The sequence below is a fragment of the Pieris rapae genome, chromosome 3 (genome assembly GCF_905147795.1).
Source record: "Pieris rapae chromosome 3, ilPieRapa1.1, whole genome shotgun sequence".
NCBI classification, from domain to species: Eukaryota; Metazoa; Arthropoda; class Insecta; order Lepidoptera; family Pieridae; genus Pieris; species Pieris rapae.
Window position 1 is genome coordinate 7535084 of NC_059511.1, and position 288358 is coordinate 7823441.

Below are 288358 nucleotides of genomic sequence, written 5' to 3' on the forward strand. Positions count from 1 at the left end.
GAGTACTATTAACGTTGTATTGTCAACGCCTCTCTTTAATTAAAATTTAAACGTAATTAAATTCTATTATACTAGGTTGATAACAAAAAAATCAAAGTTATGATGATGCCCTTTAATCTATTATAATGAGATACATGAGATTAGTACGCGAGACCATAACCATTAGATGTGAGTAAATACGAAGAAGAAATGCTAAACGCCACAAACACTTATCCAACATTTATTAGCCGATCTGATACAAATAATTTTGGTTGGAGCTTTACAACTAGATGAGGTTTAATGACGATTAACTGTAAGCGATAGTGATGATAAAATTAGCAGAAGTGCATGTCCGTGAACGTTTTCTTGTCCTTAAACGTGGAGCCCCAAGCGCCGTAGTTCTTTTGCTCTTGTTTTTTTGGTTGCGGTTTATCAACGATTGGTTTCCTGAAACAATTGATTTGATGTTAGGTATAAGATAGAGGTAAATACACAAACACAAAATTCCTGGAATATATTGTAGAATCCTAATTGGTTAGAGGCAACAAGAATAATTAAAATATGATACAATTCTTAATTATATCAAAATTTGTTTTTTTGCACTAGAGTTAATTCCGCATAAACATTGTTATTAAAATGTTTTCTGTTCGGATGATATAGTACTGTTGTTAGTGAGGCATTCTTTAACTAATTGAGGGCTTATTTGTGATGATTTGTGTTTATTGCAGAGACACGAAAGAATAGACGAAACGAATAGAACACGGTATACTTACTTCATTGCTGTGGGGAATTCAAATTGTTTGACAAAGGAAGTCTTGGTGGCTATTTTGCATTCGTCTCCACGGGCCATCGTGTTAGATGAGATGATGGATGATGGGTGAAGGACCAATGTGGCTGCTTGTCTACGGTACGTGCTGAATGTGGGTAAGCACTGCGTGTTCCAGACGGTTTCCGGTATTAGCCCGACGGCTGCCTTTTCGGGTGCACAGGTTTTTAGCAAGTCTGGAAATGATACGATATGTAATTAGTATTTTTTAGTATAGTAAAGAATCCTGACAACACATACGTCTATTTTTTAAATTTAAAACAATGTGATGTCAGGAATGAATTCAAAATGAGAATTTTAATATAAGTATATTTAATACTACACAAGTAGTTTGAAATAAGTAATATTATTACACATTTAAATATGATATAAATTAAATCTATAAATGTACTGCTAACCCTAAACTCATAGTTGTTTTTGCTTTATTATAAATTTTATTACATAATGTTAATGAGATAGATAGAAAATCTGCATAAATATGTATATTTCTGCATTGAAACTGGTCAAACCGCATGATGCAATAACGAGTTACTCTATCATCATCTCATTTTAATATTATTATTCCAAGGGTTTATGCATAATTTATTTTAATTGTTACAGCTTTTAGTCACATGTTTTAGTAACTTTTATTATTATTACTTACAGCACACTAATTTCAGCGTTTTCGAAATTTTATATTGAATCAATGGGGAAGACCACTAGAAAGACGCCTACAATAGTAATTTTAGTTCGAAATTAATTTGAAAGTAAATATAAATGGAAGCACACAATATGCACATGTGAATATGCTGTAGGAGATGAAAATTAACTTTTCAATGCTCTTTCCAATTTTCTTCTTGTTAGTAGGGAATTTTTGTGAACCTACCACCTACTACCACACCGGGCGGTGTGTGACTGGATATAAAGAATTGAATAATAAAATGTAAAAAACCGCTAAGTTTTATAATTTACTATGACAGCTTCCCTGTAACAAACATTTGACGCCCTCTACAAGGTACTATATTATGACAGTAAGCTTCCCTATTCAAGAAGTAGTATTTAAAACCTAACGAAGGAATATTAATCTAGCAATATGGTAATGCTGAATTGTTTTCATTTTTACCTATAAGACCATACAGAGGTAGTTTATAACAATTATTATTATTTATTTGTAGGAATATTGTAAAAAAATGTTATGGTGGTACAATCTATAAGTTCAGATATGGCAAATTTATCTTAAAAGGTAGAATTTTACATAAAAAACAATTACTTTATGAGTCATATCATTACCAATTGTTATATTATTTTATAAATACATTATCACATTATTAAAATATATTGTGACTTTATTAAAATAATATTCATTGTAATGCTTCACGCAAGCAATCATTCATAGATTTTTTCCAAGAGTAGTACATTAAGTCGATATGTAAAAACAACAGCAGAGACGCATAAACCAAAAGCATAAACAAATTTTACTTTTCGAATTTTTTACGCTTAAAACATTTAAAAATTTAGTTTTGGCTTATGTAAAAAAACTTAGTTGATTGCAGAGGAAGCCTTTCACTGTATTAAAGTTCATCGACTCAAAATAGGTAGAATTAATTCTTTAACACGCGACGAGCGCGTGGTTTGCTCTCCTTTACGTTGTAAACACCAACCGGTTATTGTAATTATTAGATCTTACCCAACATTTTGTTAACCATAGTTTTATCTCAATCATAAACCTATATTATTGTTTGGCAATTGCTTAATATTTTGAAAGACAAACAATCCTGTATTAATACTTGTATGGCAATGTTACACCTTAACCTCTGAACTGCAAATGTTTGTTAGAAGTAGCAAAATAAATCGAGTACAAACAAAATACTTTTTTTATGAAACGATACCTTACTTCAAGTGACATTTAACGTATTATAGTTTGGAGTCAGTGTTGGGATATAAACTTTTTTACTTAATTTATTAAAAAATCAATTTGATAATATAATATCGAATTGCTGGCCCTGTTTGTCCCAAGGGCCGCAAACAATGAATCATTCGACATTGGATAGTATTCACAAATTCCGTTGCATTCAAAATTGTATATAAAATTTTAAATGTAGGTCAATGGAAATATTCGCGATATTATAAACCTATTCATATCAAAATAATGGATACTGTGATTCAGTCTGATTTTAAACGTACTGATTATGCACCTAATTAGTAGAAACCAGCAGTAAAATATATTAAATATAAATACAGGTTATAAGTAAAGTAAAAATTAAATCTAATAGAAAAATCTAAACAGAATTTAAATATATTTTCATAATAAAGTCTTAAATTCCATTCATATCAATAAGATCATTATATATAATAAGTACCGACAATACTGACCTGGGAAGAAATTTATCGGTAATCGCGAATTTTCTCTTCGATTTTGTCATTAGCACCCAAGTTTTTGGAAATAAAATAAAAAATTACACGCCGAATAGAAAATTTTGCCGATGAACACGGGGACCGAATTAAAACTGACTGTCTGAGAGGATGTAGAGAGCTTTAAATGTAAACCAGCTTGGGACTCGTTGGACGACGTCACCTCGACTCGTACAACTCGTATAGCTACGCGTCATCCGCATAATTTATTCAATTCGGCGGATTTTTCCAGTTATTATTTAATTCTTTTCTTTCATTTCAACGAATTTCGTAATTATTTAATAAAGTATATGTGCATGTTAGAATGAACATAGCTGACTAAAATTGTTACGGCTAATGGCGACGTGTATCTCGCTCGTATATAATATACACATATTAATATTAAGTTTCTCATGTAAATAAAATATTTCTGTTTTGTAATGAGAAATAAAGTTCTTTAAACATTATATGTGACGAGTGACACGTCCCTAATTTCATTTGTATAAACAGATGCAAACATAAAATCCACTAAGTCACTGTAGCTGTTATCCACTACAGTGACTTTTAACTTATGAATGTTTTATGATATAACTTATCTCATAATCACACAAAACTGGAACTAATAATTGTAGGAGAATTATTTACTGCGAAATTAAAATATTGTTAAGTCAGTCAATACATTATTGAAAATGTATCCCGCAACATAAGAAATATACGCACGTGCAGATGTGCACGCTAAGATTTCTCGTATTAGAAACGGCCTTTTGAACACGTTGATTGATTTGTTATTTTTTAAATATGAAATTTTTATAATGAAACAACAACTACACTTTGTTTATTTTTATTGGCTACATGCACTGCTACTTAGAAAATGGATAAAATTTAATATATGGTAAAAGACGATTACTGGCAATAAAATACACGCGTAACATAAAATTTATTACCCTTTTAGTTACGATAAATTGAAACTTATTATATATTTACTATGTCTCTTCTTACATTTTTTTAATTCAAGTAAGGCTGAATGACTACTTGTTCGATCTTCCTTTTTCTTCTATTCCAAAACCATTCTGTCAATAAAACTGTTGTAGCAGAAAGAACGCCTGAAAATGCAATGTTTTATTAACATAATTTTATTTGTGTCGTTCTTGTGTATTTATCGTAAATAAAGGAAGACTAATAGTATTTCGATAAATGATTAATCAAACAGTTGCCTAGTTGAAGGGTAAAGAAAATATGTACATACAACGTTACAGCTACTTATTTATTTTTATTAACAAACATTAATTGTATGTATTTCTTTTTTAGTACATATACATTCAAATACCTATTAATATTAAGGAAGCAACTGGCAGCCTTGTGCCAAGTGATCTTCACCAAGCAACCCTAATAAGTAAAAAGAAAAAAGTAATAGCAAATCTTAAGAATCATGTATGACGACAGGTATATAGAAAATGCGAATACCAAATAAATAATTACAGAAGTCACTATTATGACGGAAAGGATATGGTTAAGAGGTGTTTGTGTATATACGTGACTAAAAAAGAAGACTTTTCAAAAATTAACATGGAACTCGAAGTTTTATCGAAAGTGGTATTAACTGATAATAATAAGAACTTTAAAAATATATCACTTAAATTAGAGAGACGTAAAAGCATAATTCTAAAAATGGAATGGAATGGTCACAAATTTATGCTTTATTTTGTTAAAATGCAAATATTGACCGGGAATTTTTTTAGAGACTAGTAATGTCTGATCAGACTGGTACTGCGAGACAACCACGTGTTGTGATCGTGGTAAATGACCCCTGTACACCGATCAGATCTGTTGACCGTGCCAACGTACCACACTGGTTTGATGCATCTATAATGAAATGTACCTCTTTCTAATACATGTTAATAGAAAACCAAACTACTTTTTATTTAATATATTTTGTAAATATACACAATATTTTTTCAAGTCAGAAATATTTATGTATTTCATATAACAGTTAAAAGTTTTTTTTTAATTATTAGAAAATATGTAAACTTACGTGTAACATATTTGTTTCAGAAATACCAAATTATTAAAGCAGACAAAAGAATTCGGACCACATCTTACGTTTATGGAACACAAATTTTTGAAGGCAGCTAACAAATTTTTATTTCTAAAAAACTTACCAGAAAGACTTAAAGAAGTTACCCAGCTAGACCTTAACCCTAAAAAAAATCCTAAACATCCACTAATATTTTAACATCGTGATAAGTCCAATCGGTCTAGCCATTTAGTAACTACTTTAATTAATAATTTCCTCCCTTTTTATCTAGATTAATGAGCTACAATTCCACAAAGAAAGAAACACATAAATATGTACTTCTCTTTTACAGTTGTTAAGCCGAAAAGCTAAGAAAATAATACGATACATCACCTAGAAACAAAACAAAGAATGAGCCCTGCATGTCACTGAGGTTGACAGTATGGTTATTCACTTCCCAGGTCATAGTGGAGCTCTGCCAACACCGGTCACGCTTAGGTAAATAAACGCTCAACCACTTTGATATGAGCCCAGCTTTTTGCATGCGATTAATTCTGAAACCTCTCAGTTAATAAATAGTATTTCTTAAACTTAAGATCTTATATAAAACATAAACAAAATATTAGAAATAAAATTGCCCTGAATATTTTTTTGTATTTAAATTATGTTACAGGGCGTGTATTAATATTTTTGAATTTACAATGAGACATAATATTTAGCTGTATATTTGTCTATTTAAAAAATACTTAATGTGTTAGAATCTACATGAAACCCAATGTAATACATATTGTGTTCTAGTGTTTTTTTTTTTTTTTTTTTTTTATAGAACAGGGGGCAAACGGGCAGGAGGCTCACCTGATGTTAAGTGATACCGCCGCCCATGGACACCCTCAATGCCAGAGGGCTCGCGAGTGCGTTGCCGGCCTTTTAAGAATTGGTACGCTCTTTTCTTGAAGGACCCTAAGTCGAATTGGTTCGGAAATACTTCAGTTGGCAGCTGGTTCCACAGAGTGGTGGTGCGCGGCAAAAACTGCCTGGAAAAACGCGCAGTTGTGGAACGGCGGACGTCGAGGTGATACGGGTGGAATTTCGTATTCTGCCTCGACGTCCGATGATGAAACTCAGCTGCAGGTATTAATCCGAACAACTCCTCTGAACACTCTCCATGGTAAATGCGGTAGAAGATGCAGAGAGACCCCACATCTCTACGCAACGCCAAAGGATCAAGCCGCTTGGAGAGATTTTGGTCGTCAACGATTCGAACCGCTCTTCGTTGAATACGGTCAAGTGGAAGAAGCTGGTACTGGGGAGCACCCGCCCAAAGGTGGGAACAGTACTCCATGTGGGGCCGAATTTGCGCTTTATATAGTTGCAAGCGGTGGCCCGGAGTGAAGTACCGTCTCGCCCTGCTGAGCACACCGAGCTTTTTGGAGGCTAATTTTGCCTTTCCTTCCAAGTGACCGCGAAACTGAACGTCGTTCGATATGTCAACGCCAAGTATTCCAATGCTGGCTGTGGCTTTAAGGAGAGTGTTTTCGAAAAGAGGAGTAGCGACAAAGGGTGTTTTTTTAGCGGAAAACGCGCAAACTTGTGTCTTTTTGGGGTTAAATTGGACTAAGTTTAGTCTGCCCCAGTCAGAGACTCCACGTAGTAGGGTTTCTACTTCAGACACAAGTTTGTTCCGGTACTCATCGACATCTGCCCGAGAAATACTTGCCCGGCCAGTGTAAAGAGTGTCCCCAGTGCTGTCATCCGCATAGCAGTGAATGTTGCTAAGTTGCAACATATCATTGATATGCAGAAGAAACAGGGTCGGGGATAAAACACAGCCTTGTGGGACCCCAGCGTTCACGGGTTTAAGGTCGGAACATGCTCCGTCGATGACGACCTTGATGCTCCGATCGGCCAGAAAGCTGGAGATCCAATCGCATAATTTCTCGGGAAGCCCATAGGCTGGAAGCTTCGAGAGCAGTGCTCTGTGCCACACCCGATCGAAGGCTTTCGCTATGTCCAAACTAACCGCTAGAGCCTCCCCCTTGGACTCAATTGCCTCCGCCCATCTATGCGTAAGGTATACAAGAAGGTCACCAGCCGAACGACCACGACGAAAGCCGTACTGAGAGTCACTTATCAGCTGGTGGCCCTCCAGATACTCCAGGAGCTGGCAATTAATAATGGATTCCATTATTTTGGAGAACAAGGAGGTTATCGCTATTGGGCGATAGTTGGACGGATCGGAGCGATCGCCTTTTTTAGGGATCGGATGTATCGATGCGATCTTCCAGCACTCCGGGACAGTGCCAAGCGAGTACAGGTACCGGAAAAGGCGCGTTAAGACCGGAGCCAACTCAGGAGCACAAGTACGCAGCCCAATTGGAGGAATACCATCCGGCCCGCTCGACTTATGTATGTCCAAGGAAGATAATGCTTTACGGACAGCACGTTGCCGGAATGTAACTTCCGGCATCGAAGAATCACACCGTGAAATGCTCGGTGGTGATCTCCCTCGGTCATCCAAAGTCGAGTTGGACGCGAAGAGACAGCCTAAAAGGTCGGCCTTCTCCTTCGCAGTGTGGGCCAGCGAGTCATCCTCCCTGTGCAATGGTGGAATGGAGGGCTGACAAAAATTCCCTTGGACAGCTTTGGCTAGAGACCAGAAGGCTCGAGTCCCCGAAGGGAGTTGGGCCAATCTCTCGCCAAATCTGGCAATGTGCTCTGACTTTGCTTTAGTGATTTCCCGTTTGAAGGACCTGGAGGCTGAGTTATATGCTTTTTTGAGTTCGCTGGTATTAGCATCACGAGATTTCGCCGCTTCTGCCCATGCCTTAAAGCATTCTCGCTTTCGACGCGAGGCTGTCTTGCAAGAACGCTTAAACCAGGGCTGAGACTTGCCACCGATCGGCACCGCAGAAAAAGGAATAAAGAGTTCCATTCCCTGCAGAACCACTTCGGCGACAGAGGCAGCGACGGAATCTGGAGCTTCAGACGAAAAGCAAATAGGCCCCCAAGGGTAGGACGCAAAGAAAGACCGCATCCCGTCCCAATCTGCTGACTTGTAGTGCCAAATACGGCGAAAACCCAAAAAGCGCGACCGCGAAGGGCGCGTAGATGGCACAGTACTCCGGACCACACAATGATCCGATGAACCCAATGGCGGGTCAACGGAGACTTGATAGTTCTCCGGATGCGAAGTCAGCAGAAGGTCCAACAAAGAGGGTTTATGACCGTCCACATCTGGTATTCGCGTAATCGCAGGGACCATTTGTGTCAGGTCGTAGGCTAAAGCAAAGTCGTGAAAGGATCTTCCCGCGTGATCGGTGGTTTCAGAGCCGAGCCAATCGGCATGGTGGGCGTTAAAATCGCCAAGTATCACGATTTCGGCGGTAGGAACCCTTTCAAGCAGGGAATCTGTAGCCATTTGGATGTGCTCGATGAGTCGGTCAGTTTCGTCATTTCCGCTATGGGACCTATACAGGCACGCATAGAATCGCGGATGGTCATCGCAGTCTATGCGGAGCCAGAGGTTAGATAGGTCCCTTCCTTCAAGCGTCCCGAGGCGACGAGAACAGATATCCTCTCTGACGTACACGCAAACTCCCGCCCGCGGCACAAATGAATGTTCCAATTTGTACCCCGGGTAGGAGAGGTAAGAAGTATCAGCCGGGGAGGATATCTGAGTCTCAGTGAGGAAGAATAAGGCCGGCTTCGCAGATTCAAGGTGAAAGTGAACCGCGCTTAGGTTTGAGTTGAGCCCCCTAACATTGGTGAAGTCCACTGTGAGCGTGGAAGGGGTTGCCTTCGGCGAATTCTTCCGTTTGCCCCGAGATCGAAACCTAAAACTAGAACTGGATGTTTTTTTTAGAGCGCAGTTTTTGCCCACCCCAGAATACGAAGGGCAGCCTGTGCATCCACCACCGGATACTGATTGTTCCGATGATGGACGCCCAGAGGGGGATTCTCCACGTGTGGTACCCCCCTGGGGTAATCTTTCTTTAAACTGCACCGTCATAGTCTGGGGAGGGGGGGGGGGGATGGGCTCCGGGAGTCTCACTCACCGAACGAAACGCGAGTACAATAAGCTAAACCTATTGCATCACTTCACGCCGGTTTTCTGTGAGACAGTGGTACTGCCCCGGTCGTGCCTGCCCATTTGGCTGAAGCCCGAAAGCAACAGCATGGCACTCCCACTAGGAAGGGGGTTGACTGATTGCACTGGTGAAATAATCTCTTTCACAGGTTATTTCACCAGTGGGCGAGTAGTGTACTATAGCTACAGAGCAAAATAAATAAAGTCAAGCCAAATTGATAGATTCTTACTCTTTATTAATAACAGGTAGGTATGGACTAGCACTGGGTACGATTAAGGCGATTCTTTCTTCCATAAACTCTTCAAAACCTACGAAAGGCAATAAATTAATATATGTAATTGAAAGTAATTTAGCCCTTTAACATAACTAAGCTAAGGAATATTTTACTCATTACCACTTTCGTGTTAATTTTCAATTAAATATACATGACTAAATATTTAGTATTTCTGTAATATAACGTCAAAGTACCCAAATGTAAGCATAAAAGTTTTATAAGTTATTGCAATAATTTATTATGACATTGGCAGTGACAGTGACAGACCTCCTTTACGTACACCTTTGTTTTATATTTCTTCTTGGTACTGAGTTGGTCTAAACTTAAAATACCGATGCATTATTGCTTTACGCATTACACATTTATCTATATATGACTTTAAACTATACTTAATAATAAATATGTATCTCTCTAACTCTAGCATTGTATAATTAGAATATTGAGAAGATAACGTTGATATGGTAACGAACCTATTTAGCATATGAAAAAACAATAGTAGGAAAATAAGTCCATTATATGACATAGCAGGTTTAATTAACGGTTTGTTTATAACAAGATTCGTCGTCGATCAATATCCTACTATATTAAAAACTTAACTCTCATTGGTCTATTGTTCAGTATGTTCGACTATACATATAAAATTACGATATTTAGACATTCACGTGGCCAAGATGAGCACATAAAAAGTACTGCACCTGATTGAAGCATGAAAGTTATGCATAATGGAATACAGACTGTATATAAATAGAGACAGGACATGCAAAATATCCCCACTGTTACTGTCGGCCTGGAGAACGTTATTGTGAGTAAGTTTATTGAACAATCACAATGTCACACATTTTATGTAAGGTGTGAACATCATTGGGAACATTCCTAAAACATCATCAAAGTTTATTATTTAACATCTTTAAATTAAGCTGTTTAAACTTTGTTAGGACCGCCTATCAATACAATTATTTAAATATTACAAGTTTAAAGTCATCAATTAATATATTACCTAAAACAAAATCACAAGAGTCAGTGGCTACAGTGTCGGCTCGCATTATATAATTTAATCTCAACTTCCAATCCACCATAACATGACGCTCTTTTCTGACCCGGTTAAGTAAATTCGCCCCTAAAACAATGATTAATTATAGTTAAAATAAACTACTAGGTTACTCGCCGCTACCCATGCGTAGATGTGTATGGCCATTTTGCTTAATACAAATTAAAACTAGCATTTTATTTCTGGTACCCAATAAATGTTTTCCGTTATTTTGTGCATTCATCGTTTTATTGAGGAAAGTTAAGTCTTCATATGGTACGTTAAGTGAAATCCACAGTTGACTTAATGAGATAACCTGGGCGTCTTTAAGATTGAACTAATTTGATTATTATACGAACATTACTGTTGGTATTTTGAATCTTATTTCTTTATCGGACACTACTATACCGCATTATAGTACCCATATGCATATAAATAATTAATGTCCCAACCTGACTGATATCTAATTACGGTCCATGCATTCCACGGCTGATCACTTGTTTTATTTATATTGGAAATAACCGTTATTAATAATTACTATTTGGTATCTATTTGGAGACAACTTAAAATTTGAATATTGTAATAATTAAAAAAAAAACATTGCAGTAGCTTTTCAGTATATTCGTTACACACAATTTAAAGTCGAACCACCTTGGCTAAAGCTCAGTTTTGTAAGTCCAAAAGCGCATTAGATTTAAGCATATTTACATCTTTAGACTTTTCGTTTGTCGAATTTAAACTGAGGAAAATTAAAAAAAAAATTTCGGTACTAGAACATTATACATTTTGTATAACTGTAGTGTAACACCATATTTGATACCAATCCAATATAAGGCGTTGGATATGAGATTTTCCGCTACAAAGAAAATTTCCATACAAATAGAAACATCTGTCCGTTGTTTTACTCCAACATATATACGATGCATATATAAGACCACAAAAAATATGTTTATACTTTTCAGGACGTGGCTTTTGGAACTAGCAAACAGCTAGTTTTATGCTGTATAGTTAAAGAAGACTATTAACTATGTTACGTTTAGATAAAATATATGTTATGTAATTTAAGAACCCGTATTGATAACTTCTACTTTGAAAAGTATTTTTAGGTACATTTAAAACATATATTTTAATCCTACCAGCCATATTGTTCGCTTCCATTGCCGTCAAAGAACTTGTCAGCTCAGCGCCTTTTAGCAAAGACACGTATTTTGGATCATCTGAGTTCTGTAATCAAAAGTACATGAATACAAATAACTCGAAAAAGTAGAGAGAGGAAGTTTCTATTTCACTATTTGTGATTTCACTGGTTATTCGATATATCCATAATACCAGTAGCAATGGAAGTTGATGACAAGATGAAGGTGAATTGAGAGCTATCCTCAAAAAGAAAGTTGAAGGTATAGTAGCTGGTAAATGGTTGAATTAAAAAAACATAGAAGCAAACAGGCAAATGTTATATGGGTATTGAGTATGAATCATATTGAAATACATATTTTACTCACATGAAATTGTTAGTACCGTAAAAATAGTTACAAACAGCCTCTATGGATCGTGGATCATGTCTGTATTTGTTGAATTTAATTTAATTTTTTTTTTTTTTTTATTTAAGAATTGATAACTTTTTAGACGCAAGTCGGCCACCATTCTGTGCCTCAGGTCGTCTATCTATCTATCTATCGATCGCAAGCGTTAATAATTTCGTAATATTACAATACCTTTAACTCATGTTCTAAATAAGATCCCTTATTTATTGACCATGTGTAAGAAGCTCTATTCAGCAACAGTTCATTGATAGTTGTCACCGGAATTTCCAGTTTAGGGAAGGTTAGAAATGCGACAAGATTCCCAGAGTACGTTGTGACAACCACTAATACCACTATCCACCAAGTACCAACTACTAGTCTACCACTATCTGCTCGTGGGAGGTACATTCCACCTGCAAAAAAATCCCAGCACGTATCACGCAAAAGTTTGGATAAATAATGGAACTGGCAGGTTTAGAGCATTTAAACATATTAAAGTCTTGAATAACTTAGTCACATCTGTAAAAAATCTATTTTAATTTGATATATGAAAGAGTTGTTTACAATTATTAAACTTAGTAATAAATATACTATTTGAATCGAATTCAGTAATTTTTTACTTATTTCACTTTAAAAACTCTGAACACTTAAAACCTTGAATTCCGCACATAAACAAAATTATAATTACCTTGAAATTACATTAAAAGTAAATTGTATCTTATCAACAACCTAATCTGTTTTTTTTCTTATTTATTAGCTTATGTGTGTATGTGTCTATTGAGGGTGGTGAAATAAAACAATGTTAAACAGATAACATGGTAAATAAACCCTTCATCTAAATTGTATGGAATTTATAATAATTTTGTATTCATTTGTTTATACAACATTTAGCTATAGCCTTTTTCTTATAATTTGTATTTTAACTGAGTATCAAAATAATAATCGTCGGTATCATATACAGAACATATTTTACCATATAAAAGGCCCCACTTTTGAATATAAATAATAATTTTCTCTAAATTCATGAATATTATAAGATTGGTTATACGCTCCGCAATTGGGATTCTTACGAAAATACGTTTAAATAAAACAAATCTATTCCTATCATCTGTGTTCGAGACATAAGAATCTCTAGGGAAAATATTATTTTTGAAAAATATCCGGAATAAATTGTGGTCGAAAAATATAAAGGATATATCAGTTATTCTAATATGCACGGGTCACTGGGTGGATATCTCTTCTGTGGGTGTTCAATGTTAAAATACAAATTTCTGAAAATTTTATAATAACAATTTTCTCGTAATCCCTTAATTGAGCATGGGACAAACGTCTACGTCTGCTCCAATAATAATTTTTCATCAGAAGGCACACCTATTTAAGGCATGCCACTGAAGCCTAGGTATGACTGGTGCTGTGATTCCTTTAGAATATTATTTGTCACACACAGAGCTTGGGTTTAGGGCGCTTCTATTGCATGAACCGGTGAAATGAAATGCACCGTATGCAATATTAAAATACAGAAAACTTTCGCAAAAGGATCAGTAGTAAAATCAAATAAAATTTACGATATTTTTATTCTTTTGAAAAAAAAATGTAAGCCATAAAACCATATCCTCAGCTCTTGTTAATAAATTTAAGATTAACAAACTTCATGATGTTGTCAATATTACAAGGTAATTACGAATGCAACCTTTTTAACCGGCACTGAAAAACCGGAAACGCTTTTGGGAGCCGTGTTTACGGGCAGCAAGGACGAAGTGGCAATCGCTAGAAAAAGCAGATAATAACTCACCTTGTTGCAATAAAGCCCCGTAAACATACCACAAACAATTATGTATAGTCGATAAACCTCCTTCCCTTGTGATATCTTCAGCATCGTAAAAAGGGCTTATTCTATGTATTATAAATAATGTTGGCCCCATAAAAATCACTGCAAATCCTAAACAGAGCCATGTCTGAAAGCATAGATTAATTCAATTCCTAGATGATGACTGGTTTGCAATAAAATAGTCACTGTAATATAGTGAGTTGTACATAATAGTTTTTCAAGGTAGATGAATCTAATTTTATATCTTAGAAATTCGACGATGAAACTACGTTGTTACTGACAATAAAAAAAATTACTTTATTTGACTCAAAATAAACATTACATTCTAAATATAATATTCACTATGGTTAACCTTATAAATATGTAATATCTTCTAGCACTAGCGTTTAAATTAGGCCTAGCCTGTATCTTAAATGCTAGTTTCTTCCAGTGTCATTATGAAATTGGTTAAGTTGTTTGCCATTAGACGGTCATGGATTTTTATTGTTTATTGAACTAAATGAAGGTAGAATTAAATAAAAGTTGTTGCAATTGGTTAGACCGGAGTAAGTGTGAACTTCGACAAAGATTTTTAAGTCTTGTGGATGAGAAACTTGGATATGAGATATGAATTTAATGTCGTTATTTAGGTAAGTATTTCCATACTTACTAATATTTATTATTAAGATTTTCTATTTAAATTAAATTTACAACAATATATTTTTAAGCCTGAAGTTAGAAATTTTAAATAACCTAATTTTATTATTTTTTATTAAGAAACAAGTTTTCTATTTCATTATATTTTTGAGTTTTCAGCCATTCTTTTAGTTTTATTTTACATTCATAGATAGATATTGAGGGGATAAATATTCAGGATTTTATTTAATTCATCTATATATTTATTGATTGTATGTAACAAAGTTAACAATAATAATATACATAATCTTGACCACTAAACGTGTGAAATGTAAACTGAAGTGCTTTGGCACAATTTCAAAGCCCACTTCATTTAACTATCAAAGTTAACGAGTTCATTTTACAATATGGAGATTTTAATGTACTTCAAGTACATTCAAAGCCACAAAGGTATTACTTAGATAATACATACTGGTCGGGCAAGTTATGTATATTAATGCAAATGTACTATTTGTTGTATGACTTTAACAATATTTTAATTGCATGATAGTCTTGATTAAGTACATTTTTAGTTACATTACTAAAAACAACTTTGTACGTACAAAAAATTTTATTGGATGAAACTATAATATAGTTTCATCCAATAAAATTTTTTACCCCTACAATTCTCCCAAATTGTTGGCGTTCAATAAATAGTAGAGCTACCGACTCTGTTAAGTTATTATTGTTAATTATCTACCGTTTCAATTACATTAAAACACATATTTTAGAACCAAAAACCAGAAACCAATCCTTTGCCATTGAAGTCACAAAAGACCACGGGTGACCAAAAAGTAAAACATATTTTTTTATAACCTAATGACTCTATAAGTACTCTTTCTTTGTGGTAGAACAATGTTCTTCGGCCCTGGAACTGAAGCTGACGGGGACGGAGGCATATAGAAAAAAAAACGTAATCGCTCCATACAAAGTACTTACATCAGTTGTAAATGGTAGTAAAAATAATAACGCTCTGCTTAGTTCTCGAGGACGTGCTACCATGAAAGCGTACGGCTGAATACTCACAGGAATTGTATAGTTTATACCTTTAATGAAATAAAAAGTTAAAAGGTAATCGTATATTCTTTTGATTGACACTTAAATAATTCTCATACTTGTTTAAATATCTGTATTTAAACAAATATGAGAATTAAGACACATATGTCAATTAAGGTATCTCTTAAAGCTGCCTTACTAGGCCGACCGATATCTAAAACCCCGAAGAAGGCATATAATCCTTGTATGAATGTTTAGATATATTATCATTTTAGAAAACAGATTTCCCCAAAAACTGATGCTTGAGAAGGTATGGCTGTGAATAAATTTTAATTGAAACAGATCCTATGTAACAATACATCACAGCCCATTTGTTCCAGTTTCCAATTTCCCGTTTTATTTAAAGCGGAACATATAAATGTTCCTAGTATAAACTAGGATATATAAAAATAATTTATTGCAGCTCATACTTATATGTTGGGACTGCAACAATGTAATCTACAATTAAAATATCTGATTATATCAGTTTGGGAACCTTCTAGAACATTTACCATCCATTCAACTTTGGCATACCTTAGATAGTGTGCTATAAGACCTGCGGTGTACTTGACGTGGTGATTGTAAAAATGTGGGCAGAGTGTTTGAAACAATAAATCTGGAATCGCCTAACTTATTTTCTATGAGTAGAGTTTGTTTTCTAATAGTCAAGTCAGCCTGTTCTGCTGACTTTTTGCACGCTGATTTCCTCACGATTTTTTTCGTCACTGTATGAGGGAGTGTTAAATGCGCGTAGTCCACCAAGCAAACCTCAACAGCTATGAGAGTCGCACGCTGAAACAACTAGGCCAACAGTACTCTATCAATATGCTTACACCTAAAAATAAATATGCAAATACGCACGCATATTACAATTAAATTAAATTCTTCACAGTGTGTATGTAGGTTTAAATTTAGCACAGTTACCTGGTGGAGGATCAGATAAGATTGTGAAAGCTGCAGCGGCGAAAGCCACTTTTCCCTTCGCGACAGCTGATAATGTCAACTTTGCGCTTGTACTATGCATCATCTGAAAATAGTCCTTTTATAAATCCTTTTTTTATGATAACTTTATAAAAAAATATTAATAATATAGAACTTAGAAAGATACATTTAAAAACCAATAGCTAAATCTGTACAATTCCTAGCTGTTACACAATTGGTTGATTATTTCCAAAATATTTTAAAAATTAATCTCCATCACCGATTCCCTTTTGCAGAACCGCCCTTGTTTATAGAGCTGCTATACCTAATATGTGTATCGTGTAAGTATATATAATAAATATTTTTAATGATTTGATGGAAAATTTTAAAACATAATAATCTTATATCCATGCAGACTTGAAGCGGAAATATATTTTTTGATATTGCCATTTCGTTTGCATAATAATGCCATTCACGAGGAATTCGTCGTGTTGTGTTTACGCCAGAGGACTTAAAAGTGACCAAACCGTAAAAACACGCTAGAATTATAATTATTGCTAACTAACAAAATAACTCTACTTTTCAAACGGTTAGAAAAATACGAAGACTCATGTTTATTAAAAAAGGTTTAATAAATACATTATTATTCAATTTAAAAATTATTAATTTAATCCGTTGTATAACAATTTTGTTTTAAAAATTATAAGTCTACAACTTCAAAACACTTCTTAACAATTCTTTAATCAAATTTGAATATGAATATCATTTGCCAAAAGTTTGTTTTAGAGGCACAGTATCAAATCAGAATGCAAACAAGCTTGCGACAAGTTGGCAAAATACCAAAAATAGTTTAGCAAGACTTACATCTGTAGATGTTTCATTCGAAGACTCCTCTTTCACATGCCCCGGTAGGACAATCCGGATTCTGTGACATATGTTATAATTAATTTTAGGAACTATTTTATTTTTTGGAGTAACTATAAAACTGTCTGTTCACAATTTGATAATAAGTATTCCAAGTACAGCAAGAAAAGGTAACTTTCAACTTGCAAGACAATTATCGTTTTATAATGGAGGTTAAAAATTCTGAACTTACGTGAAATTTTTACTTTTAGCAAATTGTCCAACAATATCGAATAATAGACCACCATAATTTACGACAGCCCCCGATGCATTTGTTACCAATATAGTCCATGGCGGATTCTAAAAGAAACAAATTTCACAATGCTTAGCTATTTAAAGAGGGGACGCTGCCAGTATCTTCGGAACCTTGCCTAAAGACTCCTTTTACTAATATATTTTAGTTATTACATTTTAAGGTTAGTTATTATATTTTTTTTCATTTTAAGTTATGAATTTTACAATAATTAACGTTAGAATCACACAGAGTACTTGGTGTACAAACTTACATAAAGAAAAAACGTTCGTATTTTTTAAAATAGTATTTTTAGATTATTTTTAGCCAACATACTGCATTTTCAACTCAATTATTTAACAATATTATAATTCCGATATAACAATTTGTTTTCGATATAACAAATTATTTCGATTTTCCGATAATACAATTTTAAATACAATAATATCATACGTGGTAGGTCAATATCGACAATTCCTTGCCTCGGAAACCATGTTGTATGTGCGGAAATAATGCATCTTCAAACATAAATCCATCTATTGGGCGCCAAAACGCAACCTGAAATTATTTATTGCTTAAACCTTTACAATAAATTGAAAATTTAAAACTTACATGTCCAGAGATTTATAGATCAATTTTAATTTAAAAAATTATAAACAAGTACTGTTACTGGTACTGTTCATACGAATTGTCTGTGACAGCAATGCATGCCTAGTTGTTGGTTAGGCCCACAATTCTTCACCCGGACCGTAGGTTGGCACTAGGATTGGCCCATCCAAACAATAATCAAATTCATGTGCAGTTTTAATACGCCTTTTCAATTCAACTTACATTATTAAAGTTATGGTAAATTATTACGCTCCAGCCTCATGTTTGTTTACTTTAGAAAACCTAATTCACCAAAGCCTCACTCAAAAGCTGATAGTAATATAATATATTACTAGCTGCTTCCGCGAACTTCGTTTCTCCTTAATGCCTAGCCTACCTTTTTAGTACATGCCAACATGGAACATTTTGCTATGCTACCCTCTTTTTTATTTTTTGTTTGATTTTCTTACACCTTGTGTCCGAAAAACCCTAATATCTTACGGAACCCTATTTTTGTTCAAAATTAAATATAGCCTATATTACGCGTGGATAATGTAGCTTTCGAATGGTGAAAGAATTTTTAAAATAGGTCCAGTAGTTTATGAGCCTATTCATTACAAACAAACAAAGTTTTCCTCTTTATAGTGTAGTCTTATTAGTGTAGATAAGTCTGAGCAATATAGTTACCTGAAGCAAGTCAAAATTATCAATAACAGTAGTCACATTATCAACATCTTTGTTGCTGACCATATCAGTGTTTCTGTATGTTGCACCCCAAGTGTCAGCTGCAAGTGCTTGCCAAGTAGTACAGTTTCCGCACTTGCTATGCGCTGTTAAATGTTGCTATAAGCATAATTAATCGTTATATTGGTATTATTAATGTTTAGTTAAATTAAATATTGTTGTATTTTATTTTTTTTTTACGTTCGCAATATTACGCTAAACTCTCCCCATGATCGCAGACTGAGTCGATTGCCCATACCTCAATCACTGTTCCGCTATTTCATGCGGAATGATTCCGGTATGAATATAATGTAAACCGTTATTTTTTTTTTACTTGATTTCACTGGTAGTGCCAGCATGTTTTAAGGTCGGCATGGTTTTGATATTTTGTGTGTACGTCAATTTGTTTCTTGTATGGTGCTTTTGTCCTAATTTTGTGTACCAAATAAAAAAACTTTACTCTGAGTTAAAAATATAGTCACCATTGTAGCTAACCTATTCACCATATTAACACCCGTCTGACGTGTTTCTGTTTGCTAAGTAGGAACAATAGAAAGTTCAGATTCCTACCTGCATATGTCTTAATAACATGTCTCTCCGCTGCAGTCTATCAGGTCGAATAGCTTCCCACTCTTCGTCTGAAACCTGAGCTGCTACGTCAAACTCCTCCTGCACTGCAGCATCCAAAGCTAATATGAACGCATCCATCAATTCCTTGCAGTAACATAGAATTCCATTCTAAAATATTTAATTTAATCTCACTATCTCTCGCCGACTATTACTTCAGAGAAGCACTCGAAACGGCGAGAAATTTAAAAAAACGAAGTAGTATTTAGTGTGTTATCATTCAAAGTGTCATATTACTTGTATTTCTTGAGAAAGAACTTGTTAACTGATGACATTCAAAACAAAAAATCGTTTACGAATGTAGTAAACCACACAAGTTGAATACGAATAAAATTATATTCACATACGTGGGTAACACTGAAAATGAAAAACGGCTTAATGTAGAATGTTGCCATTACTATTATTGTTTTTCAAAGTAATCTCCGTTCCTCTCTCGTACACGTCGTCGCATTCGATGGAACCACTAAGAAAAGCCATTATTTTTTAGAGGTGTCTTCTATGTCATTTTCGTACGGTTTCACCACATCTTCAGGGGTACAATAACACAGTACACAAAAAAAAGACACTATCAAAATGAACCTTCTGGGCTAACAAAATGAATCCTTTTTCGTGTTAATAGTAACACTAAGAACAGTGTTTCTTCGTCAGAGCCCATCGTGAAAACATGTACTATCTACGATTTTAAAACTATGCGGCTAATTTGTAGGCGTTCTAAACAAGAAAATACCTGACAGTGTGCCCCGTCATCGGTCCTATTATATATGTAAGCAATATTTTCTCCTTCAAACAATTCGTTGATCAATGTGGATAGATTTCCATTCCGTCTATTTGTGTCAGACACGATATAAAGCCACTGCGCAAGAGTGTGCGACATGTGAAGATCGCGCGCAGCTTCAGCCATTGTAGTCATGGTGTCTGTCGTTACTATGACAATGAAATTTTCACCTAAAAGTTACCCCAAGTAATGTAGGGAAATTATAAAATTTCAATACTTTAAATACTGCTAATATTAAGTAGATAGTGCAATTCACGAATACGCAGCCCACCAATTATTGGTTGAGGGGGGTTCGGGGAGTTTGTTCGGAGCGTCAGTTGCGACCCGTCAGAGACTAGAGAACATCTTTCACTTTGACCGTGACACTGTCTCCTGATTCATTGAGTCTATTCATTGTAGTGTGCGTGTGAACCGATTACATCAAACATTTTCTTTCTTAAGATTTGGTTTAGTCCTGTCAAATGTACATAACTTCTTCCTAAATTAAGATAACAATTAAAACATCAAAACTTAAATTGACTACACGGCCTCACTAATTTTATTTAGTAACGTGGTTTGGTATGATTCCTTAGCTTTTGTTTTGTTGGCAATGAATAAAAAAGGCTTCATTATCAAATGGCCAATTGCTTTAAGGTTCATAATTTATCAGCAAATCCAGTAGCATAAGCTACGTGCAGCATATTACAGATTAATTGTAGTGAAGTATAGAAAAGTCGCATTCATTTTTAAATGTTCAACTTTAGAACGTGTATTTTTGATTGTGATTACTTTTGTTGGCAGCTGATGCTTTTATTTGGGTCTGCACTGCAGACTACCTACTGCCTACTAAATATTTTATCTGTAATGCGGCAAAATGAAATTCAATTGTAACTAAGAAATGTATCAACTATGAAGTTTTAAAGGTTCAGACTGAAATTGTGATGGTTTATAAATGGTTTTTTATCTGTTTTCTGGTTAATACCTTAGAAATTCGTCCATTTAAATTGTAAAATGGTAATAATTAAGTCGTTTTATTCCAAGTTTCTTTTTTTAAATTATTTTTAAATTTATTAATAAAGAAACTTGACACACGCATCATAAATACAATAATTATTTATCAGATATTTTTTTTAATAAAAGTATGAGTAACACAACTAAAATAAGAAAAATAAAAATAATAGGCACAAAATTAAAACACATCAATTAGAGTACCTACACGCACAGGTTTTAAAATACGTTCAAACGCCTTTTAACAGTAGGAAAGCACAATAACACAATCTTACCTATATATTTAACTGGGAGTTTGGATAATACTCTGTAAACCTCTTTCCTTCTTAAATACTCGTTCGTCTCATGCCTCATTTTTAATAACGTCACGGAGATGGAAGGTTTACCGTCTATTTGAGATGTCATGGATTGGACCACTCGAGATATCATATCTCGACCTTAAAGTTACAAATGTGTCATAATAATATTTCAGGCAGTTCCAATGAAAGGAAAAAAGTACAGCCCGAAAACGAAACATAATCACATACTTATTGATCAATTATATAGAAAGAAACTAATTTTCTTAGAAATTTTAATTCTGCCTTATTTATACACCACGTACAGTACATATTTGAAAATGTACTACAAAAGTCGTGTACATGTTTTCTTCAAAATTATGCTTAATTTTTGTAGTTATATTTATGGAATCAATACTAAGGTATTAATACTAAACATACTTAAAGTATTGTCATGGAGGAGAATAGCGGATTTCCAATTAAACGCCTTTTCAGTCCGAAGATCAAGAACAATTTGGGGAAGTTCTTCACCGGGATCAGAAGACGTGACAGTGATAGCAGCATTGGATGGGAGCCGCGGGCAATCCACTTCGGTAAGAGCAAATAGAAGCATTTGTTCATCTTGAACACGCTTAAACAATGACCAAGTGTCTTCGCACGAAGTGACGCTAAATACCGCAAGGAAACCTGGAAAAATTAAAAAGGGTGAGATGATTGATTGTTAACAGTGTTGGCGTTGTCAGTGTGCGGCTATCATCTGTGCACCGATGGACTTTCTGCCTATGTGCCAAATAAGATTACCTCAAACAGTGAAAGAAAAGATCGTGATGAAATCGGCTAGCCTTAGACCAAAAACTCGATGTCGTTTGTCAATCACAGGAGGCTGACCACCTACATACCTATGAGATTGACAAATGATAATGAAACAGATATAGAAATTTCAGGCTCAGACTTTTAAAAAAAGTTGTAGCGCCGCCGGTTCTTTTTATAGATGATTAAAATACTGAAATTTACACGTCATATCTATGTGCTTATATCACTCATAATTTGTGTACAGCACGTTAATAATATCGTCAAGTACTGGATTCCACATTTGGCTTATGGCACAGACATTCTGAAAGTCAGCTACTGCATTACGTTTCCGAAATTCTATATAAGATGATGTATTCTCATTCGTCAGTATCGTATAATTATTAATAATAATTATGTACCGAAATAAACGGTAATCGAGACTAACTTTCGCATAAACAGTTTTGCCGTATTGTAATTACAGTTCCCACTAAATCCTGAGCTTAAAACTTCGTCACTTACAAAATTAAGTCACGTTTTAAGAAAGTCTTTTTTGTATTAAATTTTGTGAACCCATTTAGGAAGATTTTAATAAATAGCCTCCAATACCTCTTATAAAACACTTTGAGAGCTATAAGTTTTGTTAATTGACATAATAATGAGAAACAACCTTTTTTCAGATTGATGGCAGTCCAAGAGTAATAATGCACAATCACTCCACCATGCTTAAGCTTAACCCGCGCTAGTTCTTTGATGTAATCCTTCAGCTCGTCCGTTATACCCTGGTACTGATCCTTGAGGAACTGCTGATCCAGAACTACAGCTGGTAAATATTTTAATTAGAAGTAACGTAATTAGTACCTACTAGAAGTAATACTCAAAACCAATTCTAAAAATAAAGAATCAACTTTAAAACAGAACCTTTGATCGATTTGGAAAGGTACACTTATGGGGAGTACATATGGGCACTCATACGAGTATATATGCGAGGCTGATGGCAATGCAATGATTCAGGGTCCAAAAGGGTGCCAGTGTTCGACGATGGATAAGCATTAAGCCAATGACTGACTTCCCTAGACCCCACAGCCACCACAGCAACCTTACGCGGTCTGTTATTGAAATGTGACCTAATAACATTTGGAATTCAAATTTTCAAAGAGGATCATCCCAGCTCCTTTGAAATTCGATGCTAGAAGGCAAAGTCAAGCCTGGATTGGATGTTAACTATGCGTTTTTCGCATTTGTTAAACCCACATCTTAGGTTTTTACCTACCAGGCTACTAGATTTGTGGGCAGATGAGAGAAACGCTGGAAGAGCTACACTTGTTATCCACTCTCCTAATCCGCCAAAGCGAATAGGAAGCGATGCTTGATTCCAAGAAACACCTTCTTAACGAATATTTAAAATAGATTCCAAAGTTGTTTTTAAAAGATTATCCAAATCACTTAATGAAGTACATAAGTTAATTTGGGAATAAAAAAAAAGAATTTTAAAATGAACTTAGCTGAATGTGCGGTAATATCCAGAAGATGGTAAGAAGGATCTTATTTTTTTTAAATATTAACTTAGATTATAAAAAATGGCTATTTTAATCTTACCTATGGATGCATTTGAAGTTATAAGTGAGGGAAAATCTTCCGAGGCAACGCGGCCTAATAAACACAAAATCACGATCCATAATTGCATCTCGTATCTCAAACCGATACTGTGACACTAACACGCCTGTCATAATTGAGAAACACCTGTTTTTAATCAAAAATTCTATTCGTTATTTACAACTATATGAACAGAAAGGTACTAAATGAAAACGCGCCCATATTATCACTTAATGCGTACAGTAGAAGACTAGGATTATACAGGTGGTTGTATTTAATTTAAGTTATATATCTGTACTATATAATATATCGCTGTTATAAATGTAAATATGCTTGTAGATTAAGTCTGACCATGTTTGCTAAAGTAACAATTAATTTGATTCCTTAGTTTATATATAATATCCATGGAATTATGAATTTAAATCTTCGCCAATCTCTTTATAATAAATTCACAATAAGTTATTTTATTCTTTATTTAACACATATGTAGGTACTATTTTTATCTCAATCTTAAAATTCAGCCTATAAATGTGACTTGTTAAAGGTCAAACATTAACAATGCAAAACAATTACCTGCAGCGTATCGTGTGCCCTAATTGTCTGTCCGTTTCATTTATTTCCAACAATTATGTATATGTAAGTTATGGATGTAATGTGTCAAAATTGAGACGATAGATATAATGTGAGGTAATTTTTTTGTGAACATTATCTCTTGTTCTATACATAAAAGGAGTTATTCGGATTGATACTGAGTTTTATCATCGGACCTCGAGGCAGAATACGAGATACCCGTATCATCTCATCCGTCGTTCCACAACTTAGTGTTATATAAGGTTATTTTTGCCGCAAGCCACCACCATGAGGAACCAGATACCCACTGCAGAACCAATTCGACTTCAAGAAAACAGCGTACCAATTCCTACAAGGCTCGCCACGCACTTGCAAGCCATATGAAATCGAGAGTGACCATGGGCGCCGCCCGTATCACGTAACATCAGATGAACCACTTGCCCGTTGGCCCCATGTACGCTAAAAAAATAAGTACTTAGGTACAACTCTATCTATAGTATATATATTTTACCTCATTTGCCGATGAGTGGGGATGCCTACAGGTTCAAATTTAATGACGTGGAATAAGTGATACCTGTCTATCTTATGTTCCATAATAAACGTATTTCATTTTATTTATTTATTTTACCACTGATATTTTGTGGTTGATAGGAACACAGGACATTTTATCAACTGTGACCAGATAATAAAACAAACAACTAAATGTTTATGATACTTCTACATATAGGGTAAATTGGGGTAGTAAGGGCGATGCCAGTTGGTAAGCAAATTAAATATTTTCATATAAAAGTGGCATAGAATATCTACGTTAGCACATATCATTACCCCCATTTGTATAACCGTAATCCACTTCAAATTTTGTCTGAAATGTCTTATTAACTCTTTTCGTGTTTATAACGGAAAGTATAATATATGAAAATAACACAAAAACTAAGTTATTGAAGAAGACCCCAAAGAAGCTTATTACATATAGATATTAAATAAAAGATTACACAGACTCTACAAGTTTATAATAAGGCTAGCTTTAAGTTATCTTTATGTTTATTTGTATCGGAAAAAAGTAATAATTAATTTTATTTCATACTATTTGTTACTAATAATACACTGTACTGCTCAAAAATACGTTTAATGAATTTATTCATGTTATTTAAAGCGTGTACATTCAAATTTTCTACTAGATAACATGACGACGTTTTAACAATTTATTCCCTGAATCTCTTCTTTTTTCTTTATGTACCAAATTATCAATACAAAATGCAGAAGCGAGCAAAAACTGTAATATACATATAAGTAAAATATAATCAATTTAATTGATAATATAAATATAATACTAGCGGATCCGACAGATATTAGCCTGTACACACGTCGTCCACCAAAAAAATGTTGAATAATATAAATTATTCTCGACTCCATTTGAACACACAAAAAAATTCATAAAAATCTGGCCAGCCGTTTAGGAGTTTAATTATGAACACATACACAGAAGATATATTTATATCAGCTGTTTGTTTGATGATAATATATATATAAATCCAAAAAACTTCACACAATAAATACAAATCGGTCCAGCCGTTTAAAAGGAGTTCAGTGACTTGCACAAGTACAGTAGAATTAAATATATATTTAGAGTTAATTGTTTTTTTTTATAACATCAAAAAAACATTCTCATAAGTATTAGATTTTTATTAAATAATTAATACATTGTCCCGATTGCAACCCACGTCCCCTAATCTATTTTGAGGTTTATTTATCATTCTATAAATATGAACAAATTAATTAAAATACAGAACATTACAATTATATACTGTGTTAACCAATTGCATTGATAGTTGGCAAGACAATGGCTACAAATGGTTTATTAATTACTGAAAGAAACGTGGTGAGCGATGATGCAGCTGTCCGTAATCTTCAGGAATATCTACGAATAAAAAGCGTTCATCCGAATGTAAATTATGGTAAGTAACTTATGTATGATTAAACCAAATGTATGATTCTCTTGACAAACAATTAGTTTAGCCACCAACAAAAAACAAATTAGCAGATACCAAACACATACGGAATTTGTCGTTAAAGTTGTATAATTATTATTTGAATTATGGTTTTTTTTATAAAATCAGCTGTATGTGTAAAAACAATAGAGTTTGGAAGTACAAGAATAAGTTAATAGGAGGCTTAAATGAGTCAATTCATTACAATAATAATTAAACTAAAGAAAATAATTATTATATAGACAACAAGCTGTGTTGTTAATTTATGTTTTTCCATAATTGTGTTAAAATACATACAAGCATAGCATATATTTGTATGTATTATTCAATAAGTAACGTTTTCAGAGGAATGTCTGGTATATCTAAGAGGTCAAGCCGCACAGCTGGGTCTACCGGTCCAAGTTTTTGAGGTGGTCCCCAATAAACCTATACTGGTAATGACTTGGGAAGGCCAGGAACCAGCCCTTCCGAGCATTCTTCTCAACTCGCATATGGACGTTGTACCTGTGTTCGAAGTAAGGACCCATTCATAAAGAACGTCTTGTCATTTCGGTTCATTTTATATTTGAAATTGTTGTTCGATAGTTCGACAATTCTGTATAAATACACTCATACTTTGGATGATAAAAATGATTTTAATGTTTTTGCTTTGCAACAATTTTAGAAAAGTTGGACATTCCCACCATTCGAAGCTCGCATAGTTGAAGGAATGATTTACGGCCGCGGTGTGCAGGACATGAAGTCTGTTGCTGTGCAGTACTTGGAGTCAATAAAACGGCTCAAAAACAAAGGCATTACTTTTAAGCGCACAATACACTTGAGTTTCGTTCCAGGTAAATGAAAAGTATATTGCTCGTTTCTATAATAATGTGTTTACACTGCTAGAGTTACATTGATGTTAGCAATTTAGTAACCAAGCATTTAAAAACGTTTATGACACTTTTGTTTGTACAACTAGACAAGATTGTGTTTTAATACGTAAGTATATACAAAGTGTTTTAATAGGCTACCTTTATCTGACCTAAAAATCCAAAACGTATGAACGGCACCAGAACGCAAAACAAACTCAATAGAAAATCATTTCTACTGGCTCGAATAATTAATGTAAGCATTCTTTTTGATCTGAGACAGATTGGGGAATTGATCTTTCATGATTTCTTAGTTTAGCTTTACTTAGTTTTATTAAACTTTTCAGATGAAGAAGTCGGGGGAGGAGAAGGTATGGCGCAATTTGTCAAGTCCGAACATTATACAAAATTAAACATCGGGTTTGCGTTAGACGAGGGTCTTGCTAGCCCCACAGATCATTACGTTGTATACAATGGAGAAAGGAGTATTTGGCGTAAGTTTTCATAAAATAAATAAATAAAAAATAAATAAAAAAATTACTTTATTTGACTCAAAACAAAATTACATACTATATACAATATTCACTGTGGTTAACCTTATACATAACATACTTCTATGAGCACTAGCGTTTAAACTAGGCCCATTCTGTATCTTAATCGCTAGTTCCTTCCAGTGTCATTTACGAATTGTTTAATTTGTTTTCCATTAGACGTTTATGGATTTTTATTGTTTATTGAACTAAATGAAGGTAGAATTAAATTTAAATTAACTTCGACAAAGATTTTTAATTTTAAGTCTTGTGGAAGTTGGATATGAGATATGAATTTAATGTCGTTATTTAGAATGGAATCTAACATTTATTATTAAGATTTTCTTTTAAGATAAATTTTCAACAATATATTATTATTGAGGCTGAAGTTAGAAATTTTATAAAACCTAATTTTATTATTTTATATTAAGAAACAAGTTTTCTATTTCATTATTGTATTTTTGAGTTTTAGCCATTTATAATATTTAGCCAAAATATAGTAATACTTTCCCATACTTCTTTTCATATTAAATTTATAATTCACAAAAATAAAATGATACTTATCTCATTATGTAGAGATGAAGGAGAGGGAAGGAGGCTCACCTGATGTTAAGTGATATTATAAAAGAAAATACGAATAAAATTACTGCCTTCCACAGATGTAAGAGTAATTTGCCCCGGGATGTCCGGTCACGGCTCTCTACTGTTGCCTGACAATTGTGGTGAAAAGGTAAATGAAGTGTTAGTTAACTAACGCCACTTTTTTTTTAATGGAAATAGTTATAACTTTATGCCAGCTAACGCAACTTATGATCTAATTGAAATAGTTTAAATTTAAACATGTAACGTGTATTTAAAGTTAAATTAAGAATCAAATTTACAAGTTGAAATACGAATTAGGCTTCAACAAGATTGCCTTCAAGTTCAATTTTAATTGACATAATCTAAACTAGTAAAGCTATTACAGAACGGATATGAGACACTTGTACATATAACCGTTCTGAACAAAGATGTCTATTTTATTATATAGATGCGATTCATCATAGACAAGTTCATGGACCTTCGTCAAGAGTCTAAAAAGAAATTGGAAGAAAATCCTCAATTAACGATCGGCGACGTAACATCCATCAATCTAACAATGCTTAAGGTAACCTTACATTATAACCTAAAACTACTTAACATGCAACCTACTAAAGCTTTACCATACGAATACCAGGGGCATGTCTACTTAAAGGCTTTTTGGGCTGCAGCCCTGGGCCTTATGTATCAAAAAAGACCCCAGTACGCGTGCGATATTTAAATTACTAAAAAATATCTGAATTTTAATAAATAAAGTGAAATACGAGATATGTGCTAGTGCTTTATTTTAAAACTCTATTTTCGTTATTAATATGCTTTGTTCGTTGACTTCACGTTTCTTATAATCAACTTTTATCGAAAAGATACTTTTACCGAAGGACGAGTGTGTTAGGTAGTCGTTAAGTATTTTAATTCAAATTATTCAGCTCTGTCACTAAATTGTATGGATTTTGTAACCCAGTGTGATCCAATAGCTTTCAGAAAATTAACTATAATGTGACATGAAATATCTGAAAATTATACTCAACCTCTGCATCGTTTTAATTCGCTTATAAATCCATGATTTATTTATTCACATAGGTACTAAGGAATTTATTTAATTTTTAGGGTGGCATCCAAGAAAACGTGATTCCTGAGAAACTAACCGTTAGTTTCGATTTACGTTTAGCCTTGTCTGTCGATTTCGTGGAGTTTGAAAATATGGTAAGTTTGCAATAGTAATAAACTTTATAACCTAATCAGATATAGGTACTAAGTTTAATTTATTAAATAAATGTATAAATAAAATTAACTTATTAATTAAAAATTAATACTTATAAAATAAAGCTTATTGGTATATTGACTGGGCCATTCAGATAATTTTAAATGATAGGTAAATGTTTATAATTGTAAATCCAATTAATATGTAATTATTTATTTATTGTGCTAATTGTATATAATAACAGTGGCGTAGCTACCTTGGGTGACACTTGGTACGGAGGTCGGTGGTGTCACCCATCGAAAGTAAAAAGCAATAAATTTTATATGATTAATTATTTATTAAAAGATCAATAGTATGGGATGGTGAATCGCCCACGACAGGCTCTTATGCGGGAATCCCCGAATTCTACATAGAGCTGAGCTAGTGCTAGTGGAGGAATCCCTGAAAAATAAATTTTATGCGAGCGATTTATTATTTTTTTGTTTGCACATTGTTGCAAAAAAGATGACACCCGGTGCGGACCGCCCCCCCCCCCTTTGCTACGCCACTGTATAATAAATAATAATAGAATAAGCCAAAGCTCTTTGAACCCCAATAGTAGTCATATTCTGTGATACTTATAGATTAAGAATTGGTGTACGGAAGCTGGAGCAAACGTAACCTATGAGTTCGTTCAAAAGGATGATTTTGTCTTACCAACTCCTACTGATTCCTCCAATGGCTACTGGATGGCTTTTAAGACCGCTATTAACCAATTGTAAGTTAATTTCTACATAATTCTAAGTATTTATATGAAATAACATTTCTTATACTTTTGCAAATAATAGTGCTTTTGTATTTAAATGAATAAATTTAGAAAGTTAGCAAAGTGATTGTTTAAAAATAGAATCTAGTATAATATGTATTTATCTCCCATACCAGGGTTATAATCGGTAACTACTACTTAAATATTGAATTGTGTTTTAGAGATATTCCATTGGACCTTCGAACATTCCCTGGTGGCACTGACTCTCGTTTCATCCGTAAGACAGGCGTCCCTGCCTTAGGATTTTCGCCAATGCGACGTACACCACCAGGTCTTCATGAACATAATGAAAGTCTACAACTATCTGTGTTCTTAGAAGGCATTAAAACATATGAAGCTGTCATTCCTGCTATTGCTAATGTGTAATTAAGTTATTCGTTTTACTAGGAACGCGATGTACAAAAATACATACCTACCTTTACCTTTCGTGACCAAGTGTGGGCTAACTTTCACTTTTAATTTTATATTTCAATAACGTATCCCGCCTGTCGCAGTTATTTCTTGGATTTCAGCGTAGTCGTATAGAAATATTGTTACACTTTATCTAAATTAAATTGTAATTTTCAATAGAAGTAATCGACAATAAAATATCATTGTTTTATCTCTACAAAATAAGACAGTTTTTATTTATATTTTATTGTTACAATTAAAATAAAATATTAAATTGTAGTACATATTATTAATGTCCTGAAGGAACACACACATTTACTACATTAATAGAACAAAACGGTCAAGAGAAGTTTTTAATAAAATCTGATTAACAGCATTTTTCAAAGACACCAATAGCATAGCCATAAAGTACCTACTCACGTTTTTTTTAAAATACATTTTTGATATTATATTTGATATTATTTTAAAAACAAAGCCAAAAGACATGATAACTTAAAAATTGTTATTTTGGTATAATGTAATAAATATTAATATACTAGTAATAAGTGTGTATTTATTTGTTGCCACAATTATTAACTTACTAGAATTTACCTTTACTTGATCTGTGACTAAAGAGAGAAGACATTAACGTGAAATACTTAAGTGTGAGCGAAACAGAGTATCAGAGTATCAGTTTTTCTGTCTCGGTTTTTATTCGTACGCCACTAAGCCCTTGGTGGCAAACAAGTTTTCACCGCTTACTGATAAATCTGTGAAACCCAAGTCAAACCCATATTTTAAGGCTTTATCCTTAAAAGAGATGTATTTAAAGTGTCAGTCATGGTGAATTGTTGCATAATTGGCTATAAAAGCCGTAGTGTCTTCACTTCGTGTCTTTTGTAAATATGTAGTTGTATTATAACTCGTTTGGGGCTACCAGCACTTGAATAAATTTTCCAGTTTTCAGTTTTCCACTGCACAGATTTTAGATTTCATTTCATTTAGGCCCTTAAAACGAAATTGAGGTTAAAAACTGAAATACTTTAAAAAAATATGCCATAGAGCAATAAAAGAAGAGTCACAATCTCCATATTGAAAAGCACGAACCGTAGCTTAGTACATTCTAGATTCGTAAGACGTAGCTTTGCGTGTCAAACGGTCAAAGTCAAATTTATTTTCAGCATAATAATATATATAAAACATGTGAATTAGTGATCAAAAATAAGACTTGGCTTAAAGGTCTCGTTACCAGGCCGTAAAATTATTTTAAAAAATATTATATAAACAACAATAAATCATAACAAGCTTTTGGTAATCATTTTTTTGCTACACTTATTATTTCTTGAGTAGATTGAGTTGACATTTTTTTAAATTACTATGATTACGAAATGTTAAAATTTTTGGGTCATTTATAACATTACTTGAATAATTAAATTTATTTGCTTTTATTATCTTTTTAAAGGCTGATAACTTAATAAAAAAATGTATGTTGCTTTCCTGACGGAGAGCAAGGTGCACCCCTTGCATACTGCTGCCTGACGCCCATGGATGATATAGTCATCCCAGACGACGGCAGCCGAGACGGCCACCAATTGATAAAGGCCTAATATCAAATCTAAATTAACCAATATATACTGTACACTGATAACAAACAAACAACTGTACAAAAACATCGTCTGTGTATTACACAGACTTCCTATAATGGAAGTCTGTCGTGTATTAGGTAGAACATTTACTACGCAGCGCTTGTATAGTGTTCGGATGTCGTTTAATTTCAGGTAACTGTTTAATAATATGTATGTAGAGTGAGTGAGCACCCGCTGATTTTTTTTTGTGGGGTATAGTATTTCTCATCGTAAAAATTACCCCACAAAAATGGGAAAAAATTTCTCATGGCAATATAAGTGGCATATATTATAAAAAAATCGTATCATATCGTAAAAATCGAGATATACATTTTGATTTTTGAAGTTGTGTCGATGATCTATCATTCGCTATCTCACATGCTGTACGGCGACGGCCGATGCCTGGTCTATACCATAGTCCGTGTACGTGTGAAGCATACTAAATAGAGTACATTCTGTCAAGTGTCAAGTGCTTACATATCTGAACATAAACGACCTAAAAAATGTGTAACTTACTTTCATTGCCAGAAGAAATTCTTATACTTATCATTAAAAAATTGGATCTAGCTTCAGTGAATAATTTATATAATACCTGTAGAAGAACGAGAGATGTGATTTGTCTTTTTAAAGTAATGAAGAAATGTAATATGTCTTGTAACAGAATGGCTTCAGCACATATACTCCAGTTACCATTTTTTAAAGACATTGCCCCTTTTATAGTAAATCTGAATTTGGCCTGTGTAAACAACTTAAATAAAACGCTGTTACAATCTGCAATAAGAAGATTAAAGTGCTTAACAACAATTAATGTCTCCTATACTAACATAAGTATTATTGACTTTTTACAAATTTATAAGAACTGTTCTACTATAACAGATGTAACTCTTGATTCTATATTTGATAAAAAAAATTTAAAAACTTTGCAAGATGTATCACGGAATATTTTACTGATGTGTCAGGATGTGTTTGAGAAATTTAAAAGTATACATTTTATAGGATCACTACTAAATTTAGTTTATAATACTTATACTTTATTTATGTTACAAAAAACTAAAAACATTAAATTGAAATTTAGTATTTCTCAACTTCATAATGTGCTGTATACACGATTTGAATGTGACTTGGTGCCAATAAGTTTTGATGAAATTGTCATATCTTCAGTTAATACAGAACATGACATAGAATCTTTGAACAATCCACATTTTCCACACAATATAGATAATTATGAGTATTTTTTGCTAACAATGTCAAAATCATGTGTAACTCAAATTTATTGCACATCATTATTTAGAGACTTTATCAAAAACAATTATAATAAAGAACCAGGTTCTTTAACAAGTTTGTGTGAGCATTATCCATCTTATAAAGCTGTATTTTTATTCTGGAATAAAGAAACAAATGTATTTAATGAAGGATTCTTTAGTCGCTTGCAAAGACATCTTAAGCCTTATTTTGTATACTGCATTGACATAACTAAAAACGAACCTGTACCTCATAATTATGACAGATTTTACATCAAGTATGAGGATCCTATTATGGAAAATCCAGCAAATAGTATAGATAGAATGGAACCATCTTGTAAGAAAATAAGATTAGGTCAACCTAGTATAGTAATTGATTATGATGACATTTTTAAAGAAAAAGAAAGAATCATGTTATCAATATACTTTAACTATTCTTCAAAACAAAATCCAATAGCCTTATCACCATCATCTATCTTTTTAACCAAATTAACATATTTAAGCTTAACGGGTTCGATACCATACAGTAGTGAATTTTTTAATGTGTTGTTTCGGTGCTGTTTACAACTGGAAACATTAAACTACGAAGATAACTTCAGTGTGAATTATATAAAATCTATAGCTCGATCTATTCCTTTGAGCAAGTCTATAAAAAATGTCAGATTATTAGGCAAGAGAATTGATCATAAAACTTTGATCATGTTCTTAAGTCAATGCAGTAGTTTAGAAAATGTGCATATAGTGGAGTTAAGCAAAGAGAATTTTGAAAATAATGACTATCAACTAATGTTTCAGAAGTGCAAAAATTTATACTGTTTATACTTATATGCCCGTATAAGCGAAAACAATAGAAATAAACAGCTAATGGCATTAAATAGGGCAAAGGTAAAATCTCAACAGCACCATATATCCGTTAAAGTAATTAACGTTGATTTGCATGGTGCACTACATAGTAATCCTTTTTCATATTTATTCAAAATATAAAGACTGAATAAATATGAAAGAAGGTATGGTTTTTTATAATTATAACAATTGAAGCAAGAATAAAGATATTTTAAATTTTAGTTTACCAGTCATTAAATTTATATAGATTTATTTTAATTATTTTTTCTTTAATCTGAGTATTAGCATACAAATATTTTGTAAATTTGTAATCTTAATTGGAGGTTATTCTGTGCGTAAAGCCTTGTGTATTTGGTTACACAAATGAACGTTCAACCACATTGAAAATAAACTAGGCATGGCTGATACTTGGTTTTTCTCTTCAAAGTACATTAAAAGGAAATAAATTAGATAAGATTCAAATGTCCATAAGGGAGAACTGACTCTTGTATGTACAAATCCAATAAGTTTTTGACGCCCATAAGACATGTTAGCTCGCTGAGGCCCGGATTCTAGAACTACTATGAAACTTATCCAGTTTCGAGAGCTGTATTTTGCTGCTAATTAATTTGTAACATATTTGACATCATAACGATGATATTATAGTGACTTGGGACACCAATTAGAATATGGACATATGTTTTATTTCTGAAATTCTACTCTTTATTTTGTTTTATTTATAACAGATTTTCTAATACCTATACCTCTGCTCAAGACTACCAGAGGATAATTGGATCCAAATATAATCATTCAATCTTAACAGAGCCGGATTAAGCCAGCGCTGGGCCTGTAACAAATTCTATCAAAGGCCCTTCTCAAGTTAAGGGTATTAAATAAAACAAATAGATATTTTTCGATTTAATATCGGCATATAGAAATAATAACACTTTCAATGAGACTTTGTAGCGTATCGTAGATACGCACTAAAAATGTACATACTGTTTGGTGTAGTATTTTCTATACGATTTTGATATATGTGTCAATATAAATACAGGACACTAAGAAAAGAAATATATCAATTTAACAAAGATAAAAATGGGTTGTGATTTATAAATATAGAACATCCCATAACTTATTTAAACAAATCATGCTCTCATAAAATCTGGCTGCTTTAAAGGAAGATGTGGTATAGATGCTAGTCTAAATACATATTTTTTTTATTAGGGGTATTTATTTATTATATATTATTCTATATTTGTCCTTACAAGATTGATTAGGTTTGTTGACACGACTGGTCAGTGGTCACACCTCATTCAGTAAGCTAAGCTATTGCCTATTGAGTATTGGGCAACACTAGTCATCTGTCAAGTCTGAGATAGTGTTTTGTGATTAGAAACCACACACTAAAAAAATTATTTGTTGCTCCATTAACGTATACTAATCCAAATTCAAAGGTTTTTCTCCCTGATTAAAAGATCGCGTTTTGTAGTTTCTACTTTACATTATAATATTACTATTGGTGTCATTCTAAACTCTACGTAAACAACTTATCATAAGTACTTGCTACTGATCGCCGCTTTAAAATAACAAAACAATATGACGACTAAATATTTTGAAAAATGTTTTATTACTGTTGGCACCACACGATTTGATTTACTTTGCAGTGAAATAGTGTCGTCTCCTGTTTTGCAAGCTTTAAAGAGATCTGGATGCAATTATATTACTTTTCAAATTGGAAATAGTAAAATGGACCCAGGCGACTACGAACTAGATGGAATTAAACTGCATTGTTACAGGTTTAAAGATTCTATAGAAAATGATATAAGAAATTCCGATTTCGTCATAAGTCATGCTGGTGCTGGCAGTGTTTTGGAAGTTTTAAATGCAAGTAAACCACTCTTGGTAGTTGTAAACGAAGATCTCATGGATAATCATCAACTAGAATTAGCAGAACAAATGCAAGTGGATGGTCATTTATTTTATTGCACTTGCAATACCTTAATTTGTACTTTAGACCAAATGGATTTTAGTTTATTAAAACCATTGGAAAAAGCTAATCCAAAACACTTTCTTCAATCACTGAATAGAATTTTAAATGTACAAGATTAAATATATGTATATTATGATTAAGTTATTTGGTAAGTTGGACCACATAAAAATTATAAAATACAGAAAGGATTTTCCTACAAAACTTGAACTTATTATGTAAACAAGCCATGGAATACTTTATATATTTGCATACTGTTCATATAACCTAAATGGTGTATCATGATCTTAAATTGCATCTTCATAAGATTTCCAAATAAAACACATCTTTATTGATTAAACATTTTGACAGGAGATTTACAAAAATATATGAAACAAAATAAAATATGATTTCCACAAACTATAGCCTTATTTATAATCAATGAGAAAACTGTTTTATAAAATATAAACCAATAAGATAATTTAAACTAATTTCTTAGCCTCAAAGAAACTCTTAAGGTGCCTCATTTGCCAGTAGCCAATTCCTAGAAGGACACCAGTTTGTAATAAACTCCACCAAAGTACCCTTTGATTTGTACTTTCAGATGTTTGTCGGAATCGTTCCTCTCGGTGCTGTAAATAAGTGAAAATGTTTATTGCAAACATACATATGTTAAGGCTTTAATGTTTGCATTAGTATTATTTCCTAGAAAGTTTCAAAATATGCCTTAAAATGTTACAGTATAACAATTAACTAACACTGGGAAACTAAAAAATATTTAAATTAATTTTCAAAGAGATTCATAGTTTATAAAGAAAGTTAGTCAAAAACAACAAGTTTTGCTATTGATATGTAAATTGATATGACCCCTGCAATTTATTATAATATTACTTGGTAAGGTAAAATAAGTTTAGTTTTTGCACTATTTATACATAATTACTGATATGGAAAGCATGCTTACTCTTTGGTAACTTTGTTCCTTAGTAATTTGATGAACTTGGTCCAGCAATTGTCTAATTCTAAGCTGCAGCTCAGTAAGCTTGTCTTTTTGGGCTACATTTGCATAGTCAACAGCATGTTCACCCACTTGAATATCAAGGTGTACCTATAATTATTTGATTTCTGTAGAAATGTGGAGAAAATCTATACAAATGATTTGGCAGTTTGTCTGACTAGGTGTGACAAGTTTTCAAAACTATGATAAAAGTAGTGGCCTGAACTGCAATCCAACATTCGAGAAGGCAGGTAACTTAATTTATATATTAGTTTTCCTGGAACATCTATTTACTCTAGAATAGACCTGCAGAGAGCCTACAATCAAATTCCTGTCCTTGAAATTGAAAAGACAGCTGTAATAACACCGTTTGGTCTTTTCGAATTCCCACGAATGCCATTCGGACTTCGTAACGCAGGACAAACATTTGTCAGGTTTTTAAATTCCATTCTGTCTCCAGGGATGGACTATATTTTTACATTTGTCGACGACATTTTAATTGCGTCGAAATCAGAAGAAGAACACAGAAACCACCTGAAGGAAGTATTCACGCGACTGAACGAGCACGGAATTGCGATCAATCTAGCCAAATGCGAGTTTGGGCGACAAGAGATCGATTTCTTGGGATATTGTGTTACACCTAACGGCGTCAAACCACTACCAGGACGAGTAGAAGCTATAGCAAAATACCCCAAACCAAAAACCATACAAGAACTGCGACGATTTTTAGGTATGATAAATTTTTATCGAAATAACATACCTCTGGCAGCAAAATACCAATCTTGCCTTAACAGATACCTTAAGAAAAGTAATGCGAGAAAAAGAGACAAGACACAGATAGAATGGACCGACGAAACTTCCGAAGCATTTGAAAAATGCAAGGAAAGTTTGAGTAATGCAGTAATGCTCACTGCGCCCGCCAGCGGCGCCCCACTGTCTGTCATGACCGACGCGTCACAAACTTGTGTTGGAGCGGTACTTCAGCAGTATGAAAATAACGAATGGAAGCCTTTATCGTTTTTCTCCAAAGCACTGAGCGAGGCACAGTCCAACTACGGCACATACGACCGTGAGTTGCTGGCTGTCTACATGGCAATAACACACTTCCAAAGATATAATTATTATAGAAGGGCGACAATTGATTGTCTATACTGATCACAAGCCGTTATTCCATGCGTTCACAAACAAGCAAAATGTCGTAAGTAAAAAGGTATCCCCAAGACGATTACGTCACCTCGAGTACATCGCACAATTTACAACGGATATTCGACACCTCGCCGGTAACCAGAATCCGGTAGCCGACGCATTGTCGAGAATAAGCCAAATAGACTGTCCGTCACCCGTTGATTGGAAAGAGATGGCAGATATGCAATTAGAGGACAGTGAACTCAAACAATTATTTACTAAAGTAAACTTAAAATGGACTAAAATAAAGATCGATGACAAACGGGAGTTAGTCTGCGAATTTTCAACTAGAAAAGTACGTCCATATGTGCCGAATACACTCCGAAAAAAGGTTTTTGACATTATGCATGGCGTTACACATCCAGGTATAAGATCAACAAAATAATTAATTACAGAACATTACTTTTGGCCAAGTATGAACAGAGACATCGGACAGTGGGCAAAGACATGCGTATCGTGTCAAAAGAGTAAAGTACATCGACACAATTCAGCAACTATTGAAACCTTTCAACAATCGTCACGTTTAGATCACGTACACATCGATATTGTCGGTCCACTCCCTGAGTCTGATGGAAAGCGATATATTATAACAATGATTGATAGGGCAACAAGATGGCCAGAAGCTGTGCCAGTGGCGCAAATAAGCGCAGATACAGTCGCGAAGGTTTTAGTTAATACTTGGATTGTCCGTTACGGATGTCCATCTGTAATAACATCCGACCAAGGGAGACAGTTCGAGTCCGATTTATTTATTTCTCTTACTAAGGCGTTAGGAATTAAGAAAAATAGGACAACAAGTTACCACCCACAGTCAAACGGCATAGTGGAAAGATGGCACAGGACCCTTAAGGCAACACTAATGGCACGTGGTAATACAACAAATTGGTCCACAGATTTACCAATTGTTTTGATGGGATTAAGAGCGGCTTTAAGAAAAGACGAGAACGTTAGCCCTGCACAAATGTTGTATGGTACAAATATACGATTACCAGGAGTGTTTTTAGAGCAGAAAAAGCAAATTACATCTCCAGAAACGTACACACATGATCTACAACGAATGATGTCACAACTAAGTCCATTTCAGGACAACCACCACGCCAAACACAAGCCATACATACACAGTGATATGGAAAATGCCAAATACGTTTTTATAAGGACCGATGCCGCAAAGAAACCATTAATTCCACCATATGAAGGCCCATACAAGATACTTGAAAAACATGAAAAATTTTACAAGTTGCAGTTGCCACGCAAAACAAAGATAGTCTCAATAGATAGGTTGAAGCCTGCATATATTTTAAGTGACGACCAGGTGAATGACCGGTTAGTTTATAATCAAAAACTCGGTCAGTTGCAAAATGATGACAAAGATGAATTAACAAAAACACGAAGTGGCAGAATTGTGCGTCCAGTGGTGCGTTTTGCGTTGTGAATTTAACCATAGGATATATGATAGTACGGTAGAATAGATAGTAGGATATATGAAAACAACAGTTAGTTACTAAGAAAGTTTAAACATCTTATTTTTTATTTTTAAATACTTACCTTCTTATAACACTATTTAATCATATTGTAAATTGTTAAAATATTGTATCATAATGTATTAACTTGCTCTTTTTACATCTTTATTATTATTTTTTTTTTTTTTAAAGGGGGGAACTATGTAGATGCCTACATATATGGCGCAATCGTTCTGACATTGCATTTATTATCTAGGTTAAGTCAATGCCCTGTAAGCATCTACATTATATTTAAAATGAATAAAATAAGGAGTCGGTTTCCAAGGCTTGTCTGAGATGGTTGTTTAATTATATTATTTCTCCTTTATATATTGTTATGTGTCTATACATACGATACCCCACAGGCTTCAGATTTTTGTATCCGTTTCATACTGTATTTGTCATAAACAATTAGGGAATCAATTTTAGTGCGACACACACTATCAACTTTTTTGGGGATTTTTCAAGGCATTTTAGTTTCCTCTCAATGTTTTTATTCACACATTTCATATTAAATGGAAATAATAAATCAATTTTTGCACAACAGAGATCAAACCTATAGACTCTAAATGAGAATTATATACTGAAGCCATTAGGCCAAAGCTGCTTCTAGTAATTTAATAATCAAGACAAAATATTTTTTCTTCTTTAAAGTTTTAGTAAGTATTTAATATTAAAGATATTTTAAATTGAGGTTTTATTCCCAACCAATAAGTTGCCCACTGTCATTTATTGTGCACAAGTCATTCTAAGGGCTTTCTCCTTGAAAAGGTCTATAGAAAAGTCCATAACATACATGACACACACTAATGAATACACATAACATGTACATGAGGGAAATTTGAGCTTACCCTTAATTGAGATCCAGTAAACCATGATGTACTATTAGAATACATACAAATTACATGTTCTCCAGGTGTTGTTGATGTAAATGAAATCATACCCTCAGATGAGTAGACCCGTGATAAGAGAATTCTATCATTTGGTTCTCGAACTTCCACATGCATACCAATGCCAGGAGAAGAAGGCATGAATCCCCCAGATCGTGGGTCATATAATTCCACCTTATAATTTACTAAAACAAACGTAAAACACTGATTTAGTATAGACCTAAAATGTTAACGTTCTTCCTATCGCCCTTAAGTGCTTGGTTTTTAATGATAAGATAGTGTACATTTTCTTATAAATTAGCAAAAGATTACCCAGCACAGTGGTATCATCCGGTATTTCTTCTATGAAACATTTTCTTTCACCTTCTGCTATATGGAAATATAAACCAAAACACAGGTCTAAGGTTATCAGCAGAGGTATTATAGATGAGAAGCGAATAAACATCTTAAATAAACTAAAGTCAAATTAATAATCGTTAGAAATATAGGATCACGAAATCAATTGCTGTCGGTGAGGTTCTATTTTATGTCACGTCACACACGTCATCTTACTTTTATAATGACAAACGACATACTGGGGACCTTAGACAAAGTCGCTTTGCGACAGGCCTGACCCACTAACGCTAAGCGATACAAATGTATGAAATAGTCACGTTATAGGCCGAGAGCTAATGTCAATCCCTTGGACGTCTCTCGCAGTGAGTGGTTGCAAGTTTGGACCGAAGTGGATAGAGACATTTATGGGATGTTCTATATTTTTATAAATCACGTATCTACGATACGCTACACATTAATCTTAGTTTTAATTTTTAGTTTAAGTTAGAATTATGTATTATAATATACTAATGACCCACCCCGGCTTCGCACGGGTGCAATGCTGATGAAAAGCAGGTTTTTATTGTGAATTGTTATTTCCGTCGCTGGAAAGCTCCGATAATATACCCGTTCGATCGCTGCTAAATAAGCTGTAATGGGCTGTATAGATCTATATTAAATGAACAATGTATTCAAGGTATTTAATTGGTTAAGGATTAATGCTGTATTGGTTAAAATCGCTTCGAAAATTAGACATTATATTTTGTCGTAAAAAGTAAATTACAAAAAAGTTATTGTGGGTTATCCATAAGAGATAGACATATACCTATATTTAAGTATATGGACTTATATCCTATATGGACTTTTCTATAGACCTTTTCAATGTGTACAATACTTAGTACATTATTTTGATAAAACTCGTAGGGTTCTGCCTGCGTTTGCAATGTAAGCGGAAAAAATGTAATTATTTACGAATTACGACATCATATTAGAAATCTCAAAAATAACAGTACTTCTCCACTATTTAATGGATGTTATTATATATAGAAAAAACCGCATCAAAATCAGTTGCGTAGTTTCAAAGATTTAAGCATACAAAGGGACAGAGAAAGCGACTTTGTTTTATACCATGTAGTATATTACTAGATTATATATAGATGACTTGGATCCCTTCCAGAGTGGATTTTTGTATATTTCCGACATAAAAACGAAATCGATACTAATCCCAAATACTTTTCGTATTATGTAAGGTACAAGCGAAGTGGCACCCCTTGGCTACGTCTGGCTATGTCAAATTGTTGTATTTTTTTTTCCATACACTGACAGTAGTAACAACAACGATTAAATTAAGTGTATTTAAGATCTTTATTTGTTATTGATGTATAATATTATATATAAGATCTTATCGACGAGATTATACAAGAGCTTTCGCAAGAATAAGGCGTTGGCCGATGTTTCGAGTATTTCGGCGAGACTGCTAGAACTCGGCACGGTGTTATGACGAGCCGATGTTCTGGCTATAGAAAACACGTTTGTTCTTGTCCACACGTGTTGTCACTGTAATTATTCACGTATTAGCGGATGAATCCAAAATTCTTTTCATCACCTATGCCTTCGAACTTGGAACGAAGCGTTGCCAGATGGGACTATTTAGTGCCAATGGGACTATCTCTCTTACCGAGCGGCGTTATTATATTATCCGCCGGCTACAAAAAAAAATAGCCTATTTAAAAATAGATTTGGCTATTTTTTTTTTCAGAAATATTTAATTAACAAATTATTTTTATACAATAAAAAAGAACTTTTACAGCAACAATAAGTTACAATATTTGAATCTTATTTCTGTTGAAAATTAATAGATAATTAAAAACAGTAATAAGCTGAACTTATTTCAACTTTCCCGCCTTAATAACATGTGCACCATGATGGGGGTATCTCGGGGCTACACACGCGCTCTGGTTGGGCGATTGGAGAAAAAAAATATTCTGGTTTCGAACGTACAAAAGCAGAAGAAGCAATAGTTGTCGCCGGTTGAAACTAGCCATCCTCCTAGTTTGTTTTATTTATATATATTAAGCTCTAGAACTGAGCCACGGATATATCGGCGTGATGGACACATGGTCGCCGTCACGTCATCTTAAACTCAGGCCAAAATAATCTCGTTCTCGGTGACGCCACGGTGACGGCGGCGGTTACGTTACTAAGGTCACATTATAATATACAAAGGACGTTTTAACGTATTTTTATTTTAACAGAAATATTTCAAATTATTAAAGTGAAACTTTTATTACATCGTCTTAAACTTTTTGGTCTGTGTGGTGCAAATCACGTGACGGTTGGCCGCGGAGTAGGAATAAAGTGAAAGGCGCTCGTCATAGCATCCAAGGCCAATATGGCGGCGCACATAGTTCGCAGCAGCTGACCGTGTAGTCAGTAGTGTACAGACTATTATTCATTTGTGCCAGTGCTCCACGCTATTTTATTGTGTATATAATCTAAATAATGGTTAAGTATTATGTATGTCGTACTCTAAGACACAGAATTCAATAAAAATATTAGTTGGAGACAGTCTACTTTTATTAGTCCCATTATCATTCCAAATTGCCAAGTAAAAAATTAGGATTGATAAAGCGATTTTGTCTATAATGTTAAAGAAAAAGTTTCAATTTTACCAAACCACAAAAATAAATAAAAAATGTTGTGTGTTTTTTTTAAACCACACAACATTTTTTATTTATGTACTTTTTACTGTCGCTTTTTCCGTTGCATCCGGTTAGAAATCCCTACGATTCTACAGAAGTTTCACTTCAAAAATTGCGATTCAATTTAAGAAATTAAACACATCAGTATCTCAAGTGCATCGTTTTACAAAAGTCATGGTGGAGCCCCTGAATAGTGTATGAAGAAAGTCGAAACTAAATTTGTATGAAAATGACATACCAACTACTATACACTACTGTTAAGCCGTTTTGACTAGACCCCCTGTGCATGTCCCGTGTAGAGTTCCACAGTCTGGGCAAGTTGCGAAAACTTATCTGTGTTGTATGGCAAAAATATCTATGGCAACAACTCGAGTATCAACGGTTTACGGTACTGTTAACTGTACTGTAGTATTACTGATTATTAAAGCGCGGCGGTAACGATTTGAGTTCATATTTTAAATTATTAATTCTCAAAGTAAAACTTAAAGATGAGCTTTGATCAGGGTCACATACTACATTCGACACAAAGAACGCCTCTCAAAGGTAATCGCGTAAGACAACTTGTATCTCGTGAAGACACACTAAATCTTACCCCAATCCTCAATGAATCTTCTTACTTTAGATCATTAAACGACAGTAGTTTGAGACAACTTTTGGATGAATCTTCAATTGTTTTAAAAACTGGAACAGCTGGGAATGGCTTAAGTGAAATATTTTTTGAAATAATTCAATCAAGTCGGCCAAGTGATGTTTTGGATACCTTGGCAAGGTTAGGTCAGGCTTGTTGTGATTCTCTTGAGTTGGTCGAACCATGGAATCGTTACAGTGCTCACAATTACTGGTTAGTAGAAGAAGCTAATACCTGGAAACTGCTGCATTGTTTATATGCAGACTTATTAATTGAACATCCAGAATCATTTGAAAGTATTATTACACAAACCACTTTGTCACAACAAATTTTAGTAAATGCTTTATTTCAAAGTGACCCAGAACTGAGACTTTTTCAGTTACTAGTGGACTGGCTAGAAGCCACAGCTGCATATCAAGACCAAGCAACTAGAACTACAGCTCCAGTTATTTCAAATAACATTCATTGGGGTAATACCCTCCATCAATTACTTCTTGGAACAAGTTTGTTCAATAAAGAAAGAAATACAGCTATGGTCACTAGAATAGACCCTGATGCTTCAACCCGTCAAAATAAGAATATTCATTCAGATGATGCAAAAGATGATAATGATCTATGTAAAATGGTTTTTACGGAACTTCGTTGTGGTAATTTTAAAAATGCTGTTTCTCAATGCATAAATGCAGGCCAAGCATGGCGTGGAGCAGTGTTACAAGGATGGCAGTTATTACATTATTTACCAAAAGTAGAATCTGATTCTACCATTGAACTGAATGGCAACAAGTCTCGGGATCTCTGGAAATGGTGTGCACTCGGTATAGCTACCAATTCTTCGGAGAATATTCATTACAGAGCAGCAGTTGGAATATTATGTGGCCATTTACAAAGTGCTCTTACAGCATGCCAAGGCAATTGGGAAGATTTGTTGTGGGCTCATTTGAGAGTCCAAATAGAAACTAGAGTGGACAAATTCTTACATGAACACTATGCTACGGCTGAAGCTAATACTACAACACCAGAAGTTCTAGAACTATTACAAACTGACTTGCCCACTTCTGAAATGTCTTTGCAACAAACTTTTAGTGCTGTCAAGTCATTATTAGATGGTAAAAAGGAATCAAATTATCAAACTTGTCAAAGACATTTAATGTTGGGACATATTAGATGTGTAATGCAGGATTCTTTACTTTGGCTTCAAAGTGCTGAGGACAGATTTGTAAGATTTCTTGCCCATCTGGTATTAATTTTGCGTCAAATGGGTAAAGATCCTCAACATGATACTGGTGACATTATTCTAGAAAGGTATATAACGCAATTGATTGAAAACTTGGTTGAAGGATCATGTGAATGTCCAGAGCTTATTGCTTACTACATTTCTACGGTCCCAAATGAGAGACAAATAGTCCTATTTGCTGAGTTGATGGATAAAATATATAACAGTGAAAACCGACAAGATACAGTAAATGCTGGCAAAACTGCTGGCATTGATGTGGCCGCATCAGCTAGAGTAGCAATTAAAAAGTCCATTACAGAAATACAACAAAATTATGGACATATTGATAGTACATTCACACAAACAACAGTAGTAGAAAAAGATAAAACACTGATTAACAAAGTTATTTTGTCATTAGAATGGCTAGCTCTACAACCAAATCAAGTAGCAGAGGCACTTTGGTTAAGCAATGCAATGGTTCGAACATTCATATTTATTGGAAACACAGAAGCAGCCATCAATTGCTTAGGTAAAGTTAAAATTATGTTTTCTGAGGTTATGAAACAACTCAATCCTACTTCCTCTGAACTAAAAGAACATTTATGCTTGAAAGCTTATTTAGAAGCCCTAGAAGGATTTGCTACTTGGTACAGACATTACATTAGTGGACAGCCCAAGGATGTTGAACCACTGCCATCAAATGCAACATTTGCTGACAAAGTTCACCATGAGCAAAAAGTTGCTCAAATTGAACAACAAAAAGCACGATGGAAAAATACAGTATTACACCAATCTCGTCATACAAAAACCTTACTTTATAATACTTTATTATTCCCAGGAGGTTGGCTTCAAGATGAAAACGATTGTACATCTTCAAAAAACTTTTCAGAATCGGAACAAGAAGACAGAATAAAACAATTAAAAACATTGAGAAAGTTATGTATACCAGAAATTGTGATTTTGATTATAAAAATTTTACAAAGCAATGATGATGCTGATAATCATAAAGAAGCTGTGCAATTAAGTGATTTGATAGCAGCAGAAAATCGCTGTTTGTACAAAGTTTTCACTAAAGCAAAACTACAAGAAATTTTAGAAAGGATTAAAGAGTCAAGCTTAATTCTTTTAGATAAAGGAAGAGATATTTTTGGATATGATTTGGTTGAATAATTTTTGGTTATTAACAAAAATTATTCAATTTGATAAAAACATTTTGTAAAAAAAATTTGCTGCATTTTGAAATCAAGGAAAAATAATGTTTTCTTAGATTTAAATAAGGAAGTTTGATTAAAAAGTATATTTATAAAATAATAGGTTTTTATTTTAGTTAAGCTAACATAAAAAACAAGTCAAGAGGTCTTGACTTAATTTGTTTTAACAATACACACATATTTACAGTTTTTGAATAACAATTGATATTTGAACAAATTATTATGTGAAGACTGTTACAGGATTAAGATTTATTAATTGGTTACTACTTTCTGCTAACTCTGATATTGAAACTCTGCCTCTTTGTTTAATAAACTTAGCTACAGCCTCTAATTCTGTCAAGGCAATATAAATAAATTTTCCTCTGTCATCAATCACTCCTGTTAACTCGCCTGATTCTTGCAGTTCAGTAATTCGGTCAATAACAGCTTGCGTTTTTAATTTGAAATGTACTGCAAGATCTTCAAGTAGAACTACTTTTTGTGTCTGAAAAATCATTAAAGCACTTTTAATTTTATAAAAACTATTTAATTGTTAATATAAAATGCATATTATTAAACAATCTACTCAGCATGTTTATAATATTTATCTAAGCTTGGTGATTTTGCATGCAGCTTTCAACTCAATGTTGAGTTTACAAACCCTGACAAGTATCAACAGAGTTTTAATTGTACATGGAATAAATTAAAACAACTTCTGTTGAAGAATAATAAAAAATTAGAAGAATAATAATAATAAAAAATGTTGTGCTGACATGTTTTATAGTAGTGTTTTGGGTATTATTAAATAATATATATTAATTTTTCACCTATATGTGACTGCTTTTTTTTTAAATCTGTTAATCAAATGTGTAAAGATACATAATTTTGTGATAGATTACCTTAATATATTCTATGAAGTTACGTAGAAGATTAGATACATCTTCTTGCTCATTTTCATCAAACCCTTCACCTTCAACTGTAAATGCTGCCTTTAATGCTTCATATTCCTCTTGTTCTTGTTTCTTTCTTTCTTCTTCTGCTTTACGGAGAGCTTCTTCAATTTTTCTTTCCTCTTCCTAAATTAAAAATAATATGATACTAAATAAATTACCTACCTACTTTTCCACCAAAGAATTATTTATATGAAACATAAAAATGAATTATTATGCTTGTTTGTAATTTAAACTGTTATATGGTGTGGAATTATTTAATACTATCTAGTGGCAAAGTATCCTAAATAGTGTAAAATAAATGTTATTATCAATAACTGATAAGTCTCTCATAGAAAATATATTATAATTAAATTGGTTGGCAATTTGTTGGTTTATATATATATATAACTATAACAACTATACAACATTAACTATATCTATAACAACCCATATACAAGGATTTTGCAATTATGTCCTCATAATATTTATTATCATATAAATTAAAGATAACTTTATAAGACTCCTTATAAATGTATTAAATGAATAAATGTGATGAAATCTTTAAAAACATTACCTCTTGTTTTTCTTCTACTTTCTTACGTTCCTCTTCTAATTCTAAATCACGTTGTTTCTTTATCTCTCTTATCTTTTCCTCTGCTTCTCTAGCTTTTTTTTTCTCCAGCTTTGCTTCCATTTTAGCCCTTTTCTGCATGAAAACATGTTAATATAAATGGATTTGCATAAGTCAACTCACATAGTTTATTAATATTTTACTAAACTAACAAGAATTAAGTTAATAATTTTACAGCTGCTTATTCAAACTACTACGACAAAATACTTTATTTTACCTTAGCTCCCATTTTATCATCAATTTCCATTGTCTGGACATCAGATCTGTCTTCATCTTCAACTTCTTCATGAATGATAGGCTCTTCTTCTAGTGGGGCAGCATGTCGTGCAGCTAAAAATAATTATTTTTATAAGATTTTTTAAGTCTTATTACAGTTTTTATACATTATAAGGAACTATATGGAGTCAAAACAATTCAAATAACTAGAAATTTGAGCTTATATATTATTACAAATAATGAATACTAATACCATACCATTTGCTCTCATACGAGCCCGTTGATTTCTTACCGCTTGGACTCGTCCTGGACCTCCATCTCTTTGAGCTACAGCTCTTGGTCTTGCGGCAGCTAAAACCATTAAAAAGTTTAATATTTTATCCTTAATCTCAAAATCATAAACCATTATTTAACTTATTACTCACGTTTCGTATTAACTTGTGACACACGAAGAAATGCAATAATTAAAATTATTAAAACAATACCACTAACAATAGCAGCAATTATGAATGGATCCATAATTTGTCCAAGACCTGATACCTTAAATGCAATTATAAATGAAAAAGTAAACTAAAAATACTTAAATTGGTATAAGTAAAGTCCTAGTAAAAAATAGGTAGATACACTTAATAGGCACAATATACCTAAAGTATGTTAAAACTCACAACCATATTACAGGTGTCAGCAATCACTACTTTAACAATTAGTCATTAACTCATTAGCCAATAGTGAATAGTGATTATTGACTAGTTTTAAGAGTTTACAGTTTAGACAGTTGGTAGTTGGTACTGTAGACGTTTGATATCCGACCACGTCATTCAGTTTATTTGTGTGCCCATCCACACCCTCGACAATGCGACTATGGGAGCGCGAGAGTGTGGACGGTGCGCTCATTCCACCTCTCCGCCGTTTTTATCCGTTTTTGGGGCGCGAGTGATAAGACTAAAAGGCTTATTACACCACGCGATATTCAGACAGTCTTACTAAGATTCAGCCTAGTGTAATAAGAGTTAGCCAGTTAGCCTGTCTAATTAGACCGACCGAATGGGTTCGGCGGTGCTTACTGGCTTACTTGCTGAATATCGTGTAGTGTAATAAGACTTAGCACGCTAAATCATTCAGTCAGCGCGCGGCAGTTGCAGAGCAAAGACGTTTGTACATGTTTGTTTTCTGTGGCCGCGTGCACCATGGCGTGTTCGCAAGAAAAAAAAGTACTTTGGAATGTTTTTTATTTTTTATAGATAAAGTTAGCCAACGCTCGACACACTGATACATTGGTAAAAACAAACATGAATCTTAAATTTAGAAAGAAGGTTCGGACAATCAATCTTATTATAGAATATCTTAGCTGCAAACGATGTGTCAATAAATTTAAATAAATTTTCTGCGATTTTCTAATGACAACATACTAAAGTGTGCCAGCCTGGTTCTGTTCTTGATTTGCACCGAGACATGCCATTTTTATTGCCATATTGAATGTATGGATAATGGAGTATCTATTAAATTACATATTATAATAATATAAATTACTAATATAACATTTTAATAGTCATTCAAACTCGGCAACTCCTACTCTAAGGTAGTTTCTTAAGTCACATGGCGACATCCGTCACCGACTACGTACGCTTTGCAAATGAGTAAAATGTCGAGTTAGCATGCGGTATTCAGTCCAGTGTAATAGCGAGCTTGCTAATTAGATTTTAAGACAGTCTTACTAAGTCAGTCTGAATATCGCATAGTGTAATAAGCCTCTAAGAGGCAGTACGCACTCGCGCGCTTGCTCCCTGTAAGGAGTTTTTGTAGGCGTGTTTTCTTATAATATAATGATAAAAATGTCATAAACCACAACGTCATTAATGTTCCATAAGTAAAATAAGAATCTGTTCTGTGATTTACCACATCCACCATTACACACATATTCACAACATTTCCAAGATAACAATATAATTATAACTATTGCCAAGCGTTTTTGCAAATAAAAAATAAAAATAGATTGTATATCTGCTGCTTTGCCCCATTAAATAATTCCATACGACATAACGCTGTGAAAATAACTAAAATATGTATACTATTTTGGCAGTTTCCTCGTCTGTGAGTTGCCTAATTCTAATAGCGGATACCGCACAACTAAGCTTGTCAGAAAGTTTAGTGATATTCTGACCATTGAACTTTTTGGTCTATTGTAATGCCCAGAAATACCGTAGAAACAACTACATTTAGTTTTTCATTGTTCAGTTTAAGCTCTATAAGTCTATCTAAGTTGTAGTTTCCTAGTTTTAACATTAGGTAATGTAAATCTTATGCATTTTGTTTATGTGGGATTTAATTGTAAATTATTTGCAGAAAACCCGGACAATATTTTAGAAAGTGGGTTGTTCTGATATCTATTTTAAAAATCGAGGACGTGTCATCAGCAAACAATACATTATCACATAATGGCTTTCCATTAGAAGGCAAATCGTTACTATAATATAAAAAAAAAATGGTCCCAATATTTATGCTTGCGGGACTCTCATTTTAAAATGTGATCCTAAAGATTTAGTTCCATGTATATCAACTTTATGAGTTCGACAACTTAGGTAAGAGGTTAATAAGAAAGCAGAGTCTCATGATCAACACAATCAAACGCCTTGGACAAATCACAGAAAGCTCCCAGTACATTTTGAGTTTTCTCTCATGCATCAAATTTATGTCGTAACAGAGCTATTCCAACATCGGTAGTGGAGCGACCTTTAGTAAAACCGTAATGTTCGTTGTGTAGAAGATTGTTTGTATTAAAGAGTGTAATTAATTGACGACCGAAACAAATAAAAATCACACATTTTCGTTATTACACATAATTTGGAATTAGGGGGCGTCCATAACTTACGTGAGGTGTCTTTTTAAATTTTCTGGCACTTGCACACAGTACCTAACTCATTAGCTCGTCTTTTGACAATCCGTGAGGGTCGCACTTTGCGGAACATACGTGTTTGCTTAGCTAGTGCAATATGGGCTGATCGCCTGTCCTCTGCGGCTCCTTTGAAAAAAAAAATTGCGTGATATTTGCCGAGAACCTAACCGAAGTTAGGTCTAGCTAGACGTTACGTAGTCGACAAGCGCGCTCCGTGGTAAAATTGAAATTTTCGATACGTTCGTTTCCATCGCTTTCCATCATACAAAGTTATAATATTATATTAAATTAATTAAATATTGAAGGTCTGTATTGACACAAAATCTGTATGGTGACAAAATATATAAATACCCACTCCTGGATCCGCCGTTGAATGAGTGAGGACGGTGCGCGCGTGCCCTTCCCCTTATTTTGGAACTAGTTTTTCGGACGCTTGTCAAAGATTGTGACCAATTACAAAACAATAAACAAATTAATAAGAACCTATAGAGAATACATGATATGGAAAAAACTTTAATTAAGTAACTTCTTTGTTGATCAAATTAACTGCTTCCTAAGTCCATATCCTAGATCCATGCCACAAATCGGTCTCTTGATTTGTGGCATGTGACTGTACCGTGACTGTACCTACGAAATATTCAATATTTTATAATTGAGTTTTGTAGGGAAACTTCTTTAGGCTTATGAGGGTAACTTTTTTACGGAACGACACGAAGATGTGCAGAGTTTTTGTCGCTGAGAAAGAGTGATGAGAGTCTTGAAGCGTGTCTTGTATTGTGCCAGATGCAGCAACTCTTTCGCATTCGCAATACCCGTCCACTCCCTAACATTGCGTTGGCGTGTTCGTAGTTTACTCTGAATTTTTATTAATTATATTTAATTATAAGTAATTTATTGAAGGAGGTGGTAGCGGTCATGGCGTTGCGAGGCCCAGGTTCGTAACTTTCCATCGTTTAATGTTCTGCATAAGTTTTTCATCATTCAAACTCTTTTCAGGACCTTCTCTTTAGAGAACTTCTGGATCCAGCTTATACGATAATATGCATGCGACGATTGCACCATATCTCAAATCCTTCTAAGCGCTAGCAGGTATCTTCTTTAATTGTCTAAACTTCACAGTATCATCAACATCGTACAATGGGCCATATGTAACAAAGGAGAACTCGGACTCACAGGTTAATGATCAAGTGACGGCCGCAGCGGCACAAAACTCTTCATTTTGTTGAAAGTTCCTCGGGCAATTTCATTTGGAGACTTTATTTCCTAATAAGGATTCCACTTGTTTGTGACCCAAATTCCCAAATATTTGTCACCTGGTTCACCTGTTCCAATGTTCTTCCAGCAACAGATTATTAGAAATTAAAGTGTCGTTTTGAGAAATGACCATCAACCTTCGTCTTTACTGCATTAATAGTCAGACCGTCTCTTTCGCTAGTTTCATGAACTTTATTAACAAATCATTTGTATTAAAACAGTGTCGTCTGCATTGCAAATGTTGTTGATGATCTTTCCGTTAACTTTGACACCAACCTCTAACCCCTCAATGGCCTCTGATATACTTGCTTCGGAATATACAATTAATAGCAACGGAGATAAAAACAAATCTCATCTGTTTTTTCGTGATGCTGTTTCACGGTTGCTTTTTGGTCTTTGTACAGGTTCCTGGTTACTGTTAGATCAGTTTCTTCGAAGCCGGTGTCAATTCAATTTAAAGCCATGCTTTATAATATACCTATTTTATGTTCAATATCACTTTACTGATACTGTCAAATAGGCAGTTAGTGGCAAAGGAAGTGGAAGGAAGAAAGGCGTTATGGTGGTAGTAAATAGCTGACAAAGCGGGGCAATTAGATTTTGTTTGCGAAAATAATTGTGGAGTTTCTCTATTTTTTGTATAGATTTCAGTATTTTATATAATAGATGATTATTCTAATTCTGCCTTACAACCGTCTCACTTCTCTTTCACCAAGCTCTAATCTACAATGGTGACTACGTTAATACGTGATCGGCGCAATGCAGGGATGGCCGGTGGTTGCTTTCCGTATTACGGTGCCTATAGTTGTATCTGTTTTAATCACAGCGGAAAAACAACATGAGAGAAAGAAACGAAAGAGTACAGTAGGTGAAAGCGCATTAGACCGATTGAGTTTTTATAAAAAACGTTGCCCATAATTTCCTTCGTTACTATATACACATATATAGTTTATGGCACTATATATGTAAAATATTAATATGAACCCTCCTAAACCACAGATATAGTTATACTGAATATAGCCTATGCTCAATCAGAATATAAAAGTAATATAAAAATTGTTATATTGTGTTATTATTATACTTTTCAGAGAAGTCACTTTACTACATTTTTTTTAGTTATAATACTTTATAAATATAATAACTTTAAATATAAATGAAATTACAAGCAAGTATACATTTCTTCAAGTTTATTAATATACCAACACATGAAACCGTTAAATTAAATAAATATAATATATATATTATTTAATAATATAATTTCAACAATAATAAAATTAGAGTTACAACTAGAGCCAATTTTTATTTGCATTGTTTCGATAAGCGGTGCAGATTGTCAACTTACTGACTACCTATGTTAATAATATAAATCTCAGATTAAAGACCCTTTTCTATTTTTGTTATTACATCACAGTGTTAAATAAGTTAATCTGAGGTATTTATCTAGTTTTTAGTTATCATTCAAGTTAAATTGGCCTTAACTTGTAGACATCTTGTTTCATAATCTTTGTCATAATAGTATTTAATGATAATTTTCTATTATTATTAAAGTAAAAAAAGATGGTTTTATATAAATTAAAAAACTTCTATGAGACAATAATATTTAAGTGAGTAATTAGTATTTATGTAAGTAAAGGAAGTAATGAACAATTATATTAGTTGTTAAACAAATTTCATAGTTGACTACTAAGTTTCAAAGAACATTTGGTTGGTGTTAATGATAATTATTTCTTTACAATACATTTTGTGTACATGACCCTTGTATTCTAAAATTATGTAAAATTTTATAATATTATAAATATATAGTAGGTATGTAATATAATTGGCAATTTCAATTGTAGTTAAATATTTGTATTTTTTAACTACATATATATACATATATGCATATATATTATGTAGTTAAATAGTAGGCATTCTAGCTAAATAGTAATTAAAATTAAAGCATTATATAAATGCAGACCATTCATGTGTGTGGTGTTTATTCAACTAACAGTTGAGATAGTAACAACTTATATTTCTGGCTATTTATCAACAAATTAATTATTAATTATTCAACAAAACAAAATCGAAATTTTTAATAAAAAAGTTATTTAGTAAGTAGACTACATCTTCATCTTATGCCTTTTATTATATTACAGGTCTAGGTACTATTGTACAATGCCCTAGTTATTCATATTATGACGTTTAGAGTAAATATAAGTTTACGTATTTTCGGTGGTCACTGAGAGTATCTAAACATCATAATTTTATGTTATTTTTTTTTAAATTTAATCCTACGAAATCTGTGGTTTAATATGTTTACATTTTATACAGGTTACTATTTTTTTAATTTACAAAATATTGAGCTTCTGAATGACTAAAAATTAAAAATGTTTACAATTTTACAATTACTTATAGTGTAAAGATTGACGTTACACTTGACAGTTAACAATGTTTGAAAAAAATCTCGTAAAAGATACAGTAATTAGGTAGTTATAGGTACCGAATTTCGAAATCATCTTTTCGTTTGTCGGGTAACTGTCAGTCTATGACTACTATTGCTTCAGTTTATTATAATTTTCCTTCTTATTTTCGACTGATTACAAAACTTTCATCTATTTCTAGGAGAGGAGAGGTTTTAAAATGGATAACGCTAGATTTTCTGAAGTACGTCTTAATTTGCAACAGCTCGGCAACATCAACGAGATGCAAAATACATCAACTTTTAAGGTAAATAGCTAAGTGTAACAATGTTTACACATATGCTGAAATAGTAAATAAAGCTTATATTTATTTTTATATAATTATTATCAAAAGTTTAAAATGCATTATAAATCATATTTCGAGGTTTATTAAAACTGGCTAACATGTAGATTTATTTAATTTACTCAGACTTATTTAAGCTTTTTGAATAACTTAGTATGATTCATAATTATTAAAACCAAGTTACGAATATTTTATAAAATATAATATTGTTACGGATGAGATAGAACACATCATTGCTTTTTTATCAATAGTGATATACCTTTAGGTAGTAGTTTAAACAAAAATCATTCTTTGGAAGAAAAATCTTTAGCTTCGATATAGATAACTGCTTTTGTTGTAAAAACTTGAGATTAAAGTTAAAATAATGAATATTTACAATATCAATTATATACTATTGTTATATCCAACTATAATCACTTAAGTTTCTACCCTCTAGCTTACTTACAGTGAAAATATACCTTCTTTTGCATATTATAATTGAATTAAAAAAAAAATACTATGTTAAGTTAATTCAAAATATTAGTATGGTTGATTAAGGCGCTTAAGGCTTAAGGGATACCTTAATACTTGGTGGTATATAAATGTTGTATATGCTCAAAATAAAGCAAGTAGTTAGGAAATGGATATATTTAATGTGATTCTGCTAAAACAAAAATAATTTTTCAAATTATTTACAAAGAAATTCTTATATTAAAGACATAGTTTAATAATATTTAAATAAATATGTAATAGAACTTTGCAGATGGGTATTTAAAATATTTTAGATTTTCTGTGAGTGATTATTAGGTACAATGTATAAAATCATAATGACTCACAAAATAGTATTATTTTTCTATTAATTTTTTTGGTACTTCAATAATCTCAACATTTCCAATGAATGTTAGCCAAATTATTAAGTTATTCTGAATATTAATATTTAAATACCGTATTGTGCCTATACATGTAATCTGTATGTTATATGTAGGTACGGCTTTACGATTTTTTTTGCACAAGATTACGATTTGATATGTTATTATTTACGATTTACGACATTCTATTTTATTTATTCAATGTTAACTAGCTCTATGGTGTACCTCTATAATATAGCCGATGGCGTGGCGACTTAAAGATCTATAATCTATGCTCGTATTTTGTATCATTTGAGATACTTCTTTTAATTATACAAGTAAAATAGTATAAATTATGTATTAATTCTTAAAAATAAAATTAAAATTAGTTATACAAATTATTCGAGTTATATAAAAATTCCATGACGTTTCACAATTATTAAATGTATTGCAAGTTTTTGACTTTACCGCGCAAGTACTATTTTAGAGACTTATTGCTATCCCCTTTACTCATGCACAACTCGCAATTTAAATACACGGTTGTTTCTTTCTTTCCCGTTCCTGCTCTTAGTTCGCGTTTGCTGCGGTGCGGTCTACGCTTAATTTCGTCACTATAGATTTGTGAATTCTACATAATAAAATTGTGTTTTGAAGACTATTCCGCCATTGAAATAAAAATTGTCTTTGTCAGTTGTAACGTGCAAGTGAATTGTTACGTGTGTATTGTTCTTATTTGTATACGTTTGTGCAACGGGCTGAAAGTTTTTTTACAGTGCATCATTTCCTGTTCTATATTGTACAGAAACAAGCAATAGGTAAATTGCGTTTGCTATCGCTCTTTTCACTATCACGTGGGTTTAATATCGTTTTTCTATATCAAAGTGTTCTAAAACAACGATTTCCTATTGCGTTCTGTAATGTTTTTCCTTTATCATTTGTAACCTAATCAAACTTATATTGTATTTCAGATACGCGCCGAACGCTTTCGAGGTAAGCCTCGCAATACGGCTCGTAGGAGCCGGCGAGGTGAACAAAGAATGAATACAGAAACAATAAAGTGAAGTGTAATTGTGTTAGTTAGTTTCAATAAATAGTGTTGAAGTGGGCGTTACATCATTTCATAATGATTGAATTTGGGAACCCGCCCTGACGCGAACAGCGCCGGTGTCCGCGGAGGGCGGCGCTCGTGTCATGGCCCCGGCGCTTACTGTAACTCCGCAAACGACACATTACGACGTGGTCAACGAGACCGAAATATTAGCCCACCGACGACGGGCCCTTGCGTCCGTCAATAACCTCTCGACACACATGGAGGAAGATGATATGGGGCTGCAGAACCAGCCAAGTTTGGCGAAAGATTCGCAGGAGATGGAACAAATATTAGTGGATCTGGGCAATAGTGACATAGTCCAAGCTGATTTGCTTCAAGCTATTAAAACTTTGGAGAGTGGGGGAGATGTTTTGTCAACTGGTGATCCAGATGCCATATTTCCTCTATCCAGCTTTGATTTGCCTGAAACTGTTGATGCAGAAGGTGATGCGGCTGAGGATAAAATCAGACTTTTGCAGGCTAGGTTAGAACGAAGATGTGCATTTCTGTTAAGAAGGTTAAGAATATTGCAAGCTCGTTCTGTTGGAAAAAGAGTAGCTGAAGAAGTCACACAAACATTTGAAAAATGTACTCGAGGTGCAAGAAAAGATGGTGGTGGACGACCAATAGGTTTAAAAGCCTTTATGAAGAGAGTTGATACTACTTCTGGTCTACAAGCAAGCGCAGCATCTAGGACTGTAGTTGGTCCAAAATATTATAATGCTAGTACTTCTAGAGGTGATGCAACAAGATCTGCGTCATTAGGGGTTCCTTCAGGTACATTAAATGGTTTAGAGGATACAGCTGGTAGCTTGCGTTTTCATTTATCAGTGGTGAAACAACAATTAGATTCAGATGCAACTGATTCTTCATCTGGAGCAGAGAGTAATGATGAGGCTGTTGTATATAATAACCAACATCAACAGCACATGCCTATGTAAGTATAAGTATAGAAGAGAGCCATAAAATTGTATATATCAAATAGGTAAACCCTGGAACATGTACATGATACAAAACATGCTAAAATAGAATTCTTGTGTTAACTACAGATATATCAAATCTCATCATTTGTAGTAGTAGTGGAAAACACATATTACAATGTAAATTAACTGAAATTTCAAAATGCTTTAATTTTTATTTGGCTTACCAGTTACTTTTATAAGTTTCTAGGAAACTGTAAGGCTGGGTATATAATACTATTCTAATATTAATACTTTAATAATAATCAAATATTAATAATAATAATTCATATTATTAGATTTTTTTAAATCCTAATAACATAATATTGTATGTATCATCATATTCTGTGATTTGGATGTAATTACTAGGTTGATTTAGAACTTAATGTAAACACTGTTTATTAAATTATTACTCTACCAGCTATTTTGTATCAGTATTTTGTCACTAATCTCAATTTATAACAACTCTATCTTTTCTATTTTAGTGAGAAGAGAGCATTATGGTCTTGGCAAAGGACTCGAGCGTCAATTGCAACACGTTGGTGCTGGCTACAGGCACAGATTCAGGAGTTGGAATATAAAATAAGACAGCATAGTGATTTACATAAGCAGGTATGAGCTATTTTAGCTTTCACCAGATATTTATCGGTCGTTGAACACCTGCAATTTCTTATTATCTATACTCCAAGGTGGTAAAATTAGTGACCCTGTGAAAATGCCAATAGAAAATTATAAATTTAATTTAAGTGTAAATTTTTTTGATCCATACCTTTACTACTCACACAATTGTTATTTTTTTGTTTTATTTTTTAGCTTAAAAGTAATATATTTCATACTTACTATAGGTTATAGTACTTTGTGGTTTTAGATAATGGTTCATATATATATGTTTATAATTGTTTACTTTAGCCAAGCATACTATGTCAGACATTACTGAGAAAATAATTATAATTCATTAAAAGTAATTGATACTTATATATATAGTAAAAACAGCTAGCTCTCAGGATTTAAATCCAGGGTGATCAAGGAACCCTAAATTTAACTTTTTTTAAATAGGTTTATTGTTATGTAGAGGATACAGTCTATCAAAATTTGGTAAAATATACTATTGATAACAAAAACAAGGAATTAAATATTTTTTCCATTGCCAGTGGACTCCCAATTTATGTCTATGTAGTCTTATGTGTCTTAAGCCTGTTACAACATGAATAATTTTTGGTGATAACAAATCTTATCATATTAGACTGTTAATATGAATATTAATCAGGTTGGACATTCACCCTAATGCAAGTTCAATGTGATACTTTGATATTGAATATTTTTTGTTTCAATATAGACAGTAGGAATTATAGACAAAACATAATATAAATGCTTCAGCAGCTTTTTGTCGTTTTTATTTAGTTTTGTGTTGCTTTATATTTATTGATTGTATTAAGTATTATTTATTTTCATATTCAATTCAGAAAATATTACATATAAAAACTATTGAAGTATACTTTACTTGTAAAGTATACTTCAATAGTTTACTTAAGTACTTTTTGTGACACCAGTAGGCAATTATAAGTAAACGAAGTTGTGGGCACCAATATTCGTATAACTATGTACACTTAAACATGTATTGACAAACTATTGTGCATGGAAAAAATTTATTAGCCAAAAATTATGGAGTATATAAAATCCCTTTGTTATGAATCCCTCATAACTCCGTGACCTTGGCCTATATGAATCATACGTAAATATTTTCATATAATCGAGCGTTCTATTGTAAATTCAATGCATGATAAAGCCATTAGGGCAATTTTATTTAGTGTTATTTTTGTTACATTATTAAATTTCGTAATGCATTTAAATTGTCAGAGCAGTGTTTATGTAATGTCGCTAGTTATATGAGTCATTGGTACATTATTATTAATAATTTAAAAATAATTTAAAGGTCCGCGAGGCAAAGGGTCGTATAGAATTTGAAGGTGAACCAGTTGGTTATGAAGGGAGCCTCCCAGGTGATGATTCTCCCAGCACCTGCGCCAGAATACGACCCTTGCGTCGGGAGACGTTTAAGAAACGAAAGTTATTGCAAATGCACAATCTGCATCTTGCTACTACCAAAGCGGCTAAACCCAGTGATGTTAAGTAAGTTGAATATTAGAAACATTTTAGTAGCAGTGTGATAAGAAATATTGGCTTCATTGCCATAGCTATTACAAAAGTTTGTCACAGCAGCAATACATTTGTGATATAGAAATTGAATTTTTGTGATTCTATTTAAGGAAAACACATTGAATAACCAATTCTTGATCCAATATCCAAGTTATCTCTAACAATTTAACAAGTATGGGTAACAATTTAAATTTCACAGTTTATGGTAAGCATCAAGCAATCCTAACTCATTATAAATAAACACATATTTAAATAAATACTTCTATTCAGGTGCAGCTGCGTGCACCCATTGGAGTCATGTGCTGTATGTACGGGCCGAGCGGAATCTACTCAGCCGCAGCCACCTTTCTCTACATTGTCTCCAGCGGAGCGCCTAGCTCTAGTCGATCCTAGCTACCATCCTGTGCTTAGCACTATACAAGGTAACACTTATTTATTTTTTATTTTAAAATGTTAGAATAAAGTCCATATTCTTTAGAAGAACTCAGAGAGCTGTTATAAAAATTATGTTAAAGAAAAAAAAAGTTTCCTAACTGAAGAGTTGTACAAGTCTTGCAAACTACTGACGATACTCCAGCTCTATATTCTCCGTTATGTCCTTAGGAGGCATGCAACCTCTCCACATAGTCCTGACACTTCTCAAAAAAGACCCCAACATAATATAATTAGCTACACAATTTGCAAGTCTATGTTTGCTCGTAATCAATTCAACAATCGCTCAGCCTATCTCTACAATTGTTTAAATAAAACCCTTATGTGCATAATCTTACATACCACAAATGTAAAACAACTGTAAACCATTGGCTTGGTACACTCAATTATAACAAAACAGAAGCATTGTTAAATCCTTTAAGTTAAATTTTTCCTTAATCGATCTTTTCATGCACACTAGCTTAGAATTATTTTTTATTTTATTTTCATCTTCTACACACATACATAAGTACACATTCATTATAATTTATTCATATATTTATTATTTTTATTTTAAATCAATTGTTTTTGAATACAACTTGTTGAAACTTTTAAACTACTTTAAGAAAAAAATTAAAGAAGAACGAAGCTTCCCTGTCACAAGTCTCTAACTTACTAGGGAGGCCTCAATCCGAATCCTATTGTACATATTGCTAAACAAATAAAGAATTTTGTATTTGTATTTTTGAAATCACTTTAAATGAAAAAATTAAAATACTTTTATCAATGGAATCAAAATTTATCTCACAGAGAATGCCAGTCTTTACAATATAAAAGTGAGTTCAACGAAATAATATTAAACATGGCTCAAAAAAGTCGATTGTTTTTCTCTTCAGGGACTGATTTTGTCATATATAGAAGTTATGTTAGTATATTTTGACTTAAAAAATCTATTGATTTCTTAAGTAAGTAAGATTTCTTAGTAGATTAAGGTACATAAAAAGACAGATAGTAGTTTTCACATTAATAATTATGAATTACATTTTCAGATGTGCCGCCATCAATTCACATGAGCGCGCTCACGTCTCGTCCGTGGTTCCGGTCTCGCATCAAGTCCTATCGTGGCGCGCATAATTCATCTCTCACAAAACAGACCATCCAAGCATCGCAGCCCACACAGGCTACTTCAACGACTACCAAACGACATCCTACCAGTTAGTAGATGTAGATACTTTTATATAAAATCAATATACTGACCACTTGATATTAACAATGAATCTATACATTATGCCTGCATATTTCTACTAGTAAAGATGCAGATTATGCCATTGTTTATAAGAATTAAAAAAAATTGATATTCAATAGTTGCTGCTAAGAAGCTCCTGTTTAGTAATAAAATCACTTGGCATGCAACATAAGAGTTTCTTGGGTTCGATTTTTAGCTAAACAATATGATTAGATTATCAATGTAACATAGTAAGTCTATCCCGAGTAAATAACATAATATACATTATATGCCGTGTATTTCAGGATTGAAACGTGGCAGACCGCCTCTATCTCGCAAAGTTAAAGAGCGTGATCGTGACGACGATACTTCGACATCTGGACAAGAACGGTACTTATAATTTATTTTGTTTTTTACTTATTGTCCAATAAGGTTAATAGATATGTTTGTTTGCTTTTATTCTAATACCAAAATGTATATTGCGTCAAATTTCAAGATTCTCTTAAAGTTTTACCAGCTACCGAAACAAAACATACAAACTATAATTTATGTTATCTTTGTTTGTTTTCCCAGTGGGCGTGGTCGAGCAAGCACAGAATCGCGCGGCTGGAGGCGGCAATCGTTCGATATCGATAACATCGTGATACCACAAAGCATCGCCGCTAACACGCGGCCTGAAATACTCACCTATAAGGAGATTCTAACGCCTAAGTAAACATTTTTACGCTCATATAGACTAATGATATGAAATATGATCAATATTACAAATATGATTGATATTTTAATCCTTAAATGTAATAATATTCATTGTAACTAGTATACAGTAGTTACTGTTGAACTAGAATTGAGTAGTCCAGACTGTTCCACTAAGAAAACCGAATAAGATTGAATGTCGATCGATTTATCATATTTCTAACACACACTAAATTTCGATATTTCATTTAAATATTAGTAAACAATTTATTACCCTAATAATTGTCTTGGATCTCTCACAATGCAAAGTATTGATGGTAACTAGCATATAGCTACATCTATACGCCTAAGTGTTTTGTAAACGTAATTCTCACATATTTAATAAGTTCAGAGGTGAAGAAGGGCTTTAAATAATAATTTAACTATTTATATACATGAATAAATATTATTCGAAATGTTTTCAGATGGCGAATAATGGATATATCAAGAACTAAATTGAATAATGGGATCAACAATTCCAACCGTATGTCGGTTGACGGAAGTGAGGTAGTTATTTTTTTTACATAAACGTCACACTAACACTAAATTTTAACTAACTAAAAAATCTTTGAGTCCTTTTCGCGCGCTCCTTTAAGCTTAGATGTGGCGGTGGTACTACACTAGACACAGTTTATGTACTAATGTATATTTATTATGAAAATTATATTACAGGAAGAAGATGTATCTGAAATGTCACTATATCAGCGACACGCCCGAGCTGAAACCCAAGAGAGGAACCGATTTCTACGCAAACAGAGATCGAGAAGGAATAACGCTGAACCACCCTTAGACCCAGTACCTGTACAAAATCATACACACAAACCACAGCCAAATATAATACTACAAAACAACCAACAAAGCAGTGAGGTAATTAAAAAAAATATATTATAAAGTTATTTATATGAATGTCAAAAAATTCATTGCGCCGTTTGTCTTGTTATTATTATATTGAACATTATTTAGAATGTCAAACAATTGGTCTTATTTAATGAAACATCGAGTTCTGTAAGTGAAATAATAAGTTTGCGTTTTTAATGCTTTTTATTAGTATTTATCATATGTATTCACGTTAAAACCAAAGGTAGCCTGTTTGTAAGTACTAAAGGTCTGTTAAATGAGGTTGTGAAATTATTATTTTTAAATTCTGATATAAGATAATACAAACTTACAGGCTGAGAACCCATATACACCACGGAGTTTCCCCCTACAAGACGAAGTTTACCAGGACATGTTATCTCTCATGCCTGAATCATACCAGCCCAGCTGTAGTCCATCTCCAATTCCGTCACCCCAGGAAGAAGAACTGGAAGACTCCAGCACATTATCACCAGCATCGGTACTTATGTATGAAGGGGATGACCCCGATGATGCAGAATGGAATCCGAGTGCGGAAAAATCTGAGCGAAAGAAAAGTATACTGAAGTAATTCTCGACTTGCTTCAGTTTCTAAGGATCCAAAACAAATCCTTTTGAGCAATTAAGTGTTACCTTGTTTTGAGCGTACTGAATACTTCAGAGGTAAAATAAGTTTTGTTAGTTCTTCTTAACTGGATTGTGTTGTTTTAAGTAGTATCTGAACTTGTTTTACACAACTAGTTTAAAGTATTATATATTTCATAACATGGTGTAGATTTACTGGTCACACCTATTTTGGGTTTATAGGAAAGTACAAAGTAGTCTATCAATGTCATAGTTACAAATGTTTATGTCAATGGCATTAAATATCAAAATTACTAAGTTGGTTTTAGACAAAATTTTGTTATAATAATAATAATTTATTCATTGCAAGAATATGGTATGGTGTTACTTTATATGATTAAAAATAATTTCACGCGGTATGTTACTGATTTTATTTAATTCATGAGGTGTCTGATATATTTTAATTAATTAACATTTTGCTGGGTGACATGTTAAGCTTAAGGAACTTAGTTACAAATGTTTGGTACATAAATTCCAGGTTTGCTTGCAGAAGCTTATATCTGTTATAAATGCTATATTTTAACAAGCCATATATAAAGTAAAAATAAATGTTTTGTGACTTATCATCTTGCAGAAGTACTAAAATGTGTAGTAAATACTCGATGAAATAAAAGCTTATTTGTCATGTAAGTATCTTTACATTATTTGCTATTATAGGATGTAGAGAAATTTACGTATATGAAATGCCTGTACCCAAACTACACATTATTGCTTGCTTTGTTGTCTGCGCCTGAAATGATGATTACTGCAGCCAACATCTTAATATTAAATCCTTTAAAGAAACAAAAGAATTAAGATTAAAGAGGTAGACGCTCATAGCATTTTGAGGACATATTCTTTGTAATTAATTTTCGCATCATCCTTAACAGAGGGATACATTGATATTTGTGGTATTTTTGATTTGTTGTTTTCAATGTAACATTTAAGCTTTATTAACCTAATTCAAACCTAATTTACATCCAAACTAGGCGACAGTGAACAATGTGATTTTTTATCTGGTTTTAGTTATTTTTATACTCATGATGATACCTTTGTAATATTTGTTTTTTTTTCACTTCTATATTTGCTGTTGTCTTTTATCTGAGAGTAGCTAATATATTAGAAATAAACATCGCCTCTTATATAGAAAAATTGTTATTTTAAATAATAAGCTTTGCATTTGACTTTATCCAGACTTGCTGTTTTATTGTCAAAATGTTACAGTTACATCAAAACCTATTAAAATATTCTTGGAAATGTACTAATTATATGTACAGTACATCTGCGTGGTTTAATAATTGATATAGTAGATGGTTTAAAAGTATTATAGTTTAAAGTACTAATTATAATTGTAGTTTAAGTTGTAAGCGCCCGAACCGCTAAGCGAATGTAAATATTTGAGCGGGCACTGGAGGCAACTAATAGACTGGTTACAATAATTTGAATCTCTAAAAGAGTTTTCAGTTCCGACTTTGTGCGGACGCATCAATTACTTAGATGTTTTGTACATAGATACATTTATTTTGATACATGTGTAAATAGCTTCACCTATGTAGATAATTCCTAACAGTCTTCATTACATAAAAAGAAGGGGACTCTTTTCTTTTTTGATGCCATTGGTATGATTTGGTTTGTAAATATTTAAAAGCTGTTTTTTTCAAGTCAATTTTGCATTTTTTGTGTAGTTTATTTGTAAAATGGTGATGTTTATCTGTTACTTTTAATCCCCTAAAACTGTTCTTAAGAAGCCAAAGTCTTCTGTTATTAGAAATAAGGATTGGAATGTATTGGAGAAATATGCTTGAAAATGTTGTACATATATGTTTAGTATGCAGAATAAAAACTTTAATTCTTATTTCTTATAAATGTTTTTTATTACGACTACATGTCAAGCAAAGCAAATAAAACACTCTTGTGCAACTACAATCAGAAAAATTTATTATACAACATCAACTAGATTATAATATTATAGTGGTTTAATTCAAACCATACATTAAGGACACAATTTTTTTCCATTATCATATTGTTACATAAAAAGGGAACATGTGCTTTATACTTTACTAATATTTGTATGTTTTATATAAACAAGAAATAGTTTTATTATGAATTCTAAAAAGTATGAAAATTTATTATGAATTTATTATAAATGAAAATATTTGCTCAATAAAAACAATATAATTCATAGATATGACTCAACACTATCACTTAAAAATATAAAAAAATGTAATCATTATTTAAGTACATTACAATAAAATTCTTAAAAAAGTTTACACAACCTAATAATTAAAACATGGCACATTTAAATATAGGGGGAATATGTATAGTTAAAGTAATTTCACAACATTTAGCATTCATATTGCAGTAATGAAGAGAGCACATTAAAGTTGCATATTATATAGGCGGTGCCAAAGAGTACAACCCTACTTTTACCTGCTAAAGATATTTCACATGGTCTTATTTACAATATTAATTATAACTTATGAATACTTGGGATATAATGTTTGTTTTATAAAATTACCTAATATTTAATCACACAACATCATTTGCAAATAATACTGAAAAATGGTGCTTTTATTACACAGCCTTAATTACATTTATATTACTTGCTACATGGAATGCTTAATTAACACTAGAAATGCTTTAACAATGATGGTAAAATCATGCCATGACATGTATTGAAATCACTATCAAACTAAATACAATCAATGTTATTTGTTCACAAAATAAAAACAGATAATTACATTGAATACAACTTGAAAAGTGAAAAATCTTTACTGGGTTAAATTCAAAATGTAGTTATAAATGTTGTCTTCATTCAACAAGTAGTTTAAAATCCTCATACCCTGATATGGCAGTTTTGAGGACTTTATCTTTGGCCAGTTCTTACTGGTATTTGTAAAATGATCACAAAAAAAACAATAAAAAAATCTTAATACAAATTCAGTCTAGTTAATATTTCTTGAAAGATCTTGTATACGTCTAGCATTACATTCCTTACAATATAGGTGATCATCTAATGGATAGCAACCACGACCTTCTTCTCTTGAGCAAAGTGATGACCCACAATCTTCACAAGAGTAGCATGCAATATGAAAACTCTTATCCAAAGCAACAATTCGTACTGTTTCTTCAGCTCCACCTTCGGGAACAATGGGCTCTCGACAGCGTGCGCAGCGTGGTGCATATCTGATAGAATATTATAATTTAAGTTCAAAATTGTGACATTATTATCGAGACCCAAAAGGGAAGAGAAAGCTGTAAAAATTCCAATGATTGTATTGTAAATAAATGAATTGTTTATTTTCAAAGTAAGTGGTAAATTTAAATTGATTAATCATAAAAAGTAGTGTACTGTGGTGTGATAATTAGTATAGAGTTACATTTTTGTTAGTCTTTGAATTTATTTAAACTTACAAAGAAATAAATACATTAATAAAATAATAAAGAGAGAACTACTTTTATGGATGATAACACTTATAAATGAAACAAACAAGGTTGCAAGTTTAGTAGTTCCTTCAAATCTAGACACCATATAATATACCTTTTATGAAAGTCTTCAATACAATGAATTCTATTAACAGCATCCACAGTAAATGGTATGCCATCTAAGCTCTTTTGGCATACAACACAAGTGAAGCAACGAGGATGGTAAGGCTTGCCAGTAGCTCTTAGAATGCGATCCAAAATAGGTTCACCACAAACACAGCATTTCTCTAGAGTCTCCAGATAATCTCTCTCACAGAGAGCCTTTCCTTGTACAGCATAAAAGGGTCTTCCCTAAAATAAAGATATAAATTTATTAAGTGTACCAACTTAATCATATTCATTTATATGGTTTATATACAGTATGTTGGTTCCATCTAATTAAACTGTTAGTTTATCCTTTACAGTTAAGTCAATAATAATGAACAAAAATTTAACTAACCTGTAGATTGATTCCGCACTGTTGGCAACAAAAGCATTTAATGTGATATATTCTTTCCATAGCAGTACACCCTGTTGTCTCTCCCATAATTTTTCCACCACAACAATAACAGTTGCCACAATACAAGGCATCATCTGGTTCTGGCGTGGATTCTATAGTTGTTCCAACATAACCCCCATACAGTGATGTGCCTGATAGTTGGCTGCAGGGTCGAGGATTAATTGGTTCATACAATGATTCATATGTAGATGAAGTCTGTGATCCACCGTACGTAGAAAAATCTTGTGCGTTTACTGATGCAGATGATGGTGGATAAGCGGATCCAGGGCGTCGTAACTCGCTATAATTTGACTGGATTCCCACATCACTGATTCTGGACACTTCTGATCTTGCATCTCTATCGTAAAAGTTTTCGGAATTTCGTTGTATTGGGACATTAGTATAAACATGACTCACGCCGCCAGGAGGCACTAAGTTACTGTATAGTAGCACGTCTCCACTTCTGCCTCTAGCTGAATTCCTCACAATACAACTCTTGACCGGTACCAGATTTGAGTATGTAGAACTGGTACGGCTTCCTGATTCCAGTCGTGATGAATAGGATGGCTCACATGCAGACTTTACAGAATAACTTTGTGGTATTTGCGGTAGTGGAGGTTTAGATTTTTTGGGTGGAATAGACGGTTTTCTTTTCGTTGTATTAATATCATCCTGTAACTTTGCATCTAGCTCATTTGCATATATTCGTAAATCAGCCAATTGTTTGTCAAGTGTATTCATATTTTTTTTCTGTTATAAGTTGTGGTTTTTATTCCGAAAACTATTAAATGTGAATTGTAAATATAAAAAATTATATTAGCCCGACCAATGACTGATTCGATTCTGCAATCTGCAGACTGCAGAACACAGACTATTACATATTACTCCCCTCGCCCTTCGTAGTCGAGGGTAATGTAGAAGCCTTATCTAGACTGCAGAGTGCAGACAAAAAAGCTCTAAACGATTTTTTAAATTGGTCACGAGACCAAATGATCTTTTTTGATCGATCACGATATTTTTTTAAATAAAATGTCCCTTTACATATTGAAAATTACGAGCTAGACTAACTTAAGACTAGTGTGATTTAAGTCTAAGAAACTGTAGGCACTAAGCCACAGTCCAATATCACTACTTATATTGAAGGTTAAGGGGAAGACTATTCTTGTGTACTATTTTTCCTTTTTGTTTACCACTCAAGACTCACGTGCACTAACACTAATTCACACATTCAAATGGTTTTGTCCTTGGTATGGTATGGTTTGTGAATTCAGTTTCCGCACTTATTTTCTCACTAGGTCTCCAGCTAGCCAGTCCAAATAATTCCAAAAGTACAGCCTCCTGGGCACTTCGTAGGCTTCACGGAGCGACCTCACTATTCCGTGGATTTCCGCAAGTTGTTTAGCGACAGCCTCCCATTCCAGGAGTAGGTGGCTGACTGTTTCCTCTGCGCTGAAACAGCCTCTGGAAATGGGGCCAAAAAAAGATGTTTATTAAGGAGACAATGTCCCATAGTTGTGGATTAGTCCTTTTCAATTTTCTCACTAGGCCTGTGGTGTCAAGAAATTAAATAGCTTTGACATTCACATGTTGGTGGACCTTTTCTTCGTCGGATCCAGCATTTTTTTTAAATTATTCTCGACGTCTTCCACATTAACGGCGTTGGAGTTCGAAATTGCGAATATACTAGGGTGCAACAACTATTTCCTTGAGCACTTTGTTTTGGAATGGTTTTCTCTTTCAGCTCTTACTGGTGCGGTGCCACGTCTGGTAACCGTAAGCCCATGCAGGCATCAGGAATTGATTCTTATATGAAAAAGTTAAGTGTTAAATATTTTTAAACTAACTCGTTTTGATACCTCACACTACACTACACTCACATGGCACTTAACTTTTTCATACAAAAATCTATCATTAGTACGTGGTTAACACTGAAAATATTTAGAACTGGACAGGCCAGAAAAGTTTTCAATTTTAGAACTCTTTAGACGGATTTGAGTCCGTAATGATCCACACAATTCAGACGTCGGTTCTTGATTAGTATTAATACTTACATATATTATTGTTAAGGGACCGTTGAAAAAAAAAACAGTGGAGTTAAACTCGTCCTGTCTGTAAGCGTTTTGTGGTATAAACACTGTATACAGCCATTAGGAGATACAACAATTTTTTTAAACCTTATACATATCCTAGTGCTTCATTTTACAGGAGAGTCTAGTAAGTGACTAGCTATCAATATCTACTTAATTTTTAATTATGATTTTAGATAAAGACTTAAGCAAAAATTATTTTTATATTCCGTACGGCTAGATTTTTAAGGATTCGATTTTATGAAGTCCTTAACTCTTGAAAAGCTTTCAAAATACCAATAAATGTTTCAACTACAATTTGACAAATTTAAGACTAGCGGTACTACTATTTCCCATGGTTAGATTTAAGAAGTTAATAAAATGATTAATTGGTTAGTTGAAAAACTATAACAAGCAAACGATAAGATAAAAATAATAACTCTGTTTTCGTATTGAGAAACTAGCTGTTTGAAATACAACGTTATTAAAAATGGCAAAAAAAACAATAAAAGTTGGGTATTATGCAATTTATTTAATGGTTGGTTTTAGTTTGATTTGCTACATATAATAAGTTAATAATTTAGTTTTGAATAGTAGGAATATGTATTGTACCTATTACTGTTTTAGGCTACCATCGTAAATACGCAAGATTATGAAGGTATGTTTTTTATATGTATATTGTTAAAAAAGATCTCTAGATATCCGCCTCCACCAAACTCTTAACATCATAATTATATGTAGGTAAGTACATTATCTAACAAGCAAATAGTAATATAATTTTTATGCGAATCTAAAACCCTATTTTAATTACATATTAAATTAGATATATTATACAATACATATTAAAATAGGTATCTAGATATTGAAGAAAAGCAAAAACTCATCTCACCGAACTAATTCCATTTAATTATATTTACGATTTTTGATATTTTTTCCCAGATTTGATGCCAACCGATCAACCCGAAGAAGAGGTTTGCTGTTTTTGTTCATAACGTGCGTTTTTTTAATTAGACTATATTTAACTGAAGATTTTATTTTTTCAGTGGCATATGGATTTTATGCCAGTAAGTAAACAATTTTTTACATACGAGAGACTAATGCCTAACGATAAGCTAATGTTATACAATAAAAGCGACAGCTATGATGATTTAGAAAAGGTTTAGATACATCGACTAACTTTGATAGAGGCTATGGTTAAGAGTCCTCTAACTACCCATTTGTCCCAAAGATAACGAAGATATATTCTTTGAGTTTTAAACGTATTAAAATAATCTTTGCTCAGTGATCAAGCTCTAATCTCTCTCTCTATCAATTGATTGGCAATACAAAAACGCCACCCCGTCTCTCCAAAATATAAGATACCTAATACGATAGATACAACATAATATAATAACATTTTTTTAGACAGGCTACCTTCCTGATAGCGTCTACCGAGAGCTAGCGTGGTACGGCATACTCCAGATTCAGCCTCTTCATCATAGTACAAAACATAAAGTTGCTGCTCAATTGATTTGGCAACATACACTTGGCAGACCACACGTTATTATGGAAAATCCTCCTCAAGTAATTGTCTCTTATCTACATATACCGAATTATACATTTCATAGAAGATAAAGTTTTAACAGATATAAAAACGAATGAATGTTCCGGTACCTTTGTAAAGCAACCTTTCCTTATATACGGCCGAATACCATAGTAAAATATATTTCTGTATCATGTTATATAAAATAAAAGCATAACTATATCTTATAGTAGATAACTGATTAATAATCACCCACTCCAGGGAAATACATTTCTGCAGCCGGTTCTTCAATAGTGAAATTACCTTATCAGTTTTCCTATGGGAGTCCAACACAATGTTTAAATAAATTAAAAACCGCAAGTATGTTTAATAATTTGCTTATCCCAATAATATTTATGATTTCAGTCATTGCAATCTGAAGGTAAAGTAAGTCGTCAAATCCTAGCTGAAGAGGCAGCGAAGTGGTCTCGGGAACAAAGGGCTGCACAGGAAGTGCTTATGGAGAATATCAAGAGTGGTGGTAATGGACTCACAGTTCGTACTGTTATTAGTGCTTCTAAAAAAACCACGTATATCATACAGAATGGTGAGTTCTTTTTTTAAAACAAAAAGTATCAAATTGTCGTTTGTACAAACCAATTTTGGGCCTTGGTATAAATTTAATTACGTACCTTTCCTCTATGCCTTAGCTCAAATACCTCTTTAATCAATGTCAATATTACAGGTAATTACTACAAATGCCCTGAAGGATCTGAACCTGATTTGGATGCTTATAGAGTTCAGGCCAATATGCATGAAAGAAAATGTACTTATTCTAAACAATCAATTCCCGTATCAGTCGATCCATGCATAGAAGCCGAGGTGGCGCCCATAGAGTATTCCTTTCACGAAGGTTGGATGTTTTGTCTTGGCAATGGGGAAAGGGAAAATAATTATTTCCAAAACGGCACAATAGATTGTGGAAATAAAACAAAAGTCAGTATACTTGAATCATAGTTAGGCGCACGTTTGAAGTCTTATACGTTAGTGACGAAACTACGTAGAACACACAAAGAAAATATAGCACTAATTAAAAATTAATTTATTATACATAGATTTAAAATCACATAAATAAATATTTAGCAGTACAACAAACTGATTTTCAGTGGTTGCTTTATACAGTGCACAGTAAATATTTTTTTAACAGTTAATCTATTATCAGGTGATTACTACAATTACATTTTACTCTGTCCGCCAATGAAAAGCTTAAAGCACTAATTCAGTGTTTTAATATGTGCTCAAGACGTATGTCCTGCCGCTGTAAATAAATTAACGATTTAAAAATAAGTTCATGATTGGCTGTTATAACGATATTGTACTCAAATGATCTTATCTATGATATAAAATCTATTTTATTTTTTTCTCTCAATATCAATGTATCCATTTCCCAGGTGTCAGTCGACGAATTTTTAAGTATATGTGCGATTGATAATAATGTTGTTATTACTTTCGATTATTTCGGAGACGAGCCACGTAAAGATATGATGCACAATGCCACCCTGTGTACAACTTGGGATCCATGCCGTTTATCATACTTATATAGGCTTGAGGTACGTCCCAAGATAAAATATTTACTTTAGACCTATACAGCTTGAAATCCCATAGAATTAAAATAACGACTATCTGGTAGTCATTTAATGATCATGGAGCAAAAACACGTGGAAATCAATTACGAAAAGCCAATAATTTCCTAGTAACCTAAGTAATTCCCCTGTCAGCATCGACGTGAATATGTAGATACATTAACCAAGACCTATAATTGTTTACTCTTGTTGTGAACTATTTAAAAAAACATTCAATATTACAGCTTTTGCAAAATTATATAGTTTTTGCAAATACTATTACTAAAACCTATTTAACTGTGCTATATAATATTTTGAAGCCACCACCAGTTGAGCTGACGCCTGCTTTCCCAACATCTACACCGAACCCTTGCGATACAACCATTTGTCCCGAGTGTGTTGAAGGATTTACAGAGGACAGTGGAGTTCCGATTGATAGTATGTAATTATTGCTGTAGCAAACACCAAAGTACAGACTTAACTTTGGGTTTTTTTTTCAGATATCTGGATGTTTTTTTTAGATTTAGTAGGGATGAGTTTTTTACGTCGATTCTCGCGCCAAATAAGACTAACATCCTGTAGGTTTTAGATATACGAGGGTCATGCCTATACTCAGACGTAAAGGTTTTCTCATGATGTTTTACTCAACTATAATTTAAAGTAAAACACAGATATGTGGATTCTATTGCGCCTACAGAAAGATATATCATTGCTGCTTACCCAAATTTCGAACGCAATTGATAAGACTAAATGTGCGTCTATCATAAATGATGGATATATAATTATTTGGATTAACGATTTTATAATATTATGGCGTAGTTAGTATTATAACAGTGAAAGGGAAATTAATTTAATATTTTTTTCATTTATGATTTTATATCAATTATCATCTTTTATTATATGAATTTTTAATAAACGAAGTAATTAATTTATTTATTTCAGTTGCATCCGGCGAAGTTTAACGGAAAAGAAACTTACTTTTTTGTTCTATATACAAATGTCCCTATTCCAATTTGAACCATTTCATTTAGCAGTGACAAATTTTTAACGTACTTAATAATAAGAAATAAAAAACTTGACTCGCAAATTTGATTTCATCATTAAGTGACCTATAAATATCTCGCTATAGAACTTGGGATTAAAATATAGGATAAGATTTCTAAAAGGATACAAGAGTCGTAAAATAGTGAAAGAAAACATGTGTTTATAAAAATAATTTAATAGGCAACTATTAATAAAATGTTCAAAAAGTGTCATTGGTGTATATGTTATACTTACAACTATGCAGTATAGCTTTTAATACAATAATGCAATTCGTTGTGCGACAGCAAATGCTTAAATAATACAGACCGAGATGAAAAATTACAGTTAATTTCTTAATAATTTGAGCATTTTTTAACAATACCGTCTGGAAGGTAGTCTATATAAATATCAACGGCCATGTATTGTGTGATGGGGGAATGTTCGCATATACATTTAGTGACAAACCTTATTTGCCGAGATTTATACAACTTAAATTATTCTAATGTACCAATCCATATTATCCACATAGAACAGATAATTAATTCGGTGTTCAATAAAATCAAAATTAAATCTACTGAATACAACAATTTTTAAAATATAATTTTTCATCTCCATCTCTTCATGAAGAAGCAGGCACTCTTGGTCCTACATGACTTCACAATAACCATTATACCACATAACCTTAAATCTAGAAAGCTTGACTGACGAATTTCCGAATAACAAAATACGAAAAACTATCATTTGAATTTAATACAACAATAATACAAAAAATATTTCTCATTATTTATGCCTGATGACTATCATCTACATCTTAATGTTAAACATCATGGTATGACGATTCAGTTTCATCTTAAATAGTAAAATGGCCACGATAATAATATTGCTTCAAACAAATAATACACAAACAATACTGTGGAAGAAAAACTAGATATTTAGTCCTGCAACTTTTTTTTTCCTAGCAATTAGAAGATATTTAAAAAACAGGACTAAAGTAATACAATGTTAAACTATTGAATAACAAAAATCAAATGCAAAGATGCACGGAGACTGGCTAAAATAAATCTTCCGCATTTAGGAGTATAGTTACAAAAAATATTGCTTTATTGATAAGAGTATATAGTATAAAGCTTAGAAATAGAATAAAAGTCAGTAAAAATATAGAGTCAGATTGTCAGGAATGTATGAAAAATGCATGGAATAAGAAAATAGTTTACCTTTTTTCATTTAATACCGTTTACTTTTATTATAGTGTAGTTTCGATATAAAAAAATACATTCAAGCATCATAATACACTTATTTGATATTCAAAACTTGGAACAGGTGAATAATCTGAATATTGGCGAAATCAATTCCGTGTGTGACGTCACAAAACTTGTCACACATAAAATACAATAGAACTCCAATTATCCTGTTAAAGGGAACGAATTGGTTGAGAATAGTTTCGAGTATTATGTATAAGCAAGTTGTAATTCACAAAAACGTAAACAATACGTAATACCTAGAATTCATTTAGGATTCATTAGGCAGATTACTAAGTATTTTAATATCTCATTTAAATGCAATGTAAAAATATGAATGTCAAAAAAAGTTATTAATCCTCTTGAGTATTTTCCTTGAATCAATAATGTACTTTTCATAAGAGAATTCAGTTAAAACATTCAATTTAACGCGACTTTTGAAAGAGCCAGTAATAAAACCGTTTAAATCCTGTACGATAATCTTTAAGTAACTAAAAGCATAATTCTATATGTACCTATTTGTGAAAAAACCCTTAACATTACATAATTATTATCTTAATCTAGGAAATTAAATGGTTTGTTATCAATTATTTTTGGATACGATAAATCTACTAAAGCAAAGATAAGACAAACTCGGCACATTTAACATAAAGCACTTACATACCTTAACTAAACGATGTTTCTTGTGTACATTTACTTTTGAACATGACCAAGTATCAATATTTTCAACATATCTATGGTCAAATACCAAATGGTGCTTTGTGGACATAACAAAAATACAATGCCTGACAGTTTTATCCTTATCTCGTTCTGTTTTGTCGTTACGTCTCTAGTCACGTAGCATTATATTTAGTACTTTTGTAGCCTTAACCAATACATTCTAATGACTCAGAAAAATATTCAATCAATTTTTCTTGGCACTGAAAATTTGGACGAAACGTTTCATCTACATCACGCAATATCTAATATTTATATATATGAAGGCTACTCTCCGTAAGAACATCAAAAATGGCATATAAATTTATTGCATAGTATATCATCAGTATAAAATTATTTTACCAGTCTGAAATATTCAGTCGTAATTCTTGTGAAGGATCCTTTGCGCGGCTTTTATGAGTGGCGTCAACGTTCGTAATTCCATGGCACAATCAAGGAACGGATGCTCTAACAGTTCCTCCGCTGTTGCTCTGTCGTCAGCATCCACTTGCAAACATTTATCCAAGAAGTCCTGGAAGGCAGGTGAAAGTTTATCCCACCTGGGTATCTTTGGTCTGCCAACAGCAGCTATAAAGTATAGTGCTCTCAATGGAGTTTCCTTCATGTATGGTGGTTCACCTTCAATCATCTCAATTGCCATAATTCCCAAGGACCACACATCCACTTTCTTTCCATATTGTTTTCTTTTCACAACCTCTGGTGCCATCCAATATGGAGTTCCAACCATTGTCTGTCTTTTCTCATCACCAACTATGTTGGCACAAAATCCAAAATCGGTTACTTTGACAGTGCCATCCATACCCAAAAGAACATTGTCAGATTTAATGTCTCTGTGTATAGTGCCTTTTGAATGCAGGAATGCAATAGCTTGGAGGGTTTCACGGCAAACTGCAGCTATTTGGCCTTCTTTCATTACCACTTCAGTGACTACATCTGTTAATGAGCCTCCATCTAATAGTTCCATAGCAACCCATAAGTGGTCATAACTTAAAAAAGAATCAAGGAAGTTAACTAGATTTTTGTGATTGAAGCCCTTTAGAACATTTATTTCATTAAGAATAAGATCCTTTTTAGTTTGTTTTGTGAGATCAATATCTTTGATGGCCACTCTTGAATTGTCTTTGCTGTCTATAGCAACAAACACCACACCTGGAAAAGTTTTTTTTTGGATTAGCAGGTAAAAGTTGGTATATAATACCTTCTTCATTATATTTTAAATAGTAAATACTACTATTGTAATAATTACCACAAAACAGATAAAGAGACTGTAAAACTACAGTGAACCTCTTGACATAGAATAGTAATTGAATTGGTAAGAAGGTTGTGTAAATAAAACATAAAAAAAAACCCTAAAATAACCGTTAAAAGTAATAGTTGTGATTTCAAAATCACCAAGAATAATATACTCTATTATCAATTTACAAATCTAACTAAAATGTATGTAGCAAATAGAAAGACAATAAATGTTATGTTGTTATTAATTTTATTAAACAACACTAAAAGGTTGTGTTAATTTGTTACAATGACAAATTAGATTTTATCTTAATTACAACACAACATACTTTAAGACTTGTAAGTGCTTGTTTATTATGACCATGAAAACAATATTAAGAAAAACCATAAGCAATTTTTCCATAAACAATGCAACCTTAATTTGTAGTGTTGTTTAGTACTGTAAACATCAGTAAAAGAGCACTTCATACATATGTACGAAAAGCCAGTACTGTGTTTAATCACAATCAAGGTCATGTATGATAAGATAGTAGATACATTACTACTTGTCAGAACAATTTGAAACATTTAGTATGCATTTTTTGTAGCATATGCAAAACTGTTGCCTTACTGACTTTGAGGTCTTAAATAGTATTACTTCCTTAAGAGGGTGGAGTTATTAAGAATACAAAAGAATTAATTTTATAAATTAGGAAAACAGTTTAAATGTCACAAAAACTTATTTTGTGAACATTATTAAATCCACATCATAATGTTAAAATTATGCAAACAAATCTTTATTCAAGGTTTTGTGAATTTTGATCTTAACAAAGACAGGATATTAGAATTTTTTGTGTTCATGTAATTTACTTTGATAATTTTATTACTGAAGATATATTTAAATATTTAAGTATGTAGAAAAAATAAAATATTATTAAATCAAAAAAATAATTAAATCATAGAAAAGGTTGTAATTTTTAAGACAATTCTTTATAAGTATTAGTGTTATAGATGTCCAATATCATAAGGTATTAATGAATGAAGATTAATAAAACATTGTTATATAATCCATAACATAAAACATTTTATTAAATATTTACCTGAAGCTCCAGCACCCAGTTGTTTGACTCTTTCAAATCTTACATATGGATCATCCTTATTACAAATCCTTCTTAGTTCCTCATAAATTTCCTCATCACTCATTGCTGCATTTATTAATTCTTTTTTCCTAAGAATGGGACTCTCTTCAGGTTCTGTCCCTATAAGAGTAAGGTCTTGGACCACCGCTGTTAAATCCATCACAGCATCCTTTTTCTTTATACTATTCTTGGTAGGAGCTGCAGGCATGGTTTGTCTCTGTGATAATGTGTCTGTACTACTTCCAACATCCTCTTCACTACTTTGGCCTATTGAAATATCTGAATCTTGACTTTGGTGAGCATTTTTTTTGGCTATAAACTTCTTTATTTCTATTCCTTCCTTTGTAATAGCTTCTTCTGTTATGATGGGTTTGCATGGTTCTTTTTCTGCTTGTTCTTTTTTTAGGACGTGGAAGTTGTGAAAAGCAACGGCTTGTATAGCCGCATTCGGGTTTTCGCTTTGTTCGGCTGGCGAGATTTGTGCATTCAGCTGTCTCAACCATGATGCAGGTAAACCCTCTAACATTCCGGTTTCAGAATTCATACTAACGTGTATGTGTTGTTTCACATTGGTCGGCATTCCGATTTCTTGAACCCTTTCATCCTTATTAAGTTGTTTCTTTGCGAACAGCTTACCAAAAACACCTCGGCCCGAGCGTCCCGTCATTATGTATTCTTTTGAATCCGTAAAAATATAAACACAACAACCATAATCACATTAAACCACACAAAACTACATTTCTTGCTTAAATTGTCATAAATTAAAACTAATTAAGTATTGCCAAGATAGGAGTGGCTAATCAGTAATCTCGGACGGACAAAATTATAGCTGAACATTCGGGCGATGGAATTTATCAATTTAAAATGTCAAAGTCATTCATAATATTGAAATTATTGAATTCGTTTGACGCATTTGACGCTATATTTACGGTTTGCAAAGTAATCTATAATTTTACATTTTGGTGTCTTTTTCTTGAAGTTGCTATAATTTAATGTACGATAAATTATTTTTGAGTAAATAAAACATAAATTGTTAGAAAAACAATGTTTAATGTTTTTTTTTGAAATCAAAACTAACAACTAAAGTGTATAATGGAACGCTTTTGTTAAATGGCAATTATTTGATTTAATTTATGTTGGCAATACTTAAAAAAGAACTTCCTGTGGAATTTCATGTTTTGAATGAATCATCTTTTATGAATATTATAACCACTTATAAACGTAAACTTTTTTAAAATAAAGAGTAATTTAAATGCTGCGTAATCATTATATATGTTTTAATACTTAAGCATATATTAAATGGATAGTTTTATGTCGTATGTACCATTGTTTCCTAATAAAGAAATACATAAAAAAATAATAATCTAAGTATTCTACTTTTTATTATTTAATTAAAGTTAAAAAATTAATATAAACGGTATTGCCTGAGTTAGGATACAAATAATACACATATTATGTATACATACACGTACAATACACACATTATACTTAACTTTTTGATAACCGATGATATAGATGGAGATGTCAACATTGATAGCTTTTTAAATGTTCAGACCTACAATGAGCAGTTAGGATTCAGAACCTTCACTAAAAGTTCTGGAACATCAGTACCGTTCGATATATTTTGCGTCTGAATAATTTCTTAGAGCTCTTTAGCCCGTGTTCGTAGTAAATCAGGTTTCTCATACCCGAAAATCGAGCCGAGAAGGTGAAACCTAGAGGACAGAGAGACTTACTACAAACCCCCCAAACTACTTTAGTTTTGCCTATTTCCGTATAAACGGACTTCTCCATTTTTAGATAAAATAGGAAATAGAATGGATTTTCAAGTTCTTAATTATTTTATAAAACACTTCAGCTTATATAAAATGAAGTGCACTTGCATGTCTCCACAAATATATTGTTTACAAAAGCACATTTAATTTATGTTCTATCTATTAGTGTGTTAAAGCTTCCAAAATAGGAACAGTGAAGGCGTGAACATTTCTATCGTAAACAATTGTTGGAGCGTGTGTTATTTTCAGGTCAATCACTTTGGGATTTACTCATCGGCTCTTTTTCATATGCGACTGCAAGTCAAGCGTAAAATACGAAATCATGGAACTAGGTAAGATATTTTTAACTTGTAACTTTTTCATGCAATTTTACACCGTAATATCTAGTTACAATTACGTATAAGTCTTTGATATTGTATACAACAATCAATTTTTCGGTAATTCTGTATGTTTTTGATATAAGTGACATGCGGACATCTGGTATTGGATGCATGGATTGATAAACGTTTCATAGTATAATTGTCATAACTAAGTGCTTAATTATACTTACATATGACAGCAGACGTAAGTAAGTTATATCTAGATAGTATACGTAGATACGATTTAATCGAACGATATGTACGCTATCTTAATTAAAGTAAATTAGCAACGTATAAGCCATAACTTTTCCAGATTTTAACTTTTTGACACATTTTATTCATGTAGAGATTATATATCTTTATCATTTAAATAAAACAACATATCATATACATCAATAAACAAATAACATTGACAATTGTGTTAGGCAGATTTTATCTTATTAACAAATTAGATGGCCTAAATATTTCATTATTGTGCGACGCGATCGCTGGGCGGGTGCCGTGCCGCCCACAGTCATTTTCAGTCTTGGCGTCCACTCCGCGCGGTCCGCCTGTCGTTATCCATAAAAAATAAATAATAATAGTAACGAAGGATTTTTCACATTTTAGATTTTTTTTGGGTGACGATAATAAATTGTGTGTAACCTTTGTGGAAACAGTGTTAAGGATGTTAAAGGATTCTTCTTTGTAAGGTAATCGGTATTGTTAATATGCTAACTATTACATTAAACCGGCCAGCACCTCCCCTTTGCTGTATATAGATACAATGCGCCAAACAAATTTTATTCCAACCGTTCCATGAAAATATAAAATTTACTGTACTACAAAAATAATGAACCAAGTGAACATATCAATACGATGATTTTCAATGAACTCCAAACGAGCATTTTTTATGAAGTTAATGATGTGTGTCTTCAAATGTATGTACTGTAAATATTGGAGGTTATACATCCTTATTTATTCTGACTTTACTTCTATTTTGTTGTCTATTTGTTTTGTAAATCTTATTAGTAAATTTTCTATACAACGCTTGCTTAATAGACTTACAAACACCGGCGATAGAGCGATATTTAGGTCCCTGCCCTGTTTGAATATGTGTCTTGCTATAAAATAGTATAGATAATTACCACAGTATTTCTAATTATTTATACTAATACTAAATATTCAAGTGTAGACTAATCATAGAATAATGGTTACCTTAATAAAAAACTACGTCACACTACAACTAGGCCATCCTGTCTTGTATTTAAATAAATAGTGAAGTATACTCTTATGCTTACAATTTTAGATTTATAGAGAAATTAATAAAACTTCCGGTTACATGCTGACTCTAATTTGTATATAGATATTACACAATTACATTACAATTTCCTATGAAAAGTGACGTATGTCGGGAAGTTGGCGCGTCGCCATGAAATACGAGCATTAAGCTGAATCGAGACATTACGAAGGTCAGGTATTTTAGATTTTAGGTGAATTATGAATATTATTTTCAAGTAAAGAAAATATTAAGACGTATAAACATTACGCATAGGACCTTTGTTTATTTGTATTAAATAGAGAAAGTTAAGATACAGAGTATGCAATTGTTACGGATTTGGACACGGGTGTCAACATAAACATTTTGAAATACATTTTTTTTCTTAAATCTATAAAGTACAGATTTTCTTTAATCTATAGAGTCACGTGCTATCGAACCTCAAAATATTATAATTGAAGGTATCTAACGGAATTATAGGGTTTAACTAAAGCTTATTTTAGAAAATACGGTATTAATTTAGCCTCTCGCACACTAACCTTATGAAAATTTAAAGGGTTCAGTAGCCCGCAACTATTTTAGTTAGTTTATGTTTGTGTCGTCGGTTGCTTAGCGTTGTTAGTAGGGGTGCTGAATGACAATCGATGGAATAATTTAACTATACTTAACTATTTATATAACTGTAGTAATACGTGTTATTAATTTTTTAAATATTACCCGACAAACGGTAAGATTACAACCATTAATTAATATATTTTTAAAATTGAGGTTATTAATTAAATATGAAATAACACATAGCCGTACCAATTTTGAAAGCACATAGAGAAACGAGTTAAATTCTACTATCTACTCGTATTACTAATGTATAGGCGGCATTTAACATAAATAGCAAAACTACTTGATTTAACGCACAAAAGTTACAATTGAATCTATACCTAAGCTCAAGAAACGAGACTAAACTAAGTCTGACTCCGATTTTGATTAGATTTTTGATTTCGAGCGAGTCCTAATTACGCACATGAAAAAGTTTTGATAAGAGCCACCTATACACATCTAAATTTAAATATGATATTAGTAGTAAAATATTTTATTTTAAAATTAGTGTAATATAAATGTCTAAGTACCTATAGAATCGAGTTAATCGAGGTTACGCCCTTGCCTCCTACTACAATACAAAAAGTGAATCTTCCCACGACTAATATCTACATACATATTCTAGGGATATTCCACTTCAGTGGAAGTAGAAGCTGATATAACAACTCTATATAAGATATCTAAGAAGATACAAGACAAACTTTGCAAGCAGTCAAGTATAAAGGAATTATTAATTTTATTTTGTTCATGATCAAAATTCTATGGGGCCATTTATCACCCCAAACATTGCAACTCACTCAAGGTGCTACTATGTACTCAAACATGTAACCTCGGTTTTTTACTGCAAGTAATATTATTAAATTGGATGCTCTGGATAAGCGACCGCGCGCATCATCCAATATAGATTTAGTCAGATCGGCCAGACATATAATAACTATATATAGTCATATTTCAGATACTCGTACTGTCGCAATATTATGATGCGCATGAGTGCGCGAATATTTTTGGATATCCTTATAGCCCAACATTGCACGGATATTTACGAAAGAACAAAGTATGATTCATTTGAATAAAAGTCATTGCTAAGCTCAGGGAATATTACAGTAAAAACTAACTAATAGCTCCCATAAGTTACTGATTTTCAATGATATATAATGAAGGTAAATGTGGATTTGGAGCCTTGGGAAAACATTATTAACCTACTCTAGAAATTGTAGAAACTTCTGAAACAATTTTGCTTTACACTAACCTGATATTTACGAAAATAACTTTTTCTTTTTTACAATTTACCAGTACCTTTATAAATACGTGTGATAACTCGTACGATCTCGCGGCAGGCTCAATTTAGCTTGTTAATCAGCACAATTGCACCGTCCTCGAATACTGTGCCTCTCGTTAATACAAGTAAGTTACAAGTATGTTTCCTCTCTAGAACTCTGTAACTCTTTGTGTAGGTTAACCCAGGTCTAAATGTTATCTCAAAGTTTTTCAATTATATTTTCAGTGTAGTCACAATGTTGGCCCCATACTTGAAATAGCCGTATAAGTTATGTCACAACGACATTGTGTATTATTAACTAACGTAATTCGTTTTACATCAGGAACTATTTCTTAATACAATGTTATGTTCATCGAAACTGATTAAACACGTCGAGGTAGAAAGACGCGTGCCTGCCGGCAACACCTAAAAAGGCGAAAAGTAACTAACGGAGAAAAATAGATCGTTAATTCCTTTATTCATGCTTTCAGGACCACATCAATCACAGAAACGACCACAATTGACTATAGTTAGGCGAAAGACCGCGGACGATCGAGATTTCCCGAATATACGAGTCGGTGACGTTTAAAAATGACGTCCACCGACAGTTCGACCTCCAGCCAAATATCCACCGTGGCAGCTGATGAACACAAACGATCCGTCGACGAAGCTTTTCTGAACAAATTGAAGAGCCTCGTTGAACGATTACGGTTTGAAAACGCAACCCTGAAGAAGTCGCTCGACATCGAGCGGAGCGAGGGTAGAGCGCTGAAGGCCCAATACGGAAGCACAATCAGAAATTTAAAGACTGAATATAAAAAGAAGGAAGATCTATTAGAAAAACAATTAAGATCACTTAATAGAACTGAAAAACTAGATGACACATTCGGATCTAATAAACTCGTTGAATTAAAACGGCTTACAACTGAAATTCAGTCTTTAAAAGCAGCAAATAAGGGCCTTCAAGAAAAAATTAAGGTAAGTACGTTGTTACAATTACGTTGGTTTAAGTTTGAATATTTTAAAGCGGGCAAATAATCTAGGAAACCGTATGACAATAACTTCACAAATAAAGGTAGTGATACTTGTTATGATACCTACCAATGTTACTATAAACACTTCTCGAAGATTAGTTGTATTCAATGGTTTTCTTTCTTGATTATTGCCAGAATATAAAGAATTTGCACGGTTTTGTTGGGAGGTATCATCAGATTGAGTCCAATACTGCAAGATCCCACCTTGGTTAAAATGATTCAAAATATTATTTAATCTTTGTAAATATGGGCTTCCATAACGTAAACCATACACTATTGAGCATGGTACAGGACAGTCTTCGACTGTGTGGAAGATTGGCCGTCCACTTACAAGATTTGAAGGTTTGTTAGTCAAATATAAAGCTTCTGATTTTCTTAACAACAGTGCATACTCGAACTTTCGTTGGTCAATTATTTCTTTGATTTTTTGATCAGAAACTATTTCAATTCGTTCATGAATTTTTTCATAATATTCATCGCCAAGGCTATTGTTGAATATTCCCATGTGACGGGTATGTACACCGAAACTAAGATTGGTTTTAAATAATTCTGATAACGTGTTTATGTCTGCTTTATATCTTGGATAGGCAATGGCTGAGGTTATGATTCCCTGAAATTTTATAATATATTATATACATTATATTAATACAATAGAAATAACTACGATAATCGTGTACTTACGTCTATAGCGCAGTCAACGACTAAAGAATATAGCATGATCATTAATACAACACATCTAAAAATTTTTCCCGAAAACTCCAGTTCTACAGTTTGTCTAATAAAACACTTGAATAAATCCAATATAGTCTCTGATGTGGTTCTGTTATCATTCAACTGCCAAAGTTGAATTTCAACTTTACGAACCATTAGTGTTATTGCTATAAACAAAACAACATTGCACATAAGCAGTACTAGCATTTCAGTTGAAATGAGTTTTAAAGTTGTCGTAAAGGTGGACTGTTTCTTAGATTTTTTTATCAAAAAGCATAGTTCGTCCTGCACCAATGGATAGGTAGTATCGATATATCCATAGTATGAAGTTTTTAGAATTCGTGAATTTAGCTCTAGGTCTGAATATCCGTCTATCAAATCAGCTGTCACTCCTGTGGCGGTTCCATTTTCTAATAAATCACCTACTGTATTTCCATCACGAGGCGATAACGGTTTGCATGTTGCATTAAATGTTTTTACTACCGTATGAACTAATCTTGAACTACAATCTATTGCGCCAGTATTATTATTCGTATAAATTTTTCTAAACACACTTATTCTGAGCTCATGTCCAAAAAGATCATCAAACTGACGCGCAAATATTTCATTTACAAATTTAACATCTGTTATATCTTTTAATTCTTTATAAAAGATATTGTAGGCATATATTCTTAAACCTTCTGACCACAAAACCAAGACAGAGTTGGTAACTCTTCTCTTCCACAACAGTTCAAAGTGATTCTTCATCGTATAGAAGAAATAGCTATCGACTTGTACGGGTGTTTTGATAACAAATATAACGGCAGCTCTTGGTTGGAATACTCCCGTGCGTATAAATGCTTCTATGGCGAATTCACTTTCCTCTATTGATAAATCATTTGAAGTAACCACGTATGCTGTTTGACCATGTTTATTAATTTTTGGTTTTACTTTAGTGTTGTTAGTGTCTGGGCAACCATTGAGTAACATCACTGGGTAACCATCGCCGTAGTTTTCAATGTATTTAAGAATTCTATTTTCGAAGTATGTGAATTCGCAGAATGTTATAGTAAAGAACCATTGCTTGTATGCGTTGAATATTTTGGTCACGACTTCATATGCATATTCCGCTTTGAAGAACGTTTCGTTGTGATACTCAAAAATTTCCTTGTAGAGAATACTATTTGGTTTTAGACACAAACTAAAACATGGAAGAAGCCACAACACACCTATTACGACTTTCATTTTGAATACGTGTTGAAAGTTACGGCTTTTCTGGTAAACTGCGAAGTTTAAGGTCGCTTTAGAATTAATAGGGGGCGTAGCAATCTGATGAGATATGACAGTGTTATAAAAGCATGTCAATTAAGGTGCAAAGAAAATATTGGCAGCGTTTAATGATTGTGGCGATGACAGTTTTCGATATAACGTGCGAACATTAACGCTTGACTTTCATTAAAAATAATGTTTTGTATTGATTAATGTTTAGTTTTCTTTTATAATGTATTAATGATTTGTGTGTTCTAAAATCCTAATGGAGCATATTATGATAAACACATTTCTGCGTCAGCTCACTTACAATGTGAAAGCAAAATATAGAAGTATATTCTAGTTAAAGCCAAGTACTCTGTCTGGATGAATTTAATAAGCGTTGGTTAATGAGTCATAACAGCAAATGCTTTAAAACTTTACACAAGTATATTAAAACAGCTATATTTAAAAATATATTTATTTAACTTCCTAGGTAATCGAAGAGAGATGGGCTTGCTAGCAGCTTATTTTTATAATTTACGTTAAATTGAATTAAAAGCCAAAAAATAATTAACGATTTATATTTCATGTTAACGATTTATATTTCACGTTGCAGGTTGCGCAGGCGGCGGAGTGCGCCCGTGCCGCTGAGTTACGCGCGCAGGTTGCGAAGCACACCGCCTTAGAACAAGCAGCGCGAAGAGACACAAAAGCGCAGTGCCATAAATTGGTTAGTGTTCTTTTACATAAAGATTCCTTTCCGTACGATTTCGTGTACGTCATTCAAATCAATGTTTCAAACAATTTCGCCCTAAGGTATATCCGGAACGATAAAATGCATATTTATCCGGTGTAAGAACTGTTTTGTTTTCTGAAAACAGTGTGACCTAAGAATAGTGCTTAAATTGAAATAACGTATATACGTTCCTGATCAGATTATTGTAACATTTACACATACATTTACAAACGGTCAGGCGCAGATAATTTTTAAATGCGCTGTAAAGTTGTCCTGTATATTTATTATTTAATAATGTAATGTCATTATTTATTGTTAAAATAATAACTCGTGGAACCCAGGAAACGTGAAAGAATTACATTCGAAATTTAAAAAATCTAATATTCTTTAAAGAAAAAATTATGCTCGTCATTACTATCAGGCGCTACATTTTAAAATTTAGTGTTTGTTGTATTAAATAATAGACCAGTGCCGAAGCCTTCAAAAATAGTAAAAAATGAAAAAAAATTACAGTAGGATGAAACCCATTAGAAATGCAGGGGAATATGATCAAAATGAAAGGAAAAATAAATTACGGTCGATCCGAGTTCGGGAAGTGGGAGGGGGGTGACTTTTAAGGGGGAAAAATTGTTTATCTTGATTTCCGGCGAAACTACCAGTCCTATGGAAAAAAGTTATATGGCAAAGTTGTAGGTCATAAAAAGATCTACAACTTTGGTATTTACAATTTTTTCACATAACCTCAAAATTTAGGTGAAAAATTCAAAAAACCAAGTTTTTGGTTTTTTATTTATATCTTTTTTAAAAAGTTTTTTTTTTCTACGAAATTTGGTGAAAACTTACCTTCTTATGTCCCAAATATACTGTAATTTATTTGATTAAAAATATTTATTTTTTCGCCTCATTTTAACTTAATATCAAAAAAGCACCCTAATTTTCAATCGAAAATTCTGACGTCAAAATTTCAGCTTTTTTCAAAAAGTTTGGGGGCTTTTTGTTGGTTGAAATATCTACTTTCTGATGGTGTAAAAAAAATATACATTACTATAGGAAATATTATTAGAAAATGCAAAAAATTGAAAAAAACCTCAAATTCGAAAATTGTCTTTTAATTATGAACAATTTTGAGGTATTTATTAAAATTTACACTTTAATTACTCAAAAAACGTAAGATTTCATGCTTCATTGATAAACGAAAAAATTGCAAATTAAAATATACTTCTATAATTAACAAACAAATAAGTTAATAAAGTTAATATTTAATAAGACATCTACAATATTTTGAAAAAGTTGTAGAATCTTCTGTAAATAATATTTGTAGATGCCTATTTATTGCTGTTTTAAGATAATTTATATACCCGAGTGACCTTCGGTGAATTTTGAATTTTTCTTTGAATAAAGTAAATTTCTCACAAATCACTTAGAGTAACTCAGCCTGCAGGTGTATTTTTAAAAACGATGTTGTACACTACTCTGTATCTCGAATACTGGCTAACGGTTTTTACAGCTGCTACGAAATAGCAGGTAGCAGTAAGGCCCAGACCCTCCTAGGTCCAGTCCCACTTCTCAATGAAATAACTTACACTGGGCTAAAATTCACCGAAGGTCACTCAGGTATATAAATTATCTTAAAACAGCAATAAATAGGCATCTACAAATATTATTTACAGAAGATTCTACAACTTTTTAAAAATATTGTAGATATCTTATTAAATATTAACTTCATTAACTTATTTGTTTGTTAATTATAGAAGTATATTTTAATTTGCAATTTTTTCGTTTATCAATGAAGCATGAAATCTTACGTTTTTTGAGTAATTAAAGTGTAAATTTTAATAAATACCTCAAAATTGTTCATAATTAAAAGACAATTTTCGAATTTGAGGTTTTTTTCAATTTTTTGCATTTTCTAATAATATTTCCTATAGTAATGTATATTTTTTTTACACCATCAGAAAGTAGATATTTCAACCAACAAAAAGCCCCCAAACTTTTTGAAAAAAGCTGAAATTTTGACGTCAGAATTTTCGATTGAAAATTAGGGTGCTTTTTTGATATTAAGTTAAAATGAGGCGAAAAAATAAATATTTTTAATCAAATAAATTACAGTATATTTGGGACATAATAAGGTTAGTTTTCACCAAATTTCGTAGAAAAAAAAAAACTTTTTAAAAAAGATATAAGTAAAAAACCAAAAACTTGGTTTTTTGAATTTTTCACCTAAATTTTGAGGCTATGTGAAAAAATTGTAAGTACCAAAGTTGTAGATCTTTTTATGACCTACAACTTTGCCATTTAACTTTTTTCCATAGGACTGGTAGTTTCGCCGGAAATCAAGATAAACAATGTTTCCCCCTTAAAAGTCACCCCCCTCCCACTTCCCGAACTCGGATCGACCGTAATTTATTTTTCCTTTCATTTTGATCATATTCCCCTGCATTTCTAATGGGTTTCATCCTACTGTAATTTTTTTTGGTTTCAAAAATTATCGACACTGGTCTATAATAATTACGCTTGATTTAACTTTTATTATCTATTAAGTAAATGTAGTTGTTTTAATAGTTAATTTCAGCTAGTCTTTAGATACAGTGATTTTATATTGGAATGGTAATTATTATCTTCATTTAAATAAAATTTTGACATTTAGAAGTGTAGAAAAGAAACCAACATGAAAAACAAATATGTTTTCATTTCTGATTTTATAACTGAGTTGCTCAGTTTAATTAATAACCAAATCGTTATATTTCGGTTGAAGAATAAAAAAATATTCTATTCAAATTGTTAATTTTTAACTATTTTTTTTTAATTTAATTAAAATGGGAGAAAAAGAATGGGAATGAAAAAGACATAAAATTTAACAGTTTAAAACGCTACATTATATGGGATTTAAATATAAATCAACTAAGTTTTATAAATTTTCAGCTGGAGGAAATAAAATCGAAGGAGCGGGTCATAATACAACTGAGGAGAGAGGTGGCGCGGACTACATCACAAAATGAACAGGTAAGTTTAGTATTGTTATATTAATTTAATAAGTAGGTGGGAATCTATATCTTCAATTGAAAGACAATAGACTTTACAACGGATTTAAACTTGACGTTTTATCTTATTCGTCTAGTAATAGAGCAAGTTAGCGTTGTAGGCTTGTATTAATTGTAATCTTCAAAGAGTACCCCGGTAAAATAGTAAAACTTTTTGAAGTTATACTTAACACCTAAACTAGACATCGTAAAGTTAGGTCTAGGTGGCATGGAAATCGATAACTATGTTTAAGTTGTATATTATAGTATTTTTATATTTAGAACACTTGTTTCGTAACAGTATAATTAAACAGTGTGAATAAATAAATATTATTTTGGTGTTTTTAAATCAATTTGATATACGACGGTGATAGTATTTACTAATAATTTATTTATTTAAATACAATTTTTTTGATTAATTTTAATATTTATCGTAAATCACTACTGTATTTTAATTATTTTTTTCCATACGCCCTCTTTACATACACTCTCTTTTTTACAAGTAGATGTAAACTACTCAACAACTACTAATCTGTTATGAATTAATGACAAACCATTATATTATATATCAGCTAGTAGACAAATAGAATAACTAAAATGTTATAGATAAACATACCGGAAAAATATTTTATTAACGATAAACATAAAAGAAATATATTTGTAATTTAATCAAGTATTGCGAGTGGGTATTACAAACATAATTATATTTAATGCTAAGCTCTTATCTTGCCTAAATATGGGTTACAGGGTTTAATGACGTTGAAGTATTTCGGGACAAAAACGGATCCTTGTGCAAGCCGTGTGAAATAGCCTCCGGTAGAATTTGGTGTATCTTGTTACGTGCAATTTGAAACATGATTCTTAAATATTTTTATGTAGACTTAATTCTTCAAAAAATTGTGCCCTAAATTATACATATAACTTTTACTTATCTCTTGGTCGTTTACTTGCATCAGGGGTAACAGCATGTACCTGTGTTATAACCGCCGACCAATTAAATAAAGCCTGAAAAAAAAATTCATAGAGCAACACTAAGAATTATCATTATTTTTGTTGAAATTTAATATACATATAAATAAATACATACTGTGTTTATTACAATAGCTGTAGTTAATCATGAGGAAAAACACCGGCATAATGGTTTTAATTAGACTATATCAGTCCGTAAAATATTTTTTTAAAATTATTTATAAAATTAATTAATCATTTCAATTCTGTAATGTAATTTATATTTTCATTGTCTATTAGACATTTAAGGCCTTACTCTACAATATGACAATAAGACATATATTTTAATTTGTTAATGTGTGTGTTAGATAATTTGTTTATTAAGAAATCTATTAAAATAAATTCAATGATTATATCAATATATATATATTATATTGATACTAACTTAAAATGTTTTAAGTGCTTTCCAGACCTTAAGAAATTCTCGCATTGTGTAAGACATGAGTTGGTTTAAATCTTATCGGCACTTGACCATTTAGGTTATTACGTTCATAATATTGATGGCAGTTAAGATAGCTATTTTTGTTTATATGCTCATGATTATATCACAATTTATCTATTTCTGTTTAAAAGGAACAAAGGATTGCATAGCGTATGTATCGCTCTATTATAACAGGATATTTTCGCAATTATCTATAAGATTTCAGCCTAGAACACTATTTAACAAATTGAAACGTTACTTTATTTTCATAGGAGCGCTAGCTTAGATGTAATTGATTTTTTTAGCTGCTTCTCCATTATTGGAAGTTGGCCGTTAGACATGGGACACGTTTCTTGTCCTGTGCCAGATGGAGCTCATCCAGTTATAGTTTAAACTCAGTAACTCTTCCTGTTAAACTAGTTAAGAAATAACCGTGTTTTATTGGAGTTAATAAATATAAGTAATATTCAATTCAAGTACATTTTCATTCCTAGGTGTAAGATTTGGAAACCATATTAAGTAAAAAACCGGATAAAATATTTTGAATGAGCTGAACTCACGACTTATTTTCATTCAGCAAGGCATAATATCCCCGTGTGCTTTAATGCATTTAAATGTATACAAAATCAGTTGGATTCCGTTCAAATAATCGATGTTATTCGTCAAAGCTTTTATGGTGTCATAATAGTTATTTTTAATAGAGATAAAAATATACTTTATTAAGAAGCTTAGAAAGTAACTTAATAACCTTTTTTTTAATACGATGTATTTGGATAATAACCAATAATAGTTTACAGTCTTAAGGACTTATTCCGAACTTATTTATAAAAACCGATGCACTGTTTTCTCTCATATTGTGTTTACGCTGTGGTGGACAGTGACCGTCTACAATAATTAAATTTCTTAAAGGAGATTGGTTGCGTCGGTTATTCAGGTTTTTTATTTAGTATGCCGTAGAGCTGGGGTAGAAAGGTCAAATTGTTGTAATAAAGTCGTATCCCTTAGTAAAATAACGCTAATATTTGTCCCAACTGCCAATGCTCAATTCCCACTCCTTGTTTCACGTTCACACTTCACGCTCCAACAGAACGACCCGAGTTATCGCGAAGTGCGCACGCGTGAAGCCGCATTTGGCTTCGAGCTGTCACTTTTCCCGCGTTTCGTTTAAAAAAAAATCGAGTGCTTGACTTTACAGTTTGGTATTTTGTGTCTGTGACCTTTGTGATTAGTCTGTGCTTCAATCATTAATTTTCTAAATTCGATTTGTGAATCGTGTTCATTACTTCGGGATTCTAAATTCGGATTTACTTTCTACTGCTGTGAGTATCCGTTTGTTTCTCAGACGATGATTAGCGGAGAAAGTCTTTTAAGTCTAATTTAAAAACAGATGGATTTATTGGCAAAAATATATATCTTCTTTGTTTCTATTCACTTCACAAATATATTTTGATTTGTTTTGCGCTGAGAGCTAGAAAAATATTTGGTCTACTACTTAGAGTAGACTTAGCTATAGTTTGTGTATGCTTTGACAATGTAAACATAATTTCCAGATAAATTTATTGTGAAAACGTTTATAATTTTAAAACGAAAGGTTGAAATTACTAATATTAAATAGTAGTTTCTGTGCAATAATCATGAAATACGATTATTTGCCGGAAAATCATTATCGGAACTCGGAAGTTGTGTTTTTGCATTATAGTTACATGTTATGAATTGTGTATTTGAATTCAATCTTTTTGTGGTCAGGCTATTGGCCTTAAGGGAACAAAATGTTACATGAAAAAGCAGTGGCCATCGGATTGTAAACTTGGAATCGGCTTTTTTTAAACTGACAAAACATAGTTAAGTAATTTAGTAAATTTCTGTAATTACTTATTTTTCACAATATTTTCAATGTTCCCACATAGAAATACTTTATTTATTTTCATTCTTATTTATGAACCTTTAAGTAAAATGTTCCTAATTCCAATACTCATCAAGAAAACTACCTCACATTTGAGAGGTTCTCTACCATCACTTTAAAACAATATGTATTATATGTATTGTTTTAAAGTGTATGTTTGTATGTGTTCAGCCTACTGTCTGTCCAGAAGCCATCGACTTTTCGGGTCTATGGCAAGCCGGTTTCCTCACAATGCTTCCTTTTCTCGAAGTGAATGTTACATGCGCAAATAGAAAGAAAGTCTATTAGTGCACAGCCGGGGATCGAACCTACGATCTCAGGGATGACAGTCGCATACTGATGCCATTAGAATAATACTGCTCTTTTAATAATAACAATAATCTTGATTAAATATAAAAATAAGTAGTTACAACATTTGTAAGACCCTAGAACTGTTGTGATTAATTGATGACTAAAAACTCAGTCAACCCCTTAGGGTTTAGGGATTCTCGACGTAAAATTTTGATTTGGTACCAAGAATGTGTCGAATATTAAACCTCTTTAGTTATAAAACTTATTATCACAAGCATGTTGAACAAGTCGTATAGAAAGTATTTTACGATCCAGCTGACATGTTGACTGACGGTTATTTATTACGCTTACTGGTTGCTTTTTGTGTCTGTGGTAAGTTGATTTGTGACATGAAATAACCTGTACTTTTCAACAATGAGTTCAATATTATTTAATATTAATAATACTCCGAACTAATATTTTTAAGTCTTTTGTTTTTAGTTGATCGATTAAAGGAAAGTAAGTCGTGTATCACAAATGTGTTTATTCATAATTAAAATACACATTTTGGGAATTTATTTCTTAAAAAGAATACCGTCCAAATGTAAACCCTTGTGTTCGCGGCACTCATTTAATCGAACAATAAAATTACTTATGACGGCTCGGCAGGTGGAGTCAGTGGTGGCTGCCATAGGTCGTAGAACATTCTTACATAAAGCTAAATAAATAAATATTAACTTTCTTTCGATAAACTAACAGAGTTTCGTGTAAGCTGTCGGAAACCACAAATTGGTAAAGTCGTGATGAAAATGACGGATCATGGTGATGAGCCGTAAGCAGGTAGTCAGGTAGGTAGGTGAACAGTCTGTAATTTATATTATAGATAATGTAGGTAAAGGTTTTGGGATGGAAAAAAAATTTTTTTTTTACCGAAAACCATGCAAGCAAACATACTTCGGATAAAGATTCAAGTTTGTGTTTCATTATAACATGATCGCTCGAAAACGATAAAGGTTGCCCGTAGCTCTCCTTCTTGTTTAATTACCACATTTTGTAACTAAGTGTTTTTGTAACTAATAATTTTTTTTTGTAACTAATAAATGATTTTTTTTTAAAATTCATATGAGAAAATAAAGTTATTCTAACCGTAATTGTATGAATAAAACTGCGATAATTCATCTTAAAGTTATACAAAAAGGATTACAGTTTACCTGTGAGAAAGCAGCGTTGAGTAAAAAGCCTTGCTTTCAATCTTAATAGAGTGAAAAGTCCAATTTATTTTGTATGAAAAGAAATTAGATTTATCAGTCAAGTGATAAGGTGCAGCCGAGATAAGTTTGATGCAGCTCGGTAAAACATGTTTTCTTAAGATGTGCTATAAAAACTTGTTTGCTTTATGATAAATTTGTATTTTGGTGCAAAATCACATCACACATCACAACAGAAATTTTCTCTAGTTTTGTTGTTACATTTCTAGTGACGAGAATCTTAGTAAAGTAATAGAGTTTATAAAATTATTTCAATATACTTTAAAAAATAAACATAAAGTAATTGTCTTTATTAGTTCAAGAATACCGAAACCAGTTCAAGAATGTTTGTACCAAAATTTCAGAGTCAAACCTTTTTATCTAATTAAAACAATTATCCTAATTTTGCCAGGATGTTTGGAACCGCGGAATATACATAAATATCAGTCGAGATCCTCTTCCTTTTTGACGGTTTACTAAATATTAATAATTATACGTTAAAGGTTTATTAACAGATCAGTTACTTGATCTGGTTGTGTTAGTTGTCAATATCCATTATATCGTATAGGAGCGTGGGATAGACAAATAAGCGGAACCGAGGTCGGATCAACTCACCTCTTGAGAACATTCGTATCTTGGAACCTACTTAGGAAACAAAGTACTTAAGGCCACTTAATTTACACACATATATCGAACTATAAGTTTGCTATGAGAATGAAAAATAAACAAGTCATTTAAACGCTTGATGACAAATTTGATTTATATTAATAGTTGGAAAAATATGATTTTTTATGTTCAATGTCTTTGAACTATTCTCAAACCAAAATCGATCTGTATTTATTAAAGACTTTTAATAAATAGAATTAAATGTTTGAGGTAGTATTATAGAAATTATGATTTTATTATTTTACTCTTAAATAGGTATCTACAATAGTAGTACCTGCTCGTGTGTCCTGATAAATTTGTATCATATTTTTGTTTAAATTTACAACGCCCTTGGTAAGCGGTAAGAAGAATTGTAATGGTTCTATGAACACTTCTTTTTTATGGATTAAGAAAGCTGGTTTGTGATTTACGAATCATAGATTTTTCCATAGAGAAGAAAAATACAGTCGAGTGCCTCTACTATTATCTCCACAGAATCATGAAGAACATTAGACAATATGTACTAAATATATAACACTTGTAATGTTCGTTAGTTTATTAGGCACTTGGCCCACTGCATATTCCTAAGATTCTGTTATAAGAGCCACCGTGACCATCTCCGTAAGTCATAGAGTATTACGATACGTTTAGTTTGGTTGGTATAACTCGACATATATGAAGACTTTGGCTTATTTGGCAATGGTGTAGTTCTAATACTACTTGATAGACTCAAAATGGTCGTTACATTCAGCATTTTAAGCATTGTTAAATTCACTCTAGAATTGATTTCTATTTGATCAACATTAAAAAGCTTTTGTCTAAAAAATGAATAGACACACTCTACACGCCCTACCCGTGTCTTGATGTATTTTTTATTTCTATTGATGACAAATGATTCCTTTATAATTCATGAGAATTTCTTGTCGAGTAATAAATACATGGCCTTATACCTTCGATGCTTGCTATTCATTAGCACTTATTTGGCATCAGTGTATTGCATATTCACTGTATCAGGTGTCGTATCAACATATTATAAGAATATTTCCAATGGGAACTAGCCTGACTGTAACGGCTAAAGCGGAATCTAATTTCCACGATCCATTGAATCAACGAGCTCGACTTGTATTCCGTTATCCGAGCCATCTCGTTTGTTTAGTTATTGACTTGCATCCGCTTACTGAACAACTGGGAGTCACTTGTGTTCTTTATTTGACGAATTTCATGGTAAACTTTTCAGTTTGATTACCTACTACGTTCGTCTGCATGTACATGACAGAATTCTGCATAAAATACAAAATGAGATGCACATGTAAATAGTCTTTTATTTACACATCAGCTGTATGCAAAAATAAATGTTATGACAATGAAAGAAAGTTATGACGTCCAAGAAACGATAGTTTTTTAATACAATAGCGATTAGTACATATTCTTTACAACTAGTATCATGTAATGCGCGTGCATTAAACCTACATATTATCACGTGCACACAACCAAAACTTACTGCAGTCTTTACATAAAATGATTATACATTAACTGAAAATAACATTGCTTAAACAAAATTGCTTAATTTATTCATTCGTAACTATAAAATAGGAATATATAACTTGTGTATGACAATGAGAAAGATAATTTACGATAATAGGCTTGTCTCGATATTATGATCACGACAAGTACATTTTATCACGAAGACATCAAATGCTTGGAAGGGTATCAATGAAACGACGAAAACGAAAGGTGTATTAATACCAATCAAAGCATGTTAACAATTAGCGTTGCTGTATTTTTACGATTTGTGTCGTATTGCGTGATTCAAGTGGTTCTATTCGACCTCGTAGTCAGCTTTAGAAATCGTGCTGAAATAAACGATTGATTAATTTCCTGCATATGTATTTTTCGTGTGAATTCAATCGCTGTTTTGTATTTTGATCTACTTATCTCTAAAAGGGTTTTCTTTTCATGATAATTTCAACTTGATGATCATCCATCGCATTACACTACAAATCTTAAGTAAATTAAGTTATATCTGGACGATTCTATGGACTACCGTTTTTAGGTATTAAAATAATTAGTCATGCTGTTCTACCCGCATTAAATCAGTCGTAGGACGATGTTCTATGGATTAAAGCTTTCTCGGTAAATATGCTATTAAATTCAAAAATATTTTTTGTTTGGTGGACATCAGACCTTTTTCTAAATGTTTGTAGACGTATAACCTATATTAATAATAATAACGTGCGGTTCTATTGGTGGAAATCGGTCAGGCAGTTTTTCAATTAAGTTTTTCCTCATTTTAATATTAGTTTAGATTAATATTTATAAATATCTAATACCATCCAAGCAGACATTGTTTTTCTTTACAGGTGTTCAGTCTTGTGTGCTCTACTATTATTTCAATGAAATATAGATTATGTAGTTGAAAGTATCGCACCATTACTCAAGTAGGTACTTGAGAAAGTTAATGATAACCGAAATTTGTATAATTTTGTGAAGTTATCGAGAGTTTTGAGCACGACACAGAAACGACTAACCAGAAACCCAGTGACACGCTTATTTCGCCGGTGACTGGTTTCCTACATGTAGTTTTGTTAATACCGTACACTTTATACCAAATATTATAAGAAATTATTCGCTGGATAAAATGAACATACAAGATTCCTCTTCTATAGTCTAGTATTATAAAATAAATAAAATCTATTATTATAAATATTATGAAAATGTTTTAGTTTTAAATAAAGTATATAATTTTTAATAAGGGCGTAGAGAAGGGCGTGGCAATCTTCAGTGAAATCAGTTTTGATTAACAATATTTGAATGATGAATATTCTCGTATAATGTTTGATTAATATTTGGAAGTTTAATTCATCAATCTTTTAAATTACAGTTTTATACAATCTCTTATTCTGATGGTCAAAACAACGACAAAGCAATCATATAGGTTGATATAGGAAGCACTTAGCAATAGGTGGCAGAGCACGAAGCAGTGATGAGTAGTGACCAATGTGAGGAAGAGTTAAGTGAAAGACGGAAATAGTCATCGCTAATTGAAGACAGGTCGATGGATGTGTTTACCCGCGTAGCTTAGTAATCATGGTGTTAAGCCCATAGAGTAAAAATGCTTTCTAAACGATTGATCAAGATCTTTATGAACTGTGTTCTTTGTAATTCCATGAAGTTTGAAATAAAAAATAAAATTTAATTAATATCAGGACGCTATAAAATGTACTATTCTCGATCTACGTTGATTAACCTAAACCCTTGATCCCAATTACTATAATTTATTTATAACGACAGATAAACTACGTCCATTGAAGTTCCGAATATTGTGCTTTACAAACTTTCGAATATATTATGAGGCTGTATACTAAAGAACAAGAGAATGTAACGAGCTTTAGAATTCTAAATTTAGTGTCCAGTAGCTTAGTAAACAAGTGCTTAACAGATGTTGCGGTTCTCAACTTGCTGATTACACGTAGACAGCTAATTGACTAGGAAAGCTTAGTGAAATGGAGTTGCGTGAACTTTCCACCTTTCCCCATACATAGCTTTCCTCTTAACATACTCGTTCAATGTTGCGTAAATGGTATACCACCATTCACAATACACATAGAAGCTAATAATGTGATAACGATTATTATATTTTAAATCCTTACTAAAATTGTCGGCTACTACATAGTTTAATCATTATAATATTCAGAGTCATACCATAAAGGTTATTGTCATTAATAAAATATCTTTAAATGATAATAAAACGGAATACAAAAACTTTGTTTGCATAACAAATAACAGATTTTTCAACTAAAAAAAATCAGTAATATCTGAATTTATATATTTTAATTGCAGTTCAAAGGAACTATAATAGGTAAAATCTGTTTAATATTTCATAACGTGATTAGCACAACGCATCACGAAATTCGTGCAAAAAGTCATCCGTTACAAGTGTTAAATTGGTGTCGAAACATAAATTTTGAATTCGCTATTTATTGGCTAACCTATGTAGTAAAGTCAGCATCCGAAAACTTGCAAGCATTACCTTATGTAGTGAATATATACACGGTCTTATAAAACCTGGATTGAAGTTACCGTGTTGTTGTCATGGTTACTATATATGTAATAGTAATGATAACCATTGTACCAATAACTTTAAACTAAACCTCATTTTGTATTATAAGATTTATAGTAAAACAATTTGAATCTCTTATACCACGTGTAATACCTAATGTGTTTCGTTTATATTCCTAATGAAAAGAACTAAAAAAATACGGACAATATGAGTCGACTATATATTATTACATAATAGAAAACAATTTATTAAAAGCGACCTCACTTTTTTCTGCAATTTACGTTCAAACCGCCATATACGAGTATGTTAGAAAAACCGCAAAACTGAGATTGTAATAGGCTTTACAATATTTATCTCTAATAATAATATTTATAATACGTTCTATATTTCGTAATATTTATTACAAACATTTTTTTGTTATAATATAAGCCAATCAGGTAATGTCATACATAATACGATTACCGCACCTAAACAGTTTTTACATACGCTTATAAACAAATTAAATTAAATTATTGTAAATTACTTAAGCAATATTTGGATTCAATAGCTCTACATTTTACTTTCTCTAGGTAAACTATTTCAAAACATGATAAATAAATGTGTTCTATTGTTTCAAAATTATTATTTCCAAATCAAGTTATAACGAAACCATACTTTTAATATTGTGCATTCATTAATTTGACTAGCATTTCTTTAATTAGATTTTTATGTAAACAGCTAATTTGGTTATATATTGATAATCAAACGGATACCTGTTTTTAGCCAAATGTCCTATTATTTATACAAAAAAACGCTAAGTGGACGTATGACACGGAGGTACGGCATTTGATTCCTGGTGAAACAATTGTGAAAGTTTTAACGATTTATCACTGCCACTTGTATTAAGAATTATGCAATTAAACTTGCAGTTATAATCAATCTTCGCTTAACTAATGCAGACCTTGAAACCTCACACATTACAAAATGTACATAGTCACGTTCTGTTCCAAATCGTAGATCTGATTTACATACAATATGTACCCACGTCGCCGGTTTTGTAACGATTAATCTTGCTAATATGGGGATAATTGATAACAGCTTTTAGTTAGCTTAATTCAAGTCTTAAAGATTTATGCAACAATATTCTAATCGACATTCAAATTTGAAAGAAGCTAGATGCAATGAGAAAACATGATAAATGGGAAATAAAATATCATGTCTCATAGTGCCAGTCATACAAATTAGATAGCTGTGTTTAGGAAAACCATAATCTTTTGACGGTAATTGATTGATATATCTATTAAGTTACTTAGGTCCTTATATAACTAATTTTTAATTTATTTTAGCCCTGGAGCGTTTGTTGAAGGTATGTTCAAATAATTGAAACTCTTTGTTTGAAGCTGGGTGTCAACTCGCTGTAATTGTTTAAAAGATGAGCTTATAACTAACCTAAAATTAGGGGTAGTGGAATTGTTTGTGGTGGGGGTTGCGTGGAATCCAGCGTGGATTGACCATAACCTAATGTGACTTAAAGATAAGAGATACTCTGTCACTTATAAAGAATATAAGTGTAGTCAACTTATAAGACATTATCGGAAACGAGAATTTTATATTACAATTCATTTTGGCTTCTAATTTGGACTTAAAATATATATTCTTTAATTAAACTTATTTCGATCATTCTTTAAATTCAAAAGGAAAACATATATATTACTTTTTGTTTTTATTGTCTAAACAATAAATCATAAATACATACTTAGAAAGTAGACTAAATGCTACCTAATATGTATTTGTAAAGAGATAAACGTTTGCTATTCTATTACTGAGATTTAGTATTATTGCACATATAAATTGACGTAATGAGTACTTGGCTGGAATCGCCTGCGGGTTACTTGAGTATTTCAAACTGCCATCCCATCTTTGTAAGTGGCTGGAACTGGTTTAGTTAGATCAACGGCGGTTTCTTTGCATATTCCCGACTTTTGCTTTGACATGAATATTATTCAGTTTTGAGGCATGAATATCTGTATAGATAAAACCATTTGGTTTTTAATAGTAAATTGTAAATAGTTTTAAAAAATGGTATAGAAACTTTTGAAATTATCATATTCATTGTAAATATAGAAATAGAAGCAGTTGTTAGGATTATTGCAAAATATATCGATTAACTCCATAGCCAAGTAGGTTGCAAGGAATTAAAATATTTTTTCCTGGTTTTCAAGTAAAAAAAAACATGTAAGCAAACCAAAATACATGTCAAAATAACCAATGTCATATACCGCAAATAGAATAGAAACAATTAAAAATATATAACCATTAATGTGTTCGATATTTGTAATAGAAAAAGAATATTTTCTTTTAATTTTAATAACATCGCAAATTTATGACTTCATTTATATAATACGAGTATGTTTGCGTGTCGGTATAAAATTGCCGTCTATTTCGATAAACCAGTACTGCAAATGTGATTAAATGGCTATAAAATTACAAATGAAATATCAATAATTACATCGAGTGGACTGAACTTGTAAGAAACTTGATTAATGTTAACGTAACTAACTCGATTGTTTTGGAATTGTAATTTGTTTTTTATCCTCATTTGAACGTGCTTTATTACTTTCAAATACATTGATTTAATAAATGGATTTTGAGCAAGTTGCTTATTCTGCAGCATTTACTACTTGACATACCTACTTATTTGAGAATGGTATGGACTTTGCCATATATTTAAATATGCTGGTAATCTGGTTGTCATATATCATAAAAATCGTATTACTTACCAATTTATTAATACGTTTTTACACTTCTCTGTTACTCTTGGCTTCTTTATCGAGGTCTGTCTTTTTTATAGAACAGAAGGCAATGGGCAGGATGCTGTCCCGATTTTAAATGATACCGCCCATGGACGGTAACGAGTGCGTTGCCGGCCGTTTAAATATTTGGTATGCGTTTTTATTGAAATATTGATTGATTTTGATGATAAATTGATTGTGTTTTGTATGTTTATCGTTTTTGTTTTTTATATGTTGTGTAGATATTATTGTTGTAATTGTAGCCATGGAAATACTTAGTATAATTCTTAGAAAATCTTAAATATTCAAGTAACATCCCAGACGTAGTATGCACGGACAATAAAACGGATGCATTTCCTGTATTAGTGATTATTTCTACCTGCACTGAATCATATGATGCGTGCTTTGTGTTTATTTTATATTTGGTTTATTTTAACTTTTATTGGATATGAATCAATAAATATATGTATGTTGAGGAACATAAGGTTGGAGGCAAGTTAGCAAGCTAGTTAGGACGCTAATTGAACCTTTTAGTATAAGTTTCAAGTATTCGGTGTGAATTTAGTATTATAAAAGAGAAGATACTGTCCCCTATCCTCTATCACTGGGGATCGCTGCCAGGAATGCTGTGTCATGGAGTAAAAATAAATAGAATTTTCTTTAAAATAATGATACTCATCTATACAAATACAATGTAAAGAAATAATTTTTATGTCTGTAATGAATTAAGTCAAACAATTTCTTTCGGCAAATGCTTCATTGTCCGTAAAATTGGCTGAATTAAAAAAAATAATGTGCTTCCAGCCAAGCGTAAGTGTAATAAAAGTAAAAAAAAAGTGTTAAATTGAGAACGGATTTGTAGTTCACCTTCTTAGCGATTTAGCTCTTCTAATAAACTTATTACTTCTAATTCGTTTCTCAAGTCCAATCTCCGCTTGAGCAATGTCAAATATGTCGAACTTGATACAGGAAAAATGATGTGACACTGGCTCTTAAAACTAGATTTAAATTTGATTGACGTTTTGGATGGGCCTAAATGTTCAATAGCAGTTTGTATTTTTTTCATTAAAATCATGAAAGATGATGAAATACAGCAAATTATTTCGTTAACGGCTTCCGGTATAAACTAAAGTCTAGCTTTGGCTTTTGGTTTCAATTAAATTAACTGCCTCAAAATGCAACCGAGCATGACATTTCGCAAAATGTATGAAATTTTATTATGATTTTAATGTTTGAAATTTATATTTAAATACTAAGATTTCTAGAATACAATAAAACCTATTTTTTTTAACTATGGTAATTTAGATGTAGCTAGCGTACTAAGCAGACGTTTTGAGTTCGTATCAAATTCATTGGCCATATTTTGATATAAAACAAATATCGACCCACAATTCGAAATCGTGACTGTCGACATACACCTGTGTTCAATGGAGAAAGTTCCATAGTTTATTAAGGGATTGAAAATAAGTCTGTGTCGTAAAGTCTGTAAATGGTATTACCAACTGTTATTGTATTCCCGGTTAATAACAGTCTTTTAATAACAGTCAAACCTTAATAGATAGAGAATTGTAAAATTTACGTTTTTTTCTTAGCTTTAAATGTCAAACCAATGCATTATTATTTGAAGAATGAGAAGAATGACAATTATTGTATATGTTTTTGTGAGAAATAAAATAAATATATTATTATTATTATTATTATTTATAGCTTACGCCATGTTTGAACAAAAATATATTATCATGTTATACAATTAAAAACATTTTTATACAATTAGCAAAACACTTGGTAAACACCTTCAGTATGTATATATACACTACACAAAGATTTTGTTGCTCTAATTAAAAATGTGATATCGCAGCAGCTAAATTAATTGGTAAATAGTTGTTTATCATAATAGGTGTACACAATTGTGAAATATGAAAGATATTAATAGTCCGCATTTATTACATAGGTCGATGACTCATCTATCTTCTCACATGCTCCATTACCTTCATTTAAACGTTGCGAAAATATTATGCATTCAATTGTCTTCCAAATTAGCAGCATTGTTTCTTCTACCTGAAAATAATACTTTAATAGCAAGTGGACGTCTAATAATGATAGGTTTTTGGTAATAATTAAAATTTCTCGTGTTTTTGCTATCATTACTATGTTTGTTTTTTGCTAAATACACAACACTAAGGCCTTATTTCATTATTAAGATCAAATTTCTAACAATGTAACCTAATACCCATTGTGCATATAAATATATTTACATAGAAACGATACAAAATGTCTTCATCAAAGCAATATAAACGAATACCGCTATATTATTTTAATCATGGATAAATAAATTTATCTTTATCTCGGACCAGCTAAAATTGATTTGTCACTGAACCTACCACATCTTTTTACCGTTTGATAAAACCAGTAATCACTATTTCATCGTTATTCAGCATCTATGAAGTAATAAAGTTCGTTCACCAGAAATGCTTTCTAAAGAATCCGGCGGAACTAAATGATTCCTAACATCAAATGCGTTAAGCTGTGTCTGATATGTGTGACTGACGCTAATGCATGATTCCGTTAACGTCGCGTGCGTCCGTGCCCCTACTATCTTTCTGTCAACCACTTAGCAACTTCTCGAGAACAACTAGAATCAACCAGTTTCAAACAGTTAAGAACAATTTGTCTCGACTTAATAAATTGGCATAGGATTTAATTCTTGAAAAGTCTTACAAAAGTTCTCCTAATTTTTTAGGGTTTGGTCTCAGAGTTTTGTATTGGTTTTGCGGTCATGAATATTTGATATTTGGCCATCTTGCCAATCAGAAATATTCTTATGATCAGCCTTCAATTCCTCTGAATAAAATGAGCATTATTTGATCTGACGGACGACAAAATACGCTGCGTTTTTAAACTAATATAAACAAATTCAGGCGCAGTAGCTAATTAGTATACGACTCACGAACCAAGAACTTAAAACTGTAGATAACTTTTGTTGACTTTAGACTATTAAAACAAATATAAGTAACAAACATAACAAAATATAACCTTTTCGCTACGTAATCGCACAGTCCAGTCAATCGTTTTCTTGACTGACTTGACCTATCTGTATATCTGTTAGTATGTTATTTAAAAGTTAAAACGGTACAGAAGATTTCAGAAAATTTTCATATATTTTTATAGAACAAACAGGCAAGAGGCTCCCGTGGTGTAAAGTAATACCGCCGCCCATAGACTCGCTTAATGCCACAGGGCTCGCGAGTGGATTGCCAGCCTTTTGAGAATTGGTACGCTCTTGAAGGCCCCTAAGTCGAATTGGTTGGGTTCTACCAAGTTTAAAATTTTTGTAAATAAACAACTAAGAACGTGTAGTAGTGGTCTTTACTGATTAAATATCGAGTTTCGATAGTAGAGTAGGTGGTCTACACTTAGTACAAAACGTGTAAGCTTGTTTCACACCGGATTACTTTGAGGTCAGCAGAAGCCCCTCTCAAAATGACTGTTATTGTCTCAAAACAAGTTATCATTATAATGTTACTGAGAAAACTATGGTCAATAATAACTGAGAGTTAAGCGTGTCCACTGAAAATATATATACAGCTTTTAGTAACCGCTGTTTCTTTAACAGTTTTTGCATCAGAACTTAAAAATTATGTTGAATTTATAAGTTCAACATATAAGCTCACATTTACAGCTCAGATAAATCTAAAAACAATGTCTTAGCTATTTATCTAATTAATTCGCGCAACTTCTCACATAAAAAGCACGAAGCCATGCAAAATATGTAAAACGAACGCGTCAAATTAATTAATTCCGTTTTTATAAGGATTTCTGATCACGACACCCACCGTCAACAACCCAGATTGTGAGTCATTTGCCCGTTTTGGTTTTATAAACCAGACAGGTCTATCAAACGATGATCGTGTTCTTGTTTACGGATTTCCATGTAACCTTGATTTTAGATAGTAAAAACGTTAGTTCGTTTTAATTCCCACAAATGTGATCCCATTGAAGTTTCTACCGCTATTACTTAAAAAGATAGGGTTATTATCTATAACACTACTATATATTCCTTCACAATATCACGATTTAGGAGTTTCCTAAACTAAGTATTTGATTTGATAAAATTAAGAATATCCTAACTGATTTAATAGCGTACCTTTGTACATACACTTATGTAAAGTATTTTTTGGAGATGTGCCCTTAAAATACATTAATTAACAACTTTAATCAGTTTCGATAACGCAATAAATCTCTCTCTGCGAATCTATTTGTGAAAGTAAACAAATTACTTTAGTATTCTTATATTATTGCATGTGCCGAAAGAAAGCTGTATTGACCTCTCGTTTAGAAGCGAAAAATAATACTTTATAAGGACATGATAAAAGTTTTGCGCTCACTTCGAATTAACGTTGACATAATTGGTTTGAGAAAACTTTTCTTAATAACAATGCAGCGGAATAGCGGTTAGTTTGGATAAATAGAGCACAGAAAACAATGATGCGTCGACGTTTTTTAGCTGACCGACATTAATGGAAACATTCTTATGAGAAAAATCTACAATCGTCAGAGTTATTCTTCAAATCAGTGTCGAGCACGTCCCGTTATGATACGACTTTAATATAGACTTGAACATTTTATAAAATCTACAGTAATTTTGGTAATCTACTCCCTTGGTTTTTACACTTCTATTTCTGTACAGTGAGATTTTTATACACAATTTACACAGTGAACGGCAGATTTAATAATAATTCAGTCCTCGAATCTGAATTACAACCAATTAGTATTATTATCTATAAAAATCTAATCTTAAGCAAGATTTTTATGAAGGCATAAGTTGTATCTACGACCAGATTTAAATGTTGTGATTATTTCGTGGGAGGTTGTAAAAAATTAAATACGGATCTCATACATTGATAGTTTAATGTTTTTCATAAATTCTTATGCTGTAAATAGGAAAAATATTTAATCAGACGAATTTACAGCATTTGCAATATTCTTAACCAATATAGTAATAATAATTATAAATTCATAAAATGAAAACAAAACCAAATTTTTAAAGTTGTTTGTTTCCTATGGCACCTTTAATGCTGGTAGCATTAAATCGCTGCATTGCGATACTTATTCTTTGAGCAAGGAAAGCACGCGCTCTGGGTCTATCTATCTCTATCAGACACCATCTTAAATCGTTATTTAGCGTATTGTGCACTTGTCAAGCCCAAGACCCTACTCCAAACGGAACAAAATCAAAGAGAAATAAATCTTATATTATAGCCATTTATTATTAAGACTTTTTATCTTTGTCAAATATTTCTTTTTATTAAGTAAATAATGTAATGTATATAATCTGTCAAGCATTGGTATAACTTAATGGTCCTGATATGCGCGTTAGCTGTTAGATCAAATTTCAATGTGGGTGTTCCATATCCGTTTGCGCCCTGTGGGCCTATTGTTTAGTCTTGTACAGTCAACACCTCAACATTAAAACACATACAAATAATACATTTCAGATTCTACAACTTCTATTGCTAGCCTCTATATCACTAATGTAAAGATATGATAATAACCTAAACTTGGAACTGGTCCCGATAGACTTGCCAAAGGAAAATGCATCTCTAAGCTAAAAAAATCGGGGAGGCTTCGGCCCAACATCGGTTTTATTTAAACGATCCAGACACAACAAGGCTTTTTACCGCCCATCTCCTCACACATGTCCGTGAGTCATTTAACATCAGTTCTCGCCCTAGCCACACGAACTGATTCGCGGGAATAACGATATAAAATCTGAAGATCACTTGTCAAGTTAATCCTAACGGTTTTCTAAGTTTTTTGACCTGTTTATACAAACTGGTTAGGTTTTTGTTATCGACTGTACATAGATTACAATCGGTTACGTAGAGTTACGGCGAATTATGTCACTGGTTAATGCACTGTGTAATGGTGCCGACAATTTATGACTTTGATGTTTTTGGCAGACAATTTGAAATAATCCTTGGATTGTACTGAATAGTCATGTGGCGAAGTTGGTTATGAATTATGATAATCGTAAACTACCGTACATAATTGATTAAATACATTTATTTATTAAAAAAAGAATTTTTATTGAAAAAAATTGTGGAAAATCTGTTGAATTCAACTTGACTCAAACGCGTATTCTGGAAAGTCACTCAAACTTTAATCTAATTTAAAGAGCTGTAAAAGTTTTTTTCTGTATGAAGTCTGTCATATTTAAGAAGACTGTCACTTGAATAATAATATAGACCTAGAAGGTTATATGTATAGGATATATTATGTATACCTTATTAAAAATTCTTGTTACATATAATAATAAAAATCATCTCATATATGCATACAAATTATAATGAACAGTATAATCTGTGTAAAAAGTTAAAAACAAAAGCGGAACCTTTTAAACAATTGTATTACTTACATTTACCGTGTTACAAATAATATAACAACGTTTTTTTTTAACATTTAGACATTTGTTTCGTCTGGATAAATGAAAACTCTCTAACGAACATTTTCTAACCGTAGAACAAATTTTTATAATCTGTCATATGTTTTACTTTTTTCGATGAATTAATTATCTATTGACGGAGATAGCGAAATTTAAGTGTAGCCAAATTTGCTAATAAGAATATTTCACTAAAGACCAGTGCCCAATAGCACTATTTAGACTCTTAACACTGAAGTGCACCTCACTAATTCCCTTTCAACACTTTCAGTAGGCAAGCCGTGTCAAGAAGTTGGCTTTTACTATTAAATGGTGTGCATTGAAGCGTTTAATTGAAAGCATTGTTGTATTTAAAGCATTGTATGCAAGCTTTGTTTTGATTGCAGCATCCATACTTCATACGCTGTCATGCACCGTATCATTGTTCATACAAACTTGCATAACTTGTGCCCAATTGCGTCTTCCTGATAACAAAGCAACATCTTTGAAACCCTATTAAACTGTAATTAAAAAATATATTTATATAAGGTTTGTTTATTTGATCTGGATTTCCTTAGAAACAAAAGAATAGATTTTCCCTAACAACTGGTTCGTGCGTTCTCGTTGATGTGATTTCTAATAACTTTAATTTATTCTTGACAAATGACTTTCGATTATTAAAGCTAGAGATAAATGAATAGACGCGTAACTAATATTCATATTTTTATGTTTCGTAATAACTTCGACCATTGGTCCAATTTCCACGGTTCAACTGCGCTATTAATATTATGCCCATTTGGGTGTGCCGGACCTGCCGACATAGTTTACTAACGTGTTACAGTAATAATTAAATTTAAAAAAAATATTTATTTGATAATTAATTAGTTGCATAGTTCCAGATATCAGTAAAATTAGAGTAGCAACTAATGTTAAATACACACTATACATACGATACATATGTGTAAATTTATTGCTTTTTGCTCTCAGCATACATATTAAAACGGAAACAATTATAAAATATGTAAGACAAAAAATGCACATATGTGAAAACCACTTAAGCACGTACGGATCAGCTGCACTCACGAGATCCATGCTACTCCTCAATCGTATAACAAATGTATGAATCATACTATTTTTCTTATAAAACTTCCTCATAGGTTAACTCACCATCCCATCAAATTTGAGTTTAAATCATTTAAAAATATTATATATAGGAAAAAACTTAGTTCTTTCAGAACGTTTCTATTAAGTTATACTGTGGTTCGTACAGGTACCGGTCTAGTAAAGCTAATCAAACATAACCATTTTCATTATAAAACGACAACTGCATACCGTTCTAATCTGTGTTCGTCTGTTTGATAATTTACATGTAATATAACACTTATAGTGTTCATGTTTCAAAATAATAAAGATATCTTTATGTAAGACTTAAAGAAAGCGGTTGAGATAATACGTGATATGATATATAGACACGAGACAATATCTATGTATCGATCTTTTTAGATTTCATAGTGGAAAAGCGTAAAAACCAAATGAATGCTGTAACTTTTGGCGCGTTAGGTAATATTGATAAGAGTAATTTTTATGCGCGTACACACTGTCACAAAAAAACCGACACCCTGAAGTTAGCTGACAACATTTTAGTTTTTTTGTGATATTTAAATAAACTTTATTTAACTAGAAAATGCGTTAAAACTTTAGTAAAAGTATGACCTTTTTTCTATAAGTGTCGTTTTTTCTCTTATTACGCCAAAGAAGTATAACTTCTAACATGTGTTATGTGTACATAAGTACACACACATTTTTTTATTTATAAGAATATCAATATTTATTGTCTTAAAAAGCAAAACTGTACTACTCTTTTCACATTATAAGTATTCAATTTGCAACTTTATTTGTATATCACAATATATGCAGCAAGGTCACGATCACGGACCAAACAATTTTGTGATAGCTTCAGAAACTTTTGTACATGGAAAAGAGTCCAGGTGCTTCTGGCTATTTCCAGCGACCACTAAGCCGCGGAGACACATGTTGTCTTGACACATCAAATAAATAGGCAGAAGGATTGAACGTCAGCCAACAGATAATTACATTTCAATTTGTCTTATTTTATATTTCGTAACATCAACGATCCGTAAATTATACTCGACTTTATAGATAAAATAGAGGGTATAAAACTAGTTTTATGTACGAATGTATAAAACAATATTATTATAACAACATATTAATACAATGTACAATAAATAAAATTCAATGTAATTTATGTGCAAGTCTTCTGGCAATGTCCGTGTGTATAGCTTTATATCAGATGAGCTTCCATCCCGATGACACAGTTCTATATAAAAAGTTATAAACTCACATAAACAAAAGTTATTGCTATAACAGAATAATTTGTAGTACTGTCAAACAAGACATTACAAAAGCACATTCCGAATCATTAACAAACGTTGTGCGCATTCCTTTTTGCCTGATTTCATAATTCCTATAATAGTGAAAACTAGTATAAGAGCTATCTATCGATAATACATTGAATTCCATTGAAGGTGTTTCTTGCAATTTTTAAAGAAAAAGTCCATTAAGACTATCATTTCATACTTGAATATGACTATGATCCTCTAGATAAGACAAGCTCTATAAAAGAAAATTTAATATAAGTGAAAACTGACAACAATAAAATCACACAGAATACAAGATAGCCCTAAAATACCTTCGTGTCGTGAAGTGTGAAAATTAAGAAACACGAATAAGAGTTGAATTTACTATTGCTGCTTTAATAATGTAATATTATATTCACATACAATTCAGAAATTTTATACAAAGTTGTTGGTACATCATAAACCTTGATTAATAATACGTTATAAAAACGCAACGCGCGCTGCACACGCAGTTAATTTAACAATAATTTACTATTTAATTAATTAAAAGTATTATTCCTAAGGTCATTTTGTCTATTACGAGGTTTTATACGATCTTGTAGAGAACGATATCTTACCTATGTAAAATAAGCATTCTCATACTATTGTGATATTAAATACAAAACTATTAAATTGGGTTGACAAGCTTAAGACTTCTGTATGTTAAAATCCAATTTCCATTAATTGCCACATCTGACTCATACTTAGCGTTATGGCTCTACATCTTAAATTAAGTTTGTAACACAATAAATTTATTCTGTCAAATTACTGCGATACAATAATTGTTTTGGATATAATGCGCTGCTTGCCAAAGACAGACTATCTACTGAAAGTAAAAATGTGTATGCCATTTCTATTACTTGGTGTACGTTATACACTTAAAATATAAAGTTATTTGACCTATGAAGACATATCCGAGGTTAAGTTGAGTAAGAAACACGTACTGAATTATTATATTTTTATATTCAGTGCTTAGCGCTTGTTTTGCGTTCATTAATGTACTAGCGGACCCGATAGACGTTGTCCTGCATGATATTTCATGCGATTAGGAAATTAAAAATTATTAATTTTTAGTTAGCTAAAATTACTCACGATGCAAATTTGATTGAAATCTGTTGGGTAGTTTCGGAGTCCATAGCGGACAAACAATGTGACGCGTAATTTATATATATTAAGGTGATGAATGAAACTTACAAGCCAAAACTAGTTTTTTCCACAGATTAACAAACACATCTGTTAATGAAACATCTGTTAATATATAACAAATAATTCATAATCTTAAGAATAAAATTTTCGAAATATAATTAATTATTTACATATGTATATCAAGTTATATTATAAATTGACTTGAATGTTAAGCCATTTTCATTTTCGATTTGCGATTGATGAAGCATTTTGTTCTCTCATTGCATTAACCAGTTCAACGTTTCTTTACTAACTATTGTATGTTTGCATTTTCTAATCCTAATGAAGCCTTATGAAATACTTGATTAAAAACATGCTTTTTCATAAAACAATGCATTATAACGCGTAAGATTCGAATACCCTTTTAAGTAAAAAATATCTGTGTCAGGGTTCCCAGCTCTTCCGTAATATTTTTTTTGCTTTTCAATTACTTTTTTTTAAACTGTTTCCAACACGCGTGAGTATCAGTTATATGCGAGTGAGAGTGGGTGAGAGTGGGTGTAATGTGTAACAACTAGACTGGTTATATATTTTTATAAAACAACAATTAACGAGACGTTTATTGACAAGTAACTAACGGTATAAGGTAAAGACTAGACTTTATTTGGCCAACGTGAATAAAAACTTCGTGCAGGGCACAAACCCAATTGAGGTGCGCGCGAAAGTTGATACGAATACGATAACATAAACGAGGGCTCAACGCTTGCTTTTATTATTTCATTGTATGGGATATTTTCTTCCATTCGTTTTGCATTTTAGACATTGCAAGATTAAAGTTATGTAAGTAATTTGTCTATCACCTTTCTATGTCGCGACTTACTTGCTGTTTTCCTGTAGTGAATTTGCGACTATCTAAATATATAAAACAAAGTCGTGTTGATTACACCACTTATAATTCGAGATTTCCTGGACCGATGTTAGAAGTAACTCATTTTTGGTGGATTCTTCTCCGCTCCGAATAGTAGAAAAAGTAAAATATCGGATAAGTAATCAAATAACAATACATTAATTATTTACTTTTACGAATGCAAACAGCATGTACTACTTCTTATTGTTAGGCCGTGTACGTCGGTTATGAAGAATCAAACAATAAAAAAAAAATTGCAAGAGTTCACTTCACATTCACACGTATTATTTATTTACCTACATGACTATAAGTGTACAGTCTACGTCATACAATTAAATTTAATTTGTTTTACTGAAATCGACCGACCGACAGAACGTGAATATCCTTAGGTGTTTATTTTGCAAAAGAGTTTATATGTTGCCTGCTTTTTAAATTTAACGGCAAAGTAGTTCTTATGAAGTTATGCAGTAGGTCCGTACAGGTTGTAGTAGACTTTCACAACCTGTTATTTTTGATAAAGAATTTTTTAAGAAACTAAACTTTTTTATATTAACAGCAGTTAATGAAACTATTTAAGACCTAAGCTAACATCTGCCATCGTTTATTTCTGAATAATGAAGGAATGTCTCTCAATTAGACTCAGGTGCATAAGTACAAACAAGTATAATTATTACGATAGAAATATAGGTCAAAGATTATGTATATATAGCTATATCTGGTTACTACAGTGCATAAAGAAATACTTAAATTTTCATTTGATTTCTGAACTAATTTTATTTTTATTGACAAGATCCGGCTGAGTTAAGCAGAGTAAGATAAACAATATAGTTTAGTAAATATTAAAATATGGGTCTTTCTAGGTTGAAATATTTATCCGGAAACAATTACTTCCGATACAATATTTTATTTACATGTAAATGCGGAGTTATTGTAATGCTTCATGTCTTAAAATGATTGGTAGATTAGCGAAAGCAAAAATATACCAGTGTCACTGATAATATAATTATGTATAGTTATATAGTATGGGCAATTTTATGTTCGAAGTGGGCAGGTCGAAATCAATTAAAAGTTATAAGCTTATTAAGAAAAAGATAATTAGCGAAAGTGCAAAATAAAATTTGGCATACCTGCCGGCGGGGCGTTGACATGTCCCGAATGTCGATGCACTTGACGACATTATGCAAGCAACAGGTTTTTGTCTTACATAATAATTTTCTTACGTTTAATAAGTATTTTTCTTGTTTCAGGTGGGGATTTTCGTAAAAATGACTTGTATTGAGCAAATAACTTAAGGTAAGCCAAAAAAAATAGATAATCGTGTTGTTCTTTCAAAATGGATATTATCAACTAGCTACACTCCTAACTGAGGTTGTTGGTTCGATACTAAAGGGCTTTTTGTCCATGTGCTCATGTAACACTCGCTCGTACGGTGAAAGAAAATACCGCGACGAGACAAAGGGTTCTCAGGACAATGCTTTACCCAAAAAGGCGACAGCCTAAATCAGGTACAGAAGACTGATCCTACTGGCCTATTAAAAAAAATCAAGATCCCGAAACAGATACACAAGAGGAGGGGGGGGGGGTAAATTGCAGTAAATCTATTTACATAATACTTGAACGGCCTTCTAGTTACAAACGGCCATTTATTAACACAATAATAAATTTAACAAAATCTCATTGTCATTAATAAGTAAAGCTTAAAGTTTATAATGATGTAACTATAGCAAGCGATATTTAGTTTTTATTGAGGTCATTGACACGTCTGAGTAGGGGCTATAAGTATTGGCATTCGGATCTCAACTGCGCGATTATGTGATACATTTTAAAATTTTATTCGTTGTTTACTGTGTAGTATAGAAAACATAATACTTTTCAGTATGTATGTGGCTTTTGCTTTTCTATTACATTTTGCGTCTACACTGAAACGGAATATCATCTTGCCTAACTTAAGATTAATAAGTAATTAAGGTCTAATCTATTTTACTATTAAACATAAGAAAGTGACCAATTACACTTTTTACAATCACTATTAATAGGAAGAAACTCTGTTCTTGTGTTTTATGTTTTCACTTACCACTTTTAGTACTTTAGACTCGCGTACACTAACACCTATTCAAATGGTTTTGTCCGTTTCAATCTTCTTACTAGGCCCGTGGTGTCACCGCTACAAAGGTATCAACTAAAATGCCTCAATAACTAAGCGTCTAAGGCAGTTTATCTATGTGGTATCAGCTGCTCACTGAAGCATTTCCGAACCAATTCGACTCTTGGTCCTTCAAGAAAAAAGTGTAGCTTCTTAAAGGTCGACTACGCACTTGCGAGCCTTCTGGCACTATTAGTGTCCATGGGTGATGTCATTTGGCACCAGATGAGCCTACAGCCGGCGTTCTATTACGTAAAAAAATATTAAGTTCTTCTTATTGTTAAAGAAACATCTTGGATAAAAATATTGAATACGTTGCAGAACTCATTATATTTCAATTCGAATTGAATGATCAAGTGTCAGTACAATGACAAATGCTAAGACTAACCCATGACCCGGCTCAGAGAGTGGATTGAATTAATACGTAAGTTAATAAAGCGTGTACGGTGTCAGGGTCTAGTCAAAATCGTCGTAATTTCATGTCAGTTCACACGCACACTAAAGAAACGTTCATATAAAATTATCAATGAAGTACGTTTTTATTTTGACAGCAGATTATTATTGAAGAAAGGTAGGGGAAAAGCTAGAGACTCATCTGAAGTTAATACCCTCGCCCATGGACATTCACCTGCCAAAAGGATCGCAAGTGGGTTGCCAACCTTTTAAGAATTGGACGCTCTCTTCTTCAATTACCCTAAGTCGAATTGATTGTAAATATTAAATTAAAAAAATACTGGACCGATTTCAATAGAGAATCCTAAATTACCCCTGCGTAACATAGACTATATTTATTTCAAAAATAAAAAAAAATAAGTATAGCTGTATAAAGCTAAACTGATTTTGCCAGCATTTCATCGTAAATAGTAATTTAAGCAACACCTTTTTAGACAAAACTTTTTATTTATCCTATTCGTATGCCAAAAATATAGCGTTGTGTCATTCAAACCATAGATTCTTCACCAAAGTCTATATTTCCACATACTACATTGATTTACTTTATATAATCTATGCCACATCTATCTACAGTTTAGGCTCAAACAGTACAAACCACTCCTTAATTCTGCTACTATAAAACTTAATTGAATCATTCGACCTTTTTGAAGTTTTTATTTGTATACATATGTTACAAAACATTCAATGAGTTTGTGTTATTACGAAACCTAAATGTTTATTCTTAGTTTTATTGATATTATAAACCTACCAATTAAATTAAGAAATTAATCATTAGGATTTTAAATGTCATATATCCATTATACGAATTCGATAGATTTGGTCATGGTTACCATGTTAATACATATTATAATGTCAATTATTTAATTTTTATTTTTTTTATTTTTATTATGGCCCGCACGGTTTGTGCATTGTGGCCCAGGGTCAAAACAGGGAAACGGGTAAAAAAATAAATGTATCGGATGAAACGGAATTAAGGAAAGGAAAATAATCTATAAAATAAAAGATCAATTCTTATAGAGATAGATATAAAAGGAGTGTAAGAAAAGATATTTACATATATACACATTCATAACATCTAAATTTTTATATCATTACTTAAGATAAAAGCTGCTAAAAGTTTATTATTTAAAATTCCACATTCTAATTATAACTAGTGTGGTCCATTTGTTGTCGATAGTTATACGATTTTACTTTAATATACTAGCGACACATGGATGACACGGGTAATGAGAACGATATTGTCTCGTTCTGATTATGATCTCCTACACAATGGATAAACAAGAATGCAGGTCAAGACCGCATTCGGTTTATTGTTTACATTGCACTATTTACCTACATGATATTAATTAGACTGAGAATAATGTTAAAAAGAAACATTTTGTCTCCTTACTCATTCAAGTGCGCATTTCAGTGGTCGCAGTTTATATTATAATAAAGACTCATTTAAGATACACATTTAACGTTACAAATGCTAATTCCAAAGTCACTTTATTAATAGAAATCTTGGAACATCAAAAATATTTTTAGACTTTATTTCACAATAAAACACGACAATGTTAGTATGCAATAGGAGACAATTTTCTCAAAGAATGGACCACCGTAGCCAATTCAAAGTTACGCTCTGTTGACTACGATCATCTCTGACAATGCTGAAGTTAACCTCGGCTAAGCCTTGACCAACTTCAGTGTCGGGAAGGAGTATCGATAAATTGTTTAAATAATCAAAATTCATCTTACTTATAAGCAAAATGAATAGTTAAAAAGTAAGTAGTATTTATATGCTAGCTATCAAGTTTGTTTATGTGGTCAGGCGACTTTATCTATATATATAAAAGAAAGTCGTGTTAGTTACACCACTTATAACTCAAGAACGAAAGAACAGATTTGAGTGAAAATTGGTATGGAGGTAGCTTAGAGCCAGGAGACGGACATAGGATACTTTTTATCCCGTTCGACAGCGTTCCCGTGGGACTTGACATGAAACGTCAGTCACTATAAAAAGAAGAAGAAAATAAGAATCAGACTTGGAATAATAAAACGCAAATGATAGCTATGTAATTGACGTATAATGACAGCTATGTAATGACGTATATATGACAATTTGATATTTGTAAGAAATCAATATTCAAAATATTTCTATTAAATAAATACGTTTAATTATTTTTACAATTTACAATTTAATTATAATGATAGTGCTATTGCCCATTCGTATAAACAGTGAAGAGAACTATAAAACTCGGTATTGTCGTATGTATACAGTTCATCCAAAGAATGATGAATGTTTCTATTTGTTGTTGTTGTCGAATGACGCATTTAATCGAGTATTGGAACGGGAACGTGAATATGATCACCAGGAATTAAATTTAGTAGTTCAAACGAATGTACCCCTGTTGAAATACCAACAAAAGGAAGTTTATGATACTTTAATGAAGGCAAACGATGATGAAAATGGTGGTTTATATTTCCTAGATGCCCTTGGTGGAACTGGCAAGACATTCCTCATGTCATTAGTTTTAGCAACTGTTCGGGCGAGATCCAACATAGCGGTTGCAGTTGCTTCTTCTGAAATAGCAGCCACATTGTTAGAAGGATGCCGTACGGCTCATTCAGAATTAAAATTACCGTTAAATCTTCAAACTATTGGAGAACCAACGTGTAATATTGCAAAACACTCAGCAATGGCCAAAGTTTTAGCGGCATCGAAAATCATCATCTGGGACGAATGCACAATGGCGCATAAACGTGCATTGGAAGCACTTAACCGAACATTAAAAGATTTACGCAATGAATCGAGATGTTTTGGAGGAGCAATGATTTTACTGTCTGGCGATTTCCGCCAAATACTGCCAGTAATTCCAAGATCTACGGCTGTCGACGAAATAAACGCTTGCCTCAAATCGTCAAATCTATGGCGCTATGTGACGAAACTGCAGCTGACAACAAACATGAGAGTTACATTGCTTACTGATAAAAAAGAAGAAAAAGAATAAAGATGTAGATGACCTGAACTACATAATGGTATGCGTTTGGTGGTTAGAAAATTGAAGAACAATGTAATTTACGCTACGATAATGATAGGAAAATTCAAAGGTGAGGAAGTTCTTATTCCGAGGATCCCGATGATCCCAACCGATATGCCGTTTGAATTTAAAAGACTTCAATTTCCGATACGTCTTGCATTTGCCATGACCATCAACAAATCACAAGGCCAATCCTTAAAAGTTTGTGGTTTAAATCTAGAACATTCATGTTTTTCCCATGGTCAATTATACGTGGCATGTTCACGGGTCGGAAGACCATCAGCGTTGTTTGTTTTTGCGCCTGATAATAAAACAAAAAATGAAAAAATGTGTATCACAAGGTACTTAAGGGAAGAGCAACCTATGTACTAAAATACAGAAATAATAATGAATGATTAATGTAGGTATTTAATTTTTTTGTATTTTTTCCAATAAAAAAACCCAAACTGCTTATTTATTGCCATTTAGGCGGAACAAAGTTCGCCAGGTCAGCTAGTTATCTTATATAAGTGAAAGAAGCATGCCTAAAAATAATAACTACAGAATATGATAGTTACATGAACAGTGTTAGCCAAAGTGTTATACGTGCAATTCCCAACAGGTTATGATTACAAACACAGGCTGTCCACAAATGGATTCTTATTTTTTTTTAACTTACTTGCACGGTGAATAAAATAATCTTGGAGAAAATAAAACAATTTTGTTACAAAAGGTCGGTGCCGGCTGTTTCAGAAAATAAGAAAAAGACAGAGACAGAAACATGTCTGCTCATGTATGAATGCTGCAATAGCTTTCATATGATATTAGTATATAAAATCAGTACTTTATACAAATTATATATGCAGGAATATCTTAAACAAAATCAGTCACGAACATTGTGCACAACGTTTTAAAAATCACGTATAGGTAACGGTAGTGTATAATTTATCAAGAGCAATTTAGATCTGTATGTCAATAACAGCCTACATGCAAATTTAATCACATAGTTTCACCATCATACTTAATTATGATTGTTTTAATTTATATAACAATGCATTTGGGACAGCGGGGCACTTTCATCGACCAAATCTGTCGATCACGTATCACAACACTATTTTAGAATATACCGTCTGAAACAATGTAACTTTTATGTATTATGAATTTTGATTGCTATAAACTAGTTCGTAAATTGAGAAGCTAAAATAGATTCCATATGATGGCTAAGTGGCAAATATATATATATTTTTTTGAACATTGGCTGTCGTTCTTTTATTTTTTCCTTGAGTAAAAGTAAATATAACATTTAATTTATATTTATTGAATAAGTTTCGTCTATAACATTTTTATGCAACTTATGAATACTTCATGAGGCTGCAAAAATGGCAATGAGATATTTACAAACAGTTGAAGAAAGGGAAATAATATAAAAACTATTTGTTTAAAAGTTTTTTTTTATCATCATAATTTTATCGAAGTGTTTTCCGTGTCCGTTTTTCAACTGACGTAGCCCTAGTAAGGCCAAATATAGTCAAGAATAATTCAAAAACCTTTACAGCATATTTAGGCTTGATGGTGAAGGCGATAGCTCCGTTTAAAACTTATTTATTGTTAATATTTCGTTGAATTAATATTACGTATAAAATAAGATTAGATAAATTATTAGTGAGGCAATGGGTGGCCTAATTAAGAAACTAGGGGTTAAGTAAAAAAATGCGTAAGTAACAAAAATTAAATTACACGTATAAACTAAAATCTAAAATTAAAAAAAAACTAAAATCACGAGCATTCACAAATAACGACTTTTAAACACATTTCAATGTAAAGTATATTTTCTTTAGCTGCTTCTAGAGAAAAAACTAAATTCTAGTAAATATAAACTTCTGTAGTAATGACTTATCGTGTTGAATGCAACATTCAAAGAAATCGTTCCCAGTAGAGCGTCGAAGTCTGAATGCAACTCGACGTTTCATAATTAATGGTATTTATTTGCATTGAATCCGTATACATTCCTTTATTCAGGCTAGCGTGAGAAGTGAAAGATTAAGCAAATCGTAATGAATTATTAACAGAGGAAAAACTTATGTTTTAAACGTTAGTTTTAATTCCATAGGTTATTACCTATTACTATTATATATATTATAGGTTACCTGTACTGGAAATTATTATTTCTTTTACGTTGTAAAGATTTCACTTCCAAATAATAATTGATTTTATTTATTTATATTATCACGCGTTTTTTCCGAAAGAGTAGGCAAAGACCACGGATCTCCACTTGCTTCGGTCCTGACAAACTTTTCTCTCCTCATCTACTTCCATGGCATCATGTATTCACAGTCAGTTATGGTTACTTTTAAATTCTCCCTTCTCGACTACCTTCTGGATTTGATCCAAGTATGACAAGGCCTACCAACATGGCGAAACCACGTAACCATTTCTCTTTCGTATGTTTGTCATTACGTCCTCTGCAGTGTGGGTTATGATCTACTTAAAACAAAATATTTAAAATTGATATTATGCAATCATAAAATATCCTGAGGCAATACTACCGAATTTCAATGACAAAGTACAAAAATCTATGGCTATTTAGCGAAGCACCAGTGGCTAGAAGAAATGAACGACGATTAAACGTTCCGTTCCACGCTAAGCCCAATCATGCAGTTTAGAATAACTTCTTACAAACTTTGTTGTAATATGTTTTAATCATTCAAATCAAAGCACGTCGTGATGTTTGTATGTAGATAAAATTAATTAATGACTGTTAATCGTGATCAAATCTACATTTACTGTTTGTTGACCCTTCTTTCAATAGTCCTAGTTTTGCGTAGTTTGAACCTACTTCGTTTGGTTATGTTTTAATTTATTAATTTTTATTTAGATAGCAAACTTTAATTAAAATTAAAAAATCAAATGTATTAACAAATAATTGCCATGAATAACTTACTCACATATCATAATTAGTCTCACGATGTGAATCGTGTATAAGGGTTATTTTTGTCGCAGTTGCATTTTAAATAACTAATGTATTTTACATACTATTTATTAATACAAGAATTGTTGCGAGAGCGTACGAGTGATCCACTCGCTTTTGGTAATTGATTTCATACTTGCTTCCCCCTTAAACCGGCAAACTAATGTACGCAATTTTCTATTGAGATAATGAATTACTTAAGTTCTATTCCGCGTTAATTTTAACTTAAAAACAGTATGCGATATAATTTATCACATCACATCGCTTGCATGGTAACACAGTGGTATAAAGCAGGTGCCATAAAATTTTCGAAGAAATATAAGACGTATTAAAAATCCCATCATCAAACATTCTCAGAAAGTCAAACACAACATACCACTGTGAATAACAATGAATGCTTAAAATCGAAAGCCTACCGGAAGCGAGGTGAGAAAAAAACATTCAAACATATTGTAGATATTGGTTATGTAATGTTCTGTCTTTACAATGTCTTTAGATTATATCATAGTAATGTGTGTTAGTCATTGCTTAACTTCGTAATTGTATTCGAGTTATGGTGTTCAGTAAGTAGCGTGTGAAAATCAGATGAACTAGTTAAAATTATGTACCGAAGTATTAGTGTGGCTTAGTGGTTAAAGTATTAGGCGGAACTATTTCAAATAGATGCATTTAGTCTGTCCCCCAAGGTCCCCCAGTTCAATTATAAAAAAAATGTGTACAAAGTTAATCAATTTTCGACCTAAAGGGAGTTTGCCTTCGTATGTTACCCATAATTCAGTGTTAGTACAAGCTTCAAATTAAAGTTTCTTGGATCTATCATTATTTTATCATTCACTCGAACGACATTAGAAAACATAGTGACTAAACGGGCTTGCTTAAGACTCAAAAACTTGATTGCGTATGTCAGGCACTGGCTGATCATCTACTTGCCTATTAGATTGAGTAATCATCAAGAACCAGAGAGCCTCCTGCCCGTCTGCCCGTCTACTCGTCTTTCTGCTTCCTGTAACATGAAAAAAAAGATCTAAAAAAATCAAAGGTTGTAGTGCCATTTATTTTATTTTTTGCTTTGTCGTAACTACTGGGAATCGAAGTGAATATATTTTATTTTCCCTCGGTCAACAAGGAAATGGTAAACAAGTAGTTGAATTACAATTGTGAGAGACATGTGAAGGAAATGTCTGCAATTTAATTGTTCAGAAATTATTGAATTGTGATTGATGTCATTGTCTCAACCAGACAGGTGTTAGAAAAGAAAATATGTTATATTAAGAACTTATCCTATGATGATCTCACTTTCGTTAGACAGTACTGATATTTAGGTTGTCTAATGGAACTCTAAAGCTTGGTACAACGAGACATTTTCTAGGTTTACTTTAAGATAACTTGCCCTTATTCTTAAAAAATATATCAGTCTGTTGCACCGATTCAATAAAAATACTACTCTCTTTTCAATACAGCAAAATCACAATTTAACAGAAAGAGATGAAATAATGAATTAACGAATAAAGAAATTTATTTCAAACAACGAATTTCTTACATATTCTAATCTTATGAATTTACATATTTGGTCATTAATATTATTATAAATCTACTCAGAATCTTCCTCGACGTTTGCTTGTCTTCCGATGTAGGCCTCCTACCGATTTTTCCGCTGTAGTCTGTCCTTCTCCATAAGATCGTCTTCCCATTGGATCTATGGTCTTCTTATGCTCTCTTCTTTTGTATTGTCTTGGAAACCATTCCACAATATCTTTAGTCTTGTATTATCTTTTATCGTATGGGCCTACTCATCGCTCAATTTTTGTTACTCTGTCTTTTGATTTTTAACAAGCTTCGTTCAATCTCTAGATGGCACACTCTTAATTTTTGTATATTTTTTGCTTATGACCATGTTTGAGTCCATAAGTCAAGCAAGGTTGCATTAAACATACTAGAAACTTTGCTCTTAAGTCTCTCAGGTATTTCGTAATTTTCCATAATACCTTTTACTTGCTACTCTTTGTTTTTGTGTTGTGAATATAAATTATATCCACCATTTCAATATCTTATTTCTAATTATTTTTGTAATAATCGTTTCATAACGTAAACTTAAATGTTACTTTTGCAATTTCACATTCAAGATATAATCTTTAATAAAATTTGCATTAATATTTTTAATTTGAATTTAAACTACAGTTATAAGATTCTGCACACAACAATGAATTATAGAATGTCTTTTCTTTATGTTCATTTTTATATTAAATGCAAATTGTAAACCTAATTAAATTTTTAATAGATAAAAGTCGTGTAATATAACTATTACACAAGTTTGATTAAAAGATTATATGTGCCATTGGACTAATTAATTGTCGAATTGTAAACCTGCTGAAGTGAAAAAGAGACAGAAGTTTGAAGTGGTTAAAAAGAGAGTTCTCAATCTAAACGAATGAATATTAAATCAAATATTAAATACATACGCCGAGTACAAACACCAAACTATGCCAAAGCATTTTCGAATACTTTCTAAGCAAATAAGGAGTCTATTATAATGTTATGCAACATACTTTTAGCGCCAGATAACTGGTTTAGAAGCACTCGACACTAATAAATTATTATTTACTATGATGTTGAAGGGAAATCCTAACTAGAAAATATTAACTACTAAATTTCATAAATAAACACGATACTAAGATTGTTCTTGGTTTAAAAATTAAATAACTTTGATATAAAAGTTTTATTAAGTTTTGCAACATTTAAATATGAAAAGCACAAATCTTTCATAATACACTTTATGCACGATGTAACTAGAAACTTGGATAATCTATTGTTTTAACAATTACAACTTCAGGGTAATAAACGTCTACTTTAGTCAGAAGTTGTAAAAAAGAACATTAGTTTTATACTATTTTTACGCAAATTAAATAACTTAGCTAGTAACATGTACTCTTGCTTTAGCTTCTGCGACTGATGCTCGGAAACCCAATAAATCTTCTGGGTTGTTAGGTACAGAAGTCCGATTTCTATTACCTACTAGCTACTACATAAACATCAATCTCTCGGACATCAAAATCGTATTGGTTTTCACACGAAGCATGAAGTCAAACTTGACATTTTTGAATAATTTATTGACAATTTGCAATTTATAACCCAGTCATAAAGGTTATTGATGTCTTTGATAATGCTAGCACGATTAACAACTTCCTGGTTATTTTACCATTAATTAGAAATAAAAAGTAATAGTTGTGTGCGCAAATAATTACATTTATGAAATTGTATTTTTTGCTTAAATTACGTTACTCTGTAACGGTATATTTTGAGATTGAATATTTTATGATATTACTGGGAAGCGAAATATTTAAACCGTTTCTTTCTGCAAATGAGCTTTTGTTTGCCATTAAAATTAAACTTACTAATTAATATTTTATTACCATTACATCTATTTAACTTTTTATTCTTACCACCAAAATCTACAAATAATTCACCTTCAAATAGCGTTATTTTTGTTCCGCTACGCTATCGCTACCAACTGATCTTCGGAAGTCGTTTGTACTCTATACTCAATTTATAAATATTAAGGTTTTAGTGAGGGAAAAAAAGACGGAAAATCCAGTTTTGTTTTTCTGTAATTGTAATCGCAACACCCGTTGTTAAATATAATATGCATATAAACATCAGGTGAGCCTCCTACCCCTTTGCCCGTTCTATAAAAAAATATATTACGCTCTAATTGGTTTCATTTCATATGCCATATTTAAATAGTCGATTATATATGGCACAATTAAACAGACATTACATCCTCTGGGGGCTTTAACTTCAGCCTTTCCCTAATTAATTCCGTTGTGTCCCCAGACGACGAAAAATTTCATTTTATAATTAATGCACGCTCAATACCTGAATATTAAGTGTTATCACATATCGCTATCGAATAATATGCAGATCAGATATAAGTACGTACTTAATTCTTTAACTTTGACTAAATTAATGTTTTCTATGTATTGGATGAGGCGATTCTTGATATCATAAAATTGTATACTTGGTATTCAACGTAGACTGTAATTCTTATAACGGTTTATTATTTTGAATAAAGTCACATGTATAATTTATATGAATAAAGTATGAATAATTTTTATACTGATAATGTATCGATGGAATAAATAAATACACGCCGAATAGTTAGACTACCAAATAGTTATTTTAAAGAAAGTCTTATCTTAAGAAATTCGTATAATATTTCTATACTTGTAAGACGGTTTCTCTAAAGTTATCACGAAAGCGGGCCGTTACTGGTTTTGTGTTTGTTCGGCTCTCTATTTGTTATTCCCACGTCTCCTGTTGACACAGCCTCCATATCATTGCCAACGCTAACTTGCTACAGATCTAATGTGTTTAAATCATCTACTGTGATGATGATACGATGGTTTATGATTTTCTTTACCTAAATCGAAATTCGAATAGAACCTTTACAAAATACATATTTCAGTTACTTTTTATTATCGCATATAAAATATATTTAACATCAACACATAGAACAGTATTTTTAAAGACTTTTATTACGATGTGCAATATAAAGGCAAAGTTGTTCATACAAAATATCAAGTAGGTCGTAAATTTAAGTCATAATAAATATTCAGTATAACATTAATAGTTAACCAGAAGGTGCAGTTAAGTTCACAGCAATTTTAATTTGAACCATTGTTTCACTTCCCTAGTTTTTATTATTGAGCAATTTCGCAAGCTTAATACTTGGTTATTAATACATCTGACCAGTAAAATTCTCACCATTCATTAGTTTCTTCTCGTGTTAATGATAAAATGAATTACGGTCGTGCTTTATAAAAAATATTTGGTAAAGTACTTTCAAGTCTCTAAAAAATGTAGTTTCTCTAGAATTTTTAAAAATAATTACTTATGAGAAGCAGTTTTGGCTTTATTTGTGAAGAACCAAACACAAGAGAATGTAATTTTCGATAGCGTTGTTTGTTTCACATAAAATTTACTATTATGTTTATATGACATCAATATTATTAATTTGTACTCAACAGAATTGACTGATTCGGATCAACATAAAACAAAAGTGATCTAAATAAGTAAGATGCCGATTTAATAAGTTATATATCCAATCGGAGGGTTAAAAAACTCTATCTACTATTTAAATCAGTCCTTAAACAATAAAAAAAACTATTGTTCCTTTTTAGTATATGTAGTAATGGTTAAATTACCAACGGACATTTAATGGATGACTCTGAATACTGTTATAAGTATAAACACGTTTGTAACGGCCAATATTCTGTTCACAGAAAAGGAATTATTCAAAAGATGTCTCTTTCATATGAATGGATGTCCTGAGAATGGACATTACGAATTCCTTACGCAAAGTCCATCGTCAAAATGTTATGTATTTTTTATTGCGTTGTTGAACTTAACGCCAAGCGCAGGTGAATTATTTAAATGCATTTATTATGCCAACTAGTTATCAAAGTCAAAACTGAGTATCGTATTTTTTTTTAAATTTTTCTAAAAGAAAAAACTTAAAGGCAAAATACACGTTATTTAAACCCACGTTTTTTAAGGCTGTGTTTATTAGGTTCTAGGTTTACGGAAATTTTTGTTAACTATATTTGTTTCGAGTTTGAAGATATTAGAAAAATTATTACTCAGTCTTTTTGTGTGATCTACCAAATCTTATTTTTATTATATTTGTATATTTCTATTGTTGTTTCTGAGAATCTGTTTAAGGATTTATATTTTAATTTATTGGACTAACTTAAACAATTATAACTTTTTTGGCGGTTATTTGTTTCTTCAATAATGATGTATCCGTTTATTTCGTAATAAATAAATTAAAGAGCAGAATGTGTCTACAAAATAAGACAATACATGTAAGGGTTATCATTTCATTTTTATTCTACGTGAACAAAAGACACGCTCGTAGACAGATTGGATTAATGTCAAAGAAAACCAAAAACATTATGTAATTATCAAACCACGAAGGAAACCGAATGATTTCACGTAGTAAGTTCGCAGGCTGCGGTCAGAATGTTTAATTGTGCCATTATCATTGTACGTAGGGGATTTGAACTTCTACATAACATGTGGTCAAAATTATAAGTGGGTTTCATATCACGTGTATGTAACATGTTACCTATACACGACATTTAATTTTACTTAGATGCTACTACTTGTACTAACCTCGATTTATCTTATTCATCATATCATATATATATATATATATTCGCCTCCGCGGGTCAGTGGCCGATTGTTTAGTTAGTTTGTATTCAATTATCCATGAAACAATATTTCGTTTACCAGACGCAAGATTTTGCGTCTAAATATTATATCACCAGTTTACACATACCATATTGTAATAGCTAATTTATAAGTACAGTATTTTTCTCAAATATAACGTAGTATATAGTGCTAAAACATGCCCCCGTCCACCTGCACATAAGATGCAATTTATCGTACAATCTTGCATATCTATAAATAAAGAATGCTGACCACAGATATTAATGAAAACCTGTTTGAGGGTCACTCTATCCGCTGTTTCATCACGAGTAATGTGAGCGCGATGCGAAACCACTAAAGGAAATGAATGTGAATATTTCCTGTATATCATGCTGGAGATCAAAGCTGATGTGACTTCGTGTGTGATTTTGGATGCTTTATTCTAAGTTTAATAACATTAAACAACGAAAAAAAACTGAGTTGTGAGTCTCTCCCGGAATCTTACCTTTGGACAAGCTTAAATTAAAATATAAAGGACGGCAACGCACTTGCGAGCACTCTGGCAATGTGAGTGTCTATAGGCATCACTTAGCCTCTAACCCAACTTCCGTCTGTAAATAAATAAATTGTTAAAGGAATCACCTTTCTACAAACTGAAACGTTCTTTTTCTGCCTAATTTCTTAAATTTTACTGTTTAATTGTATTTTTAAAGAAACCAAGAACAATGTGTGGTTGACTATTGATATAAATAATTATACATTTTCAGGTAACACAGAATATTATATAACTAATACATCATTTGATTATCAAAACAAGCTGGTGTTATGTTTCAATATATATCAAAACAGTATTATAATGAATTCTGAAAAAAATATTAATTTTATTAAATAAATTATATTCGTGATTTATACGAAAGAAGAAAGCTCAATTAAATCTTATGAAACAAATAGCACTGCAATTTCAAACAAATTAAGAATATGTCGAATTATACAATTATGCAATATAAAAAGATTTAACAAAAGTATTCATAAAGAGCTAGTCGTTATATAATATCCAATCGACATATTTATCATCCAAACATATAATTATGTGAAAGGCTACGGACGGTTAACAGTGATTATGTTTGTATATAAAAAATGTTTAAGTAATATATCGTAAGATTCTCAGGTTACTACAATTTTTTAAAATTATTTTAATTTTATTAAAATTCAGTAATGTTAAAAACAAATATACGTCCCATAAATATGCTAACATTCTTTATTTTCTATGTCACCGAGCTGTCTGTCAGTAACTTTATAAAAACATACGATAAATGATTAAATCTCCTTACTATGGTAATGTGAAGTTAGCCACCGAACCCCTTTTTCTATAAAATCAAACGATTCGACTCAATTAGCTGTGGATGTGGCCTCTCCTACAACGTTGTACAAGCAATTCAAACCTCCAATGATGTAGGACGAAACTAATTACGAATCAGTTCTGTCAAAATCGGTAACGATGATGTCGCAAGCTTTAACATTCTAACCGTAATTATCTATGTGGGTTTATAATTGATTAAAATCGAATATGGAATGACATTTAGCTACTCACTTTGATTAAGTGAATTTGAACACTTTAGTAGTGCAACGAGTTAAACACGAAAAGTTTATTTGATTTGGAATGACCTGAATGTTATACCTTATGTTTATCTGCATTGGAGTGCTTCACTTATTCTAAGTTTAAACCTGTCAATTAAATATAATTTAATTATGATAAGTATTTAGAACGACCAATTTTGTAATTATACCGTATTTGGTGAGACCAAATTTATCTTTCAAGATGTCTGCATGTCCTGTCATAAGTTATTACATAATGTCATAACTCATGCAACATAATTTTTGTTAATAACGTTAATATATTATACTATTTGACACACATTCTGAGCCTAATATCTGTTGATGACAGATGTAAATTTAAATTTATAATCAAGTCTTTTTTAAGAATACTTGAGATTTTTCAGAATAATTAGCCTAACCTTTTATAGAACTGAAAGTCTCCTCTGTCATGAATTCGGTACATTAATGAAATAACTGCGTTTAATATTATATAATATACTGTTATAATTAGTATTTCAATACATTATACGAACACTCTAATAGTTTTATTTATTTCGAAAACTCTACAGCTAACTGAACATATTTTTAACACAAGATCAAATTTATAGGTTAAACTAAACATTCAAGTTACAGAGAAAATGCGTATAGGGTGTGTATTTGTGTGTGTTCAAATCAACTTGATTCAGTGACTTTAGATGTCTATTGTTCTAAGGTGTTTTTAAAATAGTTCGCGAAGTTTACTTTTGAAACGTTAACGAAGCTACTAATGAATATTGAATAACACTTTAAATTTAACGACATTGGCATAATGCCTCGAGCCCTTAATCTTTCTTCCGATCTTACATAAGTGGGTGAAAATATTATATAATACACCCACACCCGCGTAAAATCATCAAATTATGGTTTTAAGGTGTGTTAAGGAAATTGGCCGTACTTAATGGATTTTTAAGTATTTGACCTCTGAGTGAAAATTTAGGCTAGGTAATAGATTTGATAAGGATGTTTGAAAGTAAAGATACGGTCAATGAACTCTTGCAAAAGCAAAGAAAAAAGCTGTCCTAAAAAGCATCTAAATAAAAAAAATAACAAAATATTTTTTTTACAAATTTTGTTAAATTTAATACCACCCCATGCTTTTTTATACGACTATCGTGGACTTGCACGAAAGCATTGGCTGCTTCTAATTACTTTTAAAATTGTCAATAAAATTACACTTAAATTACCATATTAATATAATGAAACCATTTCATTTTCGGCAGCTTTTCGTGCTTAACATTATTAATTATATTAATTCAGGTTAAGCCCTAGCGATTCTGAAATGTAATTATGTAATGTGTATTAAATAATATGATGTTAAACAGAGCATGACGTAGGAAGCTCGGTCAAGTCCGTATTTTGTCTTTTACTTTAAACATATTAATTACATTACCAGTTATTCCTAGTTGTATAATATTTCTTAGGAAAATATCAGAAACAAGATTCGACGCTTCCTTATGCAAAATGTAGCACAGTTTCTTGTCTTCTTATTTACTTTATTTACAATTTTGCAACAGTAAATTTAAAAATGCATGGTGCAACAGGCATCCTAATGTAATTTAACGGTTGTTATTTCTGCTTTTTTTAATTAAAGCAATAATCAGTCAACAGTAAAATATATTTGTACTAGCGATCATAGTTGTCTATGAACAGATGACATTCTAAACATTCTAAAGCAATACATAATACAATTTGTTATTTCTCTATCCATAACTGGAGTGTGTCATTGTCAAAGCTATGGCATCATTTACTATGATTTTATGTATGTCACGTTATCTATCCATAACTTGAGACATCCTTGAGCAGCAAAAGTTTAAGGAAAACTCTTAGTAAATTATACAAAACCGAACCAGAGAGCCATGGATTTGTAATTAATAATATTGCTTCTTTAAAATCCTAAGAACATAGTTGTTACTTAAGTTAAATTATTTATTAAAGAAATCTCGCTCTCACAGTCCAATTGACGGAAAAAGATTAATGAGTATTAGATTATTACGACACGACACCTGCATGCTTTCTTTTTGAATTTAGCCATGATTTTTTTCGTGATAAAACCATACACCTCTCGCTACACACTATCTATTGGTGGAAACCGTAAAAAATCTTACTGTATGCTATATGCTATAAAATAAATAGCTTGGAAATAAGATTATGGAAGTAAAAGTATATTTAGTAGTATAGCATTTCTCTGACCACAAACTCTGGGGCTCGTTAAAAGGCTAATTTCACTTTAGTACAATAAAGCAAGCAGAAACATCATATATTTACATACATTTTAAACATATGTATGAAAAAACAAACAATATTGCTGTTCAACTGTTAGTTAGTACCTGGGTGATCGTTATCCGTAACGGTCGCAAAATATCCAGCATTTTTGTTTTGGTTTAGATATAGAAGCTTTAATAACTAAACCACTAAAGTTTTTGTCGTAACCCCCCCACTTTGTGGAAAGCTGCCCTGAAGTTTTTCCGAAACAATTCAACTTAGGGTCCTTCAAAAAAAGAGCGTACTAATTCTTAAAAACTTGGCAACACACTGCGAGCCTTCTGGCATTGAGAGTGTCCATGGGCGGCGGTATCACTTCACATCAGGTGAGCCTGCTGCCCGTTTGCCCGTTTGCCCCCTGTTCTAAAAAAAAATTACGACTGGGGTTTAGCAAATAACCTTAGTTACTGTCTTATAACGAAGCCCGAATTACAAAACGTTAGGTGCGATTTAAAGTGATCTAGCATAATTAATGCGAATAAAATTCTACTTTCTCATTCCAATACATTTAATACACGTTTACACAGAAATAACTTTTGATCATATTTCATGTTTTCACCTTCACAATTGTAGGAATGCCATTATGGATGGGCATAATGTATCATCATTAAGCTCTCGACATCTGACTATCGGCTCTTTCTTGGACTTCGCTGAATTCGACATCACGAACGTGATTTTCTTTTTTTTATTCAATAAACATTTATGGATTAAAATGATGCTTGAGTTACAATTTGTATATTTTTTAAATTGATTAGTTACAGTACTGATAGAAAGGATGCAAATATGTTATTACCTATTTTCTCTACAAATTCTAGTAGAACATAATAAGGATCATCTCCGGTGCGGTATACAAAATGGCGGATGAGGTAGAGTCATTATCGCACCTTCCTGTTTCACTTTTGATCTAGCCGAGAGTTTTTGCTAACTGTACAGTAGATTACCTATCCGCTTTATAAGTAGGTAATATAAGTTTTCTAATTAGCTTCCTTTTACAATGGTTTTTCGTTTGTATTTTACAGTTATTTTTTAATGTATTATTGTTATTACCTAGTAATGGTCTTTAAGATTATTAGTCACTGCAAAGTTATTTATAATTATTGTATTGTTACAGTCCCAGAGGATGGAGTGCGGTGCCTCAGAATATATCAGAAAGCGTGGTGATCAGGTAAATATATATTTTTTATATTAGTTATTATGTTCACATAAATAATGTTAATATTTGTAAGTATAGTATATTCAAAGTGTATAGAATCCAAATTTTTGCTCATGAAAATGTTTTAGACCTTTATATTATATTAAGTTAATTTTATATTCAAAAGAATTTGAATTGCAAAGTTAGATAGACAACAACTAGTATGACAAACATTTTGCGTGATAGAAAATTAAACTCATTAAAGGCGTTTAACATCGGTAGTAGATAGTAATTGAAACGGTATATTTTTTGCCATTTGACATATAAACTGACAGGTGTCAATTCTCCTAGCACGTAACAGCTGCCATTTAAAAATAATTTCAATCATCTGCTCAAAGAGCAACTAGCAAAAAATTGTATTACGTTCAACGGTTTAATTTGGTGGCAGAAGCCATAATTATTTACTTTCAATTATTATGGTTTTTTATTCGTTATGTAAGTGGCTACCACGACTTCGTAAACGTTAAATAACGATAATAATAGGCCTCCTTTATAAGGCTTTATAAAAAAAATATTTTAGGTAGGAGATATATTAAATAATATAGGGAGGATTTTCTCTACCGTTTTTCAGAGATAATAGAAGTACGTAGTAGAAGAAAAGAATATATATAATACGTATTTAATATTAATACTGCCTTAGATTCTGAATGGTGTTTAACTAAAGTAGTTCCTCAATTATCTGATTAATTACGTGAAGTACTGCCTGATTTTTACACATTTCTAATCTCACGACAATATGACATGTAGGTGTAGTAAATGCTACTTCTATCGATCATTTTTCGCAGCTCCATTACTTCATAAATTTTCACAAGTGTAACTATTTCTTCGGATATGTAAAATATTAGAATTCGTTATACGCCCGAGCTATACTATAACACCTACTATACAGGGGATAGGAGTTATAGTTGCTACAAGTCGTTCTGATAAAAGTTTTAGGTCAAAATATCGATCGGTGTATTTAAAGTTTTAAAGAACTTCTTCTACTTGTCTATTGTTTACTGTGTGAAAATGTTAGAGGCGAAAACGGTGTAATTTTTCATAATACTTCTTTCATATAGGATCGATATCTATAACCTAAATATTAACAGCACATGATGTTGGACGGTAATAAAAAATGCTTATTTCAAAGTGAGAGTGAATAATATTACTGCGCCTTTGGAGATTACACGCAAAATTAAACTGTAGGCGTAATTAACCTCACTGTTTAAAACTGTGCAAATTTCGATGACTTGCCCTTCCGGCTGGAATCCTTTTATAGAAAATCCGTAAAAGCACGTATATTAAAAGGAGCTACAGATGTAAATTAAAGTAACAGACAAAATCGGAAATACCGAAAATACCTGTGATATAAAATTTCACCTACTTTCGGAACCTGTTGAAAGTGACGTCACATCATCCATCAAACCGGCTTTCAAGTGTCGCGGAAACGGTAAACTTAAAAGACTGATAAAAAGCTTGCAAGTTCCGAAAGCTTATATCGGCCGACATTGAAAATATTGTTGTATCATGCGGATACATAGATCATAGATGTAGATCTAAATATTACGTTATTTACTACTGATAAATATTACCTTGTGGTTAAATGAATTTTTTAGATAGATATTTGTAGTTATATAATAGTTTTATATCTGTATAATAAATAAACGGAATGATGGGTAATTATTAAGGTCGTTTTATGTACTATTCAAGAAAAATTGTTTAAGATTAATTATATTTAAGAATGCTTTTAAATTATAATTACCGTCAGACATGCACTCACATGCAAGTTGACTTCGTACCACCCATTGAATGTGTGTCCATTCGCAAAACCATTGGAATGAAGGTAATAAGCTTACTTAAAAACTAAACCTTTTTTTGTTAATGCATTACGGATGATGCATACACATACGATGAGAAATGATTGGTTTAACGTTCCGTTAACATTCGTATTTCTGCTTGTCATTGTTATATAAATGTAAAAGTTTTGCTTTTGTTAATAATATTTATGGGACTGTTACATAAGGTGAAAAATGACAAACGTTTTACATAAATTATTAGAGAACATTGTTTGTGTTTTATACAAACTAGAACACGAAAAACTTAAGTTCTTAGTAGAAAAATACTTTTCCGGCTGGACGCAGCCAACTTGTTCTAAAACATTCAAAACGTTGAGATAGACTTAAAATTTGATTTCTGAATAAATAACTCATAATAAAATCTGGCTTTTAATGCTGTTTTAATTTTCAAGAATCAAGGTTAGATTGACAGTCTAGACTTAGAACTAAGAGTGACTTTCATATCTCAAAAAACATAATTGTAAGCAGATTAATATCGTATTTTATTAATAACGATCTAAAAGAAAGGTTATAAATTGGAAATCGATTATTCAATTACATACTTGCTTATAATTATCTCCCGCCTAATTATCGGCATCTACCAAGGCGGTTGAATCATGTCATCAAAATTTGTAAAAAAATCAATCACGAACGGAAGCTTAAAATTCCCACGTGCAAGCTTTTGTGGTATTTTAATAAATCTCGCAACATTATAAGGATTCCACAAATGCAGAGATCGAATTTCAGGACTTAAAGTGGTTTTGTAAAATAATATGCCGACGGGGATTATAAAGACTCAAAGACATTAAAGACGTGATATAAATAAGTGTATGTTTGCTTACTTTACGATTTTGATTATCTACACTTCTACACTAATATTATAGAGAGGAAAACTTTGTTTGTTTGTAATGAATAGGCTCATAAACTACTGAACCGATTTTAAAAATTCTTTCACCATTCGTAAGCTACATTATCCACGAGTAATATTAATTTTGAACAAAAATAGGGTTCCGTAAGATATTAGGGTTTTTCGGACACAAGGTGTAAAAAATCAACCAAAAAATAAAAAAAGGGGGTAGCATAGCAAAATGTTCCATGTTGGCATGTACTAAAAAGGTAGGCTAGGCATTAAGGACAAACAAAGTTCGCGGAAGCAGCTAGTCGTATTATATATTCGGTAACACTATAACGTGGTTATTTTTAGGAAATTTTAACTACAACTAAATGCAAAATAAAAAAGTTGTTTATCTATTAATCTTGTATTGGGCGCTTTTATTACATTTTTTCGATATTTATTATTGCAAATTATTTATAACCAAATGTGTCTTCTGTTACTAAACTGCTACAGACAAAGACAATAGAACTTTAACACTAGAAAGACGGGAGCAGTCATTTGACTGTCAATTTGAATTTAATGTTGAATAATTCACAAACCATTTGACGTAACGTATTGAAACTTTGTGACTTTTATTAATATTAGTAGTTTAATGAAACTATATATCAAAATAACTCACATCGCTTTTGTTTATTATTTAAAATCTTGATATACCGACAAAGACGGCGGCAGTCATTTGACGGCTGAGATCCGATAAGTGTTTATAAGTTTCAAGTTTAAGTTTTTAAAAGTTTCTGAGCTTCAAGGTCTTATCACCTCTACCTCTACGGTACGTCGTGGTCACTTCAATTAAACAAATTTGCACTAATATTAGACGTTTGGAAGAAATTTATTGAGAACTGCTTATCATGCTACAAGCCAGGAGAAAATTTTACAGTAGACGAACAACTGTTTTCTACTAAGGTTACATGCAGGTTTCTTCATTACATTGCTAACAAGCCTGATAAGTTTGGAATAAAATTTCTTGCTTGTGTCGATGTGGATTCAAAGTTTGTGCAACGGCTTTCCTTATTTAGGAAAGGACGAAAGCAGGCCACAAAACCAAAGCCTTGGTGAATCCGTTGTTATGCGTCTCGTGGAACCTTTTGCAAATACTGGCCGAAATATAACTACTGACAACTTCTTTACATCGATAAGCTTGGTAAATAACTTGCTCGCAAAACGCACTACGATTGTAGGAACCATGAACAGGGCACTACGAGAGATTCCACCTTACGTCAAATCACTTCATATGACTTTGTTTGAAACAAAAATCCTGAAATCCGATAGATGTACACTCACAATTTATCAAGGAAAACGAAAAAAGAACGTGTTATTCCTTAGCACGTTACATAACAATGTTGAAATAGACTCCAATCACCCTAAGAAAAAGCCAAAAACTGTGCCTTTCTACAATGCACCAAGTACGGCGTGGATGTGGCTTACCAGATGGCATAGAATCATAGTGTCAAAGCGGCATCTCGAAGGTGGCCGTACATTTTTTCAATTCTTCTCGATCTTCTACTCAAAATCCGGAAACTCGGAAAATGTTAAATGTACAAAAGTGCAAAATTAAAACTAATAAAGACGCTTGTAAAAAGCCACTTTGCGGCTCTTGTAATGTAAAGAAAATGTTAAAATGTAAAATATGTGTATAAATATTATAATTAATCATACATCAAACCCTGTTTTATTACTATAGTTACCATTTTTAACAGCTAAAATAATAAAAAAAGGTTTAATATATTGGAGGAGTCATTTGACCGGTCGCCGTCTTTGTAGGTAGTTAGATTTTCCCGTCTTTCTAGTGTTAATAATTAGGTACCATGTTAAAAAAATACTCCAATACGGTTGGTCACCGTTTTCAGTGACGTGAAAAGCGAAGAACCGGACCATAATGAAAAAAGAGGAGCTTCACGTCACTACAATTTAATTTATGCACTTTCAACGTAAGATCCCTATCATTCAAAACAATTTTTGATAACAGAGATTAGACCTGAATAATTCATTGAGAAGAAATAAGGAGATATTATGAAAACTTTTCTCTATAATACCTGTAAACTATAAACTTAATATTTAAAAACTTAAGCTAACACAACTACTACTTATATTAAATTACCAATTTTATTAATTCATTAGTACAAATCTAATAATTTTTAAATAGAATAATGGTAAAATGTTGGGCAGTATTTAAAAATATGATTTTATCTGTATTGCGATGACCCTTTGCTTTCTACCGACTTTCGCTAATCAAGTGCCGATCAATATCTATTGATCAATCCAATCGATTTATTTATTTAAGCAGTATGAATCTGACCTTTCAATCTAACATTTAAAGTATCTTGATTTGTTACTTTACTTTTTTTTGAAACTTTTCAACTTTGGCTTATAAGTTCTATTTGATTACAAAAAATATAACTGAGCCTGCATTTGAAAATTGAAGTTGGTTGGACGACGAGTGTAATTAATCTTTCCTTCTATTAGTTCATCAATATCTATCTATATATGTAAATATATGGTATAAGCACTATACATAGTGAATGAAGAAGAAACTCCAATTGATTCTCACTTGGCTCTCACAACTTTCTTGAGACCATTTCTCGTTTATCAGTGATAAGTTGAAATATAAATGTAAAAGTATTGATCGAACTACATTCGTTTCTATTTTCACTTTTGTAAATAAACAAGAAAATAAATAAATAAAATCTTACACGGCTATCTTATCTTTCGTATTTTTGGTCAGAGGTAGATTAATTTTTTATGATTCAAATAAGGCAATTTTATTTAACCAATAATAAAAAGTTTGTGCTTAACAAATAAACTTTATTTTGTATGTAATGACTTACTTATTGTTTGTATTTTAAAATCTCGCACTAGATTTTTAGGCAACGTAATGATGTGACTAATGCCCTCCGAATTTTCAGAGCAGTTGTTTAGATTAATATATGTAGATGATTTTCATCATCGGAAGTCGAAGCGAAATTCTACACGTATGAATGGCATTTTTGCGGCGTACCACCACTAACCTGTGGAACCTGTATCTCATCAAGTCTTTGCGAACCAAATCCACTTTGAGTCCTTCAGGAAAAGAGCGGACCAATCTCTTAACACCAGATAATCCGCCTGTCGTTTTGTTCCCTGTTCTATATAAAAAAATACGATTAAAGTTGCTTATGTTTCATAATACTTACACATAAATCTCAAAATACCTCATTAACAACGTGATTACCCAGTAATGGACGTTGATAGCCAATTTAAGGTTATTCTTATTCGTGTCGTGTAAGACCTACATTCTCATCTTGGCAACGAAAGTTCTACATGATTGGAATATAATCAAATTTCATCAATTTGTTAGTATACTTTCACTATTTATTGTTTAGTAATGAAACGTGAATAGAAATGACAAATGGATTACGAATTATTTGCATCGTATTATGGTGTTGCATGTAATAATTCTGTAATATAATAATCGCGGTGGAAGGTGATTCCCGACAAGCGGTTTCGGCAAAATTTTTATTTTATTTGTGTGAATTTAAATGTGTATTTTATAATAATGATATAAACGTGTGAAAATATCAGGTGAACTTAAGAAGCAGCGTTAACTAGATCTATACACCTTCCTTACAATCAAGTAGCTCATTTTATCGCAGCTTATTTTTTTGTATCAAAAAAGTTGCATGGGTCCGCCAAGCATCCGTTAGTACATAATGTAAGTACATATGTAAGTAAGAATTAGGTAGGGATATACACATTATAGGAATAAAAAAGCACACGAAATCAGTAATAGTAAATAATTCACACTCAAATGTTGCTGAAACGATTCACCGACAGGTCTCTATGGAGTTGAAGGTTCATAGCTAAGGATGGGAAGGCACGCATTATGTCTGAACCCATATATAACCTTTTCGTGAATTTTAAATAATATAAAACCTATTCAATTGTATAAGAATATCATACGTCGTATTAATGAAAGTCACAAAGATGTACAACAAACTTTAATAACTATAATAATTATTGTAATTTAATCCTTCCTAGCATCTAAACCATTGCAACTCTTGCTTGTCTAATATTGTCCTTGCAAATAACAATATCGCTCTCGTTCACTGCCCCAGTTCCCACAAGGTAGTTTAGGAAGCGTGTTGAGATTTATGAACGTGTATTAATCGATTGGTAATTTATTTAACGAACGTTTAATAGCTATGTTATTAGAGCGAATTGGTTTCGGATGCCAATAAAAACTGGAGCCGAGGTGGGGTAGCTTTTCTAACCATTTTGAAAATTTTGTGTAAACAGTTAGACATAGTGACGTTTTTGATAACTTTTTAAATTTATTTTTATTTACTGTATGTATCCATCAAAGGAGGTCATGCATATCGTTTTCATAACTTTTTTATTGGGCTTTTTTTTCATCCATAACATGAAGGCTGGTCTTTTGATTTAAATAGCTAAACCTACTCTAATATAATTTGATTCAGAACATTCTATGATTGTTTTACAAAGCATAAATTATATCCTAGTACAATAACAACCCCGACATTTAACGAATGCAGTCACGATAAACCTGTTACAATGCATAATCGATTGGGATAACGTGTTATTAGGCATTACCCTATTTATATTGGAAGAGGTTAGGATCTTAATTCTAAGAAATAATATCAGGCAAATTGTATATTAATTATCCTTCAATATACCTATCGTTGTTTGTGGCAAGCTTGCCTGTTTCGTTGTTAAAGTTTTTCGGGAAATTATAAGTAATCCTAGTGTTTTGCATAAAAATAAACTGAGTTTACGAAACTGCTATTTGAAACGGCGGAATTGAAGGTTGTTTTCAGTCCCAATGAATGGTATCACGCCCCTTTAACAAAGACTTAGCGAGTGATTAATACTGTTTCCGCAATTATCGATATTTTAAATATTCCCATAGGGAATTCGCAAAAACGACTTTAAATATCTATATGTTCATTAAGTTACACAAAAATCGCATTATAAGCTGTTAGGAAAGTTGTATAATAAATATATAAGTGAATAAGTGGGTAATAATTTAGATTAAAATTCTGCATATTAAAACATAGTTTACGAAATAGAATATGTGGCATTATTTTGATAAAAGCACACAATTTATTACTTTGACGAAATTTTACTGTGTATTAAACCAACTGCATGGTAATCATACAAATTGATACCTAACGACGTGTTTATATGTCACTCAAAATAGATTAAAATCTCCAAGGTGAGTATGGTGTTAGATTGCAACATAACATTTGCCAGACTATTCTAATTCAGCGCTAGGACCTTTGACCCTTTGGCGTTAGCCCTTCACTTTTAGACGCCCTAATTTCTCCGAATAAATTTTAGTCATCACTATGGGAAAACTATTCTGTTTTACTTAAACTTGTATTTAGATTTCAAAGGTAAAAACGAATTGCTAAATTGCTTTTCAATTTAGATTTTAGTTTATTTACCTATATCCAAGTTTGCATTTGTGTTATATTGTCGTTTACTGAATATGGGACCTTTTTTGAAAGACCAAAACCACGAGTTTATAGACGAAAATGCTAATAATGCATTTCTGAAAGGGATACGGACGTGGACAGATTTTATTAATTTAAAGACATCTTCGTGCAGGGTCAATCAACTTTCACAACTGCATCGTTGTACTGATTCTCTGGTCATTAAACGATGCAAAGATTATGCAATATCGGCCCAGTCAGACCTGCTACTTATGTGGTTTAAATAACAACGCATTTAATGAATAAGCCGCATCATCGACTTAGCGCGGAAGCCCTTACTTCTGGGTTCTATTTGCGACAAAAAATAATAATTTCATAGGGAAAGGCACCATAACACAGAAAGCAATAAGGTGGAACTGTTACATAACTATGTCAGTCCCGAGCTCCAGTTAGGGTTTACGGGTTTTATGATAATATTTATATTTAGATTATTAGGTTTGGTAGTTTATAAGTCCTGGTCCTATCCCAATGGAATTTTTCCTATGTCTTATAAGTTGTCGTTTCGTATATTGCTCTTATCCTTGCCTACTCATACTAGTTTTAATTAATAACAAAATTTATTTTCTCCTCCTAAAAAAGTATAAATTATTACTACATCTACTATTATATACTATTATAATATATTTTATTTACGCAAGGCAATCGTAAAAATATTTACACGACTTTACATTTCGGATTCCTCTCACAATTTTATTAGTAGTAATCAAAATGAATGATAACTAGATATCATAGTAAAATTACTTGTAATAAAGAGATTAAAAGTATTAGAGTATCGCGTTCTAAAGAGCTCTGTTTCTCCAAAAATAGCTAAACACGTGCGATGAGATGTATTTAGAGAGGCATCAGACAAAATGACAAGTAATAAAGCAACAGGAATTCCATTGCTACTGTCTGGATCGTATGCTTTGCCTTAAAGGCTGAGCCGTACGTGACAAGACTGGAAATACCTTGTCATTAACGCTTTGAGTTTGCCCGACGTCATTATGATTTATTTTTAAGTAATTATAACCTTATTTAATTAATAATGATTTTGATCTTTTTGTGCGTACAGGACGTACGTCTGCTGGTCCGCTAGTACATTTATAAAGCACACGATTAAAGCTTTGACAGGCTATGATAATGTGACCTAATATTTATTTGACATTAAGTTTTTGATATAATTATGTTTGGAACGAATTCCCAAAAATTCTTACGGATTCGTTAATTTTATGAAATGTCAGAAGTGTCATAGATAGGTATATAAAACAAAGCTTACGAAAATAATGTGCTGGAAGAAGTTCGGAAACATTTAAGTTGTTAAGAATCGATAAATAAACATAAGGCAATAAAAGTCGCTTCAGGTGTCCCGCCCACGAGCTTTCTCACGATGTAGGTTGGGTCAAAAGGCATCAACATACTTTACAATACATTAATATTCATAGAGCCACGATTATCTCACTATTTTGATGTCTGTTTCTATGACACTTAGAAGCCCGTATAACGTGTACATATAATACAATCAAAAATTTAAGACTTCATTTTTGAGATTAGTGAAACTAATATTTCTAGGACTAGGGACAGTTAAAATGTCCGCGCGTAATTGTTTAGAAGGTTCCATAACGGCATTTATGTATGTATGTTACGCACAGTGTCCTTAGATGGTATGATCTTAGCCAACCAGATATTAACATAGTAGGTACTGAAGATAGTAAGTTTTCCGTACCGAATTTAATATTCAATTGTTTCAGAAAATTTTACCAACATAATGTTTACTATATTCATCTAATACAAATTGAAACAGATTAACAGTTGCTTAAAAACGTATTGTTGTGTTTAAGCAACTGTTAATCTGTTTATTTACTAAAATTAAATACACTTTACAAATGAACTAGGTGGTCTAATCAATGTTGAAATGACACATGATTCGACTGTATGTCGATGAGGTACATGTCGTGAAGAAAGCTTGACCTACATTTTAATGTGTCCATTAATTTTTCAACTCGTTATCTTTCAGGCCTTTTAACATTTAAGTATTATGGTGATTGCCATAATTTCGAAGTAGCCTCTCCTTATGCATAGCTAACAGGCCAACAAAGTTGTACTGGACTTGTTTAAATCTGTATTTACACTTGCATTTAACTGTTATTCATAAAACTAGTTTAAAGTTGATGTTTTAAGTTGTTTAAAAAAGTATATTCTCCTGCATGATTTGCCGAGTGTCGTTCATTTCTTAAAAGTACGGGGGTTGATAATATTTTAGCTAAAATCTAGTTTATGTATACAAATGCATAATACTTTAGAAACCATTTTTTTAATTAAATAGAATATAACTGACTCAAAAACGTAATTAAAAATAAAAGAAAATGTCAAAAGAATTACGCCTAGTACTTCATTTACAAATATAAAAATTGTTTACTTGTCGAATTATAAAATCTTCTTTATGGTTTTCAAAGTAAAGTTAATTGTTATTTTAATTAAACAATTTACGATCTTAAAAGTATGATGTCTAAGTCGAACTATAGATAGAACTATTTCCTATAAAAATGTGTAAGTATGGGTAATCTATATCTAAACAGATATTCTATTGGCAAAAAATTGTGACAAACGCCATCTGTAACTAGAGTGCTCAACCTTCATACGGCAACGTTCTAATAAAAATAACTATGTTACGCACGCAATAAGTGGTAGCTAAATTGGTCATAGGTGGCGCCTGTATCCTTAAATTACAATTACTTCCATATTATATTAATTTTATTAATTCAGTTATAACATTAAAACTATAAACTTGGGAAACTAAATTAAAAAAAATATATACTTTATTATTAAGGAATTCAAATGTAAGAAATCTTTAATTGCATACACAAGGCAGTATATCGTATGGCATATTCCAATATAGTTTCTTTATATGTGGCAGCATCCTCTGTTTTGCGCCTTTTCAAGTTTTGACAGTCTTGAGACTAAGATTTTTTTTAGTTTACCTTGCTTAAAAATTGATGCTTTTATAGGAAACATATAGGAAAGATTCCTTAGCTCTAGTCGACACTCGACTGACTTAGTAGCGGGAACGAAAATGACGAGTCGAGAAAATAATATGATAAAAATGCTGAATTCTATTAATATCAAATATCATCGTTAATTTTATTGATAATTTTTTATTATAAATGTAACTTACACATTGACAAATTATGTATTGTTCCAGGGAAAAGAGAAAACAAATCGGGCAGACCTGAAAACCGACATACAACATAGGAAAGAAACGTTCTATCGGGTAAGTTTGTTATTTCTTAAAAATATGCGCTTTTTATTGAGTATTGGGATTTTACTATATCAATGATTGTAATTTAGTTTATAACTGTATTATATTAACTAGTCAGATATTTTCAAACATAATGGATAAATTGAATTATTTGTTGATTTGTTTAATAATATGAAAAAATAAACATTCCATACACATTATTAATTATACAACGGTTTCCGCACGTTATTTGTATTTCATAATCCCAAAGTCTAGACTGCTGACTTTTTAAATTCACTTTTGGTGTCATATTTCGTCTGTAACTTGCATAGGATTCAGGATACAATTTCGTGCACTTCAAAAATATTGATTATATAATTACCTTTGCACTACGCCTTAATTGTATGAAACCGACTTAATTTGTTGTCATTTTTATAGTTTACGGTATTTATCTTAATAGCACTATAAGCATCAATTATTTAGCTTAGCATATTATAAATTACGATGATATTACTAACATTTGTCTCACTTTTTCAATTTCATATTTTTAGTTTATAAGCATTCTGTTAGTATCACATATAGTATAATTAGTTTTTATTGTTATCTTTGTAAGCTTTTATTGTAATGTCAAAAATTTTAACTAAATACTTTTATTGTCACATTCAATACCTACGTTAATATATTTCAATTAATTCTTTATAGATACCACGTTCTTCTTAAGACACAGCAAATGTAACTGGCGTGGCCATTTATCCTGGATTAAACGACGTTCTCAGATTCTTAGCCCACTTCTATCTCCCCCTCCATTGCTGCTCCATAATGGATCTACAATATTATATAAGATTCCAGGTGGTATAAAATAAATTTCATAGGGATATTTATATAATTTACAGGAGGCCCCGTCTGACGGCGATTCAGCGGTGTCTTCCGCACCAGCCTCCCTCTCACCGCAACCGCTCAACGACATGTGGGTACGTATAAGTTATAAATATTACACACAATAAAGGCGATGAACGATTTGAAGTGACACAAATAAGGTAAACGCAACTAAATTAAAACGTATTGTTGCCTATCCCTGTGTTAGTTCGGTTTAGCGATGGAATCGGTAAAATAAATATTGAAGTAGTTTTTTAGTTTATTCTTAAATACAAAAAAATTGCAGTCTCATTTCATTATAGATTAATCAAATCTAGCATTTTTATCCTACAACTATAGATTTCCGATACTACTCTGCTTGCGCTAAACTATGCGTTAGTGTTAAGAATATATCGTATACACGTTACAGAGTTTTTCATGAGCCTGAAAGAATACATTTATATATGTAAACGAATATTAGGTAATGCCTTGTATAAGGTAATTTTCACACTTCAATAAGCAGAATAGATTGCTTATGTCTTATCTAATTAGAATATTAGCGATTGCAAATAGCCAATTACACTTAATTATCGATAAAGATTGATTTTACGAGTAAATATTACATAAGTTACAACCAACTGTTTGTAATAACTAGTCATTGGTAGTTATTTATTTCAAACACACAAAAATAAAAATTTTGTGTGGTTTTATGAAACCATGGTAAAAGTGAAACGTTTTTTCACATTACACACATTTAACTAAACATTTTTGAAATAATATTCCGTTAAGGGTATAAAATCGCTTTATTAATCTTAATTTTATACATGAAAAATTGGAATGATAAGGGGACTAATAAAAATAGACATGGGCCACACAGACCAAAAACTTTGAGACGATGTAATAAAAGTTTCACTTTAAAAATTGCAATATTCTAGACCTAGATAGTAAATAGACTAATACGTGACGCTCAGTGTACATTATGTTACCTATATGAATAAATGATTTTAGATTTGATTTGATTTAAATAATTGAAAGGGCACTGGCACTCGCGTCACCTGTACTATCTTCCAGGCGCCAACTTAAATCTTTAACCCTTTTCACTTGAACCCCACGGCCCAAGAGTTTCTACTACATAGGGAACAAAATTAAAGCTTAAGAAAACTGCCTTTGATTAGATTTTGGGTTCTTTAAAAAAAACTAAATAGATCACTTCTATTTGGAAAATAAGCTTAAGAATATTTTCATTTATCAAGATCCTAATTGTGAAACTTTATTAAACGTAATGTAGTAAAAAATGTCCTTCAAACGACGACAAAAAATAGGGAAATCCGGACAAGATTTACGTTAATGAATTATTAAATTGCTTTTTTCAAATACTTTAAATAGACATATTGCTATATGTACTATTGAAGACTGAAAACCGAACACTACATTTTTTTATCGCACAGTTCGTATAACCCGGGAGTTCTGGATTTAGATTACTTAATTGAAAAATAACGCAGAAACGGCACTATTTGTCAGAGCCCATGACCGACTCATAGACAATAGACATGACAGACCCAATATCTTCTTTTTTCCTTTGTCAACATAAATCGATACTTTTTAAATCTCATATCGTCAAGAAGCCAACAAATAGGTACTAAATGCGATTATAGGTGTACACTTTAAACAACGTCAATTCATATAAAGCTAAACGTAACGTGTATTGATATTTTGTGCAGTTAAATAAATATCTTTTGAACTCTAACGCAGTGAGGGTTAAAGGGTAAGACACTTGTTTTTTTTAATGTTTCGACAGTATTTTTGAAAAAAGAATGGTGTAGATTAAAACATTAAATTAGTTGGCTCTTATTGTGATTTCTGTTTTTCAAAAAACGTATATTTAGGCTAAGTCAGGACTCTGAATGTAATTTCGAGCCTAGTCACAATTAAGTGACTCTAATTTATAGATATTCCAAAAAAACCAATACCAAACAAATTCATATAGAAGTCATTACAGGGAGCTTCAATGTTCATGAGCTGATTTGCAATATATCCGAAATTTGTCCACTGTAAAGTAAGGAAAATTAAAAAAATATAAGGCTTATATAAGGCTTGTTAGTAAGAGGTGACAAATATGACTAACAAGGAATTCAGTATAGCCTTGAATTATCATGGGAGAATCGTTAACCGCTTGTAAAATGTCACGATTTTGCAATACAAACATCTTGTCACTAAAGTTAAAGGCGCCTGAAGTTGCGTCACGTTGCTCTATTGTTTTGTAGGGTGACCAAGCAGATTAGTGAAACCAGGTTATGTTGCAACTAATCAATGTAGACATAGGTCTCTGTTAGAAAGCGGTATCCATATTATATGTAATTTAGCAATATTTTTGACCTGAGTTTTGCGTATATTTTGACGAGACGAAAGAGTTCTATAGTTTTGTTTCTGTCGGTCGACTAACCTATGCCCATTACCGTATATAATACAAAGAAAAATAAGAGGTACTACTAATACAACCACTCCAGTGATTTATGTTTACAATTCTATTACAACATTTATGAAGTTATTTCTGCGAAATAAATTACCAACAGTAAATTTGTATTACATACGAAAGGATTGAGTCTTTGTCATACAAACCCAATGTTCTGCTTTGAATACGGGAATTTGTACCTTATTACAAACACAAAAGCCCTTTCACACGTCCCAAGGTCGTCCTAACGCGTTGTCTCTTACAGTCATGCGGGCAGTGCCGCAGTTCGGCGGAGCGCGCGGCAAGCGCGGCGCGCGAGTGCACGCGACTTGCAGATGCGCTACGAGACGCCCGCGATCAAATCGAGCTCATGGAATTCAGGCTGCTCGAGCTTGAAGACGCACATCCCGAGAAGGTAGTGTGGTGACACCTTTATTTAAGTGTAAATTTTAAGTGTGTCTAGTGAACTTGGGTGAAGTGAAAATGAACGGGATGGATATCGATGAGGTAATTAATGTCATCAATCACGCATTTTCATTTCAAATAAATACATTTACATTTTTATATATTTTTAGTAATAAATATTTTTTACTAGATGCTTTTCTTCGTTATACCGTAATATGATGTTTTGATTTACCTTTTTAGTAGGACTTACGGAACATTTTGCAAAGGCTTTTCGCTTTACTTTAGTACTAAATAAAACGAAATTTTTCGAGTTCAAAAAATTCATAAAATTACTTTTGTTTTAATTTTTTATTTTTATAAATATTAATAGTGGTTGCCTGAATCGATCGAAAGCGATAAGGCCGCCAGTTGGCTTTGGCGCTCCATTTCATTTTATTATGTATATTGTACTATGTGAACAAAGTGCTTATACATAAATTAAAAAAAATATATAGTTACAAAACCAAAACCATAGTTTACGAGATATTCACAATTCATAAACTATTTTTATATTACGTATCAAACCATGAATTATATAGCCTTTCAGTAATTACTTAAGAATTTACCTAGTATTTAAATTGCGTTATTTACTCACAATATTGTCCGAGTAATTATCGACTGGATTGTGTAAAACAAATCGCAGTGCATTACTTAACATAACTAATTTGAATAGACACGTACAACAAACACAGTAAACTATTCACTTTACTGGAAAGGAATTATTTTATATTAGATCATCATTTTCACGTCACATAGATAATGTAGACACAGTAAGCTTCTATTCAAATGGGCGTCTTTTGATATCCAACATGATAATCAATAATAATCTGTGGGTTGTCGCTTAGTCACCCCTTAAAGTCCTGGGGTCGAATTCCGAGGGAAGATTGTAATAAGAGCATGCTGGTTTAAGAATTTATTAGCGAGAATTTAAATCAAAAATTTCTATCACTACAGGGTTATAAAGATATACGGGACTTATATAGATTATGAAATTTGTCCATAGACAAATACGGTTGTCAGACCGTTACTTCAAAGAATAACTTACATCCTTAACTGAAGCCGGAAGCAGACGGAATTTGTTATGTGATACGCTGTTGAGAAAAATAAACAGAGAAGCAGTGATAACATTATAGAATTTAAATGAAGGTTTTATTAAAAATAATTACTGTATTCAACATCGATTAAATAATAAAGTTTATTGAGTTTAGTCAATTAAGCTAAAATATAGTAAAAAAATAACCTGTTACTTTAAATATATACCAAATTAGATACTTAATAGTTATCATATCCTGTCTAAATAATTAACGATTTGGGCATTTTATTACTTTTATTATGTGTTCTATTAATTATTCTATAACGTCAATATACTTAATTTCATTACATATACACATACATACATGTAGATTAGTTTTTATGCAACACGGAAACTTATCGTCAAAGAAGAATTCGTATTATTTACATAAAATGTTTTCTGGAAACTTTTTGAATAGGATGAAACTATTTAAATATGACTTCAAAAACTAATTGGTCGCAATTTTTACTATTTCGCATATGAGCTCTTTGAATACTGGCTGAAAATATTCACATTTAATTGCACAATATTCCAGGCCACCCTTATAATAGGACTATAAATTGTAAGTGTAAATATATTTCATATAGTATTGATAGATATACGCAGACATTTTTGTATCATATTTTTGTACAGTGTAAGTTGACTCTCTTTAATTTCGCTACCTTTATCACTGCATGTAAACCTAATATTAAAGCCATTCGTCATCTACGTTTCCTGTTACGAATTCATAACCTTTTATGGATCATAATGCTATTGACTTGCAAATTGTCCGAGCCGACTTCCAATTTTTCTTACCGCTTTTTATCGTTTATACTGTTACTTTGTTTACATATACATACTTAGTTGGAATTGTTAATTCTTTCGAACATAAACTTATATTTTTTTACTAAGTAATGACAAATCAGTTATACAATTTTGCATCATAATCAATTTCATCATAAGTTTAGGAGACTATACAGCTGAATGTAGATAGTTAATTATATTCTATTTTATAAGTATGTACTTGACCTTCTTAGTTCCTTAAATATACGATACAAAAATTACAGTACTCATTAAACCCGAAATCGATTTACACATGTTTGAACTCCGTATTGGTTCATTTACTTAATCAATGTTTTAAGCAGGTTACTATGAAGACTGACTGATGTCAAAGGTGGGGTTTATTAATTATTTATTTTTTATTCGTCTGAATGCCTTGTTGTATTACCAAAATCTTCAAATAATTATATTCGCATGCTTTAATGATTGATCAAAGTCCATTGAAGTTATTCAGTACCGTAAATTACTTTAATATAGGAATTTGAAATATCACTTAAGCCAATGTTAGCTCGGGATGTTGGTACAATAAAGTAATACGAAACATAATCTGCATATTATGTATTTAAATCAAAAATGGTTATACTAAAAAACTTTATTAAAACAATAAAATAATGTTACCAAACCGTTTTGTTTGATAGGGACTTTAAAATTAATGAATTACGAGTATATTTTTTAATGGCGATTCAAGTGAATATAAGTGCTACAGCCGCCCATGGACACTCATTTTCCAAGAAGCAAGTGCGTTGCTAGCCTTTTAAGAATTTGTATGCTCCTTTCTTGAAGAAAGTCGAATCGGATATACTTTAAGTATTAACTTAACTTAAGTAGTAGTAACTTCAGTTACTAGCTTGGTTCAACTTAGTGCGCGTTAAAAATACCTTAAAAGCCGTTGTGGAACGATGGTCGTCGAGGTGATACGGCAATGTTAAGGCCATTCGAGATTTTTTAACGCTGAATTCATGTACACTACATTCAATGCAAGATTGGTAATATGATAAGAATTATGACTGTAAATAAAGGTGTGAAAATGTTTACAATAGAACGGAGGTTATATTACTGGAATGTGAGATTCCAATTGAATGGAAAGGATTTTGCTCCAAGGTTGTCTTTTATCTCCTTAGGAATACATTCTTTATCCGATTGCGATATTAAATCAACGTCGTTTACAATCTGGTTAGTTAATAGTGTTCTCATGGTTATATTGCTTTCTAACTGTTATCGCTTATTTCTTCTGCTCCACTACCTTTTTTCTACGTACGATTTTTTAATCTTTTCATCTATCAATAAAACTTTCCTGTGTTAATGACCGAACAACCAAAAGCCTTTTTTTTGTATTTTAAGCTACACTAAAGTTTACATTGAACTTTTTTATCTAACTTTTACAGTTTTCGAGTAATTGCGCGAACAGTTTTAATTTGTTTAACCCTTGCTGGGTTGACACGAAACATTTACACATTGTTTTTGTATAGTTAAAATTTCATTATAAATATAAAAAATGCAAAGTTGAGTGCTGAAATTTAATTTGACAAACTTCTCACAAGGATTGATTAAGCCGTAATCTTCATTAGTAAGATCTGATGTATAAAATGTATAATAGGTATGTAAACTAATGGAGACATTATTATAAAAAATAAACAATATCTGATGTACTTCTCAAGTGCAGTCTATATTAAAGAGACTGTTTTCTGGTGTAATTTATTTGCATTTTATCACAGGAAAATTACTGTGCAATAGTCATGTAATAGTATGACATTTTCAAGTATATATATACGAATATACGTAGCGGTCACGTCAACTAAATCCCTATAATAAAGTAAATATTTTATGATATTTTTGTGATATTGAAATAAAAAACTGTGTATAACTACTTAAATACGTATTAGAAGTTATACTTCTTTGGCGTTTCGAGATAAAAATCTTTTTTGCATTCTACTTTTATAGAAACATCGATACGATAAATATCGATATAGCTAACTTCAGGGTGTCGGGTTTTTGTGACGGTGTGCGCGTGCCTCGTCAAAATTTACTCTCATAATTTTTCCTTAACAAAAGAAGTATAACGTTAAAACCAGACAAATATAGTAAAAACTATTAAAACTTAAAATATGAATATAAAAGCATCATCAACAATATTATACTGCGATTCCCATATACATATATTAAATAATCTTTTGTTACTATCGACTTCCCACGGCGTCTAATGCCGGAATAGACTTGATCGCCCATAAAATTGACTAAATAATTGCTATTATTCATATAATTTATTGACATCTAGCATACTTAAGTCATCGTACACACGTAATAATAAAAAAGTTACTCATGCTTACAAGGTATAAAATTAAATTCTACTTCAATATTTCCAAAGGTAATTAATAAAACGCTAATTGGCTACCTACATTGGAATGCAAATATTGCAATTCACAAGTTACTCCACCAGTAAAGATAGGGCAAGCTTGTTTTCAAGTAACAAGATTACAGTAGGCCTTAAAGTGTTCTTTTTAAAGACGTCTTGCTAGGTTTCTAATCTTATGACGTCACTTCGGGCTGTATGCTACCGTTTCCTATTTCCGTCAGTAAAGCAATTAAATTCTATGCTGGTTGGAAGCAGTGCGTATCAAACGTGAAACCATATGAATCTGTTCTATAGTAGCAAATTGTATTGACCCATTTTATATAATGTGAACAAGTAACTACTTATATCCATCGCTGTTTTATATATTTATTTCGATAAATCGTTTTAAACTAATTATTTTTATGTGCCTATAAAAGATAGTATAGTCTACACAATACAATTCGACTGAGGGTCCTTCAAGAAAAGAGCGTACCGATTCTTAAAAGGCCAGCAAATCACTTGCGAGCCCTCTGGCATTGAGAGTGTCCATGGGCGGCACTATCACTTAACATCAGGTGTGCCTCCTGTTCTAGAAAAAAATATAATAAGTATTAAAACATTCGTAAACTTTTTCTTTTATGTATCAGTGCTCCATAAAAATTGTATACCAAACAATTCCTTTTGTTGATTGCGATCGTAAATAGACAGCTAACAAATAAGCGTTATAAGACCATATCGAACATTTTTCTATCAATAGAAAATTGTTTTAAAATGCATATTAACCTACATGTTCTGGTACGCTAGCTACGAATTTATCTGTTACAATATTAGTCTAAATTTCTTCACAATCATTGAAAGTAAACCACAAGTAACTACTTAGACTAGCTAAGTTAATTACTTTGATTATGTGTAGAGTTTTCTGTGACTGTTTTCACAGTCTTAGATTGTGGTTAGGCTTTTCATTATGCCCTGCGATTTCACTTTAGTCAATTTAACTTCATTATTAGGCTTTCTGTAGTAAGCGAATTAAATTCAGTTCAGAAATTGTACTTACCCATACAAATCAACATACCTTCTCTTCAGCTATTTTTATTTGTAAGTAGGGAAACGCGAAATGTGTACTGCGATAGAGTTGAAATATTGCGGAGGTTTCGTCTTGATTTACTTTAAAATAGTCGTTTTGAAACAATCGTTTGTTCCAACTAAATTACTAAGTTTTTGTGATATTTATTTTAAATTTAAAATGAAAGTGATGTATAAATTATATTTATTAATCAATTATTAATAAGAACGAAATTTGACAAATTGCACTATTTTAACTAAAGTAATCTAATTACTGAGTACTTTATTTAAAACGAATAACAGGGTTAGTTAATTTTTTAAAAAAATAATTTAGCATTTAAGAATTACACGGTCTTTGTTGAGTACTAATGTCTAATTGCTGATCTTTATCGATTTAAAAGGAGCTTTGTGTAACAAAACATAATATTAAGATAAGACAGTGTTACTAAAATAGGAGCGACAGTAGGCAGCAAGTGCCCAAAAGTAGCTACGATTAACCCACGCGAATGTTACCAAAGTTAAAATAAATATTGTAATTTATACGCCTATACCTAGTGTAATTCAAATTACATAGTTTATTGCCATTAGGAAGAATGATAAATCTATAAATATTACGATAAGAATAATTTTGTAGGTACACGGGATCGTAGCTTGTAGAACGTGCAACATTAAAATATTTCACAAAAATACTGATAAATTATGTTTAACTTTAAAAAAATAATTTCGCTTACATTAATTTCCTTTCGACATGTATCAACACATGTTACTCATTTGAATTATTTATAAATTTCAAGTCAAACTCCTCTATGTTTCTTCTAACATTTCAATATTTATATTTCCAGGGCGCTAGGGACAACCTAACAGACTCGGATTCGGGCTGCGTGTCCCCAGGCTCCCGAATAAAGGACTCTGCATCCCCAGAACTTAAGCGAATGGATTCTGGGTATAAATCTCCACATACACCGAGCAGCCCTTGCAACCCCCGACGGCATTTGAATATCCCGCATGACGACTTCAAAGAAGACTTTGCCAAAGCGCAAGTTTTGGATATTTTGGATAGAAATTCAGAAGCTAGTGACTCTTTGAAGAGCAACCCAGTGAAGGAACATCTCGAACAGATGATCCTTAATGCGTCGGCAGATGATAGGAGCTGCTTGGAACAAGTTCTGATGATGTTATATAACTATCAGGCACTTAGTAGCTCCGTCAGCGAAGACGAGTCTTATCAGGTAACCTATACATTTTCGAATATCATATTTTCAGTTTTTTTTAAATATATATGTATTATGTATATAGAAAATATTAACAAACTGATTTTTTAATTAATTTCAATATCAATCCAAGTGAGATTATACTTTTATTTTATACTAAATATAACCTTATTAGTGCTATTCTGTTCTAAAATCTCTTGGATACATGAAATATTGACATTGACAATTTCATGTTTCCACAAACAACCAAAACTTAAAATAGTAATAGGCTTTTATCAATCATGTAAATTATTCAACAAATTTCACTCAGGCAAAACCGAAGAAAATATGTGACGTAAGATTACGAACGGAAACCGATATATCGCACAAAACACACAAAGCGATCGCGACCGTCACACCCTATCAGCAAAAGGATAGAACCGAATCCCTCGAAAGCCTCTGTGAGGAAAGAAAACCAAATAACATATTACAAGAGAGCGGAATATTTGAAGGAGTCGAAACTGAGAGCAAAGAAACTCAGACCGACCTCAACGATAGCTTTGAATGCTCCGGTGAATTAAACACCGAAATACAACGACTGAATAGCATAAGAGAGAAGTTAGAGAGGCAAAGTAGAAATAGGACGCTTAACGAAGATTGTTTAGAATGTAAGTGTGTGAAGTTAGGGAAGAAACACAAGCAGTATTACGAGAGGAGACTCAAGTTCTTGGAGGGGAAAATCTCGATATACGAAGCGGCACAAGACGTGAAAGAGGCGAAATTAGCGCAACGGCTACAGAAGGAGTTTTTGCTCGAGAATAGGATACAAGTAAGTTTAGACTTTAGTTAGATTAGACTTTGTAGTTTTAGATACAACTGAAAAACGCCTGCCTCTGAGGTTGCTGACTATTTAGGAGTATTTGGAACTCTTTACCACCTGATATCAGACGAGTTGTCTTTAATTTATTTGAAAATCTACTTTTTAATCATTTATCTTCTGCCTCGTGAATAGATATAAATTAATTGTTACTCATTAACCTTTACTTTTCATTTTTCATATGTTTTTTTTATTATTTATGCACTTCTTGTGCTTAACCCTCTATAAATATTTGTTTTTATTGTTCCAAAAAGGATTGCCTGAAGGAAAACGCTTTTTAGGGATAATCTGGCTTGATAAGTTATGTAACCTGCTTTTTTATATGTATGCTTTTTGTATAAGGTAACACTAGTTGGATTTGATGGATATATAAGTAAATAAAATATGTACCAGTTTTCATTAACTGCTAGGGTGGAGTCTTCAATCAACATCAGCTTTTATATAGGAAATTGTATTGAATATAAAATATTATTATGAGCTAAATGGCTCTCGTCAGGGTTAATTTATTACTAATATACTTGTCGTTTTTATAATATTTGATTTTTCTTTGTCAGATCAAAGTTCATACATAATTATATACTGTGTTTTACAGGACCTTGAATCGCAACTAAACGAACTTCATGACAAATACGAAAGACTCGAAGAAGAATGTTGTGAATTGGAGGAAATAGAAAATGATACACGATTACATTGGCAACAGTATGTATATTCTGACATATTTGTATTTTGTAAATATTGATTTTGTCTTTAGTTAGCATGTCGGCGTGTAGTTAAACTACGCATATTTTAGCGTGGAATTAATGTAGGAGACTGAAAATTTTGTAGAAATATATATAATAATAATTTATTTATTAAAACAGACAATCATATGGTTATTGTTGTGTTAGTTACAATATAATAGTCCTAAATATTATAATAATACTTAGGACAATATTGTAACTAATACAACAATAACCATATACAATATACAATGTATACAATCCATCTTTCCCGCTATTACAGCCAGCATTCTATCAGTAAAGATGAGATGCATTTATTTCTAAGCCATTAGCTGTTATTTAAATTTATTACGATATTGCTTATAAACTAAAATGTACCTAATTATAGAAGTCGTTTGATCTGAGCGGTTTCTGTTTTTTTTAGCACAAACTATGCACAAAATAATTTACTTAAACGTATTGTTTATATATAATACTGAGTACGCCAGCCTAGTCGTATCATCTCCAAACGCGTATCTTTGAAGAAATTTGATAGATTTTTAAGGTCACATAAAAACGCAGCCACAGATTGCACATTCCCACACACGTTAACAAACAAAATAATTATTAGTACATTGTCCTTGTATACGTACATAATATGCGTCGTTTGGTTAACATTTTAAAATAAAACATGCTTACTGACTGCTAGCTGACCCGGCTAACATTGCTAACATGACAGCAACGAAACACATAAACATTAATTTGCATTTGGACAACTTCTTATTTTAATTCGTAAATTTTCTAATACTTTAGTTATTCTGCTAATCAAATAATCACAGTCATTACAATTCATTACAAATGAAAAATCATGATTTTCCAATATTTTAGTTATCCTGCTATTCAAATAATTCCAAACATTACAATTAATTACAAACGAAAAACCATGTCCTCTGTATCATATTAAGATATTTCATAAGTATTACTTCAATACAATTACTTAAATCAACGCTTTGATTCTTCTAAAAGGTAGAATTATTTGTGACGTATTTGCGGTATTTGGTCAATTTTTCCTTTAAGTACCTAAGAAATATATGGTTATATTTTAATATTTCAGGTTGGAAATGGACTACGAGTTGTGTTCAGCGCAATTGAGAGATATGACGGAACAAAGGGAGTGTTCGCGGGCGCAAGCCGAGAGGCTCGTTCAAGAGCTCGCCGAGAGGGAGTGCTCACTGCAAAAGAGAGAGGTAAAGGCTATTTGAGCCATGGCTTGAGGTTAACGACTCAAGGAATGGTGCGTTCGATTCCCAGCTAAGCACTAATTTAGATTTTTTAAATGCGAACAGTTCTCTTTATTGATGAGAGTCAATCAACGCATAACTTGGAAAATTATTTACGTATTTGTATCAGTGGAAAAGATATAAATACCGATGGATTAGTTTCCCAAATTCCAGCTCAGATGTCTCATTGATTACGGTGTATTTAAATTTCGTCGTTTGTAACATTTTCAAATTTAACGATTTAACCATAGTGTACCATGTTTTTTTCGAGTATCTTCGTTTATCTTCTTGGTTAAGGATTAATGCTGTATTGGTTAAAATCGCTTCGAAAATTAGCCATTATTTGTCGTAAAAAGTAAATGACAAAAGAAAGTTATTGTGGGTTATCCATAACAGATAGATATATACCATCATGGACTTTTCTGTAGACTTTTTCAATGTGTACAATACTTAGTACATTATTTTGATAAAACTCGTAGGGTTTAGCCTGCGTTTGCAATGTAAGCGGAAAATATGTAATTATTTACGACATCACATTAGAAACCTCAAAAATAACAATATTGTCCACTATTTAATGGATGTTATTATACATATAAACTCTATCTATTTAAAAAAAACCGCATGAAAATCCGTTGCGTAGTTTCAAAGATATAAGCATACAAAGGGACATAGGGACAGAGAAAGCGACTTTGTTTTATAATATGTAGTGATAATTCGGATTTTTAAGGTATCAAAACGATCCATCGAAACAGAATACGTAAATCCTGTTTTCTTCAAAACACCGCATCAGAATCGGTCCATTCATTTTGTAGTTGTTACATGTACAATTAATAGTTGTGTCTTGCAGAATGAAATCCTAGCGCGGTTAAGCAGTTTGGAGCGCGCAGTACCAGCTTTGATAGCATGGAACGTCATTCGTGCTATTGGCGCTACAGTCAATATGGGAAGTCAGGTAATTTTAGAAATGCATTAATTTACGGGTAGTATTATGAATTATAAATAATTTTAAGAAAAAAAGATTCAGACGGTTTTCCCGAACATGAAATTTTCGGTTAATATTTTTATGTACACAATTAATGACGAACAATAATTTTAATATATAGTATACTAAATTACATACTATATTAAAAATAAATATAAAAATTTATGTAAAGCTTCGACTTTTTATTAAAATAAAATAAAGAATTCGGTATTTCGGTACGACTTAGGGCCCAGAAATCAGTATACCAATTCTCAAAAGCCGACAACGTATTCGCGTATTTATGGCCACCACATAATTTAACATTAGACGACTTTTTTTTCAGCGAGCCCTCATAAGTCGGATGGGGCCTTTCGACCACGACACCAAGAGAGCAATAGCGACCATAAAGCAGATGCGAACTGTCGTAGAAAAGCCTTGCAGATCTGTATTCACCAGCGGTAACATCAAGGCTCTGGAACAGCAAGTTACGAAGTAAGTCATATAATTTTTAGTAACAGTGATATTTACCTAAATAAATATATAAATGGACGCTTGGCTGGACCGATTTCGCTTAATTTGTTCTTGAAATATTTTTGCAAGGAAATGGTTTATAATAATAAAAAGAACTAGCATCAATAATTTAATTTTTACGGTCGAGTTGGAAAATCTTATAAATAGTGTACACACCGCAAAAAACGACAAAAATATATTAAAAAGCCTGAAATTATTGAGTATTTTAAAAAAATGTGCTTGACCATTTTGGAAAAATACCTGTAGGGTTCACCTCTCGTAAATAATATTTCGATGATAAAACTATATATATACTGTTATAATTTTTAGTGAAATAGTATAAGCTGTTTTTTGCTCTTAATTACTTTAACCCTTTAACTTGATCCTGTATATTACATAAATAAACGCTAAATAATTTTATATGTATGGCTTTAATCGAGTTGTGAACACGAATCATAAATGGTGTATGCCGTTATCTCTCTAGTACTTTTAAAATATTCTTTGATCAATTTGTTTATTTTATATGATTCTCTAGATAAGATAAGCTGAAATTCAAAAGAAAAAGTTTTTTTAAATATAAGTACACCAAAAATAAAATCACATTACAGATTATTAGCAGAGAAGAAGCAAATAGAACAGCAAACGGGACAAGTGAGGAAGAGCTTGGAAGCAAAGATTATGAAGCTGGAGCAGGAGTTGGACACTGCGAGGAGGCAGATCGCGGCTGCTGAGAATGGTGCATATGTGAAGAAAGACAAAATTGAGGAGAAAATAGAAGAGCTAGAACAGAAGATACGGAAGGAAAAAGAAGATGAAAAGGTATTAATTTTTATATAATAATAAAATTTTATCACTTAACTTGGCCTCTCGTAATCTTAAGGTAATCGTAAGGCGGCGGTATCACTTAACATCAGGTGAGCCTCCTGCCCGTTTGCCCCCAGTTCCATAAGAAATAATAATAATAGTTACTACTTTAACAACAAAAACAGATCATAGCATTGCAGCGATCTCTAATCGCTATACATACCCTCCTTACTGTTGGGTCTTTATAAAGTGTTCTTTTTAATTTTCTAGCTCCCAGCAGATCCGTTAACAAGCAGCAAATTAAGAGCATTACTACACAGCGAGAAAGAGTTGCAGAACAGAATTTCTGAACTAGAGAGAAGGGAGACGGCGTACTTGGAGATGCTGTCTCAAGCAGATGATATGTGGGCAGATATGGAGGGCGGGTATAAGAAGAAGATAGAAGAGTCACAAGCCACGGAAACTCAGCTTAAAGGAAAGGTAATAAAATATCCTTTTACATATGAAATTTGCGTTGGTTATGGAAAGAACTAAAAGTAATGTTTTTAATATAAAAAAGAATATGCGTGTATGTTATTTTTCGAAAAATGATCTACTATTACCTACTATTCTACTATTCTAGATCTATCTATTCCGTGACTGGGGAAATAAAATATGTTTTTTTTAAGGTTAAGAAATTGGAATCGGAACGTGATCAATGGAAGAGATGCATAGAACCATTGAAGAAGAAGCTTCGAGAAATCGAAGAATCCGAATCGGGAATGCGGATAGCGTTAGAGAAGGCTGAGAGAGACGCGAAAGCCCTGAAGGCACAGAACACACATCTAACTGCAATGGTCGGGAAAGCTGATGTGGAGGCTAAGAAAGCTGAAAATACGTTCAGGAGTTTGGAAACTAAGTTCAAGGTAAGATTTTAACTAAAACAAAATTTATTTATTCACAAAGCTACATACACTATCCTTACAGTCTAAACAAATACGATAATGTCTAAATAAATATATAGTAAAATTCCTATGTAATACTAAATACATAGGATACTCAACGTCGCTTCTGTAAACTAATTCTACGAACGTATGAAGCTGTTGGTAGTATCGCAGACAGCATTTAGTAAACACGACGTCTTTATTAACGGGGATCTGTACAACCAGTGTTAGTATATCTGTGGTGACGTTGTGGGGTGATTGGCGCGCAAACAATAACCAGTCTGTTGCATCCCAAATAACCTTGGCCTTCGCAGTCGCCACTAGGAACGCTTGGACTTGTTCGCCAAGTTTACAAGACTTTTAAGTCTCATCTTGTTTCAAATTTATTGTACTCCACCATCCCTAAGTTAAAAAAAATTTTGGACGCATAGAAAAATAAGTCGCATTTATATGTGCAAAGTGCAGGAAGTTGAGGTTAACATGTAACATTATCTGGGACTTGGGAAAAAAATCACTTCACGACGAGCGTGACGCTCTACCGTCAATGGCACTTGTATGATTGCTATTGTTCATGCTTAGTCACGTGACCATTTCCATACAAATTAATTGTTTGGCTTCAGTGAGTCACGCCTGTCGGTTTTGTCATACACCCCTGGACGCCACAATTTAAATGATAATGTTACTATTGCGAGTAATTCCATAATTAATTCAAACTTGGGCGATGGTCAGGCTTAGACCTTTTAAAAAAATAAGTTTTACCAGTTAGTTATAGTATTGAGACATTAATTCATAATTAAGTTTTGAGTATTACCGTAATATAATTATTACTGTATTACTTATATCTATCTCAATATTGCAGAAAGAAGTGGAGCATCTTCGCAAAATCAACAAGCAATTGGATGAAGACCTGAAGTGTCAGTGTGACACATCGAAGAAGGCCGAAATTAAATTCGTTGGAGATCTCGACTCTATCAGGAAAGAATTGTCCAGGGCTTGTAAGAACAATCAAGAACTGGAAGTCACTAACAGCGAGCTTAAGGAAGAGGTAAGTTTTTTTGCTATATCTCTTTTGGTGTGGTTTAATACTAATACTATTCATAAACTTTTAAGTATCCTTAACTCTCGTGGTACAATTAATAAAATTAAAATGAAATCAGTTTAATTGCAATCTTTTGAAGTGTTCTCTTGTCTCTGTCTGTCAAATTGTGTTTTCGCTGTGATCGAAAGAGACAAATAGATACCTTTTTCGTTCATTTTCGTTATTGAAATTGTTTTTAAAAGGTTAGTTTTTGCACATCTTTGATCTCTGGTTTTGTTTTATACACTCTTTCATATCAATAAATCCAAGATCACTACTTTTGCACCCGTATTTTATCTTGATGCACCTTTGTACTTTTCTCATTAATTGGCTCGTTACCACTGCTAATTACGGTGATAATGCATGAAATAACAATTGCGCCTCCGCTTATTAGTTCGTAAGTTCGCATGTCCGCTTCCACGTTTGTTCCGCTCGTTACACGAAGACAGTGCATGTGAAGTGATGTATTGCATGGAAAGACTTCAACCATCTAAGGAGACATATTTTCTCAGGTTGAATCACTGGAAAAGCAGTTAGCGCTGACGCAAAAAGCACTGAATCAGTGCAAGCGCAAGTGTGACGATAAATTAAAAACAATTAGTCACGAATTGTCCATAAAGACTGAAGAGTTGGAAGAGATGCGAAGTGAATCCATGCGACAGACGTATCATGGGTCCAGAGACCTCAAACCGGATAGGACGGAATATGTCGACGAAGGCTATTCGATATACAATCCTGCACCGAAGAGCGATTTTGGGAGAATGCATCACAGTATGAGTTACATAACGTCAGATTCGAGGTGCTCTTGTCCGTCCATGAGGAGTCAACTGGTCAGCCAGTTGATAGAGGACTTGTTTGACCGAATACACAATGCCGGAGATGACGATTTGACCAAACTGTGCAAAGAGATTGTTCCTAACAAGGGCGAAGTGACCGAGGAGACTAAATCGAAGATCACAAATTACCTCTTGATGGCCATATCGAAGGAGCTCATTAGGTCCATAGGAGACGCAGACGCGAAGACTGACACGGAGGTGAGTAGCTTTATTAATTGTCACTAAACTTGCGTTAGAGTCCATATCGTTCTAATCCGCCTCTAATCGTGGTTGGGGTTTATCATTTTTTTTAGGTTTTTGCTTATCATTTCAGGGAGTCGAGATAATTTGTCACAATTTTATTCAAATATCCGAATTACGTCTCCTATGTCGATAATTTAGTTGATCTAAATGACTTTTGTCGACTAAATGGAATATTGGATTTCATAAAATACACCCGGATTATACATAATATATAGGATATGTTATCTTAAAATGCGTTAATATTAACTATAATTCATAGAAAATATGAATTATGTTATTCTAACTGAAACACTGATTTGTGTTTAATACATCGTAATAATCGTATCAGGAATAGGTTCAAAATACATTTTTATAAAAGCAATTTTAGACAAGCAAGCAAGATTTAAGCAATTTCATACATTTAATTGAGTCGCGAACATTTTATATAAATTGTATCTCATAAATGACCGTAGGAATGGCAACGCGCTGTATCATCAATGACGTATTCAGTGCCATACGGCAAAGACGAAAGTCGATGGTGTGGCAACGCAGGCGTAGTGCGCGGCGCTGCAAGGCTCGCTAGTGTTAGTTGCGCCTGCGCAGCTGCCAGTTTATGTGCCGCGGCCCCACACCTCGCTCCTACTGTTAAGATTTGTCAGGAGGTAATTCTTTTTAATACATATTTAGTGCTACCAGTACCACACATTATCATTACATATTTCGTTACTTTGATTCAATTTTGTAAGAATTTTTTTTTTAAAGATTAAATTACTAATACATTACGTATTTGACGATAACTACGTCGTTTATATGCATACCTGGAAGAAACTTTTTCGGCACATTTAAATTATTTTTCTTTTCTTATTGTGGTGTTTTTGCGTTATTGATATTATTGTTTGATATAATTTGACAGAACCTATATAAATAAATATGTTTCTACGAATAAAGAAATCACGAAGAAAAATAAAATAAATATTTTTTTTCAGGAAGTATTAGAACATGGCGACGTTAAAATAATGGAAGAGCAGTTGGCAAACGCCATAGAAAGTATAGTTGTAAGTATTTCTTATAAAATTAGTTTCGATAATTTCGCTCTTAGTAAAATTTTTATTTTTTTAAACTTATAGCAAAATACATTTGAATTATATTTCATTAATATTTTACTCTTATTTGAATCGCATAGCAAAAGCGTTAGCAGCATTGGCCTAGTGGCTTCAGCATGCGTATCTCATCCCTGAGGTTGTAGGTTCGAACCCCGTGAACCAATGAATGTGAGCATTGACACTGGCTCGTACAAAAGAGGTAAACATCTTGAAGAAGTCTTAGACCCACATGTTATAGGCACAGAAGGCTGACCTGTTGTCTTGTCTCGTTCCACTTGTTTTTTATCGTATAATAATGAAATATCATAATTATTCTAAATCTGTTTATATCCATACATTAACAAGTTAACTTATTTTATTACAGAATTGTCCGTCATGTGCGTTGGGCACGAATGCGATAGTTTGGAGCACGGACGTCTAAAGCCATCTAACGGGTTTCAATTACGTGAGTACAGGTATAATTTCGTTAGTAAAACTTCAGTAATTAATGGTTCTTCTGATGCAAGCTTATGTAAAAAAGTCTTAAATATTTTTATTATGCTTCTAAATTTAAAAAAAAGGTTATCTATATGTTTCCGGCTCTTAATGTATCGTAGAACTAATATCTACGTCCGTAAAAATTTATCTTCTCTGCGACCTGGAATTCGATGGTTCCCAGTCAATTATTGACCCGACCCTTCCAGCTCTGTGACTATGAGCGTGGATTGTTTTATAGAATTGAAACCAGGATCTCTATGGATAAAAACCGATATATAATTCTATATCTAAATAAATAAGAAAGCCAGAAATATTTTGCTAAGCCCAATTTGTTAGTTAAGTTAGTAATGTTTTTTTGAAAAGAAAAATTTGAAAAATATGAACAAAATACTTTTTTTAGTACTTGGTTTTTACTTCGAAAAAGTGAACAGTTACTATGTGGTAGCAAAGAAAAATGTTTCATTTGGTGGTATGCAGCTAATAACAATCAAGGCTTAGTAAAAAAACATATTAAGGCAAAACGAAGTTCGCGGAGTCAGCCCTTAGTATGTATTATATATATATGAAAATATTGTTTCAGGAATGGCCTCCACCGACCTCACTCTGGTGCCTTCTTTAATATAGAAAAACTGTATATACATTGTATAATAAACATAGACTTACTAAATACTATTTAACATTGTATCGAACAAGACATTGTACCTCTTCGACATGAGTTTCTTCCGTGCCAATTGTGTTTCGATTTTTTATGTAAATAATAATAATTTGCAAATCGATCATTTGTACTAGAGTATCATTAGCATTGAAGTATTAAATACATTTTATTTAACGAATTCATGGATGAAATAAATGGATATTTAACTTAGTTGGAGTTTTATTTCCTGAAACATTGGGACAAGTTGCTCTGTAGCTTGAAGGCCGCGGTTCAAACTTGAATATTTTAACAAGTTATTAAAAATTGCTTTACTTAATCTGATATAAGCAAATACAATACTTACGGAGAAAAAAAATATCTGGTAATTTTTTTTGGAAATAACGAAATGTGCGTGTTACAGTTTTTGAGAGACAGGCGTGATAAGAATACCATAAATATCATTTTAAAACATATTTTAATTTAATTCAACTTGATAAAAACAAAAACAAACAAACAAATAGAACAAAAATGATAAATCGTCATGAAATACTTTTTACGAAAAAAAGATCGGTGGCTTAAAAAGTTAAACGTCAATCGGAAATGTCAAATATTGAAGTTTAAATATTAATAACAAAATATAAATCTGGTTTATTACATCAACCATGTAAACCCCACGTTAATTTAATTTCCCTAAACATTAATTATATCTGTCTGTAAACATAAATGTAATAAAGTATCAGGAAATGTAAACTGGTAACATTGGTACATACAAATATCATACAAATTACTTTTACAGGTAATTCGAACAACGAGTCTCTACCACAAGGACTGTTGCTCCTCAGCTTCAAGCAGTCGGTCGAAAGCATGATGGTAGAAGACGTTAAACTTCAAAGGGTCAAACTACCTGTGGAAACATCAAACTCATCTGAATCTCGTAAAGTCGAGTCCATTTTATCTAAATGCTCATGTCCCGAATGCGATTCCCTCAAATGTTTCATTCTTAGACGAAGCCCAGATAACAATTTGTGTAACTGTCCTAAAAAATCAAAATCCTGTTGCAACAATAGCAAGAAAGCCATACAGGAAACTAAACCTAAATTTGACATGAACCGCGTGATAAGCCAAGTAAACAGAACCGTGGATATTTGTACTAAAATCACCTATAGCAAAAAAAAAAATTCCGAAAATGGTACAGTTAACACGATTATTCAGTCCAGCATCAGTTGTAAGTCAATAGGTCCAGATAGTTACAAATTTCAGGACAGCTTTAGTGATGTAAAATTAGCGAAAACACCAAGAAATTTAAGCGAGAACACGGCGCATTTAAGTGCTCAAATAATGAAAGCAGGCTGCATTCAAGATTTTAACGATTGCATACCAAATAACGAACCTTACAAGAGTTCGGGACCAGAAATAAAAAACGTGACAGAATATATTTATACAAAACTAAAGGAAATATATAATGCATGCAGCTGCAAAGTCTGCGAATGTATTCCAACAACTCCCCTCTCCACACGAAAAAGTACATGTTCGTGCAAACCTTGTCAATGTGATGACTGTAGGAAACTATATAATTACGTTGGGAGTCATCTAAAGGAAAAACCACATGTTGGGTGTCCATGCATAAGTTGTGATAGAAAAGACTGTCAAGGTGTTGTAAAAAAATGGCAACAAACCTGCAGCTGTAAACCATGTGACTGTCTTACGTGTACAGAATCATTGTCGAAAAATTGCAACTGCGCACCGTGTGCATGTTTCGAATGCAAGTTTAAGCCTTCCTATTTGAGACGAAGCTACATAGTGGCCTCTGTCAGTCAAAGTAACCGAAATACTACTTGTAGTTGCGACTCTCCATGTGAATGCTCCAATTGTATTCCTGCATACGGCACAACAGCTTTATCACAGGAACGCTCGACCGGAACAGTTGCACGTGCTATTTGCCCATGTAATTCGTGCACAAATCAATCATGTCAGTCTGATGGCGAAAATTGTAGATGTGCAATGCAAAAGCACGTTATGTCGAAACCTATTGATAGAGGTCATCATGAATATGATATACGTAACGTTTTATTAGAAGATACAGACATAATAAAGAGGAATTATAATAGAGATGTTATTTCGATGTGTGCTAATGTTCAACAACAGTTTTGTATGGGGGATGATCCATCTCAATGTATACAAAGAGAAAATAGGTTTGCAGCTGAATATATTCAATTATCACTACCAAACAAAATTTGTCGTCATAGTAGCGGTCTTATTCCATATCAAAATAAATCCAGTGATAATGCTTATAATACAGGTGATTTTTTGGACGACAAAGATCTTACGTCACTAGGTAAAATAGCAGATGTATCACAACTACATAATGCAAAAGCTAGTTACTGCAATTGCGAGTTTTGTAAACGCCAACAACTAAACTATGTAAACAATCATATCGGGAACATTATTCAAAATAAATCCTTACCAAATGATACAGCGTCATATTTTAAAGAGCGACCAGAATTGTTGCTACTTGAATCTATTACCCACCCCGCTACACAAAGTAGCCAAAATGTGAGCTCGTGTGAAGCTGTAACTTCTAAACAGACAAATAATAATAGTATAATAGAAGTAAATCATTTTGCTACCCATCCAGACTCGAAGAATAGCATTAACAGAAACAATAAACTCAAGAGAAATAACACTGAATTGTTACTATCCCAACGTAAGAAATTATATTGTGTAGCTTCAATTATCAGGAACTTCGCTCTATTTAGCGAAGGCTCAAGTTCTGTTTGTAATGAGGGCAACAGTAAACATTCATCATCTTTAAATACGCAACTTTCAGCGGCACTGGATCCCGTGACATCTACATTACTTGTAGTTCCTGAGAATCTCAATAGCTTAGATGCTGAACAATTGAGTATCAACAACAATTATTTTAAAAAATCAGCAACTTTACCGTTTTTTAATGCACTCTACGACGAAAACCAAAGAACACGTGGAATAGAAGAGCCGAAGAACTCGATTAAATTGTTTGATTATGCAAACATTCAGACAACATTACTCCAAGCGCAAGAATTTACAACAAAACTAAGAGGGTTATTAGAAAGCTATGAAGCAGCAAATAACGATTTTAGAAGTGTTTCACAAAGATTACGGAAACTATATGATGAAATTGTAAATAGTAGTACGATTGATGATAAAACAAATCATAGAGTTCATTTCAAACACAACAAAGAATCAAATAAATTGTACTATGTCGGTGATAGAATATCTCTATCCAACGAGACAGATTTATTTGGTAATAGTTACAAGGCTTCCCTTAATACCTGTCTATCATCGAATAGCAACAAAACAATATTGAAGCCTATCCTGGGTAGTCACAATTTATTAGAAAACATAGAATACGTTACATCGTCTTGTGTGTTAGGTGACGAAGATATTTTTGGTGATGCTATCTCCAACTGTTGTACTGTACCAGAGGTCAACAGTTATTTAACAATAAATAATGGTACTGTTAATGCTTGCAAGAGACAAAGAAGTCCTAGTGATATTTGTAAAAAAATAACATCAGTTTCTAGAATAAAGAGTAATAAATATGCAGAAACAGATTTTCCATGTTTTCATCGCGCGATTATGTTTAGTAAAAGTACTTGCACCCAAAATGCTAAGAGACCACAAAATGAAAATATAAATACAGAAATTACATTTAGGGATGCCGATTTTTACAAGGATGAAAACACGGAAACAAATGTTATGGAGAGTTTGTACACCACTTTCGAAAATATTGATCTTCCATCATCCCCAGAAGTAAAGGTATGTATATAATGAATTTATAATAATTTTGCATATTTAATGCAGCAGAAATCAAATCTCAACCTCGGATGCCTTAATAAAACATTCCAAAATCAGAAAATAAAAGTACAAATTAAAGAAAGAGTTTAAAATCTTATAGACTTTTTTTTTCATTTTAGAATAATGAAAATTTTCTACATTGGAACGTTTTGCGAAAAAATGTTTTCTTAGAATCACGTCCAATCCTAAGTCATAATAGTGATGAACTATCTTTGGAAGTTAATATAAAGGAAATTATTAGAATCATCTCGCAAGAAATCCGGAAGGAATTAACTCAAGAAGAGAATAATATGACTTCCCAAAGACTTCATAAGGTACCGGTTATTACAATTTTAGTACTGATATTAGTAGAATATTTAAAAAAACGTTACACCGTTAACGTTTTTTTAAATATTTGATGTTAAGATTGATTTTCATAATTATTAGGATAGGAAATCACATGACAATGTGAGAATATTTTGGGACAAAGTAGTGTCAAGGGTTGTTCTTAAATCTGAGTTAAATAATACGCAACGTAAACCCATGATATCATAGTAAGGTGTAACTTATTGCAAATACCCGGTGATAATTGATTGCATATTTTTCATTAATTTAATTTACAGTCAATAAGCTTCAACCACGAAGACAACAAAGCTAGTTTTTCCGACATAAGAAGAATTTCTGATCATACAGTGCTAGCGAAATGGAACATTCCAAACAATATAAGTAATATTAAAGGATATGAAGTAAGTAATATTTTAATTGAGGAGTCTTTGTTATTAGGTCCTGTAGTTCTGATCCTTAGATTCAAATGTATGTATCTATGTCAAAAAAGACTCATTATGTTTAATACAACTTTTGCAGTTACTGATTGATGGTCGCGTCGTCAAAAAGATTTTAAGCCCGCATTGCGCAATGGCAGCCATCTCTAGTCTTCCACAAAGCGAGAGGGTTTTACTCACGATACTTACAATAACAAACTCTAAAGGGCCATACAGTTCTAATACTATTGTGTATAATCCCATTAACATAAAACGGTAGCAATATAATTTACAAGTCAAACATGTGTATTAAATAAATTAATAAAGTAAATGTACAAAAATTGAATAAAGTTTTAAATTGGAACGTTTTGTTTTTTATCAGATTTTATAATAGTTATAAATATTAAGTTAACTTGCGTTATTTCTTTCAATACTACAAACACTCAAATTTAAAAATAATTTATTCATGTAGATAATATAATGTACACCTATAGACGCCAAAATAGAGTAAAGAAAAAAAAACATTATAACCGTAGTCCCATCCGCCATACGTAAATAGTCTTCTATTTTACTAAGCTAGCAAAATAGAAGCTAAATATTAATGCTAGCTAAATATTGAATGCCATTTTTTACCTTTGCAAAATATTAAATATTACCCCTTTGTTGGGATTGAGGAATTTTAGGCATTTAAGTAAAATCTTGCCAGCTAAATCTATTGGCCATATCCTTTTGAGACATAAGAACTACTACGAGAATTGTATATGTATAGAGGCACAGTTGGTATTCCTTTTAAAAATAATTATATTTTAGGCTAGTCTTTGTTTTTTTTATTATATTTTATGTTAGCTGTAAGATTACTTTATTTATAATAAATATAATAATTTTTTTACCATAGTCTTTTAATGTCAAATAAAAAACAACAATGTGACAGTAAATTTTTAGTGCAGTAGAAAATTTAGGTTTTCTTTACATGAAATTATTCAAACAATGAATAAATTTCAACGTAGGTTATATAGATATCCAAAAAAGGATTACAAATACAAAGAACATGAAGTTGAGGAGGTCTTTCCTCCAAAACCTCCAAGAAATATTTTCAATTGTGAAAAACCTATGACAAATCGTTGCTGTAGTGTGGCACCAGATTTGGTTGATGCAACTGAGCAGTGTGTGGAGGAAGCTGATGATGATCTAGTACTAAGTTGTTTGCTTTATTTGTTTTGATATTATTATTGTTAGCTGCTTAAGTTTTTAAAAAATAAGCATCAAGGTGTTTTAAGAAATGACATACAATATGTTTTGTAAATCTTTGATCCCTATATTTGGTCTTATCTCGGAAATAATTCGGTATCATCAGTATAGTGATGAGTGATGTAATTTATGAGTCGTATATTCAAAAGGATCAATTTGCCCAACTAGGTGACCTAACCAAAACCACTAGAAGGGTGTTTTTTGTAATTTTATATTTTTTAGTATCAAAATCTTCTGATTGAACAATACGGCTTCGATCCAAGAAACCTGAGTACGATAGACCAGCTTAAAGAAATAAAGAAATTGATCTGTGGAGAAACGCCAAAAGTTGAAACTGCATCCCAATATAACCCGATCGAGAACCAGAAACTTTCTTTTATGGAAGCTGAATGTGGTTTTAAATGGCAGGATATTGATAACACTGAAGATATAGATAATTTTTTTGTTACTAAGAGAAATGGTAGCTAGAGATTTTAGTATATTATATTATTAACTTTAGCTCGCATTACATTTAAACATGATACATTAATGCTATATTGATTGTTGCATGATTGTTTTCAAATATTTTATTTAGTCTAGTTAAGGTCTCTGCATATGTTCTGAAGTAATCTTCAGTTTCTATGTATCGGACTATAGCGTGCGGCAGTTAGTAATGCATATCGAGTGTGCTAATACCGTCTCGAGTGCAGACCAGTCATAAACCATAACAAATGATTTCCAGAGACATATTCTAGCGATGAAGTAAAAATAAGCGAAGTGCCAAAAGTAAAAATAATAGCAGAAAAATTTATGAAGTATAAAAAAGATAACATAGAAGTCAGAAGGCTCGAAGAAAAAGTAGTTTGTGTGGAATACGACGTTTATAAGAAATATACAAATAATGGCGAGCTGCCTTCTGAGCCCATACAAAAATTACGAACGTATTATTCTGTTAAGCCGGTTGAGGCTCAAGGTACATATTTAAAATTTCAATCAGTCGAACAGTCACATCACACTAAAAGATCTTAAAAACTACTGACGGTAGTTAACTTATGGCAGGCACTATAGCTAAGTAATGTATATATCGCAGCCAACTAGCTTAATTAGCTGCTTAGCCGTTTAACTAGCGGCCTGAAAGATGTTCAGCCAGTTGATCAAACAGCTAGGCAAATGACTTGGATCGATGACGTTTCATTACTTGCTTAGCTTGTTGCCTGTTAATTTAAATTTAATTCCACATTCTGCCACTCAAACTTGGCGTTGGCAAAACATAACTTTGATGGGGTTTTCCAAAGTCATGAAAAACAAGAAGTACAATGGAAGAGTGTAGTGACAATAATAATGTGAATTTGACTCAAGCATTTTAATCTTCAAGTATGTTTTAAGTCATATGTTTCATCTTCTTTATTTCTGCCAAATAATGACTCTAATGCTTAGGCCAGCCAGTTTATTAAATGTTCAAACAAACGCTACGGCTGAATATCTTTTAGGCCGTTTAGTTAAGGCTAGGCTGTAATTTAAACGGCTAACTAGGCTAGGCTGCGACATACATAACAGTCGGCCCCGACCGCATAAATGCCTCATACCTCTAAAGCAGATAGCGCACATATTGGCGACTTGTGATATGTCGAAAATATTCATTTTGAGACTATTATTTATATACAATTATTTACAGATGCATGTATTCCGTCCTCTGTGAGACTTAAATACAAGATTGCTAGTGAAGATTTAAAGAATTTAACAGATAAAGAAGTAGAAATAATAGACGGCAAGATGTCCGAAAATCAGCCTTACTTAGACGATTTAAGAAAAGTTCTTAAACGAAAAGAGGCACATGAAAAGAAAAGCAAAACTGTACTAGACCTCATGTCTCTATACAAATTGGCAAAGAGAAATTTGGCTTTTGACGATGACGTCATATCGAAAGTGGAATTGGAGGAAATCAAAGAGCTGATTACGAAAAATTGCGCCTCAAGCATTCATGGAATAAGTCGAAGAACAATTAAAAGCGAGAAAGATGAAACGAAAAGAGGGAAAGCAATGAATGCTGTTTCGGAAAGTATTTTTACAGAAATACTACGGAATGCTGAAGATAAAATATCAAAGAAATCAAATATTAACTTAAAAATCTATAAATAATCTATTTATAATAACTTAAAAATCATTGTTTAATAAGTCGTTCTGAGGATGTTTTCAATAAAATACAATTGTTTAACCAAAAATAGTTCATATAACTGTAACACTAGTATAAAATATTTATTCTTATTTAGTAAGTTCTGCTTTTATGAGATTTCTTTAAACTTTATACACCATTCTCAACTTTCTCAGTTTCAGGATTATAGGCTGGGTTGAGTCCTAGTTTCTTCATTTCCACTGCCATTTCAAAAAGGTAGTCATAGCATTCCGTCCTGAAATTTACATAATTTTTTAGTACTATTTATTTAAATGTTGTTAAAATAATTGGATGAAGGGTCTGTTTTCTTGTTGTTTTTTCTGTCATAAGCGATTATCGAAAGGTGCACTGTTCCTGTCACAGCTGGGAACCAATGTATTTATCGTTCTATAAAAGAATCATTTCTACAATGATGGTATGGTATGATTGGTAGACTCAGGTTCTGCATTTAGACTCATATTTGTTCCGGTGTGTCTCAAGTCCTGGCTAAATAAGCCGGAATAGCTCCTTCCAGAAGCACATAAGTCATCCAGGCACTTTGATGAAGGTAATCACGGACCCTCATGCTGATTACCATCTTAGATCATGTGTTAGAACAAAAAAAAATTTACTTGTGTCGGGCACAGAAGGATGATTACATACTTGTCTATAAAAAAATTTAAAGTAATGAAGGGTTTTGACAACAAATAATAAAAAATAAAAAATCAAGAACTTACATAGTTTTAGCTTGTTGCCAGCTATCACCCCATACATAGACTCCATGTCTTCGCACCAGTACTGCGCTTGTTCCAGGATACTTTTCTATAGCTTCACCCAAACTACCTGCTAGATCTTTCTCAAATGGAGTGTTCTCAATTATAGGAACAACTAGTTTCTCATCATAACGCAGATATCTACCCAATTTGGCATCTTTTATACCCTGGAATGTTAAGTAAATATAATTATTCTTTTTTGTCTTCATTCTTTTTCTTAGTCTTAGACTAAAATCTTTGCAAAACCCAGCAATGGTTCAATATTAAAACCAACATGTAAAGGCAGCATTTTTGAAACAAGATCTCGAGAGAAAAATAGGTCCCTCAAAGAATTGATATGCAGGAAAAACTTAAGATAAAATAATTTTTGTAAGCTACCTTTATCATCTCTTGATGGGTAATAACAAACTCCTTGTCATACAGCAGTGTACAACGTACTGCATGTGGTGAATGTGTATGTATGACTGCACCAGCGCCTCGCTCACGATACGCGAGCATAAAAAGGGGAGTACATTGACTTTTCTTTAACCTAAGAAAAATCATTTGTATCATCAATCATATTATTATTACTAGTATCATGATACACTCAGTGTGAACATCCAGTAAGTACTTATATAGAAAAAAATTCTTGCATTTTTCTCCAATGAGGGGGATTACGGAAATGCATACAATGAAATCAGTGTCAGTCTGAACTGAGCTGTCACTTATTAATTTATTCTAAACTGATTGTCATAAACCAAAACAAATCTGGACCATAAAAAAATATTGTATTAGCCTACACTAGATATTTCTACAAGTTATTTTTTTTAAATGATACTGCTATAACATTGCCTTACTTTTTGTCAGGTGGTGGTAATTCCAGATCTTCATCATTAATTGTTTGAACAAACAAGTCATCTGGTTTCATTCTTTCCTTCTGTACTCCTGATGGAGCAATGTATATTTTGTCCCTAAATCAAAGATTAGATTTCATGTAATTACAAAAATATTTACATATAAAAAAACAGCAACCATGTCATTTATGAATTTTGTCAATATGTTTTGGTAAATGGAAAAATTGAAATTTAAAATAAAAAATTGTTTTTTAGTGTGCCCACTAAAGTATAGTTGTTGTAAAATACTAAAACAGTGCAATTAGAATGTTATAATCAAAAAGATTGTCTTTGAAAAGTTAAATACAATTTTATTTGAAGTGACAATCAAGGACTTTAGAGGTGCAATAACACTAACTTAGTTTTTATGAATCAGGGGGTAAGTCTTTGATTTTAACATGTTTTATTAAAATATAAATGTTACCCTTCTTTAATTGAAATGCCACCACCAGTGCCTGTGACCCATCCCAAATGGTAAAATTGGGAACATAATTCAGGTATAAGATTTCTTGGATGTTCCTGAAATATTTTAAATTATCTGAGTAGGTAATTTTAAGATAAAAATTATAAACTATCGAAACTAATAAATGTTAAGTTTTCAAAATAGGAAATAGCTTAAGAAATCATAGGTTAATGTCTTTTTTATTGTTGTGAATTTTATTAAGTACCAAATAGATTATAAGGATTCTTACCGGCCCCAATGAATCCATCTGTATATTTTATACGATAATTCTTTTGAAAAATAAAAAAGCAAAGCAACTTTTTTACAAATAAACAATTTATCTAATGCGTAGTTAGCTGCGTGATATAACTCAGAAATAGTTACATTATAAGAAATCACTTAATTAATAAACAAGTGTGGCAAATTGATAAGAGGTATAATTGCCATTGGCTATTAATTGTTTGAAAAAATATGATAAGAATTAAGTAAACATGAAGTAGTTTGTTTTGTGAAGTATAGAATCAGCATTTTTTAAATTTTAATACTAAACATCTTTGGATATGGGTAATATAATCAGTCTGTACTTTGTACTGAGTAAATTTAGTTTCTAGTTTTAAAATCAAGAATAGCAAAAATACATATGTATTCAAATCTGAAACCACAGATTACTTTACTGTAGTGACTAGTGAGTAGTCTAGTCACATAGTCCTAGCTTATTGTAGGTTCAAACGTTAAGCCACAGGCTATAAGGTTTTGTAGCCTGTGGCTTAACCTTCGACCACTATACGTATAAAATAACACAATCATTTCAACAATTTTTTAAATAAATTCTTAAAGAACAAAAAACCTACGATACGATACTTCATTTATTCATGTATACCTAACGAATACATGAATAAATGAAGTCTGTTATAAATATGTCGTATAAAATTTTTGTAGGAATAGTTGAAGGTGTTGTGTTCTGTGCCTTCTAATCTTGAATTTGAACCAACCATACAATATGATTTACGATTCTCGATTGGCGCTAAAAATGATAGTGAGTCTGAGAGGCACGACTCACGACTGCATACTGTATTTTAAATTTATTCCTTTAAGGGCCTGTTTCACAATGTATGCATAAAGTGCCAAATAACTATGAAACACATAAATTATTCGAAAGATAAAAATTCCGAATAAGATACTTGGCATTCATGACAAATAGCGCTATCTGACATTCGTGAAACGCAACAATAGTGTTTATCCTACCAATAAGTAATAAATAGCTTGTTTGGAACCTATCCGGACATTGTGAAACAGACCCTAAGTATTACTTAACTACCATGACTTTTTAGTGGTTACCTAGTGGCTATCAGTGTGAGGACTTTAAGAACCTAAGTACATACCTACCTCATATTGTATTTTTTTAGATGTAATTTTGTAACATTAGAACATTACAGTAATTCTTTTTAAAGAACTCCATGGTGTTCATATAGGGTTTTCGCCTGTTTGTTTCTATCGAGACTCCGAAATAGATTACTATAAACACACTATAAATCCAGAAACTCTTTTTACGGTATTTTGTTTTTATTTTCCTCTGTCATCGTCATCGTTGTCTTTTAAGTATTACAAAAAAATTGTCACAACAGGCAACCGTATTACATTCAAAATTCAATGTGTTTAATAGATTTGTTTTCTTGCCATGGACATGTTAAAAATCTAAATTATTAATAACCAGTGGAGATATCCAAACAATATACAGTACACAATATAAAAATAATTAAAAGGTTTGTTTTTTTACTTACATTCATTTAGTGGCTAATGCACTCAAACATGCTTTACGAGGTTACGATATGCGGTTTTTTTGAGCAAAGATACGCAACCCCAAGATGCCTGATAGATAGAGATAGAGATAATGAGTTTCATCAAATTCAGGCCCTCTATCAACAGGTATATACAGTAAAAGCACTTGCGTAACCTTTTTATTTACAGAAATATGCCAGAAATTCCGGATTGCCTCGCTCGTCGCTACCGAGCTTTAGACGAGCTAATCAAGGAGTTGACGATGAATAAAAGCGGGTCCAATATGAACTGTTGTTCTGACGACCCTGGAGTAAAAATGATGTGTAATTTCTGGAATATCTTAAAAGAGAATCCAGATTGTGATCTAAAGGTATATTTAAATTATTAACTACCACGTATGCGATTATGTTCGTAGCGTTGCTACTCATTAGAAGCATAAGTGTTCGATTTTATTGTAAAAATTGTTGTCTCATATAGGTTTTTGAAGCCAAAGCAACACTGTATTACCTACTAGTATATTATAAGATTAAAGTTAAGTAAGAGCAGAGGTACTCAAGTTTCTCGATTAAATTTGTTCTAAAACAAACTGCTCCGTCTATTCCACTTAAATGCGTTAACTAAATTAGCTAAATAAGAAGTAAAATAAATAATACGGTCTTTTTAATAGGCGTTAAAACATATTTTTAAGAGCTCACAATTATTAAGAAGATAGATTCTTGTCATCCTATAAAAGTTTGTGATATTGTTTATTTATATATTATATAGCATGTGTGTTGCATATTGCAATTGAAAAACAATTTACAACACACGTGCGATATTCTAAATTTTTATTCAATGAAATCAAACGTCTCACACTATGAGGGAGAAGTGACCGATTTGCTGGTACTTGAGATGTATAGATATATAATCTGTATAGAGATAGGTAATCGAAATTTCTAAGATGTCGCGTAGTTCAGCGTGTCTTTTGTTTTTGTCGCTACCCTACAATGAAGAAATTACTTTTACACATATACCATTATTAATATACAGAAAGCCGTTGAAGAGCGTTTGGGTATGACTTCGACAAGTACGGGGGTCTTTCCGCAGCGTTGTCGTGAAGTTACTTGTTATATGGCGGGATGTTGTAAGCGCGATGGACAGGGTAAAGAACCACCTAAGGCTGCTAGAGTGTAAGGATATTTCTGTATAGCATTTTTTGGTAATCCGAAATAATCTTTACAGTTAATAATAATATAATTCATAGGTCAAAATATGATAATTGCAATTTCATTATTCTGGACAAGCAAATAAGTCATTAAGAAATCTTGAAGGCACTATTAAAACATGAAAGAATCGATGTATTAATAAGTCATACTGAGCAAAAATGTACTTATCATTGTGTGATACATGACAACAGATTACTTAACTGTTGCTTACAATAAAATATTTTTGTTTTATCTTTAAGTATGCTAGTAAAATTTTCATAGAGAAATTATTCTTTCTAATACGACATAGGTCAACATTCTTATAGTTATTCCAACTACAGTACGAATGAATTCAACATTTTTTTTATTAAGCAATGGATCACGTAGTACACCGACTTGTCTATAATCCAGACTGATAATAGACTAAGTCGAAATTCGGTCCCATTGATTTTTATATAAATATAATTATATATAAGTAAGAGTAATTATTATTATGTAATTTTTATTACAGTTATATCAATATCTAATTTACAATAATTTCGTGAAGTATTATGTAAAGCCAGAAAAGAGTAAGGCCTGTGGCCACGGTCTGTGGTTTAAAACAGTACATGAACTGTTTCAGAGATAGCTTAATTTTGATACAATAAATATTCTCTTTATATAGCACAAGTTGTTGTAAATCTGGTCAAAACACCGACACGACACCGCAAAGTTGCCAACGACCCAGTACGCCTAGTTCCGGGAGCGAGACTATGCCCCTCAGCAAAGTCCTCTGTAACATAAAGGAAGTTCGTAACTTTTTCATACATTTTAATAAGCGGGTGAATTGGCCATAGTTACCATGAGGAATACAAAAATTTCTGCTAAAATGGCAAGATTTCTTATCGAAATGTTAGGTATTTCTCTTTAAAGTATCTCTGCACAAAGACACCGTTTAACATCACGATCTAGCCTAAGTTAGACTAATAAATAATTTGAAACTAACCTTTTTTATTTAATAGGATATATAAGAAAGTATCCAATAACACTACTTCCAGTCTCTGCTAAGGGCTAACTAACACTTTCTTCTTGAGTTCTATTTTTTGTGTGTGCAATGATAGGATAGGATATATAATGTCCATGCTATATCCTGTCTAAGTCAATCAGATTCGTCATATAATAAGATATAAATCGTCCTTACGAAAATTATTTTTGCGAAAGCCACTTCTCACACTTATACTACTAATTATGACGGATTTCGATAGAGACGGATTGAATATATGATTTTTATTCGAAAAATAATCTTATATAAAAATTATTCACTTGAAAAATACAAACGACATCCTTATATTTAATTTTAAGGCTAAATATTTTTTTACCAATTCAACATTGTCATAGGCCGCATCGTTTGACAAAAAGTGCCAAGCGAAAGTCAGCGAATTGTTATCAGCGCAGAAAGAATTGCAAGAACAAATAGGTATTTTGGAACAACGTGAAAAGGAAGGCCTGCAGCTACTAAAGCAAGCCGATTGCATGTGGACATGTATGGAGGCTTCGTATAAGAAGAAAGTAGCCGAATCCCTGGAGAGACAGAAAGCACTTCTGAAACAGGTTTTAAATTTACCAAAAAATACATTCTCTCATTGGCTTATTTAAAACTTCAAGCCTTCAAAGATCTTCAGATCTTCTCTCTGACATTGCGTTTGTATGCGTATTCTTAAAGTGTCCGAAGAGTTGTTTGGGTTAGTTGGTTGATACGACCCATATAAATCAATATTTCATCCATATCACCTTGGTTGCCGGAGCCTTCCACAGTTCGGTTCATCAGACATTTACGAACTATCAAACCGTGGAATCGATTCCCGGTGTGGGTCTTTCGTAGGATATACGACCTCCTATTGTTAAAAAATAGAGGATGCTCCTTTTTTAAAGCACACACAAGCAACAGTTGCACTAAATTGGGTGTCCAGGCGATGTGGGTGGGTTGCGATGATTGCCATTTTTGGGCATCCTATATGCTCATATAAAAGCTCTATCCTATAAAATAAGTAACGAACCTGAAGGTCCCTGAAGGGCCAATTCCTTTAAATTGCATTTCTGATTTGCAAAATAAATAAATCAGTGGCGCTACAATCGCTTTAGGTCTTGGCATCAGAATTCTGAATCTGTTTCATGATCATTTTTACATCTAATAGGCAAGGTGATCAGCCTCCAGTGCCTGACACGCGCCGTCGACTTTTTGGGTCTCAGACATGTCGGTTTCTTCACGATGTTTTCGTTCACCGTTCGAGTAAATGTTAAATGCGCACATAGAACAACACTGCTCTTATAAATATATATGTAAGGGAATGTTTAAATTATCTGAAAATGATCTGATCGAGTCATTAATTATTCGTGACTTGCGCTCGCACCTCACCCACTTAACGACCGCTAAATCCGTTAATGACGGTGTCAATATCGATGGAGTTACGATGTTATCCGACACATATGAGAATATAGGTATGTATTTTTATAGATGAAAGAAATCGAAGGCAGTGTTCAAAAATGGCGTAAAAATAAAAAAGATTTGGAATTTGAAATGGGTAACGTAGAAAAGTGCCAACAAGAAATAAGAGAGAAAACTACAGAAAAAAACAGCGATGTAAAATGTATTAATTTGGAAATAGCTGATTTAACTAAAAGAATTGAAAATAATAAAGGCGATGTCGAGGCGACAAACAAATCGTTTTCCTCGAAAAGGAGTGCTTCTTGTGTTAGTACATAATATTAATTTGGGCTTGTTCAAAAACTTTTGTGTCCAAATAGATGAAACATGGTAAAATTTTAGTATTCAAAAATCAATATGGTAGTAGATTACTAGGTAAATACTGGAAAAGTAAATTAGCAAGTTTGTGTAGCAAGCACGATTTATGTTATATGTATTTTAAAATCTAAAAAAATGTTCAAGTTGTTTCATCTATCCGGTGCATAAAATCCAATTTTATGGATAATACACGTAATACTTAAGGTACATCTTTGAATGTATCTATATCGTTAAACTTTATGCCTAAATATTCTTTAATTTCTAATATTCAAACACTAGGCAAAACAAGGTTACATAGCAAATGAAGTGTCGAGACTGGAAAAATTAGTAAACGAGGAAAAACGTCGCAAAATAGCCAAAGAAGACGAAGGAAGCAAGTATATCAAAGACGCCAGAGAAGACTTGCAAAGACTGTGCAAAGTATTATTGCAAAAGAAACTCGAAAATGAAGATATGAGTGCCGAGGTTAATTATATTGCATTTTATTTATCCATAAAAATTAATTGACTCTCAATTAATAACATTGTTTAAAAAAATATTTTCTTAAAGAATCTTGATATCGATGAATTTTCGTAAATTTAGTCAAGGCTGCTATAAAAATATATATCAGCCTATATATACTCATACTATATCACTTTATTTCTCCATCAAACTTTTGAATTTTTATCTGTATATTGTTTAAGATTCTCATGTTAATTTTATATATTGTTCTTTTTATCGAATCTTTTAACTCTGTTTGCCTGAAATAGTCGCACATATCTGTCTAAAAATAGTAAAAATTTAAATAGGGTAAAAACAAATGAACATCACTTTCAGAAAGAAGCATTACAGCTAGAAATCGAAATGCTAAATCAAACATGCGACCAGTGCAGAGACAAATGCAGGAACAAACAGCAAAACATAGAAGATGAGATTCTAGCTATAGACAAAGAGATAGCTAATTTCAAAGTACGATGTATAAGATGTCACGAATGTACCGATACTATGGATATGAGGAAGTTTTGCACCGATTGCCCGAGATGTGCCGAAGAAAGAGATTGTTTGCTCGAAGGTGATCATTGCACACCGGATCATACTATGGACTGTGTGTGTATGACGGTCAAACAAAAGTTTCTGGATAATGTCTTCGAGAATATGTATACAGTCCTGGAACGGCAAACTAGGACTGGGCCGGGGAAGGCGGTTGCCGAAGCGGTGATGAGTAGTCTAAAGAAAAGTCGTAATGGGAAACTGAATGAAGCAACACGGAAGATATTGCAAGATTTCATTTTGAATACAGTGAAGAAGAATTTGAATTTGACTATCGTTGGGGGAGCTGTCAAGACTAGATGCGAGGTAAGTCGTCTCTTTTAGCTAGATTATCTTGTATTGAGTTTTAATAAATAAGTGTATATTAAAGTTTTGTTAATTACTAAACTTTAGAATTTAAAACTATCTCGGTGTTGAATACAGAACAAGTTATTAACAATTCAGGCTGAAAGAGCAGAGCTTTAAGTTCTGCTTCAAGCCAATACTGCTCTTGATTTGATTTTATCTTTTCGAACAAATTTGGGCCCTCTGTTAAAAGTACAATCAGGCCTTAATGAATTGTATTTTTTTAACATTTTATATTATAGATATAGAGATGGATGTGTTGACGTCCAGACGAGCTTAAAGAATTGTATAACATGTAGTCCATATTATACAATTCTTTAAGCTCCCTTCAAAATAATTTCTTTAAGCTCGGCTTAAAGCTGCCTTTAACTTTGACTGCGTACCAATGTTATATACCAAAGTTACGTTGGTTAAGTTTTACGTTTAGCATCGTTACACTAAACTGATACTAAGTTTTCTGTGATCGCGGATCTTTGGAACTGATTAATAACTATTAATACAAACGAACAAATAGTAAAATAGTAAATAGGCTCTTGTCTTAATTATATAATTTTTTGACCTTTTTTTTAAATAGTATTATTGGTAAAAAAAAATTTTTATTCGTATTTTCCAGTAAATGATTTTAGTAAGTTTTAGTATCACGTTAACGAGGTCAAACGTGAACATGAAAATATTAATAAAAATTTCAGATGGATTCAGAGACATACAATCAACTTATGCTTTGTTTGAAGCAAATAAAAGTTACGAAACCCACTAAAGCTGACAAAGGGACACCTACTAAGAAGGTTAATAAACAATATTTAAAAAACTAAGTAGTTCATGTCAATACTGCTAGTGACTTATTCTTAAAGATGTTCTCTAGGCTATGAAGTCAAAAAGATTTAATGTAATTGAAGACATTTGCGTCTTCTGTTATCATTTTCATTGAATAAGTAAAGTGTGTTTTATCAGACAACGCGAATTCCAATGTTTTGGACATACGGTAGTCATACTAAGAGCTAAATCTCTGAATCTTACCCATGGGGTAACGAGACGTTAATTTCTGAGTACTAAGCCTGACTGAATTTCACCCTAGGAGTACTCCAGTTCGAATATTAAGTTTCAATTTTTGCCTTAAATAATACGACAGCTCTTGAACTTTTTAGTCTTAAGTTTGACGTTTAAATGCAGGACTAAATTTTTTTTATCTTGATTAAAACTTGTTTCAATGCATTGTAACTGGTTTAAGTTAGGTACAAATGATTTAATAAATAAATCTGATAAATATTAATGTTATGCCCCATTGTGGGGATACGGGTTATCACCGATGCTATGTTACTAATTTTACAGGACCCGTGTCGTCGTTGGCCCAATTCCAGTGAATGTAATTGCCCCAACGGACCCAAGGAGTGTATCTGTTCAAGGAGAGCTCCACCCCCTGCCAGAGACCCGCCATGTCCGCCTGACCCTGATGATGAGGATGCGGTAAGAAAAAATATGTTCTTGCTAATATAAAGTGAAGAACTTTCTAGGTATGATATATTTTTTGGATCCGATCAATTTCTCTATAGTTATAATTGTTATGCTGCATTTATTCCATGAAACATTCATCATTCAAAAGATTATATACATTTTTTTAAAAGACATTTTATAAAGGTCTCTAGATCTTCTTACGGGCTTCTTAAAACTGGCTCCAACTCTTGCTATTGTGAGTTTATTTCCCAGAGAAAATTGAGGTTCTCTACCAACTTCTCTAAGCTCGTGAGGGCAACGTTCAAGAGGCCTCTAATTCTCTTCCCTGGTCCCAACAATATAATATAAAAAAATATGGCCATTGTGCGTTTGCATCTTTTAAGATCCGAAGTGCGATAAAAGAGCAAAAAATCCGTTAAATAAAAATTTATCCTGATTATTTATTAATAATCAACACTTTAATTACTTCTAATAACTTCTATTACCTATATAATAATCTGAACTTCTAAAACCTAGCATTACTCCTTGTGACATTCGTGTTATTCCAGGGTGAAGAAATAGTTTGCCCGCATAGAGACAACGCCCCTTGTGGGCCGGATTGCGGTGCGCATACGCCGAGTCGCGTAGCAGCAGAAGTAGCGGCTTGGAAACCGAACCCTTGCCAAGGTGATTTTTACATAATATAAAATGATCTCAAATTTTTAACAGCCCATTAACTTCTGAGAATATGTATCTACCTCCATGATTGTAAGATTGCATTTAACAAAAGACACTTGTTTAAGTTGATGCTACTAATAGTCGAAACTTTACAGGTCCGCCATTTTGTGTAACGAGTTTAGTGTTATAGGGTTGTCTTCTATCAAAAGGGAAATGTTTAAAGTTTATTTTATATACACTTACATATTTATTTTATATACACTTACATAAAGCTGTAAGGAACGTTCCATGATATGGCATTGTCAACCCTAGAGCGATTTTTGGAGGTATTTCCAGTGCTCTATTTTCGTTGGTTGCTGAATTTGAGAATAAAAACATATTCGTCCAGGCCATGATGGCCTTTCTATATTTGTCTATTGTAATGCTATATATTTCTATTGATGTTTAAGTAGCCGTACGTTAACTCGAATCCAATGTTATTATTATTGTTTTTGCAGGTCCCTCATGCCAATTAAAGAATATGAGAGCTGCTCAATGCGTCCTCGGGCCAGAAGCGTTGTGTTCGAAGGCAAATTTGCGTAAATCATCTGCACCTATTGTACCAAGTATCCATAGTTTAGGGGTAATGTATTGTGTATTATTCATATATATAAACGGGAAACCTATTAAATGTGACAAAATTCTTAAATTTCTTAAACGCTCTAAAAATCAAAATGTCTCTATTTTAACTCAGTATAGCATGTTTCATGATTATCAATATTGTCCTAAATAAATGCATTATTTCCGAAGGTGTTAATCTAATCATTTAGTTCATTATAATTATTTAGTTTTGAACTAAACTGCCTTTCATATAAATTTATTTTGTTGAAGAGCTCAGGAAATGTCATACTTTTAAAATAATTCCGCAGCAAATTAACGGTCAAATATCACACGAACGTTTTATAGTGTGGTCGTGCACACATCTTGACGTGAGTGAATTCAAGATTCGCAGATGAACTCGCATAGAGGAGCTTTATAGTATATCATATACATACATGTTATAATAGACGCTTCAAGTCCTTTCGTGAATATTCCAGTGTTAGATTTCAATAAGAGATTAAAGTTTCTTGTAAATTCCAACTTCCATTCCGAAATTTCCACGGACTGTGGTAATATTCTTATAGTTTTTTTGGGAATTTTCAGAAGTCCTGTCAATGCAGCCACATATCACGAAAGGCATGTTCTTGTCACAAAGGTAATTTAACTGTCTATAATATTTAATATGGGAGTACAATAATTCTAAGACATTCGAACATTGTAGATGTAAGAGGTGCTCCTCGCGAAAGAATTATTGAAGAGGTTATGGGTAAATATACTGACGTCACTCCCATCGAGAAAGTAAGTTACACAATGATTAGCAATGACTCGCTGAATATCAAACGGTGAATTTTACTATATTTTTGTTTAAATAAATATCTTATTGTAATTTTTAGTTGTTTTAATTTTAATAACACTACAATAATATTTTGTCTTTCAGTTGTTTTGTACTCCCATGTAATATAATAATATTTAAAATGTAGTTCCAATAAATCATATAATTTGCAGATACAAAACAATTGAAACGCAAAAATAGATGCGATAAAGAAATAAGTACGGTACTACAATTTCCATTTAGTGACAAAAAAATAGTGTTTAGTGATGAGGACTTGACGTATGAAATTGAACATATTGTATCAACAAAAGGATTGACTAGAAACAAATCAGAGTCTTCTAGTTTTTTAACAAAAAAACGTAGTATAATTATAATAGACAACACCAAGAAAACCGAAAATATCCTAAAAATTGACGAGGCAAAACAAAAAAACAAAACCGAAACTTCTGTAAATACTTCAAATAATGAAAAACAAGGTACAAGTGATAAAGATAAAACGTTTTTAAGTGAGGAGCGGAATTTGAATGTTGTGATTCACGATTCAGATAATGAACTTAAATGTGTTGCGCCGAAATTGACTAAAACACCTTCTGGAAATCTCACAATGGCTTTAGAGGACAATATCATTCAACTGATTAACTCAAAAGTTGAAGAAAATGTAGATTTATACATTAATCTTAGGGAGGATGACTCGGGATCTTATTCTATTGATTTCAGCTGTAGTGATCTCGACAAACACGCCAAAAAATTACTGGTCAAAAGGACTCCTTCGGGTAACTTACTCTTGGATATCAAGGATAAAGAGAAGAAGAAAAACCCACAACCAATAAAAAATAAAAAAGCAATAAGATCAAATAAGTTTTCTAAGAGGGAGTTTAAATCGAAAAAAATACAAAAGTTACCACCGAAAGAAATTGTTGATAGTTCTACAGAAACTTCATTGTCTAACAAATGTTCTGGTAAATTTAAATCAGACTTATGCAAGGCAACCCTTAAGGGATTAAAGAGAGTCATAAATGAACCTATTATTTTACGGCGCACGTCTTCAGGCAATTATGACATAATTATTGATAAAGAATTCGAAAATTGGTACAAGGACGCTGTTAAGTGTCATGAAGGTGAGGAAGAGGCAACTTGTGTCAAAGTTTTAGAAAAAAAATCTGGTAATTGTATTATCAGTTTTATGGATGAAAATGATACTGCATATAAAAACGCATGCATATCCAAAGATTCGAGTGGGAATTTTAAACTTTTGATTAATTCTAATACTGGTCAAAACTTGTTGCAAAAGCAGAGCTCTATTGTATCATCAAAAATTTTCGAAAAATTACTCAATCATGAATCAGTTGACAATCAGAAAAAGAAAAGTAGCGTAATAAAAAAGAGATTTATGCAACATAAATCTTGCAGTGATTCTAATATCTACAATGATTTAAGGAATAATCTCTTATCACAATTTTCTTCGGGGACATCAGCTAAATTAACCAAAACTAATTCAGGACAGTATACGGTTGTCTTAGATAAGGAATCAAGAAATTCCCTCCTAACAAATTTACGAAAATATTTCTGTGGTTCTACAAAAGGTTTTATACCAATAAATAGGGATGATAATGGTGAAATTTCTATAGCATTAAACAACAGATTAAATCAAGCAGAGTACGCTTCATTGACAATTTCTCCATCAGGAAGTATTTACGTAAAGGTAAAAGAAAATAAAAAAGATCAAATTGATATTTCAACAAAATTAAGTTCACATTGTGACATAAGATGGGATCAATTTATTGATGATGTTAAAAATCCATCAGTGAAGGGCATTGCAACACACTGCAACGCTCGAGATGATGGGGTTTGCGACATGAACAAATGTGTGTGTAAAAATTTGTCTTATAAATCAAAGCAATGGGTTATTGACGCAGATTCCACAAGCACGGAATGTGGAGTCGTATGGAAACGTGATTCTAAGCGTTATTCCGCATTGGACTTAAAAGACAATCAATGCAACGGAACTATTATAAATCGTCATATCGTTATAAAACCTCGTCATGAAGAAAAACCGAGAAATGATGTCTATGAACACTATAATTGTTACTTAAATAACGTTTGTCCGTATCATGTATCAAGATATGGGAAATTGTCAAATGAACTTTTAGAGATATCTGGAATGTGTCCCACCAGACATTTCGAGGAACACCCGAGTGTTACTGAAAATATAGTTAAAGAACAGGTGACTATTTTAAATACCATCCAAAAACCAGATGATATGAACATATCCAAAGCAAACAAAGCATACTATTGGGACTCTATTGACTATCTTCCTCATCAATTGCCTTCATTTCTTAAGGATTTTACTCGCACTTCATAAATCGACAATGGGACGTATGCGTTTATTTAATGTCTTCTGTTTCGCATAAAAATTGTAACTGTAAACATTAAGAAAATAAATAATATACTATACTAATATATTTGGCATATCTATTCCATACATAATATATAACATAATCTCCTAGACTGTCCACTTCTGTATGCGTTTTTATTTAGAAAAATTTACGATTCAAAACAATCACGATTGGGATTGACACCACGTGTTAGTAGGGAGAAATTTCTAAATTACGATCAAGATTATAATATTTTCAATTCTATCAAAATATTTTTTATATCTTTCGTTTATAAAAAAAAAAACTAAGGCATTTACGATCGCGAAACTCGTACATCGTAGAGTTAGAGGTCTCGCAGCAACATCGTGTCGATGTAGAGAAAATTTTCGAATAAAGTAACGATTGTCGCCAGTTTCAATATATTACCAAAGGTCAAATGGCACAAGTTCACCGCGACATTAACATTATCTGATTGCGGCGAGTAAAAATTTATGCTGGCATTTTTACTACAATCGTGAATCTCATTGTGAAAAACAATTTGTGTATCTCGTTTATTTTTGCGATATATTTTGCCATTGAATTGCGTAATTTAGTTATAAAGTTTTGCTGTAGGTATGTAAAGACCCTTGTAATATAATGGCAAGAAGTTCCAGAAAATACATTATTAATTCATCTCACCAGTCAAAATCAATAACGTGGTATAATAGAAATAAAGACAGAGTTGTTAATAACATTTATTTCATAATTGATATAAAAATGATCGCAGTGAAACAGCAAACATTGTTTATTTTGATTGATGGATTTACAATTTTAAGATTATAATATCAAAATTAATAAATGAAAAAATATATGAAGTAATACAAATTTAAGTAAATTTAGGAAAGCTAGTTACTTTAAACAAAGCTAGTTTATATTTCTTCTTATTTTGTAAAGTGTAATTGGGAAAGTAACAGGTATCTGAAATGCATTTTTTACGAGATTCGGTACAAGTTCTATTATTATGGATTGCTAATTTAGCAACAATTTTTTTTAATATTAAACTCATATTCAACGCTTCAATCGTATCCGATATGGTCTAGTGGCTAGGATACCTGGCTCTCACCCAGGAGGCTCGGGTTCGATTCCCGGTATCGGAAATCTTTTTGAAAAATATTTCCATCTTAAAATTCTATAGTTTACCAGTTTGATTTAAGCGCAAGGTTGATTTCGCTCACTTTATTAATTGTAAATTTAATCTAATTGAATTTTAAAGATATATTGCTTGTTTTTTTTAGAGAACAGTGGCCGCCCGTTATATTTTTATAAATATAAATCTATTGTTATAAAATTAAAAAATGGATTCGTCCTTGTTTTTCTGACTCCAAGAAATGCCCTACTTAAATTGTATATGTAAATATTCTGAGGTAATAAGACACTTTTTATAAAGATTTTCTCTAAATAAAATTGGGATAGAAGCGAGTAATCCTTTTGTTTCCCCAAACTCCATTTGCCTCACAACAAAAATTCTTAACGTGATTTGTGTAGTGGCGGGAGGTCGCATTTTTTCGTGAAGAGGTTGACACCCCAGCTATGGTGTTGGATTGATTTATGGATGATTCAATGCGATGTTTTGGTTAACGTTAAGTTTTTCGTATGCATATTGTTTGAAAGATATTTCTTACGTATAATATATTTATCAGAATATTATATATTGTTATGATGATAAACTCAACCTACAGAAGGTCGACTATATGGTTTAAGAAATGTTGTTTTCGAAGGGCTTGGAGTGTTAACATTAATATAAGACACGGAAATGTTTGTTACCATAGTAACCTACTACATTAACTCTTTTGAGAAAAAACTAAAAAAAGTTGTTCATAAAACATGGAATCTCCTATAGAGAAATGGAAGTTTGCTTATGGTGGTGTAATTAAAAAAAACCTTCTTGCTCACTTCTTTTTCGTTGACAATGTACATCGGATTTAAAGAACTCATCAAAGAGTTATAATGAATTCATTTAATTAATAAACTTAACGATTTTACGACCTTAGAACGTAAATTTCCTTAGGTGGTAGGTTTTTTTAACACTTTATATAAATAAAAATCAGTGATTGATTTCTGAATCTGTTTCATGATCATTTTTAAATCTAATAGTCAAGTAGGTGATCAGCCTCCAGTGCCTGACACACGTCGTCGACTTTTTGGGTGTAAGACATGTCAGTTTCCTCACGATGTTTTCCTTCACTTTTAAATACGCACATAGAAACAAAACTTGGTGCACCCACTGAGAATCTTGAAGCCACTAGGCCAACACTGCTCTTAATACTTTATATACCAAAGATAAAAACTATGTATACAAGACATGATTAAAATCTGGTTTTAAGTGAACTTTCGATACACCATAAATTTTAAATATTTGGTGAAAATAAAACATGCTTTCAATTTCAGTGTTATTCAATGTATAATTTAAGAAAATAATTATATTTTTACGGATTCTATAGAATCACGATTTATCATCAACAACAATGTCTTGTATTGCGTTCGCGTCTATGCGTAGTTTGATAATCACCAAACTTTGAGTATTATTTCTGAAAAAGAAGTATTTATCCCAAGATATTGCCGTCATAAATCATATAAATTAGCAGTATCAAAGTTGGAAATACAAATGTGTAACCAAGTGGGGTCCTGAATAAAAGATTACTGCAACACTTTGCCAAAGCACACCAGAGGGATGGAGTGGCTTTGAGAACGCCTTTAAGATACACAGATAAATTGCATGCTGTTTAAACTATTAAACTAATGGGTTTAAGTTAACAGCTGTGTAATTACAGTAAATAGCCTCGAATATTAGAGGTTGCATTTATGAATTGCATGTATGGGATATAAATAAGGTGAGTTGTATATAAAACATATGTACATTAAATAATAAAATGGACGGTCTGTGAAAGCGTTACCTAAACATTGATTGAAGTTTGTTAAATATTAGAACGATATTCTGTAGAGAATTGTGATGATTTAACAGGTCGAGATAAGTATATTTTAAATGATAATAATTTATTTCCAATATCATACAAATATATAAAAAAAAATATTTGGCAGAATATGCAAATTTTTTCATTAAACTATTAATGAAAAAATTTGCATATTCTGCCAAATACAATGGTGTGCAAATCGTTCTGACATAATGAAACGGTAGAATTTTACATAATAAGAAGTTAAGATATTACATTACAATCCAATCATATCATCATAGCCAATTCTTATATCATTTTACTAACTACATTACATTATTATATTATATATTACATTATCAAAAGAATATTCCCCTCATTTCCTGTTTATAGTCTGTAATGTAATTTAATTTGTATTACCATCATTATGTACCATCGAGTCGTACTTTTAAATATGGACACTTTTCTTACACCCAACACTAATTCATGTATTAAATATCAACTACGTATAGTTACTACTACTTTATATTTAACATAAACCCTCTATTGTTTGGTTTAACTTTAAGTAACTAATTCAATTGGAAGTATTGTTGCTAAGTATTATTATAAACGGAGAATTTGAGACCAATTAGGGTTTCACCGTAACATACATTTATGATTTAAAAAAAAATATTATTGTTATTTTACAAGTTCAAAACCAAGAGTTACCACTGAACCATAGTGGGGTAAAACATTGCATTGGAAGTTTTCAATTTTCCAACACATTAGGTACATTGGAGGAGTTGCCACGTCTCGGTGATTGATTCCCGCCGACGCTGATTGATGTCCTCAATCAGAAAAAACCGAATGCACTTGTTTAAAACACCTTTTAATGTATTGTTACGATTACGTACGTTAATATGTAATGGTAATGTACGTAAATACGTAGGTGGTCCCTGCTTATAATGTTATAATATACTGAAAACGTAGTAAGTGTGTGAAGAACGAATATGCGGGAAAATTATACAGTTGTAAGACAGCAATTAACGGGCAAAAAAAAAAAATTTTTTTGTTGTAAACTGTATTTTCGTTTAAATTATATTTTTGATAGTTCACATTAAAGTTTAAAAATAGTTTCACTACTATAATCCAAATCTTCATTTCGTTCACACGTACAATGATTATATAGACACTTGGTGTTTGACCCTTAGTTGGTGTTTGTTTTATTTTTCTTTACAAAGCTTGCTTGACAAACGTCGCTTGTTATCGATAAGCAATCCCGATGCGCAATAACATATGTAGCCTGTTTTTTGTATGTATATTTTAGGTAACGAAATGTAAATAAATAAATTTTATAGTGTTCTTTTTCCGTTGGGAAGAAAGAAAAAACTTCAAAATTTTAATTACGATTTAGCAAATGTCTTGCAGATATATTTTCTATGAATATTACTACATGAAACCGCGTAGAATAAAGTACGTAATAGATCTATTTCTTCCCAGAGTTAATAAGGTAAGTTATGAAGGCATATAAGATAGTCTATTTAGTAAGGTTTGCGTGAAGTATGAAAGTTACGTTTTACTATATCTCTCGTGTTAAGACCCTCTCAATAGATGCTTATGTTTGAGTAGGTAACTTTATAGAGCTGTTAATTTATAGAACCAATGCTATTATTATAATTTACAAACATTTTTATGTATTTGTTTATATCTAAAACTAGATGGGTGTAATTATACCAGTTTTACAATATTCCTTAGAATATTAATCGTAATTGTTACACTTGGAAGTCGTTACAATATTTTTTGTTTATAAACCTCTCTGTAAATATAACGGAGTATAGAAATCGAATCACATACTTCTTGATTCTGAGATGAGCACGCATAGAATACAAATAAGATCCTACCATCGATTTCATGTTAACATTTCACTATTCCCCTGCCGGTAATCGAAAAAATGCGCCGTCGCACAATTTCTTAGAAAAACTACGAAAAAGAGTTCGAATATGAAAGACGACTGAAACGTGGTAAGGATAAACTTCCAAATGATTTAGTTTGGTTGTTACTAAAAGATTTATCTTAAAGAACTGGGGAAAATTATTATGAAGTTCTATTATTCTTTAGAATAGTATCGTTGTTTGGTAACCATAACAATGTTTTTTTTAAATTGTTCAAGTAGAACGTGATTACAAACTTGATATAAGGCCATCCGAATTATTCATTAAAGACATATTTGTTTCATACTAACTACTTACTTAGCCTATATGATTGTTAAATTCTTATATTACGTATTTTTGAAAGAAATAATATTTTAAGTAATGTTTCGATCATGGTAAAAACTTTTAATCTATCAATTCAGTTTAAATAGAAATCCAAACTAGAAACATTCTTTATCTTTTAATTCTCGATGTAAAAAAAAAAGAATAGTGATTTTATTCACCATTCAAAATAATCTATGTGCGCACATGAGTTGATGTTTCCACAATGTGTTCTATCTTTAAGGGGTGGACAGGCTCTGCCTTTTTCCCTTGTCTCTCGTAGCACAGTTCTCGTTCTAAACTTGTCGCCAAAACCACAGGTTACTGAACAAGGACTCCATTCACTCCACTCTGACACAATACAGTCGTTGGCTGAAAGTTGGAGTTTTAAACTTATTAACTGCCGGAAAAGTCTAGGTACATTTTACTTCCAAGTTTGTTCATAGTGATAATCTCATATCATACGATAAAGAGCCTCAAGGCTATATATTTGATATTTAAAGGTTAGTGTGGTACAGTACTATAAAATTAGGCAAATTTGTATAAAATAAATTAAAAATTAAATATAGAACTGTGAGATAAACTGTATAATCCTCAATTTAAAATAACACAATTACAGTAATTTAATTAACTTTGTCATGTAAAAAGTGAGCTTAAATTAAGAAATCATTTTTGATATCCAGTAGTTTTTATTTACGTTGTATTTTGTTAACTGCGTGGTGTAACCTCGACCGGAAATGCCTTGGTAGGTGTTTCCCTAGTCCCAACTTCCTGCCCTGTGCCACTGCAAGTACTACATCATCTATGTTCTTGAGATCGCTGTCAAACTCTTCCTCTAGGGTTGATCTAAAAGTATTAATATTCATAAATTCATATACGTTATTTCAGTGTCTAGCGCATTGTGGTAGGACATCTGATTTTCTTTGGCGGCGATTGAAATTGGTACTACGGTATTTTGTAATGTCAGACTGACATTGTCAGTTAGTTGTTATGTAATTTCTGCGTACAATAAATAATTTTACTATCTACCAAAATCTAATAAAAAGCCAACTAAAAAAAAATTGTATTCTTTGTATTATCAATTACATTGGGTGAGTTTCAATTATCGAACGGTTCTGATTGCTAGGTATAGATATTATATTAATAATATAGGTAACGAAACCTATCATATCAGTGATTCCTTATATCCTATTTATACAGCCTGCATGACTTCAATTAGTCCCCGTATAACGACACACGCCTTGTCAACAAATTATTGCCTAAGTGGGATTGACTTTGGTACCCCCCACCCTAATTATAGTTTAAGTAGAATTATCTATTATTATATATTAATATAATATATATTAATATTTGAATTATACACAAACGAATATTAAATCTTGAAGTTCTTTCCCGATCGCTGTAAATATATAACGTTTAATTACTTACGTTAAAGGTGATCTTGTAACGACAAGAACATTATTATCAGCTATATTATTTCTTGGCGTTCCGACAGGTTCTTCTTCCAGGTCTATAAGCTGATCCAAGTTGCTTTTTGTTGATATCTCCGCGTACTGCTCAACAAGGTTTACTTTTCTTCTCGGCGACCCTTTCTTTTTATCCTTTAACTTTAGGCTTGTAAGCATTTCCTTTCTGGCTAAGTCATTTTGTTCCTTGGTCGAATATTCTTTAACCTTTAAACATAAACATATTGTTTTTAAAGGTCACATATTACTAGTTATAAAAGCAGATAATTTAAAAGGAAATTATAACGTAAAATTTTTATGAGTAAAATAGATAATACGTAGGTGTATTTATAAACAATAATACATATATTCAAGCTTGTATACCTGTATAAAAATATATAATCTAACAAGTGTAGTTTCGCTAAACATTTGAGAATGTACTTTTTTATACAGTTTTTTACCCTTTTTGGGCAAACTTAGTAATTAAAATTTGATCCCCTTTCTGCTAACATCATGACCTAAAATTTACACACAATTCTGAGGACAATATATATTATTGATAACATTCGGTACTATTGTAAATCTAAGATAATTGCTATCTTCAGACTTTATAGAAATTTCACAATTCCAACGAATTTGTTTTTCTGTCTGATCAATGCCTTAGATTCATGAGGAGAGTGGTGTGAAAACTGGTACCTTGGACCTACCGGATTATTTTTAAACTTTTAGTACTTTGTCTTATTCATTATTTTCAATAAAACCGTTCACTTAATGTTTTTATAAATAGACACAAACGCCTGCAAGATGCTTCTCATTCAGAAGCTTAGAACGATCATTGTTCTTATCAGTAATAGAATTGTTTATTACTTATCATTGATATTATAGAGGCACTCCAAATAATCCTATTAATTTACCCGCATCCAAGTATTATTGAATTATGTATTAGATGCGAAGAGCCAAGATTAGCTTTCTGTTATATTAAGAGAAATATTTATTGGAACACTCATCGGGAACGTGAAACCGTCTTTATATCTTAACTGTTTATGAAACATTAATTAATTAATAATTCGTTGATGTCTATGGTAAGAATTGTCTGTTTTTATAGAAAAGAGAATATTCAATCTGTGACAATTAATCAATATAAGTCCCGCTTCTATAAAATGAGGGATAATGTTTTATGCTTGAATTTGTTTCAGCTGACTTTTGTTTTTTAAACAAAAAAAAAACAATTAGCTTTTAGAAAGTAAACTTTTACTACGAAAAGCGAATTGATTACTCTATCCCAATTAGTAATGAAAGAGGTATTTACCTTAGTAAATTCAATCTTTGCGATAGATGGTAGTTCTCTCAAGTTGGGATAGTAGAAACCAGCTGCGGGATGGTTTGGATGACGTGGTCCATGTCTGAAAACTGGTTCAGGAGGTGATGTTTTCCACCGAGGTGCTGTGAACGTGAGGCCACTTGCTGCCCCGCCATCCAGGGGCTGAAGCTGCATTAGTAAAAAGATTTTAATCAAAGTAAAATTTTAAATAAATTTTCCTGTTAGTTCTATAATATTTAGAGACATACATCGCTATGTTGAATATGAAAAATTATTCGGTAGTTTTTAAATCTATATTAATTTAAAAAATACGATCAATTTAATGGCTGTTTACACTGGGTACAGATTTGGGGAAAACGCAATTTCCTGTTAATTTATGTTACTTGTATTTAGAGAAAGTGAAGCGAATCTAAATATCACAGAATAAATATATTAAAAAGTATGCTTTGTAAACTTATATAGAAAAGGTAAACTTCAGATTTTAATTAATTTTCAAGGGAAATACTCACATCGAGTGTAATTTGATCGACCCAAGAAGAATCAACACAGAGATCGAGACTGTCAACTCCGATGAACCAGTCTGGCGAAGGGATTAGACGACATATAATAGATATCTGCAATCATAAAACATTATTTTAATTATATTGCTAATATAATAAATATAAATAGAGTAATAGTAGGCACATTAATATTGATCTGCAAATATTTCGTGTGAACCCGTTGCACCCATAATTTTTCTTTACAAAATCTGTCCTATGCCCCATAAATAGGTCTGCAACTATGGGTCTTCACACAACAAAAACGAAGTGATGTTATTAATACTGATATAATGTAATGAGGATATTATTTTTTCACAAACAAGAGAATTTAGCTAATAAATATATATTATGCACATATAGAAAATATGTAAAATAAATAAAGATAGCAAGGTCTAGTCATAATCAAACCATTGTATGTGCTCCATCTAGAAACACCATATTTTCAGCTTTTCCTACTCCCGCACCAACTGGTGTTGTTGAAAACTGATCGTAGATCCTCGGGTCCTCATCACCGCTTTTCACTAAAGCGTCCAGTATGCCATACTGTACAAAGTTGCGAACAATTAGTGGTGCCTCCTCACCTACTCGATATAGACTGTAGGATGAGTTGTGTGACTGTCCTGTAAAAACACATTTTGTTATTTTTTGTATAAACGCAATATAATAATTAAGCTGTATGTAATTTTTTTATCAATAAATAAAAAACACTACAAAGGCACCTTCCCCTTGATAGATTGATCTCTAAGTTTAAGGAAAGTGATTCAATGGTTTGATAGCCACTCAATATTAAAACCAATGTTAATATAATTACGTTAGGTACATAGCAAATTCTCATTGAAGATACTAAGAATTTATCCATTGCAAACATAATAATATAAACGGCACAGTTACACAGCTCTGTGAACTTGAAATAATATGCTGAATTCAAAAATTTTAGGCAAGTTATCAGCCTCCTGTATTTTACATACATCAACTTCGATTTGAAAATAACCAGCTAAACCTCGCCACATGTAATATGATTACTATTATGGTCAGACTACGACACCTAAGATCTTTAATCTATAAGAGTGGTATGTGAAAAAAATTTAAAAGCGCCTGCATGTCGTCGTGCAATGACGTCATACAAATAAATTATTTTAATTAAGTGTATTAGTGTATAATAGTGACATCTGTTTGATGTAAAATTGGCCTGTACCTAAATATTATTAAATAACATTTTATGAAGTTTTAGCGACTTCCCTCGTGGCGGCTTACCTATAGAATTAATAAGGTTGGAAGGTTCTTTACCGAATTTTGACTTGACTTCCTTTCTACCCTCATCGTTAAATTTTCAAAGCCTATGATCGTTTGACCATTCGTGATATTTTAGATTTATGGTGATTATAATTCACCTTTCTATGTCTCATGAAGTACCGATATGTTAAAACCATCTCAATGAAACTTTACTCAGTTAAGATTACTTTAAATCAGATGCTAGAAAAAAGGTTTATTTAAACAGATTTACATTAATTTATCCTATAGCTTTTATATTTTCTCCTGTGTAATATTTTTATGCAAACAACTTGCTGTGGAAAGTCTACTGGGACGGTTGTGTCATTCACACGTGTTTATTTTTAAAACTACATTCCATGCTATTTTTACAGTCTTTACATAATATTACAGTTGTGTTTAAAGATAATACTTTTTTACGGATTATAGTTATGTATTATTGTATTTAAACTTATAATTATTTAGACATAATTCTAAATTTAAACCGACGTTTCGCGTGCTTTACAGCGTGCGTGGTCACGGTGACTGAAGACAAAGGTGTTAAATGTCAAAAAGTATTGTTACAATCCGCGAAAATGGAGGACACCGTGAGCAATTTCTGCAGAAACCCTACATCTTTTAGTCGATACCAACTCCGGGGAAATAAATACAGCTGTGATACTTTTTTTAACAATTAATAAGGCGCATAAAATAATGACTAGGAAAAAAAATAATTTTTGTTCGAGATTCCGATATTCACGCTTATTCAATAACTAAATACTTAGCAAGAATTATTTTAAATCTATTCAACTCCAAAATATACAAGTTTCTTAATTTATCGAACTATTGACCTTAATAATGTATAAGCTGCAGTTCTTATTGTTCATATCTCTGTACAATCGCAGAAATAATTGGAAAGGACATATTAATAAAAATGGCGATAACATTCATTTCCTTTGTATAAAAGGTTGTTGAGGACAAATAAATATATCTTTATCTGATTGAAGAGAGCCCACAAAATGTCACTTAGCTGAAAGATAAAAGGAAAAACTTTTCCCCTCAAATTTCCGACCTCCTATTGTGTTTTCTATTGTTCTAATTATATCTAGTTTTGGCGAAAAAGAAATATCGAGTAGTGGCTTTTGGCCGCAGTTTCTCTCGCCTGTTATACCATACTGAATGAAATACTACCGTGCCATTATGCACTGTTATATTCAGTGTATAATATAGTTTCTTAAGCCATTTAGTAGAGAAATAAATATGTTCACCTTAGAATCATTATGTTATTATCTTAACATTTCGTAAGATTCTTAGCTAGGTTTCATCGTTTCGTTAAGATTAATTATTTTCTAAATATATGTATATTAAGACAATCTATACGTAAATTTAGGTATTAAAGGGAATATCTAAAATTATATATTTATATATTTTGATGGATCTGTACTAAGTGAAAGCTGCATAATAAAAAATCCTTTTGCAACTGTTATATGTATTTTACAGTAAACAATTATATTTAAGCGTGCAGGGAAACATTCATTCATTGTACTTGCAAATTTAAGTGCGATTTTTAAATGATTTATTAGATAGACAAATTTTGTCTTGTGTTTTGTGTTTTGTAATGTTCAATATATTAACGTTGGTCTGTTACAAATAGTATGTTAAGACAATCTTGTGTGCTCTCAATAAAGATTTTATAATGCTTTATATAAATGTCGTTGTAGCAATCAGTGCCCTATTTACAAAATCTAATAATATGCCACTGCACATGCAACCTACTAACGTACCGAAAAGCGCCGACCATTGAGCTTTCGGTCGATACAACGGATAATCTTTTGGAAAACTTTCCTCACTCCATAAAAACTTCACTGACACTTTGTAAACAGCCATATCAACATCACACGCGGAACACAAACTGTTTATGAAAAACAAGATGGCCGCCACTAGCGGTCGAGCCATGATAGCAAACACTCGTCTAATTCATATAAACACTGCAATTTGCTCTAACGAAATAGCGTTTTAATTTCACGGTTTCGTACACAGCCAAATGTTTTGGCGGTGTTTTAATTTTGTTCGTTTTCCGCGTGCGTGCAACGGGGCCGAAGAGAGAGTGTGGACTTTTCTATTTTGAGTCCCCTTTGCCGTCCGGACAGAAATAAACAGTGGGCGACGATTCGTATTTATGTAAGGCGTTTTCAGCATTCGTTACAGCTAATCCAAATACAACGGGTATTTGGATTAGCTGTAACGATTCACACTTGGCTTAAGTAGTGGTGTTAGATAAGAATATATTTTTTCACTAAGGAACACGTAATCAATACATTCTTGTAAAAATAATAATTAAATAAAATAAATAATAAAAATTTACTTTGTTTGACTCAAAACAAACATTACATCTAAATACAATATTCACCGTGGTTAACCTTATATATAATACTTCTAAGAGCACTAGCGTTTAAACTAGCCCTAGCATGTATCTTAACCGCTAGTTTCCTCCAGTGTCATTTAGAAGATTTTTATTGTTTATTGAACTAAATGAAGGTAGAATTAAGTTGTTGCAATTGGTTAGACTGGAGTAAGTGTGAACTTCGACAATGATTTTTAATAATAATAATAATAATAATTTATTCATTGCACGAATATGGTACAAAATGTCAAGGTGGTACAATTGTCAGTCGTTCGCATATTCTGCCACACACAGTGGCGCGCAAATTTATTTTAGTTTAGATTTTACATTATTAGTCAGATTCATATCAATTAAGTCAATTATCATACATAATTAAATTTATATAAATTACCATGTCTCACACAAATAATCGTTTATTGAGTAGTACGTTTTTTCTAAAAGTAATGCACTAAGTCGCTTTTTAAAGATTCTTGTCGGAAGATCTTTAAGTTCTTTCGGTAATCTATTGTAAATTTTAATTGCCATACAGAAGGCGTTTTTCCGAAATAATTCTAAATTTATTTTTGGCACAGCCAATTTCTCCCCATGTCTACTACTTACTACATTCGATTTAAAAATATGTATATTTCTGTGTACGAACAGGGACATTTCTAATATATAAATACATGGAAGAGATAACACTTTGAGTCTCTTAAATAGAGGCACGCAACTATCGATGCAATTTGCTCCACAAATTGCTCTAATACATTTTTTTTGGGCCTTAAATACCCTATTCACTTCGACTGAATTTCCCCAAATTATAATTCCATATCTAATTATAGATGCAATATATGCATGATAAGCAGCTAATACCGCAGCATGGTTAACAGTTTCCCTTAGTCGTTTTAACACAAAAACAAAACGGTCTATTTTGTTCTGTAATTTTTCAATATGTGATTTCCAATTACAAAATTTATCTATCGTTATACCTAAAAATACACACTCGTTCATTATGTCCAGTTTATTGTGTTTATATTGTACGTCTATTAGTGTTTTAGAGTTATATGTCTGAAAATGAATTATGTTAGTTTTGGTCATGTTTATTTGTAGGTTATTTGAATTCATCCAGTTGATGGCGTCGTCTAGAGATTTAATTAAGTTGTTTTTTAAATCTTGGTCGTTTTTGCCTTTTATTATAAGTGTAGTGTCATCAGCAAATAGTATACAGTTCTGGTGAATAGCATCTGGGAGGTCATTTATGTATGTTAGAAAAAGTAGTGGGGCCAAAATACTGCCCTGAGGTGTTCCGTACTCATTTTTCTTATAGTTGGATCTATAGGTTTTTTGTTTTAGTTTACAAATCTTTGTTATTTCTACATATTGCATTCTATTTTCAAGGTTACTTTTCACCCAGTTATAGGCATTACCTCTTATTCCGTAGCATTCTAATTTTTTTAAAAGTCTTTCATGGCATACAAAGTCAAAAGCCTTTGTCATGTCTAAAAAGATGCAACCTACAAGCATTTTATGATTTAAGCATTCAGTAATTTGTTTAACTAGGGTAAAGCACGCAAGGGTAGTGGAACGATTTTTCCTGAAGCCAAATTGTTCTTTTTTTAGAATATCGTATGATAAAAAGAAATTCTCTATTTTATTATACATGACTTTTTCGAAAATTTTAGATAATATGGGAATTAAAGTTATTGGTCTATAATTAGTCATTTGTGTTTTTGCTCCTTTTTTATGTAATGGTTTGATAATTGATATTTTTAGTTTTTCAGGAAAGATCCCTTCTACTATCGATAGATTAATTATGTATGTCAGTGGATCAAGTAGGTATAATGCGCATGATTTAATTGTTTTGGTATCTAAATTATCGTATCCTGTAGATTTTGTATTTTTCAACGATGTAATAATTTTTAGTATAACCGTGTTATTTATGGGGGAAAGAAAAATACTTTTATGGTTTAGAGGGATTTTAGCTTCTGGCAAATTGTTTGTTTTATTTTTAGTAGGCAGTGAGGTAAAATAGTCATTAAAAAAGTTGCATATTTCATGCGGTGATTCATATGTTTTGTTATCGATATTAATTGCTTCTATTCCTGAATTAAATGTCATGTCTCGTGTATTAGTTTTAATTACATTCCAGGCTGCTCTAGTTTTGTTTTTTGCGGAATTTATGTATTCTCCATTATTAAGTTGATGGGATAAGACTTGTGGATGAGAAACTTGGAAATTAGATATGAATTTAATGTCGTTATTTAGATAAGTATGGAAAATAATATTTGTTATTAACATTTTCTATTTAACATAAAACGTTTTTTATATACATTCGCATTACGCCAGCCGGCGCCAGTACTTTTTCATAACTCATAAAACGCTTGATGCTTGTCTAGCTCTATTTTGTATAAAGGTAAATATTGGTTAAAAATTGTACCAACCATAAATTATAAACTTATTTGTTAATAAATTATAATATAAACCAATTTTTTTCATGAATAAAGGCTATATCCAACTATTCTTTTTAATTACCATAAATTTGAACAATATCTTAAACCTAAAAAGTTCTTAAAATCACTAAGAAGCCACTAAGTGATCTCAGGTGTCTTAGCTACCTGCAGATTTTATTGAGGGACTCTTAACCCGGATCGAATGCCCGTGCTGATTGATTGATTGTACGCACTTGATTGAAAAGGTTTCTACGGCTCTCTGAAAAGGTAAAGCAAAAACGGTCAATTTTTATTACACGCAGTAAAATTCATAAAAAATTAAAATTTTACGTAGGAAAATTAAAAACAAGTTGGTGATGCGTTTTAATAAATATAACACTTTAAAATACTGAATGTTAATGAAATAGTATGTAAATAATCTATCTAATGATTTAAATTAACTCATGGTATTTATTCATCCTAATTCACTGTTGGTTTATAAAAAGACTTCTCGAAGAAAAAAAAGAAGAAAGAAGAGTCTTGTTGTCTACAAACTGGTTGACACAAAATGTTAAACACAACACAGTTTTGAAGAATATATCCTTCGGCGAAATTTGTGTATTTGGTTTGTCGTTCTGATGTTCTCGTTATAATAAAGGTTTTTTTACTTTTGCTAATGTTGCCTTAGGTTTAACTGAGACTTCAAACTTCAACCACTTCTGTTATAGAACGTAAAAACCTTCCGTATGTTATTAAAATATGCGACATTTAAATAAAACTATGAAAATTAAATAACGACGTGTCAACGAGAAAAGCCAGTAGAATTTTATGAAATGTACACGTACATTATATTGTCTACGTTAATAATTCCAGTTAAATGACACACATTATAAGTAAAGCAATTATTTTCCAACGCATATCAACGTTGACCCATCATATTGAATAAAGAATTTTAACCCGTCATGCAACGATTAAAACCATGTTCCATCAATCACCGGCTGACCCACGTCTGGGTAAAATGATCCTGGGTTCTTATGTGTCGGAATAATATCTTTATTTCCTTTACATAATATCAAAGAATTACCGTTTGTAATTCTTCTGTTGAAATGATTTATGGTGTATGTGCTTTTCGTGCGTAGAAAACTATGTTTTGTTTTTGATCTCACTGTAAATCCTGCTCGTTTGTTGTACTTTTTATTATATTGAAACATTTATAAATATGAGTTTTTAAATTTTAATTCACAAATGATTCTATTTTTACAGTAAGTCTTCAAAATTTACATTTATTTTTACTATTATTTTTATTTAGATAAATTATGCTAGGTCGCCATATTTGCTTGGACCATATTTGATGACCACGCTTGCGCTTACTTTGCGTATTCCAAAGAAGCGCTTGTTGGGGAATCTGTACGGAGTGTTTGGCCTATCTAGTTCGACTTTCATCGCTTGAACTGCAGGCTTATCTGTGTTTCTCGGAAGCACTAGAGTTGCTCGTTGGAAATCTTCTAGGGCCAGTAGATACCCAGAATGCGGCGGAGATAGCAGTTAATGACGCTGATTGTTGATGAGCCAGTGCGAGATCTCGTTAGTCACCTTGCACATCTCACAACCCTATAGCAGCACATCACACCTACTATACAATATATAGCAAATAAATTACTGGATTTTTTTTAACTTTTCATTTGCCACATTATCTGGGTAATACAAACTATATGTCCAAATAGCAATACCTAATAGATTTGGTAGCGGGCTGTTCATTTTTAGAGAAAGCATTGGGTGCCTTTCTCGAACCTAATTCACTGTTTTGCTGATGATTAATTTTTCTGAAGTACTCGGTATTTACCAAAAGCACACAATACAATAAAATAAATTCTGGTGATTTTATTTTATTGTATTGTGTGTTTATCTTGTCTTAAATACGTTTTAATTGTATTTTTAATTTCTATTTTTTGTAAAATAATCCATAGATTTAGTAATATTACTAATTACATAATCTTTTACAAATTATTTTACAAAAACTTTCCATCTAAAATGTATGACAATTAAAGGATATGATATCGTAAACTTAATAAATAAATCTTATAAACCTTAACATTTAACAGCCAGCTATTTTGTTTCCAATCCGTGCCTTTGTCAAAACTGATAAAAATGAGTCAAAGACTAACCTCTGTGCATACCTTACTAGTTACAATGCGGTGTATATACAATGTTTAAACTTTAACACCACCAGCTACGTGGGATTCTTGTCCAGAGAAGAAGAGGAAAACTAAGCGCTTTATTTAAAGATATTAAACTGTATTAATAATACAGTGGTGATTTATTAAAATTTTGCCTAAAATAAGAAACAGTTTGCGAGACCATTCTTCAAGATTAAAAAACTTTCGAAATGCCCATCGCAAAGGAGTTTTACGGCTCAAAATGAAAATTTGAACAAGTTCATACTTTAGTTGAAAATTAACTTTCGTAGAAACTTTTTCATAAAAATATAGAAATTTTCTTTTCTTTATAATTCAACATATTGGGTTAATTTGAGAACATAATTTCCAAACGACTTTTAATGGTAGTATAAATACAATAAGACTTGCGAGTAAGCATAAAACAAATCTTGTGTCAACTAAAATATAATATTAAAATAGGAGAGAGATGAAATTCTTGCACAAACTACGGTCGTCACTGAAGAATTTAATCTGTGAAAATGTTAGCAGAGAACGGGAGGTGTTTCGTGAACAAACTACGTGAAAGGACAATACATTTATAGAAATAGTACGTATTTATTTATATAAAATGTTTTATAATAACCCAGGTAAATGAAAAATAAATAAAAACTAATTTTACTAGACATTATTTACCTGCCTGAAAATGTGACTAAATTTAATTTTCGATAAGTGAAGGTATTCACACAATTTAAAGAAAGACTCACTTTAAGGCTAACCTGTAAAATAAATATCGTTTTCGAATGATTCGCTCTTTAAGTGTGTACTAGTGACTTAGTTTAAGTGTAACACTCTTTAACACTTGTACCAATTTCCATAGTTACGAAGTTGCCTAACGGTGCAACCTTATTTTATATAGATTCTTGAATAGCCATAATTTCAAATAAAATTATTTAGCTAAAAAGGCGTAGCAAAAGTATCAGACACAAACTTTTTTCGAAAATATTAATTTTAAATAGGTACGAAACATTTTCAATAACATTGTTGTAAGCAATAACCTATTGGAAAATTACTACCGAAAGTAATTTTAATCCGCTTAAAAAAATACACATAAAAAAGAGAATTCTGAAAATCTGTAATCGCATTTCAAATCCAATCAATTAAGGCAATCCATTAGCTTTAAAAATCATAAAATTTATCCCAGTTCAAACTCTAATAAATTCCTATAATAAATTCAACATGCCGATAATTTATTTGACATGATTGTGATGCGAGGAAAGGTTTGATTGCAAAATGAAATCTATACACAACAAATTGTATTTCGATGTCTGTATGTAGAATTTTAGGAAAATAGGAAAATTAGATTGTTACATTGAGCTTTTATTTACTCTTTACTCTTAAAAAGTATAACAGAATAAGATCGTATATTTATATGTTCTATTAAGAAAAGTTAAATGACACCAAAACGTGCAAAGATAGAGTGGTAATATTATTAGATATTATAAGTAGAGGTTACCTTGCTTCTTTAGTAGTAAACCTATACAATTTAAATATATTCCCAATAAAACTTACGTACGACGTCCGATTCTACAATTTTAAATATTCATTGGCTTTTGATAAAACATCGAGTAATACTGCATGTCTCAGACCAAAAAGTCGTCGATGTGTGCACGCACAAAATTGAATCTTACAAAACTGTAGAGATACGGGATAATATACTTTCAAATTCATATAATGAAACAGGCTTAAGTGGTGACCGAATAGACCGTAGTGATCGAATGGCGGTCGACAGAACTAAGTCCAAAGTCCTTACTGAAGAAAAAAAAACTTAAGTAGACTAATACTTACATATAATACCCGCTGTATTTTTGGTTATGATGATGATGTTCAAAATATTTATTATTATTATTACGGTATTTCTTACTTTTAGTTAATCCATATTGTTTTCATGTATTTCATATACGAATATTGATATCACTTAAGTATTATTTAATAGTCTATAGTTGCCTTGATGTTCAAATTAACTATATTATTATTTATGCATAATATGTGTAGTTAATTTATATTTTAGTTATTACATTTTAAGATTAGTTATTATGTTAGAATATTTATTACATTATCTATTATCTATTTTAATAATCGTTGAGAGAACTAAATCATATTTCATAATCTAATATACCGTAGTAACAATTAAAATAGATGCGCGACGCAGGGGCTCGTCGCTATAGAATAAGAGTACAAAGGAATGTAAATACGTAAACACGGAATAATTGGCAATTAGTCGTTCCTATTGTATAGGAAATTGTTGACACGTCAGCCGTTTAAATCTATTTCGATATGATTAAGCAGAGAATTTTGACCAGCCGCTTTTTAAAAATATAATAAACACTCACGGTTATGTAGCTTTTGACTAATTGTATTTTTTTTTTAATAGGGGGCAAACGGGCAGGAGGCTCACCTGATGTTAAGTGATACCGCCGTCCATGGACACTCGATGCTAGAGGGCTCGCGAGTGAGTTGCCGGCCTTGTAAGGGATGGTCATCGGGGTGGGTCCTAAAGAATAAATATTAATTAGGTATGATATACACTGAAGGTTCGATGTTGATTGACATTGATGAATTTTTAAACAGTCGCCGATTATATGTTATAATACTGATTATATATGGTATATAGCGATACGATATATAAAGGGTTGGAACGGATTATTAATTTCTCTAGTGTTTGAAATAAAACAGTAACACGGAGGCTTTTACAAGGATAAGAGATAAGTAGAAAACAATATTGAAAACGCGTTAGCGCCATTAGTCTGAAACTATCGAATGGGATGGAAAATTTGGCGAACTAACTTATGCCGTAAATTTTAATAATAATCGAATATTCACAAACATTTAAATTTAATGCTTACGTGTAACATTAAGTATAACTAATATCATACTTAAGTATGAGAACTTAAACGTTTACTGTAGTACTGTTGCACTCCCTTATGACTTACATAAACAGTTATTACTATATTTTACGCTATTGAATCCCGTAAAAATAACTTGTATTTATGTATAGGAATATTGTAACAATGTTTACCTGCTACTTAATATTAAAAACGGTTCAGCTGTCATAAAAACACCAGTGGCGTTTAAACCTTTTAGCTGGAACTTTTGATTTCTGAATCTATTTTATGATCATTGCTTTTTTCTCGTAGGTGATCAGACTTTTTGTGTCTGACCAAACTCTCGATCGCCGTTGAATTTCTGGGTCTATGGCATGCCGGTCTTCTCCCTATGGTTTGCCCCTAAGAGCTATAATACTGTGCGTATATATACACTCAATTAATTTTCAAACTTATCCAAATCTATAGGTAATCGGTTAAAACTCAAACCATCTCGGATTATGTTGTAATGGTCTGTAAATATTGACATTACCGAAACGTGACCTCACAAACTGTCAAAGGCTCAACGTCTTTTTCTTTTTAACGCCCCATCGGGCGTAATTCTTGATCGGCTGTCGGTCTTAAGTGTATGAATTTTGAAGCCTTTCATCCAAGAGCACTTGTGTTTGATAAGATACTGAAGAGGGCTTATAAGTAACAACAATGGATGTTTAAAAAACTTGTTGAGAAAAGCTTTGGCCCCTTGCAGACATTTTTTCTATTTCATTTCACAGTGTTTTAAATGGAAAAGCCTTCTGTGCCTGACACATCATGTTTCTTTATAAATACTATAATTTTATTTTTGTAATGGTATTATGCGCTTGAAGGAATGTTATGTATTTCTTCTGACATTAACGAACATTAGTTTTTGCTATATACAGCAAAACTTCTTTAACAAACAATTCAATTCAATTCAAAGTCATTTATTCATATAGGTAACATAATGTACACTTATGAACATAAAAAATAATATATACATTAAATGTTTCTAATTTTACATTTACTGCCAGTTCTGAAATCATGGGCGTAGAACAGAAGAGAAGAACTGGCAATAAACTCTCCGCCTCTCTTTTTAACCGCCAAGTTTTTTTCTTTTTCACAACGTTTTACAAACGTGCAACCATTACACCATGTTCCATATGACATCTTGAGTAATAAAGAAAAATAAAATAAATTAAAAACAAAGATTTGTCCTCTATCAGCAAGAGGAGAACACTACGTATATATCAGTTATATCTTATCAACATCAAAATTTCACATATTTTGTGGACAACAGTATCAAACTCACGCTCCAATATATGTTATGTATGTATATAATATATACTATACTATACTATATATTTACGCTATTTAATTTATTACGTACGAATAGTTTACAAGTCATGTTAATCTTGTTGCTCAGGTATTGAAGATCTATCGTTGAACTATCCATGGTTGGTGTCTTACATTACAGAATAGTTGAAGCAACTCGGACAAAAGTTTTAGCTTAAGTTGTTAAACCTTTGTGCTCCAAGGGATGTTGATATGTGACGGCGATGAGAAATGTGTGTTCGAGAATTATGGATAACTTCGTATATAGTTCAAGGCTATAACTAGTTAGTTTGGTTCAATGTTTATATTAGGAGGAAAAGATCTGTGAAATAGGCCTATTGAAAACTAATATGCACTAGGTTATTATTTTGATTTACGGAAGACAGATATATTGAATTTTTTATGTTATTGATAGTGTGAATCAGGTCGAATCGAATCAGGTCCTGCGTTGATGTACGGTGAATATAACGTAAATCTTGATTTCATTATTTGTATTATCTATTTTCGACCATTTATCGTAAGTTTTTTTCTTGTAATTTGTTATAAACCTTTCATCACTCAATAGTACATTTAAGAATAGAAACGGGTCTAAATCTACATCAGTGTTATAAATTACACTATACAGTAACAATCATATAACATTCTCATAATTGTAAATTGTTTGAGAAAGGCCGACAGCGTGTTATCTCAGAATGAAATGCCAGTTAGATTTATAAGATGGACGCCATTTTGACGGGCACTAAAGGACTAAACGTTAAATGTCTGTTACATTTGGTAATAAAGTTACTCTTCCTTAATGTTTAACGTTGTATGTGAGTTTTAGTCAAAATTTCTCGATTTTTATGTTGTGTATTAAAAAAAAAACGTACCTACTCGCTCTAGGTAAAGTAAAGAGGTATTATTATCCAGTCTGCGTGCATTGTGGATGAAGAGTTGGAGCTATGTTGAGAAAATGTTTGGTGCGTGGCTAAAACACACACTAATTGCATATTAATCACTCACGTACCACAAAAGATCTAAGGATCGAAAGACCAAAATTTACGGTTTCTAAGTCAAAGGGATGATTAAAAAATGTAAAATCTAATAAAGTACGAGCATATTATATTAAAGATATGAATTGAAAAGCTCTACTAGTTAACAGGCTCGTACATTTTTTTGAGGCTGATTTAAATTCGGTTTGAAATACCGACACACATGTTGACAACAATGTATAACCTAAGTTTACACTTGGGTTCGTTTACGGCACTATAGTGCTCGTAAAGCTGTTTAAAAATGAAATAGCACAGAAGCTAGTTTTAGTAACAAAAAGATATTTAATTAACTTAAATAATGGAAATGGAGCTCGCCACCGACCCAACATGCAACCACTTTTTACTTTCGACTTTTTTGTACATAAATCTCTCGTACGTTTTATCTGCAAGTTTTAATTATTCAAGTTAAGCCAAGAGAAATATTGCTTTTTGTTAAATAAGTAGGTTAATTTAATGCGGTTATTTTAGACCAATGTTTCAAACGTTGTATTTGTTATTAAGTACTAAACTTACTTAAAAACATTATGTAAATAAAGCGTCATTACTATTGTATAGGTATATAATAAATGTACCAAACGACTATAGTCGCTACAACATCATTATGTTACGTAAAATTAATCTGGGGATATAAAATATAGACTGGGAGTGCGCTGTAAAAATAATTGGAGATGATAAAATAATTCATATAGTTTGAAGTGCTATCTATGTCCTAATTTTTTTTAATAACAAATTTGCCCAGTGGTCAAAAAAATAGGACGATTTATACAAATTTATCTCAATATATGATAAAAAATATATTATTTTCCATAACACAATACGAATAAAATACACACATACAATATAAATACACAGGATGTGCAGGCTCATTGTTAAAGGTCTTTCTGACAACTAGTTTATTACTATTACTATTACTCTGAAACCAGTTCTGGTTATAGCTTAGCTTATAAAGTTCAATTAGCGTAGAAATTATACATTCGACTATGCTTTACACTGCTGTTTATTATCTACTATTCCATCTTAATATAAATCTTTTAATTAACTTGTTTAAATAAATTTGCTCGAATAACAGACATTCTTCTTTCATACTTACTATAATTATTCACCGGACGATATCTGGCAACACCTGTTTCGTGGTCGACGGTGCACCTAATTTATTTACCAGTGTTGCCATCAATATAACTCTGAATTAATTATGAAGGGTGTTGCGAGCGCCGCGAAACTAATGGTTTTTTATTGCGAAGCATTATTTTTTATTCATTTCTCCGTTAAATACCTCGTTAGTTAAATGTTAATTTGTAATGGAAAGTGGTTATGGAAAATATTTTAAGTAAGAAACATTTTATTCCCTAAAGGTAAGGTGTACAAACATTATTTAAGAAAATTACTGTGTATTAAAAACTACTTTTATAAGGACCTATCTAAAGAGTGTTGCAATTGCGCAATATTCAATTTAACACAATTCATCAATGGATTGTAACGTTAATAGAGATGGTAATATTGTAATTATTAATTATTAAAAAGTACTAAACTGGTGCGCAAAGTACAACAAACAAAAAAGAGGAAGACCATTTAAAAAGTGGAAAGTCCAAATTAAAGAAACAAAGGTGGTACATGGCAGAGAGTGCTGGAATGGCGGGATTTTCAGGAGGCCTTTACCATAAAATACACAGCACACAGATACGTAAAATAATTTTGAAATAGAAACGTGTTTAAATGTAAAATTATCTGAATTTAAAGGCTGTTATTACTATAATATTTATACATAGTGAAAAATAAATTATATCGTTACTGTTTTCAGTTGGCACCTACGTTAAGTATTTTTCATTGCAGCATGCAAATATGTATAATATTTTAATGGGGGTAAAGGACATCCAACTATATCAATTTGAGCTTCATAGGGTCTGATACTAAAATAATTGTTTAAGAGAGCTGATTCAGGTGTTACGTAACTTTGATTTTCTTATTTGGTAATTACGTCAACAGTAATTATTTACTTTTTCCACACATTACCAACGCAATGTCTACGCTTGAAAACGAAAAGCATTATCTAGGATTCAAACAATAAATTGATACGTTTATGTACTATTTTATTTTTTTGAGCTTTGCTTACAATTCCCCCTTACAAGCAACAAGCATACAAGCCCCTTCGTAATTGGTATTTGGCGCCTTTAGTATTTGGCGTAATAAAGCTCCGAGTAATCCACTATACCGAAGTTTAAGACTACGAAAGTCATGTCTATAAGATACTTACTTTGACATCACAAAAACTTTCCTATAATAAAATTAAAACTTAGCTGAATCGACTAATACGTAGTGGACCTGCCAACTTAGCACTCAAGCTAAACTTAACCCGCCGCTTAACCGTGGCTAAATTTTAACTTGCGAACGAAGTTTCCTAACTTAAATAAACTAGGAAACGATAATTTACGAAACTTAAAATTGTCTACTCAAACGAAAATTATCTCTAAAGATTGATAGGTTCTATAGTGCTACTCAGCTGTTAATTAAAGGGGGCATAATGGTGAAGGCTGTTCTTTTTTTCTCCTAATATAATATATGGTATGTGACGATTTACTGTTCATCCAATCTAGAGAAAGAATTCTCTACGAGTTGAAACACTAAAAGCCTCAACTGATGATGAGAAGATCTTATATATAAAGGATCAGAAGTACTGATTCTGACTGAACACATTCAGGATATGACGTCGTTTAACTGATTGTAGTCCTAAATTGTAGGTGTCGCTACTGATGGTAACTATTTTATTATCGTGTATAACGACTACGATACTCAGAATATATCTAATATCTTCAACTAGGTAATAAATCAAATAATCCTTGCGTTCGATTCTAGACTATAAATTCAAAGCCACAATGTGTTGTGGAAGTTGTCGTAAATCGCAGCCTCGCGAGACCACTGACTCAAACTTTACCTAGGAATAACAGGAATTGTTTGATAACTATTTTTCGACAGATCAAACTGTTTTTTCACTTTAAAAAGAAGTTTAGAAGTTGTGATTATAGGTTGATAAAGATTAATTATGTGCATTTCTTGCAGCTTATGTTTTAAAATAACGCAACATGTCTACATTTTTTTATTCTTATACTTGTGACAAATTAAATTAATTTAATTTCCTAATTTAATGGTTAGTATTGTAATTCCATTGATTACAGTTTGAACAGTTTGGTATGTATTGAAACCATGTGAGAAAAGAACAACGTAAACAGAGTGACAACATAAAATGAAAAAACGTTGGTGCTTTTCATTTGATTGTCATTGGTCAAACGGGAAAGTGAATAATTTGCGAGTCTGTGATTGGACAATGCAGGTTGCTGCAATGCTTTAAAAAATGAGAATTAAGCAAATCACCATATTGTATACCATAAGTAACGAAAGTAACATTCTCGACAGATTTCTTAATGACTTTACAAACTTAAACTTATATTCGTTTTATTTATGCTACGTAATATACAGATAACTACTGAAATTCTTAAGTTAATATTAGCTTTAACTACTATCGAAGTAAATGTACAAGATAAGAGCTTCTTGGACGGAGAACTATTTCTGTGAAACTTCACGTAGCAGATAACTAACTACATTTTATATGTATGTCTATTTATAGATATACTAGCTCATAGAGAATGATAGAAATATCACAGTTTTTCAAAGTTAAAGATACCACGCATACAATATCTTATGTAGGTAAACATTTAAAAAAATGATTCATAGTGTACAGTGTAAGGTTGCTGTTGATACACAATTTTATATGAAAATAATAAGCCCTCGTTTACATTTATTCTTAACATACAAGGCACACAATTGTTAGTCGTAAGGATATGGAAAAATTAGTTTGTATGAGAGGTTACACAGATAATATAATACTAACACGTTTTATGTAATATAATATATACTATATTATGGTATTGAGTACGAAACTAACAATGTATATAATTGGCAAAAAGATAATCACAATAAAATTATATAACATGAACAAAACAAGTGAATCTAAATATGACGATCAGCCAAGTTTAAACATTTTAAATAACCCTGATCAAAATTTATGAAAATAAAAACATATGTCGAAGTTTACATGATAACAATTTTATATGAATCAGCCGATTTAATGACATTAATTAGCCAAATTTTACGGTTTGAGTACACAGCCTTATTCGGGTAGGCTGTAAAACTTCGGGTCATGTACTGTGATTACGTAAAATATTCAAATGTGTGATAATTTCTTCAACGATTACTATTTATTAACTTTTAATTATTTACTTACACGTTTTATGATCTTTTAGTCTAAGTCTCAGTGTTTTATTCGATGCGTTAGGGATCTATATTTCAGATATATTTTTTCCTCCTACTAAACGTTTACTTCGTACTAAAATGAAATTATAATTCTATGCACCAGAGGAACGCCCTGGGAATTCCTTCCCTTTATGTAAAAGTACGATAGTTTAAATTCAAAGGGTTTTCACGTAAAAGCTTCTTGGAAAGCCACTGATTCTATCCAGGCGTTACAGCTGTGTCTTGCATATTTAAATGCACTTTCTCCATATTCACGTCTGCCTTCCATTTAATTTACGGAAAGGAATCTTAAGTGGAATCAGTACGAAGTTTAGTTTAGTGTTATTACGTGGGTTAGTATTTGATTTTTATTTATTTAAAGTATTCTATTACAAAATCGAGGGGCCTTTTTAAACTTTTATTTGAAGATTCATAGTCGAGAGTTTGCGCTGCATCTCAAAACCGTATTGCATTGGAAACTGCGTCGCTCAATCCTGAATCTTGCCTGCGGACCTTTGGGGTTGAAATTAATTTGGTCATTGAACCGAAAACTGGTTAAAAGGCAGACGCTGTTATGCTTGGATGTGTAGATGTGTTTGTGTGTGTGATAGTGATCATTCTTAAATAACACTTCTTTACTTTTTTCTTTTTCGGCACTACAACCTCTTTAGGTCTTGGCCTCTGATTTCTAAATCTGGTTCATGATCATTTTTAAATCTAATAGGCAGGGACACACGCCATCGCCTTTTTTGGGTCTAAGACATGTCGGTTTCCTCACGATGTTTTCCTTCACCGTTCGAGCAAATGTTAAATGCGCACATAGAAAGAAACACCATTGGTGCACAGCCGGGGATCGAACCTACGACCTCAGGTATGAGAGTCGCACCCTGTAGCCACAAGGCCAACACTGCTCTATAGATATTAGATTTACAAATACTTCTATAATAATCGATGAAAATATAAGTAAATTATTAAGCTATTACAATTTCAATTAACCTTTATTTCCATATATTATTTTAATAGATTTATTATCTCAGTTTCTATATTGATTAAAAGCCTTATTGCTTAATAAAACCAGCCTTATAAATCCAACTTTGCAGGTACATCAGTCGTAAAGTGAGGAAGTGTTTCGGTATTTCACTTTCAGGAAGTAAATATTTTATGAAATATGAAAGGAAAGGGAAGCTATATAATCTAACATAAACTACCCAGTCCACAATTCTATTGCGATTGTGGTGACTACCCTTTGACCTGGACTAATTATGGGCCAAATTATTTTATTTGTATGAACTACATAGTTAGATATATATTCTGCATAACGGTTTTATAAGATATTTCTATTTATTATGTAAAGCTCGTTTGTATGCTTCTGTTGGAGATGTTTTCAATTTAAGAGAGAGATTTATAGAAAATACAAATGATTAAACTGTGACTAAAAGGACGTTGGGTAACGTTTGATAACTAATACAAAATGATATTTAGAATACGTATATTTGAGTAGAACTACTAAATGACTGATATATAAAAAATCATGAAAGGTTGAATTTTCTCAAATTATTTTATAACGTGGTAACCCTAGCCATTGACAATAGAAGTGAAGTCACGAACAGAAGTGTATAAGACATTTTTATGTCGGGAACACTTTTCACGGCGAGTGTATCTGAAAATACTAGGTTAATACCGCACACGTTTTCCACAGAATATAAAATGCATGCAGAAAATTTTACTTATTGACAGCAGCGGAAGAAAACATTTCATGACTTCATTTTTCCGATAGACGGAAGAGTGTTGAATTGAAGAATTTCTGTTAAAGGAATACTAAACTCAATGTGGATTGTTCTAAAGATTTTTATTTAATTTTTATCAAAACTAATAACGGTTTAAATGAGGAACAAAATTAAACAAATCTTTAATATAAATGAACTTAGGTTAATAAAGAGATATAAAGCCTTTTTTTAACATTTTCTTCACCAATCAGATTTACAATTTCGTTTTTACATAGGCCTATTTTTGGCCATTCAGTTCTATCCCTTCGTTATTAATTATTACTTAATCATTAGTTATAAACTTATTTTAAAATATAAACTGATTATTGTAAAATAATATATAAAAATATTTTTGAGAATTTAAAATAAAATTTACTTACCTCGAGTTATGCCACATGCAAAATCTAAAATCATTTATTTTTAATTTTACGAATGTTTCATATAACATTTATTAAGGAGGAAAATTATATGTAAATGTAGTAATTTATAAAAAAATATAAATATCGTTACCTGATTTATGGCACACAGATATATTTTAATAAAACATTTGCGGGGTACACCGAAATGGTAACTTGGCAAAACTGAAAAATATTAGAGTTTCATCTTTAACGTATGGTGCAAGAACCAAAAACTTTTTGTTATTAAATGAATCCTGACCTCAAAACTATGTTCATAGTCATTCATAAATAGTCAAAATCGAAAACTAATAATAGGGTCAAATATTCCTAACTTCCAACTTGCACGATTTTTACATATGAAAATAAAGTACTTTTTGTGTAAGGAACTAATATTATCAAAGTCAAAATTATATCACATGAATATTTTAAAATCACCTAAAAGAACCTTTTTATTTTTGAAATCATTATATTTTTATATACAATTAGGTGATCAGGCTAATAAAGAGCGTACCAACTCTTAAAAAGCCGGCACCGCACTCGCGAGCCCTTTGGCATCGAGAGTGTTCATGGGCGGCGGTATCACGTAACATCAGGTGAGACTTCTGCCCGTTTAGCCCCTGTTCTATAAATAAAGGCTTCATTATCTGACACGCGCCGTCGATTGTTCGGTACGCCGATGCCTCACGATGTTTTCCGTTACCGCACGAAGAGAGTATTCATTCTTTCACATTCATTTACTACACGCGAGAGTATAGTATAGTATATTCAATATCAATTTATTTCTCTTTTATAAGGGAATGATAATTAATGGGCTTTTTTACTGTACTTTGCACTGAGTTAGTTCATAACTTGGGTCAAACAAAGTCGGCATGCCGTCACGACCATATTGGATTACCGTTGACGAAATCTGCTGACGCGGCGACGTCGGAAATTCAGAACCATCACAGCGTTCAGACCACGTATTTTTACGCCTTTCACTACTGTAAAGCAATAGTTTCAAGTGGTTCAGCCTTTCTATGTATTTGCTTTTGGAATTCTAAGTACGACGCTTTTGTATGAAACAATATTTTATATAAATGTATTCGTTAATTAAATACAGCCGTAAAATCTAAAAATATAGTAGATAACTGTCCTATGTCATACTTACCTAATAATCCTATCATAACTCAACAATTACGTTATACTTATAGGCAATATAAGAAACAATAAATTTAGTTAAAAAGTTTGGGCAATCGACCCGATTCATGCAAACGATGTATCCAATCATTTTCTGTCGTTGAGAAACTAATACACTTTAAATATATGTTCAGCGATAATTTTTCGTCGTTTTAATTTGAAACCGGACCCTCTTTACGCTAGGTTGCTATCAAATGCAGATGTCGACCGGATATTTAAAATGTCTCTTTTATTAAAGTCCACGTTGAAGGGGACATGGACTAATAAATATAAATGACGAGGAAAGTCAACAGCTAAGTCAAATATGCCTATGGGAATATTTTATCAAAGAAAAATATATTATAGTATTATGTCCGCATTTTCGAATAAACTAAGCTTAATATTTGTCTTTGAGAGAGAAAGAAACTCGCTTGGGTTATGGTAACTCAATCGGCCATAGGATTTATTTTAAAAAAAGTTTACTATGGCAATATTTGAATGCTACAAAATTAGTTAAACAGTTGGACTGATTTTTTTAATGATGTAGATTTCTCGTTGTGTAATAATAATCCAGTGACGCAACAAACCTAAATGTGTCCTGGCTTTAGATTACATCCTTTCCTTTGATCATTTTTATAGACAATAATTTGCCTTCTATGTCTGACACGTTTCAACGAATTGAATAACATACATACCGCTTTTCTTTCGAAACTTCACTTAGAGCAAGGGCTCATTGCGCACATTGATAGAAAATTTCATTGCTTCAAACCCGTGCTTTAGCCACTAGTCCAACACTGCTGTATATCTTTCTACGATATATCTATATGTATGTTTTAAATTATTTACATTTTGATTGCGCCGTATGACGTAGGTGGTAATTCAATATGGCGCCAAGCGAGGCGTCGTGACTGCGGGCGGTACATAACCTCAAAATTACATTACCGCGTATATATTACCGAAAAATTAAACCTCCGGTTCAATTATGGCACCCTAGTACCTGGGTCTAAATTGATGAAGGCTGTGGCGCTGAACCTGATGCCGTATCCGGTGTAACATTACAAAAAAGGTTGCTAAAATGTCACAAAATCATGATGTGCTTAGTAAATAAATCTCACCTATAGCCGGACAAATGCCGAATCATGAAAGGCATATGGCTACTTTTTATATAATAATAAAATCTTTAGATTAAATTTGCATTTTCGACATACCTAGATTGAAAATATCCAATATCTAAAATTAATAGAAACTAAATATAATAAATATAAACTGTTAATTTTAGATATTGTTAATTATTTATTGTTAGGTATATTAATTTTAATATTTTATTTTTAGTTAAAAAATAAGAAAATAAAAATAAAATACGTTTATTTTGGAACATAAGATCATCTAGGTATCACTTATTCTACGTCAATCAATTCGAACGTTATGACTATAAATAAATGAATTATTCCCAGGTACAAATATTTAACTTTTCTAAACATTTTCTTTCATCTGTTTTATAAGATACAAGAAAAGCAAAACGACTTTTAAAAATGTGTTTATTTTTAAAAGTTTCTTACTTTCTAGGAAATAATGGACACTGGATATGTAGAACTATAAATTTTTGTGTAACGAAATAAATAATTTTAAAATTGTCAATTCAATCAATATTCGAAAACTCACTAAAGACGTCAAGAATATAGGTAGGTCTCACATTCGTGTGTTGAATTAATTATGCAAAAACAAGCAACTAATCAACCCTGGAAAGGTCTCTGTTTTCGTAAGCCAACTTGTCTCCGCCTTGAGGTCGATTCGACCCACAAATTGGTTCTCGTTAACATTTGGACGCGATTTCTGAGCGCTTCCTCTTAACAAGGAACGACCTTACAAACTTTGGTCGGCTGCAAAATGACCGAACATGCCTCAATTAGTAACATTTCGGGAGTTTCCAACTCAATACATTTAACTATTTTTAAAAATAATAGTCTATAGTCAACGGCAACCGCACCATGTTAAAAGAATCGGCGTGACGTCATTTCATTCGTTCTCAGAAATTATATAATGTTCTATTTTTAGATTAAGTATCAAGCTGTCAAGCTACAATGACGCTACAGAGTTGTCAACATAAAAAAACCTCATATACCAACATTTTTAGAATCATTTAATATTTAAACCAAAAAGTATAATAAGTTTATTAATTTTTTTACAACCACCCAAACCGTATAGCATAACTACGTATTACAACCATATTCAATAACAAGCAATAGTACTAAACTGTTTGTTGCCAAAGAAAAACGTTAAAACAAACAGTTTCCGAATTTGTTTTTCCCTAAAAATAAGAGACATTCGTGAATGAATTCCCGAGTTTGCCCTTTAGCTGTAGTAGAGGTTTCTTTTAATGCCTCCCGCGGGTGTCTGCTGAACTTTGTATTTTACGATGCTGGCTGCTACTCGCCGAAAAGCTTTTATTTTTATCTCCTGATTTAAGCATTGTTTTAAAAATTACAATTTTTAAAGTTGGTACAATTTTTACGGTAGTCATAATCTATAAGCCCAAATTACAAAAACAATGTTTATTGTTATTTATTTTCAAAATGATAAGGATACAGTATTTACAAATATTTTTTTTATAATGGTTGAGACCTTGCATAACAAAGCAAACATCAGCTGGAAATGAATAGAATCAGTAGCTGATAATATTTTACCCATAGAAATATTCATTGATATTGACTTTCTCTTATATCTAAAGCTATAATAAACGACAAATTTCCATTGCAATTTACGCCATAATTACCGCCGATTACATGGAAAAATAGCGCCAGAGCTCTCATTAAAAGTTATGTATCCCCTTAATTTAACATCAGTTCGCAGGGGTGTCACCCCAACGAATATATTCATAGAACCATCAAATATGATGCCAGAATTATGCATTGGCGACATGCAACGATGGCAGACTCATTTTCAGCCCATTAGATGCCGTGTGGTTCGCGTAACTAATTTATAGGGGTTTCAAATATAGACAAACGAGATTATATACGATTGAAACTGACTGGGCTCATTCTGAAATGTGGTAATGATATCCTTTGGAACCTATACTATATATAAAATATATATACTCAATATAAATAAATATACTCGATATAAAGATCGGCTTGCATATATATATTAACAATATTTTATAGGAATTATTGTATATGCTTTTTTTATAGAATTAGCGACAAACACATAGGACGCTTAACTATAGTGATACCGCGGCCCATGAATTGTCTCGATGCCGGAGGGCTCGTGAGTGCGTTGCCGGACTTTTATTAATTGGCATGCTCTTTTACGTGCGCAGCATTAACTGCCTTAAATAACGCTCAGTTTTGGAACGTAGGTCATACTTTTCACATTATAACGTACACAGTATATTCTGTTTTCAAAATATATTTCAATAAAAGCCAATCTCATCCAACATACTCCCACATTCTTTCGCAATCTACAACCGTAACGTATCGTAAATTGCATAAATAAATAAAAACAATGGGTTAACCAATGACTGTTTAATCACAAAGGGTGGATTGCGGCACTAATAGAGCTCAACATTAATTACGTATTAAACGCGGTAGCAGAATTAATTCATTTAAACCCAATCGTTAGCCTTAAAATAACAGTGGGCTGAGCGTTTAATAAAGAGGGACGAATGTCGGATAACTATAGCACTCCCAGGACCGTGCTGAGGCATAAATTATACAACTGCTCGGTTTTAACTATACCGGGAGGTATAATTGTATTCTATAATCGCTTAGTGTATTGCAATGTGAGTCTTACTGTACGTTGACTATGGAGAAAGGCCGCGACGAAGGCCTACACGTAACCTACATGTATGTAACATATTATGTATATAATGAAATGTTGTAAGGGGTACGTTATCACATGCTTCTTAATATTGCTTATGTCAACATAGAGGAGGCTAATATGGATTTATTACGTATATAAAATATCTAATAAAAAACAGAATCAGTCTTCAGTATTAAAAACACTGACCCCGTGCTAAGGATTAAGAAAAACATATTCGTAGAACAGCACCAGAAATTAAATGCTTGAAAGTGTAAATTGTTAGAGAGTGATTTTGAAACCCCTTTTTAATATCATAGATGTAACAAAAAAGCACACGGTTTTTCATCTACAATCCTTCAATCAGAAAAGGATGAAAAATTTGCATCGTCACTCAAAGTTGCAGGTAGCCGGGAAAGCGTTGAATTTTTCCAGCGGAATCTATGAAAACACGAACTACAAAGACTAACTGACTCTGATTGGGTTTAGTCAATAGATTACCGCCCCACTGAGGGTGCTAAAAAGTGACAAGTGAAATGATTTATGGAATAGAGAGATAAAGGCAGACAGTTCTGTCTCTTTGCCACGATAAGACAATTGATTTGTAGCTCGGGCACAAAAACCATATTGTTTCGGAGCCAAATGCTGCATCCTATCATTTACTGCTTTTCTTTATATTAAAATATTGTGCTAAATATTCTGCGTCATACGTGAGTTAAACACATATTATAAGTATTGTTATAGATAAACAAGCAACCATTTCCATGTACAAATAAGTATTCAGCTATTGTAATCCATTAAAGAATTATTACATATATTCATAAATTCTCACTAGAAATATCTCTATACATCCGCTGCATAAAGGCCATGTATAAATAACAAAATACAGCTTTTAAGTTAAAACATCTGCTGTATATGGCAGGTTGATAAGAGCTACGATTGAAGGCCTATACATGAGTAATTAACAACGTTAACTTGCTAACTCAAAATTGCACTACACTGTTTTTGACATATATTTGAAAGTAACATACACTACTATGTTTATTCAAGAGTTTATGTAATGTTTTAAGTTCGCACTAAATGAGTTGTACACCTAATGATTCTAGTTTCCGTGCCAAAAAACTACTTCTTAGACAAATTTAATTCATATTCGAATATTAACACATCCAGTATTCGAATGAGAATTCTCGTCAAGAACAGGTTTCTTGCAACGGCTATTTAAGGAGCGACAAAGTTTTCTTACTGTTTTTACGTTTGTGCAATTTTTGATGGTTTTATGGTAAAAATGTTATATTGTATATTATGTCACTGGCCTTAGTATGTATAGGTTAATTATTTAAGTATGTTCGACGTACTGCTGTACAGAAAAACTGTATCCGGTTTTTGTTCTCACAACACCAACTTCTTTCTATGTAAAATTATGTATACAATAAATAAATAAAATTTCTTGTCCAACGTGTTTATATAGTCGCGTTCATCTTTATTGAAGTCAGATTGGTGATACATATCTACCTCCATTACCACTGTCTTCGGCAAGCCTGAGCACCTAAGGCTTCTGAGCATCTTTACTGGGTCGGTCCAGGGCGTAGGGGATTGGCCTCGGGGTCTCGCGCCTTCCACTCTGCTGGTCATCAGAAGCTTCTTCAAGTTATCAGGAGCTTTGGGTACTTTTGTCCAGAGAAGCTCAGAATCTGACTGTAGAAAGACGAGTTGTCACAATAAACGTAATTGCCTTGTTCAATTATGCATACATATATGTCAGTCAATATTAGCAGGGCTGTTAGACATATAATTTTATATGTACATTGTACAACTTAACACAAAGCTACATATATAAACCCTGTGACCCGATAATTCAAGGCAAGGTAAGGTGCACGTCAGGGATATAGACAATTCCTGTTAATTATAAAAAAAACATATACATTCATAAACGATGGTTACAATGACGCATGGTTTCCATAACTATAGCAGTTAGGCGAGCAAGCTCGGAATTAGGCCATTAATTATTCAGTAATGTTCTAATGGAATGTATGCAACACATACAGCGTTTGAATTATTCTGGAATTAATTGTTCCAATTTATTTGTAATTGATATTACTGCTTATTTCTATCGGTTTTGGTGACAAAAGTTGTTACAACAACTGATTGCATTTATTAGTTCATTCATGACTATTTATTGAATAGAAGTGTTGGCCTAGTAACTCGGGCGTGTGGTTACGCGCTTGAGGGTTGTCAAGCCTGAGGGCGTGCGTTCGAATCACAGCGTGAAAACCAATGGATTGTTTTCTTTGTGCGTATGTTACGGTATGGTTGGTGGACTGAGTTTCCGCACTAACATGCGAACCCAATAATTTATCCACAATCTCAGATTGAAAACAACCTGAGATCAGACCGTGACAGTCGATCGATCTCCTATCTGCATCCCAAAATCCAAACCCTACGAAAACAATCTTTTTGGCGACGGATAGAATGCAATCTCTTCGCTCTTTAATATAGACTAGTTTAGGTGACCCCAGATTCCAGGGCTGGTGCTTTATTCGCTCATCGAATAAGTATTGCAATACAGCGAAGGAATACTGCCATAAAAAGTTTGCTGCCCTAGGGGCAATACTGTTTATATTTGTTTTAATTTCCTACTTATCAAATTTTAATAATTATTATTATTAATATGTAGGTTACGAATATTGCTAGTACTGTATATTTGTAGAAAAAGAAATTGACTATAGAATTTGCTATTAGTAATGTAAAACAAAATTACTACTAACCATGACTCGGGAAGCCGTCAGTCCGAACTATAACCCGGTCATTTGGAGCCTAGTATTAAAGAGAACAGTAAAAAACATCAATTTGTATTTTCCGCAGATCACGCGCTGACTGACAGACGTGACGAGCGTTTCGCGAGAATTGTACCAATGATGAAGCATTTTTTTCTGGTTTATTGTAAATTATTGGTCAGAAAACGTTAATATAGGCTTATAATGGACTACGTGATATGACTTTCGGTAAAATTGTTAGACTATTTTTTCCCTATTATGTTCCTAATATAATAGCCGACACGTTTCAAAAATCGCCGAAGGGAAAAATGAATAGACTCAATAAGAAGTGATGCTTTATGAGAAATATTTCAAAGAGCCAGAGAGATTCTACACTACTATAATACTAAATTCAGAAAGTTGGCTTTGTTTCTCTTAAATAAGTAATCTTTCTTGATAAATAGGAATCGGACATACACCGTACAAAAATGTAACTTTTGTTCGACACTTAAGCATTGTAATATGTACTGGCCAAGCCAAGAAAAATTTTTGAACTCAAAAACGTTCGGAGCTTTCTTATAAGCTTGTATTACAAAGAAAGAAAATCACTCTTATAAGATTAAATCTCCTTCTTCAGATTGAAAATATCCCAATACGTTATGGATTCATAGGAAAATTGATACTTCTTATAATACGAATAAACTTGTTTTGGATTAACTAAATACTGTAATTAAAACGCAATTAGCGTTGTTACTGTAATTCTATAACAGTAATTGGTTTAAAATTTGTGACCAGACATTCTAGTTTGGAAAGTTGTCAAAACAACCACGGGCGTATAACTACAAGTTAATGTTATACTTTGAGTTAAATTAAACGGGTTACCACAATAAAGGCTATTTATTACATTATATAGATGTGTGTGTGTATAATTAATCTTTAATTGTTCACACACATGAATTAATTAGGAGCCTAAACATTTAAGATCTCAAGATTCATTGTAACCTCATCAATTTTAGAAATGGGATTTTTCTTAAAATATATTCCACGTTATATGATGACATTGCCATTACTATGTGTTTGAGTGTTCTTATTTCGCTATAACAACTAGTGTATTTTCATTATTATAAAATATGTAGACTAAAGTTTATGGTTATACCTCTTTCCCATCATCTTGCAAAGACAAAACACACGTAAACAAACAAAATATCGATGAAATGAGCTCCGGTTAATTTCTTGCCGGTCTACATGCTTAATTTGAGAACAGTAAATATAAATGATTGTTATTTTGGCATTATAAAACAATAGTTTACCTGCATGCATTATACAAATTTGACTTTGATTTTAAGTGACTGAATAATAATTAATATAGTTAATACCTTATAAAGAAATATGTGGAAGTTTCACAACTATAAGCTTTGTAAACTATAGAAAGTTCTGTCGTAATTACATGCAATTTTCTTTAAATTTAGCTTCTCTTATAACTAACTGTAAGTGCTGTACAATGTAAAAGTAACATACCTTTATCAGTCATAGCTAGTGACGTTGTCTTCTACGTACCCTGCGTACTCACGTAGTACTCGTAGCAAACAATATAACAATCGCAGAAGCAATTTAATTGAGAACATTGAACATACAGAACTGAAATCTTCACAAGTGCAAAAGATTTTCCTCGTCGTCACGCTTACAAACGACTACGATAGAAACGTTACTCCTAACAAAATGCACTCACAATGCCAGTTTCTTAGAAATACGAAGCAAAAAGGTAGAATTTAAAAAATGGGTTCAACTTGTTACAATACGGCTTTGTCGTGAACTAGCAATGGGGAGCTCTTAGGGCCAGTTTTTTGATCCGTAGTTAACTCAACTATTGGTCAAATATCGTTACTAATGGTTAAAATTTAGCAAAATGCGTTTTTTGATCCGTGGTAAGAGTTATTAATGGTCAAATATCTAACCATTAGTCAAAAAAGTTAACTACTCAGTGTAGGAAGGTTAAACAAGATGGCCGCTGGTTATTCATAAAGTAACAGCTGATTGTCACAGAAATCAAGCTATGATAAATACATTTATTATAAGAAAAAGCAAAACATTAAGTAAAATGTGGTGGAAAGAGCATTTAGAGTGTGGAAAAGAAGGTTTCCCTGCATAGGGTCACAATTAAGGGTGGCTTTAAAAAATGTACAGGCTATCATTGTTGTATATTGCATAATATATTTATATAAAAGAGGGAATATCTGCCGAAAGACGATGGAAATTCCACACTTTACCTTCCATAGCAGAGATTTAGCAGAGCATTAGAATCATTACTAGCTACAGAACCGCGGTAGTAAATGATGAAGTATATTATTAAATAATATTAAATTCATCATGTATTTAAAAGCCTACAATATCAACTCATATGTACCTACATACTTGCAATGAACTACAGCTATACACTAGTTAGCGACCTAGGATAAGGGCTTTCTATTACATATATGAGTTAGCTTCAATCTACTTTATTACAAGAAATTTTAAATGAAACATGTGACTAGATTAATAAAATGTTTAATTATAACATATATACAAACAATTTTTATTACAAAAAAAACAAGACAATATTACAATACCATTACCAGTCATGCAGTTTGATTTAAACTCTTAAATCTTAAGTTCTTGTATTGTATCGGGTTCACGTCCGAAGATAGTGCTAACAATGTAATCAAGGGATAATAGGTCGTAATGGTTGGGTTTAAGGCAGAAAGTTGGACGATTGGTTTTAATAGTAAAACTATCGGATAATGGACATAATATTTTAGCATCTTAGAATGTCGAATTGGGATATCTTTGGACTACCTTAGTATATAACTAAATACAACGTAAATAGAACGTGATTAAATACTACGTAGAAGAATTAATTCTTTTTTTACTTTATTAGCTTCTAAGAATGGTATAGTAGAATCAATAACGTTTTAGAAATATTTTGTATAAAATCAACTATCTTTTCGATGTTGTAAAAGAGGTCTGCAAAAAGTATTAATAGTCAAATTTAGAGAGCTACATGCTGAAGTAATATATAATCTTATACTAAGTTTGGTCGGCATATTTACATATTTGGATTATAATTTACAATGCTCTAAGTTAGCACTACGGGGCTAAGCGTATGTAAGCTAGATGCATTTCGAAACGGTACAAGTTCCTGTCAATATAGATTAGTAAACTAAACAGAAATTTCAGTATAATGGCAATAAATCCGTAAATGCAGAATATTCCTTCGACGCTGAGTCGAATTTTTTGACCCACATTAAAAAGAAAATGTGACGATGATTTATGAATAGTATAGTATAATAGAGTCGTCATTTCAAAAATGTTCCTTACGCGTTCAAAAAGGCTAAAACGTTAAGAACATTCATTTTTAGAATTATATATTTTACACGTGACTTTAAAACTGTCTCATAATTTTGTATAATATCAGTAATCGGAAAGATTCAAACGAATATTCGTTTCAAATATTGAAAATGCAAAGTTTCACGAAGTATGTGCATTAGACCATCCAAGAACGTGTAGTGTAACAATCGTAAATATTGAAGGAGCTTCTTACCTTCGGACGAGCGCAGCTGTGACCTGCAACTTCACACCATATAAATACTTTTGTGAAAATATTTATATTACACATATACATGAAAACAATACATAGTTCTCTTTAACGGCTTTTTTTTCTTCTACATAGACACTTATTAACCATTTCCTTTCGTACTGTTTAATCGTGACTTGTAATTATAATTTTTTGTAATTGTGCATATTATTTATTTTTACTGTATTTACATGACGATGCAGATTTGTAAAATTCTTTGACTATAAATATAAAGATTAAATAATTTTTAATTCACTAATAGAACAGTGTAAGTTTTGTTCAATTATCTTTTAATTGTACTTATTTTACTAGTAAACAGTATTTTTAAACTTAGCTAAATTTTCGGACCCAACTTTGTAGGCAGTTGTATTTTGTTAATAATGTAGGATATTTATACGTTTTTATTCTGATATTCTATTCTAGTAGATTTCCAACGTACAAATCACTAACAAAATATAGTTACAAATCACTAAAAAAAAATATTCCAAAAAACTTAAAGTACTCAGCATAAATTAAAATCTGAAAATATTCCGCAAAATAGACGCCGTAAAACGTTAAAAAGTAGGTTAAAAATAACAATAGCGTCGACGACAGCTATTTCCCTTCGAATGCAACTCTACAACAACTTCAGGTTCTAGGTCGCAGAAATAATTGCTACGCTGAACACTACTTACAGTTTCAGTTCAACTTGAATTAAGGGGAACAGATGTACTCTTTCATAATTCAGTGAAAATGGGACAATTGCAGATGCGGAGAGCACTAGAAAAGCAAGCAAGCATTAATCAGTTCACTGATATAACCTGCTTTTCAACCTCGTTGACCCAAAAACCCAGCTTCATCTGGTGCTACAATTCATTATTTTAATTGCAATTGCGGGCCGAAATGCGTTCTATGAGCAAAAAGACGGGCAATCAACGCACTCCAGGAATATTAATAGGACGTTTTTTATAAAGTTTTAATTTGAAGAGCTTTTTGCTAAGCGCAATAAAAATTTTTATATGGAATTTTAGAACATCGGTGAACTATATTTATTTATATTAGGGTAGAAAGTACATTAGTTTATTTGTATAATTATTTTGCGGATATTCAATTAAAATAAATTAGATTATCTGAGAAGTTGCTGCGGACATTCAAATATTTTCCACCAAATATGTTTAATGAATGTTTTTTTGTTAATATTCATATAAAGGTGGATGTGGTTATTACATAAATTAATATAACAACATATAAACTTATTAGGCATAACAGCTATCTTATCGTCTATTACTACTACTAAAATGGTCGAGCATGACATGTCAATATTTCGAAGTAATTATTTATAACATCCAAGGTACGAGGATTTCTAAAAATAAAAATATGAACTGTCAAATAAAAAAGTAAAAATAAAATTTGTTATAAAACTGAACTATGTGAACTATTATTTGCTTCATAATTTCAAGTAGGCGTTATATTCATACAACCGAGTGATTACATGTTTGTTTAATAAATATTAGAGGAGATAAAATTATTTTAGTTATAAATTCCTGTGCTCATGAAAAAAATTGAGTAATTTTTAAATAGTATACGCTTGTATATTTTATTTACGGTAAAAGACAATAGAAACAGCAAAACATAAGTAAGATATTAGTGTGTCTTGGTTAGAATTTTATCTTTCGAATCGTCTGATCCATACTACATTGAGGTGTGGCATATATAAGTGTCATTGTTCTATATATTACGTTAGTAAAGTTAATTGAAATTGACTTTAAGTTTCGTACATAAATCATCAAACGAATTAAAGGTGACGTTCCGAAGAGCAAGTATTGTCGACAATCTAAAATAAAAATATATGACCAAAAAACCATTTCAATACATACGTAATCTCGCTATACTACAGTTAGCAAAGGTATATATTTCATACTTTTTCTAAGATCGTAAAATATAGAACTGTAAAAATTTATGGTTTTATAATTCGCGAATATTACCTGTGGGTATAAACTTTCAGATTCCAGGAATCAAGGTCATAAAAGCTTCATGCGTCCCTCTGGGATGCAGTGTGAAGTGCTTTGTAAGTATTAGGCGAACATTGTAGGGGTTTGGGGACCTCTGGGAGCTTTAGCAAGGTTAGAGGTGGTGCGATTATGAGAAGAACAGATTTTATAATTGGCTGCATTAATTATTTGGGTTTTTTCATAATTTCTTATCATTAGAAGAGCCCTGAGTTTTTTCCATGTAGTCTTTGATTGATTGTATTATATGGAAAAGAGTTATTTAGATATGGAGTCTTTCCAAATAGTATACAATACATAATATATATAAAAACGCACTTTATTTGCCCAACGCTTTTCTCCAAGTCGAAATCCTTTTATCTTTAACCAGTTCCTTAAAAACAATTTTATCACTAACATTTCAAAACTCAGATTAAATACAATTACTAAAAATTTGAAACAAAATCTTGCCAACCTGTGCTATGCTGATACAGATAATATTCATATTGTGCAAAAAAAGTTTAAATATAAATTTGTGTTACATAGAAGTCATAAACTAAAATATAGTTTACGTGTCAAATAAGACTAGCTGCTCACAACACAGTCAATCCTAGTGTGAGGACCGGAACTTTACTATACCTAAATATCCTGTATATTGAGTATTATAATAAAGTGTTTTTTTAATATGGAAATTCATTAAAATCAGTCTAACACATTTTCGTTACCAACTTTATACAAACGGCCGGAATATGAAATTAAAGGCAAATTTGTTATTTTTGTTTTGACTAAGTTTTCAATTCAATTACATATATGTGATATATACTTATTTGGGTAGTGTATGAATAATGCGTAGACATAAAGAAAAACTTCTTAGAATATATTGACAAAGTTAGTACAGGTGACATCGCTGCATTTGTATTGAACAAAGCTCGAATAGCCAAAGTTAAATTGGAGATCACTATCAAGTCTTGGATTTGCTTTTTACAAAGAGAATTTTGAAAATTCCAGCCATTTGCCTTTTTAACATATATATAAATAAACCAACCAATTTATTCATAAAAACTGAAACTTAAACACTACTGTCTCTTCTCATAAACACAATCTAACAGAAAGAGACGAAATAGTACTAAGAGTTTTTAAACAGGTTAATGGTAACAAACCCAAAAACCAATAAAGAAACATTTTTATACATTTTTCGCGCTACTACTAGACTTCTGCAAGTATTATTACTACATACCAGTGGTTTTTAAATTTTATATTTATTTCCTATTGTGTATGTATTCTGAGAAATAAAAGAGGATTAAAAATTTAATTAAGAACTAAAACAAACATAAATTCATAGTTACTTTTTTAGTATATGTACATATCTTAAAAATTAATCTATTTATTTAGCGTGTCTAGTTCACAAAACCAGGTTTAAATATGTTATAAGTAAACCCATAAGTACACAGCAACTGACGACTTACGAACAAAAGCGAAAAAAAAGGCTTTAAACATCAAAAAACTTTGATCAGTGAAGTGGCAGAGAAGAGGGTTCTGCGAAATAAAAAACGTCACTCGAGCCCCTCCCCTGAGCATGGAAGAAATTAATTTGTCGTTTCCATCAAGATGTCATCGCCTTCCGGACAGGGGATAATTAACAATTAGTTAATGGTGAGTACTGTTGTAAAACTGTTCGGCTATCTTTATACTGTATACAAAACCAGTTAGTGTTTAATTTCAGTAGGTTTCCTATATAGGAATCAGCCTTTTGTGACTGACGTTATCAAAGTTTTAGTCCAAGGTCGAACCGTCGATCGATCACAGAATGTAGCCTAACCGATAGACTATAAATATTTTACCTCAATTAAGCTTTTATTTATGGATATAGTATGAATTTCAGGTCAGACTAGGCACTAGAGTAGATGTGAGATGTGTTGGCATATATAGAGGACCTGATTTCAATTCAGACCCGCCCAAATACATAATTACTAATAGCAATATAAATATAAGTTGAGAAACACATATTTGTGCAGCTTAATAGTACCAACTGACTAAGTCGCATTTAAATTTTAAATTAAAACGCATTCATGTGTTTCGAAGTTTTTTTAATTAACAACAATCATTAGGAGTTTAAGATTACGTATGTATTGAAATGCTTTTTGGTCATGTATTTTTATTTTAAATTATCGACAATGCTTGATGTTCAGAACGTCATCTGATGCAACCTATAGCTGTATTAAAATTAAAAGGGTTTCATAAATATGCGCGTATCCAGTAAAAGTATAATGTTGATAATAATAATAACTTTCTTCAACGGGAGCGAAGTCCCGTCGATCTGAACATTACGTTAGTCCGAGAAACGTACGAATGTTATACACCGCCAGCTTATAAATTAGGGCTATCATAGAAAATGTTAAAAGTAGGAATAATTCTAATTTTCGCCATTAACCGAGATTTGAAACCGAAGCTGCATATACAATCGAACATGCTTCCAATGAGGCAAGTCACTTATGTATTATACTCAAAGACAATATTAAAAAAGTATTTGAAAACAAAAACGCCTGTTTGCTTACTTCTATGGCTCCCAATACAATGGCCTGTATTTGCTGAGCACTCGACAGTGTCTCCGGTGTAAGCAGTTTACTATTTGTATAATGGAATACAGTTTACTTTGAAGTAGTGCAATTAACTGATGGAAAAATAATTTAAGCATTGATCATTGTATTATAATCTATATATCGTTGATAATAATTTTCAACTATGTTGTTATACATCAACAATTATGTCATTATTAACATATTTGCAAGGCAAAATAAATCTGAAAGCTTATGTTATTTTTTTTCCTTTTCTTGCCTTGCTTTTTAATACAATAATAATTAATACGAAATTATGACGGGCATAAGAAAATTGTCAGTCGTATTTAATATTGTCTTAGAACTAGAGGTTTCATTGTAGATTATAGTTATAGCAGTCGTTTTAAGCGTTTTGCAGAGTTGAATGCAGATTGTTTGTGCTGCACTTTGTGTACCATCTATGAGAGCTTTATGAGATTCTGTCTAGGCTTTTATATTAATGTCCCGTGCGTTTTGAAATATGCGTCATTAAACAGGCGAGGCTTATGAACTTTTATAATCCTACAAACAAAGTGTTGCTGAGGATTATTTTTGAACGCCATAAGAAAATTGTCAGTTGTAATAAATATTGTTCTATAAATATAATCAATATGTATTTTCGTGTTGTTTCCAAGAGAATGTAAATGTGAGCTCCTATTTCACCATGCCTACTGCTGATAGGAGACAAATCTTATTTTTTATTTATTTTTTAAATTACTTAAGATGTCATGTGCAACATGGTGTAATGTTCGCAGCTTTTACAACAAGTTAATAAAGATTTATTTATTTCTTGTAACACGTCCAAGAATCGAACCTATGACCTCAGATATTTGTAGCCAACAGAATTTTGTAGACACTATATATCTCTAATGCAGTTTAAAAATTTCAATCTACCCTTATAATTTGCTATGAAATTCTACTCTAAAACATTATATACTTCGTACTACACACTGCAGTACCGGAAGCTGTTTTCTCTTTAAAAATTCTATCACATTTTACTTTGACATCGCAATACAAAGTCACATTTTCTTTAAAAATATCCCACCCATTCACAGTACACCGTGTACATGCAAATTTATTGAGCCTTTGATAAAGTTGTACAATTCTCATTCGGACAAACTCTACTGAAAAAGATTCAAAACATGATCCAGCGTACAATAAAACTTTGCTTCTGTGAAGTTTGCTATTCACTGACAGTTTTTATTTGATTTTGGAACTTTTCTGAGCATATTCTATTTAGATTATAACGCATACAAAACACCTGGTTAAAGCGAGTCGACTGTCATTTTGTTTCTACAAAAATATTTAAAACTAAATAGCTTTAAATATATTATCAATATAGATCTTAAGTAGAATTGTTTACTAATTAAAATAAGTCGCAGTGTCCTTAATAGCAAATAATTATAGCGTAAAACTTTAATGTCACCGAAATAATCACTAATATTAAACAAATCAGGTCCTCCTCTAGAACTTAATACTCAATACAGTAAAGACGTTTTATGTATTGTGAGTTGAAGGATGCGATCATAACTTAGCGCTAGCATTAAACTATTGACCTAAACTATGTACTTAAATAAATAACATCACAATTAGTTGATGACTTAGAAAATAATGTTTATAGATATTCTATGTGACAGTTCTCAATTTAGTACCGTAAATATTTTCTATTTTCCTTTTCCTTTGGTTTATGAGATCCTTTTGGCTCTGCCTCCATTCCTTTCCCTCCGCAGCTTTTAACACATATATACTGATATATCATGGGGAGTTATGTGAAGAATTGTTTGGCCTTCTACCTGCGGCTGTATTAAATTATTGGACGTCTCGACTCCTGGCGTTCAGGAACTTTCTGCCGCTGCTGCTGCTAGTAGACGTATTTCTAAACGGATATGCCTGACGGGGCCGTCAAGAAAACAGCGTATCATTCTCTGAAGGGCCGATAGCCCTCGGCATTGCAGTCGTATACGGCGGTTATCGCTCAAAGTGCTCCCGCCTGCTCGTTTGCCTTCTGTCCCTTAAAAAAAGACTTAAGCGCACGTGAGAGAACAATTTATTGATATCTACTATATTGATTCATGTTAAAATGTTTCTAAATAATTAGAACATGTTCTAAAACAAAAACAATGTTAATAGGGTATACAAGGCAATTTGGATAAGGAAGGAGTTGCCTCTAGACGGACTAAAAACAAACCTAAACGTGTTTTTTTTTCATTATTTCTCTGATAATACAAAAATTATAAAATAAATTCCGGATTTCTTTACCGGACACTGTTTGGTATTATTAACGGTCCGGATAAATTGGTCTGGCCATTAATACTTTATATTATTTATATATTATAACTTTATAAAAATTAGTTTTATGCAATATCTAAATCGAAATAAACTTTGTGCATTCTGTGAACCTTCCCGCGCTACTCAGGATAAATAACAGAAACGTGAACGGAATTTTATTTCACGCTTATTCTAACGTTTATTGATTTTATTAAAAGCTCAAGTATTAATATTGCGAGTAGGACATTTGCTCCATAGCGATCTATACTCAATACATGTAGTTAATAAACTGTATATAACTGTATATGACGTTCATAAGTGTACATTATGTTACCTATATGAATAAATGATTTTTTGAATTTTGAATTTTAAAATCATTGCTTTATACAAAGCAATAAATTAAAAATCCAATGCTTGATTGTTGTTTGGCACAAACTGATAAGACCTACTAAGACCTCTGCTGCGGTTATTTCATTAGCGTCAACTAAGAGAAGTTTCAATATAATTTACGAATATGTAATATGCAATGAATATTGCTATAAGTCATACATAGAAATGTTTTGAATTACTATGTATGATAATAATATACAAAAAAAGTAAAGTGAGAAAAACCTTATATTTTTTTAAAATTGAAATAATAATATATCGATGTTTCTTACCAAAATTCGCCATCTTGTAAAGTGAACTGAACGATTTACAGCCATCAAGGTGGGTCACCCACCCTAATCTCGACTACTGTTAAGCATTAAAAACACAAGGGTATCTAAATAAATAAACGATTTTATGTAGAAGAAGATTGATTAGAGACAAACCATGTTTTTCGCGATTTTTTTTAGAATTAGATAGAACAAACGCGTAAAAATAAAATGAACGTTTTAGTACAGTCTTCAAATTGATGTCTCAAAGAGAAAGGCGACAAAACAACAGAAAAACTTTGAAAAATAGAGACGGATGGCAATTCAATCTCAATAAAACCGAACCAATCTAAACCGTAGACGAATTTACTGCTCTCGCTCTTACGAAGGCTTCTCGATTTAGCGAGATTTCTCAAAGGTACTCACAAGTTAGAACACTTTTTTGTTATTGCAGTTCTGAGACAAAGATATACGTCTGATTTGCTTAATGACCTTTTTGTCTATATTCTTCTCAGTCAGCATAACATTTAGTGGAATCAACAAGTAGAAATCATGCGATGTATCTTTGGAATATGATATTCTATCTACAACAATGTCTAAAAATATAAATAAAATGATGTCCATGGTCTCAATGTTAGCAGTTCCTTACAATTTCTTTGTAAACCAAATACATGGCGATTAAAAAAATGGTGGACTCTTTCTTGCCATTGCCAGTTCTTCTTCCGTCCGTTCTGCGCCCTTGTTGCGCAGTTAACTTTTTTATACCTTCTAATTTTTATTTAATAATAACGGAGACTATGATGGAATAACACATTACCCATTTAGATTAATATACAGTTTTATTAATGTAGTATCTTTACATACAAATACATCAATAATTGAATTATATCAGCATTGTCTAGAATTGTATTCACCTGCGGTAAAATAGTTTCCTTAACCATGGCTTGTTACACACATTTCTTTGTCACCAAAGAAATGTTCCCCATAAATAAATTAGGCACAGCTTTAAGCGGTGAATTTTTCATAGTTAATTCAAGATGGTCACATAAAAGGGCGTAATGGAGAAGTAGCACCGTGATATGTATTTATAAATGGCGTTAGATTTTCTGAAACCGTAAATTAAACACATATTTTTGTTTCAATTGGATCTCAATTGTTTATCTCATTAGTCTCATGGTATGCATACATAAAGCTATTTGGTGTTTAGAAAACACTCATCATTTAGCCTGATGTAAATTAGATTAATTAAAACACTTGTTTGTTGTTTATCTTCTCGGTATTTTTTTACAAAATTATATTGTCAATGCCCTCCCTTGTATTTTTGCTTTCCATACAATTAATAGATATACATTTTCCTGTCTGTTTCACGAAAATATGCTTGTTTGTTAATCTTTTAAGTCCTCGAAAAATAATCGTAGTAATTATGACCGTACACAACCCTTAGAAAATTAAAAATATCACTTACTTTGTATGTAAGTAACTGTATATAGTGACATACTAAACCGACCCTGTATCCCTTCCATCGCAGTTGGTGAAAATTCGAACCTTCTTACCCTAGTTTACGCTCGAAAGTCACATGTTTTATTCAGGTCATTACCCTTCAAGTACCAATAGAAGGACACGAAATATCTACGCGGTTGCTTTTAGCCGAATGAGGTTCACGCTAAAATGGTCAGCACATGGAAATACATTCCTACATATTATAGCGACTATTCCTACGTATATTAGCTTTGCTAGTCAAACAAACCTGTCAATAGATAAACTAGGTTAGTCAGTAAAATAATAAAAAAATGTTTTAAATAATAATATCCTGAGTTAATTTTTAAATTATTCTAAAATTTAGTATGTCAATTAAAATTTATTCTGATGATGTTAAGACAAAATCTACTATAATCTACGCTACAGGAAAAAAATTAACAAAAATTTTACATAATTATTGATATACGAGTAGCTAGCAAATAAAACTGCAATTTACTCAAAACTAATTTTAATTCCGCCCAATTTTCTTTACTTAAATTACAAAAAAGAATCTTCATAAATAAAAAGCGAGGACGCAAATTTTAATGTATTTTTCAGTTTTCAAAACCTACTCATAGACAAAAAGGGCATATGCTCATCTTAACTTTAGAGTAGCAATTAGTACAAGTACCTGTTTTGTGTACAGAGTAGTGCTTATTATAAATCCTAATTTGATACACATCTGCTAGGGAATGCAACAAAGCGACGTACGTTAATGTAATCAGTGTCATTCGAGTATTGACCTCGCGTGATTATATCATATAAATTATAATTATAATATTTATATAGAAAGTATAATCGTTTGTGTTTTTGCAATATTGTAGAAAGGTTCCCTAATTGGTAGCCAAATAATACACTTTTGCATCTGTTTTTTTATTATTTCTTAATGCATTCTTTTTATACTGGTATTACCTATCTACACACATTCGAAACAAAAATAGTTTCACAAAATAAAATTTAACGAACAACTCGCCCTTTGACATAAATTTTATGCAGTGTAAAATGCATTTAAGATATGTATGATGTTTAATGAAGAAAGAAAATCAAATGATTTTCCTTTCTCCCTTTTTTTTAATTGCATGCGGTAACTCTTCCAAAGCAAAATATTCTAACTACTGAAATAAGCTTTCAGAAATGAACGTTCCGTTGACCGTTCTAAATTAAATCCAAATCGATATTTCCGTTCCGAGATAGATTTTCCTGAATTAATTTAAATCTAAGGTGATGATTGCTTTTTGCTTTCCACTTTTAGAATAACTAGTTTCCGTTAATTGAACAAAATAGCGGTAAATTTAAATTTGGAAAACAACATAATTTGACAACATTTAAATCAAAGTCAATACAATCTGTGAAATCGTTTTCAGTTCTTTAGTTTAGTAATTTTAATATTGAAAATTATTACCAGTACTTATTACAACAATTTTTTTGTTGTTCTGTTTATGGTAAGTAGTTAAAATATAATTGCATATAAGACATTTGCTTAACACTAGCAGTAACTACTAGTCACTAACAATCACTATAACGGATTCGTTTTCAGGGCAATGGATAAAAATTAAACCTAGGCGAAAAATTCACTTTTAGACAAAAAAATCTATGATATGTTAAAATGATGTGAAGAACATTACATAGTAACATGTTTTGTGCCCCATACCCATTTCATTAAAATAAAAAATAATTTTTTTACACCTATCAAAATGATAAAATTAGCCGAAAATCGGACCTAGGACGTTTGAAGTTATCAACTACTGCACAAAGGTGTCTATAGACAAAGCAGCAGTAAAATTTATATAAAGATTAATGGATCCATTTGCATACAAGCATGATTTGAAAGCCTACAAATTAGAAATGGTGAATCCACAAGGGGACTAAAAATCAGCATTCGGGACGGTGACCATAGTCGTCATAAATCTCGCGACCGAGCTGGGACTGTCCGTAACAGCCGTAAATCTTGGAAACCCACGTTCACTTTGTTGTCTATTCTCATAGGTTACATAGATTGTCACCGGCCCTGAGCATCAAAAAGTTTTTATATTTGTAGTTGCATCTTTAACATGTTTCTTCTACTTATTTTTACTAGATTGGACAATTAATTTAAATTGTATCAGAAATGTAATGTCGATAAATTCTTCAATTAGAATTGAATGTAATTGAAGAACATTGTTTTTGTAACATTCAATCGCAATGTACGGATCCGTTTAATTTTACATATTTATAAAAACATATCTGTATGACATCTTAATATGTAATATACGAAAGTAATTTAAATGGTCACTTTAATTACTGACGCATCCATGATATTTCTGAAGACTTGCATACAATGATATTAGTTATGCAAAATTGGAAGAAACTAATGAATTTTTCAGTTGAACTAAGGTGTCCTTTGGTCGTATTCAAATGCTGTGTTTATCAAAATATGACGATAAATAACTTTTCGTTAGATTTTTTATTAAGGAAATAAATACAAATATAAAAGTTTATTACATGTTTACTTCAATGTAAATATTTTACATTCAAAAAACTTATTGTAATAATGTATATTTATTTTATGTTCGTCTTATTTTTGTTGACTTAAAATATCTTCCTTATTAGGATAGTAGATTATAGATTTACAATAAGTAGTAAAAGAAAAATGTATTTGGACTAACATCGTACATATGCTGTAAATTAATTTTATGAAAAAGCACGTCCCATATTTCATACAATATACCAAAATCTGCTTCTGAACAAAAAATAAACATTATAACTAAAGCACGAGGTACTAACGATGAACATAACATATTAACGAGTATGATGTATATAATAAATCATTATCGGGGTTTTGAAATTTCGTGATATGTTACAAATGTGTATTCAAAGTAGAAGTATCGTGTTTTGAAGCGCTTAAAGGGTAATGATGAGTTGTCACGATATCATTTCAAGTTTACCAAACTGTGTTTAATACAATTTATAGCATTCAAACAAATGTATGCGCATAAAAGTGTATGATTGATATGATTTTTTTTTGTATCGATTGAGGCTTCTTTTTGACTTAGCTAAGTTTGACTTCCGTATGTTATCCAATACTATAGTAATAACATATAACAGTATAGTAGTAATATAACAATCTGCTAGTCTATTTCGTTTTCTTTAAGCGACCACGCCTAGACAGTATTTGATAAATTGTGTCTCTATGCTAGATTGACATGTATTTAGTTAAAATACGATTAAATGATATATGAATTTATGAAGTTTTGGTATAGCTGTGTAGAAGTCGCGTTAACCAAGGACATTCTTAATATATATATTATTCTTATTCATCTCGTACAGTAAAATAATACTCGTATCATGATGAATTAAATCAGTTATCTAGTCAAAGCGTGATGTACGAAATATGCTCCTATTACCCAAGCAATCTTTTATTTAAAATGCTCTTAATTATGTTCAAAATTACACATAATGTCTTCCATTCTGTAGTTAAAATACTACGAAATAAAGGTAAAAACGTGATAATATGTATCGATTGTTTGCAATAACAATGTCTGCATGTCGGTGACGTGCCATGAATAATTTTCATGTAAAATTCTCTTGCATTATAGGACGTCATACTTCGTGTCTGCTGAATAATATATAATGTTATTGTACTCATCGCGTCGGCTCTTTTGAGTTTTGTGCTGAAGGTTTAACTATAGTTTTTATCAATAGAGCCCCTGCGAACTTCGTTTTTCCTTAATATGTTATTTTACTTAGCCTTAGTTTTAGTAGCTATATATGTACCAACATATAGAACATTGCTATACCTAATTTAACAAAAGATTCCCTTTTTTTTTAAATCTTTCTCTTCATTAAAATCTTCCTTAGATTTCCAAGAAAAAATTATTAACTTAAATCTTCAAGTTTTGTTCTTTAAAACATATTTTGCGATTTTAACTAGGTAATTATTTCCTGTCTATCCGTCCTTTTATGTATTAGAAGGTAAAACACAGGGCATATAACTTGGTGGTCTTAGATTTGAATAACGCATAAGTATTTGTTTCGATTACAGATTAACAAAACGGGTTACATGAAACAGCGATATTTGCACAATTCACATTTTTTTAGCAACCACAATCACTTAAAATACACATAAGATACTTTAATGTTTTATATAAAGCTGAAACTTCTGGTATAAACCAGCAAAACCCGCTTATGAATTCGAAAATAATACGAACAAAAATAATAAATCTTCAATAATATGAACGATCTGCGAAAATATTATAAATATTATTCGATCCGTGGAATTGATACAGAAAATTGAATCGGAGCTATCAAACGCCTAACGTTTACTAAATTGAACTTGATACATTTTATATGTGGTTGAAGATTTAACTTCTATTTGTAACTATAACATAATAAAACGACCAATGCGTCGAACTTAGATATCTCTTGATAATAGAAGATATGAGTAGAGTGTTCGTCTATACCACAGTTAGTTTTAATTATGCAGTGCTATATGCAATATGTTCCTTTATGTTAATTAATATTGTGTGTATTAGACTTATGTTCATAGTGCACAGTTTGCCGGACATATAGAGCACATATAGACAGCGGTTGATGTTCTAGAACCAAGGTTCATTTGGATTAAATTTTTTACGATTGTGAAATGCTCTACCTGTAGTAGATTTTTTAAACTTTTGGGAATAGGTGGTTTAGGTTGTATAAATAAGAGGACATCAATTAGGAAGAGAATGCCTAGGCCTATGCCTCCATGAGTTCAATCGTACTTCGGTCAGATAATAGGTACCTACCTAAAAATTGTCACAAAAACAACACTGTGTTACTTGATAACATACTTAATAATGTAACTTGATAGGATAGAACAAATTTAAGTATTTTTGTAATATACTTTCTTTTCTTCTCTTTTATTTTCTGAACTTGAAGTTAGTCTTTACAAAAGCTTTTCGCAGAAGAAAGTATTGTCTTATTTGTGATGTTTATTTACCTTTAAGATAAACTTCGGTAAGTGAGTCGTATTGACTATCGGCGCTAATTGGGTGGACAAGTTTAGCTCTATTTATTTAGGAAACAGTTTATTTAGCTTTCTGTGATTGAAGTTTTCAGAAATAGTTTATATATAAAATCGTTTAATTATCATTCCTATATAAATCATTTTAATATTGATTCAGGGTACTCTTAAAATTAAATTTTATATTATATAATTAAATTATTAGTATATATTTTAAGAAGAAAATCCTGCGGCTGAAAGTCGTGCGATTTACCAAAATAATTTTAATTTATGCTCTGTTTCTGCGAAAAAACTTTTTCCTAGACAAGTCAAACCACCTAACAAATGGACTAATTGTCTAGCCTAGAATGGAAGATCAAACTTTTTCAGTGTTAACCACTAAGCCATAGAAGCGACCTTAACAATTATGTTCTAATTACTATATTAGCAATATCTTTAATGAAGTGCGGAATTAGCTAATTAATTAGCTCTCATCCTATTAATTTGACTTAATAGGATTTGTCGCTTGGCTTAAAATTAAGTTTGATCAGAGGGCTTTTATAAAACTTGTAATATTGTTACAAATTATCTTAGCTTTAATTAAAGCAAACTTATTAATTAATTGAATTACTTAAAATTGTAAAGGATCCGACGGTTAACGTTTTCTTCTATACTTATGTAAATGAATAAGCTTTTAGGTATGTTGGTATTATATTTAAAGTATATAGATTATTTTTTAAGTCAAATGATGAAAAAAACATAGATAGCTAAAAAATAATCAGAGAAGTTCATGACTGCAACAGTAATAAATATAGTAGAATTAGTTGCAGTCTAATTTGATTTGATTATTATGCCTTAATATAAATGTATCTATAATGAATAAGGAATTTCTAGAAAATTCTTCCTTATTGGGATATTGTCTATTATTCGTGCAAGTCTTGTAAACACACATTATGAGTACATTAAGAGAAGTGAATTGACTATCAAAGTGTCACGGCCACCATACGTCGGGATAAAAATTTAATATCAATTGAATAGTTAAAATTGTTTCTATATACTAGCTTACAAAGCTCATTAACTAACAGCCATTATGCTGTATGATCACTATATGCAAATTTCCCAGAGGAGTATGGACATTCTATATTACAAAGAAACATTATACATAGCAGACTACTACTGCAGTACTATTACGAGTAAGGTAATCTGGAATCTTCTGAATTTTTACATTATTAATTATAAAACCGATATAATTCAATAATTTATATGAAACTTACATAACGTTTCCTATGTGAAGCCCTTATATATTGATTCGAATTTGAAATTCGATATATAAATTAGTAAGTATAATTAAGTAATTCAGATTCAGGTTCATTTTAAATATGGATCCTAAAATTAATTTAAACTGTAGGTTTTAGGAACTCTCAGATGGTTGCATTATCTGGTTTTGGTTTGTCCAACGTTAGAAGTAGATCCCTTCCATCCGCTTCCACTCGTATCTCGTGGGCCAGACACAGCCAGGTAACTTTAGTATATGTTTTTTTTCTATATACATGTGTCTTCACTAAGACATCATGGAACATTACGATCTAGCCTAACTTAAGACTAACAAGTAATAAGTAATTTAAGTAGTTTAGTATATGTAAGGGTATAAAAAATATTGAATTGTTTCAAAGAATATAATCCGGGAAAACCTTATAAAAGCAACGTATTCGAAAACAATAGATGAATGGTTCACCTACGTAGAGGCACGCTTGAATAACTCGACCTGTATTGTGTAGGCAATTGAAAATCATTAGTTGTATTCAAAGTTTCAATATGAAAACAATTCATACGCAACGTTGGCATGAAAAACCATTTTGTATTTAATACACCATTTCTAATTATCTCTAATAATATACTTTGAATGATTGTAATTAGTCGTCCTTCGAAACCCAATTTATTGTTCAATGTCGTCCAAGTGTCTGAAATTCATACATATTAATAGAAGCCACCAACGTGACATGAGTTTTTATTACTCACATAAAACAGCTAGCCACAATGAAAATGAAATGGCCCGTGTAATGTTCAATCTTTACGTCTTTTTTCATAGTACTTATAATTCGACAAGCTCTCAGCGTCTGCGGAAATTTTATATTTAAACAGAGCTTTTGTTTCCTTCGAGCTCTTGATTTCTGTAGACTTATTTATTAGGATGTAACTGTTAATAATTATACAGTGCCAACCTCACATTGCTTTTGTTAATTAATTTCATTATATACCTGTGGTTCGTAAATTTTCAGGTTTAAGATATGCCGGTTCTCTAACAAAACAAATCTCCGGAATAAAATAATTGTGCAAATATAAAAATCAATCCATTGGTGGCTTTTGAATTTCAGGGTTAATTCGCCTTTTTGAACAACTAGGCTTTCTGCTACCTCATAGTACCAGGCGATTTGTACAAGACAACTTTCTCTTAACTTAGAAATTACTATCTATCCTTAACTAATAAGTACATATTTTAAATTTTACCTAATTGCATATCCAACATATAATAGTGTCCAACAACATTAGTTTACTTACAGTCTCTATTAACACTCTGTTATTCATATAAAGTTATATAAATAGGTATAAGTGAGGACGTGATTTTACGTATTTTAATGATTGATTTTAAATTTTCTAAACCTAAACAATTGTTTTTTACATTCCCAACTCAACACGTCATATATGTTAAATATTAATTCATTAAGGCAAACAACTATTAAATGTGTTTATAATAAAATATTATCATTAGACCATTAAATTTTGAAAGGTTCAATAACAATGTAAATATGTTATATTCATGAATATAATTCAACACAATATATTGAATTGAGTGTGGCCATAAATCAATAGCCTTATAGCACCTCAGGGAGTACTCCTTGGTCAAGATTGGAGTGTATTGTTTATACGAGACAATGGATATTAATATTACGTTGACTGAAACACTGAGAGACTTGATTAAATTATTAAATTTTTCATCAGTGTGTTTCTCAACCATGATGTTTAGGATTCGATCCTTGGAACGATCAATGGATTTTATGCACAAGTAACCCATGTTCGTGAGGTTAAGGTGGTAAACAGTAAGTCAAACTCCAAAGATCAAGAAACTAAAATTGGGGTAAAATATTGTATGTATATAGAATAAAAATCATTATGAGAATCATAATGATTTTAGATTCAATCATAAGGATAGTAGAACTTTCCCCTGCTTTTAAAATAAATAAAAGTTCCAAATTCAAAACTATACAACTAACAAACTACATTATACAATATCCTTGTTTAGTTTGAATAAAAACTACATTATTTGTTTATAACTAAAACATCCGTTGACTGCGTATTATTGAAATTTAAATTCGTCCTGTGAAGTGAGAATAATTTTTCTACAAAACTAGTATAAAGAATATAGACAGATAAAGCTGTAGCATATAAAATTTTATGCGTTCGATTATCGCCGATTCAGGAGGTAACTGGATGAAAGGGCCAAACTACATACAATTTATTTTCCTGTATTTTGTGAACACAACATTTACCATTTAATATAGCCTTTACGAAACATTGACTTTAACATGGGGTATTTTAAAACGTAAATTAAGGCGTCGTGCATGAAAAAAGACGTTTTAAAATATGCAAATTGGCAATCAGTGATTTAAAAGCAATTGTGATTAAGTGGACAGAAAGGTGAAATAGAATCTAATATGACCATACACATTCCGAGAAACTAAAGAAATATTATATAATATTTCTATATCTATATAATATAAATATTTTTTTGTATCTTAACTATATTAAAATACATTTATAATTTTTTAAAAGTTTTTATTACGTTATCGATGTAGTTACAACGTTTTTTTCGTTGTTATATCTAACAATTATAATTTTAAATTTGTTCGGGCTAAATTGGCGTTAGATATGTTAATGTAATTTAGCCCGTATGTATGAATGTTTTATTTACTCATAATATGCTCTCTCGCTATGGGACATATTTGTGACTTTATGTAACTGGAAAGAAATAAAAAGTTTTATTTTTCTCGTGGCTCTACACAAGGGCCATGTCTACCAATGACTTCCCATTTGAGCTATAAATAAAGGTTATAATGATCTCTTGTTACAAAACCTCAAATATAATATCAACCATTAGCAACATCAACATTCACATTGCCTTTGTATTTAAATCTAGTTTTTAAATTTGTAAAACTTGAATCGTTTTAATTCCTTGACTTTTTATCGAAGCTGCGAAGATTCGCACCTTATTCCATTGTATGAATTCTTGACCGTGAAACAACTTTGTCGTTGGGAGCTTAGAGCTTTTTTGAAAGATGTTTGTCTCAAACGGATGTAATTGTGTTCAATTGGTACTTTGTGATAAACGATTTTACTGAAGTGGAAAAGCATTTTGTAAATGCGTAAAAGCGTTGAACCCGTAAATTTATTAGATACTTAGAATAATTACAATAAGTTTAAGTTTTTTTTGTGTTATAAAGTGTTTATATTTAGTTATTAGACCAGTGTTTTTCATACTGGCCTGTAAATAATTTCTTCCTTATGTAATTATCGTTGAAGTAATTATTAGTTCCATGATTGAAAACTTAGAAACAAAAATGAAAATTTTGTTTTTATGTAGAAACAAAAACATAATATAACAAGTATCTACATGTAAGCATTTAAATGTAAAACAAATGAAGTTGCTTATTTTTAGGAAGGCAAAATGTATACGCAACAGCTTTATCTTAAACAAGATAAACAAAAGTGACAGAACTTCAGCCAAGAAAACGCTAACGGCGGCTGTCACTCGAAACTACGAAAAAGCTCACGCACAGCTTCTCTTATCCTATTACACGTACACGTAGACCACAATAAACATCTAATTCTTTCCTGCGCACCTCTGCACCCTCTTTCATCCTTTTCCATCAGATAAACCCATCTCGCTCTTGCCCGGTATAGGTCGGAGCACTTTCAGCTCCCTAGTTTCGTCCGTGGGCTCGTTAGTTCTGGACGTGAGTTCTGCTCGTCTCGCTATTTACCGGGTTGTACTGAAAAATTCGAAAGCTCCACGTATTGGACTATGCGTTAAATGTGTGTTACGCGGACTGTGCTTAAAATATTAATAGGTGAGTATTTTACTACGAGCCTTGTGAATACTGAAATGTTTTAGTTAATTCAGGAATTGCCATATATTTTATTTATCCTAACAAAAATACAAACATGTTTTAGATGATCATGTTTATTTAATGTAATCATCATTTATAGAAGAGAAAAGCGAATAGCTAGCTTCTATTTTAACATCATTTGATTTTCTTTAATAATTTTTTATTTCTAATTGAAATCTTTCTTTATTTCTTAGTAATTTATTCAGTAGTCATTGTAGTGTAATAATTTGAATTTGAATTTTTCTCTTTTTTCAAGATATTCGTAAAGAATTTGTAATACAATAATAAAAATAACATTTATAATGTAATAAGACACATTTAATTAAAATAATTGAAGATGAAATTTAGGTTTAACTAGTTATAACTCCAGAGGCTCCAAAATACTATTAATTAAATTGAGTAGATATGTATTTATGTAAATTAGACAGACAGTGCATGTAATTCTTAATGTAATCTCTCATTAAATAGGGAGTTTCAAATTTTCGCTATATCAATTTTTATATGTCATATTCAGCATTATTAGAATTTTAATATATTATGTATACACCTAAATAAGTTTAAAGGACCGATCTTAAGCTTAAAGAAACAATGAATTATATAGATACATTCATATGCTAAGGTATGCTAAGGGACCGGCCACACAGAATAAGGCTGGCAACGCACTTGTGAGCCTTCTATTAATGTGTGTCCATGGATGGTCCATATCACTTAACATCAGATAAGTATCGTGCCCATTTGGCGCCTATAATATTAAAACAAATCCACTTTATAATTATTGTTAGTTCAAACTACCAGTTAATACCACAGAATTAAATGTATTTCAGTATAGTTTAAAAAATTAACGATCCATATTGACAACGTCGATAAAATACGAGTACATCATTGCGATAAATAATTTTACGATAATATTGTACCGTAATGTATAATATTTTCAATACTATTATATCAATATTTGACATGAACAATTATGCATTAACTTATGAAAATTAATACATTTTGATGTTTTAAATAATTGCTGCTGTTAGTGTAAACACTTTATTTAAATTCATTTAGGAATCGTTTAATGATGTTTGTATATTGACTGAGTAATTATTATTATTTACATTGTAATTTGTTCTTTGTGACGCACATCTCTATGGTTTGTGAATTTATGATTGTTTTAGATGGCACAAAACTACAACACTTAAAACTCAATGATAAGAGATATTTGTCTTTTATAAATAAATTAATATTTCTGTTTTACATAAATTTACAATAATAGATATCAAAAAAGATAACTGCACATTGAATTAAAACTTTAAATACGTCATACGCTAACACATATAAATAAATTTTAATGCAAAGCCTGCAATAGTCTGCTGAAAACCCTGTCTAGTAATATGCATGCAATGCAATATGCATTTGGAAAATTTTAAGCGGCTTTAAGTTGTAGATAATAATTGTTTTGGTTCTTACCATGAATATCTAGTTTGTTAACATACTTTAATTGAACTGCTGATGCACTGTTTGTTTTGGAGAATACTCCGCTGTATTAGCGGAGAATTAAGTGCTTGTCGCCCGTAACACTTTCTACTGAACCCGGGAAACTTCCCGGGTATACCTTCGGGATCCCTTTGTAACGAAGTGATATATATTCAGTTATAAGATGAACATTTTCTAAATATAAATGTAGTTTAAGGTTTGTATACATGTAATCTAAATTTTGACTATTTAATTAAGTTTGAAGCAATTATTTTTTCTGTTAACAATTGATTTTCCCTGCATTACCTTAAACATCAGGTTACATAAATCGAATAAAAATAATATAAAATGAACAGCGGGTGGCCTCATCGTTAACAAGCGATTTCTTCCCGGCTACTCTAGTTAGGAAAAATACATTCTAAAGGTAAAATGCGTAACTAAATTAATAATAAAATGCAGTACAATACTAGAATTATACAATACTAAATCTAAATCTAAAAACATTCAAAAGTAAAAGCTTATATCAAGGTTAACGAATTAGAGTTAAAATTTATAAGTTGCTAAGGCGAAAAGAAAATGTTCCAAAAGTAGACTCTTACATGAATTTATAGATTAACCTGGTCTGATTTCAAGAGGTAAAGAGTTCCAAAGCTCCTTTACAGAGCAATGATAGAATTGAGTTTCATGAGTAGGAGTAACGAGAATACTTAAATGATTATCATGGTAACACTATACAAAACTACCCCTAGAAAGACATACAGTAATCATTAAATTATCGGGGGTTTTAGGATCGAAAATAACATTATAGAGAAGTATTTTCAGCAATAGAATCTCTAATCATTAGAGCTTACTATGAGATTTAAAGATTTAAAGACAAATTAACAAATCAAAATATGAATTTGATACATATAATATAGTACTTAGAATCTGTACTGTCATGATTACATCACTGGAATGATTATGATTCGTATGTAGTGTTAACAATCTATAAAACAGACGGTGACCCATCAGAGGTATGATATTCAATGTAGGAAGCATTTTTCTTTGCCTAAAGAAGGCAGCAAGGGAGGAGAATAAGGATACTAATTAGCAGAAAATTACGAAATTGTATAAAGCTTTTATACTATTGTAGTTAAGTGGAAGTAAACTTTGAAATCTATATCCTAGACAAGTCTGTACGGAAAGCATATTTTATCGCTATCCCCAAGAATTTTTATCAAGCAGATATTAAACTATTACAGAAAGGCGTTGAAAATACAAACATTTCCGGCAAAGAATTTTTTTCAATTGTACAAAAAATTCCACGTTTGCCTCCATTAGCAGCCGACGCACACAATGATTTAGCATTCCCCCAAGAATTATTGTGATCATAATTTTTGCAGTCAACTTTTAACTTTATTGTTATTGCTTTCGAACTTTTTGCCTTGCGTATACCATGTGTTGGTTTGTAGTAAAATTATTTTAAAATACCATAATATTTTTTGTGGCAGTTGTAAGTGAATTTTAAAATTTCGTATTTAAAACCACTGCTTCTGCAGGTATGGTATGGATACTAAATAATATATTTGTGTTGTGTGTGTTGAGAAAGCAATAAATAATCATAAAATATATTATGCATAAATTATGTTCATGAGACATTAGTCACTAAATTCATTAAATCCATCTTGGTTTTATTAAATTGAACATCATATGAATATAATATAATAATAGCATATGAACTAAAAATCTTAACATGAAAACAAATTATTAAGGTTATATAAATGTAATATAAATTCAATAAAATTCCATCAGGTGTGAATCATAAAATGTATGTACGCGTGATCTAAAAATAAAGAATAATTCTTTATATAAACATCACGATTCTTAAGTAAATAAAATCGTCTATGTATGCACATCACGATCGAGTGCCGTAAAGCGCTAGTGAAATTGAAAGTGACTTCCCTTGTAAAGTGTAACGACTGAAGCGCTGAAATATCAATTTATTCCGATTTCATTCGTATCCTACGAGCGTGTTAGCGTTGACAGGTGTGTTGAAAATATTAAAAATAGTTCACAATTTTGTTAAGGAAATATCTTATTTGCTTCCAAGCTTTTAAGTGTTAAGAGCTGTGATACTAAAATAGATTTGGTTATTAGGCCTTCTAAGAACATTTTTCTGCATATTTTAAACGTATCAGACTATGTATTTCTACTTTAGGGCTTGCAGGGTAAATAAACGGCAGAACTCTGTACTTAAACAATACTTACGAATGTTGGAACAAACAAAGTGTCTCTATTAGATGCTCTATTTAGTTTTAAAATACAGAAGACTGAGCAATCTATGATATAAACGTGAATATGAAAATGTACACCGTAATTTTATGTACCGAAATATCTTATACTTAAAATAATTATAGCATCAGCGGGCTCGATTAATTAAGCTAAAAACATTTTCTTGTTCTGCGCTCGAATATTGTTGTTTTTTTAGATCAAAAGCAAGTTCAAGCTCATTATTGCGAGTTGTAAGGAACAAACATTTACATAAACTTTTAAATGATCAGTGAAATGTATGCAGTAGTATCACTGTCCCATATGTCATGCCATGCCATTAAGAAGAAATATTTTGAATGATCGAGTAAAATAGTTTAACGCTAGATTATCATATTAAGGGTCTGTTTCACAATGTCCGGATAAGTTCCAAATAAGCTATTTATTACTTACTGGTAAGATAAACACTATTTTTGCGTTTCACGGCTGTCAGATAGCGCTATTCGTCATGAAATGCGAAGTATCTTATTCGGAACTTTTATCTTTCGAATAATGTATGAGTTGCATAGCTGGTGAAACAGTCCCTTAGTAGATAAATATTTAAATGCTTCTTAGGATACTCATAATAACGTCTCTTGCATATTTATATATATATATGTCACTCTTGATTGCACTGCGAACTTTATGGTTATAAGGCCTACCCTAAATATTCAGATTTTTGTATCAAAAAACTAAATTTGAACTGTGTAAAACTGTTCGTATCTTTCACATAAACTTCGTAGTTCGACTACTATGACCCATTTAGAATCTATTTTCGAGTTATCGTAGATCTTGTGGCGGCTCACGGTGACGGTTTCGTTCAAATTTTCATTGAATGAATTTCTGTAGTTTTAATGTTGAACGCTATAATTCTACTACCTTAGCCATAATATTTTTATCTTATAGATTTGAAAAATTCATTACTAGTAACGATTATCTTATAATAGTAGCTATTATATTATTTATATTAAATTATGTCGCGATACATTACGATTGAGTGAATAATAATTGCAAAAGATGGATCACATGTTCGCAAGCATACCTTTAAGTTTGACGACACGACAAGCGTATGTATGTATATATATATGTATATTGATAAACCTAAAAATGACGTTGCATATGTATTGAAAAAAGTAGAGTACTGCGTACCAGCCGCAGGCATCGCACTCACCAATTACTTAAATTAGCCGTTAAGATAACCTTATGGTAAGGACCTGCTGAATAAGGATTCACGAACTCTATTTGCACCTTTTTAACCTTTAGAAGAAAAGTGTCAATAGTGCAATTAGACTTTTAACCTAACGAACTAAAGTATTGGGTATATATTTAAACGTAAAGGGGTATATGACATAATTCTCCAAGAAGAATTTCTGTATCCAACAATTACGTATTTCACTCAACAAAAAATATTTTGAATGAACTTTAAAATGTCCAGAAACAGCGACTCAAATTTTAAATCCCAATTAGAGCTTACAAAAACCCATACAAAACATGACAATGCATTCAGGATGAACAATTGATGACCAACCATCAAGTATGTATGTCGACTGATTAAATTTTTTGACATTCGCTAAAATTCTTTTTGTATATCAGTGAAATATTTTTACGTTTCTATGACCGATTTTGGACTTTGATACTACATAATAAGAAATAATGTTTTATTAAGAGTTTGGTCATTTACTTAAATATGTTAGAAAAACTTTAACGTAAATTAAGATATTCAATAATTATTAATTTCTAACTTTCTTTATATTGATATCGTAATGTATTTTTAATTTTATTGGTTTTATATCTAAGAAAAATACGGACATATCTTTAATTAAATACAGGAACAATCCTTATAATATAATTCGTGTGTCAAAAATGCATATCTAAACTAAAGATTGCCTAGGAAGTTTACCTTAAAGTTCAATTTAGTTACCCTTTTAAAACATTATAACTTTAGTTTAATCTGTTTTATAAGTTTTTAAAAATCAAAACTGCTTTAAAAATGTGTAAAGTTTTATAAGATTGTTAAGTACATTCTAGGAAATAATATACACTGGATATGTACCACTATACATTTTTGTGTACAAAATTCTATGATATCCTTAAAAATGTTTCTCGGTTAAACAACAAAATGTTGAACGATTTTCTACGGAATTTATGATATTAATTATGCGTCAATTTCATACTGATCTAACGAGCTATTAATTGCCATACATTTATAAAGTAAGTTTTTTTTATATATTAATAATTGTTATCATCTTAGTTTTAATCATTATAACCTTGTATAATGCTTAAAACTAAGTCTCTGTATGTGAGAGAAGAAAAATAAAGATTCTTATTATTATTAATAATGGTCAAGGTTCATCTCCGTTCGAGACATTCTCTGCATTAGCTCCAGAGTATTGCATAAAATTTTAAAGCACGCCACTTTGAGCAATATCATGAATTGTTAAAACTTCATTATACCGCTATCCTCACGAAACTTGCAAAGTTCAATATTGTTAATTGAATTGTTTAAAAGCTCAAGCTTTAGATAACTTAAGGTATTTGTTCTATTTTAAGTTTTTTATATTTATTAGATCTTGCTAATATATCTAGTGATCTGTTCTAATTGAGCTGGACATTTTTGTTTTTTTGGATGATGTTACGTCCACAGGGTGCCGTAATTTGTAATCGGTCCAGTAATTATTGAGTTGAGTTTACTCGGTAACAAAAATTAAAAAGGCACAGTTTTTTTTATTCAAATTCAAAAATTATTTACCCATATTGGTAATAACATTTACACTTATGAATGCAATATTTACTGCCAGTTCCCAAATCAAGGACATAAATGTTTTAAATAATTATAAAACATTTCTATACTTCTATATAGTGCACATTACATAGACGTAAATCCCACACTTTAGCGATTAAACTGGAAATAACAATGTAATCGAATCGCTTGTCCCGAGGGAATATTTAAAAACAAAGGGTTGGAAAATTCACTTCGTAAAATGAGGGGAAATGAAAGAAAATTAGCCGGTTCTTGGAAACTCTATAATATTGAAAAAAATTACTATTACGCGTTTTTCGAAACGAATATTAGATTTCATATTCTTCATTTTTTTAAGGGTTCTTTTTTCAATTAGTATTTATTGCCAACCAATTTAAGTTTTTCAATTATATATAATAATTAATATAGAAATATTATATAAATGCTATTAACTATTATAAATTCCAATTCGTATATAACTTACACTAATTTTCCTAGCTGATTAGTTGAGATGGGTTGAGACTGATGAGAAATATAAAATATTGCCAGATGAAGCCTGTGAAGTGAAGTGTTGTAAACATCTATTGAAAGAGGAAAATTAAGGGCGAACGGATGTATGAAGACCCGACATTTTCAAATTTAAAAGCATGAACGAAGTAGCATCCAAAATAGTTTGGTGTACCGAATAAAATATAAAACTGTGCGGCCGAATTTTTTAAATTAACTTTGAAACTGTATGACAGAATATTATTCATATATTTTTTTTCTATTGTTTTCATAGTCTTTAATTTATAAAACAGCTCTGGTAAATATAGGCGTCTATTTCAGTACGGGAAATTAAACACGCGCACTGTATTGATGTCAAAGCCCATATCCTGAGAAATACGAGTTCATTGAGATTAAAACCTAGATACGTCTTTGAAGTTATCTAGGACGTAGAACCTCATAGAACCCTTTGCGAGCGACTAATGACGCAACGTTTTATGACTGAATTTCCCTTTACTTTTAGTAATTACTTCGTATACACCGTTGTGTATGGAAAGTATTTGTACCTTAGTTGATTAGAAACGATGATAACTTGACTATTGTTAGCCTGAAAATGTAGACTAAACATATAATAGTCTGGTGTTATACAGTAACATATAAATAAAATATATTAAATAACATAAATAATTTGGGTATATATGGCAATATTGTCAGTGTTTCTAGGCTTAATGTTAGCTTGGCGTGGCCTTACAAATTAACCGTATGTTTGTATATAGTTAATAAAGAAACGATAATTGACTTTTCTAAACTATTTTTAATTTCGCCTAAAATTTTTATGTTTATTATTATTATTGTATAATTATTGGAAATACGAAAATAAGCCTCTTAGTTATACAAAAACTATTTGATAACCTCCAAACGTTTTCTCTATTGCATAGATAAAAGGTAATTGGCCGAATTTCGTTCTATTTCAGCACGCAAACTGATCCTTATAATTGTTCCTCTCCTCTTTTTAAATCGGAACCATTGAATTCTGCACGTAGCTCTATCTATAACTAAATGAGACAGCTGTCATATTTCTCATTGGTGGGCACGTGACCGGCTTAGAAAACGGGTAGAACAATGGAATGAGACTTGAAGGTGATTCGCTTAGACAGTCCTCTGCGTGCGAAAGCTTTCATTGAGAAAAATCGATTAATGAAAACAATCTTGTTATTAGTTCGAATAGGGGTCGAATTTTATTCCCTTAATGTATCTGCTTGAATTGCACAAAAATTAAGAAAAATACGTTCTATTTGAAAATGTTCTTATCGCGAAAACCGAGAACAATGTTCTTTTTGTAAAACTAATTACTGTAAAAGCCAACGCGAGGTTGGTGAACTTTTATTCGAATTTCAAAATTAATGTCAATTAATGTTACTACTTGTGACCTTTAATACTGTAATATGTACGTAGAAAAAAATTTGCTTTAGCTGTCTTTTTACTGAGACAGACACATTCTAAACTGTTATTTTTATTCTGTTATTTTAGGAGCTGTTTGTACTAAATATATTGCATAAATACATTTGAATGTCCCCCAATTCCCCAATGGGATAACATTTCGACATTTGTTTCATTAACCATTTTAAGGCAAGTAAATCTACACGCAGCATTGTTTTGACGGGAATCAAAGCTTATTTAAGGCCAATTGCGAGTTAAAGCAAGCTCTCATTAATACAGATATACTGCCTCCTCATTGGAATAACAATCCCAGTGTTTATTCAAACGGCATCACCTCAAAGGCACAAAAATAGCCAGGTCTTTAACCTTTACGTCACAGTATCAATTGCCTCAGATAAAGTAAATATTGGTGAAGATATATCAGGATTCCATGAATGAAGAGGCTATAATTGAACTGTCCATTCATTTAGATTGATCTGCCAAAATTACTTTGCGTTGGTGGCGGTGACTGTCTTGGCTTTCGGTAATAAAGGCAAAAAAGATGTTACTGATTTAGAATAAAATATATCAACACTATAAACAGTAATATGTAGACTTACTCCCGTGATGAACTAAACTACTAAACGAGGAGTCGCTAAAATAAAAAAAATATTAGCAAATAATAGAGGTCGTTGATAATTAATTACATCGAGTCGTCTAGGGTTTAACGGTGGAGTCGCCGAAACATCAAAAATAATTTTCGATAGTACAAAAATGTTCTAAATTTAAATTCAATATGTTTCCATTACGAATTGTTAAGACAAAAAATGTTTTAATTGACTTTTTCTTTTGTTCCAGTTCCGATGGGGGTCGAATTGTAACATCATGAACGCTTCCTAGTGTTGGGACAATGTTTATCGATAAAATGTGGTTAGTGTTGTTACTTCCCGCGCTAGCGGCGGCGCTGTCATCGACCGATTCCGATTCGTGTAACCCGGATAAGATGACAGTGTATAAGATGGTGTTACACACTTATTGGACGAGAGAGAAATTTCCGAAACATTATCCGGACTGGCGACCACCTGCTCAATGGTCACGTGTTTATGGTAAGTTTTAGTGTACAAAAAAGTATTGGTTTTTATGTGTGCAGTAATCGTGGCACATTTCTTTGTTTTTGACTATTTTATCTTGATATTCAATTAGCATTTAAAAATGATTTTAAATTTTTAGTACCATATCTTCCGTTCATACATTGGCCGTTTTGGCTCGTAGGATCAAATCAAATTAAATCAAATCAAAATTCGTTTATTCAGTATAGATGCATCTTAGGGCATGCTTATGAATGTCAAAAATGTTTAGAAAATTTGCGAAAGAGCAAGACTACGTCATTCGTTCGATTGTTTTTGTTCAGTCATATGGAAAGAGAACAATGACAAAATCACTAAGATGTATCACTTCTTAAGAAGTGTACATCTTAGTGATTTGTAAGTAAATTTAAATGTGATTTAAATTTTAAATTTAAAATAAAATATGTCACCAACCTAATTCAACAGGTGTCCAGCTTTAAAATACTTAATTTATTTTATTTAATAAATCTCAATTCAGCAACTGTGAGATGTAAAGAAACTTAGACTGAATAGTTAAAGTGTAAATATTAATTAAAAGTATCATTGTACTGAAATATAAATTCGCTCATCCAGTTATGAAAGGTACTTCAAACTTTTACTTTGATGGATAAATTTTTAATTGTAAATGAAATTATGAGGGTGAAAACTATTTTCAGAAAATACTGTTCTATTTTTGAATTAGTTGTGAAAGTATCTCCAAGCTCGACGATGGTAAAATTAGCTTCATTTTAAATTTGCGCTCATTTTTAGTAGAACGCGTCATTTACAATTTTGCTATTTAATATTTTTATTATTTACGTATAAGGCAGTGAAGAACTAGTTTATGTTTAAAACAGTAATAGGTAAGTTTATATATATAATATTTTTATTACAGTATACCTATTATATGTGTTTCTGTAAGTAAATTTATCTGTGGAATTTAAAATAAATAAATTAATAAATATAGTAAAGTAAATAATAAATAAATTTTAAAATAATAATATAGTTTGTTAAACCGCATTATTTATATTGTACTTACTCCGCTAGTCCATCCATCCAAAGTATTGATTACTTATTCTTCGCAATAAACCATATTTAAAATTGACCATGGGTTGGTACTTATTTCACTTTTTTTTTTAATAGAACAGGGGGCAAACGGGCAGAAGGCTCCCCTGATCTTAAGTGATACCACCGCCCATGGACACTCACAATGCCAGAGGGCTCGCGAGTGCGTTGCCGGCCTTTTAAGAATTGGTATTTCATTATTGTAACAAATCTTTTATTAGCAATGTGTCTGACCTCCCCTATTCTAAACAAGAGAACTCGTGCAATATAATAAAAGACACTATAAATTACTTCTGCCCATCTATTAACGTCATAGTAACTTAATAAAGAAACTTATTGCCTATTTCGAGTCCAACCTTTAACAATCCCGTTGCATTCATCCGACCTAGGATTGGCTGAGAGCCAGGGCTGGTCACTAAAATAGACACTTATCGATAGTGACAGGAAACAAGATCACAACGCAACACTATTGTGTTTCGGGAAGTACGGAAGGTATTTGGAAGGGAACGTATTAGGAAATTATTCGAACAGTGTGCGTTATGCTTCGTAAGTTCAAATAGGGCATTTAGAGTGAATTTCAATAAAACACTTCCACAGGAATCACACTTATAATTGGTGATAACAATTTAAAACCCGTTCAGTAGATTTTACGTCACTTTTATACAGATACGCGACCTGAGGAGTTCATTTATTTAAGGGTATTTATTATATACCAATATACCATTTAAGTTAATAACAGTGTAAAAAGAATAAAAAATATTTTTTACGTTATAACCGTCACAATTATTAAAATTGTAACTATGACATCCATTATCAGGATATTGATCTTTTCCACCTCAAATAGAAAGATGTCAAGAAGTACTTGCAGAAGCGAGAAGAATCTGATTTTGTTTAAGTAGTAGTTTTAAATTCTAAGTATTATTTGTTATTTTTAAATGTTAAATATCAGTTTACTTTAGTTTTTATATTTTTAAATGTATGTCTGTCTATTAATGCACTTGCTTGTTTTCTGTTTTATATACATATATAGTTTATGTATGTAATCTGTTTTGGCTTTCTGTATTTTCTTAGTGTTTTGTCTTATAATATTCATAAGTAAAAGCTGTTAGATAAATATATAATAAAATAAACAACGTACATTAGTTTTTATTATCTGAAAAACAAATAGATGAAACCTAAACATGCTTTAGATTTCATTATATACTGTGCCGATAGTGCGCTATAAAAATATAATTTAGAAATGAAATATCATACATATATGTTCTGTATAAAACGCCGTTTTGTATAGAGAGAATTTACTTGTCTGTACTCCAACTATCCCAAAAACTTTTTCGGCTAAAATAACTTTAGCTGTAAGTTGCTAAGTTAAGTTTATGTTTGGAGGCTTCTCTCTCGTTTTATCTTTTGGCTATGGCAAATACAAAACTATAAACGTACTAAGCAAAGTTTATATTTTTGAAAGTGGGAGAACCAGATATTAATTCTATCTATTAGGGTCTTCCATCTTACGGCGTCTAAAATAGAAATCGTACTAACGATGTGCCAAACGTCCTAAATAATTAAAAATATAGTTTTTTGTTTTTTAGACCGATTAGTAATTGTATATTATTATTAAACGTCGTGAACGATTTCGTCCATTTAAAACTGACATATGATTTATTAAATCACAGATAATTGTAAATCTTCATGACTTATATTTCAAGGGTATTAACACTTCAACTTTCGAACTGGAAAGCCAACAGTTTTATTTGGATATAAACTGTACATCTTAAGAGATTACCCATTGTTTATCGACGCCTACACGGACGTAAATTGGTCGTGTTTCGTCATTCGATCCGTTTTCGAGGGAACTGCAAATTGAAGGGATTATTAAGGGGGTAATTTGGGCGACACAAGATATTTTGATGAGGTGTCTGGTCGTACGAATATTTCTAATGATGTGAGCAATTTATTACGTTTATCTTATTTTAATTCGTCATTAAATATTTATTATTTACTATGTTATGGAATATTTTATTAATGTAACACATTATTGTGTGACACAGTCCCTAGTGTACATACATATATTTGAAAATGTAAAGGTAGAAAACATTAAAATTTTGTATGAAGACACAGACTTACAGTTCGATAATACTATAGTTTAAAAAACACACAATTGTAAACCTATTCCTTCGCTTTAAAAATTCTAGGCTTTGGCGATAGCAAACAAAAGTTTTATTTGTGTATTCATTGCTTTATAACTTGACAATAACTAGAGATTACAATATTTAAAGTGTTAACACTTAAATTTATCGAAGCGCCACCAAGCTGCTCCAAAATTACATAACGGAACGTGTCATAGTTACGAGGACTCCATCGATTATTCACTCAGTTGGCAACGATTCAATTGTGACTCGATTATCGCATCGCGTTCAATACCTGAGAAGTTCGTGGAAGTATGCTCTTAACACGGCTTAATTTAGACTAATGGTGCCCTATACTGTCACGATTCCTTTTTATCTGAATTATTTTTACTGGAACACCTCTATATTTCAAGTACTTTAGCTTTACTTATGTTTGATATAAAAAATTATATCTGAAAGTTAAGTTTAAAATCCATGAGATGTTGACAATGTTGATACTTGGGTTTATAATATAAATTATTAAAAATATTTTTAAAGAGTGTACCAATTCTTAAAAGGCCGGCAACGCACTCGCGAGCCCACTGGCATTGAGAGTGTCCATGGGCGGCGGTATCACTTAACATCAGGTAAACCTCCTGCCCGGTTGCCCCCTGTTCTATAAAAAAATACAAATTGTTTAATATAGATAATGTCACACATGAACTCTTTTCTAATTTTTCCCAGACATTAAACGTTCCATATTCTGTTGACATAAATTCAACAAGGAAAAACAATTGTTCAGCAAGAACAATTCAGATCTAGAAGAGCAAAAACTACAGAATTTAATGCTATCATTAAATAGATTCAGCTATTTTTCTCAGCGAAAAGAAATTAGGAAAAGAGCTTCGGCTTGGCAAAACAAGCCCATTAGTTCTAGGTACGTGTTCTTAATCACTTTAGTTCTATAGAGCCTTTTGAAATGGTTGTAATTAGAATATAAGACAAAAATAAGTTGTTATTAAATTTATCACAGTAAAGAACTTATTCGATCTCAGTCGATCTCGAAAAAATAATTATAATGAGCGGTGCGTAACGACATTATAAATGTAGATAACGAAGTATTTTGAGATTATTAGTTTTTAGAGTAGTGCATGTATTCTCAGATTTGTAACGAAGCCAACTGGCAACTCGCAAGTTCATCAACTCATGACTCATGCGTAATGTAAACAATGATTGCAATTTACTACGATATTGGTTTTAATAATGATTAATTGAAGCAAAATATACAAGTCAGAGCTTATTATAGCTCGAAGCGGAGACAAAAAGACACGTTGATATCTCTTTTATTATTGAGTCAGTTAATTAAAGAGCATAGAGGACGTTTGAAAATTAATTAGACTAGAGTTTTTTATACTAATGTGTGTGCTTACTACATATACTGAAAGACTTAACAAATTTGCCAAATAACCTCTTAATTAATATAAAAACATGATATGGGAGTAATTTCGGTGAAGCCAAACAAAATACATAAAATCACTACGACGGTCGCACAGGCACTGTGCTCTAGTAATTTACACCCATGACTGGGAGCGAATTTTACCAGTCTTTTAAAGTACTAACTAGGATCACGCCTGTTGCAAAGAGGTTTTGTCTCAGTGCAACGGGTCAGAGATAAAAGAGTAAAACCTTAACGCTATATATCATATGTCATTGCAGTTTTATCCGCAGTTTGTTGCGTAAAGGTACTAGTATTATAGATTTTGGAAAACATCCATACTAGTGTGTTACTTACATTGTATTCTTTGGAGTAATAAATTATATTTTTTTTGTTCAGATCGGTTCCATCGTTTCTATTTAAATATAATCTAAGTAAATTATAATGAGGTACATAATTTATTTTTATTCAAATTTGCAGTGTTTAACAATTCTAGTAAACATAATTTGAGACCCTTTACAAAGGAGAATTTCCCAAGCGAATGTAGAACTATTTGAAAGGTATAATTTTACAATTATAAATGTATACTCGTTAAAGGTGCAGATACTTCAGCTATTGTTTTATAAGGTAGGTATATACTGGAACCTATTATATTATATTGTCGTAAAGCACTTAAAACGTCGAGTTATGTAAATCTGCATCAAATTAGCGCTAAATAATTTTCTTTTAATAAAAATGATCGAAAAATTTCGTATTATCAAATCGATCTAACTAATAGCTGCGTGTATCATTTTATTTAAAGTTTGACTTTTACGGATTTGATTTTTTTTTATTTGAAGATAGTTTAAACATGACAAAATGTCAAATATATATGTTTTGATGTTTTACATATGTAAGTCACATATAACGATGACGTATCGTCTAGATTAATCTTAACCCTTGAAGAGTAATTTATCAATAACGCATTACTGAAACAAATAATAATGCCGATTCCGTTAAAACGCTTTTAGAGTGCTTAAAACAAATTATTTTTACGACTTCATTGGATGTTGCTAAGTGCTTCCATGAAAATATAGTACGTATATAGGTCAAGCTAAATTTGGACGTGCTTTATTTTTATATGTATGTAAAACATACAACTATACAGTAGTATTCAAACCATCTATTTTTCATATATTCCTGGTTACTGCAAGCGTAATGCTAATTGTTTAGCGTAGGCAGGTTTTAATGGCTGATTACCGATTTGCCTTCAAAATCATCAGTGAACCACATGCCTTTTGATGGAGTTATATTTCAGCTATTAATACTCAAAATTCGTTCTACAAAAAATTGCGAAATAAAAACGCTTAATTTTGGTAACGTATCATATGATTTAAGTTTGAATTTAATTCCATTTTATTCATAGGTACAGTATCTGTTTCTTCACATTTTAAAATATGTTGTTATAGTTGACTACTTTTAATACCTGTTATATTTATTAAGTTGAAGCTAAAATAAAACGACGAGGTACTGATTGGTACGAAAAGTTTCGTCTAGGAAAAAAAATACACAAAATGCAGCCTTTTACAGCGTAGCTTAATGAACTTAAATTAAATCTTAGATGGACTGTGAAAGGCAAAAAAGGGTAACAAATTGCTTCGTAAACATAAAACTCATGAAAAAATATAAACGGTATTTGTTGAGATCGGAGGAAAGTTTTAATCCGTTCCGGTCCCTGATCTTTTTGCCCGGGTGTTGATCTCCAAACTTTTTATACTATCGGGTTATTTTTCTTTAACTTTGGAGATATTTCATTACTTTTAGAATATACTTTGTTTTTGTTTTTGGACTTTTATTAATTTTCGTACAATCTTTTGTATAAATTTTTGTTTGATGGAATTCAAAACATCTCTCGATTATTTTTGTTTTATTAAACATAATTTGAATATTTTTTAGGTAATACTTTCCTATCCTTGTGCTCTTAAATATAAAAGCTAAACTAACGAATGAGTTCAATGTTTTAATATAGATGTTAAAATTTTATTATTGTTTGAAAGACAGCAATAATATTACTAACAAACCGATTTTGTTTAATTTAACCTGCTCAAACTGTAAGTTTGTCATCTGAATACATTAAATATGTGTATTTGAATTTTCTGTCCATACAGTACATGAACGACAACTGCACCTGTATGTTTAAAGATACAGAAAACAAATGAAGGCGATTCGAGGGATAATAAAAATTTAATTAATTATTTGTATTATTTTTTTTTGTAGGGGTATCCCATAGCCGGTCATACGTCTTATTCCACTTGGGCAGACGGGTATCACCAGCCATAAAGCAGTTTGCTGAGACTGGCAGATTGGACAGTCTGGGATCTAGTCCTGGTACTCTGGACGTCTTCGGCGCACCGTCTATTGGACAGGGTGCGGGCCGGAGTGAGTCTGAGTTCTTCGTCGACGGTAATCATTCTCGGGTAAGAATAACATAATAATAATAATAATAGCCTTTATTCAGATAAATTTTACATTATATATTTTATATACATTTAAACAAATTTTCATTTTAATCTAATTCTGGTGCATCTGTGTAAGAATAACATACTTGTATCCTAATAATAATTATCTGTACAACCAACATAACAGTTATGAAGATAATTGTTTTATGTTAAAAAATGTGGGTTTACTACCTTTTTGATATTAGTCACTGATATAGATTTACGTGAGTAACACGCGGTTGATTCTTACTAGAAAACAGATACTAAAAACCATTAAAGGTTTAATATATTTATAATGGAACTATGAGTAGAGGTAACAATTAATAAAATAAATGTGCTTTAATTGGCGGCCTACATGCCTAGAACCATTATCCATGTCGTATTATCAACATCATTATTAACAACCAGCATTAATAAACCACACTACAGAACGCCCATAAATATATGTACAGATAATTAAAATGTGAATGAAATCGTATCATTTCCATGAAACTGATAACGATAAACGAACAACAATGAACAACTGATACTTCGCAATTAAATTCTCGTTACATAAAGCCATCGTACTGGTCGAAAATATCGTTTTTCGGCACTAATTAATGTTCCCGAATGCAAACAATAATTACACGTCAGTAAAAAAAACAGCACTCCATTGAAATGGAGCGGTAATAAAAGGGAAAATTTATCGCGATCGCAGCCATTTTATTGCCAGTTAAGACTAATTTTTGTTGTTTACTGTTTCGTTGCGTTTTTTTGCTCGAGTTCATTTGTCAACATGATGGTTGGAAAATTAACGATATCGCTGTTTTAAATGGCTTTTTTATAAAAAGATGATATATTTATTTAATGTTAAATGGTAAAACATTGACAGTTGACATTGAAATATATATTAGCAGACGAAGTTATGAAATAATCAAAATAACTAGCAGTACCACTAACACTAGGAAATAATTGGTAAAATAGATTATATATTTTATATCTATTGTTGGTACAGATTATATTACGTATCTAGAGTTATTGAACTTTTTAACAAAATTAGTGTTTCGTCCGTCTTTCTGTAAGTTTCAAGTTATGTCTAGACAAATTAGTTTTTTTTAAGTAGACTTATTTATTTAGTTTTCATAAATAACTTATAGTTATGTATGTTAGACAGTTATATATAATTTTAATACAGCCTTGTAATTATATAATGAAATTTAAGGAAAAAGACTCATTATCAATAAATCGGTTTGACCTTATTTTAAATATATTATGAATCATAAATTTCTTCAACCTTGAACGTTTCTGTCTCTTATAATGTAGTGTTTTTAAATGTTCATATCATGTTTGCACTCTACATATGAATGAGATTTTAAGGAGAAATGTACACTTGAAATACTGGTTCAACATCTAAGTATTAAAATATTTTTCTATCGAAGAAATTAAGAATGAACGAGGCGGCGCAAGTGGTTGAAATATCACTTCAAAGAGATGTCATTTCTGTCAAGAACATAAGCTGTAATAAAAACAAAATAAGCTTCGCCTTACTGAAGTATAATGAGAAAAGTGATTTAGCATTTCTATTCAACGGTCATAAAAAGTTTCTGATGAAACCGGAATGATTTAATGAAATTGTTTTTAAACTGAAGCAAATTATTTTTATAAGAAATCTTTCTAATATATCATACAGCAATTATGCCATTTGTATAGAAAGTAAGAAATTTTGTTTTTATTGAGGTTTTTACGACTCTTACTATCTTTTCGTTGAATACCTAATTTATTCCTCTATACATATATGTCGTCTTATTTTTAGTCGAAATATACGCATGAATTCTATAAGTAAAAAGTTGTATGTAATATATTTTCTTCATACAGGTATCAGTGATGGCCAGAATGATACCGTCCCCAGATTGGTTTATCGGTGTGGATAGTTTTGATCTGTGCGTCGACGGAAATTGGCTGGACAGCATTACAATTGAGGTATTATTTGAAGTAAATTGCACTATTTTAGATATAATAAATTACGGTTTGCTTTTCAAAATTAATCTTCCCTATACACATAAATCATAGACGATGTTTTACAAGTAACTTACCTTACTATGAAACGAGCCCTGTTTATCAAATTCCAAATACAAAAATGTGAATAGCGAATATTGACATATATAAAACAATACGTAGTTTATTAAATTTGTTTTTTTTTTATATCGTGTTAAGTGACCTGCCGCCTATGGACACTCTTAATGTCAGAAGGCTTGGTGTGATGCCGGGATTGTGAGAATTGGTACGCTCATTTCTTGAAAGACCTTAAGTAGAATTGTTTCAAAAATACTCCAGGCAGATGGTTCCACATATAGTAGTGTCGCGACGCAAAAATCAGCACTAAGTTGTAGAACGACCAACGTCGAGGTGATACAAGTATTTTTGGTGGTACTTACGAGGTGTTATTCTGCCTTGTCGTCAGACAATCTCAGCTAAATGTAAATGCAGTAAAATCTGCAAAGAAGACCTCTACGCAGCGTCTACCAAGCCGATAGTAACTAGTCGTTGACGATTCAACAATGATCTTAGAATAAACCTTTTTTCCTTTGGACTAGGTTGACCCACTGGACGCGGGCACAGACAACGGCTTCACATTCACAGCACCGAACTGGCCGACGGCACCGCAAGGTGTGGCCTATCGAATCACGTCCCGCTATCCCTCCCATCCCGCGGGATCATTCTTCTACCCGCATTTAAGAAGACTACCGCCTATAGCCACGTTTCAATTTATTAAAGTAAGTTTATTCATAGTTGCGTGTATATTACAATATAGATTCGTAAATACATAACTTAATTAAAAAAAATTAGTAAGTATTTGAGGACGGTGTCAATCTGTCTAACTTGTTTTTCATTGGCCCGAAACATTAATAATTTCGGGTTGTTAGTTAATTACCTGCTTGAACTAAAAATGGCTGAGGGCAGGACGCAGGCAGGTGGCTGTCCAATTAACATATAATAGTTGTTGAACTTCCGTTCTAAATAATTAGCAAGGTACATCACTCACATGAATTACATTTCCAGAATTTCTCATATCTTTTATGTATGTTTATTTCTAAAATTCATTTCATTAAGAACCTTCACGTGAATAGTAAGGGTAGTTTTTGAAATTTAAACGAGTCGCTCTGTTTAAAAGCTTAAATATATAATCACCTGGCTCTGAATAATTAAGATGCTTTACTTATGAAGGTATATCGTTTTAAACTATCTATAAAAGTAGGACACATTTAGTTAGTTATTTTGGAATGGATAAATAAAGACAAGGTCAAGATCGGACCATAAAAACCAGAGAGAGGGATGAAAAAAATCTAACACGTCACAACGTAACAGCATTATTGATAATACAATAAAATAAATTTAATTAATTTCCTTTTTAAATATGTATTTTTATTCTATCATAGCTGCGAGAATACGAACTCTCTGAAGTGTTCCACCGCGATAGTGATGACCGTAAATACGACGTTCTTCAATTGGATAAGCTAAGCCACAATAACATAGATGTGTTGGACGGCAATCGCGCTCTCTCTATAGCTGAAGAGGTAGAGAGAAATGAAGCACCCAGGATCTACTCTGAAGGTTCCATGACAACGCCAGATGGTGCATATTCATATTATTCAATGTAAGTTGGTTTTTTTCAAATTTAGAACAATATGATCATTTAATATGTGTCCGAAGACTGCTCTATAAAAAAAAGTGAATATTAAAGATGGAGTTTATTAGCATATTCTGCAGTTAATTAGCTTTTCAATCTGATATTTCGATGCAGACGATGATAAGAGACTTATTTGTCAAGTGATTTTAAATAGATAGCTTTAAAATCTTAAGTTTACAAAAGCGTTAGTTAAGTACTTTTAGTGGCTGTTCTGAAAATGTAACTGTGATTTAACTATACCATACGGTTCTTCGTTCGGCGTTTTTCATCATTACGAATTTAATAAAAATAGTTTTTCTTATATCTACATGACATAAATACAAGTCCATTAGCCAGTGTAGGTTTTCAAAGATATGAGTATAGTTAGTGCTTTCCATTCCAATTTTAAAATAACTTTTAAATTGAAGAGCCACAATTATAAAAGAGAACAAAAAGTGTGTGACAGTCGTAAAACGCTTCAAAATGCGTCATGTCGCACGTTCCAAATTTATTTTGTCTGTACGATTATTAGAATGAACAACACGTCCTCAACTGAGGAGCCAAGATCAGCAAATGAGGTGCCGACATCCGGGCCTACTGCCAGCGAGCGCTCAGCTTTACGCAGCTTAGCGAGGAGATATAGGGCACGCCGCCGCCGCAAGCTACGAGCTGATAATACAGATCCAGCAGAGAGGAGGAAGAGAAAAAGAGCTAGTAAGACGATTAATAGTATTTAATGCAAATTCTATACTCACCTTATATATGTGTGTGTCACGTGAATCTTTTACTAAGTGCTGAAATATCAAAATGTTATAAGATTGGTTTAATCGTGACGTTTAGAAGAATTGCTTTATAATAAAGATACTTCAAAATCAAGGCTTAAAAATAAATAAAATGTTTCAAATTCCAACTTTTCTTATTGAATTATAATACGATTATTTTAACTTGTTTAATCATAAAGAGTCAAAAGTCTGCCAAATAACTATGTTCCAACTAGCAAATTGAGTATGATATTATATTCTATTGATTTAAAGACTACAAAATAGATATAAATAATTGTATTATAACAATATTTGTGACAGTAATATTTCATGAGAAATTTAATTAGATAAACTCCCTCGAATATAATTAACCCAGCTGTGTCGAGAGATATAACATCTGTTTTGCCACTGCAATATACCTTATATATCTGTTTACTCTTCCCGAGCATAATTTTAATTCTAAGCACTTTAACATTAAGCTCCTTTTAATTAGGGTTGCTGGATTGTCGAGTGTCTGACTGGGGTCAGTGGAGTCCGTGCCGTAGTGACGGCGGCTGCGTCGGCTCGGCCCTACGTACCAGAAGAATAATAAGACGACAACGACCCGGTGGGAATCCTTGCCCGCCAACAACGCAATCCAGGTGGTGCGCAACCAACTGCACGGCGGCACACCCGCAGGAAGACTGGCGAAATAACCTTACGTAATTCCACACTGTTCCATTTTTAAATTTATATTTCAATCCTTTTTGTTCCTTTTTGTCAGTGGCCAGTTCTGTTTGCTTACTTTCTACCTGGGTTAGCATCTGTACTGTCCGTCCAAAGATAATTTTATTTGTATTCCAAATTTGAATTTGTTTTCCGGTGTGGAGTCGTGGAGTGTAAAAATATTAAAATCACTGTATAATAAATATAATAAGAGATGACTGTCGATGTTCTGTGTAGACTTTGTCGCTGTATCTATGAGAGCTTTTTTCTGTTACTTTCGTTTCATATGTTAATAAATAGGTTAAGTTGACATAATCATATTTATTATGTAAGAAATCCTCATGTTACCCACCACAGTCTTTCATAATTATTTTTTCATGAAATTTAAACTCTATATTGATAAATTGTACTATTTATATGGACTACTTAGATACTGTTTCGCTTGGTACAAATTACAATTACCTATAATCGTAAAATTATATAGCAAGTCTGTTTCCCTTAAGGCGCCCTGCACTAGATTTTATACCTAATAGTATTTATTACAAGCAGATGCGTTACTTTCAATTACCTATCCTAGACATTAGATGTTAAGTGTTGCTATATGAAAGAAAAAGAACCTCGTTTGCCTTTTCATAATTAGAAATAGCTAGGATCAGCGACGTCAATATTCCGCAAATGGTTAGTCAATTAGTATTTTGATAGTTGTCTTATAATAAAATACATATCGCTTATCTCCTTTGTGACAGTATTTCAATAAAATTGTAGGTATATGTGGGGATTTACTGGCAAATGTCAGAATAATTTGCAGCTTTTCGGTGAAATATGTCAAGTATTGCATAGTAAATATCCACATTTGCATTTTTATTTTCAGAAATAATCCGTCAAACTAAATGTACAATGAGTTAAACGGTTGGTTGAATTGTATGATATGCTTATATGACAGCGTAGTTAGGTGAACTAACCGTAGTTATTCTATCGCGTGCGCAATTAATGCTAGAAGGAAACATCACGAGATTACATGCATGTCTTACTTGGAACAAAAAATGTTATCAATGTAACAGATGCAGATATCTGATACCTATAAATCTTTGTACCTTGATTAAATAGTGCAAGAATAATGAAATGTGAAAAGATTTCAATGTAATTTGAACATAAATTAGGAACAAGGAACAAAAATTGGCAAATGCAAACATATTCATTTTTACATCAAAAAACTAAATAATAAACTGTGAAGTTAGGCGAAAGTAAACCGAATACAATGAATAATAAGCAGAACTTTTGAGTACTTTGTTAGTTTAACCCCTACATTAGCGTAAAATACTCCAAAGATGCAGCTTTTATTTTTAATACATTTAAATGTTAAGTAGATAAGTTTATATCTAGAGTAAGTTACAAATTACAAAGCCTTCTGTGAAATATATTTAGATTCTGAAAAGTGGTTGCAGTTTAAATAGAAAATGTTACATAGGCCTTTTGTCAAATAAATCAATAATTGAACTCATATAATCCGATCTTTATATTATTGTTTATATGTGAACGTAGCAACTAGTTCAAACACTTTGTTTGTTCCAAATGCAGCCTACTTCACTATGGTCAGCAGTTCTAGTGTTTATATTTCAAAAATACTATATTTATGCCAAAGAAAATTAGGACGTAGATCATCATCAGGTATAAAATTGATTTAGCATTTATTTAACTGATCGAATGTTTTACAAGTATCAAAAATTGTCTAGAGCCAAAAATTGTTAAAATAGAGTAATGTTTACTGAGTATGTGTATTTTTTACAATGTAAATTATTCTCATTTCGATAATAAAATATCATAAATGCAGTTGAGTTTTATTTAAAAATTTATAACAAACATGTTTCGTACACTATTTATATTTTTCCAACATGATTGGATTGATAAACTAAGAGATTCTGTAGGTAGTGATTACACTTGCTTGAAGATTATATTTACAAACCCGTAATATACAAATGGCAGTAGCAAAACAAAGTTAGTGAAAACATACAAACGTAGTGAATTAAATCATTAAGAATTTAGCGTTATATTGTGGCAGAATGACCAGCGCTATGGAACACGTCTGCCCCACAGCATAATGCTGATCCAGGGCTGATACAAACACAACACACACACATTACATAATTAAAATGTACCTTTTTCCTTTTTCGTTTTCTTTCCATATTTTTTCTTTTATTATTAATTAGGCCGATTTGCCTTTTTGAGATATTTACACACATTTATAATCTCAGATCCTTTTACATGAACGTACTTTATAAACAACGGTATATTATCTTTATTCCATTTTCAAAAAGTATGATCCAATTTGTAGGAATCTCTTTTAAGTAGTTTACACTGACGTTGAAAACTCAATTATAATGCTGGAGAAATCCATTCTTATAAGTTTAAACGCTCACGCAATGCAACAAATATTTTTGCTAGTAATGATATTTGACTGATGGTGACAATAGATTGCGCACGTTAGTCTTTTTAGTAATAAAATTAAAAAATATATATTTAAAATGAAATTGAAATGAAGCTTAAATAAGTTTATATTCCTAGCGTGTTATGTTTCCGCCATCCTCCCACGTATATTGACGGAGACAGCGCATCATTCAAATTAGCACGCTTTTGTAATTTTGCAGTCAAAATGTAACACAATTTCATTTTACTCTCTGGAGGCATTTTTCACCCCGTGACCTAGCGTAAATTGTGTCATAACGACATCAGGAGTGAACTTTTTATGGTGGGAATTATAAAAGGGTTTATGGATGTTTTTTAATGAGTTTCAATGAAGTTTGGATTAGTTTTTTAATGCTGTACGTGAACTTTTTAACAGCATTTTACTCTCTGGAGGTATTGTAGTTTATAAAACAAGAACAGATCGTTATTACAGGGTATTTGAAGATTGTGTTATTCTAGGTATCATTACCACACCAGAATTTATAAAGGTATTTTGTAAGTAATTTATAGACATATCAATTAGAACGCGATGATGACACATTGCAAAAAGTATTGGATTAAACGCCTTAGTTCATCAGTTGAACTTTTAAAAGTATAATACTGTGTTATAAGTCCGGCACCGCACACCATCCGTTACGTGCAATGAGTAGAGACCGCGTCTCCCTGTACGCTACAGCCCCCATAAAGCCCGCCCCCGTACCACCGTGTACAAGCAGAGTGCGAAAAAAGACACCACCCGAAGGGGGCATATGCCCCGAACGGGCCTAAACACTCCCATGTGAAGGAGGATGTAGCACAAGCTACCTCCAGCCGGCACCGCAGTTGCAAGCCCTCTCGGCAATGTGAGCGAATATCACTTAACACCATGTGAGCCTGCTGCCCATTTGCCTGTAATCGTGTAGAAATGAAAATGCATTTTTTTAATAAATCAATGTAATATCATTAAGATTTATACCTACATATTTGGTAGTCTCAGCAAACAATTAGATTAAACATTGTATTGGAAATAGCCACCTTTGGCTTTCTTACAGGCCTTTAACCTGTTTGGCCACGAATCTATGGATTTACACAGTGTTTCCAAGGGAAATTACGCCACTGCATTCTTGTCGCCATGTCGTTTACAGCATGTCCTCTAAGATTGACCAAAATTAGAAGTCTAAGGAGTCTTAGGTGAGCCAGTTTTATAAAAGGCCAGAACGTTGGTTTCAAGCCAGGCTTGGGTAATTCGTGACTTTTGACCAGATGCGGAATTCTGCTGGATTAAGTCCACGGTATATTTTAAAAAAAGTGTATTGCTGAGAAGTTTTACGACATGATCCAAAACTATATCTTGATACACTTTGGCTCATGAAGGTTTCACTCCTTTTTCACATGTAGTTTGTGATGACTCCTTGATAAGACACGGCCCACCAAACCAAAACTGACGCAGGATGATGACCACGTTGCACCTTTCTGACCACTTGAGCAGCTTCTTTAGAACTGTGAGCGTACATTTTATCATTTTGCTTATTGTGATGTTCTTCAATCGTGGAAAAACTTTCATCGATAAAGAGGATATTTCTCTAGTGGACTGATACTAAGCTTTTGAAGTGAAAATATGTAAAATAGCGCAAAATCTAAACAGATTATTATAATTTACGTGTTCCAAATTCAAAATAATTCAAAAGTTGAAAAAATAAAAGTTTTTATGTAACAGTACTTATGGCCAGACTAGTTTAATTAATAAAAAATAATAATATGTAAAGCCCAAACAGACTGTAGCTTTAAATAAAACAAAGCTATTTGGAACACAAGCCAAAAACTTCTTTCTGCCCATTTTCAAAATGTATAAATAACATTCAAAAAACCATTGCTAAAGATTTATTATTCACTTCGTTACTGCTTTGATAGAATCTTTAATTTCCTACGTTGGAGTTGGTGTCAAATATATAAAGGTTGTATTGAATTCGACTGGGCGAAATAGGATGCAGCAAATGCTCATGTATTTTTAAACAGAAACCAATAACTCCTCTGTGAATCTGACTTCGCATTTAATTACGTGAAAGTACTCGATTAAATGGTTAAAACGATTAGGACGAAATCTTTCCAATTAAGTTATAAAATGCTTCGGTCTTTTCGACTTAATCGGATATTTGATATAATGGTAGTCAAAAACAGCTGCTTACATCGAACTGATGAACTTGATAAAATACATCCATTTAAAGAAAAACACTTTTTTAACGGATTATAGATATGTATTATTATATTTAAACTTATAATTATTTGTACATAATTTTAAATTTAAACCGACGTTTCGCGTGCTTTACAGCGTGCGTGGTCACGGTGACTGAAGACAAAGGTGTTAAATGTCAAAAAGTATTACAGCTGCAGAAAAATGTTGTGTTATCTGTATTTATTTCCCCGGAGTTGGTATCGACTCCGGGGAAATAAATACAGATAACACAACATTTTTCTTACAACAGGTTTAAATTTAAAATTATGTACAAATAATTATAAGTTTAAATATAATAATACATATCTATAATCCGTTAAAAAAGTGTTTTTCTTTAAATGTGTAAAAGTTATGTAAATAAAAGACAATACTAAAATACATCCAATTAATTATCTCTTTTTATAGTGTGTTTTTATAATAATTACAAGTGATAGCTGCCACTAAAAGCCTATAATGTAAGTGTTATAAGGTATCCAAGCTTATTATACACATTCAATTTTAATTTGTGTTAATTAACACATTAAAATTGTATGTGTCAGTGTGACAGTAGTGGCAATCTAGGCCATTACCAACACATACCTAGTTATTTGAGATCTCGATATAAGTAAGAGCTAAAAGACAAAGTGTCTTTTTCAAAGACATAAATTACAAAATATACATACATACTATACCTACATGTAAAATTAGAGAGATTTGTTACTGAAAACATCGACAAAATTATACAATTTATTTGTAAAATCTACGAACGAAGTTACGATATTAATAAAATTCTCCGATATTAATTACATTAATTTATAATATCAATGTTCGTAATGGATTAATTGAAACAAGGAAGCGAACTAAGAGATGGTGAAATCGGAAACTCATTATAATTTATGAAGATGTTTAGCGTGAATGTTATATAACAAAATAACACATTTTCAAAGTGGTAAAGCACTGGGTCGTATAAAACTGCCGCATGCGAGAATAGAATTTATCCCAAATTTTTGGACAAAAACAGTGTGAATGACGTTTGAACGAGTTTTAAATTTTGCGATCAAAGTTGCGCTCGAGATAAGGGCAGTTACAGACCGGAAGTTGTTTCCGTTCTACGCTCCATTATTCATAGTCTGGGCCCACCAATAACTTCCGCCGATACACATTAGGCTTCGGAGAAGTCGGTAGTCCCCGATGACAATGATTTACGTCTTCATTTACGCCCTCAAAGATTTTCATATAAAAGACAATTAATGAGCCTCGAAGGATATTAAGATGGTAAGTTCTTTGCAATATATGTACAATATAATACTCAATACCCCGCGTAGAAGCTTGGGGCCTAATACGATATCGTCTCCTAGATGATTTTTTGAATGTATTAACAGGATATTTTAATATACATAGTTTTAAAAACGAAATATTTTCTCGGTAACCACAGATTACACGCCCTTCTGAAGATGGATTTCCTTTCTTCCTATCGAGTCGAATTTGGTTCTCAATAGGTTAAAATCATTAAGAGAATATTTCCCCTAGTAGTCATTTCCTTTCTGTGACATTAAAATTTATATTAAAAAAGTGAATAAATTCATAGTTTTCTTTGAATTAATGAGCCACTTAAATCACTGTCACCCTAATTAATAAGATAAACCCAAGGCCATTCATTATTTCAAACGAATTAGAATTTATGTATCACACAGGACGTATAATGCTAATTCTATTTCCGCAGAACTAAGATATGTTCAATTCTTTGAAGGGTTTGAAAATTACCTTCCATTGACATATCCTTTATATTGTTGAATATGGTACATATTGAACAAGGTTATTAAACGTTACGAAAACATGTCTCTATAAAATTCAAAGTAATCAAAAAATAAATTAATCAATGCAATATTAAAAATACTATATTAAACTCAGTAGTTACATTGTAGAAACGAAGATGAAGTTAAGCGCAGAAATGTTGAAGGAAATATTTGCAAGTAAACGTCTAAATACCGCAAGCAGTAGGTATATACAGGGTAGCCAAAAAGTCGTGGATCAAATACGACTTGGGGCTAGTTGGGGTCATCAAAAAAATATTGCACGGAACTCAACCCCTGCAGAGTTAAAATTATTTTGCGTTTTTTTTTTATAATTCTTATGAGACCTTGCGTTAGACATGCTATTTATGGTTGTATTGAGGATGATATTATGTTTAACAAAATAAAAATTTCTCAAATCATAACTTAACTTACGACCCCACTGTGTAAAAAATATCGTACCGAAATGTGACCCTGTAGTCTGTACTACAAGTTTTGTCTTCCTAATTCTGAAAAGGTATACATGTCTATGAGTGACTCTAATTTCTTTCTAAGACGAAAAAAACAAAACGACGAAACAGCTTATAAATGCTATAAAATGCACGACGTTAGTTTTAAAAGCATTAATATTTTATTTCTATCAATCAAAACAATATTGTAATTTAAGTTAATCCTATCTGCGCCTATTGGATTAAACAAGATTTTGCATATCATCAATCATTCGTATAGTCGATGCAAATCCGCTTACAAATATTATTGCTAGGGTAAATTGACAGCAATATATATTACGAAATAATTTAAGTCTCCAATTGCAATATGCAAAGGTATGTATTAGGAATAAGTGTTAAATTTGCTTGTCAAAGCGCGTTGAAAATCCTTGTTATGACAGAAATAAGATATCACTTGAAGGAAATCAAAGCGGTTTAAAATTTAGCTATTTATATTTTTAGACGACTTGAGGAACCGGATATGACAATTAAGATGAGTGAGTATCAATGTTATGGTAAATTTTATCGTATATTTTAATTAAGAGTTAAAGTATTGTTTACTACATTTCAGTAGTTATAATAAAAGTTTCATAGTAGACACTGTACTTTTGTATCTAATTAATAAGACAGATGCTGATACATGCAATGAAGCGGTCATTGCACATATTCAGTAGTTACTACATCTCTCTCTCTACTTACTTATAAAAACCTATTTAAAAGTTTTGATGTAAATCCTATAACGTTACAAATACGTAAAATTCATAGCATATTTGTATTTAACTTTTACTTTACAAAAAATAAACTCCTTTTCGCGTTTTGCTCACCCAATTGAAAACCTTTTTGATTTAACCTTTTTGATAATTTTCTAAAAAGGTTAGTTAAATTTTAATTTATATATTAAAAGTTGTATGAATCAATAAAGTCGTTTCGCCTTCGGTGTTCGCCGTTTTTTATTTATTTCACGAAATCATACACCAACTTGGTTTATTGATTGGTTTTTCCAGTAATTGTAACAGTTTGGACCGAAGGCTGGTCATATGTAAAATATGCGAAAATCTGTAAGAAAGAATGTTTCTGTGTCCTGTGTTTGTGTGTTATTTGTTAAATACGTTTCTATTTATTAGACAGTATTGTTATAGTTGTTTAAAATATTACAATCTTTATCAAATAAGTGTTCTGTTTAGTATTTGATTTGTAATATTTGATTAATTATTAAGTTATGTTTAATTATATTAATGTATTTGTTCATGTGAACAAATATAATTATTATTATTATTTGTTAATGTAAGTGAATTTAATCTTAACCGTTCTGCCACACGCCTTTGAAAAACCGAATAACAGATAGCATACAGAATTTATGATAATTTCCTTATATTATTTACAGACGCGTAAGTAAATTTATGCTAAAGAGGTGTTTATAATTCAATTCACTTTTCAGCCTGTCTTTACTATTTCACTTACATCTTATATTGCGAAAAAAAAGTTTCGTTCTCGTAATAAGACATCAAACAATATAATTCATTATTATAGCAAAGAAACTTTGAATGGTTTGTAATTACAGCAAAGTTTTCCATCTACCTGACCTCATTAGCATGCATTGCAAGTCACTTCATTAGGTTATAATATTTCGTTTCTTCAAACAAAATGTAAATATACATTTGTTTACTCACTGTGTTGATCATGACCAAGAATGCTTGCATAGTAATAAAGGTTACGCGGAGTAAATTAAAAAAGAAAGTCGAAATTTCCAAAGATATTAAAATAACATAATAAAAAGTTAAATATTTAATGTTTAATTTTTCAGTAGTCATGGTGTGCTAAGTTGGACTCAAGAAGTACGAGATATTTTTTTTTATATATAAAAGGGGGGCAAACGAGCCTGCGGGACGCCCAAAAACGCAGTCGTCACAGCCCATAGGCCCCCAATTTTTTATGGGTGCGTTGCCGGCCTTTAAGGGAGAAGTACGCTTGTTTTTTGAATTGTTGGTCGTATCTAGGAAATATAGGAATATAAAAGGGGAGTACAGCAATTAATGATCATGATATGTAACTTCATCACATTTGGCAGTGTCAAGGCGAACCTAAGTGTTAACACACGGTTAATTTACTTACTAAATGTCTTAACCAGTTTAAGGAGTAGTGTACGCACAACTAGTAATCCGTAATCATTATTTTCGTTATATTATGTTCCGAAATAAAATAGAACACAAGATCAGAGTGTATAGATAGACTACTTAGTGTTGTTTGACACTTTCTTATGATAATAATCCTTTTAAGTAAATTAGGTTAGGCTTAAATTACTAAGTCTTAAGTTAGGATAGATCGCTTTGGTATATGATGTCTTAGTGAAGACACATGTACATAAAAAATGTTCAGAAGTAATGAGTAAATACGATATTTTTGAACTAGTCTATTAAAATCCCTCAACTCTGAGGTCGTTTGAGTGACAGTTGTGCTAGAATGGATTTTTCTGTGCTCAGACGGGGAAGGGAAATCTCGTTAGGTACCCCTTGAACCCAAGAACCGACGACTTAAGCCATATAAGGATGATTTGTATTTAAAATTTCCGCTGGATTTTTTTATTTATTATTATATAGAGATAAAAGCACCAATGGTAGGTACTAAAGATTATTTAAAAGCAACAATATAGATGTAATAAGGCTGAATTAATGCAATTAGCAGTTGCTAAGCGCAGTGTGTAAACAATCTCCGACGTTCTTCGTTCATTATCATTTGTATTCAGAGTTGAAAGAGATCCTGCACCTGGAGTACTGTCAGCGAGACAAGATTTATGTTGTTCGTGTAAAAGTGAACAAAACCCGCTTTTGTATGGTAATGTACCCGGGGTTCTTCGGATTTTAATATGAATTTAATGGAATTTTGTTATCTCATTTATACAGACGACGTGCGACGTCCTCGAAGAATTTGTCAGGTAGTGCTATGATTTCATATTGGAATTAAAACTTTAAAATGTTTATGTTTAAATATTTTATAAATAACGTTGATTTCGGCATAACTCTTTATTAAAATATTAAAGTTATTACTTCGGAATCATAAGCTCAAATAAATAGGCAAATTTTTGATTAATCATGTCAACATTCAAGTTAGTATTTCAAATAGTTGATCGGTCTTCTGCTAAGTCTTTTTCATCTCTCAGGCTGGTATGTATGTATGTATGTATGTATGAAGTGTGGACACAGATTTTGAAATTAGTCGCTATTTCGTCCGTGCGTAAACTCCTTCCAGAAGCTGAGAAGTTTCCTGGGCACTCACTGCTCCGGGTATTTCTGTTAGTTGGGAAGCTAGAACCATGGTTTCCGGGAGCACGTAGGTGACTCCTGAAACAGCATAGGCACAAGGGGTTGTCTATTACGCCAAGGACAAAGAGATGGGCCTTAAGAAGACAGTGGCCCGTTCTCTCTCACGCTGGCTCTACATCGACAGGAAAAAGGTTCGTTCAACAAACGAACCTAAATTGCGTTAATAATAGAATTAAAGCGAATGTTCGGGGTTCAAACAACATCCGCCTCCGATTCCTATTCCTCATAACAAAAACTAAGAACATACACTTAAAGTACATTAAATGTAGCAAACGAAAGCCTAGTCGTCATATAGGAAGAGCACAATCACAAATCAACATTTAGCCAGCTTTCTGAACACAATTCAGAGCGTGTCACTGGCGAGCGAACTGAAAGAAGCGGCTTCATTATCATTCCCTTTTATACACCTGTGACGTTACATCAAGGTAATTTCTACGCTATTTGGTACACAGAGAGATTATTTTCCCCTGCGCTGGCTTGATGCTCCAATTCGACACGTTTTGATGGTTGTATCTTTCCGGATCAAAGTAGAGCTTGTACGAATGGAGTGGAAATGTTTTAGCATTTTTAATTCTTGTTGCGGGAACAAACAAGTGGGTGAAAATATAGTTTATATTTAGACTAATCAACGATAATGTCTGCAATATACAAAATAGCAGTAAATCTATTTAATTGGTTTAGTTATACAAATTATAACGCGAGAACTTCAGTTGTATTTTGTTGGATTTGTCGCCGCTATCACAGAATTACTATTGTAACATTTGTAAGGTTAACGTAAAAATTTCACAGAACACAAAACAACAATATGATATTTCCTTTGCCTACAATAACTACGCATATCTTAGACAACTACAGCAAATTTAATAATTATTTTATGTGTTTGTTGATTTAAAAATATCGTTCAGCTTTTTAGGCCACTATTTTATGAGTATCTCTGTAATAAATTGCTCATCATATAAACTCGTAGACGTGTTCACAGGTTTATGAACCTACGGATAATTCATAAAAGAGTTTATCTCGGCATGACAGGACGTAATAGCTGTAATGGCTCCAGCATGGAATGCCCGCGTCGGTGTAGCTAGCGTGTAATGAGCGCCAATGTTACTGAACGGCAAATGATCTAGGCTTGGGTAATGATATCGATGAAGAGAACTAAATAAATGTTCCCATATTATGAAAAAATACACTTTATGCTCCAGATAGAGAACGTATTTGTAATATTTCTCGTATAGGCAATATTCAGGAAGCAAAATCAAAGCGAAATCTAAAATATATATATTAAGGCGGTCGAAGCGTTTCGAACGATTTTTTTTCAGCTAATTGTGTAATTAAAATTTTTATGAAAAAAATATTTTTTAGTTCAATGAAAATAGATTCATATAATGAGTTATAATTAATAAATAAAACATTTTTTTAACATATATCTGAGGGCACGGCAGTACGCCAAGTCGAACAAGAACGTTACCGACTAATGAGTCAGTGTCGTTCATGGATCATCTTTAATCTTATATATGTTAATTGTAATTAAAGAATAAGATAGTTTAAGGTTAGCTAATTTCGTATTAAAGATAGAAGGTACCTTGTGAATGTAGAGTGGACTCAATAAATGATCCTACTTGGTATTATATGGATCTCACTTACGGTAGAAGAACTGCGTTGCGAGACTTGGATTTTTAAAGCATCGATAGTCTTCCCATCCCTAGCCAAAATACAGAATTGCTTAATAACTGTCACGCTGAACAGTACTCCGTAGTAACTTGAAGGTAATATTGTAACGTTTATCGATTAGTGCTAAGCCATTACCATTAAGGAATTAGGCAAAGACTATTAGATCCTGAAGTTTACAACATGTTAGTCTACTTAAGTATAAAATTATAAGGAGACTTTGTAGTTTGTACCTACTTGAATATTAATAAAAGACACTATTATTTACGAGCCGCTTTACACATGTTAAATTGATAATAATGCGATGAATGCCTTCAATATATTTTCTCTTGAAAAATAGATAAGTTATGTTAATGTCATATAAGCACTATGTGGGGCAGAGGGCGTCTACTGTGAGTCTCCATCGCGTTCGGTCTTGGGCCTCGTATTTCACCTCGCTCCAAGTTCTACCGTCTCTCTTTGCCTCGTCTGCTACTGTACAGCGCCAGGTTTGCTTGGGACGGCCACGCTTTCATTTTCCAAAAAGTAGATGCTAAGAGCATTTGGTTATAAAAATCAAATTGCAACGTAGGGTTGTACTATACTTGTTTTAAAATTTACTTAATGTGTAATGAGATTGAAATACTTAAATCTAAGTTACAATTTTATTATTGATGGCCTAATATTTCTTATTGCTTATGTAATTTAATTAAATTAAATTTAAAATTTCCACACGAACCCACCCTTGCATAAAGTATTGCCAACTTATTTAACACCTACCCAGCTAGGTAATTATACGAAATTGCGAAACGCGAGTAAATTGCCTTGAAATAAAATTCCCGGTAACTTCTCTTATTAACGACACATTCCATTGGCGCTTCATTTACTTTAAAAGCGAATAAAGTTCTGCCTTGGTAGGCATTAGTTAATTATGTCGTCAAAATATGTTGGATCCACTTTGCGTTGCGTACTTAATTGAAAGTAAAATTTATTTAGATTCCTTCCGAAATTGCTAATAAAAAACGCGCCTAAAGGTGAAATGCTCATCGGAAAAATAATCTATGGGTCGTATTAGTCTAGAAAATAGTAAAAAAAAATTTGACCGCATTTCAAATATTTCTTCTTGAAATGTATTCACATTGCTATTGTCCACGGGTAAAATCACTCATAATCTGTTCAAAATTCAAATATGTATAAAATGTTCTAAATTCAAATTTTCACTTATGAAATTTCAGAGTAATTCGTATTCAACGATGCCCTTATTAAGGACTATCACATTCGTGGTATTTCCTATTAGGGCATAACCTTTAAAATTATTTAAGAAAAAATAATAGCCCAAGTTGATAAATATCAGTCATAATAAGTCACAACTATGGAAACTCTTTACATTTATGCCTTTCTTTGTATATTTATGATCTCAGATTACAAATGAACATGTCCATAAGATTCATAGAGTGAATTAACAATATTCCTAATTTGAAAAAGTTAACAAAGGATCATGAACTACAATGGCTATTATAAAGCGTTTCAGATAACCTACTTTTAGAGTTTCTTTTAAAGGAGGCGACTATTTATTATGCCACTAAAACTGTTGCCGTTAAAATTCTAAACAAAAAAAGCATTTTTATGTATAATTGGATCTTTTTCAAATCACGAGTTTGTGGTCCATTTCTATATTTAAAAGAAACCTCATAACAGTTAACAGTTAATGCTTACCCGAGAAATAAATTATTTAAAGAAAGTCAAGTCAAAAAAGCCAACTAGCATTGATTGAATTGTTTATGGAAGAGCTGGGAACTCTAACACAGTTATTTTTACTTACAAGAGTTTCCAAATCTTACACCTAGGAATAAAAATGTTGTCGTTAAAATGAATAATCACTTTTATTTATGTATATATTGAGGTCATATCCTAATATGTATCGAAACTCTTAATCTCGCAAGCACACTAAGTATGTATTTTTTATAGACACGGTACGAACAGATATGAACTGTAGAGAGTAAAATTAACCTTATTTTACGGTCCTTATTCTAGTGGTCATCAAGACCACCTCGCTCACAGCATTTACGTGAAAAGTTCGAATTATGATTTATTTATTTATTTTATTTATTTATTTATTTACACTTCGTTGCTAAAGAAATACAAATAACACAGTATATATAAATAACAATGGATGCAACGGGCGGCCATTTACCATACTGCTTAATTGTCATAAAAATACTTGTAATAATAATTCTAGCTAGAATATTGGAAGCACTCTAAACAAATTAAAACGTCCGAATTTAATTAAAATCCTTTGTGTCTGTCCGTACATTATTGGGGCTCCGTCTTTAATTTATTGTTCCTTATCAAATTGTACGTCAGATTTGGTATCACATTGTTTTCAATTATAAACGAAAATGTACCTACGTGAATAAGAGCTTTCTGCTTCAATATATTAATTGAATTTTTAAACTATTTGGAAGAATCTGTATGATGTTATTTTTTGACTAATCTATACTGATATTAAGTGTTTATTAGGAAAATAATTAATTTTACAAATATTATATTTATATAAAAATAAAAAATCTGATCAATGAACTCAAAATAAATATTTCTAAGTTTTTTTAACATAAATCTCCGACCGTGGATAGACCAAACCCCGTATTGTACAAAATTCCAGTCCTAGTTTATACGATTTTACGGTGAAAATGTTTACAACTGGCCAGTTACACACAATGCTAATGAAAACTTTTTTGAATTTCAATTTAAGAACTCTTTAGTAACCTAATGTATTATATTTCATTTCTCATTTGTTTTTGTGAATTAGCGACAAATCTAAAACTCTTTTTACACGAGAAAATGATACTAACAAGAGAAAATTTTCTGTCAATGATTTATTATGACTTTTGTTGTGAGCCTACTTAATAACAAAGATGGGCTACCATTATAATTTCTTAATGAAGGCCGTGCGACTATTTACAATTGGTTTAACAAGTTTAAATATGGACGTAGCAACCTCAAAGATTATCCGCGTGAGGGAAGTCGCGTCCTTTAACAACGACTACTGAAGATAACCTCAATGCTGTGCGATGCATGATAGAGGAAGATAATAGAGCGCTCTATCAGCAGATATGGGTAAGACTATCATTGGTATGAGTCAAGTTAAAAAAATATTAAACGAACATATAGGTGTCAGTAAACTTTGTACCCGATGAATTTCCCACACTTTAATCTACGACCAGAAAGACCTTCTCATGGACTGGTGTAGCCAAATGATTAGATAAGTTCAACGGCGGTAACTCAAATGACATCTTCATAGGTGATGAAAGCTGGATATATTGCAACAAACCCGAAACCACAAGACAATCAGCTCTGTGGATGTTTCCTTTCGAGGATCGGCCAACTAAGGTAAAGAAAGGAAGAAGTCAAGGTAAAAAGATAAGATGAGAAAAGTATTAAAAAGCAATGTTTCTAACTGGCCAGTTCTAAACATTAACAGTGTTACCCACGTATTGTACTAACAAAAACCCATGAATTTACATAAATAGTTTTCATGTATGTAGCTTAGAAGTAAACACGTTATACTTTAACAGACTACACCGTAATTAAATTTTAACCGTCACTTGAATATCAAATGTCTCGAAGGAGACATCTTAAACGCTGTTAAGACGCTCCACAATCTAATTATGGGACCCTTTCAAAAATCTGACCCAGCTCAAGGACCCTCATTCTCTAAACATGTGCCCACAATTTGCACGTTAGAAACGCAAGAACCCTTGAATTCTTGTCAAGCACTCTATGCATGATTGCGGTACGTCTTTGACAGTTGGTAGGAGGTTGCCATGGTAACGCGGTATGTCAAAGTTTACAAGCCCCGCTATCAATCAGCCTTTGATATCATAAGCGTTGGCTTGAATTAGTAAACACTTCAAACATTTAATAAGAAAGTAGAGCACCCGAAATTCAATAACCATTTATGTGCAAAACAATGAAATTTGAGGCTCCAAATGATTTCATTATTTCGTGAAGTTTTTACTGTTGCCATAGAAACAACGATCTTGGCGGGTATTGGCTACGCTTACGAATTTTGTATTAAAAAATATCTGTTTTCACTATAATTTATTATTTTTGCCAGTGCCCAAGACAAGGTTGTGAGGACATATGGTTATGGAATACGAATTTAACACGACATGAAATATGTACTTCTATTTTTTGAATAAACAAGAGCCTATTCTTATGGACCTTGGCCATGGGAAAATAGAACGTGGTATATTTAGGTACACATACGTACCTCATTAGAAGCGTTTTCACGAAACAAATAAACCCTCCTTTCCTCTCCTACCCTTCTAAGGGATATAATTGGCCCCATAGAGTCAAACAAGACGCCTTGGGAATTTGTATAGATTTGTAAAACATAGAATTTTCTTTTGTTTATTTCTTTATTCTAAATTTTATGTATATATTTCTCTAAAGGAAATTTTATACTCGGTGGTTTTTAATAATAATTAGTTTTAATATAAATAGAGGTTTTAAACAGAAAAGGGCGATAGACCTGTGTATTCCTGTTACTCGTACTTCTCAATTTGGATATAGAATAGGATTGGTGATAGTTGACCTTCTGAAAAAAGATACCATAAGTTAATATAACACAATTCGTCATATTTTCTTAGTAGCCGGAAGAGAATCTGTTTCGTACTATCTAGTATTATGTATATTAATTCCTCATAATTCTAAATGTGCATGTAATACGCAAAAGAATTATAAGATAAGCATGCAATCGACACAATGCGACGATGTGAAAATATTTTTACACACTGTATTGATAAAAGACTTGTTACAGACCGTTCATGCTCGCTTGCATGGCTGTCGCGGGTATGTTACTGTTCTTATAGTAAATTATTGGAGTTTTAATATAAAAGCATCAACCGAAGCCGAGGATAATATATCTCTCACGTCTTAGAGTCGTACCCAGAGCTTTCCATTGAATTATCTCTAATATAAGCAATTGTTTATGCCATACAGTTAGTTACCGACAGATTAAACCGTGGATTGAGCGAATATAATTTTTTGCCTTCTAGTGGATCTATGCCAATATTTTTAGTAAACATCTTAGAGAACCGAATGTTTTTTTCTTAATTAACGACTGTTTTTCATAATACGATAGAGAGAAGATGTAAAAAGATGCAAAATTGAAATAATATTGGCTACTTAAAATAATTTTGTGAAAGAATATTTTTTGCGCAAAAGAAATGTATGAAACGACGTCTACGTGTTGAAAACTTTTTGGAGAAAAATCACTTCAAAGTAATATTCCTAACACGTCCCGTTATTCAATTTAAACTACAAAATATAGCTAGTTTTGTTTGAAACAACTAAAACTTGGTCGATTCGAATATTTTCAAAGAAATATAAATTTTTAAATAAATTCCGCTTAGAACGTTGCGATTCAAGTTTTGCAATCACATTTAAATGCAAGTATGATTTACTGATAAAATATATAGGATAACAGTTAATTGAAGAAATTTTTTATGTTAGCTATAAGTTACAAGGTTTATCAGGTATCATGTTGTTGCAGGTTATTGTATATGACTTTTTGAATTGAAAAAAGAACTGGACTTTAAGAGAACCTTGAAAGAAAGAAGAATGTTATGACTTTATTATATCATAATAATCGCTAATAAACTTAATTTCTATTCTATAGACAGATTTATAGCGTCTACCATACAAACAAACATACCATACAAAATTTTGTTTGTAGACGCTATAAATCTGTCTATACAATCTGATGTCTATGTCCAATTCAGAGACAGGAAACTGAATGGAAATAATTGAGCTAATTCGATCCAATCACACGTAGACTGTGCTGGCGTGATATAAACGTATTTAATTAAGTTTTACTTACAGGACTCCTAGACGGGCCATTTTACGGGTCGTGTAAAGACAAAATAATGAGCCATATATAGTATATATATGGCTCATTATTTTGTCTATTTGTTGCAGAAATATTACCGAGAAATACATTTTTCAGAAATGTGCTGCATTAAAATGTTTATGTATTTCGGGGTATGGTCGGCAATGATACATCAAATTTTCCCGTGAACCCTTTATATACTAGACAAGTATATAAGTACCAGCATTTATTAAAATAATGTTAATGTAGGTAGGACTAAACTGTCTTTTAACGCATAACATTTTGTGGAGTGAACGCAGATTTGTTATTTAATCATATTATGAGCACGTATACAGTGTGAATATAGATATACAAATACATGGAGTGATCATAAACTGGCACATTATCATCTATTGGGGCTATTAATTCAGTTATAATTTATTTTACAAAGAAATCACTTATGAAATGTGTACTTTGAACACACGCACTTTTTTGTGATGAAGATGAATGAATCTGAGGCCAAATCCAAAGGTAGTATAAATATGTAGTAGCCTAAAGGACAGTAATAATTTATATATTAATTAAAAATGACTTTCTGTGTGAAAAAATAAATCAGACCAATTGTAATCTTACACCCTTAGAGTGAACCCATCACACAAGTGTGTGTTTAGTCACCCCTACAGGGGGATCTTTGCTATCATTAGTCAACACAGCATTACCAATTTACCACCCAAGGTGTAATTTTTCACACCTAACGA

General features: G+C 31.9%; 18 protein-coding genes, 1 long non-coding RNA gene and 1 other non-coding gene across 25 annotated transcripts; 12 read left to right on the forward strand and 8 right to left on the reverse strand.

Moving 5' to 3' along the window:
* Nucleotides 1–204: 204 nt before the first annotated feature.
* On the reverse strand, nt 205–3315 carry LOC110993344. The gene is made up of 3 exons (XR_002600182.2): nt 3158–3315; nt 753–981; nt 205–426 (listed from the first exon to the last, which is right to left on the reverse strand). It is a non-coding gene; the product is annotated as an uncharacterized LOC110993344 (long non-coding RNA).
* A 709-nt stretch (nt 3316–4024) lies between these two features.
* Nucleotides 4025–25150, reverse strand: LOC110993261 (ionotropic receptor 93a). Its single transcript, XM_022259450.2, has 20 exons — nt 25116–25150; nt 24038–24161; nt 23109–23261; nt 22091–22336; nt 21650–21811; nt 20340–20557; nt 19556–19723; nt 18950–19105; nt 18128–18232; nt 17636–17742; nt 17404–17464; nt 16543–16645; nt 15523–15629; nt 13894–14056; nt 12294–12514; nt 11715–11802; nt 10549–10668; nt 9507–9585; nt 5583–5743; nt 4025–4278 (listed from the first exon to the last, which is right to left on the reverse strand). The coding sequence occupies exons 2-20, from the start codon at nt 24123–24125 to the stop codon at nt 4181–4183; spliced, it is 2604 nt and encodes an 867-aa protein (XP_022115142.2). The 5' UTR covers nt 24126–24161; nt 25116–25150; the 3' UTR covers nt 4025–4180.
* A 1258-nt stretch (nt 25151–26408) lies between these two features.
* LOC110993247 (aminoacylase-1) lies at nt 26409–31426 on the forward strand. Its single transcript, XM_022259426.2, has 9 exons — nt 26409–26559; nt 26938–27107; nt 27257–27425; nt 27788–27934; nt 28630–28700; nt 29001–29117; nt 29657–29752; nt 30374–30507; nt 30717–31426. Exons 1-9 carry the CDS (start codon nt 26445–26447, stop codon nt 30919–30921), a joined length of 1224 nt encoding a protein of 407 aa, XP_022115118.2. The 5' UTR covers nt 26409–26444; the 3' UTR covers nt 30922–31426.
* Nucleotides 31427–32866: 1440 nt separating this feature from the next.
* On the forward strand, nt 32867–35040 carry LOC110993329. Its single transcript, XM_022259542.2, has one exon. The coding sequence runs from the start codon at nt 33053–33055 to the stop codon at nt 34772–34774; it is 1722 nt and encodes a 573-aa protein (XP_022115234.1). The 5' UTR covers nt 32867–33052; the 3' UTR covers nt 34775–35040.
* A 948-nt stretch (nt 35041–35988) lies between these two features.
* Nucleotides 35989–36732, forward strand: LOC110993209 (UDP-N-acetylglucosamine transferase subunit ALG13 homolog). Its single transcript, XM_022259364.2, has one exon. It carries the CDS (start codon nt 36209–36211, stop codon nt 36719–36721), a length of 513 nt encoding a protein of 170 aa, XP_022115056.2. The 5' UTR covers nt 35989–36208; the 3' UTR covers nt 36722–36732.
* Nucleotides 36733–36902: 170 nt separating this feature from the next.
* On the reverse strand, nt 36903–41697 carry LOC110993208 (transmembrane emp24 domain-containing protein eca). The gene is made up of 4 exons (XM_022259363.2): nt 41459–41697; nt 41108–41331; nt 37540–37683; nt 36903–37210 (listed from the first exon to the last, which is right to left on the reverse strand). Exons 1-4 carry the CDS (start codon nt 41589–41591, stop codon nt 37061–37063), a joined length of 651 nt encoding a protein of 216 aa, XP_022115055.1. The 5' UTR covers nt 41592–41697; the 3' UTR covers nt 36903–37060.
* Nucleotides 41698–44516: 2819 nt separating this feature from the next.
* LOC110993258 (nuclear pore complex protein Nup107) lies at nt 44517–47288 on the forward strand. The gene has a single exon (XM_022259442.2). It carries the CDS (start codon nt 44652–44654, stop codon nt 47172–47174), a length of 2523 nt encoding a protein of 840 aa, XP_022115134.1. The 5' UTR covers nt 44517–44651; the 3' UTR covers nt 47175–47288.
* A 15-nt stretch (nt 47289–47303) lies between these two features.
* LOC110993279 (DDRGK domain-containing protein 1) lies at nt 47304–49780 on the reverse strand. 2 transcript variants are annotated; one of them, XM_022259475.2, is made up of 7 exons: nt 49639–49780; nt 49399–49513; nt 49232–49324; nt 48975–49087; nt 48701–48832; nt 48094–48270; nt 47304–47699 (listed from the first exon to the last, which is right to left on the reverse strand). In XM_022259475.2, the coding sequence occupies exons 1-7, from the start codon at nt 49642–49644 to the stop codon at nt 47436–47438; spliced, it is 900 nt and encodes a 299-aa protein (XP_022115167.1). In that variant the 5' UTR covers nt 49645–49780; the 3' UTR covers nt 47304–47435. The 2 variants fall into 2 exon arrangements, with proteins under 2 accessions (XP_022115167.1, XP_022115168.1); XM_022259476.2 differs by having other exon boundaries at nt 49618–49778.
* Nucleotides 49781–55533: 5753 nt separating this feature from the next.
* LOC110993202 (KAT8 regulatory NSL complex subunit 1) lies at nt 55534–66306 on the forward strand. Of its 2 annotated transcripts, none has more exons than XM_022259355.2 (11): nt 55534–55826; nt 57658–58716; nt 59224–59350; nt 60672–60868; nt 61166–61317; nt 62356–62520; nt 62837–62921; nt 63105–63242; nt 63689–63770; nt 63936–64130; nt 64435–66306. In XM_022259355.2, exons 2-11 carry the CDS (start codon nt 57881–57883, stop codon nt 64687–64689), a joined length of 2232 nt encoding a protein of 743 aa, XP_022115047.2. In that variant the 5' UTR covers nt 55534–55826; nt 57658–57880; the 3' UTR covers nt 64690–66306. The 2 variants fall into 2 exon arrangements, with proteins under 2 accessions (XP_022115047.2, XP_022115046.2); XM_022259354.2 differs by lacking the exon at nt 55534–55826 and adding an exon at nt 57243–57504.
* Nucleotides 66307–66701: 395 nt separating this feature from the next.
* LOC110993335 (lipoma-preferred partner homolog) lies at nt 66702–70439 on the reverse strand. The gene is made up of 3 exons (XM_022259550.2): nt 68647–70439; nt 68263–68498; nt 66702–67907 (listed from the first exon to the last, which is right to left on the reverse strand). Exons 1-3 carry the CDS (start codon nt 69424–69426, stop codon nt 67667–67669), a joined length of 1257 nt encoding a protein of 418 aa, XP_022115242.1. The 5' UTR covers nt 69427–70439; the 3' UTR covers nt 66702–67666.
* Nucleotides 70440–71188: 749 nt separating this feature from the next.
* LOC110993328 lies at nt 71189–74961 on the forward strand. Its single transcript, XM_045634435.1, has 10 exons — nt 71189–71289; nt 71379–71409; nt 71691–71722; nt 71795–71815; nt 72156–72314; nt 72679–72859; nt 72998–73248; nt 73704–73862; nt 74195–74312; nt 74817–74961. Exons 1-10 carry the CDS (start codon nt 71242–71244, stop codon nt 74834–74836), a joined length of 1020 nt encoding a protein of 339 aa, XP_045490391.1. The 5' UTR covers nt 71189–71241; the 3' UTR covers nt 74837–74961.
* Nucleotides 74962–75073: 112 nt separating this feature from the next.
* Nucleotides 75074–80063, reverse strand: LOC110993337 (serine/threonine-protein kinase PAK 2). The gene is made up of 2 exons (XM_022259552.2): nt 79165–80063; nt 75074–78001 (listed from the first exon to the last, which is right to left on the reverse strand). The coding sequence occupies exons 1-2, from the start codon at nt 79868–79870 to the stop codon at nt 77208–77210; spliced, it is 1500 nt and encodes a 499-aa protein (XP_022115244.1). The 5' UTR covers nt 79871–80063; the 3' UTR covers nt 75074–77207.
* Nucleotides 80064–81834: 1771 nt separating this feature from the next.
* Nucleotides 81835–166501, forward strand: LOC110993169 (myosin heavy chain, cardiac muscle isoform). 4 transcript variants are annotated; one of them, XM_045634442.1, is made up of 23 exons: nt 81835–82029; nt 84939–85425; nt 88039–88152; nt 91081–91161; nt 134149–134202; nt 145606–145674; nt 146535–146612; nt 149214–149363; nt 155520–155906; nt 156199–156696; nt 157337–157443; nt 158557–158689; nt 159570–159674; nt 160027–160175; nt 160802–161012; nt 161268–161477; nt 161666–161902; nt 162780–162965; nt 163511–164032; nt 164530–164718; nt 165043–165111; nt 165524–165614; nt 166217–166501. In XM_045634442.1, the coding sequence occupies exons 2-22, from the start codon at nt 85039–85041 to the stop codon at nt 165578–165580; spliced, it is 3993 nt and encodes a 1330-aa protein (XP_045490398.1). In that variant the 5' UTR covers nt 81835–82029; nt 84939–85038; the 3' UTR covers nt 165581–165614; nt 166217–166501. The 4 variants fall into 4 exon arrangements, with proteins under 4 accessions (XP_045490398.1, XP_045490396.1, XP_045490399.1 ...); XM_045634440.1 differs by having other exon boundaries at nt 165524–165604; XM_045634443.1 differs by lacking the exon at nt 163511–164032 and having other exon boundaries at nt 165524–165604.
* Nucleotides 166502–167067: 566 nt separating this feature from the next.
* On the forward strand, nt 167068–171169 carry LOC110993340. The gene is made up of 4 exons (XM_022259555.2): nt 167068–170068; nt 170227–170421; nt 170710–170832; nt 170951–171169. The coding sequence occupies exons 1-4, from the start codon at nt 167135–167137 to the stop codon at nt 171125–171127; spliced, it is 3429 nt and encodes a 1142-aa protein (XP_022115247.2). The 5' UTR covers nt 167068–167134; the 3' UTR covers nt 171128–171169.
* Nucleotides 171170–171935: 766 nt separating this feature from the next.
* Nucleotides 171936–174230, forward strand: LOC110993184. Its single transcript, XM_022259336.2, has 4 exons — nt 171936–172038; nt 172318–172555; nt 172817–173047; nt 173750–174230. Exons 1-4 carry the CDS (start codon nt 171958–171960, stop codon nt 174211–174213), a joined length of 1014 nt encoding a protein of 337 aa, XP_022115028.2. The 5' UTR covers nt 171936–171957; the 3' UTR covers nt 174214–174230.
* A 51-nt stretch (nt 174231–174281) lies between these two features.
* Nucleotides 174282–176942, reverse strand: LOC110993203 (probable methylthioribulose-1-phosphate dehydratase). Its single transcript, XM_022259356.2, has 6 exons — nt 176564–176942; nt 176296–176390; nt 175836–175949; nt 175378–175528; nt 174964–175166; nt 174282–174482 (listed from the first exon to the last, which is right to left on the reverse strand). Exons 1-6 carry the CDS (start codon nt 176579–176581, stop codon nt 174377–174379), a joined length of 687 nt encoding a protein of 228 aa, XP_022115048.2. The 5' UTR covers nt 176582–176942; the 3' UTR covers nt 174282–174376.
* A 1001-nt stretch (nt 176943–177943) lies between these two features.
* On the forward strand, nt 177944–189316 carry LOC110993183. Its single transcript, XM_022259335.2, has 14 exons — nt 177944–178076; nt 178282–178462; nt 179122–179261; nt 179941–180064; nt 180654–180866; nt 181771–182007; nt 182338–182523; nt 182875–183393; nt 184122–184217; nt 184762–184896; nt 185433–185550; nt 186039–186163; nt 186724–186775; nt 187126–189316. Exons 2-14 carry the CDS (start codon nt 178286–178288, stop codon nt 189312–189314), a joined length of 4311 nt encoding a protein of 1436 aa, XP_022115027.2. The 5' UTR covers nt 177944–178076; nt 178282–178285; the 3' UTR covers nt 189315–189316.
* A 1075-nt stretch (nt 189317–190391) lies between these two features.
* Nucleotides 190392–190463, forward strand: Trnae-cuc. Its single transcript has one exon. It is a non-coding gene; the product is annotated as a tRNA-Glu (tRNA).
* Nucleotides 190464–194608: 4145 nt separating this feature from the next.
* LOC110993341 (spondin-2) lies at nt 194609–201145 on the reverse strand. Its single transcript, XM_022259557.2, has 7 exons — nt 200826–201145; nt 198202–198413; nt 197764–197868; nt 197243–197422; nt 195917–196161; nt 195186–195334; nt 194609–194860 (listed from the first exon to the last, which is right to left on the reverse strand). Exons 1-7 carry the CDS (start codon nt 200995–200997, stop codon nt 194667–194669), a joined length of 1257 nt encoding a protein of 418 aa, XP_022115249.2. The 5' UTR covers nt 200998–201145; the 3' UTR covers nt 194609–194666.
* Nucleotides 201146–247942: 46797 nt separating this feature from the next.
* Nucleotides 247943–271657, forward strand: LOC110993311 (spondin-2). Its single transcript, XM_022259520.2, has 8 exons — nt 247943–248101; nt 257391–257638; nt 264497–264696; nt 266572–266676; nt 267291–267470; nt 268134–268351; nt 268896–269077; nt 269618–271657. The coding sequence occupies exons 2-8, from the start codon at nt 257443–257445 to the stop codon at nt 269827–269829; spliced, it is 1293 nt and encodes a 430-aa protein (XP_022115212.1). The 5' UTR covers nt 247943–248101; nt 257391–257442; the 3' UTR covers nt 269830–271657.
* Nucleotides 271658–288358: the final 16701 nt, after the last annotated feature.

What these genes read in the sequence shown, in the direction of transcription:
- LOC110993183 (XM_022259335.2), top strand. Translation starts at nt 178,286, where the DNA reads ATGCCAGAAATTCCGGATTGCCTCGCTCGTCGCTACCGAGCTTTAGAC. An exon ending in TCCTCTGTAACATAAAGGAA is followed by an intron (nt 180,065 to 180,653) that starts GTTCGTAACTTT and finishes ACATTGTCATAG; the next exon opens with GCCGCATCGTTTGACAAAAA. An exon ending in GAAACCGAACCCTTGCCAAG is followed by an intron (nt 185,551 to 186,038) that starts GTGATTTTTACA and finishes TTGTTTTTGCAG; the next exon opens with GTCCCTCATGCCAATTAAAG.
- LOC110993258 (XM_022259442.2), top strand. Translation starts at nt 44,652, where the DNA reads ATGAGCTTTGATCAGGGTCACATACTACATTCGACACAAAGAACGCCT.
- LOC110993247 (XM_022259426.2), top strand. Translation starts at nt 26,445, where the DNA reads ATGGCTACAAATGGTTTATTAATTACTGAAAGAAACGTGGTGAGCGAT. An exon ending in TCATCCGAATGTAAATTATG is followed by an intron (nt 26,560 to 26,937) that starts GTAAGTAACTTA and finishes TAACGTTTTCAG; the next exon opens with AGGAATGTCTGGTATATCTA. An exon ending in AAGACCGCTATTAACCAATT is followed by an intron (nt 30,508 to 30,716) that starts GTAAGTTAATTT and finishes ATTGTGTTTTAG; the next exon opens with AGATATTCCATTGGACCTTC.
- LOC110993329 (XM_022259542.2), top strand. Translation starts at nt 33,053, where the DNA reads ATGTGTAACTTACTTTCATTGCCAGAAGAAATTCTTATACTTATCATT.
- LOC110993202 (XM_022259355.2), top strand. Translation starts at nt 57,881, where the DNA reads ATGGCCCCGGCGCTTACTGTAACTCCGCAAACGACACATTACGACGTG. An exon ending in TGTGCTTAGCACTATACAAG is followed by an intron (nt 61,318 to 62,355) that starts GTAACACTTATT and finishes TTACATTTTCAG; the next exon opens with ATGTGCCGCCATCAATTCAC. An exon ending in TACCAAACGACATCCTACCA is followed by an intron (nt 62,521 to 62,836) that starts GTTAGTAGATGT and finishes CGTGTATTTCAG; the next exon opens with GATTGAAACGTGGCAGACCG.
- LOC110993337 (XM_022259552.2), bottom strand. Translation starts at nt 79,870, where the DNA reads ATGACGGGACGCTCGGGCCGAGGTGTTTTTGGTAAGCTGTTCGCAAAG. An exon ending in ACTGGGTGCTGGAGCTTCAG is followed by an intron (nt 78,002 to 79,164) that starts GTAAATATTTAA and finishes AAACTTTTCCAG; the next exon opens with GTGTGGTGTTTGTTGCTATA.
- LOC110993203 (XM_022259356.2), bottom strand. An exon ending in TTACCACCACCTGACAAAAA is followed by an intron (nt 175,529 to 175,835) that starts GTAAGGCAATGT and finishes GATTTTTCTTAG; the next exon opens with GTTAAAGAAAAGTCAATGTA. An exon ending in TGGCAACAAGCTAAAACTAT is followed by an intron (nt 174,483 to 174,963) that starts GTAAGTTCTTGA and finishes TGTAAATTTCAG; the next exon opens with GACGGAATGCTATGACTACC.
- LOC110993311 (XM_022259520.2), top strand. Translation starts at nt 257,443, where the DNA reads ATGTTTATCGATAAAATGTGGTTAGTGTTGTTACTTCCCGCGCTAGCG. An exon ending in TGGACAGCATTACAATTGAG is followed by an intron (nt 266,677 to 267,290) that starts GTATTATTTGAA and finishes CCTTTGGACTAG; the next exon opens with GTTGACCCACTGGACGCGGG. An exon ending in GAGGAAGAGAAAAAGAGCTA is followed by an intron (nt 269,078 to 269,617) that starts GTAAGACGATTA and finishes CCTTTTAATTAG; the next exon opens with GGTTGCTGGATTGTCGAGTG.
- LOC110993169 (XM_045634442.1), top strand. Translation starts at nt 85,039, where the DNA reads ATGACGTCCACCGACAGTTCGACCTCCAGCCAAATATCCACCGTGGCA. An exon ending in CTACATCACAAAATGAACAG is followed by an intron (nt 91,162 to 134,148) that starts GTAAGTTTAGTA and finishes GTATTGTTACAG; the next exon opens with TCCCAGAGGATGGAGTGCGG. An exon ending in AGGAAAAAGAAGATGAAAAG is followed by an intron (nt 161,013 to 161,267) that starts GTATTAATTTTT and finishes TTAATTTTCTAG; the next exon opens with CTCCCAGCAGATCCGTTAAC.
- LOC110993279 (XM_022259475.2), bottom strand. An exon ending in GGCTCGTATGAGAGCAAATG is followed by an intron (nt 49,088 to 49,231) that starts GTATGGTATTAG and finishes AATTATTTTTAG; the next exon opens with CTGCACGACATGCTGCCCCA. An exon ending in ATGATAAAATGGGAGCTAAG is followed by an intron (nt 48,833 to 48,974) that starts GTAAAATAAAGT and finishes GTTTTCATGCAG; the next exon opens with AAAAGGGCTAAAATGGAAGC.
- LOC110993209 (XM_022259364.2), top strand. Translation starts at nt 36,209, where the DNA reads ATGACGACTAAATATTTTGAAAAATGTTTTATTACTGTTGGCACCACA.
- LOC110993341 (XM_022259557.2), bottom strand. Translation starts at nt 200,997, where the DNA reads ATGGCTCGACCGCTAGTGGCGGCCATCTTGTTTTTCATAAACAGTTTG. An exon ending in TCAATGGTCGGCGCTTTTCG is followed by an intron (nt 198,414 to 200,825) that starts GTACGTTAGTAG and finishes GTGTTTTTACAG; the next exon opens with GACAGTCACACAACTCATCC. An exon ending in CGCAGTTAACAAAATACAAC is followed by an intron (nt 194,861 to 195,185) that starts GTAAATAAAAAC and finishes TCCAACTTTCAG; the next exon opens with CCAACGACTGTATTGTGTCA.
- LOC110993328 (XM_045634435.1), top strand. Translation starts at nt 71,242, where the DNA reads ATGGCAAAAAAAACAATAAAAGTTGGGTATTATGCAATTTATTTAATG. An exon ending in TTATGGAAAATCCTCCTCAA is followed by an intron (nt 72,315 to 72,678) that starts GTAATTGTCTCT and finishes TTATGATTTCAG; the next exon opens with TCATTGCAATCTGAAGGTAA. An exon ending in ATTGTGGAAATAAAACAAAA is followed by an intron (nt 73,249 to 73,703) that starts GTCAGTATACTT and finishes TCCATTTCCCAG; the next exon opens with GTGTCAGTCGACGAATTTTT.
- LOC110993340 (XM_022259555.2), top strand. Translation starts at nt 167,135, where the DNA reads ATGATGGTAGAAGACGTTAAACTTCAAAGGGTCAAACTACCTGTGGAA. An exon ending in CATCATCCCCAGAAGTAAAG is followed by an intron (nt 170,069 to 170,226) that starts GTATGTATATAA and finishes TTTTCATTTTAG; the next exon opens with AATAATGAAAATTTTCTACA. An exon ending in CTTCCCAAAGACTTCATAAG is followed by an intron (nt 170,422 to 170,709) that starts GTACCGGTTATT and finishes TTTAATTTACAG; the next exon opens with TCAATAAGCTTCAACCACGA.
- LOC110993184 (XM_022259336.2), top strand. Translation starts at nt 171,958, where the DNA reads ATGACAAATCGTTGCTGTAGTGTGGCACCAGATTTGGTTGATGCAACT. An exon ending in AGGAAGCTGATGATGATCTA is followed by an intron (nt 172,039 to 172,317) that starts GTACTAAGTTGT and finishes TATATTTTTTAG; the next exon opens with TATCAAAATCTTCTGATTGA. An exon ending in TTTTGTTACTAAGAGAAATG is followed by an intron (nt 172,556 to 172,816) that starts GTAGCTAGAGAT and finishes AATGATTTCCAG; the next exon opens with AGACATATTCTAGCGATGAA.
- LOC110993335 (XM_022259550.2), bottom strand. Translation starts at nt 69,426, where the DNA reads ATGAATACACTTGACAAACAATTGGCTGATTTACGAATATATGCAAAT. An exon ending in AGTGCGGAATCAATCTACAG is followed by an intron (nt 68,499 to 68,646) that starts GTTAGTTAAATT and finishes TCTTTATTTTAG; the next exon opens with GGAAGACCCTTTTATGCTGT. An exon ending in ATTGAAGACTTTCATAAAAG is followed by an intron (nt 67,908 to 68,262) that starts GTATATTATATG and finishes ATATTCTATCAG; the next exon opens with ATATGCACCACGCTGCGCAC.
- LOC110993208 (XM_022259363.2), bottom strand. Translation starts at nt 41,591, where the DNA reads ATGTTTATTCGCTTCTCATCTATAATACCTCTGCTGATAACCTTAGAC. An exon ending in GGATGATACCACTGTGCTGG is followed by an intron (nt 41,332 to 41,458) that starts GTAATCTTTTGC and finishes CGTTTGTTTTAG; the next exon opens with TAAATTATAAGGTGGAATTA. An exon ending in AGGAACAAAGTTACCAAAGA is followed by an intron (nt 37,211 to 37,539) that starts GTAAGCATGCTT and finishes ACTTATTTACAG; the next exon opens with CACCGAGAGGAACGATTCCG.
- LOC110993261 (XM_022259450.2), bottom strand. Translation starts at nt 24,125, where the DNA reads ATGCAATTATGGATCGTGATTTTGTGTTTATTAGGCCGCGTTGCCTCG. An exon ending in AACTTCAAATGCATCCATAG is followed by an intron (nt 23,262 to 24,037) that starts GTAAGATTAAAA and finishes AATATTTACCAG; the next exon opens with CTGTAGTTCTGGATCAGCAG. An exon ending in CGGGGCTTTATTGCAACAAG is followed by an intron (nt 12,515 to 13,893) that starts GTGAGTTATTAT and finishes ATTTTTTTGCAG; the next exon opens with GTGGAATGTACCTCCCACGA.